The sequence below is a fragment of the Poecilia mexicana genome, unplaced genomic scaffold (assembly GCF_051168715.1).
Source record: "Poecilia mexicana isolate PSO_F unplaced genomic scaffold, ASM5116871v1 scaffold_17, whole genome shotgun sequence".
NCBI lineage: Eukaryota > Metazoa > Chordata > Actinopteri > Cyprinodontiformes > Poeciliidae > Poecilia > Poecilia mexicana.
Window position 1 is genome coordinate 12,555,430 of NW_028263386.1, and position 253,525 is coordinate 12,808,954.

Below are 253,525 nucleotides of genomic sequence, written 5' to 3' on the forward strand. Positions count from 1 at the left end.
CAGCAGCATTTTTAGTTTTACAGAATACAAATTTGATATGGATGGGAGGTATCTCATGAGCTCTTAGCCATCCAAGATGCAAGTATCTTTTTAAAAATCACACAAGCACAGATCTTTTTGAATATAGTGAATAATGTAAATTAAAGAGGCAGGCAGCATTATGGATTTTTTTTCTTGTTTTATATCATGTTATAATATTATTCCCTCATCAAAAAATAGGAATACTATTCGTGTTCCTATGATTCTTTCATACATTCTTTCACTCAGAACATACTGCCACTGCACAGTACATGAGTGAGTCATGTAAATAGCTGGTCTGTAATGTACAAACCAGCATATTTGTTATCCAATCCCTGAGTCAAGTATGTAAGCTGAATGCATAGCAATATAACGCTTCATGTGATACAATAGGCTTATTCTGACTGAAGACCAACCACTATGCAAATGCATCTCCAGTATGTTCAAAGCTTGGGATGTTGTTTATACTGTAATCCTGCTTTATACTTTTTCACAACTGTTTGCTGTTTCAGAACAGCTGTGTTTTAACTGAAATAAAATTACACAAAGGTTTACTTCTAAAGACTTCTTCACTGCCTTTTTTTTGGGACATCAGTGTCTGAATAGAAATGTATGCAACAACCTTTAGATTTTTATATGACTTTAATTAGGGTGTTGATATATCACATATAATTCTAATAAAATACTTAAGAGGCTGTAATGTAAAAATAGTAGTAGGTGTGAATTATTTTGCGAGGAACTATGATTTATTCCCACTTTCCAAAGACGGTCAACTTGTCAGGGGAAAAAGTAATTCATTACATGCTCAGAGTTCACTGTAAGGCATTTATACATCTGTTTTAATTCTGCATTTGACAGATATTAAATTCAGATCACCATACCTTTCAAAATGATTCCAAAACTGCATTTAGGTTTTCGACACAATTTGTAAATGCAGCCCTTGTTTGTACCAACTGTGACCAAGATGCTGAGAATTGTGATTTCTGCGATTCATTCACACCCACCTCCTGTCAGTGTGTGTAAGACAAGCTGCAAAGGCACAAATGAGGGCTATTCAGACTGAAATATCGGTTGTTTCACATTCAGCTGGGACTCATTACTACCACTAACCAAATCAAGTCTTATTGTGTTTTTGGCAGTTGTGAAGCTCAAAAGGGTGCTTGATAGAATTAAACATATTGTAATGCTGTTCAAGAAAACTGGGGTGTGTTGTACCTGAGCATAGAGATCTTATAAAGACAACTAAAAAAAACCTGTCAATACACCAGGTTTCCAATGCAATTCATACTGCTTCCCACACACAAAAAAGGTTCCTGTTAAATTATGCCAATTTCAACAACTTGTAAGTTTTTTTTTTTTTTTTTGGCATGCATCTCCAACCCATTACTGACACAGAGTAATCCTGTCCTTGAACAATCATTGAGCAGAAAGGTCTGAATATGAAATAAGCTTCCTTTTTAATTTGGTATGACCAGTCACAATCTCAGATGCAGACGTAAAAAGACCGGGATAATATGATAAATGCCTGAGACGTGACATGTTTTATGCTGTGTGTGTGTTGTGTGTGTGTGTGATCTGATTTGCAGGCTCTTTGCAAATGTGCGTGGGAGGTGATATTGTGTATTGGTGTGATTCTCAGCGTGCTTAAACGAGTAGGTGGATAAGTGCATGCATGGAAATGTGTTTCAGTGTCTCAGTGTGAGTCTGAGTGTAAACATTTATTTTCTTTCCTAAGTCTTATCTTCAATACAGTGGCTGAGTTTGACCTTTCAACAAAGACCAAAGCAACGAACAGGAACACAATCATGAAAACTGTAACAGAGATCAATTCCCTAGTTTCCCCTTTTTCGTGCTCCACTGGGCTTACTTTGAACCTTTTCTGCTCTAAAATGGAGTTTGTTGACCTTCTGCACTTTGAAACTTATCTGCTTAAACTTCATCAGATGTACAATTGAGTGAGTAATAGTTAATTACCTGGGTCACTTCTGTGCTAATAATAAATGACTCTGTTGAGAAGATAATGCAAATTTTTATTTGTTTAAAAAGGTCATGCTCCACTGCTTGTGATGATGACCAAAGTAAATAGTGGGTGACTAACAACACCACAGCCAAAAAGAGCATAAAATACACAAATTGTTTGATGATCTGCTCTCTTTACAAACAATTTTTAACAGGTCACATGCACTCATTATTTGAAATCTGTTAGATTTGAAAATACATTTTGAGTTCAGTTTAACAGTTCAATGGTAGAAGTTTGCCTTGTTATCACCGGGTTGCTGGTTCAATCCTCTGATCCGTCTGTCTCAGTCATTGTATCCTTGAGCAAGACATTTTACCCGCCTTGCCTGATGGCGGTAGTCAGAACGCCTGGTGGTGCTGATGCATGTCGCTTCTGTCAGCCTGCCCTAGGGCAGCTGTAGTAAACAACACAGCGTACCGACATCGCCATGTGAATGTGTGTGTGAATGGGTGAATGACTGAATATAGCGTAAATCGCTTTGGGGTACCCTGGTCTAGATACAGTGCTATACAAATACAGGCAACTTCTCATTTAAAACCAAACCAACTATAAAAGTGCAAGATCTGAAACTTTGTAAATTTTGCAAAAATTCCCAAGAGAGCTAACCTTGATTTTAATTTAGAAGAAAATTGACTCATGGCTTGACTATGTAATTGTATTTTTTTCTACCCACTCTTTTGTCATCACAAACCTCTCCTATTTCTTACGCAAAAGGAAAACTTTTCCCCTCAAATGTTATTGATAAAATTTGCTGTTCGGTTTCCTGAAGTATTGCACAGAAGTTGAAGAAAAATTGTTCTGCACCACAAGCAACACTGAGGTGAAACATAGATGAAAATTGTTGCTTGCAAAGCCCTTTATCATTTCAAAAGCTGCCAGGAGAATGCCTGAGAGGCAAGGTCTGCAGACACTGCAGAGCTGTGTAAGTTTCAAAAGCTAAATAAGTGAATCACAGTGAAATTAAACATTTACTTAAAATGAATATTTAGGTAAATACTTGACTTAAAAAGTGTTTATAATATGTTGTCTCAAACTATCCTTTTTAGTGTGAATGAGAACAAGAGAGATGAATCCAAATTCAAATAGCTTTCAATATCACTGCTGAAAAGGAGAAAGCATACACATAATATATTTTATAAATAAATGTAACAATGTTGTGGATAAATGGGTTTTATTGCATTTGCAAGTGCAAATGTCGTTTTCTGTTCCTATATATGCAAAGACTGGATCTCTGTATGCACCGGAGCTATATGGTCTCTCTTCCTCTCCCTCAGGAAAACCTTTGTTGAGATGTTTGAGGGACATTAGGGACCTATATTAGGATTTTAGTAAATTAAGGAAAAATACTCTTAGACATTTCTTTTATTTTTTCTTCAAAAAGACAAGGTAGTACTCCAAACATGTATTGCCTCAAAAGCCTTTTCCAAAATGTGGATCCTGGCCTACCTCATCACTGAACTGTATCCATCTAGTAAAAGTAGGTAGTTGGCATTCATGAGGGTAACACTTCAAAAGAGGGCAGCCGTGGTGCCAAATCCTTACACCACATGATGGAACCACTGGATTAGTTCAGTCAAGTCCCAAACTGAGCATTTAATGTACTCCAAGCAGTTCATAGAAATGGAAATACAGGTTAACCGTTTCCACATATGTGTAAAAATACCCTCTCTTCACCTCTGTTTAGTTGTTTGCATTGAAACACTCTCGACAGATGTGTGCTGTTTTTATCTCTGTCTATCAAGGCAATATTGGCTTGTAAATGATTAAATAACAATCTCGTAAATATCTTTGAAGCAGAATCGCACAAGACAGTTTATTTACTGAAAAAGTGTTTAAAGTGCTTCAATGACCTGGAATTAAAACTTATGTTAAGTTTTAATTTAACTCAAATTTAAACTTAATTTCAATAAATTAAGTTTTAACAGAAACTTAAATCATAAGTGCAAATGTTTTAACAATGCTCGAAAGCTCATGAACATCTGAAACTGAACATTTCAATACATAAAAGCTGTTTTTCTGATGAAGAATTTAACACTGGAAATTAGTGATAAGAAGTTAATTTGCAATACTGTAGGTAACTTTAAACACGATGATCATTTTGTCCTTGTTTGATCTGTTTGCTCCTCACATGTGAAAGGCAGCATATTATGGCATATAATCTGTTTTGTAGGTGCATTGTGCTATTTCAGCATTTCAATTCGAAACAGAGGGTGTTTATGAACAATATAAGAAAGACATGTTTAAATTTGGTAGAGAATCAATATCTTTGCCAGCATTTGTTTCAGCCTTGGCACTTTAACCTTTTGCAGCAAGATCACCCTCTCTATCTAACCTTACTTACATTAATTGTAATAGATTTGATACCTCCGAGGAAAAGTCTGACAGACTAGATGAAATGGTTTCACAGTCCTTGTTGGAATCTGCAAAAAGTCACTTGTCATGCATTGTGTTTACAAAAATCAAATCACACAAATTAAACTCTTTATGTCAATCACAGTTGTTTACATTATTCTCGCAAAATAGTGCATTCTCCCCTCAAATCAGATGACCCCGATGTTCACACTGCAGAAATAATAGCTTTGGTTTTTTGTAACCGCATTTAGAATCTTCATCAAGTACTACATTAGAAACTTTTATTTTTATCCAACTGGATTTATTTTTTATTGAATTTATGCAGTCAGTAAAACAGAAATCCTTAAACATAGTATATTTGCAGAGGGAAAGTCAATATTCCACTTAGGTTCATTTATTTCCCCTAGATTTCTAGCCTTACTTGATCCACTGAAATCAATTAAGGTGACCATAGGTTTCAGAAAATGTGGACTCAAGGGTGGTGAGGCAACAAGCCTCTGAAATTAATGTCTGGGAGATTTTCTCTCAATTCTAAACTAACAGCTGTCAGATGGTGAAATTACATATCACACAGCTATCCAAACCAGCCTAATAGATCTTTGCAGAGAAATCTCGCTCAGCTGTCAGTCTGGTGCCATGAGAAGGAAAGTAATAAGAAATGTTATTACTTAGAGCTTTTTAAAATTATTTTCTTGCAACAAGGCAACAAAGTTCCTGTTTACCCAGAGTCTGCTGTCAAAACATTCCAAACCAAAATGTAATGACTTGAAATGTCAGCAGTTTCTTTCTACAAAAGCAAGACACAGTCCTATCCTGAAAACAGAGGCAGTACAAGCCGCAGTAAAATTGGATGCCACAGAAGACACAGACTTCCTGATGTTTTCAAAATCACCAGTGGAGACTAAAGTAATGACACCTTAGAAAATTACTTTAAAAAATTGTAGATCTGTAATGCAGGTAGCATGTTGCATGTGGATGTGGCGTTGTTTACTTAGTATTTAAGATAGTACGAGTCTCGGTCTCCTGTGTTTTGTGTGTACAATTAATTTTGTCTCATTAAACAAATATTTCCAGATGGATAGATTTTTGTTATCAAAGAATAATAACTCGAATAAGAATGCATCTTATTATAGGGAACTTAAAAGTTATCCATTTCATATAAACAGCAGAAATGAATATCATCTGACTTTTTGCAGCTGTACAATTGCTCATACATATGCTGCTCAAAATGATTATGCCTTTTTCATGTTTAATAATTTGTGTACAAATCCACAAGGGATGTTTTGCTGCACCCCATTTAAGTCGATCAGCTGGCGTTGTCTGTGTTTTCCACCTGAACAAATCAACATGATTGTTCATGTGAAATGCATTTTAACTGCTACAGAAAGCTGTAGGGGTTAGGTAAACTGGAGGCAGCACATAGTAATAGATTTTGAGAATTGCAATGTTCTTCCTGAATACAATGGACTACAAGGCTATTCATTTCCTGGACATGTTGTTGGATCACTAGATCTGTTGGAAACTTTACCTAAGCTATGCAAAATCTAAACTTGCTAGTAGCATTGCAGTAGTTGGAAAATCGATGCACCTCTTAAATTATAAATCACTGCTTGCACTTTACTTCTCACTGGTACTTCTATTTTAGACCTATTGTGCAGATATTTGTGGTAACATATATAGCAGTACAGCCTATAGAGCAGTAATTTACAGCCTTTATAACAGTGCAGGATATTTGGATCACTCAAGGCTTTTGTTTTACTCACATGCAATGGAACTTAACAATTTGATTTATTACAAACTGTAACAAGTGTTTATGGCAAGGAATAACATATATTTGGTGATAGCTATTCAGAGATAGAGAAAGTTGTGGTTGTAGTAGGCCCGCTTAACCTTTAAAAATATGTGTATCGCAATCTGTGGAGTGAAACGCTGAAACAAATTAGACAGGTTATATTGGGTTGCATCGTGTTGTATATTAAATATGCTAATCATTAGTAATATGTGTATGAATGTGAGTTTAGGGGTATACATTATTGCAATGTATCTTCAGTAATTATTTGGACCTTGGTAAAATACATTTCTATGACATTCAGTTATTATCCAATGGCATATAATGTTGAAGATTTATAAGGTACAATTATATACCATGCATATCGATCCAGTTTAGTAATTGTATATTGACTATTTTGTGTACACAGAAACAATGTGACAATGAATTACAAGCTAATAAAGGTATGGGAGTTTAGAGTTTTTCCTGATCAATTTTGAACTGTACTTTTGTACATTTAGTTTTTTGTAACCATTATTATTTTCTATTTTAATTGTTTTCATTTATTTTCTTTTTTTGTTACTCAAAATTTTGTTCAAAATAAATAAAAAAGTATACATTTGTTTCCTCATAAATAAGTATGAATTTGTCCTGACAAACTCCACCATCATATTTTTGGGGTCTGCATCATCAACAAAACATATGGAAACACTGAATATGAGTTATGCTATTTCGTTTATCAGTCTAGCTCACCAGATAACTTCACATCAAGGGAAAAAGAGGATTTTCATGTGTTTATCCTTTTGAGTCTCTGTTTACTCTGTTCTCATACTCCATTCATCTACTTTTGACAGCAGCAATAAACTACAGCTAGACGCGTTTATGTGACGCACCGTAATGTTGTAAACTATCAAAAACTTAACACAAGCATTTCTTTATCTATAGAGAGAAAGAAAACTGAATGTGATATAATGTTTTGTTTTAAATGACAGTAATAGTCAACATTTTTCTGCATCAATTAAATATATAAACTGTTTTCATATACATACAGTAAACAGCATTATGCTAATCCGACAAAAAGGTGAAGCTGATCAGTCTAGTATTGTGTCAGACGGCTGACAACAAAATCAGGCCACAACAATGTTGCAGTTTTGCTAAATTACACACCTGAGTGATTTGGTATTCTTCATATCAAGAAGGCATCAGATTTTGGCTGCAACAATCATATAAACCTAGAATAAGAAACACATTTCCCCTGCACAATGCTTCCGCTAGGTTTATGAGTTTGTGTTGTTTGGGAGATGTTTGGGTTTGTGATGAAAACCAGATCTGCTTTCCTCTTACAACTATGTTGTCTACATTAATTACCCAGTTAATTAGTCAGGTTATGGGCTTAGCAATCTAGCCTGCACCTTGCAACTTAACGCACCTGCCGTTCTAATCTACAAGCAAGCCAATTGAGGCTATATTCACAAAAGCATTACCTTAGTAACCCTAATGGGTGGTGTTCATTTAGTTGTCACAGCATAACTTTGCAAACTGCTGAGGTGTGAATGCTGAGCAGGTGCTTCATACAGCTGGAGGAAATGGTATTTATTTCCCTTTTTTTTTTTTCCATGTGTCCTGTCCATCAGGGTGAAAAAAAATGTTGGCTGAGTAATGCCCAACAAACAGACCACATGATACATATATAAAACTCTTAATAAAATTGCTTTGGGTTTATTTCAAATGTAATGGTGTGGACACCCATTTTTCTACCATGCATACTATTTGAGGACCATGATTAACCAAGACGCTCAGGAGGAGTGTGGAAAATGTCACGGTCTGACACAAGGGAAGCGGTGAGGTTGTCCCATCAGATTGTCAATTTCCAAAACCACACAAGAAAAAAAAAAAAAAAGATAAAAGTGCACATGGATTCAGTGCGACCCCACCAGACCTCACACTTAAATGACCCTGTCTCTTTAGATAGTGGGTGGATTAGAAAGCTAAAAAGTTTACTTATATGAGTAAAGTTGTAATGCTAGCACTATTGACATTTTGATGAAGAACTGAACCCATTAAATTACTTAACTACTGGATTCCCTGTTTCTCACAATCTATTTCCGATGGAGGGAAATGCTGTTTGGAGAGTTAACATGGGACACGCTTCACTTCAGTGTGTATGCCTGTGACTGACACTGCGGAAATGGTGGTTATACAGATACGAATTATATCGATAAAAAGGCTTAAGGGAGGCTAAATCCCCTTGCTCATCCATCAACGACTTAGGGACTGCTGCTCTCTGCTTTTTTGAATGCCATGCAGCTCTCACCTTGGGGAACCCACAGCTTGAACTGACAACATTAATAAGATTACTGAATCTGTAGGATTGAGGTAGACAGAAGGTTAAGTATTAAAAGACTTCAGATGTAAACCAGAATCCAGTTTGTACCAAAGAAAAAAAAAAGAATTTTGCACCAGAAGATTCCTTGCACAAACATAACCATTTCAGAATCAAGCGTTCTTCTTACTTATAAAACAGTCAAAGGATTGCATGTCACTACTAAGGTTTTTCGCACACAAGGCAGAGTTTGAAAAGACCAGGAGCAAAGAAACCTCAGTAAAATCAAAACAGAAAGCCTCCTGACACAGTTGGGTCACTGGTTCAATGCATGTCTTTTTGCTGTGTAAACAGAACCGACCCACAGGTCAGGGTGAAAAATGGAAACAACCATTACAGCATCTGGGTGTATCATGACCTCACACAAGTGTTGGATGCAAGAGAAAAAAGAAAAAAATATGTTTGACTGTTTTTGATTGCCATGTTAAATGTCCAAAGACACAAAGATAAGAAAATCATGAAAGCATGGTCTTAACGTCTATTTCCTTTTGCTGTTCACATCACCCATAGAAAGGCACATGTAATTACATATTTTCAGCACCAATTCACACTGCAATATAGCAAAAGACATATAGAAAAAGCATCAGCAGCTCTTTGAACTGTGTCTGTTTGTGATTCTTGAAAAGGGCAAGAGTAGAATGCAGCTTCCTTGTCATTCGCTCGCTCATTTTGCTCTCTGTCAAGCCATGTTCAGGGACACTGGCTGCATGCAGATCCAACGAGGTGTGTTAAAATTCTCACTCATATAAGACAGAGGAACTGATTTCTATGCCAGACATGGACACAGTGGATTTAACTGGATATTGATTTCTGCAACAGTGCAGCTGTGCAAGCGATTTATGCATATATAGTTAACACTGAACATTAAAGAGTGACTGAGGCTTTGTAATGATATTTCAAGATCACTTGCTTGTGTAAAAACTGATCATTCCATTGAACAAACCACATAATTAAAAATCAAAAAGATGTTTCCCCCCCCCTAAAGACTATGTCTTGGTGTGACTAACTTGAAACATAAAATACACAAACACTAGAAATCCACCAACAACATTCATCAAAGGTAGTACGTCTTTGGTGCTCGGACCCACGGGAGGCGAGCTGGAAAGATCATCATGGCGGCTTTATGAAGGATTGTGAATGTGTTGCTCTTCTGAAGACAGACAGAATCAGTGCTGTCCAGATTGTACCAGATTGATGGCATGCAAACCAGAGAAATAGTCTGACATGACCCCACCTTCTTCTGTCCCGACATGAATCTGTAGATTGTCTCAATGTAACACAGTCTGAGCAAAGAGAAGTGTGCAGTGACTCATCACTTCAACTTGTGAAGATATTTAGCTGAGCCAAACAAAGGAGTGGCTTGCATGTCCTTGTTAGGCACATTCCTTAAGCATCATCCTGACCTATGATTGAATGTTTACAGCTAAGTAAAAGCAAATGCCACTCTTTGAAGTGAAACTAACCGAGAAAATCAATTGACATTTGTATCTCCCATGCTTCTAAATAACCTCAGAGAATCAAAACATTGTCATTTGTTAGGGGTGTTTCATTTTAATTTTAATGTTAAAGGTTAATTTGATATATTTATAAATGAGGTTATGTGAACTTGTCATTGGTATTAGTTCCCTTACAATGTTGTTAAAAGATTTCAAATCACCATGAGTTTGTTGGAAAAAGAAATATATCTAACAAGCTAATAAGATAGATGCTGCATCAGTCTGCCTCATCAGCTGATTAGGTGGATCAGCTAATTATTAGTCTGCTGGAATAATAAATGAAGATACTTTACATAACAAACAGTTCCATCCACGTACAGATGAAAGTTCAAGTCCATGCATTCCACGTCATGAATGCATCCTACCTACGTTATAAGCTGAGTTCAAGTGTAATTATACCAAATTGTATAGTTTTGTATTCAATGAAAAACAGCTATTTGAAATTAGTCACTGACTGATATACTCACTTTACATAAATCTTTCACACTCACATGCATGTGGCAACTGTGGAAAGAAAGAACTTTATTTTGACAGGAAGTAAACTGCAGCAGAACCCAGCTCAGTGTGAGAGGGCATCTGCTGCAACCAACTGGGGATTTGGGAAGTAAAGCTGGGTAACATGCTAAAAACAGGAGCCAAATTCCTTAACTGACTCTGATCAAAAAACAGATGTTCAAAGTGGCTATTTTATATTTACTTAAAGTATGAAGGTGAAAATGTAATGATGTCCATGACTGCTTTTTGTTGTTTTGCTAACAGCAAAACAGCTGTTAGCAAAACAGCTGTATCTTGTACAATTCATTTATCTTACAACTCCTATACTGCCATCAAAGCACCAAACACTTTTATCTGATACTACATTTTCTTCTTTGTGGAAAATCTTCAACCAAAAATTTCTAAATAACAGTTTTGTTTCTCTAGCTGAATAATCCTTTTTATATTTAATATTCATCAATAAATATTTTACTCTAGTGGTACATACAGCAGCAGGATATTAGAAAGACCTGCAATAAGTGATATTGTTGGTGAATCTTGCAATAAACGAATAACTAAACAGCAGTATGTCTTTCTTCTTCAAATATATTGGAAACATGGACCTTGTATAATGAGTAGCTTCTGGAAAAAAATTTAATAAGTTATTTCCATCCTGAATAACAAGGATTTTGTAAAAAAGTTGCATCTCACTGTGTTAGCCGTGATGTCAAAGAAACAATTTAGTTGAAGTTTTCCAAGGACATTTTCTGCTGCATTAAGCAACATGCATCACCAAACATTTTCCTGTCTTAGAGACTCTGTGGACATTGTAATTATTTAAATATCTAGTATTTATTGCATTCTAAGTAATTATTTGCAATAATAACATTACAAACAGTGATACTGGAATATTGATAAATATGAAATATATTGTATTGCACAACCACAGCAGTGCGAATACTTCAAGACTAAAACAGTGTGGTTAGGATTCACTGTGTGTGGAGTAGGTAGGGGGCTGATAGGGGTTCTACTAATCTAATTGTCCACTTTTGTGAAACTAGTCAACATTTCACACTCTAAGTCCACATCATTTACACACTGGTGAATGTAGTGGCAAAGCAAACAGTCAGAGTCTGTGCAGTAGCTCAAAAAGTGTATCAATCAATGTCTCTGATCAGATCCAGTGGTGAGAGTAGCTTAGTCCCCTTATTCTATGGCTAATACAGACAAGACAGGTTGTCACAATGCCAAGACTGAAAGGTTGCCTTACATTAAAGAAATGACACCAGCAAATCAGCCAAAAATGAATCACAGAAAACGCATTAATTTGCGGTTAAGTTCAAGTACATTTTATTGCTCTACAGAACATTTTCCCTGACACAAATCACTTTGACACCATCTCCTTGTTTTAAAGTGACAACTAACCTTTTCCTGCTGTCACATTACCCTCTTTTGCAGAGATTAAACTCCTCACTAACTGTTGGTCATCATTTTTAGCCTATAAGCTGTAATATTGTAAATCTGAACATTTTCTTCATAAAGAGATGTTTTCTGTCATGTATTTGTGCTTTTTCTGTTGGAGTGAGAACAACATTAATTAGCCTAGCTGTCAGATAATATATGGTTTTCCCTTATTTAAGTCGTACCTTAAATAAAAGTTTAATAAACTTAAAAACTTACTCAGTTTTCCATGAATAAACTACATTTTAATGCAGCCTGAGACCAGCCTCCTCGCCTCTGAGTATATGGCAAATGTGCTGCATTCCCTTTTAAGATAGAAGGTAAATTAGACACTAATCAACAGCACAGCTTTAACATGCTGCTGATGAAGGCAACATTCTATGGGGAATGACTGTTTAATTTTAGCAAATGCTACAGTTCTTTAAATATCACATACAATTAGTATTCACCATACACAAGTCTTGAAAAAGAAGCAAAAAAAAAATGGCAGGCAGGGGGGAGGGAAAGGGAAAAGAACTCAGAGCTGCGCAGCATCGCTTTGGTGCTTGACGTTTGCTGAATCAATGAGATAAACAGAAGAGCCCTGAATGTCAGAGTTTGCATCTACAAGATTGAAGACTTAAATTTGGTCCCTCGCTACTGCTCCGAGGGAATTTTCTATTGAAAAAGGTCAGACTCAATCTCCCTCATACCAAATAACTAAATGTGTGGGTCCCTCCAAGGCACTAGCTTCTACTGAGAACTGTAGATGGATGATGTGGTAACAGAGCACTTTCCTGTCTAGATTTGACAATTAGACTCTTTAAACTGTTAAATCTAGAATGATACATATCACTTAATTTTCTAAGAGCCCTGTGGCAGTAATATGCCAGGAGAAAAGTCAGTAAAAGTCAACAAGATATTTTTTGCCCAATCAATCCTCTAATTCAATCACACCTAACTACAGAAGATTAGCTAAGGTCTTGGCTTCGATGCCTGTTTATTCATACAGATTAATGCCAAGGTTCTTGTGATGGTCTGACTGTATGACTACAGTACTTCATAAGGAAACCTGGCTGCCTTATGGATGGCTCTCCGTCTTGGATTAGACTTACAACATAGGACCAGGTGGCTATGCAGTGGGGACTCTTGGCAGGAGGAAGTTTGGCGAGACTGAATGGGAGGAGAATGTTATCCTGCTGGCTGAAGGAGCATTTCTCACCCACTGCTACAAGCCAAGCTCATTTGTGCCAGAACAAGCCTGTAGCATGTGGGACTATCACCAAGTGCTGGAGGAAGAAGCTGAACAAAACTTACAGGAGGGAACTTGATGTTTCAATTTGATTTTAAAATTATTTTACTTCAACTTCATTTATAAATAATAGATCAATACAATTAAAATATATAATTAACTAACAGATTAAAAAAAGAATCATCCTTACAAATAACTGTTCAAAACATCAGTAGTGATGCCTTTGCAATACTTTCAAAGTAATGCAATGTTTTAATGAAGATGAAGCTCCTAAGAATGTCTAATGGATTACCACATGACCTTCTGTTTCCCTGGGGTGTATGAAACACTACAGAAACATTTCTTTGAGCCACAAAGCCAGATGAGACTCAATTTATCTTGCTACCAAACAAATTCAGCAAGACAATAAGGGAGATAAAAAATAAATCTCCAAGCATTAAAGAGCTTCAAACAGTGGCAGTTGGGTGTCTCCGAGTCTCCATAACAACCATCACATGCTATAGACATAGTTAATCTCTTCCTTGATAAAAATGTCTTTAAAATCCCCATTTTGAGTCATTACCACAACTTTTGTTTCCAAATTAGACATGAGAAGTTCAATGTATCAGGTAATCTGATCACAATTTATTTTTCCTTGTCGCAATCATCTTATAATTACCATCCTTTTAACAATAAAAATGGAAAAGAGGACAATCAAACAGCTCTAATGAAACTACAATTACAACATCTACGGTCAGATGCTAAAAAGAAAGGTTCACAGATAGCTTGGTGAATGAACAAACACACACACAGAAACTGAAAACAAACTCATGGTGAAATATTGCTTGCCAACAGCTCCCAATCAGTGGTGCCAACTGAGGACAATTATCAGACCCATAATGAGTTCATTAGGATAATGAAACAGCTAAAGCTGATTTTCTGTTCTACATTTTAAACCTCTTGTATTAGCGTCTCCACTAGCAATTTAGATTAGCAAGCCAAGCACAGACATAAGAAAGGGTCTGAATGGATAAAAATGTATTTGTGCGAACCCATTCAGAGTCATAAAACAACTATAAACAGTGCTTCTGCAAAATCAGGAAAGCAAAACACGTGACTGACCTAAGCAAAGACTAAAGAGTTACACATTTGTTGTAATGCAAAATGTTCCAAATCAAGAGAAAGTTGTCTTGTTGAAACACAGTTCAGTATTCTGATATGATTTTATGCATTAGTCAGTTAAGGTATTATGTCATCGCACCTCACAGTCTGAGTAACAAATCACCCCAAAAAACATATTGCACATGCTTGAGTCATGTCCAGGGTGCCTTGGCAGTGATCAGTAAGTCAGTAGAAGATAAATTTGCTTAACTATAGAGGTCTCAGTCAGATCAAGCATGGTCTACAAAATACTCTGTGAGACTTCAGTCTATCAGAACATTTCAAATGGTAAAAATATAATGTTTAAAGTACAGAAATAAATGTAACTCTTTCTCACTTTTGGAATTTAGGTGCAATGGAAGTAACATGATGATTTTGTGATTTTGTAAGAGAAAAAAAATTAAAGTCAAGACTGAAAATATTCAGCTACTGTGTGCAAAATGATGAATCTAGCTCACAAGAAAAAGACTACGCACAAAGCTAGGTTCACAAGAAAAAGAAGAAACAAATTTTAGCAAACAAATTTTAGAAAACTTACAGTACTCTTTTTATATATATATATACACCTCACAATAATAGTGTTATACCAGACAAAGTCACAAATGCAACTCCATAGCTCTTCAGGAGCTGTGACTTGAAATACCAAAGTGCTTTAATTTCATCAGTTAAGGCTCCCACATACTCAGGCATACTTCACTCCCCCAACATCATTATGTCCTTCACCAGCTTATTGTATTCCTCTTCTCCATGTAGGAAATCTGTACTCTCAACTATGAAATCTCAACTGTCAGTGAGATGTGCATGGAGACAGCACGGATAACATGATACGCACAATACACCCGAGTATGTGGGAGCCTTTAGAAATGTTTATATCCTGTTCCTTTAAGTCATGAAGGAATATGTCTGAAATGTGAGCACCACCAAATGTAATTTAAACGTAACTAAATGCTTTTAAAGCATTTGCATCAACCACAGAAAACTCTTTGAAATACAACATTCATTAAGTCAGAAAAACGCTCTGCCTAAGAAACAGCTACTTCAACCTTATCATATAAGTAACACTAATTATCCAATGGATTTCAAATTGACAGCACATTCACGCAAGCTATACAATACCACATGAGGTCAATTACCAAATTACCATCATTACTGCAAATTACTGTTGGTAGTTTTGATAAACATTAGAACTGGTGTGATACTAGCTGACTATACAAATACCCATAAGGCTAGTTTGTCATTTTAACCTGAGTATTACTGAATTACAACTTAATTTGATGCTTTGAATTCAGGTAGGATCAAATTTGACTTAATTTGATAGTGTGTAACATTGACTGAATGTATCAGGAAATTATGGTCTTGCAGGACTAAGGTGGATGCAGTTAAACCAAATTATTTGCATGCTACTTAAACACATTACTTGCTCTGGAATTGTTAAGACTTGATTGACACATATGGCCTGGGGTATCCTTTTGTTCAAGGATTGTAAGAGTGCTATTCCTCATGAACATCTCTCCCCAATAGGTGTAATGTAGTCAATGTCCTTCTGACAGCTAATTTTGTTTAAATATTAGCACAGTACACTATAGTTTTATTTCCATCATGGGAACTGTAAAGAAATTACTTTTCAGAGGTATTGGACTGCCATTAATAAATATGTATTTTGACAGAAGTCACAGGTCAAAGTAATGTTTGTTACTTTTTGTTTCCTTTTAAATGTTGTAACTGTCATGAGAACACCAATGGCTTCATAGACCCATTGCCTGACATACGGTTCTTAATGAAAATGTAAAGAAAATGTTATATCACCGTAAATTATTTTGTGTTTTCTTGCAAGTATTTTCAGACATAATCTGACAAATATGTCAGCCATGATGCTTTTTATGTTTTGCTGGATTACATATATTTTAATAATTTTGTTGACAAGGTTTAGAATAAAAAACAGTCAAAATAACTATCTTTAGATATCGAAACACCTTCAGGCGTGTCTTAAGTTCAGAGACACGCAGGTTACTGGTGTTTACTGTAAATGCTAATTGCAACATGACTAAGCTGTTGATAGTGCCCGGGGTCAAGACAATAATAACAGAAATTCCTAATTGGAAAACAAAGCCAGTGATAAAACCCAATGAATCCGTGAACTCACATTTTCTTTAGTCTTCACAAAGAGGCACACACATGCATTTCCTTGTTAGTTGGATAAACAAAGGTGTTGCACTATAACTGTAATAAAAACTTGTCAAAACACACATACACACACACACACACACAGAAGCATTTGTTTGTTGCACTACCTATAAATTCATGACGGTGGTCATTATTTCTCCTCAGCTTGAGGCAAGCGAATGATGTTGACACTTATGTCATTAGCCTCTGTGAAATCAGTCCGCTTCTCAGTGAGGAATTTGAGACAGCACTCCGGAGCAGGTCAGATAATAAAGCATGGACAAGGCTATCTTCTTTAATTTATATGCAGGCAGAGAGTGATCTGCCCCGGGTGTGTTTGGCCTGACTAAGCAGAGTGAGCGAGACATTGACTTGTCTGAAGAGAGTCTTCCCACGATCCACTGAAGAGAAACACATTTCCTACGGCATTGCTTCCACTGTATCGAGACCCTAATGAGTCTATACAACAAAGGCTCGGTATGAGCCTCACCAGATCTCACCGTTTTCAAATGACATGAGTGTGTAAACAACTAAAAGGGGTTGAAAGAACCTTGACATCTGCAGCAACATCAGAAAAGTACATCTGGGGAACATATAGCCTTAAACCAGTCATCAAGAGAGCTAGTACATCCACCAAAGCAGCCGTTTCTTAATAGCAATTACTGTTTTAAGTGTTCAGAGTAAATTGTCTTCAAAAAGGAATGTTCCCCTGTGGCTATCATACAGAGAATACTGATAGATTTTATGATCAGATATGAGAGTCTGAGAGTAACATGGAGGTGGAAGAAAGAACTAAGAAAGGCAGAAAGAGAGATTTCCTTAGCTTTCCTAGGTTCATAAACCATGAGACTGCTGCTTTCATTAAATGCAAACTAAGTGTTGGAAGTGCAGCGCCACATTATTTTTGCAATTACTGTATTCAGATGCACATAATAATCACTGAAGTAATTGCTCTTTTATGTCAGGATTTTTTTAAACCAAAGCTTTTTAAAGCAGGGGCATGTACAGACAAAAGAGCTGAACAGGGTCAATTGGATCCAACGCCAAAACAAATACCTACAGACATTTAAGACAATAGCAATATGGAAGTTTGTAAAATGCAAGTTTCTACACAAATGTAGAAACTTGCAAATGTAGAAATTTGCCAAAATTATTCAAAGAGAACATTGGCGACTCACCTAGGAGGGTAGAAAAGAACAAAGTACAATATCTAGGCACTTATGCCATACCAGCCTCAACATAGGTCGCCGTTCATGATTCAGCAATAACAAAGGACAAGAATGACATCCATTTAGAAATCTGCATGAAACTCAGGAGTTTACCAAGATTATAAAGTCAGACATATGCTCAAACAAAATGTTAAGTCCTTAATTAACTGCAAGACTAAAGCAAGGATTTTGGGAGATATGCATTTTCTTAAACTTACCAAAGTTTAAGTGGAAAATCTGGGCTCAAAATGAAAACGAGAAGAAATGTGCAAAATACTTTTTTCATAGTGCTATTCATAGATTGAGCAATTTTGCAATCAAAATATTCTCAGTTGTGGGTTGCACTTTCCTGGGCAAAGTTTGAATCAGCTGCAGTGCAACTATGTTAATCCAGAAATGCAGAGGCATAGACGGGGGACAGGTAAGGATGAACTGTTCTCTAGAGCATAGACACTTTGAGATAAGCACAGTTGCAGAAAATGCTAACTAGATGAGTCACCACTCCTCCTCACATGTATCAACAACACATTTCAGGTAAGGTCATTACAATTACAGATAACAATGTATTGTGAGAATTCAGCACTGTGCCAACCATCTGATTTGTCTCACCATCTTTTGAACATCTGCAGCTCTGACGGTGTCTTCCGGTCGAGTTCACTTGTTTGTAGCTTTGCCCCTAATTTAATGCATAAAGCCATTGTTGAAATGTAGCATTGTGTTGGTGCAGACATTGGACATTTCAGGTGGTGCTCACTTAATGGCACAAGTGCAGGCTGAGAAAGCATTCGCAACAATGTTGAAGCTTTTCTGGGTTCCAGCAGTGTACTGGAAGATCGTGATGTCGACTTTTGCCTTCACTCCATTAAAATCTACAGGTGGCATGATGGCTTAAAATTGAACCCACAAGAGCCTTTGTAATTTTGAAAATAAACCATTATTAAGTCACTTCAAGTGACATTTGTATATCTATGATAACAGTCAATTTAGCACACCTGCAGGGTGTGATCCTGAACATACACTTGGCATTTCAGACTCCATGCTGAAAGAGGGGAAAGAGCCCCTTAAAAAAACAAAATGAGCCAAAACACTTGCAGGTTTATTTTTTTCTGATCGTGATTCAATAAAAACATGATTTAATTCCAAAGGTCCACAATTTTGACTATAGCAAAAATGCATAAATATTTCTAAAAATGGAATTTAATGTAACAATAACCAGTATGTGATTACATACATACATCATTTTACTCATCATGTGCATCTGGTATTGATTTTGGGCTTTAAAGATATATTTTACCCAGTATTTACTTAGAGTACAATGAATATACAGTAAATAACTTCAATGGTTTGGTGACAAAGAATCGTTTGCACAAGCTTATATTAACTGTGAATTCAGTTAATTATTAGTTCACTGAGCAGGCTTGGCAGAACTAAGTTCGGAAAACTAAAATGCATAAAGCCAAGTGTTTGTTTACCCCATGTTAGAAAAAAATAGCTGTACAAAGGACGATGTTGCACCTATAAAGCTAATTAAATAACTTTGGCAATTGTTCTAAATATGGAGTAATACAATTTGTGACAAGATGAGCATGCTTCATAGATGAATACCATGGCAACAGACAGGCCCAGGTAGAAAAAGGCTTCTTGCGCATAAACCAATACTTGGAGGAGAATGTCATTTTAAAGCTGATAAAGTCACAGAATGAGCTACACAAGGTTAAAATGCAAAGATAAATAATCTGTGTGCAAAACATTCAGCAAAAATGACAAAACCCAATTCAGAAGGTTCTGTTGGATCTACCAAAGTATTTAAAGTATCAGTAGCTGCATTTCCATTACAAATGTGTGCAAATCTTTTTCTATGTTCTGCTAATGTAAAAAAAAAAAAAAACAAAAAAAAAAAAACACAATTTTGCAATTGTGGTGTTTCCAATAAATAAATAAAACAATAAACAGAAAATACAATCACAAGTAAATAACCCTGTTCATGCAATTAGCCATCAAAAATAACCATGGTAACAATGGATTTGAATAGTTGCATGAGATTACATTCATAATTTGCAAAAATTGTAGCTGGTGATTAAACCAAAGACCTATGGATTCAAGACGTTTGAATGACACGCAATGTTTTATGTCATCATTTAATTCAATCACCATGATATCGTAAGAGTATCATTTTAAAACTATTTTTCAAAGATCTTATTCCACACAACATTTTATTCTGCTTTTATCTGTTCTGTAGCACTTATTTAGTCAGTTGGTCTTTTCTAATAACTAGTTTGTAATCAAATGTGACACTTTTAGCAAAAGTAGTTGTCAAACAGCATTGTCTTCATAACAGTAATTAATTATATTCTGCTAGGAAAAACCTTCTTTCAGCCAGCTGCCTGGCAGCTTATAGCAACAGGTGAGGGATGTTGAGTGCTATGATCTACTATAATCCAGAAAACTCTGGAAAAAAAAACTCTAGCCTCTCCAGCATTTTCTCTGACAAGATACTAAAAAGATGTAAAAATCGTAGCGGTTTCGAAAATTTTGAAAGCCAATATATCTTTCTATATTGGCTTTTTAAGAAGTGCATGTCTAGAAATTAATTTTATATTTTTATATCCACAAAGACTAAAACTATTCTAACCAAACAACTTAGCTGAATTAGTCACACCTTGTTTTACTGTAACTATAGAAACTGAAAGGGCAGCATCACCTGTAGCAACGTCCATTGAGATAGATTACGCAAACCATATTAAAATTAGTCTTTTGTTCTGCAAACATAAAAATGTTATTTATGCACCCTTTTCTTTGTTGTCGTCAAAGTCTTGTATTAAAGCATTAAATGCTATGAAAGAAGATGTAGCATTGCTTAATAAATTAGACTATATCTAAAGTTCTAACATGCGCTTAAAATTAAACCAGTACAAAACCTAAGACTCGCATATCAGCACAGATGGATGGAAAGAAGGCTAAGGCATGATGGAGTAGTTAGTTACTCCCACAGCAGAGGTGAGACCTTCTGTCTGGCTGCTGACAGCAAGCCTTCACATTATCTAACAGCTTTGTATCTGTAAATGCACCATGTTCTCCAAACACTGCCTGCAACCCAATGTATTGAAATAAACTCTCTGCAGAGCCTATTTGTGATGGTGTATCTATTTCTGTCTGTGGCAGTCTATGATTGGATTTCTGCAAACACTGCGGTGTTTAAAGGCTACTGACCCACCAAGTCTTATTCAACATTTCAGCTTAAGGAATGAAAAAATGAATTGTGGTACAACATGTAACACATGCACTGCAGAAATAAGAAGATTTTGCACAGTGGTGCCACCCAGTTAAACCTTTGTAAAATAGGATATATTGGGATTTAGGATTAACCACAAATCAGTGCTTTGAAACATAATAGTGTAGGTCATGGTTGTTACAAATAAAACAATATTATTCCCATATTTAAGAGACAAAGCTTAAAATGTTCCAAAAAAATGGATTTAATGGAAGGAAAGGGGAGCTTCGAGGCACACACCAATCTCTCTCTCTGTGATTAATTTAATTAGGAGCAATAAGGTACTCTAGGCTACTCTATTTCAATGCTGAAGAACAGCAGAAAAAACTTTTCTAAAACAATTTATTTAGAGGAATGCATTTTTAGCACTTAATGTGCTTGTGCTTACTGGATCTGAGAGAGTGGCAACATTTATCTTTGAGAATCTGAGATACTTTCTTAGAGTTCAATACATAGAAACATGTTGACAAGATGGATCTCATACACTATAATCCACTCTAAAAGAAGATAAACTACATCATGAATGTAAATGAGTAACAAACCAAAGCACTATTCATAGTAGTGCATCACAGGTCAAAATCAAGGTAATGACAGATGTAACGATTTCTCCAACAACGTGTCTGTGTGATTAGTGGTCTGATGAACTAAAATGTTAGGAGCTAAAGGTGCAGCCCGGTTTTAACCTCTGGGTAAAATTTGATAAGAATTAATGAACAGTCTGAACATGTAGGAGGCAGAATCAATTTACGCAGAGGCATATTCATTTGTCCTGCCTCATTCTGTTGGTTACACATTAATGGGAAACGCAGTGATGCAAACACAAGGTGCACACTGCTCACTGTGTCCACGCAACAACAAACATAGAAGTTCTTGTTTTGAAGCAAAAACATAATCGCATAATCCCCTATCAACCTTTTGTTAAGACATACAAATGCATTATGGGAAACTATTCTTTGATTTCAGTATGAATGACCTTTACTGAAAAACAACATTATGTTATTTTATTTAGGGATATTGGTTCGTGTTGGTTCCCACAAACCAAGAAATCAAAACATCCATAGGCTCATTCCCACTAAATGAGTCCTGCTCTTTACTACTCTACACATACAGAATAACAATATGTAACTTGAATTGTTCAGTGTCTCATAGTGTGATCATCACTAGTATAGGACTTGGGGAAAAAAATAGTTGTCTCTCCTAAAATCAATAGCAAATTAAATGTTCAGTAAAGTGCCAAGTATCCATATATTTAAACTTTTTGACATGGTGTCACATTAGAGCCTCAAAATATATTTAATTAGGATTGTATGTGGTAGACCAGCACAAAGTAGCACATAATTGTGATTTGCATGAAAAAAATTGATGGTTTAAATATTCTTTCAAATTAAAATTTAAAAAGTCTCATAATTAGTTTATAATTTCATAAGTCAATCATCTTTTGATGCAGACACCTGCATCTTCATGAGTTGTCAACAGCTTTGTTCATCTGGAGAAATTAATTTTTTCACTGATGAACATCAATTCTAAATTCGAACCATTGATTTTTAAATTGACTCAAGTCTTTACTTTGACTGGGATACACATGGTGCGACTTGGATCTACACCATTCCAATGTAAATCTCACTGGATGTTTTGGGTGGTTGTCCTGCTAAATAGTGAACAAATTTTCCACCAGTCTTGTTCTTTATTTAGCTTGTTTTTCCCCCCATCAATTTGGAGCCCTTCCCATTGCATGATGTTACCACAGTGATATTGCACAAAAAGGGTACAGTGTTTTCAGGGTGATTTGTTGTGTTCAGTTTTTTTTTCCTCAAACAAATTTTCATGCAACTGAAAAGGTTTAATTTTGGTCTCATTTAACCAGAGGATTTTCTTCCACATGTTTACTGTCTCTTCTAGATGGTGTTTATAGAACTATAAAATTACATATTGATACCATCGAACAAGGCCAGATTTGAGTGGATAACGCTGACTCTTCCACGACCATAGGTCTCGACTGCTTCTCTGATTAAGACCATCTTTACCAGTCCTATTAATCTAGCTGAATGGCCTTGTCTTTTCAGATTTGTAATCATGACATACTTTTAATTTGTTGGATACTGGTTTGGAAAGTGTTCTGTAAGAGATGCTGTGGATCACAGTGTAGGGAGCCAAATAGCCTACACGAGAATGCAATACTCAGCTATGGCTACAATCCAGTAGCTTGCTATCATCAGTATGTGAATGTGAAAAGAAATGACAGATTTCATGTAAAACATCTTTGAGTGTCCTAATAAAGCACTGAATAAGTCCGATGCCAGTTGATTTTGTTTCATTTTCAGATTTTTATTTATGAAGACATTTAGAATGTTGAAATTGTTCAAAGAATAGAAATATGTGGCACTGTACACTCTTCATTCAACTGATGTAAGCCAGAACTTTTACTAATCTGGGTTTGTTGTTCAATATATTTTTTTTTGTCAAGCAGAAGTAAAAATTAGGCAAAACATACTCAACAATCGCAACATCTGGATTTCAGTTGCACATTGCAACTGAAATCTTCTGATTGCTGTTTCTCCCAAGATGACACAAATACAATTATGAGCAGATAGATAGATAGATAGATAGATAGATAGATAGATAGATAGATAGATAGATAGATAGATAGATAGATAGATAGATAGATAGATAGATAGATAGATAGATAGATAGATGCATTTTCCAATATAAATATTGTAAAAAGTATGTCGATTTACAATATGCTCAATGACAAAACATTTACAAATCAAAACTGTCCACAACATACAGCTACGGAAACTGATACTTAATTGCAGGCAAAGCATTCACGAATATTAGAATAGTGCAAAACCATTTCTAATGACAATGTACAGTTGACTACATCTTCATTTGACCTCTGACTAGCACAGCACCCTCAACAATAGAAAAAGGAGGGAACTTATGTAAAACCGATCAAGTGTTTAGGTTCGTTTATCTCTGCAGTGCTCAAAAAGAGTTACATTAGAAGAAAAAAGTCAACTCTTAAGTTAAAAAAAATGTTTCTTTTATTGCCGTATTCAAACGTTTTTAAGAATTTGATTTATGTAATTTATCAATTATCATTCTTTATATTGGCAAATCATTGGGGAAGAATATTCTAAATTTTTACCAACACTCAATGTATACTATTACACATATTTGTATAATAGTATCATGACTGTCATGTGTCGTCTTCTGCATTAATTTCATGTTTTTATAATTGCTTATAGTATCTCTGCTAAAACCCCAAATATGTTTGACCAACTTTGAAACAAAGTGTTTGTATCTCAACCTAACACACACACACACACACACACAGGTGAAGTCAATAACTGGCAACAGTCGAGAAATCATTATTGATTCGGATAATAACACACATGTTCTGAGACTCCAAGGAGAAACTCATTACATTTACCAGATTTGTTTTAAGAAGGTTTAGTTTTCTTAGCATAGGTACTAAAATATGCCAAATGAATTGGAATTCTTTCGTTTTATTTATTTTTTTACAGGAGATCTAAAGTAGAAGAAACTTTTGTTATTGATCTTGCTCTGCAGGAAGGCAGTCCGCTGGGTATGCTGTTTAACTGTTTGAAAATGTAAGAGGGAAATTAAACTCTTATATTCTCTCCTGCAGCAGCATATAGAAACCCTTTCCTCATGTGCAGAAACCACAGGTGCATTTACCTAAATTGTTCCGATGTGCACATTTGATAACTAAGTGGATATTGTTTTTATACCCTCATGCTGAACAAAGTAAAATGCTCAACATCAAAGCTTATCATCAAAGGTGTTCAACAATTATGGCAAAGCTGATTTTTAAAGAAATCCTTTCTTCTTAACTCAGCTCCTATAGGAGTGATGGAGTACTTTCCCAGCATGGTTCAACCTAGGGTCACAGGCATATATAGATTGCTGTAATTCAGTTCTGCTCAGTGATGTAATGATGTCTTGGTGGGTTGTTACATTGACTGATTCATTTTTGTTGGCATCCATGTGCAAAAAAACAACCAACCATTGGTCCTTTACACCTTTCAGCGAGAGTCTGTGACTTTTAATGGAGAGGACAGAAGCACTCCCCAGGGCAGAATGAAGAATGGGACATGCACTGCCTTGAAGGATAAACACCGGAAATGAAAGCATCTAATTACCAGTCTAGCTCTTATACTAGTAGAAACAAATAAAATGCATATATAATTATTTTTAGCTAAACAGCAGATATTGTGTGCTTCATATGTGCACAATAACATTGCTGTATCTCTACTTTTTTGTACCGAACTTCAAATTTGTGAGCTAAACAATTCTCATAAGATGATCCCTAATGTAGTGATGGGTTTTTTCTGTCATCAGAGATGGTATTTATTCAAAGGTGTTATACATTTATTTTTTAGATCTGTTTTGATGCTAAAATGCAGCCACTAAATGAAAAATACATTTGCTTTTAGTGACAGAGCTTTTCTCGCCTGAACACTGAGATGTTATTCATCTCTATCTCCATTCTTTATGTCACGCTGACATTAAGCAAAAAGCTTAAATGTAAAAATGTCAAAAAAAAAAAAAAAAAGTTTCAAAGGGGGATAATTGATTAATCAACTACATTTATGAAACTGGTTGGACCACAGCTCAATGTGGCTCGTCGTTCTGCTTCAGTTCCAAATAAGCTACCGATGTACACTGTTGCTTGCTAATTCAAGAAACTTAGACATCACTACAGCCAACCTTCTTATAAATTAATGTTGGACAAAATGTACATATTTCCTGCCAACATATTTCTACAGTGACTATATTTTGCAGTCTATGTTTGATCATTGACTTGTGATTGATGTTTGGAGTACTTGCCAATTAAATCAGTACATGCTGACTCAAATAATTCCTTGTTAGTATTTAAAGTAAATTTGTCATGGCAACTTATGAAAATCAATACAACTTATAAATCCAGAATAAACTCTAGACGAAATCATTTATCATCATATTAAACATTTCTTTGGTATACAACTGATCTGTTATTACCAAATCTGTTGATATTTTCTTTTTTCTTTTTTCGCTCTGTCTGTGGCTTTGATTTTAGGGTGATTCGGTTTTTGCTCCATCGGTGTTTCACCAGCTCTTCACAAACACATGAAACATTACTCAGTTGAGTGTGTCATTTCTTTCTTTCCTCTTCTCTGCCTTCACCATGTTCACATACTGCATCCGTCTCTGCTGCTGAGCAGCCAGTGGCACTGTGCATATTTAGGATATTCTTCTGAAATTTGTTGCGCTAATGATGTAGATTTTAAGAATACTTGTTCCAGACAGCTGAACGGCAAAGTTAGATATGTTCCAAGAATCAGCCTTCAAATATGCTTAACACATCAGCAGGATGATGCATCAGTGACTGGAGCTGAAGGTTTTGCATGTGGAACGTCTGCTTCTTGTTGTGGTAACTTCTTTGCTTTGTACATGGATTTATGCAGAACAGATGAATTGTTTGCTTTTGTTTATTGTAAGTCAGTGCCTTTGAACTTTCTAGTCTTTATCCATTTGATCATTTATGGTCATGTTTCCCAAAAAAAAAGTTCCCCATGATTGTCTGTCTGGAAGCTTTACCTCTGCTTATCTTCAAGATTATTCACACACATCTGTCTGTGTTATCTTTTATTTTTAAGACATGTCTCATGGGCTGAATAGACTTAAAATTGGTCTTATGACCATGATGGAGGTAAAAAGTGGAAACCTGAACCTGAGAGCACAACAGTGCAAGAATCATGCAGTGTGGATGTGTTGCTATAGGAGGGATTGGTTGGACTGAACAAAATAGATGGAATCATGAGGAAAAAGCATTATTTGGAAATATTAAAGCAACATTTTAAACATTATTTACATCAATGAACCAAATGAACCAAAAATCTTCAAATTAGTTATTAAGTGGCTTAAGGACAGCAAAGTTAATGTAAATACTTTTCATCACAAAGCTTTAATATGAGTTCCATTGCAAATATTTGGGCAGAAAAGGTGTATGAGAATAAGGCAACCTAAAAACCTGACTCAGTTATTCAAGGTCTGTTAGATTTCAATTTCAGCAGACTATTGTGAAAAGCTTGAGGAAGGACACCCAACATGTTTGATTCAAGTTGATTTACGTCATACAGTAAACAGGAAGTTTCTGGATTTGAACAAATAATAAAAAAAAAAGATTCTGTAAAAATATGATCTTGCTCATTATTGTGAAAATTAACAGACACATTTGGAACATTGAAATGTTTCTCTGCAGTTTCAGCTGTCACAGATTCCCATGAATGAACAACCCGATCTACTAACAAAGAAACTATGAAAGTATTTTAGCTGCTTTAGTTGAGTTATCAATGACCATAGTAAAGCTGTTAAACACCATTCGTGACATCAGTGTCTGACAAATACCCTCTCTGGCTCAGTTATTATACATTTTCAGAATTTGTTTTCTCAAATTTTTAACCCTCTTCCTAAAAAACTTTATTCATCTATCTGTAGATCCATAGGTCAGACAGTCTGAGTCTCAGCTGTAACCATGTTTTATCCTCTTGGCACCCTGCTGTCATCAGGGAATAAAGATGAAAGATGACTCTCATCTTAAAGACAGAGCTTCAGCAAAAATGTGATGATGAATACTGATTTTACAATCTCTGCAAGACTGAGCAGAGATGCATCCAAGAAGAACTTGCCAGGGTATATCAAGACTAAAGAGAAAGAGAGCTACCACACTATCAGATTATGATAATCAACCTCCTGATCATAGGCTGCGGTCTATTATCAATCCAGGTGTCATTTACATAATGTTAAATGTGGGTTTTCAAGAGTCCCTGCAACTCAATATATCCCTCTGGATGAAGGTCATTTCTTACAACCATCCATTTTCACTTCAAATTACAGAAACTTTAAATTAAAGCACAGTTAGCTGTGTTTCAATCTTCTTCACAGCTGAAAAATACTTTCTTCTTTCACAGAAAAGCGGAAAAGGAAGGGCTTTAAAAAGAAAAAGTCTAAATCATATCCCAAATGACAAGATTTCTAATAAATGTTTAAAACAATCCATAATATGAAGTACAAATGTGTCCTGCTCTTTCCTTTCCTTAAAAAACCTCTGGATTGTTAGTGCTCCAAAAAGATCTGTTTCTAAAAATTCTAACAACCACATTTGCTCTGGTTAAGCATGAATTTGGAATTAACCAATTTGTAATACTGCAGCCATGGATTTGCCAAAGTATACAAACAAATCTTGTGCAGATATTCTTTGTTCATTTTAACAAAACTTTAATAAAAAAAATAATAATACCAGGGAAATCTCAGTAATGAAGAATATTATCAAAAAGGAAAAGTATTTTAGTAAATCAATATCAAAATGTGAAACTTATTTTATCACATGAAAAGTATTTGATTATGGCTTACAGCTAAGAAGAGTTCAGATTCAGTTTCTCTGAAAATTGAAATATAACTGTGATTACTCCTCAGTAGAACCACCTCATCAATGCCGCACTGCTTGATGAGGTAATTCAGAAGTCCTGACTGGGTATATAATGCATGGGTATCCTTTTCAGCAGGTTGAAATTTCAATATTAAATTATGTAATATTCACATTTTCTGAGTTTGGGGTTTTATGAGCTATGAGCAATAATCATCAAAAGTAACAGAAATTATTTAAATATTTTAATATATGTGTAATATATTTTTAATTTTACTCTCTTTTATATCTTACTTTGTCTAATTTACACTACTGGTATCATTTCTCAAAACACTGTCTCCCCTGGGCAAAGGCAATTAAAACATTTAAACTGATGCAGAGGGGATGCTGTTTGAAATTCGGAACTGATTTACAGGATTTTACCAGTTGTTAGAATCAAAAGAGTCGGAACATTATGAATTACTAACACAGACAAATATTTTCTGACTGCTTCTCAAAATGACATTGCTAATATTCATAGGCCTGGAAACTGAGAAATATCACTACAAAGTTTAAAAACAAGAATCAAGTGCATAGCAATTGTTTTCTCACAAAGCAACAGGCCCGTCAGCATTAATGCCAGAGATGTCACTCTGGCAACTCAGGATAATTTGTCTTGCATCCTGTGTGGATAAACAATCTTTCTTGTGAACCAACTAGGCAAAATGTAATTCCAGATTCACAAAAAATTAAGTGGGTGATAGAGAAATAAGTTATCTTGATTTGTTTTTAAATTGGGAATAACAAACCCAGCTCATATCCACTAAACTGATATTATTTGCCTGACAAAAACCACAAAAGACCGAAAAGTGGCTAATAGCATTTGAAATGCAGAGTGCCAGTCTCCCCTTGGCCTCCCATCCATTATGATGGAAAACATTTCGAAAGCTTTGTTTCCCAGCTGAATCATAACCAGGACTTAATGGAATTCTTCCACAATTTATTCAAGGTCAAAGCTCATCACTCACACAGTCCTTTGCATTGTAAATCCATCCCTCAACAGGTCTGTGAGAAGAATTTGAATAAAAGAAATTATACGTTTATTAGTATACTTCCAGTGAATATTGAGTCTGCTGTTATATAGGACAACATAGGAGAATATGAAAGGATACAATCCTTGAAAAAGTATTTCTTCCCCTAAAACTTTTCAAAATTTGTTACAATCTCTGAACTGTACGTTATTGAGATTTCATACAACAGATTAACACAAACTAACTCACAACTGTGACAAGGAACAACACTACATTTTCCATGTTTTTACAAATAAAGTCTGCATGTTAGCTGCTTTTGCAGGTAACATGAATATTTTACTCTGAATCTACTCTGAAACCTCTAAAAATAATCAGAAACAGCATGCAATATATATATCGATGGCTAAGTTTATCTTATGTGCAGTGCTGCTCAACTGTATGGATGAAACCCATAACCTCCCCTTCCTCCCTAATTAGCTTTAAAACTTGATTGGTCTTGTACTTACCAGCACGTGTAATAAATTTTGATTGCATATGCATCAGAGGTTTTAAAATGCCCTCCCTCCACATGTGACTTTGGAAATCTTGCTACACACATTTATTTTGATTGTGCTTAACCACAATTCCTTGCCTTTTTTCTATGCACCCTGCACTTGGTTCACATGAAGTGGGACAAGACCTATGATTTTAGGCTCAAGTCTGCATCAAAGTTCAAACACAATGATACCTCCCCAAATGAACCGAACTTTCAGACCTAATGGACTAGACCTCTACAGGACAACACGACTGTGAGAATCCACCCTACATGTGCAAAACTGGTAGGGGTATACTCAAAAACAAACAAAAAAACAATCCTTCAGTTGTAAAAATGAATCTAAATTTTGTTGCGAAGGGGCTGAATAAAAATACACACTACACTTTTCAGATTTGTATTTGTCACACACAACATTCCTGTTCCACTTAGCAATTATGCTCAACTTTATGTTGATTCATTACATTAACTCCTTCAACAGAAATTGAAAACTGAATTTGGGAAAAGCAATGTATGCTAAGACAGTTCAGAATGAAAACTTTTGCAAGGCATCATATAACAAATTAAAAGGGACTTAAAAACACCCCAAATAAAGAAATATATATATATATTTTTTTTTTGGGGGGGTGGGGGGGATAATTCTAATGAACAGAACACAATTTTGGAATCTTGTTAAGAACTCTGTTACTCCTAGTGAGCAAGCAGCAAATGCTTGCAGTTAGTTATTTGAGATTATCATCAGACACAGCATCAGATAGTCTTCTAAATGGGTATATAATCTACCCGATTCCTGACAAACACATCTCTGCCCACTGAGCGCATATAACGTTTATGGTTTAGCAATGCACTCCATCCAAAGAATATGCCACAATGATTAGTGAGTACCAACAAGAATGTTCAAGTTTGATTCCAGGCTGAATTTTGCATTTCTGGACTGAGATATCTACTGAAAAACAACAAGAAAGTTGACACACAGGAAGACTTATTTCACCACCATGTTTTCTTCCACCACCAGCTCAGCTGACACTTTCTGTCAAGCAATTATCCTCCCATGAATAATTCCTGTTTGTCTCGACACTCCTGAGTGCTGCTTGGAAACAAACATGTTAATGAAGGCATTTCCGATTTGCAACATTTGTGACACAAATTAAAAAGACATAAAAACCAAAAAGCAGGATTAAATTAATATCTCAGAAGAGACACGCCTTGATCAACTCAGCAGATTGTAGCCAGTCACTTATAAAATGGCTTTCTCAGAAGACTTCTTTCAAGGTTGATTAAAGATGCAACTGAGAAATGCAGTCATATTTTTAAGTGGAATGAACTCATTTGAGAGATAAATAAAGTTAGATGTTGATTTCTCAAGTTTGGACTTCAAAGATAAGACAGACAACCATGATAAAAACAACACAAAACAAGAAAAAACTGAAGTTGCAGCAGATCTGTCATTTGTACGTCTATTATGCAAGTCTACTACTTCACCACAACCCTAAGGTACAACAGTCAATTGAAATCTAATGACTGAATAATATTAGACTAGATTGTTGTTCTCTAGTCTCATCATCATTTTGACAAAGTAGTTAGAATTATTTGAGCTTTGTAACATGGTGTATTATCCTTATGAAAAAAAATTATGTAACTGTGGTCGCAAAAGAATTGACATGGTGAACAATAGTCATGAAGACTGTGGTATTTAAATCATCATAAGTCACAGCTAAAGTAAAATTCAATGATCTCCTTAGAATGAAATATACTATTGGAAAATTATGAATCGTGTCATTTTTAGTTTCCTTAAGAAGTTACACCCATCTAAAAATGTTGCATATCAAGCAGAAAATCTGTAGGCTGATGACAGTACTTACTAGAAACAGAGTCATGTACCAGGAAAACATGGGCAAAGGTCTGTCTCAAAAAAACAGAAACTATCACTAAAAGTAAAATTTATGAAGGTCTATCCTGATCGTCAGCAAAGCACAGCAGTTCTCACATTAACTCACTAAAAGACCTACTACTACTAGTGCTACTTTGACCATAATATTAGACAGGTAATACAATAGCTGTTACCTCACTCTTACAGACTTGTACCAGAGTAATCTTGTACAGCGAATGAAGAGCTCAGCTGGGCAGACAGTGAGGACTAATGCTTTGTTAACGTTCAGCACTATTGCACCTTTTCTTATCATTACTGTAATAAAATATAACCACAGAAATAAGCTGTTACTCCTACGTAGTTACAACTGAAAACCATTTTAAAGCAGTGATGAGTAATGGCTGGTAGATCAGATAGGATTAGGATGACAAATTCCCAGCTCCACAAGTTTATGAGGAAATTAATCAATTTCACCAATGATGCTCAAATTACCTCTCCAAAATGAGTGGGTGTGAGGGATTTACCCCCTCCCTAACAGGTGCTGTTTTTGTGTACTTTATATATAAAGTATATTAGAATATATTCTAATTTATTTGGGTAAATGTATTGTATTTGGGGAATGTAACTTGATTTATTTACTTGTTTTAATCATCTTCTCTTCTCTTTGAGGTCACCTGGTCATGTGCTGCCATGGAAGCGTGCCCATGAGCAGTGCTGACAAGGACCTGGTGTTTTCAATCAGCCTCATTGGGAAAATTCATTGTCTGAGATGGAGGAGAGATGTATTTTTGATTTTGTTTGGATCCAGATTGTTCTTTTTGTTTCAAGTTTTGTTTGAGTTAAATGTAACTGTGTAGACATTTTTTTAGGAATAGTTTAGTACAAATGTTCTTTCTTTCTAGAAATGTGAATGTCTCCACCCCTCTAATTAGTCCTGGTGGAAGCCAATCCCTTAAAAGCCAGGTGGTTCAGATGAGAGGGAGATTCTCCCTCTTCTTGTTTTGACTGACATGATTATGCTGTAAACTGAACTGAAGTGTGTGAAGCGGAAGATAAAAGAAAAAAATATTGAGAGCTCTAAAACGGCTGGTCCTAGTCTGGTTTCTTTTTGATCGCAAACTAACAGTGGGCAAATAGTTTTCTTGAATTGCAATGACAAGATACAAAACATATCAAAAATGTTTCTGTCATCCAGAGAGCCATCTTCACGGATCACTGAGAAAATAAAGGGAGCATTGCCTTGGACACATCTTTACCTCAAGAGTTTTCAGCAATTGTTCATTGCATGGCTAATGGATGCAAACCAACACTTGCAACAAAGCTTTACAAGTCATTCACAAAACTTAACTACAACGTCCTCCATCTTAAAGCAGAAAATTACTGCAGTCAGGCATCTTTTTAAAACAAACTGCACAGTTGAAACTGGAACCCAATCTAAACATCTCCAAAAATAAAATAAAAAAAGTGACAGACTGCCAACTCTGACAATAAATAAAAAGAGTGCAAATTGCAAGCTGGTGACTTACTGTGGTGAAATTTACAGCGAAGCAATCCTCTCCCCGAAAGGTGCACTGCAGAAGCATGTCACCGATGTCATGCCCTGTTCGGTTATAGAAATCTGTCATATTGAAGAGCTTGGGCTTGAAGTTCTGGAAGTTCGCCTTTTCCTTTAGTACAGCCAGAACCTCAGCTTCAGCCAAGTGTGGGTTGGCGATCTGGTGATTATTGTTAAGGAGGGCCAGGAGCTCTCCAACGTGATAAAGGTCATTTTTAGTGATTTTGGAGAAACGAAATTCATTGAGGTTGCAGAAGGTAACAGCAGGAAAGGTGAGGTTTGTGGCTGCCACTTCGTCCAATTTGGTGACGTGAGGATACTCTAGGTAATACGACACCCGATCCATGCAGACCAGCATCAGTAAGCTTAATGAGCCCAAGAAAGAAATAGTCCAAAGAAATCGACGGAATGTCATGTGTCCGTAGGCAAATATGTGACTCATGCCATGTAGGGTGGATATGTTGGCAAATGCTTGCAGGTTCGAGGGCCTGACACTTTCAATGCTTTCCTCTGAGCTTCCTTTCATGGCTGTAAAGTGATGCTCAGTACTCAACGAACTTCAGGTTAGAGACTTTGCTTAGCAACAGGAAAAGCAAAATGTAACCAGCAGTGATGTTTGGCACACTGTCTCTTTTTTTTCTCCAAGAAGGAGAAATATTTTCAGTAAATAGCTACCTTAAAATGGTTGTCAGACTCTGTAACACTTTTCTTTTCATCGAGTCTCGCATGCCATTGGTTTGTCAGCTGTTCCTGGAGTGCCAGGTCCCCCCTTTTCGTTCAGTTTGCCGTTTTATTATCTCCGAAGCTGTCTCTCACTCTCCACGCTCAGCTGTCCTTTGCAGAGGCACCAATAACAATGACAGAAACACCCACTTCTACTAAAAACGTAATGTCTCCTGATTCCTGAGTCGAGTCAAAAGGAAGGGACAAGGAAAGAGAACAGAAAACAGCAGACAGAAGGATATAGGCAATGAGAGGGGGGAATGAGATGAAAAGGACTAGCGTTTAAAGAGGGGCGCTAAGCCTCAGCAGTCAATGGGACCCTTCCTCCTCCAATCGGAGAGAATGCCTCTACATCGCATTGATAATAGGCGGCAATGGTTTTCTGAATGAGAGTAATAAAGAGAGAAATGGCTCACTGGTCCCTCGCTGTCACCTTCCTTTTTCTCTGGTGTCTCTTAGCGCTTCTCTTTTCTTCCAAGAAATGAAAATGAGGGGGTCAGAGACCTCCGACCAGCCCACCACCGTGCCTGACACACCGGCGTTCACTGATTCCACGGGTTCCACTTCCTTTTTTGCACAGATCCACAGTTAAGAAAGAAGACCACCTCTTGAGGCTTTATAAGCACCCCCCGAGCAGCATTAGCACTAAAGCCACCTCAAGACCCCCGAGCTTTAGTCCTGTTAACATACAGATTTATATTCTGCCGTGTGGAGCCTTTCACTCTGATTCTCGCCTCCTTTCTCTCTCCCACCACTCCCCCATTTCTTGCTCTCTCTCTCTCGCCTTCGCTGTCGGTCTCCCTCTCTCTACCTCTCTCTCCCTCTTCCTCTTTAGTAGTCAGGATCCATCCCACTGCTGAATAGCTGCTTTGCTTGAGTCTGTGTTCAAAGGGGGGGAAGTCTTTCAATCTGGACACCACATTGCGTTCTTTTATTATTCGCTAATCATGTCTGTCAACAAGAACGCTCCTCAACAAAGCCACATGTTGATTATTTAATGGAATTTGATAAATAATAAAGTATTTATGGCATGAAATAAATGGTATCACAGAAATTATGCATATTTCAACATCTTTGAGTAAAACAAGCAATTCATTGTTTTTTTTCTAGAAACATGGATAAACGTGTTTTTCATCAATTGTATTTACCTGATCATATAACAACATATTTTTATATTTGTTTTCTGTGTAATAAACAAAAAGCCTTTATGCTTTGGCTTAATCTCTCTTGAGATGTGGTGTGTGCTTAGAGAGACTTGGTCACTAATGGATTTTATTAGGGTTAAAAGTTCGAAACAGTGTTCTGAGAAAGCATTTAATTTGTCCAAGGGCCAAACAAGATTATCATTCAATGGCTTCCCAGGGGTTACTTTTAAATGTAACAATGGGTGTATGTTCAAAGATGTGACTTCAACTTTTGAAGATCAATTTTATGGCTTTGTAACTACACAAGAAAACCATTGTAACTCCAACCAATAACACTCAATAGCCTGAGAGCCATGAAAGAACTTTAATCTGCAAACCAATGAAGGTAGTGACAGGCATACATGGTCATAAATCAAATGAAATTTAGAAACATAAAGCCTGATTCTCTGGTTTTCAATTCTCCTGCAACACAGTTTACTAACTAAAATAAATGTAATCGGTTTCATTTCTTTTTGCTTAGGTCATGTAGCTTTCATAAAATCATCCTACTCTTTGCTCTTGGATAAGCTCAAGAGGTCAGCCTGCAGGGTGCCTGATTATTACATAAAATGAAGAAACAAAGTTATAATAATAATAAATATATAGTAAAAGATATGGAGTTATCTGAATACCATGCAAAATTATCACAGTGGAAAAAAAGAGAAAAGGAGCTGTGATGCCTAAAATAGGATATTCAGATATGGTTTCTGTAATTTTCACCTCAAATGCTGTCTACCTTTTGATGTCAAGATGAATAGATTCATGGATAAAATGACACTACCTGGATGCATTGGTTCTTAAATATTTCAATAACTATAAAACAATCCAATCAAATACAAGATTAAAGTTAAGTTTGCAAATGAGTGAAACGATTCAATAGAGATTTTTTTAAATAATTAATCGTTCATACCTGTAATACATATAGGAGAAGATTATTCTCCTATATGTAGGATCTTTTAATTTAAAATAATTGGAGTTATGAGCAATAAAATAAGCAAAACACACACACACATAAAATTTTCATTTTGCAGTTAGGTTCATAGAGTCTGTGGCTTGGCTCAGGACTTCAGCATGAGAGCCAAAATGAATGCCCAGTTGTCTTTTATTGAACCAAAGATCATTTTCAACACAGAATTAAATCCAATAGAGATTAAGGATGTTCATTCCTTCTACATTATTTAATTTATAGGGAACAAAACTGGCCACACAAGGGCAAAGACCTCTGACCACAGATGCATTATTGACAGTAGTGAATTATAACCAGTAACTTCAATTCAAACTATACTAAATCACCCTTCAATGAAAAAACACTCATTTTAATTTAGATAGTATAAATTGAGATTTGAGGATTGCCATCAATACTGAGGCACAACCCTGCTTCATATTTCCATGTACTTAAGGGGCAGTGTTATGTAAAATCAACTTATTTGAGCTTTACATCATGTTATAATGTTATTTTTTTCATCAGAGGCATACCAGGAGTTTTGCTTTGATTCTTTCATGCATGTATGAGAAATTCTTTAATCTCCCATCATAACCTAATTCTGCCTTCGAAGCATGGCTCCTCCTCTGAGCTGCAATTTCCAAGCTTCCAAGCTTCTACCTCACAGAGCAGCCCTCCCCTGTGACTGTCCCTCTGAACTCCTTCAAACTAACCAGCAGCAATTAGTAAGCATGTGGTGGAACTGAGCATCAGCTGAGCTTATGAGCATTATACGAGCTACTTCATGGTGAAATGCTGGTGAACATTATTAAAGGGTTAATCTTCCTGAACGCAGAGACTCAGAAAGAGTAAGAGTTTTAAAGAGACAGAGGCCCAATTTCAAGGTGTTAAATTATGAAGTCAAATTTATTATATATATATATATATATATATATATATATATATATATATATATATATATAGGGTTGTGATAGCATTTTTATCACAACCAAAGATAACATAGTTACTTGATCGTGCTGTAAAATGACATTGAAAAAATATATACTACTGCCCCTTTAACGCTTCTATTATTACAGCTTTGCAAGTGTGCTATCTAAATATTAGCATAGTTAAATGTTTAAATCCCTACTAACAGGCACGGCTGTTGTTTCAGATTATAAGCTGAAAGTGGTGGACGTTACAACAGTAATTTGCTTTCAAGTGGTTGATAGAAAGCACAGCATCAAATGAGGAATACTAATGAGGAGTGCTAATATTTGAAACACCGCTAAGCACAGTACATGTTTTTAAGGACACTTTGAAATTTATTTTATGAAGAAATATTCTAAGTGAACTTTTAGACCTTAAAAACATTTCAGCTGTGAACAACTTACATGGAACAACACAATTACGGTCTTACAAACACGTTCGACCCATTCCAGGAAGCATCCAACTTAACATTCACTGAAGTTTTAATCTTTGAAGACTGTAAGATAATTAGAGCAGATGTTACAGTTTACCATAATGTTGAAAAGTTAATATAGCCTTTTTCAATTAAAGGGTTTAATAAAGATTGAATTATCTTTAATTCAAGATACACACTTATAGTGCTAATACAGATATTAATAGGGACTGCTGATCCTTTAGAAAGATTCAGTTTAATTTATTAGATTAAATGTTTCTTTGTCTATTGCAAGTGTTTGATATGTGATCATTGTTTTGCCATAGGCAGCCAGAGTTGAACTTGTTTCTGCCATTTTATTGATCTAACAATGGAGGCATTTAAAATGACAACAGATTGAGATTTTGCTCAGCCTTGTCACAATCAGTGAAGTTGAGCAGGAGAAAAAAATTTGCTGATTTTCAATTAATGTATATTTCCATATAATTTCTACACTTTGTTCTCGGTTTCATATTTTTTTTCATAATAATAAATATTCTTAGAAAGTTTTAGTTCATATGTGCACTACACAAGCCATAAAGAGAAACTTATAGAAACAAAATGTCATTAAGACTCACACAGATCCAACTAAGTAAATTTCAGGGCTATCATAAAAAAATATCAGTATATGAAACACAATTGCCTTCCTCTGATTCAAACTACCAGCTGCAGTAATGATGTCAACTGTCAGCATCAGCTCCAGTCCAGTATCATCATCAGTAACATCAAGTTTCTCCAGCATCATTAATAAACAGAGTGTGTATGATACATAGCTTACAGCAGCTGTGTCACCATACAGGAGAGATGTGTTCTGCTTCGTATAATTTCTCCAGATCCCAGGCCAAGAACGAGCCCTCTGCCCACCAGTGATGCACACAACCAGATAGCTACAGTCATGGAAGGCAATGTAAGGCAAATCTATTTTTATAGGATCATTCATAAACAAGCGCTTTAAAATACATCAAGGAAAAGACAAAAAAACAAAGTATAAGAAAAACACTACATGAAACAAAAAGGTGTTAAAATACAAATATTGAACGGCAAAAAAGATCTCAAACTGATTATTTGATCAAAGTTGCAATAATATAATATAAAAGTAATATTTTTAGCCCTGATTAAAAAAGGAAGCAATAGATTCTATTCATCTCAGGTTTTCAAGGAGTTTGTTTTAGAGCTCAAGATCATGGAAGCTAAATTCTTCTTTATTTTGTTTATTTTGGATCTTGCAAACACCAAGTAATCAAGTATTTAAACAACTGAGGGTTCTACGTGGTTTACAATGCACAAGCAGTGCAGAAATGTATTTTAGCCTATATCATTGCTTCATAGACCAATAACATAATTTTAAAATACATTATTTAATAAACAGGGAGCTAGTGCTCCAATTTAAAAATTGGTGTTATATAACATTTGGACTCTAGCAGCAGCATTTTTGGATAAGCTGCAGTTGCCTGATTGATTTTTACTAAGACCTGTACAGACACTGTAGCAGTAATCGAACCTACTGAAAGTAAATGCACCAGTTTTTCTCTGTCCTGTTTTGAAAGGAAATTCTTTATTCTGGTGTTAAGAAAATAGTAAGCTCATTTAGTAACAAACCTTATGTGACTGTCAAAATTTTGAGCAGTTTAAAACTACACCTGGGTTGCTTGCATTCTTTGTGGACTTAAGTCTCAGTGAGTCTGGTTGAGTGCTGATCTCGTTTCCTCCCACTTAAGAGCTCACATCAGTGTGTCTAAACTCAGAGAATATGCAGCTTCTCTGGCCAGCTCTGTGTGACTGCTGCTGACTTACAGCAGTTATGTTATGTACTCAGCATAACATGATAAAGGAAAGTATAAACACTGATATAAATGGTTGTTTAAGTCAAAATTTGTTAGGATAAAAGTTTTTAATAATTCAGGACTAAAACTCAAAGCTGCCCATTTAAAAATCTGCAAACTATTGGTTGCCAAGCCCCATTGCCAATACTTAAGAAAAAAAAAAGCAAATTTAGGCAAATCTTTTAGCAGGCCAGTAATATCAGCCATTCTCTACTAAAAATCACTGGTACTAATTGGTTTCACAGAAATTTACACAAAGATTTTGACATCTAATGTGCTCAGACAGAATCTGAATTTTATAAGCAAAATATGGTTTTGGTTGAATGACCAAAATTATATTTATAGGCCACCTTATTTATTTTGGTTATACAGCTGTAGAATAATAATAAAGAAAAATGTGCAATGAATAAACGCGGTCCCCCTTTTCTCCAGGGCAGCTTCCAGTATCTAGCAGTTACTTATTATTACCGAGTGGTTTTGACAGCAATAATAGCTTAAATGGCAAAACAAAAAGCAAAATAAAAAAAATAAATAAATGCTAAATCCTGTCTGTGATGACAGGGTAGTAATAAAATGGTTCAAAGTGAAAGCAATTACAAATGCAGCCTAAATGGCTTTTCAGCCAAAATTTCAGACTTGTTTTGTTTTCTGACAATGAAAGCATTGAAATAAGTGAATGAGAGCAGCTGCTTTGGGAATTCAGTTGTCACAAAATACAGCTGTTGTGAGCAAAGAGAAAAAGGAAATAATACAGAGCTAAGCTTGCTGAGAAATGCTAAGTGATGAAATGGATGGATCTGCTAATTCATGAAGAACATTGTGACCTGCATGTAATATTTTTACGTTATTAACGTAATATTTTTACGTTATTTCAGGCAAAATACAATAAATCAACAAGAATTAGTTCGTGTTGGAGCTGAGAAATTAGTTCAGAATGAACTATGAATAAGAATAAATAATGAATGAATTAATTCATTTTAATCTGGCAGGCTGAATTTTTAAGCTTGTTCCTGGTAAGGATGAATGACTTTGGGGTGTTTCCAGTTTGTTTGAGCATTACAATTGCCAGATTGGCATCTGTATCCCCTTTTATTTGCAATTACCTAAAGTAGATGTTTTCTATATGACTTACCAACCTCTTATCCCTCTATTACAATTCTAGTGTAGAATGATAGACTTCAGTTTAATTGGAAGTGGTTACATAACCCTTTACTAGATTGATGGGAGGCAACAAGGCTTTTACTAATGTTTTCTCATTGCCAGTGTTGTAACAAACATCTAAATTCTCTAACAAACAGTCAACATTACTGCTTTCATAGAAGATGTCACACTTCCAAAAATCAATTGAATGCTTTTTCTCGTTCTACGTTTACTGGAATGCTTTCTTTTGTTTTTAGGAAAGAAATTATTTAGAATCTGTTGTGTGTTTCTTTCATAGTTGAGATTACAAATTAGAACCTGACATTAATCAAGACTTGCCTTGACACATAAATTCAAACGCATTTCAAAAATACCTTTTTACCATGACAAATTTTAATGTCTGGATGGAAAACATCTGACAAAACATTGAGCTCTTATGAAACATTTAGCTCAATTTGAAATGTTGACATGAAATTGCTTAGGATTGTAGGCACTGCAATCATCAGGCTGTAAATGGTGTTGGGTATTAAGTAAAGTTGCTGAAGGACAGTCAGAAGACCCAATGACAGGACAACTGTGATGATCCAGATCTAGAAAGAGCAAGTAGTCAATCAATGAAATGGCCAAGTTATGTAGAATTGGCAAGCAAGTCTGGCAATTTTATGATTGCAACATCTTCATACAGCATTAAAGGAGATGACATTTAAGATCTTATAAACCCTAAAGATAAAATGAGTGGCAGAGATGAACCACTGCCATACTTAGTGCAGCACTATAACACAACTTTAAACAGAAAGTACTAATGAAACTGTGATGATTTATCACTTTTACTCTCTTGAATTAATCACTTTATATTGCTTCTGTGCTCAGCACCTTGCATAAACACATCAGTAATATGATCTAATGACTGCAATTCTGAAAATGGGAGTCAAAGACCAAAAAAAAAAAAAATGAAGTTGGTGTTTAGATTTGTCCATCCATTTAAAAGAACCCTAGGATTCAAAAATGGAAAATATTTGACAAAACAGAATTTCAAGGAACCATCAGAAAGAAAAACCTAAAAAAAATAAATATATAATGGTTTTACTTTACTTTACAATCAGGGAGCAGAAGGAGAAGTTCTGAACGATGACATCGATTTTCTGCACTGTTTTAAATTGTAGTTTGTAATTTGGCTGTGGAGGCCGAGAAATGAGCAAAGCCATTCAGTCCGTGTTTGCCATTCTTCCAAATAATTAATTAACATTAACACCCATCTTATTCGGGTTGGTACTTCTCTCTTCGCAGTGGGGGATGGTTGTTTACAGTGCGGGCAATTCCAGTGACCTTTGTAGTGTTGAACTGACATGACATACGTCACGGGCAAATGTTAGTGATTGGGTAAAATGTAAAACTTCCACACTTCCTGAACAGAGCTGTTGACAGAATGTTTCAAACGGGACATAGCATCTTCTATCCTCTGCTTATGAGATGGAGGGGCAGCTTTCTTCCAGGTGAATAATATTAAAAATATTGCAATTAATGTAATGAATACTACTACTTCATTGGCCTGGTGTGTTGATATTGATGTACCTGAAGAGACAACCCCCAATAAAGCAGTTATTGAAATTTGTTTAGTATTTATCTTACATATAAAGGGCTGTCTGAAAAACTGCCTCCCAAAAGGTTTGAAGTCTGAGGCAAAGAAAGACATCTCAGAGTTAAAGTAAAGATCGACATCCTTCAGTAAAAAATGAGAAGACTGCTAGCTATGCTAGCTATTAGTAAAAGATGTTAAAGTCAGTTTAAACTCCATAATCAATATGTCTTTGTTCCTAAATAGTCTTGAGAAGTATAACAGAGACTCTGGAATGAGTTCATATCTGTAGCAGGAGCTTAGGTCAGTTTTTAAAAATCCGAGGTTTACTTTAAACAAGAAAAATATCCAAAAGGTCTTAATTAACATCTTAAAGGTTTTGAGGTTCCTAATGACATAAACCACAGTAATCAAAGTTTTTGATACATAGCACTTACTTAAAGATAGATCATGTAAATACAGAAAATGGTCTTTCAGCTGTTGATGGCTTTGTAGGCCAGGAAAACCCAGAAAATTAACAAAGAGGTTATTCTACTAAAATCAGTCACTGCGGTTACTTATCACAAGTTTATGAAATCTAATTAGCAGAAAATCAGGGTTTCTAAAGCCGACAATACGCATAAAAGCTTTATAACTTGAAATATATCAACAATTTTCCAAACCAACAGTATTATGCAAAACATATTGCATTGTGGTGAACTGGTCAGTGCATGAGTGTTTTATTGCTGTTTGTTTTCTGGTTATTTTCCACTATTGTGCTATGCGTTTCAGGCTAATGTGTGTACAGTAAATCAGTATCAGGCATAGACACGATGGCATAGATGCAATCAACTGGTCACAAAATATTTTTATGAATGCTAAAACGGAGAATAGAAATAAATTAAACACCTTTGACAGATTTAAGTAACACATTGATGTGGCAGCCTCTGATAAGCACGACAGCCAACATTTTTCTGTTTATGTGACAGACAGATGAAGCGAGGTAGCAGATGTGAACACACACTCACCTTTTTATTCCCTTTCTTCCCAGCACAGATAACAACTGCTAAAGACGAATGAATCTGCCTGAAAACAGGAGAAAATAACAGGCTTATTAAATGTGTGCAGACCTCAAACAAATAGCTTCTAACATAAATATTCACAATTTATCTGTTGAGTAGAACATGCTTGTGGATAAAATCTTCACAAAACACACACCACCATTTTTACTTATTTAATTGGTTAGTTAACTTTTGTTAACTAACCAACAAAAATGCTGCATTTCCATATGCTAAACATGACTGTGCAGTGAAGCTATGAGTAAACAGACTTTTATACAGTCGAAAGGTCTGCCAAAAGTGTGTTACCATTATTGTATATCCTGCACAGCTAAATTACCCAACAACAATACACACTGAAATGTACTTTTCCATTGAGCTGTGCATTATGTAATTTGTCATATTTACTAGTCATAAATATTTATTTAAATTCAGCAAGAAATGTGAAAAAAGAAAAGAAATAGAAGCTCAAGTGGATAAATATTACACTCTGAATTCCTGTTTTTTTTATATGAATTCATTTAAAAGACATTAACAATATGTAAAAGCTGAGTATTCAAGTCATTACAACTAGGGCATGCTTTAGTATGACAAAAATGAATGAGTATGAGACAGTGTAATGCTATTTAGAGAGATGTGGGTGCATGATAAAAGGCAGAAATTCAGCTCACTTTGTAACAGCCTCAGATCTCATCAATCAAACAGATTTAAAGCTAGTGATAAAGGAGCTAGGGCTAGCACTACACTAACAAATCAGACAGCATGGATAAATCTCTGCTGTATTAAAATATACCACATTTACTGGTTTGTCTACAATTTATAGCTGTATGTGCAAGATTCCGTGTGATAAAAATCATAAAGCAATAACATTGCATGATTTAGAAAATAAAATCTCAGGTCAAAGTCAGCATATGCTGATATCGTTAAACTGCAACTACTACTGGATCTTTATTGAAAACAAGCCATTATATACACAAATAACATCTAAACGGTTCACTTTATGTTTTAAACTTTCAGAACAAATCAAAGATCAACAATCATTCCCAGCAAAAGCCAAAGGCTAAATGCAATTCAACTCAATAGACAGCATAAGTATCTTTAATGCATCTTATTGCGATAAAGGATTTAGATTACAGCAAGCTTTGAGATGTAAATATGTCACTACGGAAGAAACAGTCCTGTTTCCACAATAAGATATCTGCCTATTGAATGTAGAGATTTGTTCTATATTCATTAGGCAAGAGGCACAGAAACACAAAGGTGAGCTTATCTCCATGACCAGCTGTGCACTTACTATAGTAAAGTTATTTTTACTTAGAAAACTATCTCAAGCATATGTTCAAATTAGCTGGGGAGATCTTAAGAAGTCTTAGAAGTAAAAAAAAAAAAAAAAAAGAGAGAGAGAGAGCAAAAAGTAAAAAAAATAAATAAATCATGTTTGCGGTACCTGATAAATACTTTTCTTTCCCACAACATAAACACAATTATTGAGGTGTCTAAAGGTACAAGTTAAAAGCTTGGCAATATAAATATGAACTATACATCTCTATGACTAATCTGGTGGTGAGTAGGTAACCTTTGAATACATTCATACAGCTTATCTTCAGCTACTGCAGCACCAAGAGAGGCCCACTTTATGTCATTTTGAGCACAGTAATTTTTGAATGCCATGATCTAGAGTAAACAACATCTATCATAAATAATGTCTTTAGTCACTAACAGATTTTAATCTTTCTTGGCTCTTATAATTCAAGCTTCGGCCCATGCCAGCTTCAAATTACATCAAACATTTGGCAACTACACCATTTGCTACATTAAATCTTTTTTCAAAATAAGATCGAGCCTATAGTCTACCTTTGCCACACAAGATATCTGTCAAAAACTAAGCTTGCAATGTAACTTAAATATAGAAGATTTCATGGGCAAATATATATTTTAAAATCAGAAAAACTAGCATAAAACTTTAAAAAATATTAATAAGTCAAAATAAACCTTTTCAAATTTTCTAAAACAGTAACAAGTAAACTTTAAAAGCCACTTTTCAGTAGATTGACTTCTCTTCCACCCACAACATGTGTAGCATTAGTGTGAAGTGACCCAATTGGGCCCAATTAAACATTGTTAGAAAAGCAACTGGATGGGCTTACAAAGTTTCAGTGTCCTCAAAATAATGATGTAATATGCTTTAGTGCTACATCCTCAAAAGTAAAACATGTCCTTTCTGCAGAAACATGAATCTTTAAACTTCATCCATTCACTGTTGCACACTATGGCAAAACCCCTGCATTCCTTAATAATCCACGAGTAAGCCCAACCACAACTGGAAAGAAACAAAGTTGTACAAATAATTGCATTTTGGCCGTTAAGCCACTTCATATAATCCATATTAAAGCCAGTTCATGACATTTTAGCCCACGGTTATGTCGAGTGCACATTTCGACATTTGCAAATTTCTTGGCATACAGTAACTGTAGCAGACAAGGTGTGTCACCTCTAAAGACTGTAGGCTGAATGCTTTGTAAAACATTTTTCCATAACTCAAACTCTTACTGTACATTTTGAACTATTGCATCTTAGCTGAACTAACCCTACAAAAATAGCCTAGAATGCGTAGCACTTCATGAATACGTAAAACTTGCTCATTTAAAGGCACACATGCAAATTCCATTGAATTCTTAGCAAAAAGATTCAAGCTGGATGACATGTTTGAGATTTCCATGGCACAACTATGCCATCAAGAGGACACGTCATGAAAATGCAATTGGACTGAAAAAAGCTAACTATAATAGGAAAAGGAAACTATGATATTTTTTTTGCCCTTTTGAAAGAGGTGTTGCCTGGTGTGATGTGTACACATCAAATGCTTTAGCATCAGTGCTAAATATGGGAAGCAAACAAGGAAAGCATGCCAAAAATGTCTGGTACAGGACCACATCTCAACCACTGTAATTATGCAGCGGTCTATGTAGATTAAATCCATCTAGTGTTCCACATTTATAATGTTTTCTCTTTTTTTCACTTTTCACTTCTTTTAATTACCTGGGTACATCCGATTTTTCATCGGATCAGATGCCAAAATGGATCCGGTGTTTCTTGGACTTTAGGTTACAAACAGCAGCTCTCAAATCAATCATGGCTGCTTACAAGCTGAGATACTCCAACAGTAAAACTGAGCAAGAAGTTCCTGAATGGTTAGATAAACTTAGTGAACACCAGATAATGCTGTTCATTAGTGCAAAGTGACCACGCTGACAGCTGAATAATACAATACTACACAAGGACCAAATATTATGAAAACCAATGGAGTTTTCTTATAGAATGTACTGGATGAAAATAATTATATGTATACTGAATAAAGCCTCAATAGCCAATCTGAGCCGTATTTAATCTAAGTCCGAGCCGAGTCCCAGCTCTGATTTGAAAAGAGATAAAGATTAGGATAAAGTCATTAAATCTGCCAGGGGTATGAATAATTTTGAATCAACTGCATGTGTACATATAATTATTCTATAGGGTGCGTTTCTGTAAAAAAAAAAAAAAAGCACACCCTCTGTGCAAGCTCTCTGTGCAAGCTGATGTTTTCCATTTCAATATCACTTCTTCCACCATTTAATATAATAACAATTACACTTGTTGTCATAGGTTCTAGCTTTTGACTCACATGTGAGTTTCAGTCTTAAACCTCTGATTTTATGTACAGGCCTGACCTTGAATTGTAGAATCCCCATATAATGGATTATTTAGAATGTTTAGAATACATGCATTATTTATTTATTGGATTGTGGCAGTCCAGGCACTCCACAGTAGTCTCCCATTAAATCTAAAAAATAAAGCAAGTCTGCCACCAAGTGGACATCAATAGTGCGTGCAATACCAAACCTTTACACCCTGGAAAGTTGTGCGTGCACAAAATTCCCTGTAGGCTACTATATGTTTTATGTTGGGATTGTTTTGTTCTGTGCAAAGCATTTTATTGCCTAACGTTTTCTTCTATGGTGTGTCACTTGCACCACATGGCACCGCACCTTCGGAAATTGGATTGCAAGTAAATTTTAGATTTAGATTTTTAAAATGGTTAACGGTGCTCACTGTCTACTTTGAGTCAAAAAATAAATGAGCAACGTTTAAAAATGTATATGTTAAAAAGCAAACATTAACTGAGAAATCTTACAAAAAAGCGCCTCCCTCGCTCCAAGGGCTTTGAGAAAACTATTACATTACCGTTTAGTTGGATCTGGTCGGTCGTGAAATGGAGCCAGCTGCACGAAATCAGTCACTAATTAAGACAAGCTATTAAAATGGCTTTTGGTAAAACTCAGCCTAATTGTTTATGTAATATCCAAACGTTCGCTTAAAAAAATGACCAACGATATTTCAAAAAAGAAAGGCAAGAGTTCAAGCGAGAAAAAGGTGAAAAGAAAAACTAAAAGAAGGGAGACCTACGCTATGTACATCTATAAAGTTCTAAAACAGGTGGGCGAGGTAAAAACGATTACAGTTGGTCTTTTCCCCGTTTTAAACTGCTCCAACATGTTTTGTTTTACTCGCCTGTAGGTTCATCCGGATACAGGCATTTCTAGCCGTGCCATGAGTATAATGAACTCCTTCGTGAACGACCTGTTCGAGCGAATCGCCACCGAAGCGTCTCGTCTGGCTCAGTACAACAAGCGCTCCACCATCACCAGCAGGGAGGTGCAGACCGCCGTCAGACTGCTGCTGCCCGGGGAGCTGGCCAAGCACGCCGTGTCCGAGGGCACCAAGGCGGTGACGAAGTACACCAGCTCCAAGTGAACATTTCAGATGAAATCTGCGTTTTCTGCGGGGTTTTTTGTTTGTTTGTTTTTCCCCCACCTAAATAAATGCATATAAAAACGGTCTACATTTTGTTGCATTTGTTCTTTTTTTTCTCATTTTTCATTTCTAAAATGGTGCATTTATAATGTACGCTAGGTGGCAGCATTGTATATATTATAATCTGGCAAAACCGCAGTGGAAGCTCACATCGGCTCTGTACGGGAAAATGGAGGCGCTATGAGGAGTTTTTAAAATGCAAATTGCTTAAAATAAATTAAGGGGTTTTTTTTGGGGGGGGGGGTTTCCCCACTATAATTTTAAATTGGCATCAATGTTGTTTCACATCTTATTAGATGTAAAATCTAGCTAAAGGTTGTACGAGGCCTTTGACAAAGTCTATCATTCACCAACTGCATAACCTTTTTAAATTTTCCCTTTTTGGGATTTTTCTTTTCACGTTTGGGAGCAACTTGTTTTATGCATAACTTGAGCCAACCGTACATATACTTGTACATTTAACTTAACTGCATCCCTTACTGTTTCTGTTAAAATGCAATCTAATTTTTTTTATTTATTTTTGGTTTACTTTGTATGGCACCATTCACAAAAATATCTCAAAATTCTTCTCAATGGATTAAATTTATTTACAGAAATGTGTTTATTCAGTCCAATCATTTTGGCAGATTAAAGTTACTAATTCAGTTCTAGTTAGAATGCAATCAAGTTCCCTTAGAAAATGTAATTGTTTTACTTAAGTGTCACAAAATAAACGAGCTACAAAGTCTCATTGTCTACATCCACTTATCGCAGCGTAAAGATCTTGTCTAATTCTCAAATCTGAACGTCTCAGATGAGCCTCAAAAGTCTTGGTCTCAGTAGGTTGTAATTATTCTACACTTTGACAGTCATATCATAGAGTTTTCCCATGATGGTCATGAATCAGACGTGATTAGCTTTAAATGCCTTCCAAGTGTTTTGTTTGGTGCATGTACAGCTGATAGTGTGTCTTTTGGGATTTGAATTTCTCTTGGAGCCAACAGACCAGCAGGACCTAATATTCATATACTTTGATCCAGCCCTCTAGTTTAGGGCTTTGTCATTTATTTAGTGACAAAACTTTGATTTTTTTTTTTTTCTGGGGTTGGAGGCCTACATGTCCAAAATCAAGGTTTCCCACACTGATTAAGTGGTTGCAGCTGATCATGCTGCCACAGCTTATTTTACAGCCTTTTGATTGCTAACCATACCAAATACAAGCTACATTTTTCTAATTGGCGGGGAACTGTCATCCAGTTAGAAATTTTCAATCCTTCCCCTTGTGTTCCTAATCATCAGCTCTTATGAATCTGAAATCAAAGGCAGCACCTGTTTGAGGATGCTCTGAGAGCGCAGCAGCAGGAACAGGTGAGGAACCAAACAGGTGGCTGAGATATTAAAAGACTTCAACAGACTCACTGACAGGCAGACAAATAAATTCAACAGCCATTGATGCCTCTAGTGTGTTTTACAATATCACACTTATATCTGCAACTATTTGGAAAAAAAACAAAAAAATAACTTAATCGAATCTTTTCTAGGAGCATGTTCCATTTCTGTATTTTACACAAAGATGCTGCTATCGCTATGGTGTTTTATGTAAAATGTTTTTAAAAAAGCATATATATTGGAAAATGCTAATATGTCTGCAGTATTTGTGCACAGAATCTGGAGTTATAACAGACATCTCTCTCAATTGAGAATCACATCCTAGTGATTGTATATTTTTAGGCAAATTTTTGGATTTGTAACAAACTTTACTCTTAGTACTGAATAAAACTGAAGTAAAATCATTTTTTTTCTATTTGAGTACAGCTATAATTGTCTTTATCATAGTGGCTTCCATTTGATATTTTATTGAAATATAAATTTTCTCTAAATTATGTCAGTTTGAGGTGCTGAACAGTGGTGCAATTGGGAGCAACACTGTTCAGCAGTCAAAGACACAGTCTCCCTGTGCCTTTGTAAAAATGGATCCCTTTAGCATCATACTTCTACCACCATGTTTCACCATTAGGTTAGGGTGTGCAGTGTTTATTGTCCACGTGTCTGGTTCATTCAGACACGTGGACAAAGCATAGGTCAAAGCAAACTGCAAACAGTGCTTCTTATTGCTTGCATTTCACAACAACATTGTGATTAACAAAATATGAAAATGCTCAAAGGGCATTAATACTGTTGCAAGACATTTTTCGTGTTTTAAAACAGATCAAGTATTGGGAATTTAGTATTGGTCACAAAATGTATCTTCCCCTAATCTGATGAGAAAACACCCCAGTGATTATATAACTAAGAAATGGGTAAAAACATGCGGGTTTGAAAATCTTTTATTTAAACTAAGAAGCAAAAACATGTGCTTTTCTTTATTGAAGCAGTTTTTATAAACATTTTTCTTGAAATAGTCTGAGAGTATCTTTATGTTCAGTTTTTATAATTGAGAAATTCAATTCAGTTGTATTAAACGGTTTCTGCCTGACAGCATGCAAATGTTTTAAACTGCACACTGTACTGACAAACTAAATGCGGAAATACTGAATTGCTCGACTTTTGAAATCCCTTTTACCTACATAGTTTATATATGTGTATCGCCAAAGACCATTATTCAGTTAATAGGATGGCATGTTTATGAGGTAACAGAGGGAATAAAGCAGCATTGATTCCTTGTTATGCATTTTAATCAGGGTTTTAAAAGATGACAGTGAATAGCTACTTGATTACAAGATAATGACAGCAGCGTTTGCACCGGCTCAATCTGCATAAAATGGAGGAACTGATAAAGGTCTCTCTAATTAGGATGCTGTTTACATCAGACTTTACGTACACCTATTAGACAACACTTATCAGCATCCCACAAAGCCAGGCTCACTGCCATAACGCACTTGGGTGTGACTCCCGCCACTGACTGTTATTGTTGAGATAACCCATTTCAGATGTTTCTCAGTTTTCCACCTAATGACATGAAATCTACTGATGTTATCATGAGGGTGATACAGCCTCTGATGGCAGCGACTTTGCCGATGATTATCTTGGCCATTTAGGTTTTGCATCTTGCACCCCTCTCCTGCCCGGCCTAGTTGGTAGTCATCGTCGTCTGCTTTAGGCAGGCTGCTATGAACACATTATGGATGGGTGCATTAGTGAGTGATGCAGAGCTTGGGATGGCTTGCCTTGTTTTCATGTGAGAGTGCATCATTAGAAAATGTTCCACTTGGCAGGGAAGCGCGTATTAACTGCAGCCACAATGAAATGAGGTTGTGATAGATGGTTAAAGTTATAAAGGACTATTAAGTTGAAATATGAACCTTTCAATTGTCATGATGAAACAGAGGGTTATTTGCGTGGTGATCAGCGCATTGAGAGACAATTGGAATCTGCACAGGCCCGATACGATGCATTATAGGCGGAGCGGTCCGAGCTGAAAGAATACAGAAAAAAGTAATCATGCCTCCATGAGTTTGGCGTTACTGTTCAGTTCAAGCCTCGATAAATTCACGCAACTTTTTCACCAACATTTCCGCCACTGTGATGACAACTGAAGACGATTTACAGATGGCGCTCTCTGTGTAGGTCCTGCGGCGGATGCTTACAATCAAATGAAGTAAACTAGCCTTGATTGTTTATCTGAGAATCTTCTAACAGCAGCAAGTTCCCAAGGCACATGTCAATGTGTCTGTTAAAATAAGAATAATCACAGATGTAAATCAGAAACCAGCTCCTCATATTGCCAGCAGCCAATTAAGGTTGCTCATTATCTATTGTCATGTTTCCAGGGTACCCTACAAGTTGTTGCAACACCAGAATACAAACTTCTAGCGCCCTTTATTTTTCACATACTGAACGTAATCTAATACATGCAAAAAATGCTGAATTATTCATACCTTTTTCTCACACATTTTTACATTAATATCACACATTTATGATTGAATTTGCAGGTGTTTCACATGTGTATCATATTGAAATATGCATGGCTTTCAACATCTTTTATATGTAAAAATCTTAAAAGTTTGATATTAAAATCCATTCAGTTCTCTTTACTTTGATACCCACCAATAAAATCCAGTGTAATTGACTTTGTAAATCCAGTGTAAATGGAGTCCCACTTTGTACAATTCAAACCTGAGTGAAAATACAATTGCTCTGTGACAGGATTAAAAGTTTTCTGGATAACATGATTAAGCAAATAGCATAATGAAGACCAAGAAACCCAGCAGAACATTAGACGATCCACAGCTTAGGTAAGAAAATCTATCAACCATTTAACTATTAATGGTGCATTCTACAAATCTGGACAATATTAAAGAGTGGTAAAAAGAAATCAACAGAAAGTCTTGCTTTAAATTTACCTCAAGCCATACATGTAACACAGCAAACATGAAAGAAAATGATCTCTTATTGCCAGAACCAAATGTCACTTTTGGACCTACATACAAAACACATATGTAAAGGGAAAACTAGCACTACGCACAACTCAGATCACACCATCCCCACCATGGTAAAAGGCGATGGCTGTAAGGATTCTTTTGTTTCTTCAGCATTTGACGCATGAATTGAGGATTACTGTCCAGCAGAGCAGCAACCCTAAACATACAGCCAAAACCACCACTGAGTGGTTTAAATCAAAGCAACTTTATTTGTTCGAATGGGCAAGTCAAAGTCCAGACAAATATTTGACAAGGCTTAAAAATTGCTGAAGATACTATTCATCTAATCTGATGGAGCTTGAACCATTTTGAAAAAAAAAAAACAAACAAAAAAAATCAAATAATAATAATTAACTGGGAAAATAAATTCATCCTCTATATCTGCACGACTTGTTGGAGGCCAAGTTCAAAAATCTTGATGGTGTCGATGTAGTGAAAGGAGATTCTTTTGGGTCTGGACACAACAATTATGCATATTTTGCTATGTTATGTTTAGTTTTCTTTGTAGTTTTGAAAACAAGAAATCATTTCCCTTCCAATTCGCATTAATGCACTTCTTCATTGTGTTTTACACACAAGTCTGATAAAATAGTTTGAGGCAGAAGTGAGACTTTCTGACTGTAATTTGTAATTTTTTTTTTTTCTTGGCAGTTCAAAATGCAAATTAATTGCTCCCTTCAATTCTGAGTTACCCAATAATTCAACACCATCTCAAAGCTACTCACAGAAAAATCACATGTAAATCATAAAACTAAGAGGCACCTGATGGATAAATGAGCACTACTGTGCTATTATGGCGTTCGACTCTCTTTGGTTGCTCCGATTCCATCTTAAACTAAGAGCAGTTCCAATTGCAAGCCCATTAGCATTTAATATTACTGTAATTACTGTGTACATTTCATTATGTTCTCAGTATATTAAATGGCTGCTCCGTGTGGTGGGAGGGTTGTAGTTTAATCTCTTCCTGTATTAATGTGTGGCACAGTACTCAAAATAGCATTAAGGGCCTCATAATCAGAGGGAACTAATTGCCTATGATTGCATAAATGAAGTGGCTGGCTCTCATCAGAGGCTGCTGTTGATGTCCAGCCTCTCACTGCCCAGGGGACAGAAAGGTGGTTGACCACAGAGCAGAAAAACTTGAAAAGGCACCTACTGGTGGGTAATATTAGGAAACCAAAGATCCAATATGTCCACAGGGGGCTATGAGGGCAGGGGGTGCTGCTGCTGTTTTTTTTTTTTTTTTTTTTTTTTCTTGTCATCAGAGTTGCCTTCGCTTCACAGAGGAGGAAAAAAAAAAGAAAAAAAGAAAGATACAAAACACGAATGCCCACCATATGAGAAATGAATTTATCGAAGTGGCTGTCTTTTTCCCCATTAGTAAGTGTTTAGTTCAGCGTTTTAAATAATTGCGTTACCAGGAATGATATTTAAAATACATTTGGGAGTCAATGAGGCAGGAAAGTGCCTACATGTTTTGCTGATGACACCCGGGCCATTTGGAAGACATCAAAGTAGAGAGGAGGTAGCCCAGATGCATATTATAAACTCATTATGTATATCATTTAAAAGGATGTACTCCAGCCGCAAAAACAATATTCCTAGTCTCTCTCTTTGGTAATGTGTGTTTTCAAAGTTGAAACTCTTACTCGTGTTCTGTTTAATGTGGCATCTATTACCAAACTGTAACATGAAATAAATGACCTTGATTTCCATACAGGAACAGTCATTAAGGTACAGAAGACATGCCGCTATGCCTCTGTGTTTTCAGATGCAAAATAAGGTAAAATCCTCTTCAATTCTCATGTTCTCCACCTGTGGCGCGAAACCTTGTTTTCTGCCAGTATCTGCATATATTCCACTCACAGAGGGGGATAAATATGTGTGTATGTTTTAATGCGTTGTGGATCAACTATAACAGAGGACAGAGGGTTGTATATATATATATATATATATATATATATATATATATATATATATATATATATATATATATATATATATAAAATGTTAATCAACCTTTAAATAACTCAAAGGTGATTCTGAGCCACAATTATGACCATCTTACGCAGCTGCTTGGTAGAGTTTCTATCACTAGAAAATGGTCATTCATCAGTCAAAAGCGATGTTTATCAGATGCCTAGTGAGTAGGCTTAAGAAGCTTAATTATGCACCGTCCCTCTGTCATCAGAACACTACACGTGGGGCAGAGTGACACAGCGGTTGCCAGTCATTCAGCCTAATGTTCTAATGCAGGGAGCCATGTGGATACACAAAATCCATTAGAGCTTTCAGGGAAAGAAAAAGAAAAAAAACAACATATTGAGCAGAAAAAGACATTTTTGCAAACTACATGAAGGAGTCTACAAAAGGGCATTCTGATCTAATCTTACACAAACTGTAATGCCAAAAATTATTTCATCATATGTCTGAGTTAGGCATTGCTTTTCCCATTTTTGACCTGAGAGTCTAACATTAAATCGGGATTCATGGATCGTCACTGTGTCACAGCCCTTAATTCTTCCCATATTATGTCACTTTACAACCAAAAATTTGGTAATTTTCTTTTTTTTTTTTTTTTTTTCGACAAAAATATTCTGTACGGTATGAGGTGTATTTTTATTTAGAGTTCATGAATCAATACCTAGTAGATGTATCTTTTATTGCTCTTGCAGCTTCAAGTCTAATCTACTTGACGGACTTACAACTAAAACACTAAAAGATTTGAAGTTGTAAATGCAATAAAAGATGGTATGTCTCTATTTTCTTGCTATATCTACAGAGTTTTGTTTTTTTTTGCAAATTTTTCACTGTAAATTAGTTCAACGTCAGGCATAATGAACAGATGTCATTTGCTTTCATTTAAAATATTCTGTTGTAGCTGTGGGTGTGATCTTACGGTCATTGCCATGCTGATGGTGGAAGGTGAACCTCTACCCCTGTCTCAAGCTGTGCAGGTATCTCAGAGCACCTGCACAGTTTGTGGCAACCACATTGCTGCAGCAATTATTCAAATGGTGAACCCAAAAAAAAAGACTATCTTATTTTCTTGTGAATGTTTTTTCTTGGTTGAGAAAACTTTAACCTATCACTCCATGACCAACTGGAAACAAACAACAGTATGGGTGGTGGCACGTGAAATATAAAAATAGCCCAACTGGCAGGGAGGGTCTCATATCAAAACAACTCTGTGAACCAACCCTGTGGACAGCCTGCTAGGCAGTAGTGGACAGCAGCCAAAGCATTCAAAGACAAAAACAGATGTGAGGCTGGTCTTTTTGGACACCCTCACTCAGTCCTACATATTTAAAAAAAAAGAAACAACAGAACTTTTCCCCACAAACTTAGGATGTCCCAAGGCAGCTTTGTCTTTTCATCCACGGCCTTGCGTTCTCTCGAGCTTGACAAGGACATGCTGGAGAGGCACAAATACAAGACACAGCTTGCTACCCATCACCTCAGCAGCTATATGCTGAAGAAGGAGGCGATGGAAAGAGCACAGAGGAGGTCCACCTTCGCCCGCCGACCAGCCGTCTGCCAAGATGTCGTCATCCACAACGCTTTATATACGGGAGATGTGGAGGCTTTGAAGCGTTTCTTTCCTAGAGGATCCATGGCAAACCTTGTCATAGAGCCACAGGGAGGGGAGATGCGCTGGATGGCCCGGGGAGAAGGTAAGAGACATCAGTCTTCAGTTGGTCTGATGTGGTTTGGCAAAATCATTACAGCTATTCTTTCTACAGATATTAAGTAACACTGCAAAAATTTGGAAAATGTTATTTATTATTTTATTGTTTAAATTAACTTTGGTGTGCAACACGAAGGACGAAGGACGCTGTCCTGATGCTTGTGTTCCAACACACACTCATGCTATATTTATTGAAGCAAGTCACGAGGCATTATTTATAGACACCATAATGTTCAGCCCACAGTCAGGCCAAACGGTTATTTAAAACGTCTCCATGTGACATTCCAGGCAATCCTTTTAATTCTTCTTAAAATAATCTAAAGCATCTTGGTTTTCCTTTTTTTTTTAAAATCCCTCACTGCATGGACTTTAGTGAGTTAATTAAAAATAAAGCTGCTTATATGAAATGCAGTGTCACTGCTTCCCATGCCATTGCATGGCTGAGGTTCACCAGGTCAACCACGGTATCGTGTAACACCTCCCTGAAATAGCTCTCGCTGCACAAACAACCCCCGTTAGTGCCCCATACACTAGAAACTAGGCGACTGGCATATGAATACAATAACACAGTTCGGTTGAATATGGCTTATCTGGCACCTAAAATAAAGTGGAAAAAGCCAAAGAAGTACCGCGAAGATGTTATTGCCACTGCCAAGGCCACGGGTTGCGTTCTCCAGTTCTGGAATTCTCTGCTTGTGGGCGATGCGCTGACCATCCTCAGCATTGTGGACGACGATGAGTACAGCAACCTCATTGATGCCATTTATGACACCAGCAACTTAGAAGAGTGGAAGAACTTCAGATTTAACTACAGAGGCCTCAGTAGGTTTTAAAATAACTTCTTTATTTCAAGTTAAATCGGAGAGACTTTTATTGGCACTGTGACGGGGCACGTCATCGAAAACATTTAAAAAATTTAAACCTGCTGCAACATGTCTGCTGCTTTCTAACAATTCTACTAATTTTAACACTCTATGGCACCCTAACTCCCATTTTTTGCTTCTGCTTATAGGACTGTGGTCTCTGACATATGAGCAGGAGCTGACAACGCCACTTCACATCACAGCAGGTCGAGGATTTGTAGACTGCCTGAGTCTCCTGCTTGAACGTGGGGCAAATGTAGACCTGGCTCCTGGAGGCACCACTGCGCTGCACGAGGCCTGTGAAAGCTGCCAGGCAGAGTGCGCCAAATTGCTGCTGATCTATGGAGCGAACGCAAACGCTGTCTCAGAAGACGGGCTGATGCCTCTGCATGTTTGCACAAGCTCCGAGTCCTTTGAGTAAGTATGAATAATTACTGTAAAGAGGCCAAACAGCATCACTGAAGGATGCTGATGAAAGTTCTCAAAAGTACTGTCTCTGATCCACATGTATATTGTGCATTACCCTTTTGTCTGGAGTAAGGAGCAGGTTTCCTCTTTTGAAAAACTTAAACTGCAAAACTTCAGGGGTGCTCTGTAAAAGGGACAGTAAGTAAATGGAGAAAATAGCATATCCACAGTGAAATACATCATGCTGTGAAAACACTTTTCCTCAGATGCATCCGTTTTGTCAAGGTGACTTAAATATGTTTCACACGCCTATCAGTTTTGACCAAAATATTTGCAGGCCTTTGCTACAGATGACGAGAGGTTGAATCTTTTAACATCAAGGCTAAATCCATAGTAAACAAAGAATTGCTTAGCTAAAATAAAATAAATGTTTTCAAACAGCCAAGGGGAAATCCAGAACTAAATTTCACTTAAAACCTGTGGAATCATAATGAAATGTATGTAAAAATAATAAATTTCCTCAAAATCCGAACGACTTTTGATAAGCAGAGAAGAAACATTATTATCATCTAAGGTGTTAAACACTTATATTGCCCACTAGATTTCACCGAGATACTAGTTTGAGACTGAGCACAGTTCAGCTTATAACAGCTTTTTTATGTTTTATTTTTAATTGTGAAATTCATTTAATTGAGCACATTAGGAACATAATAGATTGTGTTAATGAAGGGCCACTTAAGCTCATCTGCAGTACTGGGGCTGTTAGTGTATTTCAGATAATTTTAAAGAAAGTTTGGAATCCAGTGAGCTAATTTATCTCGCTTTCTGTTATTCTGTCGCCAGATGTGCCAAGTATCTCCTTCATTATGGTGCCACAATTAACGGCTGCACCCTAGATGAAGACGATGCTCCGCTACACATCGCAGCCAGGCACGGCCTCCACGACCACGTTGAGCTCTACCTGCGCCACGGAGCGGCTGTGGACAAACAGAACAATGAGGGTCTCACACCCCTGAATGCAGCCTGTGCACAGCCTCAGGAAATGAAGGACCTCGGACGTCACTTGAAGGTGTGCCAGATGCTGCTGGACGCGGGCGCTGACGTCCTCACTAAGGATCAGGACAAGCGCACTCCTTTGCACATGGCCTGTAAGAATGCCAATCCAGACATAGTGGATCTGTTGCTTGCTAAGGGGAGCTCTGTAAACAATATGGACTATGGTGGAGAAGCTCCCATGCACAACATCCTGAAGGTGGTTTCCTACAAGGTCTCCCATCATCCTGAGAGGATTGTCCGTGCTCTGCTCAACCACGGCTCTATTCGAGTCTGGCCTGGTGCTCTCCCTGTGGTAGGAAACAGCGACAGGCATCTGTGAATTAGAATATGATCAAAAAGTTATATTTTCAGTAGTTATGTTTTAAAAATATTTAATTTATGTTATGTTGATACATGGCATCATCTCTTCAAAGCATTTACTTTTTATGTTTTGACGATAACTGTTTAATACCAATGAAATCCCAGAAATCAGTTTTCAGGACATTTAAATATCATATCAGTGTGAGAATGTGTGAGTTAAAAAAAAAAAAAAAAAAAGCCATTGTAAGAGAAGATAGCTTTTTAGAGAGTGCTGTATCCAATACTGGTGGAAAGTTGTGTCCAAGGTAAAAACAGTGCACATATTCCTGTTAACGCATCCCACTTAAGAATTTCATGGAAATGCACAAGGCATGGACAGCTGGTACAGATGTATCCAAGTTGTTTGAGGTCCAGCATGACCTCAAACAATATGTATGACGTTTTCATAGTCAGTGAAATTTAGCCAGTCATGTCATCTGCTGAATGTTTATCCAAAGTGTTTTATCAAGTCCATGGTCACCACAGCCATCTACCATGTATTTTTAGAACACTCCAAACTTCCTTCTGCTGGCAAGCTTTATGAAGATGTTGATTTTATTTTTCTAGCACAATACAGGCATATGTTTCAGTGGACTAAGCTTTCTATTGGCCTGAACATTTTCTCAGAAACTGAATCCTGGGTTTTCATTGGCCGTGTCTTTGTGTTGAATTTATTGAGACGCATCTTTACAATAACAAAAATATTACTGAACAGTAAAGTCCAGATTCATTCTTATAGAAATGGATAATAATTTAGTAAGCCAGCCAACTGTGCACAAATAATCAATACACATATGTAATACCTAGAGCGTGACTTTTGAAACTCACTGCAGACTATCACAAGATCACATTCAAATCATTACCATTTTATGCCACAACACAAAGTGTGGCTCTCTCTGCGGGAAACAGACTACAACTATCAGTGAACCCACGTGCACTAGACAAAATGCCTGGTTCCTAATTAGGCAAGTGTTAATAGGAGATTAATTAGCACTAATTGCATAATTTCCAGTTAAACCCCTGGAGGGAAGACCAATCTGTTCATTTCACAAGTGTTTAATTACTTTATTTCTTCAGTTCTACAGTCACAGAGCTCGCTCATGAACTTAAATCATTGCACAAATCCTATCGCTTTGCTTTTAAAGCTTTATTTTTTATTTTTTTATTTTATTATTTTTAAGGTTTTGAAGCACTGCTCAGAATCTCCGCACACTATCGAGGTTCTCCTGAATGCCTACAGTCACCTGAAAGTCACAGATACATGGGTTGAGTCTGTGCCTGAAGATGCATTTAAGGCAAGTTGTTTAAATTGTTAACTTAATGGCACAAAACTTTGTGTTTTTACTCTTTAAATAAATGTTTTGCCTCTTAACATTGTTTAATTTAGCTGTTTTAGTACTTGCACACCCAAAGCATCTGATAACGATTCACAGCATGACCAAAGATATTATTTTCAAAGCGCTTCGAGTGTTTGTGAGATTATTTTGCCGTAGAGGCTTTTGATTTAATTTAATTCAGCTTATCCTCATGATGCCAATTCACAACATATGTCTTCTCGAGGCACATTACAGGAAAATAGTTCAAATCCAAACATACACTCAGAGTCAATTTCATGCTTTCCAATTTGTTCCTAGTCATCAAACAGTGCAGTCAAGTTCAGTTTATTATTTGTTATTTTAAATAACTTATTAATGGAAAAATAAATAAATAAATGTTTCCTTTTATCAATGTAGCCATTTTGATTTGTGGTAATTTGTGTTTTCATACATTTAGGAGCACAAAGACTTCTATGAGTCCATCTTCTCCTTAGCAATGACTCCTCGGTCCCTGCAGCACTTGGCACGCTGCAGACTCAGGAGCTTCTTGGAGGGCCGAGTTCACAAAGTGGTCCCAAAGCTTGATCTGCCCACCTTCATTAAGGACTACCTACTTCTAGAGTGCAGAGGATATGTGCACTGAAAAAATGTTGCATTAGTAAGAGTGGTGGGTGCAGCTAGATGGTTTGTCTGTTTAACTTTTAACTTAAGTTTTATTGACTCACAACTAGATAATAATGACAGCTTGTTCTGGAGGAAGCAGCTGCTACTTGTTTTTTTTTTTTGCAATCACTTTTAATCCAGATCAACTGTTTCAGCACAATGACTGGGGTTTTTCTACCACAAGAGGGAGCTATAGACTATAACTGATCAAGCAAGAGATGGATTTCTTATTTTTTGTTTTATATTTTGCAAATTTAAAAAGTATTTATTAATTTGCATATACAGATAAAGAGAAGAACTTGTTTGTGATTTTATACACTGTACCCAGAAATTATGGCTTGTACAGTAAGGATTTCCATAAATATTTGCATTAGTACCGTTTCTGACAGTAATAAAGGATTAGGGGGATTTTAGACAAAATTAGACTTACAATAAAATAAACTAATTCCATAATGACCATTGAATCTGTTTATTTGATTGACAAAAAAATGTATCTTAGTATGATATCAGTTTTTTTAAAGTATTTCTTGTCTTCACATTGTCTTCAAATTAGATGTCTCTTTTCCATGATGCAGAATTATATTTTTTGCAAAAAACACTAAACTAGAACATAAGACATTAACTGTAAAAGAAAAGAAAATAAGCATAATTTCCTACTAAAAACTTATAGATAGACAGACGGACAGACAGACAGACAGACAGACAGGCCATTGAAATTCATATTACCAAATTTTACACAAATGCTGGGGTTTAATATTAACTGAAATATATGTATAAAAAGGTTTCTTGTACCCAAAGTATTGGACTCTGGGTACAAGTATTGGACTCAAAGTACAATACTTTGAGTTCAAAGTATTGGACTCAAATAGCTGGGTACAATAATACCATAGCTGTAGCCAACTGCTTTGGTTACTTTACATTTCTAAATTCCTCAGTTTTCTGAGAAGTTTCTGGTGAGTGTTGTTGGAGCCATGATTTCAGCATAGACTGGGCCAGGTGACCTGTGCAAGGTGTCTGGCAGAGTTGTCAAGGACCCAAATATGGCACTCACAGAGAGCTTCAGAAGGAACTGGTAACCGTTTATACTGTGCAAGACTCCACTGTTGAAGAAAAATGTTCTTGAAGCTTGTTTAAAGTTTGCTACATAGGATTTAGCATTCTCCCAGTATTTGCTACTAAAACATTTGGAGAATGCCATCTGGTCAGATGAGTCTAACCCCAGCTCTTTAGATATCATCGTAAACACCATGCTTAAAGGACGACTGGTTCTGCATATTCTGCGCATCATGTTCTCTAAGAAAACAAAATTACATTTTCAATACTTATTTTACCCATTCTATATGCTGCACAGTGTTTTTCATCACTGTTTGACCTCAAATCAAATTAATCTTTTCTTTTTTCAGTTAGTCAAGACCCAAAATAATGAGAGAAAACTTCAGTGAATACATTTACATTTCCTACTTATTTAATATAACTCTCTAAGCTGTATGACTTGGGGCCAAAATTTGGGGTATCTTCTCACAATAGTCAGGCTCGCACACAACACACCTCTTCAGATCTTCCCACAACTTTTCTGTGAGACCGGGATCAGATTTTGTGATGGGCATTCTAAACATTGACTCTTTTGTCTTAAAGCCAATAGTTTGCTTAGGGTCACTGACCATTTGAAAGACTAACTCCTGACTGATGTTGTGAAATGTTTCCTAATGACACTAGCTACTTTAATGAGGTGCACCAGCACTTCTGACAGCAAAACACAAACACACATGCACACACGCACACACACACGTTCACAATTGCTTTGATTTTGTTCTGGGATTGATTCTCTCATTTCGTACAATTTTTATGCCTGCTATCAAACCTTAAAAATTCCTGTTGCATTTCTATTTCCATATAACTGTTTTATCAAGTGAATTTGACATTTTCAGGAATCTACCAATTGTTCCAGGCATGAACGGGACTAGTGGAGGTCTCCTGCTCTTGTCTGATTTATTTAGATAATTTTTTTTCCTGACGTCCCAAAAGGAAAGCGTGTTTGAGGGGTTGCCTAAAAATACATTCACATTACGAAGCCATGAGATTATGATGTGGGCTTTCACCATATTGATTAAAGGAATCTTAGTGTGTGCATATTCTGATGTTAAAGGAAATAAAATTTGTTTTACCTACAACATAATTTATCAGATTATTCAGGAATTTAGCAAAACTAAATAATTTTGCTATAAACAAACCGACCTAAAAGAAGATCAATTTAAGCTTACTTTTAAAAGTTGTGTTTTTAAACTCTGATGTAGATATCAGAGTGTGTTTAGTGAGATGTTTATCTGAGTCATGTCGTTGCAGCATTTAGACAACATTTTGGTTACAAGGAAGCAGGCAACGCATTAAAAGTAGGTGTTATGAGTACATTAGATGTACTGTATTAAGAACTTTGATTAAAAATATGCAACATTTAGATATTAAATTTGGAGGTGCTTTCCAAATGTTGATGATAATCTGTCACAGAACCAGGTGAAAAATGTTCCTGTCCTGGAAAATGCACAAAGAGACCAGTGACAGGCTACTGCAACCTTAGTGAACAAAGGAGCATTTTAGGAGATTCTTCTTTCCCAGCAGGTGTTAAACTTTATCTAACCCCCATCAGTCCCAACACACTCAAAAAATGTTTACAACCTTACAATTCCCACTGCTCTTTTGTTTTGCATGTTTTTCTCATTTAAAAAAAATCTCCTGGACTTTTTACACATGCACATTTTCTTACATTTTAAAAAATAACCTTGGTTGTACATTCCTTGGATCATAGTTTGACATTTTTGATCAGTGCAGCGTATTTTAAGCTGAACTTATGTCCTTACTGTGCAGCATATTATTCTTTATTTTATTTATTTATTTTACATATTCTTAGATTTTCTTTGTATGAATCTACATGCCTCGATTACGTGTCACTTTGCTGCTGCTCCACCAGAATCTTCCCACTGGAAAATAAAATGCATTTCTATTTAACAACCGATAATTTTCCTTTTAGCTTTGTCAACTAAAATAAAATGTTACTATCAGGTCGTAATTGACCAGAAATAATAATTTAGAAATGTCCTTATTTGATAATAACAACTGAAAGTGGCTATTTAAGTCAAATAAAACACAAACTTGCTCATTTTTGTGTAACAGTAAAAATAACCAGAAGAGGGGAAGAAGAAAACAAAACAAAACAAAAAAAAAAAAAAAACAAAGGTGAGGTTCTTCTCAAATGGTTTCAATAGATCAAAGAGAGGTACTGCTTAAGTCACTTGCAATTATAAGAATTAGCCTGGCCTGGCCCTCAGCAGCTAATCAGAGTCGGTGCTGATATGTTTATGTCCTTATGCAATCAGACGACCAGTTGGAGAGCCCGGGCACCCAGGACTCAATAGGGCTAATCATCATCAGCTTCCATTGCCATTTAAAGCGTGAGATGATCTGCGATTAAACCCGTGCTTAAACCAAAGAGAGGAGGGATTTTATTTCCCCCTTTTTTTGTCACTCCGCCATGTGCATCTCTTTGGAGACAAATTACTCTCACCAGAGGAGCGCAAAGGAAAATGTCTGCATTGTTTAGTCTTTGAAAAGAACATTAAAGTTCTCATCATATTCAGTTCAAATAACCCTGGTTTGACTTTGGCCGGTGTGCCCCCGCGTCCACGCCGTTGTTGACCTCGCATAAGTGTCTTTTACTTGGCTCTAATTTCGCACAGAGCACCTCTCTCCGGGGAACAATTGTTGCAGGGCACTTCTTTTTCTCTTGAAGCCGAGCGCATTGTGTGTTGTTTTTTTTTAAAAAGAGAAACATCTGCCTCTCCTCCCTCCAGTCTCTGTGATGCCACAATCTTCCCAAAAAAAAGAAAAAAAACAAAACGAGAAAAAACCCGCGTTGTTTTTACGCTGTCCCTTGCATCTAGAGTAATTACTTATCATCAATCAAAATTAATAATAGCTGATTGGGTTGGTGTGGTCAACGATTATAGAAGGGGAAGGGCTGGAGCAGTCTCTCACACCGTTTCGCAGTCAATGGTGAACCTGGCAAATAAAGAAGAAAAAAGTGGTGGTGGTGGTCGGGGAGGGGATTTGGGAGGGGTGGGGAGGGGGGGACTGCTGCTCTTCTATTTGGTCTCTACTGGGAAACTACCGCCTCTCAAGACGGCCAAAAAGTCAGAGGCTGAATAAGGAAATGAAGCGTAATTTGAGGAAGATGGATGAGTCCCCAGGGAAACACCCCCCTTTTCACTCCTCTTGTATTGCAGATGATAACCAATGCGCTCTCGTCCTCTCTTTCTGCGCGCACTCACACGGTGCGCGTCGGAGAGGGCTTGGGAAGGAGGAGTCGCAGAAAGGTGGGGGAGAGGGTAGATAGAAAGATAGAAAGAGCGTGTGTTTATGTCTCAGTGTGTAACGAATAAGAGGGGGGGAAAGGTGTCGCCTCGGCCCCGGCTGACAGACGCGTAAAACGAGCGCAGATATCAGGAGAAACAGGGATGACAACACGCCAGCAGAGGATCTACTTTCACTTCACTCTGTGGTTAGACTGAAAGTTTTGTCCGTCGCAGAGGAGAGGACATTTGTTGTGAAGTTTCCCCCCCGACCCCCTAACAAAGAAAAACATGCAGCGACCGGGCGGTCAAGGGACGGCGTTTTCCATCGACTCCTTGATTGGAACCCCTCAACCCAGACCGGGACACCTTCTCTACACCGGCTACCCTATGTTCATGCCCTACAGACCTCTGGTTATCCCGCAAGCTTTATCCCATTCCCCTCTCTCTTCTGGCATACCTCCCCTTGCGCCCTTGGCTTCCTTTGCGGGGCGACTCACCAACACTTTCTGCGCCAGCTTGGGACAGGGGGTTCCGTCAATGGTGGCTCTGACCACGACCATGCCGAGTTTCTCGGACCCTCCGGACAGCTTCTATCCGCCGCAGGAGCTGCCCGGTGCTCGTTTGAGCGCAGCCGACCCCGGATCGAGGAGGCAGGAAAGTCCGCACTCTGACGAGCTGCACAGCCGGGACAAGGGTTCAGAGCTGCTGAACTTTTCTGAAACTTTTCAAACAATATCAGGTTAGCTGGAATCCTCTTCTTTATGGCATAAAATTGTTTTTAAAACCAATCAGATTCAGTCTTTGTAAAAGTTCATAATGCGCTTAAAAGGCGAGGAAGAGGCAATAGATTGGTCATGTAACGTTAATGAGGCAAATTGTGTGAACATATCAAACTTTCATATTTGTTATAAAGAAAAAAATTATAGATATAGGCCTGAGTTAAATACCTTTCCAAGCTGCTCTTTGGAAGAATTCTAGACATTAAATGTACAATAAAAATTGAAATATAAATATAAATAAAACTAATTATACATATAATTCCATATTAATTAAGTACATTATTAAAATATTATCAATAATTTTTGAAGTTGACGAAATGTTACTCATCTGATGAACTTTGCTCAGTGTCTGCACAAAAAACTATTTTCTTATTGCAAATGATCTGAACTAAAATTGCTAAGTAGTGAATCTGATTCTGTCCATATCATCTGAAAGCATGACTTTTTAAAAATTTTGTGTTTAACATAGTTGGATATGAATTAGATCATGGAGCATGATTTGAAATTTAATTTATTGTGATCTGGCTAGACACAATTGAAATAAGCAGTAATACTGATGGAATATTGGTCTAATTCCCGTTTGTTTTACTTTCCAGTTGTATAAAGTGACATTATTTACACTATAGAGAGAAGTAGAAAAAATATTAAACAATAGCAAGTTAAAAAGAAAAGAGAGAGAGAGAGAACATTCACACATGGGAAAGAGAAATAAAGTTTTCTGTTCTGTCAGGGCTCCTCAATAGATGTGCAGATGGTGGCTATACATAAACATAAGGGGCAACTGTAACATATGGTCTGGCCAAAAGGGTTGATATAAAGAACATAACCAGAAATAGTAGAATAACAGATGAACAATAACAGATTTCTTGATAAAACTTTAATTTCGCAATTTTATGGCTTTATAACAGACCACATTAAAAAAAATGAAGAACAAGTGGACTGATTTAACATGTAGCGAAATAACCGTATAGGCTTTATTCATATGTTTTTTTTTTGTTCTTTTTCAGGTGAGACCAAACTGTACAGTTCGGACGAAGAGAAGCTGGACCTAAAATCGGCGGACGCAGTTTGCAGCGACAGAGACGACAGCTCCGCGGACAGCGAGAACGAAAGTTTCTCGGACGGGAACAACTGCGGCGGCCTGTCCCAAAAGGGCAAGCTGAAAGGCGGCTCGCAGGAGGCGTCCCTCCCGAGCGGCGGCTCGGCGGGGAAGAGCCGTAGGAGACGAACAGCTTTTACCAGCGAGCAGCTACTGGAACTGGAAAAGGAATTTCACTGTAAAAAGTACCTGTCTCTGACCGAGCGCTCGCAGATCGCACATGCGCTCAAGCTAAGCGAGGTGCAGGTGAAGATCTGGTTTCAGAACCGCAGGGCCAAGTGGAAACGGATCAAGGCCGGCAACGTCAACAACCGCTCGGGAGAGCCGGTGAGGAACCCCAAAATCGTCGTCCCAATCCCGGTGCACGTCAACAGGTTCGCCGTGAGGAGTCAGCATCAACAGATAGAGCAGGGGACCAGACCGTGAACTTCCATTGCCTCTCAGCATTCACATTTATTTGATCAGAACAGACTCTTCGAGTGACTCTGTGTTTGAACGCATGAAGAACAAATAGGAGGATTCAGTTATTTTGTCTGAGAGGTGAGGCTGGGGAGGATCTGTCCTAAATCAGATAAATTATACCTTTTTATTTATTGTCCTGTGAATATGTAAATATAAAGGGTACGAACTGGCACTAAGAGATGTGACTGTAAATATTTTCTAAGTATTTATATGTAGGGCCCGAAACGTTCTGTTGATTATGTGCATGTCCTCATTTGATGGGAAAAAAAAAGAGAGAAGAAAATCCCGGATTTTTTTTTTGTTTGTTTGTTTGTTTTGTTTTGTTTTGTTTTGTGTTTAGTACAATTTGTTGACCACATTTGCATGTTTAACTGGAGACGTTTTACATCTTTTTGGCAGGTGCAGGAAGCACCATGGAGATTTATTTGTGGGGGCAAAAAGAAAAAAAAGGAACAAAAAAACACTGTAAGGAGGTGATATCGAGCGAAAAAGGGACGACTGTAAAATATAATTGATCTAATAAATTGCTTTATACGAATTACTGGAATCCAGATTGAATCACTTTTTATAAAACATAGATGTGCGATGTAAGCTAGTTACTTTATGATTGTAAAAGAATAACTCAAAAATTTTAAATGGGACATGGAATGTATGGGTGAAAAAAAAAACATCATCAAAGGGTTATTCTTCTTATTTATTATTATTATTATTATTATTATTATTATTATTATTATTATTATTATTATTATTATTATTATTATTATTAACTTATTCAACTGGTCTAAAGGTCTACAATTATTTATACATATACAGACTTTTAAAGCGTGACAGGTTTAAGTGCTGATCATTGATTTCTCAGTGACTGTTTTTATTTGATTAGCAAAATCACGTAGGCAATTTTTAATCTTCTAAAGTTTCAAATGATTTTTTTTTTACAGAGGCATATTTACCTGGAGCATAGATGAGTGTATTTTAAGTAGCTGCAGTGATTGATTTCTTTTTAGGAAGCCATGTTGGTGGACTTATGGATCCTCATTAGGGAAGAGCGCATCCAGCACACTGTGAACTTCTCCATCAGTTACATTTGCACCCACACCTTTTTACAGCAACATTTGTTTTTAGTTGTTTTACATAATATCTCAAAAAGTGTATTTTAGCCACAACAATAGCTTCAAATGGTCGTTAAAATCCCACTGTGAACATGAAACTGTTGTTTTTTTTTTAAAATGAAGATTATGTTTTATTTATAATCCAGCTGTTTTATGAAGATTTGAAATGCACTGAAATGTTCAGAAATGTAGACAATTATTAGAATACATAAGTGTAAAAGAAAAACTGCATGGAGTTTAATTCCACAAAAAATACTGTATTGAATATAAATAAACAAGAAAAAAAAATCACTTTACAAATAAGACCAAAGCCTGTCATTATGGTGAAAAGTTACATTTTACCTCCATGTCTTTCCCCTTTAGAAGCAACAACAAAATATAGATATACATATAGAATATAAATATTCCAGAAAAAAACATGTAGATCAAGAATGTAATTATTCTACAAAATGCAGCCATAGAGTAACAATATCTTGCTAAAATCATATGACCATATATTATTAGATAAAGCAGAAAAACAGCTGTTTACGGAGACTTTTTGCATCAGCCTCCAGTTTACCTGAAATATTTCATTCTAGAAAAGCCGATGCCTTTAATAACATTTCACTGCACCATTTTAAAAGTACAATGATGAGGCAGGTTATATATAAAAAAAAAAAGTTTCATCATAGATATTTTCAGAGTAATTGTCTCTGTTTTAAATGAGTGAGGAAAGTGTGATCTTTTTTTTTCTCCCTCTCTCTTTGAGCCTTATTACGCTAGCCATCTCAAAATATAGTGTGACCTCAGAGCGTAAACAGGCCTTCTTCGTTGACCTGGGTAAAGTTCATTTCACCGTCCACCTCATACATCAAGACTGTGACACTTGGATGGGGATTCAAGGAGTGATGAGCAAGTGGGAAGTTTTATTATGGTACAAGAGCTGACTAATATAGCCGATCAATTCCACGATAGTGTGCCAGAGTGCAGCTGCTATTTCGAGGTGGTGATGAGGAGCAGTGACAAAACTCACCCTTTGACTTCAAGTTGGCAATTTTCAAGGTGCTGTGAAGAAAAGAGGCTGCATTCATATGTTTTTTTTCTTTTTGCTCCTCCCCATCAAATTAACTATGTTGATTCTTTCAGAGTCGTACCAAGCTCTTCTTTTAAAGCTGCAGAAGTGGCTCCCAAATTGAATTATCAGCTCCTTCCACGTGTAACTATTTCCTCATCCCCACCTGCAGCGAGAGGGAAAGGACAGCGAGGGACCTCATTATTGGCCGGTGAAGTTGGCGTTGAGTGCTTGACGCTGACTGGAGGCCTGACTTCTTAGGAGGGTCCGGGCGGTTGTGGATACAGTGATGTATGGGCAGATGCATCAAATCGCACAAGATAAACAAGCGATGAGTTTCATCAGGGCCATCATAGCTTTAATTTGGCTGCCTAATGAGTCAGATCCAGTGGCGGAGATAAGAGTTGTCAGAGGCCTGGCTCTAATGAATTTCTTGCCACTTGTAATCAAGGTTGCCTGTCTGAGGGGGGATGATTAATGGAACCCTGGAGGATTCCCTCGGCCCTCAGCCTTCATTACATCTAATGCATTCTCAGGCAAATTAACAGCAAAATGCAGGCAAAAGCCAACAGGGAAAGAGGGGGAAAGGGAAGAGAAGGAAGGGAGAATGGAAGGAAGTTGGTGAGAACAGTGTTTTTTTTTTTTAGAAGACAAAAGATTTCAATGGGGATGTGATGAGGAAGATATAGAGGTGAAGGAGTTAGGTTGGCAGAGATGAGCTAAAATGTTCACATTAGTGAGATGGTATTCAGATTAGTGTGGAGGTGTGAGTTTAAATGAGTCAGAAAGGGCAGAGTTTAACATAAATTCAAACTTGATAGAGCTGAAATTGATGGTTGCAAAACCAGATGAAGACGTAACAGGATGCAGAGCTGCTTATGAGGCTCTGCTAGCTTAGATGACCAACGACCACTTTAAATATGCCAGGAACGGTTGATAAGTGAAAAAAAGATGCAAACGACACGCTGCAAGAAAGTATTTGACCGCAGTTTGTTTTGTTGTCATGTTCTAGAACAGGATGTTCTAATATCAGCCAAAAATAAGCAGTGTGGCTACTGCCAGACATATAGAATCAAGAAATCACTTAAACAAGACCTCTATGAAAAAAACCCAGGATCACACCCTGATTTAAAGAATAATAGAAGAGAAACTGATTTGATATGTATATTAGTATGAAAAATGTAACAAAGGCATTTCTGAGGCGTTTGAACTCCGGCAAACCGCAACAAGACCCACAAATAGTAAAAAACACAGAACAGTGGTGAACCATCTGAGGGGCCAGTCTGCCAAAATTACTGTAAGAACTCACCTGAGAATTACTCAGGAAGAATGCAAAGCCACAACAATATGTAAAGTACTGCAGGCCTCATCCTGCCTCAGTTAAGGTCAAGATTAAATAATAAGAAAGCAACTGGGATTAATAAAGGCACCATTGGTAGAGTTGAGAACCCCGTAACACTGTATACAACATCTTAATTAGTAGCCATGTGAACAAAAATAACCACATGACTATTTTCTTCTTCCCAATTAACAAATTCATCCAGGGGCTGCATGTCGTTCAGCAATTGTCAGTTTTGTGAAATTAACATTAAATCAAAATCCCAGATTATTCTGAAGTGTGCAGAAGCTGGAGGTTAATGTGGCAAAAAACATCCACAGTAAAACATTTTGGTAAGCAACAAACACCTCTAGTCACACCTTGACGCAACGTGGACTGAGCATGTCATTAACAGGCTGTTAAAGTGGTCTGGTGCAAAGCAGCTTGGAGGTGTTATGGAAATATGGATTTAATGTTTGCAAATATGGTCTCATCAGGTCTTTGTGTACCCATCCATCAGCCTCAGACCCACCTCTGCAATCTCTGAGGCAATTTGTCTGAGAAGAGGTGGGCGGCAGAGAGCCCTCCTCACTGTTTAGCGGGGCCCTGATGAAATATCAAAACACACAGCAGCGCGAGCGAGCGAGCGCTCCAGTCTTGCCACAACAAACAGAAGTGGCCGGGGTCTGTCATGACGGGAAGCGTGGTCATGAATTATATCACAAACTTTTATATCAGGATGTTTGAATCATTCAAGTGGTCAGTGTGAGCAAGACATTTAAATTTGGACCTTGTAGGCCTATTTTTAACTGCTGAATTTGATATCGTTACGAAACACTTGAGTTTGTTTAATTTTGACAAACATACGATGACGCGTTTCTTTTTGTATGAATTAATGCATTTATGCAGCAAGGAATTTAAGTGACTCTTATGAGGTGTTAGGGAAGGTCAGCACCTGTCAGCTTGTCTGTGCTGCGGGATCTGGTGTCTCATTTTTCTGTTGACAATATGAAGATTTTTTTTTTTTTTTTGGAGTTAGGTTGAATGCTGTGATGAACTGGTAATGTCCAGGGTGAATCCTGCCTCACTCCTGGGCCCTGGATGGACAGGTTAGTATTCAGAATGGATAAACGTAAGACTTTAGGTCTGACCAGTTTGATGGTCTGACAAGCATGACACAATGGTCATTAAAGTAGGTGTTTGTACTTTTAGGAATGTGAGAAGGTACCAAGTAAAATGAAACTGACTCCAGCCACAGTCGATTGAAAGCTGCACTTTTCTTTGTTGCATTTGAATTTTTTTTTTACCTAAACTTTTACCTTCCACTGAACTTTCCATTAATATTGGATGGATCCAGGACTCTGTGAATATCAAGCTTCTTTAGCAACAAACTTTTGTAGCTCAACAACTTTGTAGAGGGTGTTAATGACTGTCTGTAGTGAAATATCAAGGCAGCAGTTTTCCCAGTGGTTGTATAGGCCACAACTTTTCCAAATTGAAAATGTTTTTTATACGGGTCCTATGTAATCTTCTAATTATCTGAGACACCACCCTAAACATCTGATGTGCACCAATTATTGTTTTTAATAATAATAATAGTTGTGTTGTATGAACTTCCTTTTTCGAATGAGTTACTGCTATAATTTTCCTTTTCTGAGGCCCTAATTTATTAAGATGAACCTGTACAACTTGATGCGTAATTGAGCCTAATGATGCTGATAGTGAGGAAATTCATTTTCTTGGCCTCAAATCAAGACTCCAAAGTGTTAGGCTAGCACAGAGGCAGGAAGAAGCCAAACTAAGGCGATGAGCAGGTGATAAAGGACAAACAAAGCCGGCCAACAGAGTGGAAGAGGATAAAGATATGCTGAGACAAGATTAGCAGGAAATAAGAACTGGATTAGTGGGAGGTCGACTTCTCTGAACAGTAGGATCTTTGGGTTTTCCCTAAGGTGTTTTGGTGCTTGACACTAAGCTCGGCTCTTTATCTTAATCCTCTTTCAGCGACTCTCGGGGGTCCTGCAGGAAGGAAGTGAGGAGGTTACGTTATGTGACCGAAGACATGGTTGGGCGAGCCGTTTCAGTGTGACGAAACAATATAGAAAGGAGAAAGACATGGAATAGAACATACTAATAGAATAAAAAGTCTCACCTTACGTTTAAGTCATCTGCACGCACAGTTCCATTTATAAGTTTACATACACTCCTCATGGAGCCAAATCTTGTACTAAATTAAAATATTTTATTTTGCCATTTGTTTTTAGTGTTCCAGATCTTCCAACTGTTGGTCCTCGGACCGTTCCTGGACTTAATAAAAAAAAAAAAAAATGTTTTACTTAATTTATAATAAACAGCACTGTTCAGTACTTGAACAGAACTAGAAGTTTTAACAGGACAATGATTTTTAACTAATTCAAGCTCCCTGAACTGATTCTTCAAAGTCCTAAGGTGTATGAAAATTTGTACACACACGTAAGTCTGTTTTGAATACACTTACGAGTGTTCAAAACATTCCAGCCAGAAAAAAAAAAGCATGTAATTGAGGTGGAAACTTAATTCAGGGACATTGCTGCTACTTGTGTATAATTATGAGCACTTTGTATACAGTGAAAAGTAATAAATAAAAATTGTAGACTCGATTCTTAATTTAAAAAATTCACCCAAATTGTTGGTTCTCTGGGAAAAACAAAAAAAAAAATAAAAAATTGAATTTACATTCCTAAAATCTGTAATCAATATAAAGCTTATTTTGATGAATGTGATGATGGCAGGTAAACTGTTGTTTCTTTAAACTTTACAGGATCCAGAAGAGCCCAGCAGAGAATAAACGAACAACGCAAACACTAGAAAAATGTGTCAGTTTCCCCAAATTTTGGGGAAGGCTACAATGTTTTATTTGAGTGTTTATTAATAGGGCAAGAGTCAGCCAAGCATCCAAGCATACAACATGTTACTCTTTAGCTTTTACTTTGTTTCACGTTCTGAACGTAAAAGGAAATACAATAGGTAAAACAAAACAAAAACAAAACACACAAAAAGATATTTACATACTGCATTATAAATATGTCAAATGTACATCATTATACACAAGTACCAAAGATGGTTGGCTAATGTTGAGACCCAAACAGAAGGACCTTAAAAAAATATGTTCAAAGAGAAACAAAAACAACTTATGGATCAAGATGACCAAAATCAGTTTAGTTCGTCTCTCCAGGAGGAGCTTTCCTTTCGATAAAAGCACTAAGCTAATATATACATTTTATATTGTTTGTTTGGGTTCAAACAGGCGGGTAATTCTAGTGTTTTTTTTTTCTTCTTTTCCTTCCTATCGTCTACAGTATGTAAATAGGGTTTCAGGGTAATTGCTGTACATATGGAGCTCTTCTGTCATCCCACTGAGCCATGAAAAAGTCTCAGTGAAATAAGGTGGTCAAGTAATGATCAGAAATAAGGCTTATATCACAGTACAGTACGAGTCGAAAATCCGAGCAAAAATCAGGTGGACATTTGAGGTCTTGAAGGAATTGTTTAACATTTTTGGCAGAAATGTGCTTCTCCACAAGATGTACCCAGTAGTATTAAGACATCTAGTTAGTACCCAAACATCCAACCAAGCCAAATGTATCCACTCAGCCGTTAAACATGCATATAAGAGAACAACCAAAGATAGTGGCACAGATAGACTAACTTAACTGTGGCACTACAAAGTCAAGATTGCACAAGAAGCTCTTGACTTATTGTACTCGAGCCGTCTAAGAGCACAGCGAAAAAAATTACTTTTTGGGTTAATTTTCAAGTTTTAGGAGCATGGCAGGTGACATCAGCAATCCCAGCATTTCTGCCAGGTATGGTAGAAATGGTAGGTTATCAGTGTCATGACAAATTAAGGTGTCAAAAATCATCAAAATATTTGAAGCTATTCTGTTCTTAAGGTTTAAATGGTCTTTGTTGAGATGACAGAGGAAAATGCGTCACTGGCCAGAGTTTTCCTGCTGTAGAAGAAGCTGCTACAGCTTTCCTCGCTTTACAACTATGACACAATTGGCTGTTAAGAAATATTAATTTACTCAAGGTCAAGATAATATGAGGATCTCACACGGACCAGTATCCGAGTTCTAATTCACAAGTTCACATTTCTACTAATTCAAATGCCATTTGTTTTAAAGGAAGAAACTACAAACTATTTCCCATCAGTTCTTTCAAAACATATTGCACTAAAATAGTGCAAGATTCACGTGTCAGGAGGCTTCCTCCAGGGACAACGGTACCAGTTAAGGATTCTTTGCTGCCACCTTCGTATTCATATTAGACATAACACGGTTGTGGTGGTGAATGTGGTGTATTGTTGGATGTGCATGTTTTTGTTGCATCTCAAAATGTAGCTTGATAATTCCTTAATTATTATTTGTTTGTTAGCCTACATCCACTTTGAACAAAAAAATAGCACATTTACAAAAATGTCAAATAATTCCTTCCTCAGTTTTGCAAGTATCCTCTTCTGGCCATATAAAAAAAATGGGAAAAGTTCAAATCCGTAAAGCATCAACATGAGTATTGCAGGTACGGTACCTTGTAGTTATTAGCCCTGTAAACAAATATCTTTGCCTTTGTAAGCCAAAAAAAAAAAATAAAAATAATAATAATAAAAAAAAAACATTTTAAAATACTTACAAACCAGATAAAACAAGGTGAAAAAAAATCTGTAAAATACTGCACAGTTGTATGAAAGAAAACTTCCCTCTATTAGCCTCTTTCTGATTGTAATCCCTTTTACCGCCTTTACTTCAGTCACAAAAATGCATTTTGTTGTCTCCCAGCTTTTACGCTCACATGATGTGAGGACAGGAAATGCTAAAGGAAAAGGACAGGGGTCATTTTTTTTCATTTAGACTAAAAGTCTGAGCTAGGTCAAACGGTTTTCGTAAGGAATAAGGCAAAGGAACATGAACTACTTTTTACAGATATCTGTACAATGAAACCCAGTTATGTTCCCAAATTTTTACTTTATGTTTATGACTTCTCCACAGAAATGCCCCTGAAGCAGATGTTCAGTCACACACACGCACGCACACACGCACGGTACCACATATGTATTTCACAGCAATAATAGCGGATATGATCTCTAGAGTACCAGTTCTACATCTATCAGCCGATCTCCCAGAATCCTGTGCTGTTAAACTGACTGAATCTCTGAAGCAATTACCAACACAATCCACTCAATCTTAAAAGAAATAATAACTCTAACAAAGAGATCGTAATGGTAGAAGTTCACAGTTTCAATCAAACCTTTGAATCTGAATGAATTCTGATTGAAGAGGCACACTCACAAAGCAGTGCGACTTAATAGTCCTAAAACATCATGGCCCTTAATTCCTTTATAGTCACGGACACGTTTACTGAAAGATTGTGCCACAGAAAATGACTCACTCTCACCCAATAGGAATTCTGCAATCAGCTCTTTCTATGATGATCCAAATCCATTTCCCTGTGAATTAAGTGTCGAAATCATTTGGCCTCTTTAACCATAATTGCTTTGCTTTTGTATATGATAGAGTGTTGAAGACATACATCACTGTGAAAGCTGTAACAGTCACTGTTATGAGAGATTAAGTTTCTCCCTGCGTCAGTGTTTTCCTCACTTGTAGAAACTACTTTTTTACTGTTCTGCGGGTTGATGCTTAAGCTTGAAAATTTGAAGCCGTTTTCTGACTCACGCTCATTGTATTTCTCTGTTCCCATTACAAAAGGGAAGAGGACGACATAGTAGGAAATGCTCTGAGTGTTAAGGATATGCTTTATTTTTTCCGATATGGCATAAATGCAGAAGGAAGTAATCTGTTTGGTTGAGGCTTCAAAAACATAAATCTTAAAGCTTATCGCGATCATTTCAGACCAAGACTGAATAAAGTTACGAGGAAAAAAAAAAAGAGAAGAAAAAATAAAATATATTTAAAAATGTACAATGTCCAAGCTTGCAGCGCAGGGGAATATCTCCAGTAACTCGATACCTGATATCTCTCCATTGGTGCTGATTCTGGGTTACACAGTGTGAAACAGAGGAAGTACAACAAGTACACAATGAGCGGGTTTGGGTGTTTCTTTTTTTTTCTTTTTTCTTTTTTGTTGTTGTCTGCAGCTAGCTTCTCTCTGGCTTCTACATGATGCTGATGCTGCGGTTGAGCTCACACTGGGCGTTGTTGTTGTTGATGTTGGGATTGCGGAGGCTCACACTGGACGTGGGGACGGAGCTTAAGCTGCTGGAATCGTTGGGGCAGCCGTGCTGCAGCAGGATGTCGGCGCACTCCTGGCTCCCGGCTCGCCGGGCGTAGGACAGCGGCGTTTGGCTCCGAGCATCTCGGCTTTTCACATCCACACCATACTGCGACAGAAAGTGATAGGAAAGTTGGATTCTGATTGCACATCACCCTTTGATCTAACCTCAATATGTTTTTTTCTAAATTCCCATAAGGATTTTGTCTTTCCCTACCTGGTCAACCTGAGTAAATTATTTTATTTAAACCAGTCCACAAGCATCTCACAGGTCCAAATGGAGCCAGTGGAGTTCGGCTCAAATGCTATGATGCTGCTCTACCATTTTATACCATTATACTATACCCAAATCAAGGTTTGACAGAAAAAAGAACTGCAAGCTGATCATATACTCATGTACACACAGATGATCAAAATGTAGCATCGACACTGGCGAGGAAAATTCCAATTCACTGCACCTGAAATATTGCAGTCTACTAAATACTGCATCCAAGCCGGGCTTGCATTGCAATGTGCATTGGAGACGTAATGACAATTAGGATTTGATTTATTGTGCAACTCTTACCAGAATGGTCAGAAATAAAGTTGTGGAGAAGTTTAATACAAGGCTAGGTTAAGAAATAAATTCTCAAGCTCTAAAAATAAATCCATAGTTAAGAAAACAGAGTACAACACGTTAAAGACGATAGATGTTCATAGTAATACACAACTCAGATTGGAGAATCTGGCAACAGGACAAAAGTTAGTTTCGTATTCCAAAAATCTGTGTCATTGCTGAATGAAAACAATAAGGATTTGGAGTTAGCCAGCAGCTTTTCCTGCAACAAACATGAAAGGTGATCTGGTCAGATGAAAATAAAACCTTTTGGCCTGCATGCAAAATATTGTGTGTGGAGCTAAACAAGGGATAATTCCTGTCAGAGACTGCAAAAAGACCAGACTGGGCTGGATGTTCTTGTTCTGACAAAAACACCAATTACCATTGCTAACCGTAGCCTTATTCTTTCAGTCTGAGCTTGAGATATTTTGCACAGAACAAAAATAGGCAACAATTTCAGCTTCCAGATGTGCAAAGTTGGTATGAAATCCCTCAAAGACATGCAGCTCCAACTGCAATAAAAAGCGCTGTGACAAAGTAAGAATTCAAGGGGGAACAACAGAAACACAAGCCACATCATAACTCATGTCTTTTTTTTGTTTCAATTCACAATTATGCACTGATGCGTGCTTGTCAGTAAAACCCCAATGAAATATATAAAAAAGTCTTAAAGCAAGTCAAAATATTAAAACTTTCAACATTTTTTCAACATTTTTTTAACTAAACCTGAGCATTTATAGAAAAATAATTACGATAAGAGTCAAATACTCTGTTTTTTTAAGCACACCAACTGCTTGAAGGTGAGAAAGGTGTGAAAAAATAAAAAATAAAACTTGTCCTTTGTTTCTTAGTTTTGGCCTGACCTGCTTTTATTCTAATCCAAACTGGTACCTTTAAAAAAAAAAAAAGAAAAAAAAAAAAGAACAATCACATCTTCAGAAGTAAACCAAAAGGTCAACCCAATGCCAACCAATGCTGGACGCCCTTCTACACCCCCCACCCTTGCCGCCTCCCCTCCAAGCTCAGTTGAGCCTATACTCACCCAGATGAGCAGCTGCGTGATGACAACATTGGCCATGGCACACGAGAGGTGCAGCGCAGTGCGTCCATCCCCATCACCGTAAGTCTCATTGACCTCCTCCTTGGTGCCGTGGGCCAGCAGCAGCACCACCAGCCTCAAGTCATCCTCCACCACCGCCCGGAGCAGCTGTTGCCCCAGTGGAACATCCGACTGAGGCAGCCCGACCAGGAACAGCTTCTGCTCGTACTTGGCTCTGATCCAGCGCTCCTTCTCCTCCCTGGAGGGGAAAGACAGCGGGGGTTTCAGGTCAGCCAGGGTGAGACATGCCAGACATGCAATCAGCAATTTCACACCTTGGGTAGAGAACTTTCAAAATAATTTAGAGCCCATGATTTAAAGGCAAAGCCATGTGCAAAACGAAGTGCAGGGACACACAGGGGAAGCATTACAGTAATTGGCCTATGAGAGTCACTGAAGTATTGTGACATTTCTAAATTATTAGGGCACAGGAAAGTGATTTCACTATCACAGCCTACCACACGGGGAAATAATACAGTGAGATCGGATGGAGAGATCGGAGAATGCCAAAGGGTGTGATGCTTTGGGCAGCATTCCAGCCTCCACTGATTACGGCCGTCAGCACGACGGCTCGAGCTCGGCCAGCCTTCTAAAGGTTACACATCTTGAACAGCATGTCTGCTGTAGACAATACAGGAAGGCGGGGGACATATTTTTATCAGCACTGTCGGCTGTCAGTCTGAACCTGTGGATCTCCTCCACAAAAGAGGCAGTGTGTCTCTGGGCCTCAGGCTCCCTTGGGGTAGCTGGGCTCCGAGTCAGATCGATGGGGCTGAATGGCAGCCAGAAAGAGACGGTTGGATGTGGGGCTCCTTCACTCCAGCCTGCAAAGGAGAAAGGCGGTGGAGAGAAGGCTTCGTCCTCTATCAGGAGGCAGAGTTCTATCTTTTGCTTTCCATCTTGACCCCCCAATATCATTCTTCGCCCACATACAAACTGTTCAAATCAGAAGACGACGAAGAAAAAAAAAAATCAATATCAATAAGTGAATGACTGAGCATGCCCAGTGTGGTGCTAACCTGGTGACCCTGTCAGTCGGTCTGATAAGGAGAGCAGAAAGAGGCTGTTGTTTGGATTTGCGGGTGAGTGACAGAAAGGAGAAGGTTTGTGTGAATCAGTTAAAGCCGCGACGCTGGCTGGAGTGACAAGGCTCTCGTGGGACTCTTTATCAACGGGCTAAGGCTTAGCAGCATGTACAACCTGACAGTCTCACTCAATTCAATTGTATTTCATCATAATAAAAGGTGAAAGCGTACCCGGCTTGATGTTGCTAAAACAAAAACATTTGGACCTCCACATTCGACATAATTTATTGTAACTTTATGTGATAAGCCAACACTTTGGATGGGAAAGGAAAATGGTACTTGCTTTTCAATTTTATTTTTAAACTGCGGTGTGCATTTGTGCTCGGCGTACCTGGGCTCCTCTGCTTTGCAGAATCACTTCAGAAACAGTCAAATTGAATCAAAAGGATCTGTTAACATCAAATTTCAAATCTTAGCACAGGTTCTAGGTGTGTGTTTTAACTTGGGGGGATTCTAATACGTGAATATACTTTAATCAAAACCGGGTTGTCTAAAATGCGGCCTCTGGACAGATTATGTGCACCCACAATTAGAAGTCAAGTACAGAATTACAGCTAAGTTTTTTCTGACAACAATGTAAAATATGCACAGCAACATTTTCAGAAACAACAAACCAAAAAAAAATGGAGATTAGTACCCATAAATGTGGGTACTTTAAATTATAAGTAAAGTAATCTTTACTTATAATTTAAGTAAAGGTTATCCTAATTTCTGTTTTTTTGGGGTTGTAAACCTTGTTTGGTCCATTTGACTCCAATGAAATATTATGATCTCTAATAGAAACAGAATACATTTAAATAACCTACTGTTGGTATGTATTTGTTGGATGACAACATTTTTCAACAACTAAATTATTTAAATACTCAAAATCAGCATGGTAAAAGGAAATTAGTTACTGAAACATGCAGCTGGAATTTGGCATTTGTTTTTTTTTGTTTTTTTTCCCCATTTTCATAAATGATTGTTTGTGGTCTCCTAAAACGCCGTGTCTGCTGAAACAACAAATAACCTTTGCAGATGCATCAAATCTCGTCCCCATTTGGCCTAAGATCAATACTAATCAGCACCGATCCCAAATTGAGTAAGTCCAAAAGCTGCAAGGGTGATGAAGCTATTTACACCCACTTCAAAATAGTTTTAAACTTGTGGCACCTTTGAGGATTTTGTTGCATTTTTTGTTTTGGGCATGAAAAGAAAATGTGGAAGAGAAAGTCTTTTCGCCCAGCACACTAAAAGCAAACCTTTTCTTCCAGAAGATAGCATTATTCGGAACTACAATACGTCCCTAATAGCGGGCAATTGCAGTTGCTCAGAGTTTTATGGCGTAAGACCTCCATCAATTCCAACTCAGTCATTATGTGCAGACAAGCCTGTTAGCAAATCAATTGCAGTTAGAGCCAGTGGACGGCTCAGAACAGGAAGGGGCCGTCCTGCCCCTCCACTCTTATTTCTTTGTAAACATGTTTGTTTTACAAATTCAGGACAGTCTGAGAACTGTAGGTAGGTATCAGGACGATATGCACAACTTTAAAAAAAAAAAAAAATCTAAGTATGGTGACAAATAAGTAGGGTTGATGTGTGCAGTTTGTTTCGGAAAAAGTCGACCATGAATAACACGAAGAATCTGTAGAGCCCAGTGAATTGATATGAGCTAAATGAGGCATAACGTTAGCACCAAGACGTGAAACAAAAAGGCAGAGAAAAGCCATTAAGAAGACGTCAACATCTCAGAAAGGAGCCCGGAGGACACTTTGTTAGCCTTCACAACAAAATCAGCCCTAAAGACCTGCAAGAAAGGCCTCATTCACAGCTGATTCTGAGCTTTAAATTCAACAAATTCACAGTCCTTTCTAGAAAGTTAACCCAATAAAGGAGCAGGAGGGACAGAAGCAAAAGTTAAGCAAAAATTCCCTAGCTGCAGCCACTTGAAAGAAAGAACGTGAAAGGAAGTAAAATGGTAAAATGGTAATCCCGCCTCTGTCTTTTGTTTGGAACAGAGCAACAATCCAAACAGAGGTAGGGTTTAGACAGTCAGGGGGTAACCAAGACTCTTGAATAGGACACTTCCTCACTACAGGAGGAAGAAAAATAAAATCAGCAGATTTAGCATGTCAAAGTGCCGGGACAAAGTAGGAGGGGAGGCGGAGAGAGGAAAGGAGAATGAATTTACACAGCATGGGGGAACATTCAGGAAATTGAACTGATGGCTAGTCCTACATATACAACACACACACAGGTTTTTTTTTTTTTTTAAGCTAATAGGCACCAATTTCCCCACCCAGCCCGGAGCACATGCTTGTTCTAAATTTCTCTGCTACTTGGGGGATAAAAAGGTGGTTTCATGTTCCTAGAAAAGACGTGTGTTGACCCTCTCTTTTAACTACGATCACACCACATTCGCCGCAAAGCACCTCCGTCTTTCAGTAATCTTGCATCATAAACATAGATTAACTTTCACTCACTTTGATGTGAATGAAATTCTGGGCCAACATCAAAAACGCTCCCTGAGTTTTAAAGTGGAAATGAGGTTCCTGTCCTGAGCTGGTGTCCCTTTTCATTTGCCTATGCAGAGTCTGGTGAGTTAAAGGCAGCTTTAACAGTAGAGAAAATGTTTCTTTTATAATTCTATTAGAGCTCTGTCCCTCCAACTCTATGCTTGAGCAATGCATTCTGACCCTGACTTAATTAAGTGGCAAATGGCAGAATGATTCTCCTAAGCCCGACCCACGGAGTCAAGAACACATGACTGAATTCAAATAAAGAGGAACAAACAAGGATAATTAGTCAAGCCTGAAAGACAAAGATGAACAGAAATTTATAGGAAGGGAATAGAACGTGAGACGGGGGAGGAGGAGCAAGAGATGCCACAAAATGACCAATCTAAGTGCCTGTAATAAAGGTGCATTGGTCCATATAGGAAGAGGAGGATGTCCGTCTCAGTACTCGCCCATCTTTCAAACTCACACTGAGTGCTTCACAACTATCAAAGCTTCTCTAGCTCCTCCTCCTTCTTCTTCACGAGCCTCCACATTCACTGTGGATACATCAAATAAATGCTTTGAAAGGGAAAGAAATGGCGTTGGTGTGGTGAAAGGGGCGATGGGAGTTGGTCCGGGGGTGGGGAAGACGGCTGTGGTTGGACCAGCTTGAACAGACTTTGCAGTGGGGGTGGAGGACTTCTATAGAACTGGTTCCCATGCAGCCAGGAGCTCCACTTCCACAGACCACGGGGAGGGAAGAGCAGAGAGTGAGGAAGAGCAGTAGAAAGACAAGAAGGGAGGGTGAGAGGGGAATGACAGAGATTGAGAAAAAAACAAAAAAAAACACAGACAACAGAAGGAAAAAGCTGGGGCCCCCAAAGCATCAAAGGTTGCTAAGGGCGAGAAATGAAAGAGCAACACAGTAAACGCTCCACTAAGAGTGCTAAATAAGGCCTCCCATGGTCCAGTGGGTTACAGTGCAGACCAGCTTTGCTCTGCTCTGAGAATACCAGCTCCAAAAAGAATGAAGACAAATATTTTTACAAGTCCAGTCGATGCTTCTTGCCCGTCTCTCTTCCACGGTGCAGCCCGAACAGATGACCAGAACTCAAAAGGTTTGTTGAGCTCTATAGAATTGCCAGTGAGAGAGCATCTGGGTGCCAAAAGGCAGGCAGAGGGATGAGTTGAATATATTGTGACATTAATGAGGTTGTCAGACCCCTCATGATGGAGTGGCTCTGTTTTTGTGCCAGCAAGACTAACACTCTTAAACGCTCATGCTGTTAACCCCTGCTGAACCCTTGCCTCACGTACAAAGCTGAGGGGACGATAACACATGGTCCGCTTAAGTGTGTGGACTGCTTCATGTAGTCCTGCACACATAAAGTGACAGATTTAAATCCTTTGGGTTTTTTTTTTTTGTTGTTTTTTATTGGTATTCTTATTCATTTATTTTAATTTCCAAATACAAATACACCAGCCACCTAATTGGGAACACCTTGCCATCAAGTTGAAACCATTTTCCAAATTCCAGGAGGCATAGGTTCAACAAAGCGTTAGAAATGTTTCTCAGTGGTTTTGGTTCATATTAACTTAGTTGCTGCAGTTTGTTGGCTGCACATCCATGTCCATCTCCTGTTCCAACACATCCGTGGGGTGATCAACTGGATTGAGATCTGGTGAGCGCGGAGGCTATTGGAGCACAGAGAACTCGACGTCATCTTCAGAAAAAGCAGTTTGAGATCGTCTGAGATTGCTTCTGGAAGCATCCACCAGAAGATGGGTGACACTGTAGTGATAAAGGTGTGGATATGTTCAGCAAAATTACTTAGGAATTCAATTGATGATCATCTGGTACTAAGGAGTCCAAGATGTGCCACGAAAACATCCCTAACTGTTTTTCCAGTCAGTTATCTAATTTTATTGAAATTTTATTGAACCAGAGTGAATTGTAGCCTCGGTTTCCTGTTTGTTGCTGAAAAGAGTAGCACCAAGTTCCATCTTCTTCAATTATTCTGTACACACTGGCTGTAATAAGAAATTATCTGAGGTACTGTTATCTTTCCATTTAACCAGTGTGACCATTCTCCTCTGACCTCGAACATAAAAATAAAGGCATTTTTGTCCACTCAGCAACCGCTCTCAAGATGTGCATAGAATGTTCTTTTTTTTTCTTCTGAAAAACAGAACATTCTATGCAAACCCAAGAGTCCTACCATGTAGGACAGTAGAAAGGCAGTTTGTAAAACACTCAGACCAGCCTGTCTGGCACAAACCACCACAAGACATTCACTAAGTCGTTTAACTGATTCACTTTTTTTTTTTTTTTTTTTACCATTCTGATGCTAAGTTTAAATTCAACAACTCATTTAGGAGGACCTAATAAAGTGTTTGGTGAGTATAAATTGCATGGCTCAATATGCCCATGCTATAACAGAGCAATCCCTTCTTTCCGTCCGCCTGGCCCTGAAATCCAGTGGCATATTGGCAATTAGCAACCAAGGTGCTACTTCTCCCACGCAGGGATAATTACTAACCTGTGGCTTTCATTTAGAAAGAGAAAGCAGACAGAGGACATTGGAAGACTCAGCCATTCATTTGTCTTAATTAATTAGTCTCCCTCCACCAGGGCTCCTGGTGAGGCCGACTACTCTAAAAAGTCCTGAGAACCAGCCGCTTCAACGGTTGTAGCCTGTGAACAGCCTGGAAGCTCTGCCCGATGTTCAGGGGCAACCGTGAGCAGCAGAAGCTACTCTTGCAGTCGTGTTTGTGGTGACAGGACCTCCTTTGCAAACAGCACGACTGGACAATGGGAGAGCTGGAGAAGAATGGGTTAAAGTAGACAGAGGGACCAGGTTTGGAGAGGTTAGTGGTGTGATTCATTTTTATTACCACGCAGCCCCTGCAGGCGGCAGGAGTGGCAAATTATTTCTGAAACAAAGTGGAGGGCTCTCATCAGAGCTATTACCCGCCTGTGGCCGAAGGCGGCACAGAGCCCACAGAGGGTGACAGTGAGAGGCCCCCCATCAATGAGGGATAGCCGTCCACATCCGTCCACGCTCCAGGATATCCCCCTCCCCAAATGAGAACTGGTGTCTGTGCTTCTGTGCGTGCGTTTCGTTGTGTGCAGGAGGAAGATAAAGGTAAAGCTAACTGTTGGACCACTCCCATGATATCCATCAAAATAATCCCCAGTATTGTTTTTGTCACAAACCTGCCAAGCAATTAGAGGTGACGTGCAAAACACAATGACTTGTGGGTACTAATTAAAGGAACAGCTCCCATGTAATATGCTGACTGCAGAGATGAGCAATGACAGGAAGTACTAACAAGTTCATCATTCCAGATTCAGCTGAAGCATAGCCAGATGAAACCTTCTGAAATGACCCTACCTTGCATTGCGCTAAAAATAAAACTAATCAGTAAGTAAATGTTCATTTATTAATTAAGGTAACTAAGAGGAACATTCGGATTGTCTGGTTATACAAAACCCACTGTTAGTTTCTGGGGTTGAGTTACAATAATAATAATAATAATAAAGTAAAATAAAAATAAGAAAACAGCAATTTTTCTTACAAGTGAAGTAAGCAGTGTAACTGTTTTAAGAATAATCTAATTGCTTTCAGCATGAGAGTTAATTTGGTGGAGTAAGTGTAAACTATCAGCTCAGAGAAATATGTTGAGCGTTTTAAAAAAAAAAAACCCTGATAACCTGACTCCTATAAAGTTGACTCACTTATTTAACTAACTTCAATATAACAAGAAGCCTCACCCACATTTAAGTACCTTTGGATGGCAGCATTTTTGGTATCCAGCTGAAAAAAAAAAGCTAACAATAGACACTCGTAGAGTTTATTGCTTAATCCAAACCATGTAAATAGAATTTATTAAAACAGGTGGTCAGTTCACACATGCAAATATTTTTCAAACCACTTTCACATCGTGAAGCATGCAGTCACCCTAATGTTCAACTATAATTCAGCAGCTGTGCTGATCTGCGTATAACAAATTTACATACCGAGTTCCTAAGATCTTGAATATCATAAGCCAAACCAATCTTGTGGATGAGCGCCTTTAAGTTAAATCTCAAAAATGCGAGAGGCAAAACTAGTCTTGCAGGAGACATTCAATCAGACACCAAGTTGATATTCAGGTAGTTACTGAATCGTTTAGATTAGGTGTCACTAATGTTTAGTCAGAGTCAGTAGCCATACAAAGCCTGCCTATGTGTCAAGACAAAGCTGCTATGTGTCACCAGTTTGACACAATTAAAATCCTCACTTTTATGGTGAACTGCATTTAAAAGGAAAGAAAAAAAAAAAGCACAAGAAGGGGGAAAAAAAAATCAATCAGCTGGAATTTATTCATCCTACTTGATATATACCTGATTTTATAAAGGAGAGAACCATCAACATCTCACCAACCAGTGGCAATGTAAGATATTTAAAATGATATTCTTGGTCTAAAGATTAGTTATCCAGCAAATGAGATTTATTGTTTGACAGCAAAAGCTAATGGAGATGTTGCTGCGGGACAGGATCGGATTTTTTTTAGACAGTGAAGAACCTTCCTGCCTGCGGTGACGTGGGACTGACAGTGGTAGGGAGAGGAATCAACATCAATAATCTTTCATCAAGTCCACAGTGCAGCACTTCAACACAGAAAGGACTCAATAAACAACTGTAGGCCATCGTTCAGGTCTGAACTGGCCAGAGAGTGGAGGATAAATTCGAGCGGTTTGCAAGCAGCGGATAAATAAAACATCACTTCAAGTGAAGCTACAAATGGCCGAGATGTCACCATAAAAAGTCTCATGATTTAAGATATAACACACTCCTTGATATTTCAGTCATATGTGGAACATTTCTGCAACAACGCATAAGTCTGCAGCTCAAAGAAAGTGCATCAAACTACATGCTCTCAACTTATGTAGATATAGATAGAAATATCTTTGTTTTGATGCATTTAATAAATGCAGAAGAGAAATTAAGGCTGCTATAGAGAAATCATGTGACTTTCTTTTCTTTTCCATTATTAAAATGACCCACCATCTCCCGTAAGTTTTAGCATCATAGTCAGTAAAAATGTACACATGAGATTATTAGAGACCACTCAACAATCCAAATATATTGTTGGCATTAAGACTCTGATTGCATAGAATTTGAAATATCCGATTTGACATTATGAAAAGTGATGTCACCGCATGCTAAGCAGATGATGAAATTACTACTTTCATAAACTTTGGTCCCACATTTATTTTCTCATTTATGTCTCTCCGCCTCTCATTACTTTAGTGCTGCAACATTTTTGAAATCTTGTCAAATTAAAATATTTTCTAAAAATCGTAAATCTGTAAATAAATGATGCTGATTATCTTGTGGTAGATCCTGATTTCTAGTCAACTGATGGGCACATCTCTAGTGTCAGCTAGAAACAAAAAGCAAGAATATAAAAAAGGAAAAAAACAACAACAAAAAAAAAACAGCTTGATGATGCAACGTCAGTTAAATCCAAATACTGATAATCTTGCTCATAGGCAAACCTAACGGTATACAAATTAAATTGTTAAAAAATATATATTACCTCTTCCTGTCTGTACTTGCACAATTGCGAGCATTAGCATAAAACCCCCCCAAAAAACCTTTTTCTGCTTTTCTCTTCTCTTAAAGTTACGAAGCTCAAATGCCATCAGCTAGACCCTGTAGACAATCTTTGTTGCGACAGACAGAGTGATGACCCAGGTCTGTGTGATGGATATGTGACATTGTGGTTTGGGACCTGGGGGCCTGGCTGTTGGGGTGGGGTTTAGCCATCATGGTGTGCTTAATTACCTGCACCGCCACACAACAGACCATTAGTCAGACTGGGACGATGGGTCTCAACAGTCAACAAGAGATAACAATCCTCTTACCAGACTGTTTTCTGGGTACCTTAGAGGAACGGAAACTGTGGGCAGAAATATATTCAGAAGCAGAAAAACCTCTGGTTAAGATGCAAGAATAAAAGGAAATGTCTGCCAATTATGACGAGAAATCTCAATGCTCTTGTAAACAAACGTGTTGTTTGTTCATCGGTACGCATATTTTTGAAATCTTCCCATGATAAGAACTCTTATGTCAAGCCACAACCCTGACTTTCATCAGGCAACTGCAAAACATACCACTGCATTTCATGGAGTTTTATTTTCAAGCTGCAAAAATGAACAGAGAAAGAAGACTGTAGCAGATATATTAGATTTATAAAAAGAAAGCAGTAGGTACGGTGAAGGATAAAATCTCTGACATAACAGACATTGTGATCAGTGTGTATGAAAAGAACTGGAGCTCAAGACATAAAATAATGTGTTTTTGACTCAGTGGGCTGACATTTATGGCCCCCTGGTGATTCTTATGGAGCATTTGGTGGTGTGAACTACCTCCGCTGAAATGTGGGTAGCTAATAAATGGCGGCTAATGGAGAGAAGACTCTCATGCCTTCTCCTCCTCTAATCTCTGCACGCTTCATTAAGCATCACCTTTATTTGCAGAATCGTGCTAACCTGGTGCTGTCGTTCCCTGGCTTTGTGTATCCCTCCAAACAGCCCTCCCATACGCTGTTGGCCATCGCGTTGCCGATTGCTGTCATCACCATGCTCAGCTCCACCGGCCAGTCGTCCAGATCCAGAGAGCGCACGCGGGACAGGTGGGTGCCCAGGTTCCTATGCATGCCCGAGCACTCAATGCACATCAAGGCGCCCAGGTTCAAACTGGCCCAATCCGGGTCTACAGGATAGAAAAATCAGGAATCATTAAGAACAGGTTAGAAAGAGCTAGAATTTTTACTTGAAAGTATCTATAATTTTTTTTTTTTTTTAGATTTGATCAAACATTAGTTCATGAGTTGTGACCCTGTTTCTTAAGAATAAAAGGAAACCCCATCATTCTGCACAGACATCTGCTGTAAAACATTCAACAACAGTCAGATTTCACTCAAGTTCCTCCAGAAGATGAAATAAGAAATGGTACCAATATTAAACTATGCTGCATAATTATCCTAATGTCAGTAGGTTGTGTTAATGACTTTAGTTCATAGTATTAAGCCAAGACTGGATTTGCAAAAGTAACCCAAGTTAGACTGTTTTATATCCAACATTCTTTTTCCCCATTGATCACTGCCTTCTTTCAGTTAAGCTGTGAAATAAATAAATCTTGCAAAATGAAAAGGCACATTTTTTAATATGTAAGATAATGCTATTAATGGTACATTCCCTTTTAGGGGAAACTGTAAAGCATCTTCCTAGCAGCCAGCTTTAAACAGGTAAAGGTCAGAACAGTAAAAATAAAAATATTTTTTTTAAAATGACATGTTTAAGCAAAAACAACAGAAGAGACGCATCCTCTAAGTGAATCTTTAAAAGCTATATTGTTGACCAATATGACTGGAAATTGCTGAATTCGGCTTAAATTTAGCGAAGTGTGTAAATATAAATTCTGATGACGGACTTAGCTTAATGTGTTAGATACCTTCTTTCCTTTTAAAACCTCAGTTACAAGATTTTTTTGTATATTTACTATTTACTTTACAATCAAAAACCTAAACTGAAACAAAAATGTTTTTTTTTAATTTTTTTTTTAGGTTTTTACAGCACAACTTGATACAGATTTGTTATAGCTAAAGCACATATACCTTCTAGGAAAAAGTAAGCAAACTGTTTTTATTCCTTATTTTGAATGTAGTTATATTAATCTAGAATGTTATATAATCTTGAATCTTCTTTGTAATATCCATGTATTGTAGATATGCAGGGATATACTCACTGGGTGCATCACAGTCCACACAGAAGCTGTTCCCCCTCACGTTCCGTATGGACTGAATGGCCATTGCATCACTTTGGCTGCCTAACCGAGACTGTGAGAAATTAAGGAGAAAATAAGTCAACAGGAACTAATTGTTCCAGTGTGGGGGAACAGAAGGCAAACAATTACAGCTGGACTCAGGTTGTGGACAACTGACAAGGAGGTGATAGGAGCTTCAGTGGCTCGGGTGAAAAGTGAAACAGAGAGAATATGAATATGTTAATGAGGCTGTGTTTCCCCATGTAGCCCGACTCTAGCTGTGTTCTCCCTCTGATGTCTGTCAGTTTTAATAAGAGACTCCCCACACTGCGGCACACCTGTCTGACTACCTCCCACGTGCCGTAGCTTCAAGCTGGTGAGGTGGGGAAGGGGCACCGTAAGGTCGGAGGATGAGGAAAAAAGAGGAATGTAAATGAGGCAGAAGAATAGTAGCACGACAGCAGTTGGATCCTATGCGTGTCTTCTTATTGCTCCTTATGTTTCCTGGCCTACTGTACCTTGTTCTTGATGCTCTCACAGGACTGTAGGCTGGCAAAGATCTGGCTCTCTATTGCTTGCACCCACAGCTCCCTCTCCTCATATGTAGATGCTTCGAAGTTCCACGTCTGGCCCGTCAATGACACAATGACGAACTCAAAGGAATCTTCTTGCTCTGAAAATAAAAAGTACAATAGCTTAACATAACAACGTAAAAAACTAAGGTAGTGTTGTTTATGTTTCATCTGGACATATTTCTGAAACGGTATATTTAGGCTCTGAAATAGACAATCACCACCTGGCACCCCATTGATTGTTCACATTGGAAGACGGAAAATATGCATTTCATTCTATTATGAAACTGACGCTCCAAATCATCTCCGAATGTCAAGGGTTTAGAAACTTTAATGAATGTTTAAGGCTAATACAGTTTTCCATTGTCTACACCCGCCTGTCCTTTCAGGGTCACAAGAGGGGAGGGGTAACAGGTGTTGGTGTTTGTCTTCAGCAGTTATTGGATGAGAAGTTGGATACTCCCCGGATGAGTTGTCCGTTCATCACACGGTAACACAGAGAAACAATCATATCCAACGGCAGTTTAGAGTTATCTCTTATCCTAACAGTTATGTTTTTGGACTGTTTAGACTGCGGGATGACGCCAGAGAACCCATGTAGGACCCACACATGTATGGGGAGAACATGCAAATTCCCAGTGCCTTCTTGCTGCCAGGCAACTGTTCTACCAAGAAAATGCCAAAAAAATGCCTTCCAAGCAGGGTTATTTATTGATGAAATGCTCTGAAACATTTTGCTGTTGACTTCTGTAGCTTGGTAACTGAGCACAAGAATTCAAAAATCTCCCAAGTTTTCAGACTTTTTGCTAAAATGCCCTCTAATGGTGACGGAGACAAATTTAAGATCTGAGCTGTGACGTCTAAGACAAATCAGATGCAGCATTGATTCATTACCCAGTTTTCGTTCTTGTAAACACTTCAGTCACTGCATTTAAGGCGCTATTTTATCAGATGCTTTAGTTCTTCCTGTTTTTTATATGTTTTGAATATACATAAAAACACTGGTGCTCAGTTGAACTTTAAACACATGAAAAATATGTGAGATAAAAATGTTCCACTACTAGAGACAAATCATTTGACCACTGTCAAACAGGTTGTGGTTAAGTACCGGGGAGTTTTGGCTTCCAACAACATTAGAAAATGTCCTGGATTATGCTATAGCATGATTTGATGGAATGTGAGAAAGTGTGCATGAATGGGTGAATAGGACAGGTTTGTAGAGCGTGAAAAAACTTGGTCCTCATTTATAAAAAATGCACAAAATGGGACCGTGTTAATTTTCAAACAAATCTGGGGAGTTATATCTCCAAACCCAAAACAGTGTGGAATGGGGATGTGTGGATCTGAACATAAGTAATAACGCCTGAGAAAGTGGGTGAGATTTTTTTTGCACAGTATTGCACTGGACAGTGCAACTAAATTTGGTTCTCTGCTACCAGTTTACTTGCTAGGTGAACCTGATTGCTCACAGGCTCAGTTTGGTTCACTTAAACACAGTTCGCTTTTTCTGCAAAGATTTTTATGTCCAAACTGAGGTTCTAATTAACTATTAACTATAGATGTCCCCAAATCTTTTGGACTTTACTTTTTCTTTCCTCATTGTATTCTTCAATTCATTCTTTTAAATAGACTTCAACCCCTGGTTCCTTTCTGTGTGACTAAAATTTATGAAAATGTCACCTGATGTTTTCTGTGAGGAGTTCTGACACAACATATGTTCCAACACATGCTGTTCAGCAGCAATTCATTAACTCCGTACAGTACAATGTGACTTGTGTAACGTCTCTGGTCTCTGCACATGCTTGAGCTCATTGCCAAATGATTTGTAATTACCTAATTATGTCTATGCAAATAGTATTCTCGTTTGCATAAACCACGTTTGGAGGACTGGAGGCAAACGCACACAAGAGGTACATGTTTTCCACTGCAGCTTTTATCCACTTTGTCAACATCGCGTTTCTGTTGATTTGCTTCCTGAATGCTTCGTTTTTAACGGTCAAACTGTCGATTGAACTAATTATTAAAATTATGTAAAACCTTGCAGTACTGCATATCACTCTAAAATTTCTGACATTAAATTAGCAGTGCATGACTAATAAAACGTCTGCAATAACACGATGTTGTGGTGTTAGACAAATCATCCGACTGAAGATATTATATTTACAATCAATTTACACTCCTTGCTGTGTGACACAGTCCTTTGCTGCTTAATGACAGATGTGCGATGGATGCCACTAATGTTGCAATCTCTGTGCTGCAGCAGAGGGGCCATTTCTTCAGGACTAAAGCAATAATGCAATTAGCTTGACACCGACTTCAATTATCTGATTTAGTTTGTGGTATCGACTCCAGGTCACAGAGAATCAATAAAGACTTGAAGCCTCTTTATTTAGACTTACAGCACAAAAAGTACGTGTGAGCATCTGTTTGTGTGTGTGTGTGTGTGATATTTTGAAATACTGATCATAGCAGAAGGATTCCACAGAAAAAAGGGGTTAACTTTACGCATTTCAAAGGCAGAACAAATAGAGCAGCAGGGAACAACACAATGGCAAAAAAAATAAAAAAATAAAATAAGAAAGATTAATTGTGATACACATAATCGAATTACATTTTTTTCTTCTCTAATATACCTTCAGGTACAATAACTAATGCGTTTGATTAGAATTTGTGATTCCGAATGTTGTACTTGTGCTCTCATTGCTGTGAAAATCTGAACAAAGCTAATTATTCTGTTGGCTGACCAGGCAATAAATTGGAGGCATTAACATACTTTCATTATGGAGATTAAAAAAGCGATGGGTGGCTGGTTTCTTAAACTGATGCGTACACAAAGGATTGCAAATCTAGTGCTCTATGTATAATGATGTACACTAGAAATGTGAAAGATACAGGATCAGATGTGACTAAACATGGGCAGGTGCCTGATGTGAAAGGTACATTTTGGTTTTAAAACCTCAATTTTCATATGGTCTTACTGTGTGAATTATTTTAAATCAAAAGTCAGTGAGAGCTCACCCCAGAGTTATCTACCAGAGCAGAGTAACCCTGTCAAACTGTTGCCGTGTACTGTCCATCAGCTGGCTGAAAGAAAGGAATTGCTCAAAATGTTTCTGCTTGTTAAAAATAAAGACAAATTGTTGGTGAATACTTCCAGTCATGAAGTATTCACCTTTATGACTGTAACTATGTATTTTAACAGATCAAACAGATTTTAAAGATGCAAAAAGGAGCAACCCTCAATACTATTTTTAAGATGTGCAGTTCAAAATCATAATCAGTCATCAAACACAAAGAATTAGCAAGACTGTAAAATTCGCAACCAGGGTCCAGCTAATCAACTAACTAAGCTCTGAAATCTCAAACTGAATGCTCTGGGAAATATGAACGACTAAATTTAACTGGTCAAAATTATGTTTTGATTTTGCACCACTGGGTTTTTAACCATCAATGTAACATCATTTTTCAGCACTGATGATTCACAGGCTGACACTACTTTTTTCAGCTCATAAATGTTTGATCACTTAGGGACATTCACATTACATAGTGCTTTCAACTTTCAGCCCAAGATGGTCAGGAATGTTTATGTCTGAATAATGCACATGTATGTATGTACATAATGCACATACATACATCAGAGGCAACAGGACAGGATCTGAATGTCAAAGCTCTGAATCCTCTCACTCTTCACTTGAGTGTCAGTGTTTCAAAATCAATGTAGTTGTGAATGATGACTATCAGCAGTGCTGATCTTAGTCATTTGTTTTCTTTAAATAAAATCAGTTATATCAAATTATGCATTTCTATACTTGTTATCCACTCCTTTGTGTTTATTTCATTTTCTTAAAGGCACAAAACAGAAAAAAATTGTGGTACGTTTGTTGAAGATAATTAGAATCCCATATGGATCAATGTGGATTGCTTTTATCAGCCTATTTAGCAATACATGTATTAAACACACAAAGAAAACTACAGAATCCTAATCCGCAGTTAACGTAGAATTTTAGCAAACGATCCTCTTCCCAACAAGCAGTCTTAGCATGAATAACCTGTCAAAGTTACTCGCCAGGAAAATTGTCTGATGGTACCTCTGCCATCACTGTTGTTGCAGTTAGCATGAGCATAGCCATTGAACTATCAACTTGTCACATTAACCTGCTGACCACATCTACATCATCCAGTGATCAACAAGTTCTTGCCAATTACCAATAAATTAGCCCTGTCCTGTCAGTGGGAGGATATGTAGGAACATGTTTTAAAGTCAGTAGAAGTTCAGGGTGAAGAATGAAAAAAATATAACATTTTCCTCAATTAACCTGGCATTAAGATTAAAATTACAGGATAATGGCAATGTTGTTCCAAAGGGGAGAGGAGCAGGTTCTGATACATATTTCTGTCCAACCATCACATGGATCATACATTTTTTTCCACCATCTCCTCTAAGTATAATGTTCATCTTCTCCTTTATTGCTTGTTGGCATAAAACAACCGCATTGTAACAGGCAAATTATATTTTAAGACACAGAAGGGCTTTGGCTACCATTATATATTTGTAGTTGGATAAAGCGTGTCGAATTGAGTAGTTAAAAACAAACTTTGTCACACAATATGTATTTCTAGTGTATAATATTTATTTACCATTTTTATCTCTGACAAATTTCAAAGAAATACGGATTTTGCTACCTACTGTATTTATCTTAATTGCTTCTTTGGTATGCTTGTTCAAGAAAATTAGACTCTTAACTAATTAAAACCTCATATATATATATATATATATATATATATATATATATATATATATATATATATATATATATATATATATATATATATATATATATAAATAGAAACTGCTTATGTTACAAAATATTTTACTTCTACTCTTATTGTCAGCAATGTCAAGATCAACCAATGAAATAATATTTAGTGAGCATTGAGGTGACAAGATTTTTACATTTATACTTTAGGCTTTGTCTTACTAGCTATTTATGATGATGTAGATATGACGGCTAACTTCATCAAGTAATGTCAACTTTTTAAAAAACTTATGTAAAATTAATTTAATTTAATTTAACTTAATTTAATTTTAATGAAATGAAAGAAATTTGACAACGACTCTGTTAATCTGCCTCTTGTCGCTTCGCATAGTGGATAAACTGGCTTACAAAGTCTGCTACACATTTTACTTGGTTACAGAAAAGACATTTTCATCTATTTAAAGTTTGCAAAAACATGGACAGTCATTAAGTAAAACAAACAAAAAAAAAAGCACCTACTGCTCTAATTAAGACAGTATTGACTGACGTTTTGGCTATCTGAGCAGATAGGTCAGGAAATCACAAGTTCAAGTATCAAAATCAGATTATCAATAAATAAGTGTAAAATATATCATCAGATATAATGGAAAAAAAGGGGCAATAAAAAGAATCAAATTCTTCTTATTTTTTTTTGTTAAATAAAAGCTGTGTCAAATTTGCGCCTACATACAGGAAACTTGTATCTCTCCAATCACTTAATGGCTGTCGGTAAATGTGATGCGTGTGTTTGACCCACAAAGCTGACCGGAACATGAAAGAGCAGCAGCTGACCTGAGGATGTTGATTCCTCCTTTTTACGTTGCAAGTGCAGCAGATGCACCGCAGAGGGCTTGTGGACCAGATTAGCACCTCAGGGCTGTGGTGCAGAGCCCAGCTGTGTTGTCTATAAGGCAAACTCCATCAGGCATCTACTCAGTCTAAGCCTCTCAAAGCCCTCTGGAGATCGGTGTGACAAACCCTCAGAAAGGACTCGGCTGACAGCTCGTCACCTTGAGGACTCGGTGTTTGATTAATTTGTGCGAATGTTCAGTCGGAAACGGCAACAAGGTGCGGAGAAACACAAGGTGAGTTATAGTTTTTTTTTTTTTGTTGTTGCGGTGCATTGTGTTGCACCGTATGCATGCGTCAGGCAGTCACTTAAAGAAGTGCTCGCCGTTCCCCGTGAATTAACGAGCAGTTGGGAAGAACAGGCCAAGGCGGTGCCATCTGTAAATGTCACAGGCACTGCTTGCTCATTTTACACATCATTAAAGCCAATATTCCTAACCTGTATCAGAGCAATCAGGAGCAGGCCATTACTGCGACAGGGGCCCCGAGGGAACCACGACCAAACTCAGAGAGAAAAGAGCAGCGAAAAAAGAAAGATACTGAGCACACGCTTTCTATCTGTCTGACACACATGTGCACACACCTCTGCACACTTTCACATGCATGCTCAAACAAGCAAAGAACTAACTTCCAACAATGAACAAACACATGAAATCAGCACCAGTATTGCTGCGCTAATAGCTACTGCATTAGCAACTGCGACAAATGAAAACGGGGCCAATTATACAAGTATCTGTGGGCAGTGTGCATAGACCCCAAATGAGAATCTTGTTATTCCTTTCTCTTCATACTGTGGTGCTCAGAAAGCTAAGCCATTACAAGAGTGGAAGCTCCAGGGACAGCTTTGGGAAATGAGAGTGAGTCTGGGAGTGACAAAACAAAGTATTGAGATAAACACCCACCATTAGCACAGGCAGTTAAACCTCCATTTCCTAATCCTCAGCTGGACTCCAGAGGATATTAACCCTCAGTTTACTAAGGTGCAGGACAATAGGATGCTCAATGTAAACTAAACACCTCAACTAATAGCCACGTGTTATTTTTCTACTGACTTAAAACCCACACTACTTATGAAATTCACTTAAAGAAAGTAAAAAAAGTGGTACACATTTTGATCTGTGAACAAACTCTGTCCATTAGGAGTTTCACAAATGAATATTCAATCTCGGTGCAGAACAAACCCAGTGTTTTTCCAATTAGTGATAATACCATATAGTAAGGCCTAACATGCTGGGCTGAGAACAACATGTATTGGCTATCAATGAATGAAGAAAAGTCCAAAACAGCTATACTGCATCAGTAATGGGTTTGAAATCAAGTTACTAAAAGCACAGATGTGACATCTTGAGACATCTCTATGGTTACTTCAGATCACGAGAGAGAAAGACTTTCAGCAGAAAACAGGAAGGCTGAACACAAACCAGGAAAGGATTTTCTCTTTTGTCCATTTGAGATTTCAATCTTTGCTATGGAACATATGAACTGGCAAATGTTGGCAGCCTTTTGGAAATATCAGCGCTCAGGTTAGGATCTGCATTCTCTAGAATGTACAGATAGAGCCAGCTGTGTTTGGAGTAATAGCTACAATAACCATGCTAATTACCAAGATGAGACGCTGAAGAAGAGTTTAGATTTATAGCCCAAGCCCTTATTTGCATGGTGGTCGGGTCGGATCGGGCTCAGGCTTCTGTGGCTCGTTTAATAAGCCCACAACACTTAAAGGACATAAAACACTAAACGGGAATCCACAAAGTGAAGTTGTGTTAATCTACTTGTAATCTAAATAGAAGAAACGACAGATTACCCTGATGAGGAAAGAAATGTCCAGAAGTTAAGTAGACTTAAAAAAACTGCAGCACACTGCACAACTAATGCGTACACGAACCCGCCCCGTTCTGTTCGTTTGTTCCCAGAAGATTTGCACTTGACTCACCCTGTGATTACAAAAAGCAACAAAATGGAGCTGGAAGACCTTAAACAAAATCTTAAAGAAGTTCAGAGTAGTACTTAAATGGTGTTCTAAAACTAAGATCAATCAGTCAGGTTGGTTGGGCTTAGACACAAAGTCTGTGCCAAGTTGGATTTTTTTTGTCTAGTCTAAACCCTATCCTATAGCCAATTTAAAATGTCAATTCCTTTTAGCATTTTTATCTTCTTTTTTTTTTTACGAGTGTTAGTATTAGCCTTGTTTCACAGAGACTCATCGTTCACATAGTTGCATGACATAACATCTATTGATGGCTCCTGGCTGGAAGGGTAGAAAAGAAAAGAAAAACATTGTTGTTCTGATAAAAGCTTTACAAAAACTGATAGTAAATCTGCCAAAGAATTTTTATTGGTACATTGCTACGCTAAATATTACAAAAGGATCAAAAGTGCACTGTGGGCAGGCCAAAAAAATAAAAACAACCATTATGTTCATACCAAAATAGGCCTGTATTTAATAAGAGAGCAGTGCAACTCTAGGGTTAGATTCTGAAAAAACACCTTGGAATGTATAAACATACATTAATAAAGCCTTGGGGGGCACAACCATTCATTCTCTATAATTAGTCACAGGAAACAGCAACAAAGCTCATTATTCTATTGTTCTTTGACTGCAATGCATATAACTTGTCTTGACCTTGATGGATAGCAATGTGCAGAAGGCTTACTCTGAATGTAAGATAAAATTAAGATCAACTGAAAGAGGTCAAAAGATGTTAAAAAATCTGAGCAGCTCAGCCGCAAACAAGATAAGCCTTGTAGGTTGTAATCAAATTTAATAGAAGAAATTTGCTCATCACTACCTGTTGCTGACCTTTGGCTTTATATACAGAACGCATTGAGACTTTTGAACATTAAGTCTAAGAACTTTTTCCACGCAGTAGGTTTTACAGCAAAATTATGTCTGCTTCTATTTACAACCACTTAAAAATCCTCAGCTCAAAGCAATATGTTTAGCAAAATATGTTTTTGATTTGGTTAGGGCAAGCAGATGAAATTGACATCATTTTGGAAATTGCTTAATGTTGTCTCTTATTCCTAAATTCTTCCTCAATTTCTTATAATTTTTGGAAATATGAGTAACATTTGTTCCAGCTAAATTACTTTGACAAAAACAAAAAAAAAAAGTTTCACTACAGTTCAGGCTTGAATATTTTTATTTTTCTGTTATTGTATTACTTAAAGTTATTGTTTATGATTTGTAAGTCACTACACACTGTTTACAGCTAAAAATCTATCATTGTTAAAAACTGGGATTCTTTGTGCATCTTCAAAAAACATGAAACTTCAAAAATACCAAGCAGACCTCAGTCTCAGAGATCCCTATCCACACGTGAGGTAGACTGAAATTCAACAGTAACTGCATGTTCTTCAGTCACATAACAATGAAAGCTTAAAATTCATAATGCCGCCCCCAGCAATATTTTGCAAGCACAATATTTTTTTATAATTGTGACAAAAAGTAAACTGTACTATAGATGCGTTTACATCATTAAAAAAGGCAAAGGTCTTAGCATGGAGTTAATAAGTTGATTGGATTCATCTACCTCCATTGGATAAAAATACCCTTAAGTAGGTTTGTTTATTAAATGATAAACTAATCTCAAAACTGATGTACACACATGCCAATGAGAAAGGGTGAAGATGTTCACCTTACTTTTAAAATATTAAAAAGGTAAATCATTTTCAATATTTCATTTAAGATTTTTTTAATATATTTTAATAGAACTATGATGACTGAACTGAATTGACTATATTTGTGTGCAAAAATTGGATATATTTTAGCAAAGCGACTTGAAACAATGTTGGTGGTGAATCTGCACCTTGTAAATAAACTGAACTTAATGGAACCAATTTGTATTTAAAAAATGGAAATATTTCATAACTATTAAACCTAACTGTCGCCTAAACTAGGCAAGTTTAGGCAACAGTTCAAGGTGTTCAAGATGGTTCAAAATAGGGATCCACCATTATGAGAATTTGGGTTAACATCAATACCTGAAATTAATATAGCTGTTATTGCTGATTACTGATATTTACCAATATTTGTATTTCTCTAGCCTTTCGACACCATGCAAAATGACCACACTGCCTCGATGCTTCAGGTAAACACCCCAAACTCGCCATCACATGACTAAATAAATACCACATGACTAACCTCCTTCCATCCCTCTTCAGAAATGCAAATGGCAACAGGATGGAAATAAATGTCGGTTGTTAATATCGGTCCAGTTATTATATTTATTGGACTGATATCAAACTGTTAAAAAATGACCAACATCCGCTAATATGAGATGAAAATGCCGAGCTCTGATGCAGCTGTTGTCCCCAAATAGTTTTTAGACATAGCGTTAAGATTGTTTATACGCTTTTTACTTTTAAGTACTCATAATACTTTGAGGTATCCCAGCTAAAATGTCAACTTGAATCTGATATGTTAACTGGGGTAAAGATTAAGGTGATGCCAAAGAGACCTTAAAATATCAAAAATGTGCAACTGATCGCAGTGGATGAAAGGTTAAAATTAACAGTCGAAACATAAGAAGGCTTTTTCTATTGTGCCACAGAATAACAGAAATAATTTTATTTTTAAATTATACTCATAGTGCATTGTATTAATGGAGTCTGCGTATTTTTCCAATCACTAATACGTATATGAATGTCACAACAATTCTTTTAGAAATTTCTACTCTAATAGACTTTTAATTTTTAAGGATATGTACAACTTCCTGTTGCTGTAGTTCTACATTTATGCACCTGCGCCTTTTATTTGACATCTCTAGAAATCCCTCTATTCCTTGTAGAAACTGCATTAGGGTTACAAAAAGTACAACTTCAAATAAAAATCAACAAACCTGAAAATAATTTGGAACTCTAATTTATAAATACAAAATTATAATTTGAAAAAATAAATAAATAAATAAATAAATAAATAAATAAAATACATATGCTTAACTGTATTTTTTGCTATAGTAAACTCTGCTCACCCAGAGCCGAGTTGTATTTTTAAGCAATGCCAAAAAAAATCTAATTAACGTGAGTTAAATGTGATCTCTCAGGACCTGAACACCTTTGGACATACAGGCATTCAGGGCCATCATTAGCTCTTGTTGTCTCCTTAATTTCTGTGACCTTAGCAAGAATAAATAACATCCTTCATAAAAACTTGAAACATCAGGAGCCTTTCATCACAATTTGCTTCCATTAATTCAATTCCATATTCGACTCACACTAAACCCAAGAAAACAATGAGCATTTGATGGTTTTTTGGATTCCTTTTTCAAAAAAAAGAGAAATGCATTAATGATGCTCTCTGACAGTCTGCATTAATCAGAAGGGCTCCCCTTGAACACAAGTCTTTATCGGCCATCGATTTTCCAGTGGGTTTATGGCGAGCGACACACGGAGAGAGCTCGTCGCCAGGCGGCTGCTGGGAAACACATTACGGGGCTGTCAGTTGTCTCGCCATGCATCCTGCATCATTCTTTAAGCACATGAGAAGTTCATTACAGCGCACAGCTCTGACAGTGCATAGGATATTAGGGGCTGTGTCCCTTGCACACAATCTTAAAGGAACTTCAGTACTCTGTCCAGAGGAGACTTTATGTTTACATGGCTTGACTTGCATACATCAAATCATGACTATGTGAAGAATTGGTTTTTCATTCTGTAATTGACAAAATAAACAACAGGTTGCAGGGACATAATATGAACAGCATTTTTGTGGTATTAAAGACCTCAATGTCAAGGACAAGTCTATCTCACAAAGCTCTGTGTAGCTGCTGCCAGCAAAGTAACTAAATGTTTCTAGTATAAAGGTGAGGGCTTTAAGCTTGATGCTCTGCACTATTGTTTGAGACTCTTATTTTGAAGTAAGACAGGAAGCAGTCCTGGAATTTCTGCCTTAGTATGTTTTGATTTTGCTGATGTCACTCGATGAGGACTGAAAAAGCCTCCACCATTTGACGGTACCACCAATGGCTAACTGCTTGCAGCTAACATTGCTAAACTACAGGGATCTCGAGTACATCTCATCAGCTCAAGTTCAGAAATGAACTTGAGCTACATATTTTTGCGCTGCATAGAGATTATGCAGTGCAAAGTTGTAGAACTTTTGCAAAACCTGAATCTTATTTGTGAAAGACTGAGAAACACCACTTTATAAAGAAATTTCAAATGTGGATAATAGATGAAAAAAAAAGTCATTTTAATAATACATATAGCAGGTGGTTATTTCATTTTTGATTAAGTATATCAAAACTAAAATAAAATTACAGTTTTAACAATTACATTATTAATTACATTATCAAAACAGTCATAATGATATATTATTTTAGCTTTGCAATTGTTCTTGCTTTGCTATGTTGAATAAAAGCTGTTAAGTAATACATTTTGTTTTAAAACCTGTGCCACTACTGCAATTCTGTTATACTGTGATGTTTTTCTAAAAAAAGAAAAGAAAAAATGAAAAGAAGAAACAAAAACAAAAAACTGTAAGAATCTCAAACCAGACCATTCCTATTTGTGATTATAACTAGATAATAGCCCTTTTGCCATCCTGGTGTAGACTCCTTCTAAGTACCGGCAGTGGTGGTACATTCAAAAATGATGCAGTGACAGTTTCTCCAGGCTCCAAAGAACATCCCACACGTCCCATGCTGACCAAAATGATATCTCACCTTAAAACGCTCGTGCTGTTTTGATTTATGATGCTTCACAACTACTAAAATTCAATTTCAGCCCGCAGTGCATGCCTCTGATTGCCCTGTAAATGAGATAAACTGATAGCAATTTATTCAAGGATCCCACCTCTCCTCTTTTTTTTTTTATTTCTTACCTTCTCTCTCTCTGTCTCTCTCTCTCCTATTCTTCTAACAGGACATGCAGCTCATACCCTTAGAATTGGGTGAATCCAATATTTAAGCGATATGTCTGTATTGTGGAGCATTCAGCTGAACAGACATGCTGATGCTAATAGAAAACCTTGCAGAGAAGAATGAGATAGATAGAAAACAATGTGCATGTTTGATGATGTGAGAAACATTCAGAATCTGCCTCCTCCGGTCTGATTGCTCTTAAACTTCTTCCTCAAGAAGTCCAGGAATAAACAGACAAATGGATGAGGTTTGAAGATGTTTGACAAAGCCAGCTGTCACTCGGCTAAGAACTTCCATGTGCCAGGAGATGCACATTAAGAGCTAAGTAATGTCAAATAAAACTCAAGTACGGATGCTGTGAGATGCAGGCTGATTATGTACATACATAGAGCTGCAGCTCCTGACATACTGTCAAAACATAAATCATGATGCCAGATGCAGAATATTAAAGTATTTGGCCCAGTATGACTACTGAAACAGAGGTTGATATCGCCACATAAGACTCTATAGTACCACTTATGTCACACCACTTATCACTGTGATGCTGATGATGTTCCCTCTGTACAACAATGTGGTCAACAGACCCATTCAGACTTTAAAGAGGAGCTGTCAGAGACTGGGATAAAAAAGTATAATGATTATAAATGCTAAGCCCCATTTAGGAGGCGTCAATGCCATTGTTGTTGTTATCCAGCATATCAATCTTGTTGATTGATCATCCCGTTTGGGTGACATCAGTTTTATGGCCTCTGAAATGCGTCTCAGTGTTTTCACAATGCCATCCAATTAGGGCTCTCCATTCATCATTGGGCTGAGGAATCATTATTAATTGGGTGGAGAGCTGGCTGCCACTCCCCTGCTGAGGACGGCCACATTCACTATTCATGCAACGGTAAAATAAATTGGGGCTGAGCAGGGGGTCGCATAGAGACACAAAACTACACACCTTTATATTCATCATATACACATAAACTCTGAATCAAGATTACTATGTGGTGTTTTTTGTTTTTTTTTCCCCCCATCATGACAGTTTGTGTTCTTGTAATCTAGAAATGCAGTAATGATAACGTCTCTGAAAGGTTCTATCCAGTGGTGTGTTGTTCATCAGTAACAGATATACATGAACGATATCAACACAGCTGGGTAATGAAGTATGCGTTCCTAATGTTTATATTTCAGAAAATACAAAACACACTACCAAAAATCGCCTCAAATTCTGCTTAGCATGTATGCGAGTTCGTGACATCACAATCGGAGCATGAACAAACCAATCAGCTGTTGCTAACACACACAACGTGTTTGATGTATTTCTACAGATTTGTAAGTATTTGTTTCTTGTTCCAGTCTCCCCTCATCCTCTTTCAAAACCGCTACCTCGTGTTTTATTGTCGTCAGATGTTCTGAAAATTCTCACACACCATAAAACATATGGACTGCTGGCAAGATAGAACACAAGTGAACACATTTGAAGGAGGAGGTTGGTTAAAAACACACCAACCTATAAAGAGTAAAAAATAAAATAAAATAAACGCTAATAAATGAAAGTCAAAACAATTTTTAATTTTTAAAATATATCCAATGAAGCAGCTATTTAAATCTATGTTCCTATTTTGTGTTGGTGGATTTGCCAGTTAAAACTGTCTATGTTTTCTGTTGCTCTAAGAAAATGACCCACAGTTCAGAAAAATAGTAAAGTTATGTCCTTTGTCATACCATCATTGCCCGCTGATAGGCCGTCCGGCTTTGTGATGCCTGTGCTCTTTTTCCGCCTGTGTTTCTTGCGGTTGGCGTGCGGCGATGGAGGAGGCTCAAGTTTAGGACTCGTGGCACTGCCCATGCTGGAAGTAGCAGGATCAGTCATCCCATTGGCTGAGTGAACACAAAGCAAAACTTAATAAGAAAAAAAATGAAGCATGCTTTTTTATTTATTGTTCAGAAATACTTGAGGCTTTTTTTTTTTTAAACAAGAAGAACATGAAAGTGTGAAATAATAAGAATATAACGTCAAAAAAGGAAAAACAGGAAAACAAAAAGTTTATAGCCTAAACTTAGACTATGTACACTCCATCATGCTTAACATTAAATACGTTATCTTTCATTAAAATTGTTTTTAGTTAGAATGTTCAGTTTGATTAGTCATGAATTTAAAATAATGACATTTTACTTTTGATTTATTTTGTGTTGAGGGCAATAAACACCCCTGTTGAAAATATGAAGTAAAAATATAAATTCAGGCAAAGTATTAAAGAAATGTAAACTATTTAAGCTTCATTTAATAACAATGTTAATGTTAATAATAAAACGATAAAAATGCATCAGTTCAGCTTTAAAATTAAATAAGAATTCAGTGACTCATTTTATAATTGATTTGTAGCATCATCTCTGCTCTGAGAGGACTGTTTGTTAAGGCATAAATGGACATGAGGGATCTTAAAATGCCACAATGAGTCCCAAATGTACGCAATCATTGTTTTACACGTTAAGCCTTAGAAATATTACACATAATCTGATTTTTCATTTTAAGTTTGCATGCCTTTTGCTTCTTCCACTTACCCTTTTTTTTTAATTACTTTTTTTTTTCATGTTATAATTTTGACAAAGGAATTAGGGTGTGATTGTGTTATGACAAAGCTTTAAAAAGGAAGGTATTTTACACCCAACATTGAAATGTTCCCACAAACCAGTGGGGAGCAAAAAACAAAAAAACAACTTGGGAAATTGGCTTATTAATAGGAATCCAAATGTTCTTGTTACCTTATCCATTACTAGCTTCCTTTAGTACAATGAAGCTCAATGAGGAAAGTAAATACGGCCCTACATTTTTGGCATTTATTGTACCCTAGAAGTCTGCAGAAGGAGAGACCATTGCAGAAATGCACCAATATGAATTTTGAAGCTGAAATTAAATTCCTGACATGTATAAGGCTTTTATGATACTGGTTTTGGACAAATGTGATTTCCCCCAAGAACTATGATATTTAGCCTTAACTATTCAGCCTTTCTATCTCGAATTGTTTAAATGAGGAGCTCATGCCAAGCGTGAGAGAGACTAGTGTCTCTAAATTGGGTGTTACCATCCATCCGCCCGTACATAACAGATCCTGCTGAAAAACCCAAATATTTCTCTCCAAAGTAGGTGTACAGGGCATTCAGATTAGCTCCCAGAGTCATCTAAATTGACTCCTCTTGGTGTGGAAAAGAAGCTGCATCATGTTGAGCTTTCCCTTGGATGACAGAGCTCCCCACCCTCGTTTTAAATACCATCTTACATCTCTGTGCATTCTCTGAAACCTCATTAATATTGGAAACGGCCAACTTTGAGTCTTCTTCAATCAGTAACAGCATTCACACTTAAGAGTGTAGTTGTCAGCAGGACTTATTAGGATTAAATGGTCAGAAAACTGTCAGATTTCTTTCTTCGTGTATGTGGATCCTAGTAACACTGAGGATTACAAAAACGAAAACTTCCTGAACTTTAAATTTAAATGTGTAACATACAAATAATGTCAATACACCGGGAAGCAGCTCAGAAAGAAACTTCAGTTTTAGATGTTCTGAAGGACATGTATGGGTCTGTGAACGAATGGTTACCTGAATTAGCCTTTGGCAAAGCTCACTATATGACTGTCTGAGAGTGACAGGGGGCTAAGAACCAGCTTTGTTTCTTGTAAGTGATTTTATAAATGTGATATTAACCTGTGCTACCATCGGGCAAAGGGACAGGAGGGATGGGGAGATAGCAGGGGTTTGTCAGCTTGCCATCTTTCTGATTTCCTGACATTTGACATCACTTTCCCTTCTTTCCCCCTCCGGATGCCATTAAGAATTTGAGAGAGCGGGGGCCAGAGGCCTGGGGGAAGTGGGATGGGAGGGCCGGTAGATGGGCCCCATATTGCTCTCTTCTTACCACCCTGTGTGGTGCTGGCAGCATCCTCCATTGTCTCCCATCAAAAGCTCATTGTAGTGTAGCAAACTCCATTCATTTCCCTGCGCACCGTCCCAGCCTCCAGGGGTGGAGTGCAGGAGGACAAGGGACTCAGGGATTATTGCTGTTTTTGTTGCCAGTTGCACATGCTGTAATGTGCGCCACTGTGCCATTAGCCAGTGTACAACATTAGGCCTAATTCGGTCATTACCTTTAGGGAGACGGGGCTGTCTTGGAGGAGTAAGTTGAGCACAGCAGGGGGCTGAAGATGCTTACAGGGCGGGGGAGCTCAAGAAGGCTAGGGGTGGGGGGGGGACACTGTTTGAGACTCAAATACAGAGGATAATACCTGAGACACACATCATTATGTTTGTCCTCAACTTAGAAATTAAGCTTGATGAGCTGATAAAAAGAAAAAATATATATAAATTTGAAGTATTTATTTCTACTTTTTTGAAGTCATATTTTACCATAAATAACATTGTTTCTTGGTAAGTAACCACACTGATTATGTGCCATCACACACACGCAAAAAAAAAAAATAAAATAAAAAAATGCTGCTTTCGCTGGAGCACATATATTAAGCTCTCTGGTGCTTTGAATGGCAGCGCGCAGCCACACATGTAGCAGCCCTTCGTCGAGGCGTCTGTTTCAATTTTCCTGCTCCCTTACAACAGCCCCCCTGAGACAAGTCATTAGCTGGCTCAGACAGCTGGGGGCACAGGGGTCCTCCGTGTGCACCCTCCCTCCCTTCCTCGCTCTCTTTCCTCCTCCCTTTCCATACCGACTTTTGTCCCGCCAGCACAGCTCCGTATGGCGGGTGGAAGACATGAGCTCCAACCTGCCTCTGAAGTGACACCCAGCATTTGTTTAATGTCGCTTGAGGTTAAAGGGGAGGGCTGCCCCTCGGGGGGCCCCAACCGTGTCATAAACACCTCTAATTATCAATTTCTGGGCCCTAATGTTGTGGAAAATGACCCGGGTTCTTTTCATTCTGCACCTGAAACACGCTCCAGAATCTGCAACACAAAGGTGGAGCTGCAGAGGAAATGGAGCAGCGATAGGGAAGCATCTGTAACCCAATGGATGCATATGAACAATTTCCTGTAAGTGTAACTACGCCTAGCTGTTAAATAAAATTTGTTAAGATGAGGATTATGAAGTTGAAAGTAATCTGATTGAGAAAGCCCAGAAATCACAGTGGCATTATTAGCCGGCTGTTAGTGTGTATGAGGGCCATCAGGACCAAGCTGGGTAATGAGTTGCACTGGGGATCAGGAGACTCTTTACCACTCAGCCACGATCACCTGGGCAGCAGAATAGGTACGAGGCTAACCTGTGATTACAGTGTATTACACTCCCACCACGTAGATGACAGCTTAAACGTGCTTCAGGATGAAGGCTGAGGGTGAGACAAAGAGAGCGCTGCAAGCAGATTCCTGTCTTTATCAGAGCCACACTGAGAGAGAGATCGAGAGAGCTAGAGAGAGAGAGAGGAAGAGAGAGCAACGGTTGGGGGGAGGAGCTGGGGGGGGGGCGAAGGAAGGAGGGAGTTATTTCATTTTTATTCAAGAGGCTCAAGGTAAGGAGCGCCATGATTCCCCCAGGCCCCTTGACACGGCAGCCCTGCCTGTCCTCAATCAAAGCCAACGGCTGCAATTAATGGCAAAAATTAGAAACAATCACCGCCTCCCCCTTATTATCCTCAATTAGAGCGTACTAATCAAGGCCTGATCGCGCTCTGCTGCTCTCTCCAAACTAAATGTCAAACTTCATTACAACCTGGCTTAGAAATCAAACGCCCCACACGCTATCACCCTCGCATCGGGAGGCCGACGTATAAAATAAAGTGCAGAGGAAAGAGGCGATCCGTGTGATAAGGAGCTGAATTGGAAAGTTGTTACGCTGTTTATCAACTGCGAAGGAAATTCAGAAGAGCAGATGGTTCGGACACTGACCAAGTCCAAGAAAATACATTTCTTGATGACAAGACGGAAATATAATATGAGACCCTGTCTGTAGAAGACAGAAATAATAGAGTATTAGGTAAAGCCAAACATTCTGTAGCACAATTCACTCCACGTTCTTTACTGCTCAGTTGCTTAACCATATGTGCATGATGGCAAATATTTGGGGCAATACTTACAAATACTGATTGTCGTCATTATCTATTCTGCGGAAGAAAGCATCAAGGGTAATCTACTTTATAGAGAGAAAACATACAAGTCTAAAAAAAAGAATTTTAAAATAAAATATTCAACTTCTCTCATACTGCACAGATCACATCAAAGTAATTTCCAGACAACACCCACAACTTAAAAGGTGTGTTTGTGTGCAAATTTAAGGACACCAATAAGGCTACAACATCCTGCAGCCCATGCACCATGAAAGACCACTCAGCCTATGAGACATCAACTTTAAGGCTATTATTTAGGTTTAAAATCAAAAAATCTTGTGCAACCACTCTCTCTAATTTCCACGGTTTTTCAGATTTTGAGATGAACTTAACTTTACTCACTCCTTGACCCTGACTTCAGTAACCGCCATCAGCAATCCTATGACAATGCTTCAGATGACTGAACTGCGAGAGTTTAATCCAGGTTCGAAAGATTGAGGCACACGACGGAGAGCAGCATCTAAACAAGCTCTCAGCACATTAAGAATGAGCATCCTTATGAGTAGAAGCAATAAAAAAAATTGGGCCGGGATTTAATCAAAAAAGCAGTGCTCAATATTCAAGAGATGCTCCTACCCCTGCCTCTGCCTTTGCATCAGTACGTTTACAAATGAGAGCCCTCTTTAAGTAATATGGAAATGGTTACCTGGCTAAAATGCATTCATTCTCCTGTGAATCATCAATCTGCTGTTTTTGCATCACATTTTAGGTTATAACCTGCAACCTTCGCCAAGGATAATGGAGTGATTGGGCTTGGTTCAAGTCAATTCTAATGGCAAAACACGAGTACCCTCTCACAGTGGAACACCCTCTATTGATTATGGAAGACACCTCAGGATGAGAGATAAGCGAGTTGCATTTCAATCAAGTTTATGTTTTCTGATAGGCCAGTCACATTTTACCACCACAGGTGCTGCAAGCTGCCTTAATTCAGACTGTGGAGATGAAAGGAGGGATATAAGTTCTTAAGCCCCAAAGACTTTCCTCTTAGTGTAAAAGTCTTGAACCGTCTGCCCTGACTTTGCACTGATTACAGCAGCACTTTTTCTCCAATGCACCACATTCTGTCATTTGGCACGTTTCTCCTATTGTTTTCAGCTCATTTGCCTCATTCAAGATCATTTATGGTTACCTTAAAAGTAGCATGAAAATAATTGAAGAAAAGTAGAATAACGGAGCAAATTGTGAATCTGATTTAGTTGACGTCTGGCTGCTGGTTAATGAGCTATGTTAATAGTTAGGGGCTTTTCAGTTTAACAAATATGAAAAAGGAAAAATTCCACTCTTCCTAATTTCCACGGCGCAATGTTTAGGAAGTCCTACTTGTACAGTGCAGCTTGGCTTCTTTATTCGCAAACATTAAACTATAAAACTGTTTTTATTTCTGTCACAGACACAAGCACGCTTAGTGGGAAAAAAAAAAAAAAAAAAAAAAAGCGCACGTACAAACAGCCAACACACACTCGTGTTCATTTATTTGAGGACCCCACGAATCTAAGTAATTCTGCTTTGGGCATGGTGCTGATGGGAGACGCGGGGGAGAGGAGGAAGGGAGGATGTGATGGAAGTGCCTGCGTCCAGGCAGAATTGATCGTTCGGCAGCTCCAAATGATAGTCAGGCTTGTCTGCGGAACCACGAGGGCCGTGCAGTTGGACTCCAGCAGCGCTCGTAAAGTGCGCTCTTTAAACTGCCGGGGCCCCTGGGAGCCCATGGGGAGGAGGGGAGCCGCCGCCGCGCTAATGAGAACTACCAGAGTGCAAACATGCATGGAAATGACTGTTATTCTGTTGATGTGCATTTAAGTGCTTTTTTACTGCCAACCACAAAGAGAGGGAAATAACTGGTGATGAATGGTACTCCCGAAAAGCATTCATTTTCCTCTTCGGAAGAAAGGAGACGAAAACAGACGAGGTTGGAGGGGGTGGGGGGAGGAGACAGAGAGTAAGATGGAAGGTAAAGACAGGATGGTTTCGGTTGGTGGGGGCGGGGGGGGGTAGGGGTTGTCAGATTTGGTGAATATATTATTTTACTATACGCAAGTACACTGACAAGGCGGCAGTAAGCGGGTATGCATCGATGGCAGAAAGTTAACCTTCACTGTTCCCCTCCTCCAAACAAGCTGCTTCTGTCAAAGAGCAGCAGCCAAAAAGGTCACAGCGATCACAGCCCTGATCACACAATCATGAAAATTAGGCTTTTTTCATCTACATAAAAAAAAAAAAAAAAAACGGTTGAAAAAAGCTCAATTACACTGCTGCACTCTAGATCCTTCCTGTTTGTTTTCATCCTGCCATGTGTAACAGAGATTCCACGGGACTTGAATCTGCGACTTAAATTCAAGTCGCCCTTAAATTGCAAAAGCAAAGAGTTCAGACTTGAATCAGACCTATGCTCTAAAGACTCAACTCGGGCTCGAGGTCCGACATTCAAGCGTTGTGAAGGAAATCATCAAAATTGTCCCCTCTGATTTACTGCAGTGTACGCAATAAGGTTGTCACAAAACTAAAATTTCAAACTTGATGCCGGTAAAAAGACAAACACTTCCTACTTGATGCTATTGATACTGCGAGAAAGACAACACAGGTTTCGTTTTAATAAAGGTCAAAACATCATAATCACAAACAGTATGACAACATTTGTAAAAGATATCAATAAATAACAAGCAGGTCAGCAGTAATCTAAATATAAAGTAATAATATAACAGTTGAGGATGCATTATGTACCTTGTACTTAATTAGACAAGTTGTCTGAAACCAGGTTCCCCAATGTGGTACACTGGGATGTGGTTCATATAATTGTATAAATCAACTTCCTCCTCCTCTGTCTGTTCTTTGCTCCCGCTCTACATCCATAAAACTTCCATTTCAACTTTTTTTGGGATTTGCTTCCGATAGTGGAAAAAAAAAAAAGGGGGGTGGGGGGGAAACACCTTGTTGCCATGGTTTCACATCATAGCAACCAAAAACTAAAGAGCAAAAATTCCTCTGGCTCCACAGCATCCAAAAATCTGAGGGAATAATTGTCCGAAAAAGTAATGCTTCAACCAAAAAGATGATAAGCAAAAGTCTAGAAAAAGAGCAAATTGGAACTAACCAAGCTGGAATACCGATATTAATTTGATTTTAATTGAGCTACTCCAACATGCCACAAACATTACTGATGCAATTATAGAATCATGCTGCAATGCAAACCCCAGTAAAAAGGTTGGTTTTTTTTATTGATTTTGATGCAAATGTGCATCTGACATAAAGTGTTTGTTTTACTTTAGTTCAACATCAAAATTTAGGTTTTTACAACCCCAAAATACAAAAAACATTGGTTAATGTTTATTAAATGGCAGCTTCCAATATTGTGAGTTTTTATTGAATGCCACCATCGAGAAAGCATTTAGAACAAGGCACCGCAGCTCCGACAGAGAAGAACACATTTTCTTGTTAAAATGTCTGCTTGATTTGTTTGGGATGTTCGTGGACCTCGAAATGTTATCTTTTTAGGACAGCTGTGGAACATAATAAGGACCACACAGATCAGTGTTACATGAATGTGGGTGGTATCAAAACTAGATAAACTGAATTTGTTTTCAAGATCTCAACTTCTGGTTCACTAAAATAAAATATTATTTCTACAACTCTTTTTCTCCTAACATGAATACGCTTCCATTTATAATGTTTAAAAAAGGACATCAAAATTTACATTTTTTTAGAAGTTGAATTAAAAGCTTAAAGATGTGCAGTGTTTATGTTTTAAATAAGGCCTAAGGAAAAAGGTTTTAATCAATATCCTTCAGTCATTTTTAGGTTTAGGCAGACTAGACGTCATGCATCTAATGTGAAAATACTATTCATTAAAGACTTGACCTAAGTCTTAGAATAATTACTAGTGAACATCTATACTTTGCGGTACATTTATCGCATTTTTAAGGTAGTATGGGGTGCTTACGGGCTCCGCTGTTTGTACTGGTGTTGATGGCTTCATTCCATTGGTCAGCACTGGACACGGAGAAGGAGCGTTGATGCATGCCGTCTTTACTGCCGCCAAACGCCGACCCACCCGCTTGTAGAGAAATGCTGCTGTTGGAGTGAGTTGCACCTGTAGAGAAAGTGACAAAGGCACAAAAATGAGTCAGATTTTGTTCATACTGGTCAAACTTTGTTTTGGTAGTACAGCAAAACTTAGCTAAGGACATGTTTCACACCGTCACCTCACATGAACAAAGAATGGAACACATTTTCTTCTGAACACTTTGCCTACTCATAACTAATTTAAATCTGATATGTATTTATTTTCTATGTTCTTTCTAATTTATTTCAGTTTTGTACAGAAAAAATATGTGGGAGAACATCATTGTTGCGGTGCAAAGAAGCAGCAGCATCTATTCTGTGTTTTTCTCAGTAATAGTCTTGTGTCATCAAAAACCAGTCAAAAAATTGGCTGGGTATGTTTCTGATATTCTGATACCCTTGAGATTTTATGGTAGAGATGAGTGTTTAAATGTATGTATATATGTTCTTGGCCACATTTTCTTTACTTTGATTTTGAGGCGAAACAGAACCTTCTACAGTCACGTGGCCTGTGCCTTTTATGAAAATTGGAATATCTCTTAGACAGTGATTTTACTTGCATTTAATTGCTTTTAATAAAAAAAAGAAAACTCAAATTTCTCCTCATTCAATTTATTTCAGTTTTTATTTGTATAGCGCCCGTTCACAACAAATGTCGTCTCCCTGCATTTTACTAAAATCGTCTCTTCTTGACCACTCACAAGGAAAAAAAAAAAAAAAAAAAAACACTAATGTTCCTATGTCATATTTTGCATTTTAACACAAAAATCCAATAACAATGTTTGTTGTTTTTCATTACGGGTTTCTAAGGAGAGCACCCAAATTACCAAAACATACATAGAGAGTGGTCCTGTTGGTTTTGGTTCTAGTCTGAGGAAAACAATCTAGCCAAAGTAATTGAAACATCCAAACAGCTTGTAATGAAGTGATAATATGCAGTTGTTAACTGCCTTTTGTAGTTTAAGCTGCACCTTACCAGCACAGTCACCTTATTTCTACACATATTTCCATCAACCGACCGCCCCCCTCCCCTCGCACCGACACAAACACACGGAACCCTTTTCCCTCCGCCTCTGCCTCTAATTAGCCCTTAATTAACAAGATACACTCTGAACGCTAATTATCTCGCTTCATCCCTCTGACTGCCACATCGATCTCCACTGGCGTCAGCAGGCGTTCTCTCCCTAACTTCCAATCAGGCGAGCCATGGACGCCTGGCTCTCTTTACTAATTCATGGGCAAGGCTGCGCGGTGTGGGGTCCTTTCCCTCTGATGTGAACAGTTGCTGTCGTACATCCCAACTACACTGAGAAATTCATTGACGTGCATCAAAGCAGAGAGTGCATTCAGATCAACGGTGGCATTTTGTAACATTTATTTGTTAACTAAAATAATAGTTCCTTAAATATTTTTCTTTATCCTCAAAAGTCACGACTGTAGTTCATGCATGCTTGCATCAAAGCAGGACTGCAAAAACAGATCAATCTTGTGAAGCTGATCGAAAACAAAAAAAAAGGTTAAAATTTCTGTTGTTTTATTATGGGAAACAACACATTTCCCAAATTTTCTTCACATTGCTTTATCTTACAGGTAACACAAATCAAGCCCCTTTTATCTACTAATTACAAGACAATATCAGTTTTTGATTGAGGTGATAACAGAAAATATACTCTGTGGCTCGTGTGTAAAGTAAACTAAGCGGCACGGGTGCTTGTTAGGGTAATATGTCCTACTCATTATCTAGAGTAATAAGTGTATCAAATTCACATAATCATGTCTAATTAGTATCAGTAATTATCTTGTTGGGCCCAGGAATATTAATCTTCAGGTCCCAGAGGGGAGGGAGCAGAATCGCAGCAAGAACGGGAGACAGAGCGAGGGAATCATGCTGAGGAGCACCGACTAAATTAGCATGCTGAAATCAGAGCAGAGGAAGAGGAAGGGGGGTGAGAGGGGGACTTGGTGAGGAAGAATAAAAAGGAAATCTAAAACTTTGTTTTTAAGAACTATGAATGACTAACAAATAAAACGAGCCTTCCTTCTTTTATCTGCTTGTATCCTTTTTTTTTTTTTGGAGAAAAAAAAAACATAATAGAGATTTTTAAACCTCAGTAACATAATTTTCTTTCCAGATTTGCTAAATAAATATATGATGTTTTGGCTATAAACTAAATATTTTTCCCAATATTAAAATTTGACATGTTTTAATTAAGCAAAAAGAAAGTAAAGTTAGATTCTTTTTTTTTAAAAAACCATTAGATAACTACAGAGCAACTTTGACTGATACTTAAAATTCAACAATCATGTCTAATTGTCAAATTGGATGCTAATGATTAATGAATTATACATGGCTGTATCCATTAGTCCCCAGAGACCACTCCTGCATAAAGGGGAGGATAATGTAATTACAGCACAGAAATAATCAGCTTGGGGCATTAAAGGAGAACTACATGCACACACAGCTCCATCCAGGTCTGAGTGAAGTGCACTTTACACCAACAACAATGACCACGATCAAACTGAAGTCCAAGGGAAATTACTTCATACCAGCGCGATCATGTCAGTGGTTGTAACAGTTATCCCCGTGATAAATGTAAATGTATAACTACATAAAGCTTTTAGTCAGATTAATTTTACAAATGAACTAAGCTAATTGGTAGCTGTGCCTCGTCAAAGATTATGTCATTCCAGTCGATGGTTCAAATTCACAACAGTTTGGTAATGTAACATTTAGTAATAGTAAAAGTAATAATTCTTCATGTGGACTTCATTCTGTGTTTTTTTTTTTTTTTATAAGTACACTGCCATTGATTCTGATTAAAACATAAAGGCAAAATGCAAAAAGTTGTCTGTGTAAAATGAAGAACACATTTGATGCTTTCTGAAATACAGTTTACGCAAATGCACTTTTGGGAAAAAAGATGATTTTGCTGATCTATTAGTTACAGAACCTAAAATGCAAGTTAATGTTCTGCTCAGTTAATATATCTGAATACAAAAAATAAAGAAAGAAATACAAAATTCTGGCAAGATTTTTATTTACTAACCTTATAATTTTAACAACAGAAAATCCAATCATAGCATAAAACTACATGGCAGTTTCTGACCGAAATAATGAGAATAACAACTTTACAGTTTATATAATTTGCTTTTACCATCATTTAGGGTTTCCTGGAAATAAATTGGCATATTACTAATTAATTAATCATAACGATGATTGCATAGAAATAGTTTTACTACAAATCTGATTATTTTGTTCTGAAATTAGTCAACGTTGCTTTTACTTTTTAAAATTTCAAACACTTTTAAGATTTAAGTTGATGATATTGCAACAAACTTCCTTTAGACGAACGATACACACTTTTGAGTCATTTTCTGAAAACACTAATGAACTCTTCAAAGTGCAAAAATCCCACTGTGGACTGTATTGTCATGCATATAAAGAGATAACAAAAGCCATATAATGTCTACTGCAGGCTATCCGGGGCTGGGGTGTTAAGTAGAGGCGATGGATTAGCGGGGAGCAGCTCTGCCTTGCTTCTCATTTCTCTTTAGGCCGGGCCGTCAGTGGGCTGATGAGCCATGACGAGGCCTGACCCCTCCGTGGAGTTGTTGCCATTATGTACAAGAAGTGAGATAATGAAGCATTCATGCTAATGTGGGCCGGGCAACACATCATCTGCAGCGGTGTAATCCACCGCCATCATCACGACCAGTGCCCGCATTCCCGCCCCCCCTCCACTTGCCATTCTGCTGCGGCAGCTAGTCCCACCACAAGCCACTTAAAACATTTGTGTTCACAGTTGTGCATTCAACACTAAAAACAAGGCCCGAAAAACAACTTTAACCCTTCTTTGGGTTGCTAGTGCTTATAGTAAGAAAACATATCTGAATGTTTTCTTAGTACAAGTAAGAACAACTGCTTTGTTCACACCTAGTAGTGCTTCTTACTGGTTTAACAAAATTTCCTTAGCTATTATTACGCGGACAATACATAGCTAGAGACTTTAATTGCTTTGCAGTTACCCCCAAAACAAACTGGTTTTCCAACTTGCAACTCGAAAATGATCAACTTGGGTATGATAGGGATCCCACATAGGAGTTCTGATTATGAACGTAAAACAAAGTAGCTCTTTGGTTAACAGAGCTGGCCAATGAACATTTTTCATTACATCGGGTTGCGTCTTGATTAGATAACGATATTGCTCAAAATTGTTAATGTTCAAAAGCTTATTAATGGGATAATAAGCCTGAAAGGGGGAGTTATTACCCCATTACTTAAAAGCAATGGCTTTTACTTAAAAGCATTGCCGTCAAGTCCTCTGTGTGGCAGTATTTTGATAACTATGTACAAAAAAGAAATTAAAACATCTGGAAAAACTGTGAAATGTTACACATGTTAACCGTTAGCCACTAACAACACAATATTTGGCTTCCGCGTCCCATGAGCATTACTCAATTTACAATAGAACCTTAGAGTTTGCCAACCACATGGACTCATCAAAGCTGCAGGGTAATATTCTACACCGACTTCAGATTCTTTAAAACGCAGTTTGTACTTGTGTAAAAAAAAAATATATATTCTAATTTTTCTTAATTTTGCTAATAAATACTGTTAATAAATGATACCCATTTGCAAATGATCCTTTCCATCATCTAACCTTGCACTAAAGGCACTGAATTGAACTGAATCAAATTTAGATGAATTGAAAATCAAATTGAATTGTAGGGATGTGGGATGAAACAAATTGCATCAAATGCATTTTTGATCATTTTATTGTATCAGTGCCAGATAATTTAATAGGCAGAGGCACCTGAGCCTACTGATTACAGACATGTAACAACACAGATTCCGAAAACAACAAAAAGAAATTCAGTGTTCCTCCCCAGATATTGCTCAAAATTGTTAATGTGAATCTAATATAGCATATCATTCTGTCTTGAGAGCTAGGGGTATCATCGCAATCCTAGCCAAAATTCCTACACTAGAAAAAAAAAGAAGGTTTATTAGAACAATAAGGAAAATTCAACCTAAAACCATAAATTAAACTGATGACAGCACATATTAATAAACTGACACTTCAATTAATTAACAGTAAAATTAAAAAATGTATCTAAAAGTAGCACCACCTCCAAGGGGCCAGATTTTGGCAAAAATATTCAGTTGTAATCTGCTCGGCAGCAGTCTGTGTAAGCACTTTATGAAGTGGATATAGTCTGTGAATCAGAGTCAGGAGACGTTAAAACACAGGAGGTGAGCACCTCTCTTTCTCCCACGGGATTGATTAGAACTGACTGGGCCCATTAATACTTTGATACAGTATATCTGTCGCCGGTGACACGGCAGCACGCGTGTTAACAGCGAGGACCATATTTAAGACGGTTCCGCTCAGCACCCAGCAGAGGAATTAAACCTGGCCGCTCCAGCAAACTTGCGGGCGCATGCGTTCTCACATTTACTCGGTGTCTTCTCAACCTTTCCTCTTCATCTTCCCATCTCCGCCATCCACTCCGCCCCTCCTGCTCTCTGTCGCTATCCCTCTTCTCCCAGTGATTATAAAGGTCTTTAGATCTAAGGAATGAATGAATTACCAAAGGCAAAGACAAGGCTTGTGATTTAGACGCTGTGAATGAAAAATTACCCCTTTGTTCCCTTCATCAATTGCATGTCTAATGAAATCAAAATCCCGATCGCATAATCAGAAGAGGGTCCTCCACCCAGAGACAGACCTGATGTGATTTGTAACCTTTCTTTTCCTAAGTGGAGATTAAGGCAAATCTCCCTCACATTGTTTCCTGCTGCAGAAATGGATAGTCTTTCCAAGGAAATTAACATAGTTGGGTTGAAAAAAAAAAAAAAAAAAAGGAACATAAAAAGTGAGAAGACAAATCCTAGTTGATACTGTTTCTCCTTGCCTGTCCTGTTTTCCATGACTCTCCTCAATCTACAGCTCAAGGTTAGCAGGTTGTGGGATTAAACAACCTTTAGTTAAAGTCCTGAGCTCTGTAAACTCCTAAATCTTCTGTTTTTGATTGATTAACCCAGTTAGGGAAGACAGCATTTGGTCATGTTTAACTGTAACCTGTCTGGTGAGATCTTGCCCAGTGACCTGTCTTTGGCTCTGAATCAAACCTCAGCAGGTTACCTTTAGCCTGACTGATGGAAACACTGCCTGTTTCACAGCTGATGAGGGAGCTCGCCTCCCTCCGCGGCTCCCTTCGCTAATTAGTATTAATTACTCTTAATTCTAGCCCTTCACCCAATCTCTGCTTTCACTTCAATATCCCTGCCAGAATCCTTGGAGACACTGGTGTTTCATCTCAAAGCAAAGCAAAGTCCAGGGTGACATGTAACCAGGTCAGAGTCACATTAACTCATAAAGATGCTTTTTTGTAATTTCGTTCCTTAAATATGAGCATAGCATTTAATATGCTTTAATTCCCTTCTCAGTAATCAAGAGAATTAATAGATATGTCATATGTGGTCATTAAGTTATCACTGAGAATAGTAGTATTATAACTAATTTGCATCAATGTAACCTACACAATACAGATAATTAACCTGTTGGGAGCAATTTCTATGATTTATCACAGAATAAAGTAAGTTCAGTAATAAAATACTAATTGGATTACCATTAGTGATTGAACATGTGATTTCTTTGAGGCAGTGACTGAAAGAGATCATAGGTCCACCATAATATGCCATGCTGTTTCAATTTTATAAGAACAACTGAACACTACTGTCACATGTAATTTAAAGTTGAAGTGTGTTGTAATGGAGACATCTATCAGCAGAAGGACTGTGCTTATTTAGTGCAAGTTTCTAAGTAAAAAGGTTGGTCCTTTATCAATTTCATATCAATTAGAAAGCACAGGACAGGCCCTTTCACATGTATCCAACATGTTAAATGGCTACATACGTACAGACCACAGAAACGCTTACCAAGAACAGTAGTGAACAGTACTAAACAGATTAATAATGGTAATCATATAACATCCAGCAGTCAGTTTTTAAATAGGGCATAAAGATAAGAAAAATTACCAGTCAAATAACCACTCATACTCACTGACATCTGGAAACAGATTCAGTATAGTCACCAATAGCCACTTAATGTGAGAGGGTACTGGGACAGCTTCAATATTTCTCACAATGAAAAATGGTAAATGGGCTGTACTCTGCAGCACACATTCACTCATCCACCCTCCTAAATGTGGATAAATTCATACACCAATGAATAGGGTCGGTAGGAAACTTAAGGTTTAGTGTGGCAAGGAGCTGGATTCAAACTTACAACCTCCTGACTGCAAGACAGCTACTCCTCCAATTTAGCATCCACCTTCCCAGCATTTCTAATCTATCTTAGTCCTAGCCCCCATGAGGCTTTGCGTGATTTATGGGCGCGACTTCCGCCGCAAACCGGAACCGCTATTTGTTTACATGTTAGCAACTCGCTAACTGGCTTTCGTCAGAGGTTTTAGGCTATAAAATACGCAGTGGTATTGTTTTTCCGCAACCTGCAGCTAATGCGGGGAGGGATGGCGACTTGAAGAAATGACCACAAATAACCCGCACTAGCATGTAGCTACTTCACTGACTTCAGTTGCTTAGGATGCAGATGCGGGTTTTCTTCCATTGGCTTTTTGTCCACATAATGAAACGAGCACACATAAAGCATTTTGAGTTCTCTCTTCAAGTTTAGAATTTTTAGCCAAATTCTTTTTGCTTCTTTATCTGTCGGTAGGAGATGAAAACTACCGCTTATTACATAAAGTCTGCCTTTTTGTTCCGGAAGCGCGTTCAAAACACACTTGTTGCCACAAATTAAACTTGGTCTGATTATTAGAGTACAGCTACGAACAGAACAACAGTTATCCGAGCTCCACAAGGGTATCTTGCGACACTTTCCAGTGGCACGGTGCCCTCTATAACGGGTTAATGTGTGATTCGGTTCGGTTCTAGTCCAGTGGGAGGAGATTATCCGTATTACGGCCTGAAGCGCCGCAGCTGCGGTCATTTCTCCGCTGATTTGTATCGAAACTCAGCAACGGAGAACCTCGAGGATCTGGTTCTGATGGACTAAATAAACCCAGATATTTTATTATGTCTTATAACACTGTATTGTTGGTCCAAACATAATGATAAAGACTCAGGTCATAAACTTTACTATTTTTTTAAATTCAAACGAAAAATAAAATTCACATCACACCAAGCCAATATGTAGTTCTGCTGTTACACCGTTGGCGCAAAACGGCAGCTCAAAACTGACCAGTTTCACTCTTATTACTGTTAGATCTTCAGAGAAACGAGCTGCTAGCAACGCTGCTAATTCACGGTCATTCTGTCACAAAACTTAACGTGATTAAACTCATAATTACCATCCTCTGTACTGAACAACTCTCTGATAGAAGGCGGCGTGTCCGCAAACAAGTTTGACTAAATACGAAAAGAGAAACATAACTTATATCATGAATATAGATGAGCAAAAAACAGTACAAATTACAGTGAAATACCACTACTTCCGGTGGGCGCCGGAAGTACGACCCATTATCGTTTCCACAGTAAGACTCCCAAGAATAAGGTGGATAGGGATAGGGACTGATTTAAAATAAATAAATAAAAAAAAAGAAAAACTAATTAAAAAACACAAGTTTGAATAGCTTTGTGCAATTATCATTTACATAAGCAATGCAGTTTTCCCCACAAATTGTAACTTGCTTCCAGCACTAAGGTAAGGAGACAGAATACAAAAAGAAGAAATCAAATCACTGAAAGCAAATTTCAACAGTGTTTTAGGGCGTTTAAAGACTGATCCATATTTTTTAAGGATAAAAAGTGTAAATGATGGCGTATGAAAGGTTTGTATGTTTGGACTTTCAGGAAACATTTTCGTCTTGTTCCCAAATTCTGGAAGGTCTGAGATTAGATTTGCCATGTCACACTTTTTGTGAGACCTTAAATTCTGTTGTCAAAACATTGGTTTTTAACATGCTGATAACATTGCAGCCACATATACTTTAAAACAGAGTAATATACCAAACCATAATTTTGAGAGACTGTTAAGCCCTGCTTTTTTTTTTTTTTTATCACTGACTTGCACCTAAAGTTAATGATGACCTTTTTAAGATGCGAGTTGGAGAAAGACACCTGTTTTGTGTTTCAATACTGCAGATAAGGAGAAGACCATTAATAAGGCCTCCCATATTATTACACCTAACTCTGGTGTTAGAATTTGAAAAGGTCTATAAAAACCTTACCACAGTAACACCAAGTCAAGTGCTGAGAGCCAACACAGGTGTGTGCTGCCATATTTTTCCACAAAGAATCAGACGTTTCTTTCTTCCTATTTTAATGGGCTCAGAATGTGTCTTGAATGTATTATCTATGAAACGTGTAGAAACCATTATCTATTTTATTTAATTATCAACAGAAAATATTTCTCCTGAGGTCACAGAAATAATTTTGTTAAAATTTGAATTTCCCTGTTTAAATTATAATTTGTTATAGGCAGTTTTATAATTAAATAATTCCAGTTGGCAGATATCCTAGATATAGTGCCTCTGATATCAACTGCTAAATAAACAAAGTTGTATAAAATAGTCTATCATTTAGATTTTCTAATTCAGCAGGGACTCTGACCTGTGTTTCCAATACCAAGTTGCAGGGCGCTGCGATCCTTCGTTAGTCCGTTGGTTTTGGGACTCGCGCTTGGCGCCACAGTGGCCACTGCTCTGGGCGGTCGCTTCCCTGGTACCTTCACTGTTGTCCTCAGCAAATCAATCTCCTTTCCATGCACATTCTGCATGTAGTCCTACGGACATAAAAAGAAAAAAAAAAAAAACACAAAGCCCAATAGGAATAAGATGACATTCTTTGATGCGATACCTGACTAACTACACACAGTGGGCCACTGAGAAGAATCCAAGAATTACGGAAGAAAAACAACTTAAAAGACTATTCACTTTCCATCTCCATTATTCACAACCCACCTTAGACCCTCTACTAAGGTTGTGTGATGGTGGAAAAATGATTGTAAAGTCATTATACATCACCTGTGCCCACGCTGTTCCTCTAAATAGCAAGATGTTGGGCTTAATGAATGCAGACTGTCTCGGTCTTTTTTTTTTTTTTTTTCAATTTGCCCATTTGATTTGTTTTAAAGTGACTACTTCCCAAATGTGGGAAGCCAAGGTGAAAATCATCAGGCTCAGCAGAAAAAAAAACCCAGATAGAGGCGAGCTCGGCCTTTGCCGTCCCCCCAACGGCTCCTCTGCTTTATTACCGTGTCATAAAGCACTCATTTCTTTCCCAAGCCTCCTCGCTAATTACCCAGTGAGCGCTCTCATTTCATTTTATTGCTGGAATTAACAGCCAGATCGAAGCGTGCAAAGCTATTAAGATGTGTGATTAAGCCACATTCAATTAGTTTCTACAAACAATTTAATTGATGTAGCAGATAGAATTAACAGAAGGTGATTGTGTAGATGGCTTGGCTGACTGCGAAATTAAAGGTTCCCCTCTTCCACTCTCTGGCTGCCTCCCTCCTTTTTTTTTCCCTTTTCCCACTCCTTCTCTGCTCCACTGCTCAGAATGAGTTGGAGCCGTTACCCTGTTAATGTAACTGTCTGCCTTATTTCACCTTCTCCTGTAAGTCAACAGATTCATAGATTCATAGATTGCCCCGGTGACCTGTAATAGCTGTAATGATCAAGAGATAGCCTGTTTAGTCAATTACATACATCAGCGTAGCCCGGCACTGCTCCGCTTTAACTGCCTGTAAATTAAACCACTAACATACTGTCAGAGGAACAAGGCCACACACACGGTTCACGTCTCACTGCTGGACTGGTTTTGGAAGTTTGGGCTGTCTCATTAGACACAAAATGCTGCCTGTATCTTTCATTTGATGGGGCCAAATGATCTAAACACTTCAATCGCGGGACTGGAGGAATCACAGGTTGATGGGAGGGGAATTTGGAGGGGGGCATCTCTAAACGCAGCACAGGGCTCCTAAGCTGTCTGCTGCCAGCCAGCCAAGTGTTTAAGAGGTATTAGCGGCCCAGCGGGATTCTGACAAAGATGGATGTAGGAGGCTGGTCAGGCTCCGCTGCCATGCAGTGAGAACCATTATAAATAAAAGCCAGCGTGGAGTCCGGGCGAGGCATGTCTCCATTAGCCAGCAACATGGATGGGCAGCGCAGGAAAAGCTAAGATGACTGTAAAACACACTCTGTTTTTTATGCTAACTTTAGAGTCAAAAGGTTATCAAACATGCCTACTTTATACAGTGTCTTGCCTAACGTGTTCAAGCCCTTTGAACGTCTCCACATATTGTCCCATTACAACACACGCATCTATGTCTTGTACTGGTATTTTTGTGATCAACAAAAAGTCATGCAAAGTTGTAAAACTGAGGAAAACGTGATTGTTTTATAAACATCATGACAGAAAATCTGAAAACTGTAGCATGCATCTGTATTCCCTCTGAACCAATATTCAACAGAACCATTTTTTGCTGCAATGACTGCTGGAAGTCTTGGAATGTAACTCTAGCAACTTTATGCAAAGGTATCTGCAGGCAGTTTTCTTTTTTTTCATTTGATTTTATTTTGGGAGTATTGTAGGAAAGAGTTGAAAACACTGACAAGTCATACTTGTAGAAAATATCAAAAATAAAGGGTCATTTTCAGGCCTCTTCACAACTATGCATCTATCTAAGTTATGTTACTCTGTCACATGAAATTCCAATGAAATACATTGATGTTTGCAGATGCATGACAAAATGTGAAAAGTTTTAAGGGAGCTGAATACTATTGTAAGCCACTCTAAATTTTGCATATGGCTGCAATCCATATACTATGGTAGTATAGTAAATTATACTAAAGTTGATAACTTTAAGAGGATAACACAGAGCAGAGTAACACAACCATAATATACAAAGGAAACAGAAATGCAGAAGGGAAGGAGGGGAGGAGTTTGTAACTCACATGTAAACTGGGGTGGTAAGTGAGGACGCCATTATCGCACAGTGTGACATATTTCTTTTTCCACTCCTTGTTGAGGGATTTGCCACTTCGCTTCAGAAGGATTCCCTGTAAGAGAGAGCGCACCACGGTGAGCATATGCTCTTCCAAAAGCAGCATGGTTGATGATATCAGCCATTATGGATGTTAAATACCATAAAGCTGTTTTATTATTGTGGTTACAGACTTGCTATGGTGCTTATGTGAAGAATTATCTTTGTTGGCAAAGGGAAAAAAGTGAAGTGGCAACTTAATAAGCTAATTGGAAGCAATTGTACATCAAAACATACAAAATTATAGAAAATAATCACCTGTTTGTTCCTGTTCTGATACAGTCTGACTGGTGATAGGTACGAATATACTTTTGCTTAGATATAATATTTTGACCTTGCAAAGTTTCATTGGCTCAACCATTAGATCAAAACGAGAACAATCCAATTTGCCAAGCCTCCTCCTCTCATACATACACATAATAAGTTGAACTCTTGAAGACCCCAAAATCCTGGGATTAAGGAGTGTGATCTTTCCTCTTCAAAGGCCACTCACCCCTTATTCTTTTCTACTTTATCTTTCGGGGGCATTTTAGGGCCTTGGATGGTTTCCTTATCTGCAGAGTAAATCCACCGGTAAACAATGCAGTTCCTCTGCAGGAGGTGACCAAACGCTGCTGAGTGCAAGGGCCGGGAGGCTCTCCGGGGTTAAATAGTGAGGAGGGGCCCGCTTAATTAGAGGATTAAGCGGGGCAGTGTTTGTGCTTTTACAGCCCTCACCCATGTGAGTGTGTGTGTGAGAGGTAAAGAGGGGGAGGAAGGATGTAGTGTTTTTGCAAGTCAGTTCCATTCTGTGGCCTTTAATCCTGATTAACACATCAGGAAGAGGTGACCCTCGATGACCTGGGCACCAGGCTGTTTGCCGACAATCATCCTAATCCGAACCCTGACTCATCTGAGAGGGGGAGTTCTGATGACTGTCATGTGTGCTGGGACCAAAGTGTGAAAACTTTGGGTCCAATCAGTGTTTCTGTTAACCAGAATGCTGCTGAAAAGCTACAAAGCAGACACATTTGTGAACACTGTTCTGGAGCGAATAGACTTTGAAGCCTTCGTAAAATAATAATATTTTAATGGAGAAAAAGAAAAGTAAACATCCTGTCACCAAAAGCTTTGTGGATGGGGTCAGGAGGGTTGTTGCTTCTTTCAGAATGAAAAAAAATGAAAATAAATATTATAAAAACACTATTTTACGTATATAGGCCATGTCACTAATGTGGAAGCAGAAACAGCTGGATACATATTTCTTATTTTTATTTTTCAAAAAAAACTTCTCGCAAAGCCTAACCCCTTCGGATGAACTAAAAAAAAAAAAAAAAAAAAAACACAATTGCAAAATTCTCCTTGTGTAATTAAAAGTGATGATTTTATGCTTAAAAATTATATATATTTTTTATGTTAAAAAAAAAAAATCAGATATTACTTGCAAAGATATGCTAAGCAAACCTTGATGGAAACATGAGCAATAAAGCAGTACTTCAAATCCAAATGTAAAATATTCAAATAAAACAATACAGAAACATTTCTATCAGTTATCAGTTAAAACATTGGCAGCAATAGTATTATATTGTGGCATATTAATGTGGGTACTTAGTGAACGTACGAGCACAGTTAAAGTCATACAAATGTATTGTCCTTGTTAAGAAAAATTGATCCATTTACAATTCAAGAAGCTCCAAATGAAGAAAAAAAAAACACTATTGCAATTATGTCAAATATAATGCATAATTCTTCAGTGTCTGTGGTTATCTGTTTCATAAGAACTGATACTTTAGGGATTTCTTTTTAGGAAGAAATATTGTGTCCTTTGATCAATAAGTTGCTGACTGCTGAAGCTCTTCTCCATTCAATCAATAAAAGAACAGTAAACACTTTTTAAATGGCTCTCTAATCATACAGGGTAAATGATCCAGTCAAATGGCCTCTAGCAACTTCATAATGCATGTTTTACAAGCAAATATGTTGCTCATCTTGTGGCCTTACTGAGGCATACACAAATCTATACATCCAATCAGACCAAAGCTTGATATTATTTGTCAAAGCTGCGATGTGGATCGATAGAGGTGAGAGAATTGTGTGGATATCAGCTTTTTCTGTTTTTCTATAAGAAATACAGGTGCAGTTAAACAAATGAAGCCATCATTCAAAAGTATTTCAGAAGCACTTTGAATTGCCTTGTTGCTGAAAATGTGCTATATAAATAAAATTACCTTACCTTATTCAGTTCAACGACTGAAAATTGCATAGATTAACGTTACAGTGAAATGTTTCAAGTGTAACAATTGCTTACTTGAAAAATCTACATTTCGAAGCTCAGAAAATTGGATTACATAAGAATACAGAAACGCTATACTATCACCATTTTATAAATTAGAAAATTATTGGGAATATGTCTGACTAAACTGCTGACCTGTCCAAATTAATTGAAAATTGAGTGGAAGGAAAAATGCAAAAGCAACTGAAGTAACAGCAGCTTTGACGGGCTTAAAATCAAAGCCCTTTGAGGAGTTTCTGCTGGACTAGAGAAAATGTCAGCATCTTAAATGACCCGGACCAGACAACGCAGATGAGATGAGGGCTGCAGTTATAGCATCCAGGGCTTTCATTACACCGCAGCCAAGTCGCGGGCTGATTGCCAAATTAGACTGATTTGAGCACCGGCCCAACATTTCTTTCTTACATATGTTGTTCTTTATTGGTCTTATGCAATATTCTAATTGTATTTTCTAAATAACTGCTTCAAGTATATCACTTTGTGTGATAATCTGTTCTGGGTTGCACATTTTAATTGAATAACTGAAATAAATTCTTAATTACTGAGATGCACTTAAGATAAAATTAATCTATGACTTGGTGGTTAGTGGCAATAGATAAAACTAATGTCCAGAGGCCATTTTGGGGGGAAAAAAACCAAAAAAAAAAACCGCATTAGTTCAATTTTAAAAAGCTTCATGTGCGTCTACAGTATTTCTCCTTCAAATTTATACAAACGCAAAACACGAGTGTGTTCACAAGTGTGTAGGACATTTGAAAAACAGCATCAGATGTGCTGCTTGTGTCCACACAGTTGTCAGCTCAAACCCAGAAGAGACAGCCTGATTTCTCTCCTTTAGTTGGACGAGCAGGAGAAAAGCTGCATCCTGCCAACGTGGCTAACTGATACGTTGGCTCTTTGTGACACGCCAGGAGAGAAGGGGGTGAAATAAGTGTGTGTTGGGCTGGGGAGGTGGGGTACAGAGGGGGTTCTGTGAGCAGGAATGCCACTGATAGAGGCTCCTCAGCAGTGACTACATTGTTATCTATGCTCACTTTTTATACACTGGGAGGAGGAGCAGAGGGGTGTGCTGTAATTTGGTCTGATGGGGTGAGGGGGCACTGGCAATTAAGCTCACATTGATGCTTTGATCTTCCTGATTGTGCATTCGACCGGTCTGGTGATCAGAATGGAGCCAAACTGTTCCCATCACCAAAAAGCAAAAACAGAAAAAGAAACACTTCCTAGATAAAGAAGTTTAGTGTGTGGCTGTCATGCCAAAACTTGCCATATAAAGGAAACTAGTTGTGGAATATGTGCTAAATATAATTGACAAGATTTATAGTCGATTATACAAAGAAGAGTAATCAATTCAACTTGAAAACTAAATTCAAATGTAAATTCAACTGATCTATCAAAAGGTGAGTTTTACCAATACCAGATGGGAATGTGATGCTTCAAAGGTGTTCAACCAGTAAAAGATTCCATCTTTTCCTCCGTTGTGATATAATTTTCTCATTTTTAAACCCGAACAAGTGTAAAAAATGATTCAAATCACCACTTTAATATAAAAAGAAGTATAACACATTCTCTGTATTTTTAAGATGTTTAATCCATGATGAGAAAAATTTAGCATCACCACCACAGATTTGCCGTCGAAGAGATTTGGTATCTGTAATAAATACAAAAAAGGATGTTTCTGATTGAGTGCGGCGGCTTTCAAAGCCTCAACCTGCTATTATTTCTCCTGGAAAGAAGCCTTGGCAATTTTCTTCCAAAGGGAATGAGGAGGTCTGGCTCAAAAGGAGAAGGACATTATCCTCTATCATCTGCAGGTAAAGAGGATAATACAGGGCTACTGACCCGCTTTGAAAGGCCCTCATATAATCACGAGTGATTACTAATCAAAGTGTCCTTTACTTCTGCTCAGGTTACCGTTGTATACCTCCACAAATGATTTGGACCCTGTTCACTACTTCAAAATTGCAACATGTATGCCCATTAAAAAATATATAATAAGGGAATTAATAAGACAAACAAACTAATCAAATGAAATTATTAAAATTGAAGAAAACAAAAAATTCAGTTTTGTTAAAGTTTCTTGATTGAAAATAAAAAAAAGTGACGCTATTGCAGAAAATATTTTTATTTGCCACTTTGCTTCATTTCCATGTTACGTTGCATGGCTTAACTGGCAAAGTTTTAGAGCAAGTATAGAAATAACACAAATATTGTGTTTGTGTACTCTTTATTATTTAAAAATTCATATCCAATAACAAATGTCCAGCATGACTATATGTCAATTTTGATTTATATTGTAATATTAAATTAGAAATGACCAAAACAATGATATTCATTTGAGTTATCTTTTTATTATTGCAATTTGTTAAATTGAAGTTGTAATAACTGAAATCAAAGTTTATTCACAAGATTTAGAGAATTAAAAATGTAGTTAATGCAACTTCCAAAAATTAATAGAATTTATGCCACATTTATTGCTTTCATGATAATTTCGTGACAGTGGTTCTGAACGCAAATAAAATTGCTTACAGCTGTTAAATATAAACAAGTCTCAACCTGAAGTTGCATGTTTATGGAAGTCACAACAGTGCAACAAGATATAAATATAAATAAGCTAAGGCTGGTTTTTCAGCTAATGAATACGATAAGCATCTCTTTACGCTAAACTGCATAATTTATACAAATAGAAGATCCTGTCTCACTTTTTGTTATTCTGTGTCGCCATCTAGTGGCTTAATAAACACTTCAGAATCATTACAAAGCCTTCCCACTGTATAATAGACATAAATATATATACGATAACAGAAACATAGACAAAAAAAGTTTTTAGACTATAAAGAAGGCAAAATTATTACAATTAAATTAAGAAACCCGAATTTAGCCAAATGCATACATTTCTGTTGGATTTCTAGATAATAGATGAATATATATTTATTTAATCTATTTTTAAGTATTTTGATTATTTTTAGTGTTTTTTAATGTTAGCTTGTTTTAACCTGAAATGTGCTCAACAATCAAAGGCTGATTTATAGGTTGACTGAGTGTTTGACACAGAGAAAAAAAAAAAAAAACATATATATATATATATATATATATATATATATATATATTGCTATTTATCAATTTAACTTGCGGTTTTAAACACAAAGCAAAATTTTGTCATTAACTATGGCTAGAAACAAGTTTTGTAATTTGCTCTAAAATTCTGTAAATTCTTAAGTCTTAAATATTTATAATAAATGATGTCACTGTGGTTTCAGAAAAGTAATTTTGCAACATGTCAAACAAACAAACAAAAAAAACCTTAAACTAATGGGACTAATCTAGCAGCTTGTGCTATAAACAGAAAGTATGTCATAATATTTTTTGTTCTGTGTGGCCATCTAGTGGTGACAGCCTGACGTCATGTCTGGCTGTTATAATACAATCATCACATCACTTAAAATAAACAGCTTCTGTTGAGACGTTCAAGGATTCATACTTACCTAGGGAATTATGGGAAATGAAGTCAAAAACCAGTAAAACTGCTCACCTGTTTGATAGGTATGGCCCTTCCACTGCCTATGCTGTCTGTTTTACTGTCAACGCTCTTTCCTTGCTCACTGCCTTTCCGTGACTGCAAGAGAACAAGAGAGTCAGTCAGTAAGTGAAGCGACACACTGAATAAAAGGCAGACTGGGAGCCGTGGGGAAGTGGATGAAGTGTTTCTTGTATGTTGGGAGTGCGTGTGGGTGACACAGATAGGCTGTGGGTCAGAGGGCGGGAAGGGTGAGGTGAGGGAGCATGTTTCTTTTGTTTGTATGTTTTTTTTTTTTTTTGCATTTCTGCAGTTTTTGTGGGGAAACTCAGCGTTGCAAAAATAAAAGGTCTCAAAAAGAAGCTCCAAAAGAACACACAAGCAGACCAGCAGAACATACAGCAGGAACATCAACGTGCAAGATAAAAAAAAAAAAAAGAAGAAAAATATATAATAATAAGAGACCAAAACAAGACCACACTTGACACATCTCAACACAGAGGAGACAACCAAACATTGAGTCATGACTCAGCCCTGAAACCCTTCGCGGATCCTTTCCTTTGACTCACACCATGAGTGGGTCCTTAGTGAACCTGCCGACCCACTGCCGTGCTACCCAGAGAAGATTCATTCATAAGGGCTTTCACAATGAGTATGTTTTTATATACCAAGGAGAGAAGGGGGAAAAAATGTTATTATAAAAGTAAGGCTTTGGTGCAAAAGGTTCCTCCAACCTGTAAAATCTATTAGGACAGAAGTAAGTTTGCATATTCAAACAATTGATTTCAGAGTTCATCAGTATAAAAAGAGTATGGCAGATCCTGTTGAAGGGAAAAAGGGGTGGTTATAAAGAGGTTATCACATGAGAAAATCAACAACCTCATAATTCCCCTCCCACCCCAACACAAATAAAGAGATGAGGTACACATAAGGACAAACAGAATGAGTGTGGTATGGTCTCACTCAAAACATGAGAGATGTCCAGTCACCAATGGAGAAGAGGTACAATCTGAGTTCAAGTAAACCAACTCTGAGGTTCAGATTTTTTTTCCAACATTTTATTTTTTTTTTGTTCATGATGACTTGTTTTTTTTTTAGCTTCTATACAGACACCATACAAAGCAAGTCACAAATTCACTTCAAAATATTCAACAGATTGAGCCAAACATTGCAGTTCCCACAAAATATAGGATGGACAATAAAAGGCATTGTTTCATATATTCCTTATACGTATGTACCTTTTTATAGAGTAGCATTGTAAATAAAATACAATACAAGATATACAGCAGTCTATATTTTCGTCAAATCCCTTCTTTATGGTAGAAAAGTGATTATGCGAGAGTTCATAATCTCTGTACCAAACCAAAACCGAGATAATGAAAAGAAAAAAGGAACTTAAAGATGAAAAAGAAAAATAGATCTTCGAATAAATAAAGGGAAAAACAACACGATGTTTAACTACATTCATACAAGTCGGTGCAACCCAGTTTCATTTGTTAGCGACTCTCAGTATAATTTCTCTGTAATATACCTCCCAACCCTGACAGACTGTGCTAACCTTTATGAAGGCCTTCATAAAATGTTCACCCAAGCTTCTCTAATCTAAAAAAAAAAAAAAAAAAACACCTCTGCATGATACATTTACACCACATTTTTCCATTGATTTCGATACTTGAATATGCCCTGGAAAAAACGTGAACAAATGAAAGAGAAACAGAACAAACAAAAGAAGAACAAAAGAGAAAGAAAAAAATAATTAAAAAAAAAAAAAACAACTTGGCACCTCTAGTTCTTGAGTCCGCATTTCTGGAAAAAAGGCCGTGTGATGTCATGTAAGGAAAAGCTCGTGTCCTTTTGGTGGCTGGATAACAGTTCCAAGAGTGACTTGACTGTACAGTGTGTTTATTGTATGGCATATGTCTGAATGAGAGCAAAAAGGCAGAGCGGAGCAAAAAAGTTGGACGGGGCATTTCCAGAAGAGTCCCTACAGTCTGTCTCACTCGGTGATATTTGAGAGTCTACTTTTAAAGCGCACTCAGAAACTCCACTGGACTCGATTTTTAGCCGGCTTTTGGACGCAAAGTCCTATGGGTTTCCATGTGCATTACCCTAAATGTGTTAAAGCACTTAGGGTAAAGCAGCAACAAGCTGTAAGTCCTCACCCAATAATCTCCTCTCTATCAGGTTTGGCAAAGCAGGGGGACTCTTTATTTTTACCCATCATGCTCTTCTAATTCGGAAGGAGTTGGAAAGCCCTTTTTGTTGAAGAAAGGTTGGAAACAGAAGCACAAATCTGCAAATATTAAAAAACAGTGTCAAATGGTTATTTGTTCTTTTTTTGTTGTTGTTATTTTTGTTTATGTTTGGTCTCATACGTGAAGATCCAGCAAGAAATTAAAGAACAAAAATATGAAATGGAGCAACACCGAGGGGCAAACGTTAATAGATTAATGCAAATGAATGGTGCAGCAATGATGTTAAGTATAAAAAATGGCATCATATTTGTTTAAGTTTCTAACAGTGTGCTTTTCAACACAAATAGGGACGGACAATCTGAAGACCACAGCAGAACCACAGACAAGTTGACAGAAAACAGAGAGTTTGGAGTTTTTGACCATGGAAGCACTAGGAAAGAATAATGTGTGTTGCACTGACACCTAGTGGCAGAAGGTGGTTATGGTCAAAAGATTGGCTTGAAATGGTTTATGGCTTGTGAAACTGATTTGTGAGGGCGGTGGTGAGAAGACAAAGTGAAAAGATCTTCTGATGGAATGGTTTGAGTCTTAATTGCCTACTTTTAACACTCAAACAGTTAAAGAATTGAGAAGGAGGGCCTTTTTTATGAATGGGAGCCAAATTCAGGTGCATGTATTGTTCTCTCACATATAATTAAGTTTAGAAAAATGCACACCATCATATTTGGGTTTTTACATTTCAAGAGTCCCAATGCCAGTGCCATGAAAGTGTCATTCTTCATGTCTGGGTAATAAAAGTACTGGACTTTCCATTTAATGGCTGTATGAGTTTATCTACCAATGACATTAAGGCATACTTTGTATCTTAAATTGCTTATACATGAAACCTCTAAAATCACCATAAATTAAAGCATGATTGTTATTCTTCAGTCTCTCTGTGACTTGGAGAACTGGTGTAGTAGTACTTGTAGCTTATGGAGATCTTTTTTTTATGTTTTTGATAGGGCAAAGCTAAGAAAGTAAGATCCTTAACACTTGTGTTGAAACATTTTCTCTTTGTGTTATTTTGCAAAATGCCAGAATGTTTTCACACTTCAAGTCTTCCGTCTAATGAGCCCATCTCAATCTTCCAGTTTCAATGAAGAAATGTCGACAATGCCCTCGTAACGTTCCGTCCTCCTCCTCCTCCTCCTCCTCCTCCTCCTCCTCCTTTCCCTCACCCTCCCTCCTCCCACCCTTGGCTCGCAGCTCCTCAGAAGGTCATGAGCTGAAACTCCCGCTCGGCCTGCCACTCGGGCACCCACACTGGGTAGGTGGCGTGCTTCGGCATCTCCATGACGCGGACGGGGAGAGGCTCATTTCTCTGGTGGACATGGTTAGTCACTACCTAGCAGGGGGGGAAGGGAGACAACAAGGGGAGCTAGCACCAGCCTGTACTGCTCGGGGGCCGCATAAACCTGCGGCTCCCAAAGCAGCTGGGGTGAGAGGAACAAGATAGAAGGAAAGATACAGATGGAAGGGGTGGGGATAGATAGGGAGGTTAGAGGAGGAGTTAGCTACAAAGAGAAAAGAGAGAGCGTGAGAGCCAGAAGGCAGAGGTGAAGGAAAAGTGTTGATATGCAAGAAGAAGTTGCAGAAGGTAAATCTCGCTTAGCCTGATCTTTTTCTCATAATGCTGGCAAAGTTCGGCAGAAGAAAACAAATGAACATCATAAAACCTAAGGTAAATGTTAGATGGTACTATAGGCACTAAGAAATTCTCTGCAGTTGTTTTGGATTGATTGAAGGATTTCTGTCTTCTGCAGACCTTCTTGAGCCACCAGAAACAAAGATCCGACTATGCAAGATTGGAAAAGTTAGCAGCAAAAAGGAGGGAGGGCAACAGGAAACAGGACGAAAGACAGAAAGTAAGGAAGATAGAGAAAGAAAGAGAGAGAAGAGAGAAAGAATAAAAGATAGAAGCACAGAGTGGAAGGAAGAAAGAACGAATGAAAAGTTGTAAGAAGGAAAAGCAGGATGAAGGAAAGGAAGAAAGAATGAAAAAAGGAAAGAGGCTAAAGCCAAGGAAACAGTAGTGGTTAGTGCACACAAATGCTACAGGTTAGAGCAAAGGGCAAATATGACAGGACACGGGATAAATAGCAAGCAGACAGGGATCGGGAGACTGGTGTCGTATTTCTTGGCGATCAGAATCAATTGGGGTCAGTATTCACGAGCTGTCCAAATTGTGCAAGAGCTTTTCTGTCTGAAGGTGGGCAGTTGGAGGTTGTAGATTTGCCTCATTAGCAATGTGTAAAATAGGCTGACATGAATTTTTTCATTTTGCTTCGTGCAATAGGACAGGTGCTGAAGAAAATAGTAAAGCAAAAATTAACAGGGCCATTTCAAAGATTTTGACGATGTAAAGAGCCCAGTTTCCTATTGGTGACATGAGAAACTTAATCCACTCACTACATCCAATTAGAAAAGAAAAAAAAAAAGAAAGGTACATGAATTGATGTTTATTTCCACAGTGCTTATCTTTGATATTTGCTTCAAGGCTGAGTGTTTTTATTTTTTTTGGCCCATTTTGGGGGTTTAATATGAAATCTTCAAAGTCTTTTACTCCTTAGCCCATTGTGCAGTTTGAACAAGATGCTGTCTTTGCCTGACTCGTAGGCAGCAGCGCTGGCTTTGAATGCATTTTGAGCAACCTGTCTCCCTCTGGTGGAATAAAAGAAAAAAATGTGTGCTTGGCGCCGTGCCCTCTAGTAGTGTGAGTGGGTGTTGCTTTGCATCAGCTGTCGCATACTTACTGTGAAAATATTGGAGCGCCGCTTCGACTGCTTGCGGATGGGCGTGGGCGTGTTGGAGGCAGCGATGGTCTCAATGCGCATCTCCCGCTGACTTATGCTGGGGGTGGAGGGAACAGAGGAGGAGTAGTCGCTGAACGCACCCCCACCATTGGCTGCCTATTGGGAGTGAGAGAGATTAAGAGGAACCAGCAGCATCAGAGAAGATCAGGGTGGAAAAGAGAGAGGGATCGCAAAGAAAAAGGAATAGAGGGTCAGTTTGGGACGATGTGATAAGAACATCAGTTCAGACACCTAAAAACAAGCAGTCATGAGTAGCAGGATAATTGGTCTTAATGTTGTCACATATTGAACATCAGATGTACGTCGGGCTGCTGTGGGCTTACCTGGTTAAGGTGGACAGAGGGGATGGATGCGGCTGGCACTGAAGAGTGACTCGGAGAGTTAGGGAGAGATTTGCATGGACCAATAGACAGCTGCTGCTTTTTCCTCATGGCCACAACCTTCTGGGCAACTAGTGGGGGAAAGAACAGCTCTGTTGACTGGCGACACAGTGTAAGCATGAAAATGTGTGTTCTGGTATATTGTTACAACTTCATTGAAAATACACAGATGAGATTCATCATATATTGCTTAGAGATACAACTTATATATATATATATATATATATATATATATATATATATATATATATATATATATATATATATATATATATATATATATATATATATATATGTTGCCTATGAATAATTCCATAAAACAATTTTAATTAATTTCTCTATAAAGGTAAAGGGGAAGTTAAAGCAATACTGAAATACACAGAAAATATTAAAAATAAAAACATAGATTTTAAAACACAAAATGCTAAAGGGATGCGTCACAATGTGATAACTATAAACCTGTTCATCCATTCTCTTTGACCCAAATGTCTAGTTATCCAAATTTTCTTGTAAGTTTCAGAAATATTAGGATATATTGTAGATATATTAGGAAATATTGTAGAAACTCTCTCAGGTAAGGACTTAAGGCTTGTGAATGCATAAATTAAAAAAAAATACTACAATCACTTTTATTTTTCTGTAACAGACGATAATTCCAATAACCCACATTCCATATCCCTCTTGTACAATTTTTGGTCAGGCACGTCTGTAAACAAAAGGAACTATTTCCAAGGAAAGTAACCTAATGTTGGCCAAATGAGACAATGGTAACCATGTGAACAACTCAACTTGCTCTGTAGCATGTGAAAGCCATTATTTGATTCACAGCACACGTGACCGGGTGGGCTGGGGAGAAGGAGGAGGAGGAGGAGGAAAGGCAATGCTCACGGCTGCGTGACATGAATTAGCATTGAGGGAAGGAAAGAGATGATCTGAAGCTGCATCGACAGCTGGGACCACAACGCCTGACTGCCTGCTGTAGCTTCGCAAATGCGCAGAGAAGGCAACAGTTATTCGGAGTGACTTTTCCAGTCACCAGGCACTTGTTTAATTACTTCATATCGGACTTCAGGAGGCAATTAAGGCAGAGGGAGAAGACAGCATGACTATGCAATGCAAAAATGCATCAACTGACACTGAAATGTGCAGTGAAAGACAAGCTACCCTCTCAGATGTTTCCTGAGAGGATGGCAAACCTTCAAACAGGCTCTAGGTTTAGAACGGAAAAAAAAAAAAAGTTCCACAGTCAAGGCAGCCGGATTTCCAAATGGAAGTCTTATTACTTTGAAGATTAATTTTGGAAGAAATCAGAGTTTCAAGGTTCTTCATGAGACACTTCTAAATAATTCATAATTACCTGATCTTAAGGTTACAGTCCCACATTTGCTTTGAGTATTTTGATTCCATAATTAATAATCACAGTCCTGGCAATAGTTTTTAACTAACCAGCATGTGATTCTTACCAAAATATTTATTAACCCGTCTGCAACCCAATCTTGAATAAAATATAATACTGTGATGTGTTGCTGCTTATATTAAGTAAACATAAAAGATTAAGATCAAAATCATTGAATTTTTTAAATCTATTTTAGGAGCTAGGGTTGCTCAATAGAGCTAATGCAGTAAAAGTGAAAAATACCCCAACATTTCTATTACACTTTTATAAAAGAGACTATTTTGGAAACTAAAGGCAAAAAAGTTGAAAATAAAACAACTCCCATTACATAAAATATACACAAAAATCTTTAGTGCAAAAACCTCAATACAAATCTTTAAACATAAATAAAACATAAAAAAATAAAAAAATTTAAAAAAAAGCACAAGGTCTTTAAATATTCCCTCTTACCATCCTGGAAGACTCTCTCCACATTCAGGCCATAGGTGGAGCAAGTCTCGTAGTATGTGCAGCGTTTCAGATCGTTAGACAGCTTTCTGGCCCGAGAGTCATCAATCACTCTGGGATTGGCTGCACTGATTGCATCTACCAAAAGAAAAAAAAAAAAAAAGATCCAAAGAAAGACATCAAGGTAAGTGTTTATTACTAGACTAGAAACATACAGTATTTTATGGAAAGTAATTTATTTAAATTCCAATGTTATGTGAAATGTGTGTGTATTCACGATAGATATACGACAAACACCTTGTGTTCCAACGAGGACCATTGGCACCTCCGCTGTGTTTCTGTAGCTGGATAGGCGCAAGAAGTAATTGTAGACTGTCTGGAAGCTGATCTCATCCTCCAGGCTAAAGACAAAAACCACTGCATCCACCCAGGCAGCAAACTGAGGACAAGGCAGAGACCAAGCACTGTATGTGTTATGAGCCACCTATCAAAGGTTTTAACATTATCAGCAGAAAATTTACTTATGGAAACAAGTGTGTTTTAATGCAACTGTGGTTTCTTGTAGTTGCGACACGATCAAAATCTTACATTTCTGGTGTGGTAAAAAGACTGAGAACTGACTTATTCAAAGATTAAAAACATGATGCAAGTTTCTAAAAAAATTGATTTTTTAGACGATTTTTCTGTGTTTGCTTTTTACTCTGTGAGATTATCAAATCATTAAAAGGCAACCATAAACATAACCTTTGTGACAACACAAGGTAGGCAAAAAGATCTCACAAACCAACGCGTCGTGTGTTGATCTAAAGAAACTCAAAAACAGTCGAGAAACTAAGTCACTGATGCATATCAATCTGGAAATAGTTACAAAGCCATTTCTCCCGCTTTTCGAGTCTAGTTAACCACAGAGCGAGCATCCACAAAAGGAGACAACATGAAACAGTGGAAAATATTTCCAGGACTAGCCGGCCTACCAAAATTACTCTAACAGTGTAATAACCATCTGACCATAAAAACCAGAAAAAACATCTAAAGCACTGAGGGCCTCACTTGTCGCAATTAGCTAGTTTTTGTCATTCAACATTAAGAAAGGAACTGGGGGAAAATAGTCATCAATAAGAGAGTTCCACACAAAAAAATAAACCCTACAAAGAACATACTAATTCAGTTTTGTAATGGTCTACTCAAGGTTCACACCTAAATCCTTGAAAACCCTCCAAAGAGCCCAAATTAAAAACAAAGAGTGAGCCTCCATAGCACTGTAAAAAAAAATAAAATAAATAAAAAACCTGTACGGCAAACGGTTGATGGCAGCTGTCGTCACCAAGGAGCGGTACGCCCACGTATTAGATTTAAGAGACAGATGCTTTTTTTCACATAGGGTTAGGTTGATTTGGACAGTTTCCCTTAATAAGTGAACTCATGAACTGTATTTTGTACTTATGTACTTATTCATGTTATCTTTAAAACGTGTTAAATGATCCAAAACACAAAGGTGTGCCAGTAAGCCGACACAAAGAAAACTGGCATGAGCCAATTGCCTGTTCCCAACACTGGCAGTTTGAATGCTACATTTTATCTTGCTAGTGCAGTTCATAAACTCCAACAGAAGGGGGTAGTATTGTAACAGACTTTAATAAATTCAATGGCACAGTGATTATAAGCCACTACAAAAGCTGCATGGTTTTTATATCCCCACTGTACATAATGTAACAAAATGTTATATTTATTCATATTGTCTGCATAGTTTATGACTGCATAGTAAAGAAATCCTCCTGTAAAGATAAGAATAAACTACTCATCTACAAACATCATTACTGTTTCCAATATTATTAAGCAGAGCATGAGAAACAGTAACAATCCAATAACACACCCTCTCCCTGAATGTACTTCATTTAGCCTTCACATTTGCAAGGATTTCTCCAGTGGCACATCAAGCCTTTGAGTCACAACTCAGAGTGGGAACATGACGGAGGCCTTTTATTATACCACTAATTACACAGGCAGCTAAAAACTGAGCCAAACTCATATCTATCCCTTTATCTTACGATGCAGTGCACAGGAAGAAATCGGAGCGATTTTCTGATTAGGTGTCAACTGCTCCTTAAAAACAGAAATAAAACATAGTTTATGGTGTTTTCCAGATTGGAAGATTGACACAGTGGGTATGTATGACTCAACTAAGTTTGATGTTGATATGTGAATTTTTTTTTGTGATTTCATAGCAAATCATTTGAAAATTCTTGTTCACTGCAGCCTCAGAAAATCTAAAGAAACCATTTGTAAAGGCACATGTGACATATTTCCAACATAGCGGTTTATTACATAGCACAAAGGGAAAATACTATGTAAAAAAAAAGAAGAAAAACACAACTCACCTTAAAACATCAACTATTAAATTTATATGATGACATGATTTCAATACTTCACAAGCGGATGACAAGAACAAATGCTGTTTTTTATTTGCTCCTGTAATGCTTGTCACTACCAACGTAAATCTTAGCTCGTTCAGCCACCTTAAACCCAGCATCTGGTCTGTTAATCCACCTTCTACCTGTCACTACTCTTCCCCCTGCCTTGTAAACTCTTTCTGCTGCCGCTCTGTCACAAATCACTCCAACCTGCGTGCGCTCTCTTTCTTGCTTCACCTTCAGAGACGCCTCATCTTTCCATCTCAAGTACCAAAAACTCATCCCACATCTCCATCTCTTTTTTGAGTATTCCTGTCTTTCTTGTAACTACATTCATTGAAGAACTTGTACTGTGTACTCTCTCCTACTAAGGTCCATTCCTCTATTCAGATGTCATTTGTTTCCTTTTTGCTTTAGTACGACTCTTCCACCATCATCTTGCATCATGTCGCAACAATTCAGTTTAGGTTTTCCTCAATAATACAGTTTGGGGAGAAAGAAATATTCAAGATAGACGTCTTTTCTGCAATTGTGGTTCAGTCATTCAAATGAAAATAAGACTGATCTCTCCCCAACTGTAAAACATCGTCAGGGTTCCTAATGTCTGGTGGGATAATATTAATACAGATAATGGACCATTGTTATGAACACAGGACTTCTAGTCATGACATTATCCTAATAAGGTTTTCTAAAAAGAATTGATATTTCCCCCCACTAGTTTTATAGTCATTCCACTTACATTCAAATTCAATTCAAATTCAAAAAAAGTACCTCATTGATTCCAAACGGAAGTTAATGAAATTAGTGTCCGCAGTTTCATAAATAAGATTAAAATCTTTTCTGATGGAACTTTGAAACAACATGATAGAAATGGCTAAAAACACCACTGTGGATCATTAAAATCGTAAATAACAGTTCGATTTCGAAGTAGGTGCCATCACAATGGATACGCAATGTGAAGTCAAACATTATTACATTAATTTGAAACAGTTGAGCTATATCACTACCTTTTTTTTTCAATGACGTGAATAACTTTTTGATATGCATACATCTAGGAAGGCTGAAGCTGTTCCTTGGAACAAAAATGATTTGCATGTGGCTGCTTGGTGTATTTTATCTTTCTCTACAGCAACCTCAGGGTGTTGCCGCTTGCTCCAAAATATCCTTTAGAGGATATATCATGGACTGTCTCAAACAGTTTGTGTCTGCATGACAGCTTCTCAGACTGCCTCTGTTCAGAAAGCGTTGCAGCTTTAGAGCAATGCGATATTTTCAAGGATCAGCTCCTCTACCTGCAGCTCTGGAGGCCCTCCTTCATCTCTGATGAGAAGCAGGTAGCTCTGTCCGTCCACCACAATTTCTTTCTTGAAGCGTCCACCTGGAGGAAGACGTATTACTGAGATTATGTTTGAAATGAATAATAACCAGGCACTTACAAAAAGAAAACCGTGGAGCTGATGTCTTGCACACGATAACTACAGACGTATTATAAAACAGCCTTTTTTATAGTGCTTTTAGAAATGAACATGTATTGACAAACCTAAAGGAAACATAGAGAGAAAGACAAACAATCACAAATTCGATATTAAAACACAGTTTGATGTGATTCATGAAGGTGTGCTGCCCTTTCCTGCTTTAAACCCTCAGCATACTGTGTTGTCTGGATCATATGCCGACAGGAAACCGGGTCCCTCTGGAGCCAATTATGTGGGGGAGAAATTGCCATTAAGCATGTCTAATGCATAGCTGCTGCAGAAGCCGGCTCTTTGCCACTATTACTGCACCGCTACAAGTCAGAGAAAGGCCAAACTTTCACTTCAAAAGCCTCATCAGACTGCTTATTCTGTCTGCACAGCTTCACTGGATGAGCCAGAATTTAATCAAGAAACTTTCTGCTCTGCAATGAAACCTCAGAAATGAAATATTTTGAGATAAAAGCCATACTGAAACATGCATTACACTGAACTGGTGCTCATGTCAGACAATGTCCAGTATTGCAGAGTAGATACAACATTTGAGTAGGTCTCCTCCTTCTTCCCCTCACCCCCAATTCTTTTTCTGATATGAATATGTTTTTCCTTGCCACTAGCAAACCCAGTTGAAGATAAAGAAGAGACCAATGGGAGATGCATGAAGAAAATTAGATTTTGCACATCATTTGACTGGTTCAAGATCCTGCGGAGATTAAAAACATTCAAATGAGAAAGTTGGCCGACTAGAGATGTCCCAAGGTGTGAAAACGGTGCCTTATGAATACCAAAAACACACAGAAAAAAGAAAAAAAAAAGCGCTGAGAGCAATTTGACAGGATTGAATAATGCAAAGCTCTTATAATAGTCATGACAAAACTCCATAAAAACATGATGCAGAAGACAGCAGAAACACACACATTTTATCTTTAAAACAATCTGCGGACAGTGTTGGGGGGTGGGTGAGGGATCGTTCCATTCAACCAACTTATTAAGAACTGAAAGGTCACAGTGGGAAAGGGCCATAAAATAGCCAGGGGCTATAATTTTACAAAAGGTGGACAGTATTTCCTGTTTGAGCAAGCAATAGATATCCACTTGAGTCTCACTTCCATCCTGTTAAGTCCACTTTAGCCTGCCGGGCAAACAGAGGATTCTCCCAGCCACTTGCAACGACTCTCAAGACGTGCCTGGATGCTGGTTGTGTAATAAAGGGAGAGAGATTGATGGCATCGCAGCAAGCTTTTCCCCCCTTCTTGTTCTTTATTTATTTTCCTGAAGTCGCACAGCTTCGAAGCTGTTCTCACAAAGGAACTCACAGACGATTGATATGCATGTTTGAGTCCTGTTTGAAGAGAAGAGGCGGATCTCATTACAAAGTGGGATGCGGAGAGGCGAAGACTTGGTGCAGCGCAGAGTTTTTATGGACTTTGGCAGCATTTATCTGCATACGCCAGATAAGATTATGGGAATCTCGGAAACGAGTTATGTGATGAAAACATACGGCTCCAGTGAAAAGAGGGAGGCAATTTGGATGTGAACCGTCTCGTTGCATAATCATCCGGAATTATTCCCTATTTAGAGACGAACGAATAAATGGCATCCAAGGGGGAAAAAAAAAGCCTTAGTACCCCTTAATTCTTTCCATGGTCACGAAAAGTAAATCCGAGTGCACGAATTTGCATTTGACTACGGCAATCGTATTGAAACAGGTAACTACTGAGAGAAAGAGCCCTGTTAGTGAGCGTGGTTAACACGCAGCAAGCATACTCTGCTTTACACAGAGGCTCAGACCTTGACACTCAGCCACAATCCGACGGAGTGCCATCCGGTGTTGCCATGGCAACACACCCCGGTACCTTTTTTCAGATATCATAGCAAAAGCCCTGGAACAAAACAGCGAAGAAACGGCTACAGCGAAGCCTCTTCCTCTTCGTCTGTGATGCTTTTTCAACGTGAATACTATGAACTGGAGAAAAGCCAGCACAAAGAGCACATGTGAGGCTGATATGTTGTATCAGTAAGATTTTAAAAATAAATAAATAAAAAATAAGAAGAAGGACACCAAGACAGGAACTGACATTTTTCCCTGATTACAGCAACAACCCCTCGCCCTGTTTTTTGCAGCATTTCCACCATTGATTTCTCAAGGACTAATTAAGTTATGCATTTTTCCCCCTTTTCTTTTCTCCCTTGGTGCAGAGAAATGCCAGAAACTAATTATGTGCTTCAAGTTTCATCCACACTATAATTACACTAAGATAAAACACTGCAAAAAAAAAAAAAAACCCTCTTAAAGATCATAAGTTAACTCTGGGTGCGCCAGCATCTTCGTGGATTTTTGAAGGATGGACCTTGCAGGGCAGCAAGAGGGTATTCTGATCATTATTTGTCCTTGTAGAGAGACTTTAGCTAATCTGGTTTACAGTTTATTATCACAATGAAAATGATCATTAACAGGCTAAATAAGACAATAAAAAATTCATTTGACCTTCCCTATTTTAACAAGAAATGGAAATGAGCTTTGCCTTTATCTCTCCAGTTGGAAAAATAATAATAAAAAAAACCCCACTACATTTTCTAACTTAATCTCAACAACACCCAAACATTCTTGTAGAAAGTAAACAGCAAACAGAAGAACCCAACTCGATGTAAATTACATAATTTACTCCGAGTATCAGTATTGTTTGTTTTATTCCTCTGGGGGGGGGGGGGGGGGGGGAGGACACACACAAAATGTTCCTGCGAACACCCATTTCAGTAGAGTTTAATCTCAGAATGCTATGGGATTAATAACAAGGGGTCTGTGTACTAATAAAGTGCCAAGTATATCACATTACAGCTATAAAAGAACACACAAAGCTGAAAAAGTTGTACATTTTATTATATTTTCTGCAAAATATAAACCACATGTGAGATGAGCTTGAGAGAGAGAGCTAATATAACATAAAGGCTTGCCAAAGCACAGCAAAGTGGTCAGTTATTTTTCTGAATTTGATATTTTGTAAATATCAATGATTAGAATCTATTCTACTATAGGAAATAAAAACGGGGAGTGCTTTTTTATTATTGCTAAATGCTCTAACCATGCTCATTAATAATGTATGGCACAGAAAAACTCTGACCAGTGCATCCATAGTGGTGCTTTTAAGTTTATAACTGCCTTAATGTTTAATAAATATAATCCAAAGCGCGACAGTATTTTGCTAGCCATCTCCAGAAGACTCTTACCTTCAGGAGACTCCTCCTGCACATATGTGCCTGTCAAGTATCGGTGCACCAGGGCAGACTTCCCACTGGACAGATTCCCAACAATGCCCTGAAAGGACAAAAGCAAAAACACCATGATCATTATCAACGTGGCACATTGCAAGAAGAGAAAATAACACTAGCCAATAGAAAATAAATTCAGCAAATCTTAATTTGACTACTAAAGCTGTTAACATTTCTCTAAAATGCATAGGTTTCAGCTGAACTGACGGGCAAAAGATTCTTTTTTTTTTTTTTAGATTTTCACTAAAAGCTGTGACATTCAAAAACCTCTAACATGATTTTTGTTGACAGCGGCTTCACCACGACGTTGCATCTGATGAATAAACATTGTGACATTCTGGATTTAATAAATACAATTATAGGGTGGCGCATGTTGGAGAGGCACATTTTCTCTTTACACTCAGTGTAAAGACAAATAGTATTAAAAAGGAAAAAAAAGCTGAAAAAGTTGTACATTTTATTTGATATTTTTTTTACAATAAAATAAATGTTAGTGGAAAAAAAAGAACTAATACAAAATATCTTAGCTGTGTACTGTGAGAAAAAATCCTTTGTATAAAATGTGTTGCAGTTCTTATGCCATTGTAACAATGAAACATATTGCAGCAACTAATTTGTATGCAATATAAGCCGAGTGTTTAATCTTCTCCCTAATGGCGAAATACCAACATGATTTGTCACCTCTAGCTGCACAATATATTGAATCACATCACCTCATTTCCACTGCAATATCAAAGTACATAATTCTGCAATCACAGAACAGCTGGAATTAAATATTCAGCAGTCTCTAGTATGTCAGGTCCTATGCATTAAATGTGTTGCTTGCAAATTATTTATTTGGTCACTTTGATACATTTTCACACATGTTCATATGTTGTAGAACTTGGTCAATCAAGATCATGACATTCAGGGTATTTGTTGGAGACAATACAGTTATAGGGAAAAAACAAAACAAAAAAGAAAACATATAAATCAAAATTTCTGCAAAATTTAACAATCACATCTGTGCAATTTTAAGTTTGGTTGGCACTGACCAATGATCTTTTAGTAGGAAACTCAAGACATCTGATATTCAGTTCGCATCATAGTAAGCGCCATCACGTCCAACTGACAAGACTTTTTGGGGTAGACAGTAAGACTGAGAAGAAGTCTCAGAGTTAGCCGTTTTCTCTCAATGAGATGTTTAAATGCACCTAAGGATATGCAGAGAGATTTCTCAAGATATTCAAATAGGCAGAAAATAAAGTGCAAATTTTCTGCAAAATATAAACCACATGTGAGATGAGCTTGAGAGAGAGCTAAACTTACAGCAGATAACATAAAGGCTTGCCAAAGCACAGCAAAGTGGTCAGTTATTTTTCTGAATTTGATATTTTGTAAATATCAATGATTAGAATCTATTCTACTATAGGAAATAAACACGGGGAGTGCTTTTTTATTATTGCTAAATACTCTAACCATGCTCATTAATAATGTATGGCACAGAAAAACTCTGACCAGTGCATCCATAAGCAACTAAATTCTAACCTCATTTGATTTTCATCCCATTATTGTTCCAACGTCAACATCTGCATGAAGCCGAATAAACCCACAAAAGCAGGTTAGAAAACCCACTTAAAAGTTTCATTTTGTTTGAAGAACGGCAGCGGAGGCAAAATACATCAACAGAAACAAAAGTAAAAGTAACACAGTTTGGTTCTTTATTAAGGCCAGGAGAGGTCCTGTAATATCCAGCAGCTCAGCTGCAATCACTCCTCTGCTTTCTCGTGCTGGTTTCTACACCAGACTTCAATGTAATGCCTCCAGGGTGAAACGTTGTGCATGGTGGGCTGATGATGCCAGCATGTCTGGGAAGAACAAAGGATGTATCACACCTCGTCTCCTCTGCTCGCCATCTCCTTCTTCTTCATCAGATCATTAGTGGGAGTTAAAGTCAGGTATGGCTCTAATTATAAGCAAGTTTGATGAAAAAAAGAAAAAAAATCTGCATTCAATTCAAGATGTGGATCAGTTACTCTAAGTAGAATAAACAATAAATAAGCAATTGGTTTGAGGCTATGTACACTAAAAACCATGAGTCAACAATAACCAAAAGATAAAAAAAAAAAAAAAAAAAAAAAAAGACTGAATGTGCCAGAGACCCAACGATCCTGCTGTTTTAACTGCTCAGCTTTGTGACCTGCTGGTATATGGGCTTTTATTAAAACAAAACGTCACATCAGCGGTACTCCACAACCAGCTTTTACTCTTTAGAAGTGTTTCGTACCTATCTGGGAACAATTTCAAGTGCAGAGTGGATCAAAAGCTGGAAAGTTGGGATTTACTACAGCAGCAGATGTATCAGATTTTTTTTCCTACTTAGTAATGGTCTGTTCAGTTATTTCTCCAGGAAATGTTTTTTTTTTTGTTTTTTTTTGGTGTAATTAGAAATGTCCTGAAAATTGGCTGGTGACTAAAATCTGTTTGACCTTGACTTAACTTAAAACACTACGTTTTTACCAATCAGTGAACGAAACATAATTCAACACTACTGTGTTGTAGTAATAAATACACTGTTGTTGACACCTATTACTGACAGAAGAAACTGATTGATATCAGTATCTGAGTTTATGAAAGGCATCAGTGAAAGAACAAAGACGTAAGCCATTTAAAAGGAAGTTTTATTGTGACATGTTGAGACATGTCTGTGGCAATTTAGGCAGTCAGAAAATGAGCAGATTACAGGAAGGCAGAACATGCTATAACAAAGTTGCAGTTTTATCCTTTTGAGCTTTTATCTTCTGTCTCTCATAGAACATGTGAAATCCAGAGATGTAGACAACTTTTTGAAAATCTCTGGGAGATTTTCCAGAAAATTTGTTTCCACAATAAGCTAGTGCTGGTGTACCACATCTTTGTGTTTCTACTGGTGAAAACTGAGTTTGATTAACTGGATCCTTCTTAGAGCCATTTAAGTGTTGGGCCATTGGAAAGAACTAACTTCATCTGAAGCTATTGAGGGACAAGATGACCAACCACCACTCTAGGTGTTGCAAGTGCCATGTTTTATATTGTGGTGTTAGCTTTGTTTTTGATTAGCTTAATTACAGACCAAAAAAAATAAAAAATAAAAAATCTGAACTTTATCACCAACATGTGGAATAAGCTCAATGCTCCTGATTTATTTTCGCCACTTGTTAGCAGTACATTTTTGTCTAAATGTTGTATTTTTATACAGTTTTCCAGCACTGAGGATTGATAAGTCGATTAGGACTGTGATGCATTTAAAAAATGATTGTTGTTTCAGCACAAATAATCTGAAGGAATACAATAAAAGCTCCCAATATTAGGACATACATTTGCAAAAATAGTGAAAACCAATGTGGTTTACGTAATGAACTATCTTGCTGGAATTTGATCCTCAACAAAATCACTGAAAACAAAGCGAAAATCAAACATTTAGTTCATAAGATGAGATAGGGATGTAATGACATAGCTTAGCTCCCACGTTATGGAAAATAAAACAGTTTTTACTGATGTCTTTACCGTTTTAGCAGTTTCCTGACATCTATGTAAGGAAACCTACATAGAACTTTTTGAAAATCTCTGGGAGATTTTCAAAAACTCTCCCAGTGGATCAGTTCCACTTTCAGCTCTGGAACTGATCGACTCAATGTCCATTCCTGACTGTTGACATATCGACCCTGTACAGATAAAATTCCCGCCTCCTTTGTTTGTCTAATGCAATCCTGATTTTTGAAAGCTTAACTACATGTCAGGAGGACTCGATAAAGCTTCCTGAATGCTGTTCCTATTTTTGCTTATATTACAGCTCTCAAAGAAAAACTGGAATTGGCTAAATTGTATATGTGCAGGTCAAAGCTTGATCAACACTGTTGTTTGGAGATCAGGGAATTCCGTTTACTGCAACTGTGGGATCTGATCATAAATGTTTTCTTTTACTGTTCAGAAATGATTGGCAAACCTCTTTCCAACAGCATGACCTTGTTGCTGACCACTGCTTTTTTGGAACACTTCATTTTAGCTTTCACAAGCAGTTTAACAAAGTTCCAATTAACACATCAGATTCATCGAGAGAAGCAGTTACATTCGAAGCATCTGAGGTCACCGCAGCAAGTTTGCCTTTCAAGTCACTGCTGTGAATTGGTATTCAGTTGGAAGTTTTTGTTGTTTTCAAAGAGACACAGCAGCAATTTAACCACAAAGAGATCTACTGGTACAATACAGGAGTGGAGCTTTGGAGGGCATTAGACCATAAGAGGATGTTAGCTGTGCATTTGGCAGTTGCTGTGCCTGTGTGCTCCACTGGCGGGTGGGATCAGACCCAGGATGTGTCACCAGTCTAGCCCAAAACTGTCACTCATCTCACTTCCTGCAGCAAGCCACCTTACATCTCCATGCCAACACATCTCATTAAAAGAAAAAAGAAAAAAGTCGCCAACTATGTGCCAGCAGAAAAGTCCGGCCAATTTTCTCACATGTGCCTTCTCGTGTGAATTGCAAAACCTGTGCTACATGGACATGGCATGCTTTTGCGATGACATTTTCAATCTGTCAGTATGACGAAACCACTGAAGACGAATCAACAGCTGGACTGCAAGAAGCAAAAAGAAAATGTTACTCACCACTTTCAGCTCTGGAACTGATCGACTCAATGTCCATTCCTGACTGTTGACGAATGAGTCTGCAAACAACACAACAAATGAATTATTAACGCACAATAACTGTAGTTTACACCCAAATGGTTGAGTATGTTTTATGATTGACACGTCAGCCGCCATACCCTGTTGATAAAACAAAGCTTATCAGCTCAGGACAATTATTTCAATTCTTTTTGACAAAATCTGTGGTAAACTACAGAAGCATGTACTAACTGATGAAAATGGGCCTCCCATTAGGTGCCTATCACTGCAGCGCCACAATAATGATTTTTGTAGCTGGATCCAAAGGCTTTATTTTTGGAAAAACCAACACAATCCCTTTTCATGTCTTTTATATTGCAACATTAGTATTGTGAAATCAATTTTTAAAATCATCTCCTCCATTTAAAAATCAGAGTGTTAAAGGTCCGTTTTTTTTTTTACACTGGTTTGAGATTTGTAATAATCTATAGCAATTAAATACAGTCTGTAGTGTTGAAGTGTGTCTATAAGCTCAGGCCTTTCGAATGCCAATTTTCAGTGACCGAGTTCCTGGTCATTAATGGCATCTTTAGCATACAGTGCTGCTCTAACCATTTGAGTCAGTTATGTGGAAGAAGGACCCTGGTCCTCGAGAACTTGAGTTTGAGACCCCTGTGTTTGCTTTATTATGAAATTCCAATCTACCACTTGTTGATCACAGTTAGAGGCCCAGCTGACTGGGATTTTTACCAATTGCATGGAATGTAAATAATGAATTGACATGCTGATATATCTCTTGCTTCATTATATATTTTCAATTTTTTTCTTGTTAGAAATAACTTTGCCCTGATCTGAGATTCTTTTGCTGTTGAAATGAAAAAAAAAATGTCTAAGATTGATTATCAATGTTTTCTCTTCATTGGGTTATTATAAAAGCCTCCAAAACATACAGAGCATCAATAGGAATTCAAGATACCGAGACACTAATATAGTTATCATTGTTTTTGACAGAGTACAAAGGAGCCAACCATGTTTTAAAGCCACAACTTAGAAATTTAAGGTACTTTCTGACAAAATCTTTAGGTCTTAATCTTAGATCAAAAAGTCATTGCAATTGAGACAAAGTAAAACTAAATAGTTTCAGAGTGATGAGGCTTCATGATAAGAAGAACAGCAACTCGTGGCATTCTCATACCACACTGCATATTCAGGAAGATTCATTTATTCAAACAAAAAAGTAACCTGACAACAGACAACATGGTTTGCGCAATACACAAACTACGGCTAAATACCCTTTTTTGATAAGGATTAAATGTGCCAATTATCAGGCTTGACCAAACCTGTTCGGTTTAACAGTGACATTTGGAAACTAGATGATAGATTTTTGAAAACGTACAGACGGGAGGATTACCATAAAGAACAATGGAAACTAACAGCACTAAAAACACAAACGACAACGCCACAAGCTGAGCCTGTTTCCCACAGAGAGGAACTATGTGTCATAATAACAGATAGAACAAAGGCCCTCCTAGTTTGGATCATGGTGTTCTCACAATCTGGACCAACCCAGGGAAGCTGCAGTCTCCAATGCAGGAACCCAGACACTACGTCTCCAAGGCAACAGAATTTGACCACCTCCTGTCTTTTACACATGTCTCAACCATAACAATTAAAGTACTCATCCACCATCATTACTGTAATACTTTGTTGCAGCAACAGTGATTTCCTTTTGTGCCTCAGGTGAGAAGGACTTTTAGACTGAGGACTGATGAAATAAACTATGTGCTAGGTCCTGCTGTTACAAGGAACCTCTTAATTTTCTTTGCACAATGCATGACATATGTGTGAATGATTCATAAGCCAAACAGACCGGAGCCAACAATTGTTTTACCTACTACAATTACCCCCTGCTAAAATGTTTACTGATTCCTGACCTCCGTTTAGCCTCACACTGCTTTTAGATGTCTCACTTGTTATGGGAGAGAGCTTTTCACTAACCATTGTGTAAGGCAGGCTAGTCTTTAAACAGCACACCTCCCGCTAAGCCCTCACAGTGTGGGTTTGACATGTTGTAACATGAACGAAGTCTGCTGAGGAGCAGGTAGCTCAAAGTATGTTACAGCAGACTGATCAGATAAAGCTGTCCCCTTGTTTTCTTACATTTCCTGTTGTTTCCTATTTCCTTTGAGTTAATCAAGCAGCGGCTGGACACACTGTAGTGTGCTCATTTTTTGTTTTTTTGAGACAGCATTTGAACATTTTCCCATTTTGTCAACCAACAACTACAATGTGTTTTTACTGACCAATACAAGAGTTTGTAAAATTGTGAAGTGGTTTTCAAAACATTTTCCCAAATAGAACTATGAAAAGAGTGACATGCATATCTATTCAGTTCCATTTATCATAATAACTGAAGAAAGACCACTGCAAGCAATTGCTTTTAGAGGTCACTTAATTAATTAAATATAATTAATATTTTTCTATACATGTGTACAATGTCACGATACTTTGAGCTGAATGCTCATTTATGTGTGTTTGCTAGAGAATATTAGTAAACAAGCAGTGTGAAGACCAAGAAACAAACCACAGAGGTCATGGAGAAAGTTGTGTGTAAAGCAAAGTTATGTTTTAAAATGTTCCACGGAGCACTGTTCGATCCATAATCCAGGCTGGGCAAGAACTGAATTAAAAATATGTTGACAGGAGTATTAGTAATGACTCCACAAATCATCCATTTACAGAGAAGTTTCAAAACGAAAGCCATTGTTGGAAAAAAAAATACATTGCAAGTCATGTTTGCAGTTGATCACAAGCCAGTTTGAGGACACAGTAAACTTGTAGAAGATGAGACAAAAAAAAAAACGTTTTGGATTACATGCAAAATGCTTAGTGGCAGAAAAAAAAACTATCACTATCTCTGTTATATGTATATAGGTATCATGAAAGAGGATAATTTTTTTCAGCAGGGAAAGGGAAAATGTGCAAAGCTAATTGATGGATATAATAACAGAATAATAACTAAATATATAGTTGGGTTTTCATGTAATGTGATCAACATGGAAAGTGAAAATTGACGTTTACACATGTTCTCCAATTATTTTATTGTGTTTGAACTCTAAAAATAGTTTAAACACTATTTTGAACTAAAGTTCACTATTTTGAACTATTGTGTTCAAAATATAGTTCTATCTGCCTTTATAAAGCAGATAGAGATGTACCTAAAATCTCCTGCAGCTATATTTGGAGTTAATGTCCATCACATATATATCTGTTTAAACAACACATTTTGCCCTGGTCCACATAGAAACCCAATGAAAACACTGAAAAACAACGTACCTTTACCAAGTGAAAAACGCTAGATTGGATGACCAAGTATTTTTTCCTCTACCTTAGAAATCTCTCAAGAATTCACAAGATACTCTTCCTCAGCAGACAGCTCTATCATTGAGGAGAGATACAGTACAATTACTACTAAAATAAAGAGCTCTAATTGAATCCTTGTGCTCTTTGTTACATCATCCTTTAAATATGATCATCCCCACATTGCTGTGTCCAGAATGCCAAGGGAAACAGAGAGCCCCATAATTTCTGATGCCAACAGAGGACACACGGTTTCTTTGTCTCTCTCTCAGGAAAACTATGTTGCCGACTAACATGAGATGTCCTCCGAGTCTTAGGACTCTGAACTACAGCTGCCCTAATTTTTTTTTTTTTCACTTTCACAAGGGTACATAATTTAGCAGCAAATTTGTGCAAATGCTTGTTATGAGTGTGCATGTGCACATTTGTGTGTGTGTGTGTGTGTGTGTGTGGGTGTGTGTGTGTGTGTGTGTGCGTGTGTGGGGTTGTGTGTGCACGTGTATATTTATACTGTGGAACATAAGTGGGTTTCGGAATGAGAGAGAACAGCTCTGAGGTCTACACTTACACACTGACTTTCCAACCAGGCCATTCCGCCATCAGAAATTACAGGCTGAGAATTCATCATGCAAACTACTTCAATCGCTTGCCAACCTCACGACCAAGTTTCTCCGTCTGGCTTCTTTTATCACGGTGTCCTCTCCAAAATTGGCCTGTAGCATCTTTCTTCTCCGTGCTGTTTTTCAAAAATACACATCCACTGACAAAATAACCAAGGAATGCTCTCGTCTACTGGGATGTATTCCCAAAACTCAACCTGTAATTTCTCTCAAAGGGGACAGATAAGTAGCAAACACAATTATGCATGGCCAGTCTTGAGGAGTCTGGAGAACCAACTTTACTTAAAGCTCATCAAGCACTTTCCAGACACAGATCAGTCAGTTCTCTGGAAATACACAGACTATTCCATTTCAGATAACATTAACATAACATTAGCAAAAGTTGCTTTTTTAGACATGATTTTTCAACAGCTGTCTCAGGTTTTATTGTTAAAAAGAAAATCCATCAGATGCTACAAGCAGCAATCAGTGCAAGAAAGCCAACTACTATTAATCAAAAATGAATATGAAATTATTCAAAACCTTACACATGTACAATGCCTCACAAAAGTTTTCATACTCAGATTTTTTTTTCCATCGTGTAACCACCAAACTGCAATGTATTTCATTTTGATTTTATTTGGCTGGAAAGAGTAGTCAACAACAGCAGACAAAAGAGTGTGTTATGTATATTTTAAATGCAGCACAAGTGAGTCAGTGGCTGAATTTCCTCCCCAACTTGCCAAACAAATCAAGAAGAAAGATTTTAAGAACCAGTGATGCGTTTTAAAAACAATATCCTCAGCTTGCAAGATCTTACACAACTCTGTTCAATCCAACATCGATTCAGTTGAGTTCAGTTTATTTATATTACACCAATACACAATAAAGGAATCACAACATAACAGCAAACCATCCAAAACATGGACAGGCTGGAGTGAGAACCACGCAGCATGCCTCACAGCAAACACATAGAAGAATGTTGTTTGGGTCAGACATTTTAGCTTCCATGCAAAACAATATCTGTTTCCTACTGAAAATGCCATCCTCAGGGTAAGATATGGTGATGTATTAAGCTGTGGGGATGTTTTTGTTCAGCAGGTGAGGAAGATTTACGGAGAGAAAATATTGCAAGAAACCCTGTTGAAGGTTGTAAAATACCTGAATTGAGGTACTGGCTTGACTCTGCAGCCAAATCAACAATAGAATGGTTTAGATAAACATATTAGTCAGCCTATGTCCATACCCAAATTTTACTTTATATACGTATGACTACTTGAGATGGTGTTCATCAAAGGTCTGTACTCTGAGTGAGTTTGAGCTGTAGTTTGAAAAAAAGAAAAAAAAGAAAAGGAAAACAAAAACCATATTGCTCTAAAGCAAAACTGGTAGAGACATACCCCAGAAACATTGTAGCCCTAAATGCAGTAAAAGATGGTTCTACAGAGTACTGAGTCAGGCTGGCAGAATACCTTTTTTTCCAAGGAATTTTGAATTATTTGTTTAAAATATCAAAACTGCATTCTTTTGCTCCCACTTTACAATGATCCACTACTATGTTAGTTTATAAAAGCACAAAACAATAGATTGAGGTTTATGTTTAAAACATAACAAAATGTGAAAACAATGAAGAAGACCTTTGAATGAAAACGGAAGCCTAAGTGTTAAATAGAGCTCAAACTTTTTTCCTGAAACTGTTTCAGAACAGAAGGATCCAGGTATCCTAGCAAACAAAAGTTACAAAGAACAAAATGTACTCTAGCTGAGATTTGCAGGGACAGACGCTGAAAGACGAGTTGCAGCCACTTGGCAGATTTCTTCGCTTTGCATATTTTACATGTGATATTTCAACATTTCACTTACTCCATAGCCCCTGCAGCAGTGCAGCATTGTCACCGTGTTAAGAGTTTATGTTCAGAACATAACTACCCACTGTGGAATTATTTCTTCCTTTTTAATTTGCAGACTTGGAAGCAGGGAGACAGAATCAAAAGGCAAGATGAAGTTAAAACAGGAATCACTGTTGGCAGAAATTTACAGGGAGTGATATCAAATGAGACAGCAGAGGGAATTCCATCCTCATGAAGAGCTTTTATGTCAGATTCAGGAAAAGCATACATGGATCTACACAAAGTCAAAGGGAATTTTCTTCAAAGTGTTCAAAAGTCAGCATGCGTTTGAACAAATCCCTATCACAACTCCTGGTAGGGTGTTGCTTTATATATTCCAATCTTAAATAGATATGTGCACTGCAGACTGTGTCAGCCACTCGAAGACCCCTGTGGAGCCTCTTGTCTCAATGCATGGCCCACTGATCACTGCTCGGTACGCAGGTACGACAGAGTTGCTTTGTTCATCCACAAATAGGGATGGGGCTTGGGGGGTTCGGAGACAGCACCACACTCACCTAAAGTCCCTTCCCCCTAAAACTCACTGTGTGTATGTGTTCGGTTTTAGTCGAACTGGGCTTCAGCTTTCTGGATTTAATTTAAGAACAAGCACTTAGGCAGGTAGCGACAGGCGCCGAGTCCCGCCCAGGGCATTGAACACTCATCTTTGCTCAGGTTGATCGGCGCACCTACATTCCTGATGCCTGACTGAGGCTGTGCTGGAATAAATGGTCAAACACTGACTGTCAACCCACCACAAATGTGTAAGTATCCGTGGTAACATTTCATGGGAGAAAACAAACAAAGGAGTTCAACAGGGCACTTTAAGTACTTTGCATAACCTAAATATATTGCTTCAGTTTTTGACATAATGAGTGGGTTAACATTGGATATATGATACCTCACGTCAAGGAAGTTCATTAGTCATCACGGTCTAATTTTGTCTTCAGAGAAAAGTTGGAAGTACAAGTTCATGTACAGGAAGCAACAAATCTTAAACTGGAGCCATTAATACAGAAAGTTACAAACATTTCCCTCTTTTCTGGCTGCTCTTTCAGACCACTGGACAAACACACTCCACTGTCAGAGTTAACCTTTAAACACTGTGCTTAAGTCGTTTTCTCCACTCCCCATCATTATTGCATGTAAGCCCTCCTAATATAGCTCTGCAAGACTGCCAAATGCATCCTCATTACTGCTACTGACTGTTTTAATGCGACTGCTTTAAGCTGCATTTCCGACAGAGTGTTATCAAGAGATAGTGCGGTACACCGCCCAGCTGCCTCACTCTTAAACAAGCTAGGTTGTATTCTGGTTTCATTTTATTTTACTTTCCTACCCATTTACTCAAGATTAAAAAAAATCTTCTATACGCAATATGTAAAAGCTATGAAACAGTGTACAAAGAGGAGGGCTACCCATGAAAAACAATGGAAAGATGAAGCACCCAAAATAGAATTTTAAGAGGACTCTCTGGCAGACATTTTTGAACCCCATCCAAACTTACAATTCCCCACATGTTTCTCATTTGCTTGTCCACATTGGGGGAAAATGGAGAGGGGAAGTACCCTTCTGCAATTCTGAAAGCTGTAACTTTCTTTGGAGTGAATGATCGTCTATGAATGGAGAGTGGAACAATAAAAGAATATCCACACTCTTGCAGGACTTACCTTGACCTTTGTGGTAGTCTGTGCCTGCCAGAGTCTCTATGGTGATTGGCTGTGCCTTAGTATTCCCAGGTTGGGGATGCTGGCCATTGTCTTTGTTATGGGGCTGCTGGGATTCACATTTTGGCTGCTCTTTCCTCCTGAAATGTCTGGCTATGAGCTGCCACAAGCTTCGTTCTTCCTGCACTGGTTTGGAAGATAATTTTGTAGGACACAGGGGTACCTCCATTACCTTGGTTTTCCCCCTGCTGTGGTACTGAATGTACTGCATGCCCCCATCGTCTGTGGGTTCACATGAAGCTGGGAGCGTTTTTCCTGTGAGATACGAGAATGGCCGTGGAGGCATTGTTGTCTCCTCTCCAGAACTATTAATTTGAGAGTACTCCCTTGACTCCCCCTCAAGCCCCAGATTGACTTTCTCACGTGGTCGAGTCCTCCTGATTCGCAAACTGAAGCTCCGTTTTAGAGAGGTCAGTGTAGTTTTGGAAGCATCAGATTTGTTGGATTTTATGAAAGATGCCGTATCCTTGTCCGTGTCTTTATTCCTATCTTGAGATGTTTTCCCAAACAGTTTCCAACGAAAGCCACCTTTAAAAAATCCTCCTCCATCATTGTCTGTGCGGTTACAGTTTGTTTGGCTGTCAATATAATCATCAGAGCCTTTCTTTCGTAGTTCCAATACCGTCATGCTAACAGGCCTGGGTTTCCCTGTCCTTTGTCGGGACCGGAGAGGCACATCTGCAGATCCTGATGACCTTTGAGCCAACACAGAGTTGAGGCCATCTACTACCCACAGTTCAGACTTCCTGCTCCTCTGCTGCTCGTTATTTTGCAAAACTCCTTCCCCTTTGCAGAGGTCATGGGGCTGCTGTTCTGACAGAACCGGGCCCTGGCCTGGCAAAATGCAAAAACTCCTTGGCCTCCCAAGCAGCCTTTCTTGATCCAGGTGAGAATCTATTTGCTGCTCAACTGGGTTGCCATACATACTCATCGTTCTCCTGCTGAGCAAGGCTTCATTCTGTTTCGGCCTCCGTAACACGGCCCGCGGTAAAGATCTGTCCTCTTCAATGGTGGCATGACCCCCGTGGACCAGCCTTTCAACACGTACGGTGACGGAGCATGGCGGTGAACTCTGAATATGTTGCTTCTGGGTATCCGCCTGAGCTGTTAACTCTACCATATCTCTATTGCATTTTGAGTTGTTAGAGGGTTGTTTCAAAAACCTGTCTGTCTTCATTTTTCTCTCCACCTCCTCCTCCTCCAGAATTACCTCCTCTTTGGAACTTCCATGTCTGCTCGTGCCACTCAGGGAGGGCCAGGTGCCGAGTTTCTGTCGTGCTCTGCCCGGCCTCGGGCTATTCTCCATTGGCACAAGATTCATTAGCTCTCCCTTTAGGTGGGTATCCTCCACCATGTTGTTAGTGACCCACCCCATGTTGGGCTCAGACGATGCTGCATCTCTCTGTGTTTTCTTCAGGGTAATTGAAAGATGGTAAAAAGTTATCCCCTCCTGCTGTTGACGTTCAGTGGCACTCCTCGGGGTCACATCCACGGTTCCACTGCTAAGGAATAGCATCACCCTTGAATCAAACAGATCCACGCATATTTTTTCATTCACACACTAAAATAGGCATGAAAGACTGGCCACTCTGCCTGGGAGCTGAAAGTCGCTTCATAAAGTCCTTCATTGAAGCCTAAATTCCTATGCCAGGCATAATCCTTCACCTTTGACATGGAAAAAAAAAAAAAAAAAAAACTTCAAACAAGTTAGTGCAATGCCTCACTGCCACCTGCATCTTCTGGCTCCTTTACTAAGCAGACTCCCAAAGGATTTTTCACTCTCCAGCGCCGGTACCTGTCCAGCGTAAAGGATTGCCCAAAAGAAAAACAAGTTCTTTAAGCAAGACATATTTGGAGCAGATAAAAAAGAAACTTGAATCATCCCCCTGTGTTCTTCATCCGTCTTTGTTTGGCAAGTTTACGAACCGCGAGCACTGCTTGCAGTTGGTGCAGACAAACCCCTTAATCTCTGAGTTCTTGCCATGTAGAGCATGAGGGAGTGTGTCTGTGTTTGAACTTTCAGCTGCCTTCCAACCCCTGGGACACACGGAAAACAAGGAGTGGATCCCAGGAGCATTGAACACACCCTCTTTCTTTCTCCAAAGCAGGCAGAAACCCTGGAGATAAAACTAAGCATGAGAGCAAGCGACGCATGAGCTGGTGTAATCAGACAACACTCCACAACAAACATACATGGATAGACGCTTTGTGTTCTTCTGGTCGCTGGCAAAGCACAACAAAGACGGATTCATGTCCATGTTTAGTGGAAAGATGGAGAATAAAGTATAACAAACGGTGATATACTTTGCACATTTCTGCGTGTGTGTTTTACCAACTGTACATGATCTGTATAAATAAATACTAATACACACGTACTGCTTAGGGTTTGCACACCAAATTGTGATAATTTTAACAAGATTTACTTCTGCATCTTTGGAAACCTGTGTCGGTAACATGGACCAACCATAAACCACAGAGCAGGCTTCAGGTGTCTCTGACTGCAGCCTACACTCAGTGGGAGAGGCTTAAGCTTAATTCCAAGATTGGATGACAGCTATTTATGGTGAGGAAATTATTCTTTTTAAAGCACTGACAGTAACTGTGCAGGAAATGCTGCTGTGGGCATCATATAAATTATGCTCTGTGCATTGCAACATGACAACATGATTTTAATTCACCATATATTTAATTAAGTTTGAAGACAGAGCTACCTAAATAGAGGGGCAATGAAATTATCCAACATTTTAATTTCTTACCTTAATTTCATAATAGTGCATTGCTTCATTTAGTATGCACAAAGCTGTGCGTTACAAAGATAATTGCAGGATGATAAAGCCAGGTAACTGCTGTAATTACTGCATGGACAGAGCTGGAATGCTGCCCCTCTGTGGTCAATTACAGAACGGATTTAATAATACAAGGGGATGAGAAATCTATTTACATAAGAGTTCTCAATTAGGTACACGTTTACTAGGAAAACCCTACAATTCCACCAAAATACCCACACAATCCTGCATAATATAAAAAAATGTATATATCTAATTTAAAATAACTATTTATCTGGTTCATTATTGTTGTACTGCCTTAGTCTTTAAAGAGCAGTAGTACAATATATGGACTTTGCAGTCTATGTGTTATGTATATAGCTCTACCCTGGCAATTGACTGGAATATAGGTGTTATGATAAAGGTAGTTTCATATTTATTGATACTGCACACATTATTGAAAAACTGTGTTCATGTATTCCATTTTTACTTAGATAAAATTAGCAAATTTGAAGTAAAAAAAAAACACCTTCCTTCAGAAATCTGAGCTGAAAAGTGGGGAGGTTTCTACTATTTTGTCTTTTTTATTAACTTAGACAATTGTTGCCTTGTGGTTTAAAGTCCAAAAATGATTTTGTCCTCAGATGTCTGAGAAAACTTTAACTTGATGCATTTTTAAAAGGTTTTACATTTCTTGGGAGAAACACAAGACAGCGAAAGAATAAAAGTCAAACAAAAGGTAAAACATTATAAAATAATAATAAAAATAGACAGCACATAATCTGATAGAAATAAGAGGCTTTATTCTCCCACATTTGGCAGACCAAAACCAACGAGTTTACCCAGAGAAATAGTTTCTGTCTAAAACAAAGGATCTTTTATCTACTGAAGTTCTCCAGCCAGCAATTTGTTGAACTCCCTTTTGCTACAGTAAGGCAATAATGATACATTTTTGGTCTTGTGCTACAAGGTTTTTAACACCTGCAAATCAAATGTTAACCATCTTGTTTTATGTATTGCTACTTTACAAATCAGACTGCTTTTTATTAATATTGTCAACAATTGCAAACGGAAGTTATCAAGTCACTGTACATAAGAATTAGCAAATCCTACAGGTTCAGTTTGATTTCACTGGAAAATCAAAATTGTAATTTCACCATTAATGGAGGCCATTAGAAACCACCAGCATTTGTACTCGTTCAGTGTTCCTTACTATAGCATAGTGAGCATGTTTGTATTTACCTTAAAACTTATATATCACAATTGTTGTATTACTACAGGTAGCCCAAAGAAGCAGTGGTACTTTTAAGATAGTAGGAAAACCGTGGCTTTAATTAAAAGTATGTTTTTAAGCATATTTAAAATTTTAAAAAAAATCTTCAACACTGCTTCATAAAGCTACCTGAAAGATCCTTTTAGGCAGCTACACCAGGTTCTCTTCAGTAAAGTGAGAATGAAAACAAAACCATTCCAGCAATTGTTTACAAACAGGCCAAACCACAGAACATTCTTCTTGAGCAGGATATTTTCAGCATTAAGTTAGCTCCCGTTCTCGTCTGACAGCTCGCTTGTGCAGATTTTACCTGAGACTAGAAAGCAGAGGCAGTGACTAAATTGGGTGTCATCATGGAGCAAAATGTCCTTTCCACTCCACTAGACTGAGAGGTGTCAAGTTCGCCTCTGACTCCTAGTGCAGAGCAGCATAGTCAATTTGACCTTCAAAAGCTAATCATAATTTAGCCATTCTACTGATTCTTTCCAACTGGGATTTGACATGTTTGCCACTGACTGTTACTTTAGATATGCTTTCCTGCAAATTAGTTATCTCCAGCATGTTTGTCCTTTGTTGGTTTTGTCCAGTTTGCTAGACAAAAAAGCACCCAAAACCTTTTATACTGTGGTAGCAGTTTCCAGCAGAAGCTAGAGCAGTTACTGGAGCGTCTAACGAAGTGAGCCAAAGAGGTCATGTGCCGTGGCTCACTCTAAGTCGCTTCGCTCTCGTAATTCGTAATACAGGTGTTGGCTAGCAGCAAGAATCACAGAAAGGATTACAGTTAATTCACAATTATGGAGTTTTTGTTGCTGTGGTCCTTTTGTGTCCAGAGATAGTCTGGATTGAGTATGTCCAGGATTTTCTAACACAGCTTCTCCTGTGCATTCTGCACTCTGTTTTCCTTTGTTCAGCAGCCTATAGCATCTTCTTTGTAAGCAAATCCTGAAGACTGCCAGGGAAAATTTTTTAGGAAAAACTGGTTTGTCACTTTTCTGATTTTCTACAAATCTCTGTCAACGTGTCGGCCTCGATTATTGCTCATATGCTCTTTATCTCAGATATCTGTGTCAATGCAAAAAACAACAACAAAAAAAAAAAAAAAAAACATGATTTGAATTTTTTAGCAGCACATATTTTTTATGACCTTTCCCCATTCTTTCCAACAAAACAGTCAAAAAAAGCTGCATTACTTTGTCTTCTTTGTGATATTGCAAACAAACAAAACAATCAATTTCCGTTACTAAAACACCACCATGTTTTCCGCATAGATATAAAGCCAAATTCACAAATGAAAGGTTAAATTGGTAAAGAGTACTGGGAAATACAATTCATGTATATGTAGGCTGTCAATAAGGTGGTTGATTTACCTTTTAACTGAATTACTCTATTTTTCATCCATTTCTAGTTTTTAGCCTTTTAAATGATATTATTGTCAGCTATATGAAGCTCCTGAAACATTTACTAGCATCCCTTATTACTCTGACTAGATTACATTAAAGGTTTGACTGAAATCTTCTTAAATCTTCAAATCTTTCTATTATTATGATAATCTTTAAAATACCATTAATATAATTTAATATATAACATATATAACATGATATTCAAAGTACTTTTTTTTCAGAATTCCAGAAGAAACATAGGCCCAAACAATGACATTATAATCATATCATTGTTTCGGCCTCTTTTTCCCACTTTTAGGTAGTTTGTCTTGTGCAGACTTTTTTTAAAGTGTCTTACTTAGAGCAAGTAAAGCAATGCAATCTATTCAGAAAATCCATTTGTCTTATTCCAAACTGAAATTGCTCATTGGAATAGACCTGGGGTTACTCAGAAGCTGAAAGGGAAAAGTTTCACCACTACGTCGATTACCTTCAGAGCTTAGGAAATTTCTAGCAGTGTGATATTTCCAGGATAATTATTTGGACGAAGCAGGGAACAGATATGTCTGAACAGCAGACGTAACAGAATGACAGCCGGGCTGCACTACAGTGTTTATATGGGGACACAGACACTATGAGCGACAAACGATGCTGCTGTCTGGCAGATTGCATGATGGGTCCAAGCCACATGAGTAAAGCCTGCTAACCCCCCGCCAGAATCAGAACATGAGTCAGTCTGAGGAAGACAGTCATGCACATATGCGCTCGTTCACAAAAATGGTCACGTCAGAAGCTGACACGAGAATCAAGGTGGCCCAGTGTGTTGCACAGTGCTGCTAAAATAATGTTGTAAAACTTGCTTTGTTTTGTTTCGAAGGGGATGGTGACTTCCTTCCCGCATAAGCAACTGCACTGTAATGTGTAAATTTGTTATCTGCATGCCTTCCACATTATTCAGTCTTCAGTGATGGATATGCAAGACAAATTAGTGCCAAGGCTTGTGACAGTGACTCACTTGGTTTAATGAGAACAAAGCTGTTCATGGCTTTTCAGAGGTACTGGTGTCAGGTTTTAAAAACAGCGCTGCATGAACATGTGAATGTGAAAAATTCAAAACAGAAGCCGAAATGGAGAGACAAGAGGACCTCATTCACAGAAATAAACCTTTGGTGACGAGGTGACTCTGGTTTCGCTGAACAGATTCATAAACTGTGATTAGCGTCATTTGTCACCAGATTCATTAGCTTATATGCTAATCAGCTATTTTGTTTGTGAGTCTTTAATTTTTTTGTTTTTATTTAATTTGCCAATATGAAAGTTTTGCTGTAGTCAGAGACAGTTACATACTCGGGTAAACAAAATCTGAGGAGATCAATTTGTCAAAAATGTCCGAACTTTGATCCAGAAATAAAGCCACAGCCAGGATAAATTAATTCCGGTAAAAACCCTAAAGCGATCCAAGCGGTTAGTGAGCAAGCTAAGCTAAAGGTAGGGTAGTTCATTTAACATCTTGGCCAAAATAAATCCCACTTAGTGGATTGAAGGATCAGCAGAGTATTTTATAAATAGTTTTTTATTAAGTAAAATAAAATAAAATAAAATAAAAAGTCATCGCAATGATAGTTTAAATGTTTTGCCAATATCTAATCTCTAGTACCATCAACATTTAACCAATTCCTCTGTAGTATGAAACATCCAAAAGCATTGTAAAGGAAGACACTAAAATGTATTCATAGTAAAAAATATTTCATAAAATGTGCCTTCATTTACTCTTAAAGGTACAATAAATATTAGCTGATGCCATCTAGTGTTAAGGATTGAATAATGCAGCAAACAAAAAATAGTCAGCTCCACATATTTTGGTTGTTTCATATCTTTGTACTGTAACAAAAAAAGAAAAGCAAATAAATAAATACATCTATCTACTCATATATATGTAATAACCTTAGGAGACCAATTAAAAAAGGGGGCTAGGGGATCTGAAGAGTGTAGGCGGTGTGGGTTATGAGGTTTTGTATAAGCAAACAATTAGGATGCACTAAAAAGTCTGTCATTTTTCATGTTCACTCCCCCTGTGGATGACTTGGAAAGCCACAAAAGCAAAACACCTTGAATCGTGTTTCAGTTGTAAAATGTGTGTGGAGGAGAAAGTGTGACCTTTCTGCATCTGTGAGAATGACGTGTAAAGCAATAACAACAATGTAGCACAGTGCAAAACAAATACTTGAGCCGTTTCAAGAATTGTAATACAAATCTGACAAGGAGACGAGGTTTGCGAAATGTAGCGATATTCTGCAGCCACACCACTGCACTGGCACATGATGCAGCTGCTCCCCAACGACAAGTAAACAGACGGGTGTTTAACACGATGCCTGTCAAGAAACATTGTCTCATACCTCATAACTCGACCACCACCGTAATGTCTCTCCCTCAATTCATTCATTCACTTCAGATCTAGGAAAAACTAAGTAAAATGGAAAAAAAAAAAAAACATGGATGTAAACACGGAGGAATGTGAGGTAGAGTAGGACACCTTCCACCCACATAAGTGGGAAACAGCTAGCGATAGCATCTATTTCAGGGGTGGAAAGCCTGCAAATCACGTAAAGCCAATGAAACTACCTAATTTTCTGAAAATACATAAAGCAGATAAACTGATAATAGAAACATTTATTGGGAAAACATTTAAATAAGATGAAAGTATCTCATTAAATCCACAATTTGCAGCTGTTGTACACTCAGCAACCACTACAGCGCTTGTTGAGTATTTCAGAAATGTCTCATCTACATGGATTTTTCTGCACAACCATCTCTTAGGTTTACATAAAATAGTTAAAAACATAGAAACCATCCAGTGAGAGGCAACTGGGTGAAAAAAAAAAGCCTGGTTGACCCAGGAGGTCAGAGATGAATGACCAGACTGGTTTGAGATGATAGAAAGACAATAGTAGCTCTCATAACGTCTTGTTCTAGTAAAGTTAGTTAAAATATCATCTCAGAATTTGGCATAAAAACCATAAAAAATATGGATTCATCCTGCTACAGTGCATAGGGAAAATAATCTTAATCATAAGGCAGCCAAAAATCCGTATCAGCCCCGTAAAGCCGGATTGATGTATCTCTAGTTTATATGATGGTAAACCATAATGAGTGCATCTGCGATGAAGTAACCTATGGACGGGAACACACAAAATCACACAGTGAAGATTTACCCCCTTCATACAACTGATTATACGAAATTACCAATCCTACTTACACCCTTCCCCTTTGTTCATTGATGCTGAATTAATATCGGCAAATGAATAAGCCAGAAGCCTCACACGCAGACGCCGAGTGGCTACAGACTGCAAGGAAAGTTTATGATAATTATGCTTGCAGTAGTGGTACCGAGCGTGGGCGTAGAGCTTTTTAAAATTCAGCTGCACCAGCGATGAGCATACGTCACCATTGCTCCACTGCAGAGAAAATGATAGGTTCCAGGACGTCTGTGGGAGGCTGTGAAAAAATTTCCAGACACTTCTGTCTCTGAAATTCAAGTTTTCAGGGGGAGAGCTTGCGCATTTGTACAGCGTGTGTAAAAGAAATATAGAGATGGAGAACGGAGGCTGCTGAATGAGACAAGGGGTGTGTACAGAAACGGTGGAACCTCCGCTACTATCAACATGAAGAAATCTGAAGAAGAATGTTTGGCATTCAGGAATCCACATGAAAACATAGCACTGCAGGATTCTCTGTTACGTATGTTCAACAAATGCATTTTACACTTGTTTATATTATAGTGACCCTGTTAGCCGATGTATTAGAATCCCCTAATGCATCATCCAAAAATATTCAAGGTGTGGAAAGCTTGGGCAGGTTGGGTTTCATACTTGGCTTAAGTGAATGGAACAAACTGGGACAGAGAATGGAAAGATGAAGGCAACCAAATGGTTGGTAAAAAACAAAAATGACAAAATGACCACAAAGAGAATGTAGGAGGAAGCTGAAGAGAGGCACAGAATTTGCAGGCAGGTTTGTGTGGGCTGGTGGCTCCCAGTCCTCCTCCTCCTCCTCTCCATATTAGCTTGCAAACCCCCGCTCGCTTCTGTTGTCATCTGTGAAAGCTCGCCTTTCCTTTCATGCACATTTTGTAACTAAATCAAACAGATTAGTAGTAGTAGAAATGTTAAAATGGAGTTAGATACAGTGCCTTGCAAAACTATTCATCCCCTTTTAACGTATTTACATTTTATCACATCACAAACACAAACCTCAGTATATAATAATTTCTTTCAATAAAAAAAAAAATAAAAAAAATTCTCAAAAGCTTGCCGTGAATTTGCATTAAGCACCTCTGAGTCTGTGCTTTGTAGAATATTATTATGCTAGCCTTGGGTGTTTGTCTTTACCACTTTGAACACAGAGAAACTGAAACTTTTACCAACTCTTCTTCACAAAGCACCTCAAGCTCAGTAACAAGTGTGAACATAAAACTTTAATCCTCGCCACAGACTGAAAAAGGGTGTTCAAGTCTGGACTTTGACTGGGTCATTCTAACCGTTGCTTTGATCTAAACCAGCAGTGTTCAAAATCAGTCCTGAAGAACTGTGACCCGTTTTAGATGTTTTCCTATTTCAGCGAACCAGATTGAAAAGAATGGATAGAGAGCGTGTCCCTGAAGAACTTCCTAGCATGTTGTAGTAGACATGTTGGAGCAGGGACACATCTAAGACATGATGGACACCACCCTTAAGGAATGACTTTAGACATCGCTGATCCAAACCATTCCATTGCCGTTTATATGTCTACATTTCATAGCAACAACTGGAGAGCATTGCAGGCACCTGCGGTTTGTAAAGAGACAAAATGTGGAAAAAGTTGAGGAAGTAGAAATACATTTCAAGGCATTGTACAACATCTCATCTGTCATCCGCTACTTGACTTTCAGCTGCCTTATTGTTTTCCTCTGCAGTTGTTAAAATAAATAGAAGTGCCAATCACAACATCAACAGACCCCAAAATGAAGAAATGTTCTTGTGTCACAGCAGAGAAGGTCAACCTGAGTTCTGAGTTTTCTGCTATCCATCTTTCCTTCCCTCCGATGCCTTTGAGAGGTTATTTACAAACACAAGCCATTTAGGATTTAATTCTCGTGTTTGTTGCTCAAAACCACAAGTGTGCCATAATTCTTTTCCACGTCTACAGATAAATTGACTGTTTATCGTCCAATTCTGTTCTGTGTTGTGCTCATTTTCTTTCCACTGAACAGGAAAAGAGGGCCATAAATAGCAATTATCCAAGCACGGACTTTTCTATAATTTTCTACACCTTTTATTTTCATTCCTGCAATGCTGAACATACATTTGAGGCGAGGATCTCTGAGCTTATGACAACTGTTTTAGAAAAAAGAAAAAAAAAAAAAGTCAGACAAAACACCATTCTTCCCATGACTGCGCTCCAATCGTTGCTATGAGCATACAAATTTGGGACAGCTGTTGCCTGCACAAGCACCAATATTTGCTTCTATTAGGCAGATGCAGTTCGTGAACCTCAGGTTTACAAAATAAAAACTCTAAGCGGCCCCTTCATTTCGCAGCGCTCGCTCGCATCCTGAAAGTAATTATGCAATCAGTTTTCAGCAGATAATAGCTCCCGGGCAGTGATGCTCTATTGTTTCAGTGTTCAGCGTGGGATTAATTGTTGTAACATTATTAAACTAACATATCTGTGACTGATGATTATCTAAAAAAAAAAAAAATAAATAAAAAAAATCTTTGAGATTTAAAAATGGACTGTTAGTCCACATGTCCAGAAGCTGAAGTTAAAGGGTCCTTAGCAGAACCATGGTAACAAACTTGCAGCTGAGATGAGAGTGAGGAATAAATAAGAAGATGAAAAATCAAAACCATTAAAGTGCAACGCAGGCAAGCAACATCTCTTTTATCTTGCTTATACTGTGGGTTTTGAGAGTTAAAGTGAATAATCTGAAAGTCATTGAAGGTAAACCCACAAGAAATGGCAGACCATCAATATTCTGCGAGAGTACGTCAATTCAGTCAGACAGCCAGACACAAAGCATTAGATTCAGCACCGTCTCAATATCCAGCAGCAAAGTGATGCAGACACCGAGGCTGGAGAGGTCAAATCAAACATTTGTGCCCTAATTGCTTCTTGACAGATTTATCTGTCAGAGTCAATAAAATGCTGCCACATTACACGCTCCCCGTGACATTTTTAGGTCACCTCATCACATCATTTGTCCCCGCCAGGTACATCGGAGGAGGAGAACGAGATATTCCATCTTACCATTTGCTTCCCTCAGAGCAATGTAAGCACAACTGGCAGGTCAGCACGAACCTGAACCAGATGTAAAAACGCTGAGTGATGGCGTCTGTCATGAATTTCCTGCAATTTACCTTTTATTTTGTATCAAATAAGTCAGTGTTTGGTAAGCCGAATAATGGATGAGATGAAGCTTCAACAAATGAGACGTAAACCATTTCCAGATGGTCATCAATGTCTTTTTTTTTTTCTTTCCTTTGTCAGATTTTATATAAAAAAATAAATAAATAAATAAAAAAATACGAGAAGATCAAAACTGCTGATCAATGCTGCTTCAAATCTCTGCAGGGAACCAGAGCATGCTGAATACGCAGTTTGTGCAAAGTTGTGTGTTGTTTGATTGCAGAGGCGTTGTCAGGTTTTGACACCTCCTTCAGGGAGCAGAAATTTTTAAAACATTTCCAGAAGACTAAAAGCTACCAAACTCACTCTTAAGAAAAGAGACAAAGTTAATAACATAAAAAAAAATGTTTCGCTGAATTGATTAAACACTAATTAATATTTTATACATCGGGTGTTTGTGAAGAAACTGTTGTATATTCAACCCAAGGGGAAGAACGGATCAATGCACCTGCATGTTATATTCTCTGACACCCATCAATTCATATCACTATCTCTACAGAATCACCACAAAACTAAACATCCTCAGCCTTGCATCCAAACCAGAGGCCGCAGGTCTTTCAGACGCTGACAAGACATCTTTATAAGACAAGTGAGAGCTCTCTCCTCTGAAAGTGCTGGAACCCAGTCAATCTGCTATAACTAGAAGCTTAATTTAATCACTTCTGCAGCTCTGCAGGGAGGGTCCATGTTGGCAGCTTCTGTGCAAGTAATGTTAAAGGGATAGTTCAGGTATGAACGCAGTGTAAGACTTCATTTATGCGCCACTGTCTTATGGAACAGAATAGAGCAGAAATATCCTTTATTATCCCACAGTGGGGAAATTTTAGTGCAATGGCAGCAAAGTGACATGCATTTGAAGCACGTAGATTCACACACAGATAAACATATATAAAATGTATTCAAAGATGTATAAGAACATAATTAAGAAATAGCTGGAACCTTGTAGCAAATACACAACGATGCTATGAAAAAACAATGAAAAAGTAAAATATCTACAACAGTGTTTTGTGTAAGCCATGTCAAAATATTTAGGAATGCAATTCTGCTCTATGGACTCCATTTCTAATATGAAAATATGTAATGGTAAATATATAAAATGGTAAATATTTCCAGCAAAAATATTTACTATTTGCAATTATTCCACACAACTCCACCTAAAATAACCCTTTAATATATTTCAAGTAAAATCATGAAAGAAGCTGTTGGGGGGGCAGGCAGGAGTGCATTTCGCATGACATGCCAAGATGTGTCTATGGTTTGATAAGCGTGCAAGTGAGTGAAAGAGAACAATATTTTCTGCAGATAACAGAAAGGCTGAACAAAATACATTACATGCTGGAGTTGGAAATATTGGCAGCCTTTTGGAAATTTGGCTTGTGAATAGATTCTGCATTCCTTAAAGGGAGTCATGATTAGTTGAACATGTTGGCCTAAATATCTTCTAATTTTCCCTAAAGAAATGTCTGGTACTGATATGTCACAAAACTCAATTACTTCAAGAAATGTATGTCTTTTGTTATACTTTTCACCCAAGGAGGTCGCCATTTTTTCACCTACACAATGCATGCTGGGTTGGGTCTGTTCTGTACTTGCAGATTAAACACAGGATGGTCAACTTCACCCCGAGTTGTTTTGTGTTTGGCGTAAAAAATATGTTCAGTCCATCTTGAGTCTAAGCTTTATGAGAATGGTACATCATAAATCTAGAAAATTTTTGATACCACATTTTCACTCATTTCCGCAACTGAGATATTTTCAGCAATTCATAAAAAAAAAGGCTGCCACAAACAGGCATTCAGTGGGTAAAGTGAAAAATGCTGCACTTTAAATGCTAACTCATTGTATGTGGATGCCACATTATTAGAAATGTCAGTAGATTACATTTATTCTCTGCCTCTAAATTGCAGTTAATGGAATCATTTTGTATGCAGAGCATGTCAAAGTACACACTATTATTAAATATTAAAGCCCCATTGATATTTGAAATGTTTGAATCTGCTGCAATCCCAGGCTCTGCTTTTGTTCCAGACCACTAAGGTTGTTCATCCACTTTCCTTTTGTGTTTCCCAAAAAGACAGAAGCAGCCTAATGAGCTAAGAATTTCGTTTTGGGCGAGTGGAATCTAACCTGTAGCCACAGAAACCACATAATAATGTGATCCTCCCTCTGGTTCTTCCTCTTCCTCCTCCTCCTACTCCTCTGTCCTTCTGCATCTCCTCTCCCTATCTCAGTTCTACCCACCCACACGGTCCTCTGCCCCCCCATACTGCTAGCTGAACACTGCATCAGCAGCCTCCCGAGAAGAAGGGAGACCTGTTCTTTAACTAGACTAAAACAAACAGCGGCCCCCTTCAAAGCTGCCGCCTCATCTGCACCCACACCTATTCTTCAAATATAGCCCCTTAATGTGATTCTCGGTTATGCAATCCTGCATGATAAATAACTGCAGACACACAGAGATTAATGAAATTCAGGGAAAGCCCCCCCCCCCACCCCCACCCGACACATCCTGGTCTGCGGGGTGAAGATGACGGCAATACTATTTTTTCTCAGGCATCTCCACAGGTACTATTGTTTCTGAGGTCACATGGCTGTGCACCCCAATTAGAAGCACGCTGCTGCAGTGCACTATTTCTGGGTCCCTGGTAGGAGGAGACAGGTGTGTGTATCGTGTGGAGGTAGAAACCTGCTGAAAGGTGTTTCAGCATTTCACTGTTCTGTGTGGAAAGATACCATATGGCATAAAAAAAGAAAAAAAAAACTAACCTGGATTCCATGGCTCCCACAGTTAGCAAAACTCTAAATTTTAAACAGTCAAGGTCAATGTTTGAGATCAAAGGTAAAGGCATATCTGCTCTGCTGCTTGTTTCTAAAAGATGCACCATTTGTCTGGATAAAGTCTGGACGCATGGCCGTCTGGTCAACAGGGTCACGGTCAACCACAGGATTCAGGTTTGTCTGAAAATCAAACAGCACAACCCACAGTCTACTCTTTTATATTCCCTATTTTCCTCATTAAAATCATCAGCTCTTCTAGTTATGCACAGTTGTTTTCCTGTAGTTGCGACCCATTTCTTAAGCATTTTACGCATCTTGTTTATGACCTTTCAACCCTTCACATTAGGCATGCAACCGCTCACAGTGATCTCTGACCATGAAGGGGGAAAAATAAACGTCAGTCTGCAATATCCTACAAAACCTTGTGTGACTAAGTGATAAAAAAAAATGAAAGCATGTGGTTTTCAAAATTTGCAACAGAAAAATTGTATAGTACTGTTCAGTCTATCAACTAGAATTGGAATAAGGATATTCAATGTTGTTGCACAAATGAAAGCAGCACAAGATCTAAAAATGTACTTCCATTTTGGTGGAGCCTGAGTCACAGTAGATGTGAGCACTTTTAGCTTGAGTTGTTGTGAATGGCAAAGTTCCGCTAAAACCTGCCAGTGTACATCTGACCAGCCACAGCTCTCAGGCACAAATAATTCCTTTATAGAAAAGTGACAAGAAGAAGGCCATTGTTGAAAGAACTGCTGATCATGCACACAACAAATCTGGCCATTATGGAAGAGTTTCCAGATTGTTGGGAAAAAGTCCACAGAAGTTCTGCTTACAATTCGCTGCAAGCCATTTAGCAGACGCAGACGACATGTGGAAGAAAGCCCAGCGGTCAGACGAGATAGAAATTAAACCTTTGGCCAACTTTCCACATGTGTCGGAAAACTAACATAGCACACCACTCTCAATACACCATCTTGTGGTGAAACACTGCACACGCTGCCTAACATGAGGATAGCAGCACTATGATGACTTTCTTCAGTAGGAACAGAGAAGTTGGTAAGTTAAAGTTGATGGTGGAAATGAACAAAGTGTAAGTAAATTTGTGTGGGGAAGCAAATGACTTCAAGGCTGTGGTGGGTGCACAGCCAGAGAGGAATGGCTAACATTAAACCATATTTAGGTTGTTGAGGTGGCCCAGTCAAACTTCAGACCTAAATCCAGGTGAAAATCACATGCCAAGACCAGAAAATTAATGTTCTCAGATCATTGAAATAACTGGTAAAACCGCTAGACTCGAGATGTTCAAATACTCCAAAAGAATTGAAGCAGTAATTATAGTTTCTACAAAGTACTGACTCAGGGGTTCTGAGTACAATTGCCCACCATACTTTTCAGATCTTTATTCTAAGTAACCGATGGCAGATTACTGCTAAAACCGCACATTACACCAGAAACTACAAAGAACGCAGTCATGGAATTTGGGACAGTTGAGGAAATGATGTAACCGGAGAGAAAACACGATCAAAATTGAATGAGCTCTAATGAAATTATTATAAGCAGCAGCCGAGTGAAAGGGGCTTTCAAAAGGTTACATAACTAACAAATACTGTCCTCCTATGCAGTTAGAAGAATAGCAGACCTAACCAAACCAAGTTTCACCACAAGTTGTTTATTTAATTCCAAATAATAGGAGAAAACGTAAGAGCTGTCGAGCTCACAAACTTCATCTTTAATCAGGAGTAAAATTGTCATTTAAGACAAATTATGCTGAAATTAAATCCCAAATCATTGGAGAGGTGATTTGGGATTTAATCACCTCTCCATTTTAATGTGGTAAAAGGGACATGTGAAATATTAATATTGAAGAAATGCAGCCTTCGCTGGATTGAGTCATCAAGTCATCGTTGGACGGAGTCTCACTGTAGTATATTGTCCCATCTGTGCATATTATGGCGATAAATTGAGTGCATCAAAGAGAGAAGGAAACTATTGTGGAAACGGCATCCATCTAAACCGTTATTATTTACCAATAAAATCACTTTTCATGCAGCTCTAATGCACAGAGTGCCTTTCAATAGAAAACCACATGATTTTCTATAGGCTTCACAGATATGCACTACTTTGCGTTCATCACATAAAATTTGTATTTGTGCCTAAAAAAAAGTGCGCATACCTTTCTGAGGCACTGAAAAAGTAACAGTGGCAGAGTTTAATTGGAAATTGTTCAAATAAAGGCATTGTTCCAATATAGAAATTTAAAGGAATTAGAAGAAAATGCATTCTATTTACCTGAATGAAAATTTTTAAGAATCCACCAAATAGAGATTTTGTGGCAAGCAGCAGCATATGCTAATTTCCCAACAGGAAGAGGATCATCCTGCAACATCCTGATGGAGTAAATACACGACAACCGGTGAAACACTCGACAGATAAGAAGCTCTCCTTAGGAATCTGCCATCTTTTAGCTGTTAAGTAGACTTTGCTTTGAAAAAATAAATAAATAAATAAATAAATAAATAAATAAATAAGCCATGACACATGCACATTTGGTATGAAACAAACACCGCCCAGGATGCATAATTTACACTTGCTATAGAATCCTGCAGGGCGCTGACCTTGAATTAACTATTCCGATGAGTTCCACGGCCTGCAAAATAAAAGATATGTGGGAGAAAGAGCTGCTAATTTTCCTCTTCACATGTAAATAGCTGCTCGGTCTGCTGTAATCTAGTTGGGGTCTCCATTTCTCCTGATAGTCCAGCAGTGACTCATGCTGCAACGGATCCATCTATAACTGTTTTCACAAGGCGAAGGCGTACTCGCGCTCAGGCAATGTGACTGAGCATCTTAATGCTGATTTATCCCTTACCAACACATCAAACAGCCATATCATTGCTGGTTGTAAACAATTGGATTTATTTACATTTGCCTTAGTGATTTGTGCACCCAATCCTTTCTGAGACACACAAGAGTCACTGAAAGCAAAGACTTCTGACTGATTGCCAAGGAACGTGACTGAAATAAAACAACCGCAGAGAGAATATCCAGGGCTATGGTGTAGGGAATGATCGATGTCATTGTGACTACTCACTCAAGGGGGTGGGGGGAGTGGAGATAAAGAATGGCAAAACTTCAATTCTCAGGTAAGAAGCACAAAAAATATACGCAAAGGTGACAACAGAACAGAACGTACACCTTCTGTTCCGGCACGCATCGGTGCTCCTTCAGTTTCATGGGGTACATCTGCTTTGTTTCAATTAGTTGAAATGCATAAACCAAGCCTCCGGGAAAGTAGAGCAGATACACTATGTTGGCGTATATATGTGGTGGCCAAGGACAGCCACAGGGGGTCGCTGTTGCTGCATAAAATTATAAAGCATGTGTACAACTGTAGCTACTAAAAACATGCAGGAATGGACTTCCTGTACAGCCAGGACATATAAAGAAATTTTTTTTTAAAGAATATCGATAACATGTATCTATGTGTTTTCAGTGCAAGGTTTTCAATCACCAGCAGCACACTGAGATCCAGTGTGTCCACACATAAGGACAGCTTGCCAGGTCGAGCTCGGTGTGGACAATCATCTTTGCACGCCGAGAGGCTGAAAGACAGATATTACATAAGGAGCTCATCAGTGGGGTAGTGGCCCACGCACACAGGCATCCTCAGAGGAATCTCATACTGTTGATCGGCCTCTCACTCAAAGTAGGAACAAAATGGCTGAGGTGACTGCCTGAGGAAGGAAACTGCAGCAGAGAAGCTGGAAATTTATGGGAATAATTAGCTGCTCCTTGCAAATGTGAACTGGGCAGCAAAATGATTGAGGTGAGATGGCAGCAGACATCCTTGCTTGCTCAGTACATTAACGGAAGATAAAGCTCAGCAAATCCTTATTAGGGGTTTTATCTATATATTAAAATGTTATATGTGAAGGAATATAAAAAAAAATGAATATCATATTTTCACATATTTTCATAAAATAAAAATGATACAGGTTCATTACACATAGTGAAAAACTCCAAATCCTTATTTCTTGTCATTTTCATTATCATGGAGTAATGTAAGCATAGATTGCTATGATAGCAGAAGTTAGGTCATCTGCTTTGTTGGGTCTGCCATCTTTTATCTTCATTTTGAAAATGCCGCATAGATTCTCTTTGGGGTTCAGGTCAGGTGAGATGGCAGGCAAATCGAGCACAGTAACGCAACTGTCCGTGAACAAGCTTTCGGTACCGTTGGCGGTGTGGGCAGGTGCCAAGTTCTGCTAGAAAATTAAATCAGCATCTCCAGAAAGCTTGTCAGCAGGATGTGCTCACAAATTTCCTGGTAGCTGGCAGCACTGACTGTGGACTTCAGATAACCCGATGGACCAACACCAGAAGATGACTTCAAATAAAATCCAAACTTTATTTTAATCTGAGTATCTGAGTGGTTTGACATGAGGAATGTTACATGTGTAACCCTTGTGTAGGATTTGCCAGTGCATCGTGAATCTTAATATGCTGACTCCAGCCTCAGTCTTTGTAAAACTCTCCCAAATTCTTCAATGAATTTGGGTGGACAATCCTCCCAAGAATGCCATTATAACTGCCACTGATGCATACTTTCCCACCACACTTTTTCCTTCCTCTCAACTTTCTATAAATATGCTTGGTTGTGAATAACCAGCTTCTTTAGCAATAACTTTCCGTATTTTACCATTTTGTGGAGGTAATTAAGGTGGTGTTTTTAGGACGTCTGTCAGGTCACCACTATTCCCCATGATTGTGTAGGCCATAATATGACACGTATACAAGGATTTTTTTAATTGGTGTAATTATCTGAGTCATTATCTGTCAGCCATATCCATCAAAACTACAAGAAATTAAGGCTTGAAACATGTCACTGTGTACATAATGATTCAATGTAAATGTTCCACTTACAAAATTACTTAAAATGACAATATTCTTATTTTTTGAGCTGTGTCTATATGCAAATTATTACCATTTTCCTTTCTTGTTTAGTCCCTCAGGTGTTATTTTGCAGTACAACCTGCAAACAAATAGTGAAATTACTGGGACAGTGCTTCATCGCACTTACAGTCCATATTAATGTGAAAACCACAAGATCCTTGACCTTTAATTGGAGGTCGCCTTTTTTACAAGTCAGCATGATTCCTTCCTCTTAGCACTTCTCACCGTGTGACAGAGAACGTGTGAACAGAAGAAATGTATTGACAACTGTGTTTGCAAGCTTATATGAGCACACACTCAGCTAATGTTAAAGCATTTCGAGCTTTAGCACAAAACATTTCACAACTAAATGATTCACTCCTACAGTGAAGTCAGTTTTTACATAATAAATAAAATACCACTGATTTATTTGGTGTAATTTCTCCCATAGTGACCGTTTCCGTTCTTCTTGAGCTTACATAACAGGAAACCACAAACATAAACTGATAAAACATGACATAAATTATTTCTGTTCATAGTGTCATTATGCTTCAGGATATTGCAAATTTCTGAACCCAAATATGCTGTCATATCTGAAACAACTGCACACATGCATCAAAAATATATTAAACCATAAACACAGAGACAGTATGTTTTCTTCGCTTCCAGTTGGATTAGTGAACAAAACGCAATAAAAGTGTGCTTCCTATTTATGGTGAATGTAAGTTCTAAGTAACAAATATGGTTCAGTGACATATATGGTTGCTGCACAAATAAAACAGATTAGATGTTACAAATTATTGATTAGCACTTCTGACTTAAAAAAAAAAAGTATTAAACCAGTGGCGCATAAATAAGCTAAAATTAACTTAACTTAGATGTGATGTTATTCTCATATTCAAATATTGACTTCCAAGACAAACCTGAAGAGTGTGACCTGATAAACGCTATCAGGTCACACTCTTCGGTGAGGAAGTTTCTTCTGAATAACAAAGATTCTGTTCACTATGTTTAGAAATTGAGTTAGAGAAACAACCAGATGCTTCTAAAAAGGAGGTCACTAAGACAGAAATTAAATCCTTTCCTTCCCGAATTACACACTTTATGTATTATTAGTTTTAAAATGATCTTTTAACATGTGATTAGAAAGTGGCAACATCATCTTTGATCAGAAAATCTCTATTGAAATATTCAACAAGGCCTTTACAGTTTGGTACTTTTTGTTTTCGAAATTTGTCACTACTCCTTTTCACCAGGACTGGCACATGCAACAATGATCTAAAAATACACAGCAGCTGAGGAGGATGTTCTCCGAGTGGGATGTTTTCACACTCCCTTGTCACTTCCAGCTGAGGGATACAACATAAACAAAGGCTGAACGGACTTCCAACGTGAAGCACTGTCATGACCCCCCCTCCTCCCTCTCCAGCAGGGTCAGTGCCGCTGTCAGATCGTCAGCATCAAGCCCCCGTGCAGTAGGCGCTGTGTACCAATCGCCAGCCTCCGCTCTCACCGGCCCACAAACCCCTGTTGACTCCACGCCCACTTGCCCATCCACTGCAAAGGCAACCAGTTTCCTAGGCAACCTCCAGGCCCTCACTGTTTAAGTGTCAAGACAAATTCTGTTTTGCATTTTTCTTCCTCCTATCAAAAGTCGAACCCTCATTCATGCATTCATTCATGATTTTATTTCCACACCTGTCCAGGCCTTTCAATGATCAAAGCTGGAGCTAAAGTCATTTTAACCTCACAGAGCCGACATTTAATATTAGCTTTGTAGCAGTCTCAGCATGACAGAAAACAAAGAGAAAAAAAAACATAACACTGCAAGTAGTCTTTGCAAAGTAGGCCATGATGAGAAATGAAAAAAACAAAAAAAAAAAAAATAGCTGAGATACATGAGCATAATTTGTACTCCAATTGCTTTGTCCTATTTCCATCAAAGTGATAAAATGGAAGCTGAAGTCTTGATGGAAATCAGTTATAAGAAAGGAATACAAAAATCAGCTAAATTTCTCATGCCATTAAGAGGGAATGCAACAGTAAATGTCATATTGTAGCGGAGGAAGCAGAGGACGGGACATAAAGGGAAGATTTGTAGCTGGTTTGTAAATCTCCTTGTCAAAAAAAGACCAAACTAATCCACAGCTAAGGTATTATGCTAATATGTTACATGATCTCATCTTGGACCCAGGACTGCAAACGAGTCACCTGAAGCAGTTCAGGAAACGTCTCTTCAATGTGAGTTAAAGCAGGGGATGATGGCCGATATGAAAACCACTGAAATGTTCTGCCAAGCAATTCCTACAGCTTAAAGTTGTGTAAATAAGTTGCAAACATATTTTTACTCAAGATGATAGCTTAGAAATCTCATAATGCATATGGGAGTGGATGTAGAAATAAACAAATATATTCTGCAAAAGATTCTATAATGCTTGATTCCAGACAGTTTACATCATTAAAACTATTAGTTTGCCTCATGTCTGATTACATTTACATCACTATTACAGTCATTAGCAGATCCACACATCTTTTACATTTGGGCCGGACAGACGATATCACAGGTTGATGAAATCTAGCAAATTAAAATTCTCTTTAAAACATGCAAGTCTCCTTGCTGACCTTACAAATGTATGAGTCAATTTTGCTTTTCGACTGTTGACAGAAAGACCATAAACTGCAGGATTCCACCCCAGAGAATAAACTGCTTAAAGAAATCAGAGTTTTGCTAACTCCACTCATGATAGTTTTCCTGGTAGAAACGCTCTCCAACTGTCGGAGTTTGGCTGAAGTGGCTCACATAAGTCTCGACTGTAGCAGTAGAGCTGGAGCTCAGCCTCCTTTAGGATGAAATTAATGCCATCAGGATAATTTTCTCTTCAGAGTCGAAACACAAATCCTAATAAAAATCCGTTATGATACAGACTTCTCTGATGTGCTTGATAAAGCAAAATTCAGCAGTAACATTAAATCAGATCAGGAAATTAGTACAAGTAGAGAACTTCCTACATCAGAACTGATGTGTTATTTTCAGATATTTCCTTAAAGAGATTGTTTCTGTTGTAATTGGACGATTTGAGAAATGTCACCATTTTATATGCAGACTGCCATCTCAAATTTGAAATGTAAAAGTATGACAAGGTGACAGAACTCAAAGTCATTTGACAAAGACTTAGAACACAAGGTAATATAAGCAAAAGGTCCTGTTTAGCTTCATGGAAAGCAAGCTGATGGTTATAGTTCAGTTCAAAGAAAGACGTCAGAAAAGCTCCAATGAGAGGCAAACTGTGGAGCAGGCACAACTAAAGTCAGCCTAAGAATCCTGAAAAGGGCATTTTTTTGCTCTCTGACATAAAATTCCGGTCACAAAAACAGAATGGTTATGTGTAGAGATGAAAGACATTTATTAAGATAATGCTGTTGTGAAGTTATAGTTGTTAGTTAAACAACAGACTCCATGTCAGCTAGCTGAGCTGTTAGCCTGGTGAATTAACCAGTTAATAGCTTATTAGGTTGGCGTTACTATACAAATCTGCAGCGCAGTAGCCTGTCAAATGCTTTTTGTGCAATTCCGCTCAGAAAAATCTTGCTCACAGCACATCTGGGCTTTCTCTCCTTCACTTGGATTCCCTCCGGTAGATTTTCTACCAGGCCCATCAGCGAGCAGAAGGAGAAGTTGTGAAAGATGACATTGATTTTCCGCGCTGTTTTAGAATAGTAGTCTGCCTGTAGTAACAGACGCCTCATTTTGGATCGGCACTTCTCTCTTTACAGCGCAGGCAACTTCTGGTAAGCTTCATATTGTGTAACTGGCGCGTTGCATACGTCACAGGGAGATGTTATTGATTGGGTTAAATTTAAAACCACAACACGGTCCACGTCTCCACGACGCAACTGTTTCTCAATAGCCAAGAGCCCAGACCTTGTGTACGAAGCAAATAGCATAGCACCAGGGGCTGGCAAAGAGATGTGATATTCTAATTCAGAAATCTTGCTTTGATTCACCATTGCAGGATAGAAGTCATTTTAGAAAAGTATTTGTTGAATTAAAAACAGGTGTGAGCTTTTGTATGTTTTTCACCTCTTCAACTGTTTTTAGCTATATTTTTGATGCTCCAACCGTCTCTGTGAAAATATTGTTTGGCTCCATTCCCCCTCGCAATCCTTCAATCAATCACCAGTCAACATACCATGATCTCTGAATGCCCTGCGTTAACAGGCTCCGTGGAGTATCAAATCTCGCTCCTCTGTATCGGTAGATTAAGAACCATTTGCTATGCAGAAGCTAAGGAAGTAAACGCAGACTGACAACTCGGAGCTAGCATGTCCCCAGAACTTAAACACCGGGCTGATATCTGGCTGCCAGGAGCATCTGGAGCACTGGTTTGTTTTGCTTGTCATTTTGATTTGTAACACTGTATCAGCTCTGTTGGAACCCGTCAAGCAGGCTGGTCGTAATGGCAGTTCAGGACAGTTAATGAGCTCTGTGCATTAATGTGACATTAATTGTGTTGTTTTTTTTTATTCATTAAATGGTAGTTGGACAGAATTGATGTAGGACTTTTCTTGTCTAAGTGTTTTACACCAGAGTCATATACAGCCAATCACACTCACAAATTAGTAGGCAACTTGGGGTAAAGTGTCTTGCCATTGTGCCCCTTTGGGTGAAGGAGCATAATTGCATGGTCCAAGAGGAAACTGGAATCTAACTCACAAATGTTCAATTGCAAATAAACTACTCTACCCACGGAACTACAGTCCCCCCATTAGGTCTTGATTGCCTTCACAATTACCTCAGGTGAAAAATGATTTCTACAACAGATCAAAACCACTTAAGTTGCTTGAATTTATAACAGAGGTCACAACAACAACAGAAACATGAAAATACACCAGCTTATTCATAGAAGCTATTTGATGTCATAGAGCATAATTAGTCACCTTTAACATTACAGGCTTATGGTATACCATTATTTAATAAACAGAAAATATTTTGTAGTGCTTCATGCAAAATTTGAGCTCAAAGAGATTAGATCTCTTAAGATCTTTAAATGACCTTAAAATGTTGGAGTGAATATTTGATTACTCATTAGAATAATTGTTTTGAAAAAAAACAACATAAAATATAATAAAATAAATGCTAATTAAATTGAATTTATTTTTGTTCAACTTTGTCAGTTTGAAGCAATAAATTATACCCAAATGTCAGACAAAGAAAAAAAAAATCATGACCTTATCTTATATATACATTTCGTTACCTTTTGAAATAACTTCTAAACTACTACTAAAGTTTAGTAGCTTACACATTGTAGACTATTTTTGTCGTGCATTGTGGCACAACCTCAGAAGATTGCATAGTGAGGAAACACTGCAGGGGGGGATTTTACTTGGTTCTGACTCTTCATGTCAGCTTTGTGTATAGGAGCTCAAAAATAAGCGAGGAAAGAAAAGGACAGACTCCGAACTACATTGCAGAGACTTTCAGAAATATGAGCTCCATCTCTACATTGAGCTGCGTCTCAACTTCAATGCATTTTATGCAAATCCATTCATTACATTTGAGTAATCCTGCTAATAAGCAGACAAATAACACAGGGTGCCAGGTATAATCTCCTTGGCAAAGGTAATTATCCACTGTGCACAGATTTTTGTTGGCGTCCACCTCTCAGCCGGTAATCAACTCTGACTCCAAACCTAGACTGATTGCTGTGCAGCCGTTCAAAGAAATCAGCCCCATTTCCTCCCACCATCAAAAAACAACACAGTTTAAGAAATTGGGGAAAAAAAATATATATATATCTTTTGTTTTGGTTTTTCTGTTAGATAGAATAACAAGCTGCATTCAGCTCAGTTTGTCTGCAGATGCATTCATCAGCGCCACTACACTGTCAAGCGGGGGGCGTGACATACACGAGCAAACTCACTGCGAAGCACATGCACAAGCAGCCACAATATGCGACCACAACCACATGCACAGAGGCACAGCTGGAGACTGATGCTGTGCTCATCAGTGTCACTGCTGCAGAGCGTTTCGCAGCACATATCGCAGCAGGAGGGAAGACAATGGGAGAAGAAGAAAGATGCTTACGTAAAGACGAAGATAGAAACAAAGGCATTATGGGATGCAAACACCCCCCAGCAGGAGCACAGACAAAACATACATTTTGACAGAGTGACTCATTAATGGTGTCAAACTGGAGATTAATGCACCAAAAAAAAAAAAAAAAAAAAAAACTGAATCGGTGAATAATTTCAGCTTCCAATTAAAAACTCAGAGACATCACAAAATGGTGGTGCAGTGATAAGCTCAACACCAAATCCACATCCCCCAAAGACAAACTTGGGCCATTATCAAGACTGTAAGTGTTTCCATGGGTGTTGCATTTCTTTATCCCTCGTTTTCTAGTCTGCATTCAACAGAGCTCTGCTGTCATGCTCTGTACAGCCGCCCACGTTCACCCTTGCGGAGTGCAAGAGAAAGGAAGGAGAGAGGGCAAGTGGGAGGGAGGTGGAGGAGAAAACCTTGCTTTCACAGTGAGGGACCAATGATACATTATGGGAGGACAAACCATATTGCTCCATGCTGCTTCTCTTACAAATGACTACAAAACCAAACAATAAGTGAACATATTGCAAAAATCGAAGGAGGAATGCCAGGCCAGTAATCCTACACTTTGGGGAAAACCGCTGAACCTGTATGTGAGGGTTATGCTCTTTATGTAAAGACACCCATATTTACCCATCCAAGGCTTCAGTAATATTCTGGTTAATTAATTCAAATACAAAACAGCTTCTTTTGATGGACTAGTTCTACTGGATTCAGGTCCTGTTTACCCCTCAGGTTAGAAAAACATTTAGTTTTTAATAACGGCTCCAATTTCTGTGGTTCTGCAACACACCAATCCATAAAAAATGACGACTGGCCCTCTGATGTATAGACTAAATTGAAATTCAGTCACGAATATGAAAACTGCATTCATTTTATAATCAGAAAACAACAATAAGAAAACACAAAGTTAGGACAATAAATTTACAAAATAGCCTCATAAAGAAAAGTAAGTAAGGTACCAGATACTTCCTCAGTTATAAACAGGTATAAAAGGGCCATGAGCAGCCACACTGCACAGGAAAATCTGGTTTTCTGAACTCTGTTAACAGAGTTTAATTCCCAGATAATTGCCCATCTTGGCTACTTTTATTAATAGATTTTTTTTTCACACAACATTCATGAATACTGTTATAGTTTTCATAAAATATAAAACAGTTTTGCTGTGAGTCAAAGTAACTAATACTTTGACTCACAGAAAAGTATAAATTAAGACTTCCTCATCATTTGATTGAAAGAGCATGATAACAAAAAAAGCAGAAATAAATAAACAGATAAGCTATAGTTACCATGGCTAAGAAGAAGCTGTCTGTCTGCTGGAACAAATTTATTTTGAGTTGATTTTGTTGATGAAGTCTACTGCCTAGGCAACATGCAACAATTTTATATCAGCCCGCTAAAAGTTAACCTCACTGGGCTTGATTTGTCTGTATTAAAGTTCCCTTATGACTATCTGAGCACTTGATTTCTTCTGTTTGAATGGTAGTTCCCAGAAATGCACCAAAAAAGATTATCCTGGCCAACACCTATGCATGCTTTATTTAAGGTCTGACCAGTTGATTGCAACTTTGATTCTGCTTTTTATGCTTTTTATGCGAAGGGCTGTAACATCTAATAATTACATATGCTATCACTTTTACAAAAACGGTAGTGCTAAATGAAATAGAAAATGAAAGAATAAAAAAAATGTATAGTATATCAAATAGGTATATGCCCCAAACCTTTATCTGCCTACTAATAAATACCAGACAGAGCATCAAAGTACATGTTGGTCGATTATTTATAGACATACAATGGTTTGGAGTTTGCAGGTTTTATGAACAGCACTCAGCAACAGAGCAGGAATCGAACTGCGAACCACCGATTAAGGGACGAACTATCACCACCACTGTTCCACCAAAAAGGAAAACTGGTCAATTCCAATATCTATGAATGCATCTATAGTCAAAAGATTTGAACTGTAAACATGACGTTAATCTATATCGTTTTAGTTCGATCAGAACCTTGCTGCCATAGGGTGGCTGTAATGCACCAAGGCAGGCTTTCAAAACTGTCAGACATAAGAAAACCAGGCTCCAATAAATCCTCTAGTAAAACCTGCTTGCTTTTCAACTCAGAAACCAACGTTTAGTCAAAGCAAGAAGTAAGAAGCAAGCAAAGCCAAAGTCGACAAATGTCAAAAAGAAGAAGCAACTTTTCTTGAATTTCAGCACTGAAAGTCGCCCACAGCGTGGAAGAGAAGAGGAGGCGGCTCATCTTCAGATAGTCAGGGTTCCAGCTTTGTTCTAGTCATTGATTACTCTTTGTGTTTCCTTTTATTGAAATATATTATATCAATCCATCCTGATCATGACCCATTTAATTTCAGGGGGACTGATTTTGATCAGACACTGTTCAGGAGAATGTGCTATTTATATTCATAATAACTCGTATTCAAGACCAGTTTTTCTTTTTTTTTTTTTCTGGATGCACTCAAATTCTCACAAGCTGCTTATTATAACTTACCGTCTTTATCTCCTCACAGACCACTGAGCTAAAGAGATAAGGGAGGTGAAAGCAAAATAACTAAAGCTGATTAAAGCCAACTCAACTGGTAGTTACGAAGTAGAGGAGACGTATGAATAAAAAAAACGAAAAAAAAAAAAACACCAAGAGCGCCGACAAACGTTGGTCTGTGGAGCCTGGACTGGTTAACTACAGAGAGACAGACAAAATGTCCCTTACTATAGCTGTGCTAAGCATAAAACCTGAGTAACCATGGAGTGGGAATTACTTCTCTCGCTCCCTCTCTGTTCTCATAACCAATTAGCCAACCCACATTACTGAATCAAATGACTAGAGGGTTAACGTTGACAGCATCTGATGCATACTCCATTATGCACAGCAAGAACAGCACTATTTTCACAACCTACAACATGCACATGTGCTCCGTGAATCTCTGAAGTCATTATTTTTGCAGCAAAACATTATGCAGCCAACAGTCTCATTACGTGGAGAATGACAGCTCTCTGCATTTCGGTGCTCTCCAGTGGATAGAGCTTAAAAAAAAAAAGATACTTTTTACCTTCATTTATAATCTGAACTCCACTGAATTTAAATGGTGGGTTAAAAAAAAAGGGAACATTTTAACAGCTTGCCACAGAAATTTGAGTTGGATGGTTGCAATACACATTAAACCAATGCCTCTGTGAGTCAATAGACTGCTTTACACTCAGGGGTTTTGCTCTTACGAGCATTGTTTGGATGCCAGATGAGCTTGATGTTGTCTTGTTGAGAGGCAGGCCAGCTTACGTCAGCACTGCTGGCTGCCAGCCAGCACCACAGAGCAAGGACGCAGGACAGACAGGCGTGAACTGCAAAAAGGCCATTTTCCTCTAGGCTTTTCTTGGCTTTCCGAGCCCGTGAGCCTAATTCTGCTACAAGGCCAGTCCCTGGCATCCTCTCCAGATGGCAGTGAACAGGGGGGGTGACCAGGCAGATTAGGAAGAGAATGATGACTGGTTCCTGACTACGCATCCGGTGGCTCAGACTCATTCTCTCTTTCTTCCAGTCACATGCCAGCCATGGCCCTGAAGACCGGAAGATGCCGTCTGTGCGCTTCAGAAAGGTGCTAAGCTCGTTTATGACTGACTACGATGCTGAATGGCTGACAAAAAACAGCGCAATGTGACGACTCACAGAGGCAATGACAACACCGCTGTGTCGGTAACCGTAACAAGCCTTTTCTAAAGCAGCAGAGGAACGGCTCTAGCCAAAACCAGACACAGTGCTCCTTCAAAATTACCATTTACCATAAAGGCTAAAAACAGATTTTCTTTAAGCTTAATTTTAGATAATTGCTGTGAAAACAGGAGTGGAAACTGAACCTTTAAACTTTACTCTCAGCAGCAGTAAATCTGTGTCTTTGTGTGAGAAAGAACATGAAAACGACAGAGCGATGTAAATTATGCTCATAAATGAAGGCACAGTCAGTGAATCAGAGCAGATTTCATGTTCAAAACAGGCATTTACACTATTGTGGAAAAAAAGTTGAGACAGGTTCTACTTTCCTCAAAATTTTGGAAGACTTCACTAGAACGCGATGCCAAAATATGTGATATGATGCAGACAAATGGCGTGAAAACAGCGAGAGGAAGACGAAAATTCCTGTGTTTAGGAAAAATGTTGTATATATATATATATATATATATATATATATATATATATATATATATATATATATATATATATATATATATATGTGTGTGTGTGTGTATGCTTCCTTAAGTATTTATTTGTATGTTTTATTTGTATGTTATGTACCAAGTGTGAAACTAGGTATCATTTGCATATTCAAATTAAATCAACTCAACTCCTGCATAGAAAAAAAAGTGGCTGTATGTGATCTATATACTATACTGCAGGGAAGAAATGTGAAGAGAATTGATGACTTGACAAAGTTGAAGAACGTTTTCACCCAATTGCAGTCATTAAGGGTTTGCATGCTCAGAGTGCCTTTGGAACAGACACGCAATGATTTATCAAAATGAACAGTCTTATAAAACCTCCCTCATAGCCATTTCTCATCCTTTCCGCACTGCATAATGGAAAGAGTAAAACAGAGGGAGAAGTCGGGAGCAAACCTTTAGAAGAGCTGAAGAGCCCTCTGAACAACTCAGACAAAAGTTGCTGCGTTGTTGTGAGCGTGTCGGCTGATTTATGACTGTCCTGTTTAAGTGAGGCTGCATATCTTACATAAGCCCTTTCAACTAGAGACGATACACACCACACCACGGGGTAGCAATGAATGATTTCTGCGCCGCCTGAGCCCATGCTCCTTTGTCACATGCCTTGGTTTTCTAGTTGTTGGAGAAACCCGACTGAAAAAGGAAAGAAGCTAAAACCGCCTGGAGTCGTGGGGATTACAAAGGCCTCCCATCCAAAAAAAAAAAAAAAACGGTGTTGCTGAGGCGCAGCTCCTTAGACCTGGTAACAAAAGAAAGAAGCTGAAGCTGCAAAAGCTTAAAAATGACCTAAAATCACGGTCTCCTTTGATCTATTACAGTAGCAGTTTGATGTGCAATTAAGAAATTGAGGTAATTTTCAGAGATGTGATGGAAGAGCTGAAACAGAATTGCAAACAAGACGATTATCCTGGGGAAGACTTGTGAATATTGCAAAATTTCTTCCAAGGCTGACATTAAAAATCTTTTTGGTCAAAGTTAAAAGATGGGAATGAAAGTTTAAATGAAGTTTATATATGCAACTTTTCCAACATTTAATAGACAGGGCCACCACATTGGCTTTGAACTCAGAGCTGCACAATGTAACAAATTGCAAAAATCTTCTCCATATCAATGTGTGCAATACTGCAACCGCACACCTCTCACTGGAGGCGATTTTTGATTTCAGGTGCTGCACATTCAAATGTAATTAGTCAAGTGGAACAGACTTTCTCTGTCCTTTACCACCATCTCTGCTTTGTAGTTTAGTGACCACAAATTTAAAGGTAGGATGTGGACTCTAATGATCTAAAAAAAAAAAAAAAAGACATTAGTAATGAAACTATTGGTCAATAATAATAGACAAATATCACAATATTATGCAATGATGATGTCAAGTAATATTTCCCAAAACTGGTTTCGCCCTAGCACAAAGATCTGGCTTTGGTATGGATTCTGGATTTTTCTGAGTTAACAGAGGGACAAACTGTAAGCAAGTACCGGTTGACTCCAAACTCAACGTGGAGACTAAATGCCCAGGAGAGTCACAAGAAATGGCTTCCCTATTCAATTTTAAATTTGGCACAAAAGTGGTGTCACAAACACAGTTAAAATCTATACATTACTGCACCCAAAGTCTGTGATTTAGTGAACATTTTTGTTCCGACTTGTTCTCGCCCAAACCAGTATGACTACATAACATGTTGGAATGTTTATTCACGGCAGAAAAACATCGAAGCCTAAAAAATGAGGAGTTTCTCATGGCTGTTAAAAAAAAAAAAAAAAAAAAAAAGGAAGCACTAGAGTGACATGTTGGCAATCTCACAATTTCGGGATTAGCACAGCAAGAGCTATGCGATTTGGAAAATAAGAAGAAGATGGAATTATAACACACTCCAAGATGAATGCTGGTGACTTACTTGCATTAACGCCCACGTGCAGCAAGACCAGCTGCCACAACAGAGAGCAGAGCAGCTTAAATTACAGAATTCACACTGAGCGAGCTACTTCTTTCTTATGTAAAAACACAGCCACACTGCTGTATATTCACAGGGGAAATACATACTGCTGTATCGAGATGGAAAAAGCAGCATTGACCACACTGAGTTTTCTTTTAAATTGTAATGACTACTGCTATGAAGTGGGCCCACAGGACTCTGTCTGTGATCACATGCTTTTAAAACCCAGTGGGTGCCCTGTTCCCATCACACCCTGAATTATAGTTTTAATCATCTCTTCCTGTTTTCCAGAGTGAAGTAGTATTGCTGTGAGCCACTTTTTATTTTTTTTAGTACATCATGTCATCCTGCCTCTTCTGCTTGGCAGCACCTACCCGTAACTGTTTGCATGCAACTTACATACATGCATGTCCACCACAAGAGTGTCCACAACATGGTTTCCAAATCGTATGAAAACTCTGTCTACAGTGGGGTGAGAGTCCTTTGCTGCAGCAAAGCCACAATGTACACAATAATTACACGGACGACTTAGCAAGAGAAGTGGCACAGAAACATTGTACAAATTGCTATGTGTGATGAGTGGCAGGGAAGTAGGCCAGCTGAAAGGATGGCATCCCCATCTGGGATTCTCTCTAGAGGTTACCTCTATGAGCAATCCCCGAGCCCAGAAGAAATCTGCAAGACCCAGACACTATTCTGCCTCAGACTTCTAAATATATTATCAGTACAAACCAGCTTGTAAACTACACCAGGTTTTATGCTTGTTTTGTCCTACAAAGGGATATTTTAGGACGCCAGATGAGCCAACCCAACATATTACGTTGGATTATGGATGGATGAATTAGCTGGGCACATTTGAGCACATAAAATGGCAACATTTCAGTAATACATGCCGAGTCCTTCCTTCGACTTATCGATTGACTGGATGCACATCTGGTTTAATCCTCAATGCTCTGGTAAACAAAGACCAGAGCCTTAATGTTACAATTAACATTAAGCTATTATATATATACATATATATAATAAAAAATAATCAACAGATGGTGAATCTACTGAGAAAGCCCAATATGTGAAGACTTTAGTCTCCAGTTGTCCATTATTGGATTCACTTTCCATCAATAAAAGTTTTGTTGAGTGTATTTTACAATATCCATCTTTAATATGGTCAGTGCTCTCAAGAATTTCTTCATCGAAGGGAGTGTCTGAGAGGCTTACCTTGAATAGGATGTTGTAGGTGCATCACAGCAAGCCCAAGACGGGGAGACCAAGGAGGAAGGGAGAAAGGAAATCAATGAGCTCAATGCATGGCAATTTGAAAGTAATCAATTTCAAAAGTCAATAAGTTACATTCCTGCTGTTATTTGCACAAATTTTTTACTTCTTGTGAAGAGTTTGCCGTTTGTTTTATGCTTAAAGATACATGAACGTCTTTATTTTTTTTGAAGCTATCCAACTACGTTCCAAATTTCTTTGAGTCTTTGTACACTATGTTTAATTGTTTAGCAAATGTTTTGCTTTTTGTCATAGCGTATGTCTAAAATAGGAAGAAAACGCAGCTTTGGAAGCTGAAACACATAGCCCCACTGCTAGTTGATACACGCCATTTATTTATCATGCCACTGATTGGCTGTACCCCCAAGAGCAGAGATAGGGGAGACAGTGGATGTTATGCCCCACACTGGTGCTAAGATGCTTTTCACTGTGCACGTTAATGCATAATAAGGTATATTTGAACTGTAAAAAAATAGGCAATTAAAAGCATTTGTGCAGGTGTCTCAAGTATTTGGGGATTTTGGTTATTGGCAGGCAGCTAAGCCCTTCAAATACTGGGGAGTCAACAGCATTACAAGTTTAACAACAGGTCTTAGGAAGCAGCCATGTTGTCATTTCAACTTCGAGTTTTTCAGTCTGACGATGCAAAAAGATGATGACTCATGTTTTGTAATTATTGACCCATCTCAGAACCTCATTCATCAAATACTTTATAGTATTTTATGGAAATTTTATTATTTTTAGGTTTCATGAATGAAAAGAGTGAGACCATGATAGAAACCTAGCCTTTAAAGGATCAAAAAGAGAAAATAACTAACCTTACATAAGTGATTATTTCAGGAATAAGTCATTTTAAATAGGCCAACATGTTTGAAGTGGAAAACTTTCTGTAATAGCCTTTCAGCTTTTTTTAAGAAAATGTAATACAAATGCTTTAAATATCACCTAGAAGGGAGACAAAAAAGAAGTCTCAAAGATGCTCATTATTCTGGCATTTGTAAAAAATGAACAAATTTTGCTAATCCAAAATGACTTAAAACAGAAGTTTTAGTCTGACATAATGTCAGTTAGTGAGTGGAAAATAGGGCTATACGTCTTTGCGTGCAGGAAAATATCTTGTTTCAACTGTATTTGCATGCCGTGGGCACCATTCAAGTAACATCTGACACGCTCCCATCATGTTTCATCATACAGCTTGATGGTATTTGTGATGTCAACTTGTCTCCATCTCCCACACTCTACAGTCCTACTTCACTATTTGCCTTGGTAAGGTAATATTTTTGTTTTCAATCACAACACTGACAGTGTGCACTTGCAAACTCAGGCAGTTTCAACAACGGAGGCTGTAAACCGAATACCAAAATACGGAAACGGATTATTCAATTCGTACAACTTTCAAAATGCCAAAGCAAGCAAAAACCACCACAAGAAAGCTTAAAGTTTGAACAGTTTCTGTGAGGGCTATGAACTCATGCTCAAACACCTCTATTAAGAAATAAAACCACTAATGATGTGCAAGCGTAATCTTTTACAGAAACTTCTTTCCGGCCAATGTTCCCGTTCACTGCCTTCACGTCGAAGCAATCACATTAGAGATGTTTTTTTATGCTGAGCTCAGACAATCTTTGCTCATTCAATCTCTTGCGTTTGATTGGGGTAGTCGATTCTCCATCTGAGCCATTTATCTCTGTCCTCTTCTCTCCCTGGGCTTCTCTTGCCCTGACCGAAGCTGAGTGGCCTCTGAATGCCCCCATTTACTCTCACTTTTAGTCCATTCACTGACACACAGTTATGGAAGACTAAATAATAAAAGCAGCAAAACGTTAAAGGCAAGCTTCATGTAAGCTGTTTTACCATGAACTTTATTGCATACTCAGACAGAAACTGTGCCTCCAAGCATGGATATGCAGAGAAATAATTGATTAGGAAGTGCAGGGCCTTTTCATTTTTCAGATTAAAATTCACAAGGACTTTCAAGTACAAGGACAACCAACAGCTTCTTCCTGAAAAAAATTAATAATAATATTATAGTAAGTGTGTCTAGCTGGTTATACAGTGTGTCCTAAAACGTGTGATCTGCAACCAGTCCATGTTTGGTTTTGCAGCAGCTATCTCTGTCCTTGAGTCACTGCAGACTGAGGTGTTTTATTGCTCAGCATGGGTCATATGCAGCAAAAAGAATTTGCAGTGACTCATCACCATGTCACTGGATTCACACAGTGCATCATTTTGTAGCTCTCTCGGCTCTTTTCCTGAAGTCACGCCTATGTGTTAACGAACACAGTGACCAAGAACAGAAATGGGCCTGGAAAAATTTAAATAGAGTCATAATGAGAGGTTAGATAAGCAAGAATGGAGTGGCAACTCTTTTGTTTTGTTTTTTTGTTTTGTTTTTTTTTTCCCCAAACTCTAAAGCGCTGTGCTGAAATGACTGGCTATAGACCTTTATTTGAACTTTTAGCATGCAGGACAGGGTGATGGAAGATACCAAAAGGTTATTTCAAGTGTTTATTGGGATTATATTCTTGATCAATCAGAGGCTGCATTTTGGAGCATTTCAATGATTTTCACACAATGCATGATGGGATACAATATAACCCTCCTCTATCACTTACATGCACACACATTGCTGTGCAAAAGTATCAATGTCTATTGAACATTTCCACAAACTTCAATGCCTTTAAAAGTGTCTTATAAACAGGATTTGCCCGTTTTAGCTTCATCCCACCTCCAATCATTTGACTTGCATTCTGATTTCCAAATAAACCAAATCATGACCACTTGGTTAGACAACTGCTCTGCCTTCTTTGTCAGAGGCAAGGTTGAGAGCATGCTGGACCAGCTGCTAACAAAGAAAATTGATGCAGTAGACCCTGAGCTGTAAAGGTAATCATCGACACCGATTTGAACGAGAACTTTCAGACATGAGTGGGAAAAAAAATGGGAGAAAGAGAATAGATTGTTCCAGACAGATGATTTTGAGATGACACTTAAAAGGTCGGAAGAGCAGGGCTTTTAAATGCGTGGAGCGTGCTCTGCTGGGTAATTGGATGGGGAGCCGAGTTCTTCGGGGGAAACGAAGGCGAGACACAAGGAAAAAAATAAAATAAAACCAGAAACCAGAAAAAGTAGTCAACATTTAGTCAACGTCAACAAGCATATGCATAACCCATTCATTCATATGTGTAACCTGTTATAAACGGGAGTTGCTCTCAAAGCCAATGTCTGCTCTGGTTTTGCACCCTTGCTACTGGCTGTGCATGGGTGGAGTGGAGCGGTCTGCCTTTTACATCCCAAAATTTTATGATAGCTTGATGTGGAGTTACCAAATTCAGCAGCCAGTTGTTTGAGATTCAGGTTGTTTGGATTATTTTGTCAAAGGTTGCTTATTTTCAGTTTATGATATTAAAGCATTGAATGCATTAAATGAATTATGTTTGTTGTTTGTATGTTTGTATCTCTGGACCTTGGATGTATTGAGTTCCCATATTGGATAAAAATGTGTGCTGTTTGTTTGTGCTGAAGACTTCACTAAAGGGAAAAAGCCCTGAACTTTTGAATTACTCACACAGTCAGCGGGGGAATGACTGAGCCTTTTGAAGGACTCGGGGAGGAAGGTTAAAACTGCAGTTGTTCATTGTTTGTGTTATTGGTACAATTTTGTCTGGTGATGTCCATTTTTTTAGTTTATTTCTTAAGTACATTTTTGCAACTTAAATCAAGTTTATTGTTTTGCCTTGCTCATTCACCACAAGCTCACACAACAAATGTAGTTTTCTGTCCTCCATCATATTACATCCCGTTGCAATAATTAATGTAATTATATGTTAGCGTTACACATACAGAGACAACATTGAAAGCTTTACCTGATGCTACAGTGAGTAAGAAGACAGGATCTTATCCAAGAAAAAAATGATAGGAAAATAGGAACTTTTTTTAAAGATGTAATTGTCACAGTAGAAAGTAGTTTATACTGTTAGAACTGTAAATGACAAGGGAACTGAAGCATCATGCCCTGTTAGCGCTACACATAGCTAAAGCAGGTAAACCCAACAACATGACTGAAACATGTTTGAATGGATCATCAAGTAACAACAGCAGACAGTTTACAGAAACAATAGCAATCATGTATGGAGCAAAGGGGATTTGTCTATTTGCTCCCTGAGGGGGGTTGGGTGGGAGGTGAGTAGAAGAAGGAGGGGGCTCTAGCCCCAGCACACTTTGAATAAAGCATTTCACTGACTTCCAGTCACAATATACGACACCTCTCCAAAATGTCCCGTTGCTTCCGTCTCCCCAGGCAACCGTTTCAGTCAACAGACGCCCATTCTGATCAAGGGGGAAGGCAACTGTGTGTGGGGAGATTCACACATCCAGAAAACACGCGCTCTCACACAGAGCTACTCCAGCCACCTACTTGAGTTATATAACACATGTCGCTGCCTACCCGTCCACCAGCAGATCTGCACTGCACCCAGCCAAGAGCAGAGCTTCATTACCAAAGCTTGTACACAGCAGAGGAATTACAGCTAACTTCCTAATCTCACCCAGCCTGGAAGATTCATTTCAAACATGAGGGCAGGTCCTCTGGGCTGTTGATGCTAAGTGACCTATATAATATCCTGACAGTGAAAACTGAGATTTCAGTGAGATGGATTGTTCCCAAAGCCACACCTGACTATCCACCAGGGTGGGTTTTGGCTAAAGATCAGTTTTCAATGTGGGCCGGTTAGCGTATCCCTCCCCAGTACATTTAAACATAGTCTCTCTTTTTTTTCTTTTTTTTTTTGCTGAAAGCCCCACTGGCATGAAGAGACCACAGGAATATTTGTTTTATTGTGTAAACAGACAAAATGGGTCTTTGAATTAGTCCAGGCTGCGATGAGCTGCCAGCTCTTTTTTAGGCCAAATCTAGATTTTATGCCTGCTTCAGGCACAACAAAGGATACTGTTTTGTTGCTGGTGGAGCTCTCTTGAAGCCAAATAGGTGAAAAGCCACCATTTAGTAGTTTTCATTTTCAAAGAAGCCCTGCAAAAACACTAGAATAGTAAAAAAATAAAATAAAATTCAATGGTTTACCAATCTATTTTATGAAACTGCAATGCTGATAGGTGTTTAGTTGGATTGTTCAGTGTTCCTGCTGCAACTGCAGCATGAAGGCCAATATAACACTGTGCTACTTGGAGGTAATTATTGCAAAACTATAAGTCAAGGATGGCTGTCAGAAGACTTCAAAGAAGCATAATTCAGTTAAATCCATCATTAAGACATAGAAGGAGCAGACCACTTATCTAAATCTGCCTGGTTTTCATCTGCTTAACAAACTGAGTGACCTGGTAAGAAGACGACTGGTGAGGAAAGTCACCAAGAAAGTATGCACAATAACTTAAAACCTTCATATAAAAGCAACCGTTCCCTGGGTTCTTCAGTAGATGGACATGTATATAGTGGCAAAGAGAAAGTCACTTTTGAGAGAAAAAAAAAAAAAAAAAGACATTTAATAAAACTGTAACGGTCCAAATATGTGCAACTCAAATAGAAGAATCTTCTTTTGTCTCGTGAGCTTTTTTTTGGACTACATCCCATGTTTGGTGAACATCACATTCCACAGCTTATCACAAGCACACCATTTCCAATGTAATGCATAGTGGTGACAAGTATTATGGGATTCTCTTTCAGCAGCAAACCCTGGAAGATGATTAATGAAACCCATTGGCAAATCCTGGAGGAGAATCCGATTCGGTCTGCACAAGAACCAAGAGTCAACATAAGATTTTGTTTTACAGAAAGACAGCCAATCCAATTGTGAAGCAAATGCTACACAGAAATGCTTTATATAACTAAAACATCATACAGTCACCAATTGTGAAACCTTGGTCAATGCTCCAGCTTAAAAAACAACAAGCTGAGTCTTCTGGAGTGGTCTAAGCAAAGCCCAGTTCTTAATCCAGGTAAGAAACTTTGTTAAAAAGAAGCCAGCTTTTCCTTTGAGTTTAATATGATTTCAATTATAAAAGATTGAAATATCCATGAGAAGCAAATACATAAACATTGCACTTGCCAGACAGAGAAACCAGTGCAAATAGATGTTATTGGTTATAAAATAAATGTCTTGAATAGAAAAAATTACTATGCTTAAAATCAGCTGCAATATGAATCTCTGAACACCACGATGGTCCAGTTTCACCATGGAATGGACTTCGGGAGCACAAAGTGGGATGTGAGATATATCCTGCGGCAACGCAAGTGCAATAATACGTTCCTTTTAACGTTCCAGTATTTTATTTAAGGCCTGCAGTTCGTTCCAGTACGCAAACACAGAATTGAGGGAAAGCTCATCTACTGAAAAACAGTGTCAGGCTGCTGAACAGTGCACTTTTCATGCCAGACTCCTTAAGAAGGAAAATCTCATCATCCAAAGCGAAGCTGCACTGACACAGCCCAAAGCAAGACTGTGAAAGGATTATTATAAATGGGCACCACTGAGCGCGTCTCTCTTCCCAGAGGACGATACAGTTGTGTCTCGGATCAGAAACACTACATTTCTTTTTTTTTTTTTTTTTTTTTAAATGGGACTAACTCACACTCAGCAAATGCTATTGTATTGCAGTAACCTTCTTCCAAATTTTCCACAGTAACATTGCTGCTGACTGGCAGAGTATGAAAAATGTGACTCGTATGACTGACTTGTTTGATTTTACATACTTTTTGCTAATCTGATAATTGACCTTTCCATCAACATATTTTAGGACTTACATTGACATTTGCATTTCCTAGAGCCATCATCCTTGCATACTTAAAAACAATAGTGCAAAAAGATAATGTTTTGTGCATTTGTTGTGTAATATTCACTTCACACTGATACAACATATTTGGTTGAAGGATCAATTTTGTTATGTGTTCTATCTTTACATGTTAGAAAATTAACAGACTGATTCCCAGGGGTCAGAATTTTGAGTGGCAAAATCAACTGGTTTATTAATCACAAGCTCAAAATATAACATGGTTAGCTGGTATAAAAGTTAGAGTTAGCTCAAGTTACAAAAAAACAATTTCTGTATTTTTGAGTATTTGTATCTCACTAAATAACTCAACACTATAAAACGTTTTATGAATATTTTTGCTACTGTGTGTAAAATACAGGATGCAGAAAAAAAGCCTTTATTTGCTCCTCATTAACTAGTTTTCAACCTTGGAAATGAAACATAGTTAGGTTTCATAAAGATAACTAAATGCTATTAAAGACAGTTAAAGTATCACCAATACTATTTGTTATGTTATCTTGTCATTGACCCCACTTCAATGTATTTTAATGACGTATAAAATAAAGGAACAACCAGTTTTGACATGAACTATATGTTTCACACTTACATTAAGCAAGGATATATTTTTAAATATCATTCATTGTGGGATTTTAAAATTAGAAATTGTTCACCAACCTTGAGAACGATGGGAAGAAGCTCACAAACATGGCTCGAAAGGTTGCAAACCCTTAAGCCCAGGAGTCGCACAAAACTTGGATATTACATATTAATAAAAGAAAATTGCATAATGCACCAGATGACCCATTACTGTTTAGTGACAATAAAGAAATGTTTGCAAATGAAATAAACCAGGACCATCTAGACTACTTTGAAGGAATGTTATGGAATTGTGTTATAAATCTGGTTAAAACAGGCAAAGATTCTTTTTTCTAAAAAAATTGATTTACAGGCAGCGTCTGTTATTACTAAACCTCTATAGATCAGCGACAGTTTCACAGATGTGCCAATTACCCATGCCATGTGAACTAAGTAAGCCCCCAAACCATCACAGATGGTGACTATTGAACTGTGTGATTACAAGTAGAAACAAGATCCCTTTTCTCTCAGGATTTGCATCACCTTGGCTTAAAAATGAATTATCAAAACACTTCACCCCATTCAATCTTAAACAAATCAGGCCCTGAAAATGTGCTTGCTTTATTTATTTATTTATTTATTTTGTAGATTTGATCATAAATGTGTGTTTTTTTTCCCCCTTTTCCCATGGTTGAATTTGGAGCGGATTTATGACCTGAGAGAAGGTTTGCAGAATATATTGTACTATGAAAAAATAAGAAAAATGGAGCACAATAAAGCAGTCACCCACACTAATACTCAGCTATGGCATTTTACACTTTATCAGTTGCCATCCCCATATTTGAGAGTTTATAGGCCTAAAATTCTAAATCTGAAAATGTCAGAAATAAGATAAGAGAGTAAATTTTTATTTTTGGTTTGAACTTTTTTATTCTGATTTTAACATTCCGCACATCTAACTTTTTATAAACAGCATAGTTGTAAAACTCTGCAGCTTTGAGTTGTCTTCTCTCAAACAGAAGCCTCTCTGAAAAGCCCCTCTAAGTTTTTTTGGGTCCAGAACGGGAACTCTGTAATTGCGTTCCAAGAGGGGTTTGTAGTACATGCAGTTCGCATACTGCACCACATAGCATCAGTCCTGGGTCATGGCCAGAGGGAGTCAGCAGTGGAATGACTTTAGCCTATTCCAGTTGAGGGGAAAACAGGAAATGGGAGCATAAATAGCAAATGTGGGGGTCATATTACACTTCCTCTCCACATATTCCCACAGAATCAAAACCATGTCCTCAAAACAAATCCCTCCTCAAAACTATATGACAAATAATAAATATGGAAAAATACCTCAAAGTCAACTACTACTGCTACTACTACTACTACAAAAAAAATCAGATTAAAGCAGTATGTGGTTATCACAGTCTAGCCCGAACAATAAGCAGCAACATAAACTGTGAAAACACACTTGGCATATTGCCTGACTTAGTTGTTTGAAGGCTGGGAACATGCGGCCAGTGGACATGTCGAAACACCATCAAAACAATGACATCTCCAAAAGGAATGTAGGACCTGGGTGATAACGCTCAGCTGGCACATGTTAAACAAGCTGCACTGACAAGAGGTCTAACCACACAACTGTTCTCAGTTCACTGAAAATAAACAGAGAGCAGGTGATATATATATGGTTGGGATATTCTATTTGCAGCCAAGTGTGAGCATTTAAGTCACACTGCTGCATTCACATCCAGCCTTTACTACCACACACACAACATGTGACTCTCCTATTACATATGCTATACAATAAGAATAGTAAAACAAGTTTGAACTACTGCAATGAGGATGTTCGCTCTCCATAGAGGCATTTGCGACGGCGCGTAGCCCAGCAAATTTTTCCATTCGAAGCCTTTTCCAAACTCGGGTTTTAAAACATTTTCTGCAAAACATATAACATTACGGAGATTTGAGGACAGACCAGCAGCTACAGCCACCATCTTCACAAGGTATTTTGCTTTTATTCAGGGCTTGATAAACTTTTTGCACCAAAACGCATCCCTCTCTGAGACTTGCCTTAAAATGCGTCCCAGAGTGATTCCGTTTACGTCAAACAATATGACTTATCAGAGGCTTACAAAGTCACGACACCCTCTGGGCTTCTGAAATTGTAAAAACGTTTACCTTTGAAAATGGAAATCTCTGGTTTTCAGAAAATCCAAATAATTTTGGTAATTTTACTGAGATAAAACAGAAAAAGATCTGTCTGATTTAATGTTATATCTTTTAAACATAGAATGGGAAAAGAAAACCTGCGGTAAGTCGACCAAAACACACTGTTCTTGGAGAGTGACAGATTAAAAAAAAAAAGTGGCATATCCTTTAGGGATTTACACTGAATTTCCACAGCACTGCAGTCTTTAAATAGTCTCTGCGTGTTCTCAATTACATGGCTAACTTTTTACACTCGCGCTGTCTGCTGTCAAACACTGCGGCATCATGGGCTCACAAACTATGTATGTCACATTTTCTTCATCGAGAATATTCTTACAAGAAAGAAAAGAGGGCTCCCTGAGGGCTGCAAAAGTTTCTTTAAGAAGTTTGTGCTTTAAGAGAAAAGGCTACTGAGCCTTGTTATTCTGGAAAAGTACAAGACGGCTCTCAGCGGAAAAAAAAAAAAAATTTCTTTTGCTGATATTGTGGAATTATTTTTTTTTTTTTCATTTTCTCAGACAACTTTTGTGAATTACTAAATCAAATTCTTTGAAGCTATGCCTTAATTGCATCAATGAGACCATTTTGTTAGACTGAAAGTGAATATGAGTTTGTGACTTAAATAAGATTTAATCTAATTGGTTTCGAGCTGGGCCCGTTTGTTTTTATCTAAAATGCTCTGAGGTTACTTTCAGTGACTTGATGCTATATAAATAACTGAAGTAAAATTGATCTTGGCTCAGTGATGATGTGGCAACCTGCCCAGGGTGTACCCCACCTCTACTGGAAATAGGCACCGGTCCCCCCACTACTCCAAACCGGCTAAAGATAGAAAATGGATAGATGGATGGATAAAATGGAATCCTCAACTGAATGGGATCTGAATCCTTCCGCGGAGGAAGTTTCCAGATACAAAGTAGACGTCTTTTCTATTCTGGGCACACTTCATTCTTCCCCAAGATCCTCTATCCATCCCCAACCTGGACCAGGCCAGTATCTTCCCACAGTTAGTCACGGGACTGCTGGCAAGCTGAGGGGACTTGGAGGCATATGCGCCTTTCCATCTGTTGCTCACTCTCTGCTTCCCAAAACCCTTCCTCTGTCAGTGGCCATCTGCTTTTAGCCCTTCCCCACTGGCAGGAAACATGAGCACTTCCAACATAGGACATGGCTCATGCACAAACTGAAAAAAAAGGGAGAGTAGCCTATAGCAATTTAATCTGACACCAACGTAATCCCCCCCAAACTAAATGTTGCATAGAAATAGAAGATGTAGAACGACCTTCTACATCTACAGCATGAAAATGTAGTTGAAAAGTGAAAAGACCTTTACATAAAATTGCTGATGTGTAAATGTGGTTTGAAGGTTATTAGGGTTTACTTAATTGGTAATCTTTCTTTAGGCTAAATTTTAATGGTAGCTGTGGGCTAAATAGGTCCAGTTTTCAACAATCTTGGTGGCTAATAAAGTCGTCACCAGCCAAAGAGTTGTCCAAGGATATCCCATGTTTAGTGTGCCAACCGCACAAATATACAGAAAAAAATAATAATTTGACTTTAGCTGAATGGTCCAGGAAATATTTAACTGCATTATTACAAATATATTTAAATGTTAGCAGTCGTGAAATACTGTTTGTTCTCTCCTTTTGTCAGAATACACTGGTTTTAAACAGTAAATAAATACTGTATACAGATTTTTGAGAAAAAAAATTAAAAATTGGCATCAGTATTCATATTAGTAAGCATTAATCATTTGAATCAGACAAGATTCAGCTTGCTGTTTGCCATACAAAAAGCAGCAACATAATCCCAGTTCAGAACATTTGAAATCAATATTGCTCGATATTTTTATTAAAATATTTGTAATTATTTTCTTATATTTTCTAATGTAGTTAAAGAGAAATCACAATCCCCTTACATTTGTGCTGACAGGTCAAAACTTAAAAACGGGAAATCAGCCACAAGATTCTGATTGGTGTATCTCTAAAAAGTACATTTATCTCCAACAACCAGACAACTAATCAATCCTAGTTACGATCTATGTCCTTCTCATGGCTTCACTGTTTGGTAAAGATAACGTGATGTCTTCTTTTGCAGATCTGGTCAACTAACCAACCAAATTACTCTCAACTATTTGATCAAATGGCCAGAGATGACCTCTAATTTTTCATCACCCAGGAGAAAATTGTCATCTTAAGCCCAAAAAGGAATACTATTGGTGTCAATTTTCTTCTTTCCTGTAAACTGGATTAACTGTTTACATTTTTTTAAGAAAAGGACATTAAAAAAAAAAAGCCCAAAGACAATTCCCTTCAACCGAAGTTTAGATCAGGACTTACAAACCCTAAACCCAAATATGACAAAAGAGTGTGAGAGAGAAAGTCCTCTACTTTATTCATATGAGAGATAAGAATGAGTATGCTCTAAATTTTCCCCGACCGCCTTTTCCCTGCTCTTCTGCATTTAGAACATTAGAAAAAAAATTAGACACCCATCAACAGGAGAGAGGGGGCCTTTGTTAGCGGCACAATGGAGGACATTCTGCAGTGGAGGACAGCGTCACATTCAATGAGCCAATGTTGTGTTGTCGGAGCCGAGCGAGGACAGCGGGGCCGATGCAGAGACTGCGCTCTGACCCCGAAAGACCTGCCCGGGCCCTCAGATGGTGTCTCTGTTTACAGCTCACCCGTTCAGCTCATCTCTGCTGACCTGTGGTCAGGAGTCAACATGCACTGGTAAAATGAATTTCAATAGAGCTGCAATGAGCAGTCTGAAGATCTCTGGAAGAAAGGGTAAAAACAGAGGGAGGCATGCGTGAACAGTCGTGTGTTATCTGATGAGGATCTGTCAGGGCAGACAGGCTGTTGCTACTAGATTATGACAAAGGGCATACAGTATGTGACGTAAACTTGACGTGCAGCAAGATGAAATTAATGCTTCTGAGGATTTTAAATGAAACTTAGGCTGAAAAAAAAAATGTTTGTCGTGTACAATATCGAGGTGTTTCCTTATGTCAGCTGGAAGTCAGGTGAGTTTAATAATCTTGTGAATGTCTTCTGGGACTGAAAATAAAGCAAAATAAATCTTTCAAACTACATATGCTGGGCCAAGTCAAATGGTTTAAGACACAAGATATCTATAGTAGGATAATTTACCCATTTAATTTAAATGCCGAATTTGTCAAACCATGTCTGCATTTCATTCAGGCTGTGAGAGAGCAACAGGAAGTAACTTTCTGTAAGCAACGGGAAGGCTAAATGGGGTACAGCAAGGTTGCTCATTTTATTTGATTTATTTTCTTTCATACCCTCTCTGCCATAAAACAATGTTTGCGGTGTTTTAGAAATATGAGTTAAGAATTTATATTCTCTGAGAATATAAGTCAAGACTGCTGTCTAACACCAACTACATTTACCATGCAAAACTCTAGTGTAAGATGTTAACCCCAGTTTATCAGATCTATTATCACTTGGTAGAAAAAGAGTAAACCACTGTTTTACACTGACTGCCCTTTCACAATGTGACTTGACGTCACCTCTCTGCTTATATATATAAGGAAAAGACTTCACACAGCAGGAAAAAAATATTTCCTTTGCTGTTTTTACATTTTCTGATTGGCTTTAAAGAGAAATCGAAATGGTTTAAATTATCAATTGCAAGTCAAAGCGTTGCATTTAACTTTGCAAAACTGAGAGAAACTTCTTGCTCTCAGTTTTACTACTTTATAGATTACAGTAAATACTTTGAACAAATATTCAGTCCCAAAGAGGTGGACATCGTGAAATATCAGCAACATCTGGAGCTGACCAAGTGCATCTGACTTTGTGGTGGTGTTGTTCTCAGAGCATATTAAGATATCATGAGGTGACATCAGTGAGACATGCAAAAGTAAAAATTAAAAGATACATATCTGTGTTAAAGTTAATCTAAAATCATTTGCCATCTTTTACAAATTAACACACTCCAATATGCATCACCTCAGCTCTATGGGGGCCCTAAGTAATTGTGAACTAGTTAGTACATTTTATAATATAGCGAGATTGCAAATTTAACAAACCACGTATCAGAAGTTCACACAAGTGCCCCCTCTCTAACTTTACAAAAATAATTACTTTCCCTTGCTGTTGAACCTTATGATGTAACCTTATAAGCAAATCCTAGCCTCTCACAGTGCCCAGTTATTTTTCAGAGCACCATTCAGAGACAAACAGTGAAAGCAATATAAGAATGTCCAGACGTGTGCCCACATCTCTTTGATTTTGTAAACCCCTACATCTGCCAACATCTGTGCAAGACCTCATCACACCAAAAATCTATTTCTCAAAGTCTTTCAGAGGTTAAATCATCTTATCTATGGATCTGTTTAATTTACGCAGCCAAGTTACATACAGTGTCTGAACACACGAGCAAAAACCTACATTGAAGTGCTGCGAAAACTACAATTAAATATAAGAAAAGAAATGGCAAGACGTTCAAAGACTTTCAACATAACCCTTTAAAGTGTCCGTCATATGCCTAAGTATACTACGTTTTGGCTCTCAAAACATTTTGTAGAAGGTTTTCATATAAATCATTGCACAAAATAACTGTTCAAATAAGCCTGGGCATTCGTAAGTGAAAGATCACTCATGTTGCAACTGATCTCACTAATCCTTAAGGACCTAAAATGTGAAATGTAGTGGAAGAACAAGAGAATATTTTGTGCTGTTTATATGCAGTCTCTGTGTCAATTGAGAGTTCATGTTAAAATATTTACTCCCAGTGAACTAAAACCCTCTCAGCTGAGGAGTTCTCATTTGAAACAGATGTTTGAAAATAAAAACACCTTGTTAACTGCAAATCCTCAAAGCGACCATCATTAACTCAGAATATGACTTATGCAAACTGTGTCATGTTAGACTCATGTTTCAGTTGCTGTCACCTGCATTTTGTCCCCATCAAGTTAGAGCTGAAAACATGTATTTAATGAAAGTCTTGGACAAATATTCACATCACTTGCTCTGATGCATTGAAATGGAGTTACTACGCGTTGTTCACCTGTTGCCATGGTGAATCATGTTATCAGAGCTCAATTGATGGTAGTTTTTTTCCCCAATTACTCACGCATGCACAGATAGTGAGGGTTGATTGAACATGTGTAATCTTAGCCAAATTGGAGGCTTCTCATTTTAGGCCCAACAAATAACACTCATTAAATGGTTTATAAAAATGAATTAAAATTACATCGTTTGTGTTTTTTTATTTTTTTAGAATATGCTCTGTAGGCGCCTTGAGTCATCAATAATTTATTTATGCCTTTCTTTTAAAGCCAAAGAAGTTTGTTGTAATTTAAGATGTTTGTTAAACAAGAGTCCTACAAACTATATAATTCATTGTAGAATATTTGAAAACTGGTTATTTTTGTAAACCCAAATGATTCTATGCACTTATTTTTAGAGGTATGGGTTTTTCTTGTTTTTTTTAGAACAATTGCATTTCTGTACATTTAAAGCACATAAAAGGTCTCTTAACCTAAAGGAATGAACCAGCATATTGTGTTTATACATGAACAACTTAGCAGATTAACATATTTTAAAAATGAGATTTGGGTATTTAGTTCTTCCCAACCTTGGTGTTGAAAAAAAATAATATTTTACAGTTGATGCACAATCCCAAAGGATCATTCATCTCAGATTTTATATTGGCTCTGTTCTTTCTCCCTCCATTTTTGGTTTATAAACAAATAACTGAGGCAAATAGTTGTAGAGGGATATACTTACAAGTCCGGGAGGACGCATGCAGTTAAAACAAGACAGGACTAGAAAACAATAAGACACCAAACGCTAAAGACTGTGTATGACAAGAAAAGATGGATTGTGCAGTGTTGTATGCAATACGATAATTGCATGGGACTTATTGGACTGCAAAGGTTTGCAAATCATTTAAGTACCATGAATTCAAGGTTCCCGTGCCTGTAAAATACTTGGCGACATATGTTTTAAAAGACAAAGAGATGGTAAGGTGCTAAAGTAAGAAACTACAAATCCAAAACTGTAAATGCCTCCCAGAGGAATTTTTTTTTTCAATACCACCACATTGTTGCACTGCTTTACCTATGCTCAGAATCTTCTTTTGAAAATATATGTAATTGATGTTGACGTTATGATAACCTACTGGGGGCAGCATAAGTACTACAATGTGTTTGAAATTAATCCAATGAAAACATACAGATTTTTTTTTAAGCTGGGGACCAGAAAAATAAAATGTAACTAGTTTGCATGTAACCGTCTTTAAATCTACACTACATCTACAATGGAACAGCACTGAAATGACCAAAACAGGAGCTTGACACAAAACAATTATAATAATCTGAGGAAAGTTAGAATAGAATAGAATAGAATAGGAAATTCAGTTTGCATCCCTGGAAACAAAATGTATTGAAATTATTGATGAATTGACACTGTTCCACTAACTGTACCCTGGTAATTGACTGGAATATATGCCTAATTGGAACCCACCATTTATACTTATTCTGTTATTAAAACTGAGAATGCAAAACAAAAGCTTTGCAACAGCAGGCAGGATATCAGCAGATTTGCAAGGACTAAAGCTGATCTATGCATCACCGAGATTTATGCTTTCCGTGCAGACAAAAGATGATCAACATCTAATTAAGAAGAAAAATATATTTCCATTTAAGATAAAACGTCTGAATTAGCAAAATGAGGCCCAAAGCTGTATTGTGGCGACAATGACGGGCAATAATGAAAACTATGCTAATTGCTATTTGGAATAACCATTTGACTGGATTGATTAACCAACATTACAAGAGGAATCAAAGTCCATGTTTGTGAGCACACACATGCACATGGCTCTTGTGGTTTGGACATAAAAGATTTTTCATTTAAATGTCAATTAATTAAATCCCAAAGACAAATATTTATCTTTATGTACCATTTGATTTGTGCTGTTTATGTGACTCAAGGGAGGGGGGGGGGAGAGAGGAAAGATTATGCCTAGTTTGAGTCGTTTCCATACTTCACAGATGTATTTACATAAGGCTTTTTTTAGGCACAAGAGCTACAACAAGTAAATACTTACAGAGCTCCTCTATAAACACCAACATTCCACATTAACAGCAATTTACACCGACATGACTTGTAAAAGACACAGCTGGTGGTGTTGACTGACATTTCTAAATCTAGAAATGCTCCACAAACTCACAAATATAATTTTAAAATATACTGAGCTCATTATAGCCACTACTCTTTGGACAGAGAAGTGGCCTTTCTCCTGACGTAGCCTGCAGCTTGTTCGTGAGCTGAAATTCAAACCACACAAACACAGACAAGACAAAAATTTTACAACTAACCGCAAAATCTGACTCGCCTCAGTTTACGCAGTTAATTAATGTTTGTGCCCCTGAGAAAATGAATATTTTACCAATAATTGTTATCGTTTCATTCTTTCTTTGTTATTAGCAAAAGAGTACAGATGGTCCTGCACTCAAACAAGATGCAGTTTGTACCAGGGAGCTGCCTAGGTGCCACACAATACAACAGAGAGCTCAGAAGCTTCAGTCTTTAAGCTTCTTGTATCTCTCCGTGTCATCCATTTTGCCAGTCATACGCACAATGTCCTATTGTGGAAGCCTATTGGTCCTTTCTTGAAATCCTAAGCACTCCTCTTGAGTAGCTGTGGATTTGGGTGACTGCCTTTGCTCTAACATTGGTCCTGCCGTCATGAAATGTGACTGGGAGTTTTAGCTTCAGCAGTTTTATAAAATGTAGTTACAAGATGCAGAATAATATCACCACAATGAAACACTAAATCCCAAGAAATACCCACATGTCTGTGTCTTTAGATCACAACATGCAGCTAAGAATGCACAATATTACCTTTAGGCTAAAAAAGCGGGGAGGAATCAAAGCTTTAGTCATCCAAGTCTTATCTGAACAACACCTGCCCTTCAACACACGCTGTGCAGACAGCAACTACATTAAATACTTTCACAGATAAACACATCAGTCGATATCCAGAAGCTACAGTGCCTTGGGAAGGGGAAGAGAAATGACATGGTTTTGAATATTTTTCATAAATATCTGAAAAATGTTTATTTTTCAGATTTGTGTTCAGTCCACACTTTCTCTAATATCCTTAAAGCTGCAGCAGGCAACTTTTATAACAAAGTTGTTGTTGTTTTTAGATACAATGAATAGATACATAGTGACAGTTAAAACTGTCACTATGTCCTACAGTATGAGACAGGTAATCTGTGAAAATAAATTTGCTTCGCTGCCTCCTCCTTGTGGACCTACTGCCATATCCAGACAAAACACTGTGGCCAGTCAGAAATAACAATCACAGCCTCACAAAGAGCAACACGCACATGAGACAGGTCAGGCATAAAGCTGTGTAGAAGTTCAAAACAAGGTTAGGTTTGTGTTTTGACCATCTCACAGAGCTCTGAAAATAAAATAAAAAAATAAGGCACAGTGCTCCATGTAAACTGATAGGCCAGGCAAGGGGAAGCAGCTAAGTGGCACTTGGTAACTCTTTGGAAGCTGCAGAAATTCACGGCACAGTTGGGAGAATCTGTTGGCAAGACAACGATTAGTCCTGCACTCCACAAATCTGACCTTTATGGAAGAGTGGCAGGAAGAAGGGTTTTGTTAAAAGAAAGACAAAATTCTCATTTGTAGTTGGTTACAAGCCATGTAGGTGACACAGACAGGGGGAAAGTGGTCTAGTCAGAAGAAATAAAGGCTGGACCTTTCGGTCTACAAACAAAACACAGTGTGACAGAAACTGGATCATATGCATTACCCTCACTGTGAAACATGTTGATGACAGAACCATCAACATGTGGGGGAGTTTTTCTTCAGCAGACACAGGAAAAGTGGTCAGAGTCAAAGTGGAGAAAGATGGGGCTCAATATACGGCAGGAAGGATGGATATACGTTTAATGTCCTTGTCCTCTTCCACAACTAGAAAGTCACTAAACATACATCCAGAGCTCCAACATTATGGTTTAGATTAACTCATATTCAAGTGGTAGAATGTCACTGGATCCAGATCTAAAACTAAGTGAAAACTTGTGGCCAGAATGTGTTTGCATATTCTCTCTCTACATCCAGCCTGACCAAAGTTGAGCTATTTTGTAAAAAGAGTGGGCAAAACAAATTACCAACCAAAACAGGTTGATATTCTCCTAAAGGCCTGCAGTTGGAATTTCAGCAAAATGTCTGGCTGAATGCGACTGCAAACTATATTTTAAGATTTGTTTTTTGGTCCATCATCCATATGGTCCATCATATAAAGTAGAAATAGAACACAATGAAATTTGCAGTTGTAACATGGTTATAATTCCTTGAGAACAGCACAAAGCACAATACTCCCAGGGTGCTGTCTTTTTTAATAGCACTGACTTCTATATCAACTTCAATATCTTTTATATATTCAAAATTATATTACCGATAACATCTGTGCAGCTGTCTCCATGCCTCAGTGATTTTATGCCCGACACATTCATCCAATTTTATTCTCGGCTCAAGGTAGAACAAAATTACAGGCTGATAAGTTTAGAGTCAGTTTAGCTGGAGCTCTAAATAAACAGATTGAGATCGAATCCTGGGACCTTTCCAAGTCATGAATTAATTAATGTTTGCAATTCTTCTGAAATGACTTTTGGTAATACTGTTAAAAGAAAAAAAAGGATACCTAATTTCAACAAATTTGCTAATTGAGGACAAACTGATTTCTATATTAGCATATTTCGTAGCATTGTTAGAGTGATCCTTTCTAAATATGTAGGTCACAGACCTTAATCTGCAAAAAAAAAAATCATATAAACACCTTTTAAAGTGTGTTGTGGAGAAATTTTTGATCTATGACCTAAAGATTTCAGCCATGTTTAATCAAAGTCTACTGGAATAGATTTGTAACTTATTTTTTTACCAATTCACTCCGACATTTTGACCAGGTGATTCTTACAGCTCAAAAGGAATGTAATGCTTCTCCAGTCTCTCAGATTTAATCACCCTCATCTAAAAGAACACCATTTTTAATAAAAGCAGTGGAGCACTAAAAAGAGGGGAAAAAAACGTCACTTGTTCTTGCATATCATTTGCCAATTGCGTATTGAAAAGGGTTCACAGAAACAAACAGCACCCCAAATGTCAGTCACTGCAGAAAAATGAACATCACGTAGCAAAAAAAAGAACAGGGCCGTTGTGTCACCACCATATAAAAGCAAGGTTTTATTAATCAACAAAACAAGAGGGAGACCTTCGTGGCGATGGGAATTCATTTTGTAGGGAGCTGTAATTTCTATTCACTCTTTCTCCAGCTAAATGCATGAGCCACTGGTTTCTTAGCAACAGACTCTGCAATGATGCAAGATTGAGAAGCATAGATCTGCGGCTCTATACAGCGCAGGTGAAGACAAGTCAGTCAAAGTCGGTTCTTGCTGCTCTTCAAAGGATCTCAAAGTTCGAATCAATAGGAGAACCTCATCTTGTTTCAAGTGATGAAAAAGCGCAGACTTTTTACCTCCAGCTACAGGCATGTTTTATCAAAGGGATATAAAAATCCTGAATGTCTTACCATGCCTCATAAAAGCCTGTATATTTTTCTAGTACATTTGGACCCGTGGACTGTTAAAATCGTGTTGAGCAACGCTGAGAAGTTCAGGTAGTATAAGTAAACAAATAAAACTAAAGAAAATATGTAAAATGTCTGTTAAATTTTATTTTTTAAAAATACAATTTGGGAAGAGAAAAAAAATGAGGACACTCCCACATTTACTTCCACAAGAAATTGCAGAAATTTCACGTCAGGTGCACATGATGAGAAAAGTATTACACAGCATTTTGAAGACAGTTTTCCCTGTTTGATCAAAAATGCTCTCTGAGGCTTTCAGAAAGATGACTGTACCAGCTTATAAATCTGGTAGGTTTAAAGATGTCTCATAAGAATTTCAAATCAGCCATAATACGATGCAGAAGAAAAGTCTAAACATTTTAAATAACCTAGAACATGATTAGGTTTGGCTGTCCAAGAATGTTCATCATAAGAGCAGACAATATGCGACAGAAGTCTCCAAAAACTGTAAAATGTCAAAATAGAACCGACAGTTTCTGCTACTTTTTTACCTGAAACTCCATGCCTGTACAATCAGACTGAGACTCCACAAGCTTCACTTTTTTTAAGAGATGTGCAAGAAGGAAGCCTTTGCTCTCTAAGAAAAACAAAGGTCAGACTGAAGTTTGTCAGAGAGAAAACAGATCAAGTCCAGGACTTGGAGGAGAAGCAGAGCTTCTGGAATGATGTTCTTTGGACAGATACACAGCAGCAAACACGTGCAGTGTTTTCTATGAGAATGCGCAAATTCTCAACTGAAGAAAACACTCAAGCCTGAAGGAAAACAAATCAACAAGAAAAGTTAAGTTCAACCACCCAAACTTATCCTGTGAAGGCATTCTAAGCACTTGCAGAGAATCAATTTTGTTGTTTGTTATCAGGTCAGGATTGTGCTCCTTTTCAAGGCAGTAAAGACAGGATAAAGAGAGGGAGAATAACATGACCTTTATGTTTAAAGCACACCAGGGAGATAAAAGGTTCCAGCGCTGTCCCATCACGACACAGAATATTGTAAAGAAAATAAATGCAACCATTCAAAAAAGCGCCTGAAAAAACAAAAGAAAATCCTCCATTTCTTCAAATTTTAACAAAATTCACATCTCTTAATATAGATTTCCTTCCATTACAGAAAATATCCAGCTTTTTGTATGGCTGTGGTGACTAATATGTGGTCTATATAAGCTATCATGTTCAGACAAGTCACTTTATCATAAATGCACTCATTATGATGCATCATTTTTCCACATAAGACTACAATTTTTTTGCCTCAGTTGTTATAACGTCTGCAGTGCATTCACTTTGTCATACTGTCAAAATCTAATTGGATCATTGTGTAAATGTTAAATCTGTCAAACTGTGAGAGCCAGAGCATTTAAATACTAATCAATAAAGCCCCAAGGGTGGTGGTGAAGGGTGAATCCCATTTTCTATGGTTTACATCACAGAAACCACTGCTGACGAATTCAGCCAGGCTCTCTCTTCATCCATTACAAGCCCCTAGCCTTCTCTCAGCAATTTAATGGATAATTTTGTTTTAAAATTAGATGTTGATACCAATGCTCCCATCGCAACAAAAGTATCTCTGGAAAATGTAAAAACCTCCTTAAAGAAACATCGATCGATTATAAAAGGGAACAAACAACAACAGAATGCCAAAAAGTTCAAAGGTATAAATGTAACAAGGGGACAAGCTTTCCCACACTTTGAAAACCTCCGACACAGAAAATACGTCAGATTGCCAACTCTTAAGTCTCAGGTACCTGAAATTAATAGCTCCTGTTTCCATCATGTCTATAAACTGCTGGTATTTTCAGACGTTGATTTGGGGAAAACTTTCTATGTTTAAATGAAACTGTCAAGAGACCTTAAATCTGCTGTAGTTGTCATGCCAGGGCGTTATACGGCGCTGTGATTTTAGCATCTCGTCGAAACGTGCATCCACCTCGTATAGAAAACAGCCACACATCTCTGATGAAGTACTCTTTCAACAAATATATTCTATATTGGAAGTTCCATTAACCCTCTGATGCGTAAGTGGGTCCTTTTTGACCCGGGGAGGTCATCTTTTTGCAATATCTTTGTAATGAAAAGTTTTCATCACTTCATATTCCAGGTATTCCTCAAGAAACATGTTACTGATATCATGCAGTTCAAATTTTTAATTTACCTTTTATGCATTTTAAGAAATAGCATGTTTTATGTCACTACCCCATTCTTCCGTGAGTGGGTCCAAAATGACCCGCATTCATTTCCTATAGAATTTAATGGGAATCTTTGTTTCTTACCAATTGTTACTGTCGGGAAAACATTTTTTTGTGAACCAAACACACTGAGACCTAAGTGTCACCCCTGAATAATATTTTACACAGCAAGAACTCTTACATATAAGTATTATCTTTATTTTTTATCTCACAAATGTGTTTGTGTGTGTCAATCATGAGTACTGTGACAGCGTTATTGTCATAAATCAACATATTAGCCTTCTTCAAAGTTAGCCAACATTAGTTATCTAACCAACTAGCTAACATTACCACCTATACTTTATTGTTCATGTGTATTATTTGTGTGTGTGTGTGTGTGTGTGTCTCTGTGTGTGTCTGACAAGAGAGAGAATGTGTTGAATGACATGCAAAACCTGTTGATCAGTGTTCTTTCTTTTATCATCTCAATAAATAAAATAAAAATTCATAGCTATAGAAATAAATCCATAAATAAATGAGCCAGAAAAGTATAGAGTGTCATCCTTGGGTCGGGGAGGATGTAGTGCCCCAAGTGGAGGAGTTCAAGTATCTCAGGATCTTGTGAGATCCTGAGAGGATGAGGGAAAAATGGAGCAGGAGATCGACAGGCGGATTGGTGCAGCGTCTGCAGTGAAGCAGGCGCTGTACCGATTTGTCATGGTGAAGAGAGAGCTGAGCCAAAAAGTGAAGCTCTTGATTTACTGGTTGATCTAAGTTCCTATCCTCATTTATGGTCACGAGCTTTGGCTCATGTCCGAAAGAACGAGGTCACGGATACAAGCGGCCAAAATTAGTTTTCCCTGTAGGGCATCTGGGCTCTCCCTTAGAGATAGGGTGAGAAGGTCAGATATCCTGGAGAGACTCAGAGTAGAGCTGCTGCTCCTTCATGTCGAGAGGAGCCAGTTGAGGTGACTCGGCATCTGGTCAGGATGCCTCCTGGACGCCTCTCTGGTGAGGTGTTCCGGGCATGTCCCGCCAGGAGGAGGCCTGGGGAAGACCCAGGACACGCTGACGATGTTTCTCAGCTGTTCTGGGAACGCCATGGGTTCCCCCAGAGGAACCGGAACAAGTGGCTGGGGAGAGCGAACTCTGAGCCTCCTTACTTAGGCTGCTGACCCCGCGACCCGACCCCGGATAAAAGGAAGATGGATGGATGGATGGATGGATGGATGGATGGATGGATGGATGGATGGATGGATGGATGGATGGATGGATGGATGGATGGATGGATGGATGGATGGATGGATGGATGGATGGATGGATGGATGGATGGATCACACACATACACACACTCACATATGTGATACACATAGCATAATAGAATAGAGACAACAATGTTAGCTAGCCTGGTTAGCTGGCTAGTTCAGGAAACGTGCTCTTTTGCACCCCCCCACACACCCACACACACATAATGGATGTTAACATTGTCCATTATTGAGATTTCATCATTGTTGTTGTAAAATTGCTGCTGTTGTCATTTTGTTTTAAAAATGTTCTATAAATTGTCAGAAATGTTCTACAAATTGTTCTGAAAACGTTTAAAAAAGTGAAAAATGAAAATATTTCAAACGTGAAATAACTCTTGTGTGAAATAAAACACAGTAGAAAGTATTATACAAAACATTATTTTGAATCAAAATGACAAAAGTAGCATAAAAACACAATGATTTGAACCCGGGTCAAAAAGGACCCACTCAAGGAAGACTGTATAGTGAGTCACTCACGCATCAGAGGGTTAAATTAAAGACTGGTAGCACAACAACACAATGCAATCCGCTGTCATTTTTGTTGTCATCTGCCTGTGCATGTGTGGAACAAACCCTAGCAGCCATGTGTTCTGTGGATGTGCACTTTTACACCTGCACAGTACTTCACACCTCCTCGGGGGATGTTCCTGAAAAGTTCCACTCTGAGACCTGGTTTCAATAAGTGCAGTTTGAGTGACTGGATCACAACAAAAAGTAAAAACACAACATGGTGAAGCAGCCTTCTGTTTTTATGCACCACAAATTTGGAATGAGCTGCTGGTTCCTAAATGTCAGCATAATGAGAGAAAAAAATTATTTTTTTTTTTTTTTTTATGTTCCTCAAAGTCATGAGTTTACATGCAATTAGATTACAATGCAATGCAAAAGAATTTTGGAAAACTCATATTGATCCCTTAGCTTTGTATGCTTTGGACAGGATAATTTACAAAATTTAAGTTAATTGGAAGCACACCTCCCCGTTCATTTGAAGGCAACACCTTCAACACACAGATTCCTTCAGAATCATTACAGAAAAAAAAAATTAGACAAAGCATCAAGAAAAAAAACTGTGGGTCTGTTGATGCAATGTCCAGATGCCGGAAAGAGTGATGTTCATCTGTTCAAACATTTGTATGAAAGCATAAAGAGGATGGGAATATCCAGCCATATTCCCAAATGCACTCAGAGAAAAAATACTTTCATTTTTGGAGACGTTTCCAATGGTCTGATGAAACTAAAATAAAAGTGTTTGGCCAAGACGAGCTTCATTATATTTGGAGGAAAATAGAGGAAGCTCACAAGCCTAAGAATATCATTCCAACTGTGAAATATGAGGGTGGCACCATTATGGGACATTTTCTCCTCTGTTAGGAGAAAAGGTCCAAGATTCCAACAAACTATGATGAGAAGCTCATGGGGGGATGCCCAAAACACTTGATCCGGATAATACAGCTAAAAAAAAGAAGTCATCTGAACTTCAAAGTTTGAAGAAGGTTAAAAATTAAATATCTAATAATTCTCAAACTCATTGCTTTGGTAATGAGTTTGAGTGTAACTTTGGTAACGGTCATCTTTTCATGCATACAGTATATATAAAATATATGGTTTCAACATTTATTTCAGGTAGTGTTGAAATAGCACACTGAGAAATGGGGAACTTCTTCTAGAAGCTGACACACCATCATCAGCTTACTCACTGACCTTACGTAGATATGGAGGTGTATGTGTATTCATTATTCTTATGTATGGCTGTTGGAAGAACAAAAACTAAATGCCAAATGTACCTGCTGAAAAATACATAGATTGTATTGTGCTTAAGTTAAAATGTATTCCAATGCCAATGAACTGCAGATACTTTGGTGTATTTTTGCTCACTTTTGATTTTAATTTAATATTTTGAGTGGCAGCACTCTTTAAAACCTATAGTTGCCCAGTTCCGACTAACAACATGCTCACAGGAAATTATTGGATAAAGAGCGGGATGACAGGCAGGGTGACAAAAAAAGGACAACTGCTACTATAATTTAAGAAGCTTACAAGTGGCAGTGCATCAACTGCAGCTGACATATTGCTGTCACTCTCCAAAGTTGGATGGCCGTCTTCTAAAAGTTATGCTTGCCAAGCAAAATTAGAGACTCTCCGAAAGTAGCACCAAATGGTGGAGGCAGCATCATGATATGAGGTTACTTTTCTTAAGGTGTCGATGCAGGTGGAGCTATAAGTGTTGACAAATACCAAGCAAATGTGAGTCAAAACTAGTGCTGCACGGGAAATCAAATCGCATTTGTCATCACACTATTACAGCTGCAAAAATTTGTGAGGGTGCAATTTTTGGTGGAACTCAAGTGCCATGCATTCATATTCTTCGTATCTATGACACCTTTGGTGATGAAGAGGCTCCAACTTCCCTACATATTCACACCAAGTGTTTTTCTTCAGTGGCTGAGATGCAAAAAGTGAAGGAGGATGTAAAGGCGATGTGTAGTGGTAAAGGAAGAAAAATGTCAGTGAAATGAGGTTTGATTGTAATCGATACCAGTACTGCAATTTATTGCCTTTAAGAAGTTCCAGAAATCATGCAGCCCCAGTCAAATCCTTCAATTGTCCACTAGACAGATAAAGACGATGTGGAGTTTCATTTTCAGCATTACAGTGACAGAGGCATACTCCTCAATTAATAGAAAGGCGATTCAAATTAAAGTTTAGAAATTGTCAAGCGAGAGTTTAGACACAAACATGGCAAGGAAGGAAGGAAGGAAGAATGGATGGATGGGTGGATGGATAGATAGAATCCCTACTGTCAATCAATCTTTCTTTACCCTTCTACTACTGTTTTGAAAGGGTTTTTCCTGTGTGTCACTTTCAGGAAACACATGCTGCTTTTATATTTGGCAGCATCTGCCTCTATTAGCCAAACTAGATCTCCCTCTCATTACAGGTCAGTGTCAGAACAAAAGCAAATCCCATTAGGCAGCAGAGCTCATTTTCAGAGGACTGATTGCACAGTGCCTCCTGTGAGGCAGCTGAGCTCTGTTATTGTTCACACTGCAGTGCATGGGTGCAGTTCGATCCGTGAACAAGGAGCATGAGATTGGCTACGCCCCCATCCTCCAAGTGCGATTGTTGACATTAGGGCTGTGCCTATGACATTGTTACCAAGTGGGAATAAAAGGCAGGAAATGCCCCCCATAAGCCCCATCCCTGAATTAAATAACATCCCCTCCGTTTAATGAATGAAACCACTAAATGGTTATGAAATTACTCACCTTCAATAGAGATGACATGCTCCCTGATTTGGTTCTGCAGAGCCAGGTCGTCGATGCGCTCGATCAGGTCGTAGATGGCGTAGATGTTCGGGTGGACGGACTCGAACCGGTGGATCTCCGCTCTGATGGCTGCTGAGTTGGACAAAACAAACTGCGAGCCGGCCGGGCCGGACTGTGCAGCCTGACCCGAAACAGTCCCCGAACCGAACTGACCGGCCCCTGAGCTCGCAGACGATCCGGATCCGAACTGGGACGGGATGGACTGGGGTACCGGGACGGGAACGGGCGCCGGGACCGTCCCTGGAGTGGGCATGGCTGGCTGAGATTGCTGCGAGATACCGGACACTGGGACGCTCGACTGGAAATTCATTATTGGTTGTTTTCTCTCTCTCTGTCTCTCTCTCTCTTTTTTTTTTTTTTTTTTTTTTTTTTAAATGGAGCGGCTAAGTCTTCTTCAGCGACAACACAAATGTGGAGGCTAGAAATTAGGACTCAGGCGATGCGAACAAAAGAAGTTCGCGCGATGCGGTGGTCTGGAAAGCGATCAACACAGAAGCATCAATAGTTGGTCGCTAACTGCAACAAAACGCGGTTCATATTATCACAACTTGACTGAGGTTCATTTTCCGTTATTGGCCAGATCTTGTCCAGGGCCCCCCCCCTCCCCTCTTTTTTTTCCTGTGTCTTTACAAACCCGCAGTGCCTACCACTCGGACACTCCTCCCACACCGCTGTTTTGGTCAAAGCCGTTTCCCGTAGTTGCCCTGTTTGAAGCAGACAATGGGCTTCTGCGCGGCGCCCTGGTCCACTCGCGTTGAACGCCGTTGTTTCTGCACTGAAATGAAACAGTGTTCAGTTCTCGTTGGTCCAAGTGGTCCCTGCCCAGAGCCCTCCTCCGCATGGTGAAACGTCACCCATCACGTAATTGTGCATGAGATGGGGGGAGGGTGTGGAAGCGCAAAATCACAACGTGCAAATCATCACAATAACCTACCTGGCAATTATGCAACAGAGAAAGTGAACAAGAAGAAGATACACACGGAAAGGATGATGATATATATATATATATATATATATATATATATATATATATATATATATATATATATATATATATATATATATATATATATATATATATATGTCTCATTTCTAAGTATGTGCGAGTGCATTCGTTCAGAATATGGGGTTTTATGGGGCTTCCCTTGCTATGATTGACGGATACATTCAGTTTTTATTTTTATTTATTTATTTATTTATTTATTTTTTTTTTTTTTTTTTTTTTTTTTTTTTTACATTTTCTAATTACGAAGTCATAATTTCCAATTTATCTTACTTGGATTTCATGTGACAGACCAATTAAAATGATTGTGGACTGTATGTATAAGCCATATGTAAAGCATATGGCTTATACATATTTTTTCCACAAATAAAAATCTGACAAGGGCACCATGCATTTTTATTCAGCCCCCCAAGTCCAGCCGCCTTTCACTGTGTTTAGAGTGGCAGGTATTCTCATGTGTTTAAACGATGGGTGAATACAAATGAATGCCACACCTACTTTAGAGGATTAACAAAATACAATAAGTTATCATTTTTCCCCCTCTACTTAATTACACTCTAATTTATGTTTGGTCTATCATACACATTCAAAATCAAATCTTTTGAAGTTTGTAGTTGTACAGTGGCCAAATGTGGAAAAAGTTTTAGACCTTTGAATACTTTCTCAAGGAACTGAAGCTGCTCTGACAACGCCAGCATTCAAAATGTTCTCACTTTTAAGAGATTACTGTGACGGCAGATTTCAAGCTCTCATTTCACAGCAGCAGCCTTGAATAAAAGCCAGTTTAATTTTATGGAAGTTGGCACCGGGGTCGCATATTCAGCAAACAAGCATGCTCCCAGCTGCATTGGGGAGCAAGAAAGAACATGACAGCTGAAGACTCAAAACCATGGCACATATGATGTCAATGCATACTCCATCAAGTGTTCCTGTATGTTAGCTGCCAGTAAGGAGTTTGATTAGAATTTTTTTTTGTTTTTGTTTTTTTTGTTTTCCAAGGAAGAACCAGACTGCCCTCATGGCTTGAATGCAGCGGCTGTTAAAGGCCAGATGACTGTGACTGTCAGTCATAATCTGTTCCTGTTGCAGCAGTGTGGTCACACTAATACAGTAAGCTCTAGATGGAAAAAGTAAAAGCAACTCTGAAAGCAAAACAGAAACCATTACATCAATGATAATTTCACTGCACTGTCTTTTTTTTTTTTTTTTTAAAGAAGTCTACAAAACTCAAAATTAAGACAGCTTTAAAGAATTACAGTAATCTAAAGACACTGTAATGAAAGACATCTTTATGGCTCTCTCAGCTCTCAGACCACCTGCTGCGTTGAAACTCTATTCACACATTATTAACAGGGTACTGCAAAAAAAAAAAAAAAAAAAAAAAAATTCAATGTTCTCAAAGGCCATACAGATCGAGCTTCCATTGAGATTATTCACTTTTGCTTTGAGCACTCATGAACTTTCATGAAATGCATGAGATTAGAAAATGTCAAACGTGGCACTTTTTACAGCTTCAAAAACTTAGTCGTTGATAATTCCGCATACAAAGCTAAATTAGTGCCTTTGAGATGCTGGAAGCTAAATGCTAATGCTCCTGTTTATGTAATTAAATCAATCTAATTTGTTATGTAACAAAACCTGTTGAGTGTGACTGCAGAGATGATAATGCACTTTACAGAGCAACTTTTCTTTCTTTCTTTGGTGCTGCAGCATCATCATCCTGTCTGAGCAATTATATATTCAGTCACAAGACGAATCCATTGCTTTGAAGATTAAAATCATTATTTATGATTTCCAAAATAAACAATGCAGCTTTCTTGCCGTTTCAAGTAAGAAAGCTGATTCACAAACATTCTCAGGACATAATAAGTGCTTTAAAGAAACATACTAAAACTAACATTAATAGTAATTTCCGGAAACTATGAACAGTATTGACGACACAAATGTGAAATCCACACTCCTGTCATTGCAAAGTGCTTCCTGTGTTTTCTTTATTTTCAGCCTTCTGCTACCATCTGTTGGCCAAACATGAAACTTCTTCATTCATCTCACCCTTTTGGTTAAATCAATATTTGCAGCAAAAATCATTAATATCCCTTCAGTATATTTGCTATGTTCCTGAGAATTTTGTTTACACTGTTCCACTTGTGCTTAAGCTACACTATGAAGTCATGTTTTCTGCCAACAAATATACATATTTGTAGAAAAAAAAATCTCAGAGCTTTAAGTGACATCTGGTGGCTACCAAATGCAGAAATATTTTAATATAGGTTTAGATTTAAGTTGTTTAAAATGTGCATTTTTCTCCCCATTCAGGTCAAGTGCTACTTGTTTAACGTGAAGAAGACTGAAGTGGAATCCTACCTCAATCTTCTTCATTCCCATCTGTCACTCATTACTCCACATACTCATCCCAATCCATTTCAACGTACCTCCATTGTCTTCTTTAATGATTTAACTGTAAGTAATTCTTGGAAAAATTTTTTTAATAAAAAACATGTCTTCAAGTACCTGTGCTCAACCATCAAAAACAGTAAAAAAATAGAAACTTCCTTCTTCTTTTTTTCCCTCAAAACGGCACAGGTTGAAGCAATGAGCACATTTTTAAAATTCAATTTCTTCCTTTAATTGAACTCAGGGCCTGTGAGATCTGCCCTAGTGTAAAAACGAGCTGCCATGAATACCAGAATAATTAAGCTGCATGAAACCTCCTAAATTATGGATTTTCATTTTGACTTTTGAAGATATGAATTAAATGCAAATCTTCCAGCCAAATTTGTTCACGTTAATAAGCCCTCGCATCGAAAGCCTTCCAGTATGAGACCTGCCTGAAAGCATTTCAATAGGAATGAACCAATATCCTATTCTTTACAAAGAGAAATAATGAAGTTACTTTGCCATAGATAAGCCACATAAATGTCGTAAAGTAACTAATGCATATGGAAATTTATATGCAAGGTATAAATGTCTTCCTTTTATATACTTGAGCACTGAACTTTGTTCAAACATTAGAGCTATTATTATGCCTTATTAAGCCAAGATCAAGGGTAACTAGAGAATAATGTGAAACAATTTAAAGAATATTTTGTTACCTTTGACTAATTCACAAGTTGACGTACTAAAATTACTTTTCCTTTCATCAGTTTGGGAAAGCCTAGATGCTGATGTACTGGCTTTGAAAAGTAGGTTAATTTATATTTGAGCTAATGGAAGCACAAGACAAGTGTTACTGCATTTCAAGACAGTTGCTCAAACATGCTGCTCTCTTATGTGACATGATGGAATTATCAAATTAAAACTGTCACCATGAAGGGGATTATGGAGTTACAAGTTTGCTTCATTTTTGGGATACAATTTCTATATAGCTATCCTAAAGTTACATGCTCAACAGTTCAATTAGTCAGCACACCAATAGCACAAGAAGTTCTAACTATTTATTTAATATTTGAGTATTTTAATAATTAGCATGTATCCTTTTGTTCTGCTCCTCAGTGGAGTGAGGTGGCTGCCTCTGAGGGGAGGATCATTGTTACTCAGAGCAAAGAAGGGCTAATGGTTAGTAAAACTTAAGCAAATGTGTGTGTAGAATCTGTTAAACAAACATTAGAGCTGTTTGGATGGAAAAGTGATGTGGAGGTGCTAAGGTAGAATGACTCACCTGTCTGTTCTGTGTCATCTCCAGGGTGTTTGGACAAATAGTTTTCCATGGGTCCAGACATCTTTTATAGGTTCTTGGAAAGGCCCTGGAAAAGTGGGGGGAAATGTTTGTGGTGATCTTTTTGTGGTGTGTCATAATGCTGTTTATAGTGTAAGGATAAAACATAAAATATTCATAAAAAGTATATAGAAATGTGTGTTATTTGGTAAAATGCATTTGTATTTATTCTAAGAATAAATTCCAAACAAGTAATTAAATGTGTGGAGTTCTGATGATAGATGAATGCATTGGGTATTATGTAGGGCTATTAGATTAGATTTTTTTTTAATTTGAATAAAAATATTGAAAAGACTTCACAATCATGCAGAACTTTGAGTGTGTTGCAATGCACAGTACCTTCTTCTAGGTACAAAAATGTTTTTTGCTTAAAATATCAGGTCCTGAATAGTTATCTTTACTGGACAGATGAATATAAGTGTAATTTTGTCTCCTCTTATCTCAGTATTTGGCATTTATTTCATGGTCATGCTTATCCTAGAAATTTTGCAAGTGCTGACGTGACTGTGAAGTAAATACCAGCACACTGTAGAATCAAACAATCTTAGCCACATGTATAACAGTGGAGATGCTCAAGATGTCTGCAGCAATTTGATTTGATGTCCAGACTTCATGCTGTGATAGAACCTTAAAAGAGCTATAAGCATGTGCAAACCATAATACACCTGACATAACATTTCCAAAAGTAGATGGAAGTACTTCACAGCATTACGAGAAACTGATAAGGTCATACAGAAAAAATGTTTCATTGGCTATTTGCTGTAAACTGATAAGGTCATACAGAAAAAATGTTTCATTGGCTATTTGCTGTTAAAAGTTGATTTAGGTCACCTAAAGACAGGGCATGCGTTATTGAAACACACTGCTACTTTGGCTTAGTTCTTTTCTACATGGATAATTAAACTGTGCAATATGTCATATGTTGTTGTCTACCTGAAGACATTATTTTAAAACATAGTAAGGAACAAGTTATTTTTATTATGCTGCGATATGAAAAACCAAATGAATATCATAGTTCTTGCCATATCTTATTTTTTACCTTGGGTACAGAGTGACTTCAGCAGACCTTATTGTTTCCTTTTTCCCTGTGGTACTCCAAGTGGTGTCAAGCATTCCTACTAACGGCTGAGGCGAGAAATAGAGAGACAAGAATAGAAGTGTTAATCCACTGAAACAGAGCCCTTGCTTCTGGAACCCTCTGGTTGACAAATTAAGTACCAGGTTTTCCTCTTCTGATGGAAAAAAATATCTATCTATCTATCTATCTATCTATCTATCTATCTATCTATATAGATATATATATCTATATAGATATATATATCTATATAGATATATCTATATCTATATAGATATATATCTATATAGATATATATATCTATATAGATAGATATATATATCTATATAGATATATATATCTATATAGATATATATCTATATAGATATATATATCTATATAGATATATAGATATATATATCTATATAGATAGATATATCTATATAGATATATATATCTATATAGATATATCTATATCTATATAGATATATATCTATATAGATATATATATCTATATAGATAGATAGATAGATAGATAGATAGATAGATAGATAGATAGATAGATAGATAGATAGATAGATAGATAGATAGATAGATAGATATCTCTCTCTCTCTATATATATATATATATATATATATATATATATAGCACGTAATCACGATGTAACATAAGCATACCACATCCCTGTCTTTATGGATGTACCTTAGGTGACAGTGAAGTAGTCTGGGTTTGGGAAAGATGGGTACAGAAAAATATGGAGAAGTTCATTAACAATATAATGAAGCCCTCCACTTGCACACTTGTCATTCTATAGATGAAGAAAGAGAGAGACAGCGATGGAGAGGGAGAGAAATAAATGGTGTTAAGTCTGAATCTTTTGGTTCAAAAAGGTCCTTATGAAACAGTGCCCTCTAGCGGATATTAGATTGTAAAACATTCTGCATACTGGAGGATATGTTCAGATGGTTGTTAAACAGCTAAAAAAGTAACAGAAATAATTTAATCAGACATATTCTGCGAGGTACAAAATTTTTTATTGTTCATAGTAAGAAAACTGTAAACATTTCTTAATAAATATCCAGTTGTATTTTTTCCAGTCTAAATAATGTGGTTCACTGACAGGGCAGGCCTAACTGACAGTCAGTTGTAGAACAGACTTCCTATGTTTTATTAGCATAGTTGGCACACTCACGTATTGTGTACAGTGTTAGTGCTGTAAAATATAATTGTATACAACTGGCTCATCAAGTTGAACATGGAATTTGATTCATAGTTAAAGGTAAAGCTCTACATTAAAATTATTGTCAGATAACATTTTCATTTGATCATCATCATGCACTGAAAAAAGATTTCTAAAAAAAAACTGAATATGATTTGAATTAATGTTATTTTTATAGAAACATTTATTAACAGATATGGACATTTTAATTTACAATCTTACTGCTTAACTGAGTTAAGCACCCAGGTAGAAATTCTGCATAGGGATTGCTAACAGCACCATTAATTAATTAACTGCAGTAATTAAAATACTCAGCGATGAAGAAGTGATTTAAAAAAAAAATTGTAATTGGATGTTACAGTCTGTAGTTGCACGGTTATCTCTTTGCCTGCCTTCCATTAGAATGATCCACTTTGATAAAGTAAATTAGGATTAATAGATGTACATTTGAAAATATTGAGTTAGCTTTTTGACATTATGATTTCTTATCCCCAAAAATATTGAATGAAGGACATGTTATTATTGCCTATTGTAACAAATGGCCAACATAGATACCATCAGAAAGTTCCCAAAATTCTTTGCTGCAAAACAGAGTAATCCACACCCTGCAGTTTACTTTTACTTCCCTTTCCCGTCCGTGATTTCCGTGTTGCAGTACGAAAATTACGGAAATAATTGTATAATTGTTTTCCAGAATATGCCTGGAAAACAACTTAAACAAACATGATTGTATCTTAAAAACTGAAGCATATAAAAATCAAAAAGACGAAAAACTGAATTAGGGGAAAATGACATCAGATACAACTATAATAATAATAATAATAATAATAATAATAATAATAATAATAATAATAATAATAATAATAATAATAATAATAAACATATAATGTATATTGTTTTTCAACCGGAATAAACCTAGCTTTGTTAGAAATCGCAAATCATTTGGATGGTAAGGTTTAAAATAATCAGGTTCAACAAAATGCAAATAACACTGATTAACAGTGCTAATATTTAATTATGAAATTTAACTAACTAATGTATTTATTTTTTAAGTATACAAAATCTAAAAACAAACAAAAAAAATCTGTCTTTACTGTGTAAAACTATCGAACTAATTGTCATAAAGTACATTTGGAGGGCTTCTTTAACAGTTTGGTGCCCAGTCAGTGCGTCTTTCCTAAGCGAATCGTTCACGGACCGCACATCACCAGATGACAACAACAAAACAAGCCTACTGAGAAAGGGTGTTAGCGTAGTTAGCTAATTCAGATAAACAGCGACCGGTGGAGTTTAATCCATTAGAAATCTACAAGAATATGCGTAATCTGTATAACTAACTATGTTTGTCAGTCGGTGTCTTGGTTAGTCAAGCTGACATTACCTAAGTGGCTCACCAAGCTACCTCTAAGTATGCTCAGTTTATACGCGTTAGCCAGCTAGCTCTGGTGCTAGCTATTTAGCTAGCCACCTCGCCTTGGCGAAGACCAACAGAGAGGGAGAGATGCGAGCAAAGTGAGGTAAGAAGCAATTAATCGTTTTTCAAGTTGCTTTTGTGCTTAGCCTGACTTGTAAACATTAAAGTGACGTTAGTTGTTTATGAGATATGTTTGTTAGATTCGTCGGTATTAAGGCATTGCTGCCACACAGTCCTGTTAGCTATTAGCTAGTTAGCATAGACAGTAGGTTATTATTGACCGTCTAGCTGCTAACAACAGCTGTTGGTGGCTACTTCTCCGGCACCATCTTCATGAGAAACCAGAGGCCGTGAGGTTGATAAGACCAGCTGAATTGAATATTCATAAACATCTACTCAAGTATAAGTTTAAACTGAAAGCGGCCCACAGAAACACAAAGCGTGAACGGAATCACCGAGTGAGGAGAAACTATCAAACCATCGTTTATAAACCGAAACCGTTTAAACCAGTTAACAACATCGTTATAACAGCATGTTTAGATTTATGTTATTACCAACACACTCTTTGCCGTTGCTGTCTAAATGTCAGTCAAAACTTTGTTTTTGGTTTAGTCTTTTTTTGAGAGATTGTCAGCTTGTCTCTAAGGAGATCAACATTTTGTAACCACCGGGGCTTGAGGCTCGACAGCAAACAGTAGTTTAACCGTGACTCAGCTGAGACTATTTTAAGGAAACCAACAATTACAAAAATTTTGAAAGTCAAAATATGAATTTTACATTAAGGGAGGCTTAAAAATAACTCTTCCCTTTATTTTCAGGCATAGGCACTGAATAAAGCACAGTAGACTATGTACTTTATTACACAACACAAAGGGTACTGTGCTGTCTTGTTTAGGACGGAATTATTGGCGAGTTGTTGCATATTTTTTACGTGAAGGTTCTTTGAACTTAAAGTAAATTGAAAAATACCTCACCTGTGTTTATAGTCTTAAACTTATAAACACAAGCCTGGCTTGAATTACATGAAAGTTGTGCAGAAACTAAGTGTAAGAGAAATTACCACCTTCTACATATCACAGATGAATACTGATCAAGAATCATTATTGACAATTAAAAAAAAAAATTACAGGTACTTTGCTTCTTTGCTACATACCACTTGCTTCCATTCTGTACTTGGGAAAATATTTTTTGTGAGAGTGCCCTTAACCTGTGTATCAGATTTTTTTTTTTTTTGTCGTTACTTACTTTGATAAATTGTGAAGACAAATGGTCTTAAGATGCTCAAATGTCACATCTACTGCCATTTTGTGACTTATTATTTTCTAATGTTTTATTTAAGCCCCTGTCTTTTGTTCTGATGCCTTTTGGGGTCTGTTGATTTACTCTTACAACATAACAAAATAGTTGCTTTATTTTGTTGTTGTTGTTTTTGCTTTCTCTTGCTTGTAGTTTAATTTATTTCAAATATCTGCTCATATTTAGATGTATCATAAAATACAAGTGGAATATTTAAAAAGAATAGTTACAAATTTATCACTTATATCAGGTCTTAGATCTTAACTGTTTGTCGCGAGAGGACCCAAATTTGGGTCCTCTGCGCTTGCCGCAACAAGATCGATTGAAAAAACATGCTATACATTTATCAATATAGGCATATTGCATATCCACAGATCGGGAAAAAGCTCTTCTAAATGATACAAACAATATTTTCTACATCAACAACACCCAGCCTGAACACGAAGTAGCTTGATAAAACGAAACGTAATTAGATGCTAACGAGGCTAACGAGGCATACACGGTAAAAAATGCAACAGTGAAAGAGCGACTATTCCCAAAGCCCACAAACTATCAACCAGAGTAAAGCCGAAGCTCTGCCGTTTCCAACAATACCAGAATCACCACGCTACGTGCAAAACTCACTGAACCAGCAGCTGAAGAAGAAAAAAAGAAATCGCTAATTTCACGAAGCGAAAAACATAAATTCAGTCCTACCTTTGCTGTTTCGTGGTCATAATCCTTATTAGACTAAATATTTCCACTTGGTTCGATAATCCATTTTCCCTAAGTCCATCTCATACTGTTTTCGGCTCTGCCCAGAGCCTCTTCCGCCTCCTGGGCTTCCATATAAAAATGTAGAGGCGAACTCCGTCAATGCACGTCACATGCGTTTCCCGTCCTCTAATTGGTGAATGGCTTTAGCTTCCGTATTAATGTCAACGCCCTCGGATTCTATTGGCTCTGACGGTTCGAAAGACGTGTCAATCATCAAAATTGGCCAATGGGATCCCGAGAAACCGCCCCGCGTAAGTTTGAATATCTGTATTGAGAACTGCATGGTTTTACGCGCAGAGCGCAGAGCGCAGACTAGAGACTCCAGGAGGAAATTTTTTTTTCAAAGGAATCCCCAAAAACAATTGTTATTAGATGTAATTACTTATCTATGACAAGTAATCATTTATTCTATAAGAATAAATAATTGAAACAGAACCTACAGAAAAAAAACTGAGAAAGTTCAAATTGTGCCAAAATGGCTAATTTGGAAGGTCCGCCTAGATTTTTATCAAGTAGTACCTCTCTAAAACTCATGTGATTCACTTTCTTTCCATGAAACTTGGCACAGTAAAAGGTCAGATTGTGTACTGTTGTTTACTACATCCAAAACATGTAGTAAACATGCTTTGAAAGGAATCTTCATATATTGAACTGGTTTTTTTTAGGCGGAAATAGATATTTTGCTTAATTTCTGCTGTGTATCATATTAATTCACTTTCCTCAGTAACAGGCAGGGTGGGTTTTAGAGCTGTAACATATTCTCTAGAGTCTTGCCTTTATTTTGATACCAAAACAATTAAAATAAACTCTGTAGTTCTTGAGATACATTCAATTCATTTTGGGCATGTATTTTCAACCATATTTCTCAAAAAGAGGCCTAGAGATGAAGAGGTTAAGTATTTTGTTTTACATGGGTTGAAGACAATGATTGATCAAGTTCAGAAAACATTTTTTTTGTATACATCTTCTGGTTTTTTTAAAGGGAATCTGGGGGAAATGTGCCATTCTCTGTATATTAAATATCAGCCTCCACCTGCATTCTGTTTGTTGTAAATACTGCCAATCTGGTGGTGTGACCTTTCCTCTTTTATCCACAGTTTTCACTCCCGCCATTGCATATTTTTAAGCAGTTATGTACTCACGTTTTTGTATACTTCTTTAAAAATATCTAATCTTTAGCCAGTTTGCTAAAATGTTGGAATTGATGCAAATTATTATGTAATTGCTGGTGTAAGTAAAATCTTGGTTTAGAGTTGTTAACTCTGTAGTCTGCAGAATCATCTAGTTCATAGCTCTGCACACGCCTGTAAATGTTTTGGATTGATCATAGAGAAATTATTAATGGCTGAATGCTGTTCTTGCAAAATCGGTAGATATTTTAACCTAATTGATGAGGCAACTTCTGCTTTTTGCACAGAGCCTGTCCTGTGCCTCTTCACACCCAGATGTTCCTTTCTCTCAACCATTGGTAGATGGATGCAAATTATGGGATGCAAAAAGATATTGGCAACTGAAAAAAAAAAAAAGAAGTTTAATAGTTATTGTTTTCACATTTGTTTTTATTCTGCAGGGTAGTGGTGCATGACTAATGAACGAGAAAGGCGAGGTTGAAGAACCCTGGGAGATTCACCATGAAGCTGTATGTGTTCCAGGTCAACAATGGAAGCACATTGACTTTTGACACCGACCTTGCTGTCCAAACGTAAGAAGCTGGGATTTTACAGACGACGTTCAGAAACCGTGGCCGGTGCTCCCTGCTTCTTTTGACCCAAACGACTCCTTTCTCTGTTTCAGTGTACTAGAGCTTAAACATGCCATCCAAGCCAAATACAAAATCGCAGTTCAGCATCAGGTCCTCGTTGTCAATGGAGGGGAATGTATGGCTGCAGACAGACGGGTCTGCAGTTACAGTGCTGGCACTGTAAGTTTATGGCAGCTGCAGTTCACTTACTTCCTTCAAGCGTTTGAAGACTTCATGGCTGACATTTGATATCACCTGTTTTTATTATGCTTTTCTAGGAAACCAACCCCATATTCCTGTTCAACAAAGAGATGATCTTGTCCGACCGGGATCCAACCATCCCAAAAACCACCTTCTCCATTGAGAGTGAGATTCAGGTTAAGGTGGAAGAGTCGCTACTGATGCCAGCTGTCTTTCACACCGTTGCCTCACGAACACAACTTGCTCTGGTACTTTTTAAATTTATTTACACCTTTCCCTGTTTTTGTTTGTGAATTTTTTTGGAAAATATCTATTGATTTTGAAACAATACGCCAAGTTCTTCCAATTTCATAAAAATAAAATAAATAAATAAAAAATCCTTCCAGGAAAAACAACTGTGGGACTTCTCATAAGTGCTACTGGTACAAAATTTTCATGACTGCTATCTATCGGTTCACCTCAATAAATTAGGGTATTCTTGAAAAGTTTACTCATTTCAGCAACTCAGTTCACTAAGTGGAAGACATTTTATAGAGTAATTACCCACAGACTGATGTTTTCAAGCCTTTACTTTTGTTCATTCTGATAATTTTTGATTTACAGCTGATAAAAACAAAGTATTTAATTTCTTATTAGAATACCACTTGACAAAAGTATCTGTAATACCTGCTTAAAAGTTATTTTCAAAATGTATTTAATTTAATACCACACCTTTTTGGAAAGCATATTATAATTTAGAATCAGTAAATGTTGCAAAACATGCCCAGTAACAACGTTACTTAATTACTTAATACACAGATGGTTTTTCTGCACTTATAAAAGATTCATTAATGTTGACAAGCCAAGGGCTTGGACTTGCTCCAGCTGACGGCAACCTGACCTACTTAGACTGACTTGTGTCAATTAATGTTCATATAGTCCCTTTTCCAACAAACTAAATTAAATTACTTGATTAATAAAACAAATAATTACTTGGCTCTTTGAGGGCAGCTGTAAAGCCTTGGCTCTCCTTTTACAAGATGGTCAGTAAAGCTGTAAATATTCCAAAAAATACAAATGTCTAAACCCCTTATTTCAGCACATATGTACCACAAAGATACTACATGGCAGTTTTTTTTTTCATACACCAGCAATATTACATTTATTTTACCAGTATATTTTGTGTACTTGAGCCTCTGGACTGTTTGACTTCAACCACAGAGTGACAAGCAAGTCGAAGGACAGTGAGTCCATACAAAAATGTGTGATGTAATCGGCGTCTGCTACAAGATATTAGTATTCAGGCTCACTATTCGGACAACATCGTATGTTTATGGAAAATGTTTAAACACTGTCTATTTTGATCCTCAGCAGGGTTTACACGAAGCTCAGCGAGTAATTGTTATCAGCCGAAGCTATCATTTGAGCCAGACAGATAACGGTGGTCTCGGTGACCCAGCAGTGACAGACGGGTGTTCAGCAGCAGCAGTCTGCACTGTGTAACACAAAACAGACCTGTACTGGTCCGATAAATAAAAAGGGACACGCTGCTTCTACTTCATTTTCAGCTCAACCTATTGATGTAAAATAATCTCATAACATTATGAGAATCTGTTTAAATTAAGAATGATTAAAAATGATGTGTCCTTAAGTTTAGTATAACATTATTTATATATTATATACTTTCTTACCCTGATGTTGCCTAATTTATTTTTATTTTTTTAATCTCTCTAGGAAATGTTCGAAGTTGCCAAAAAACTTTGCTCGTTCTGTGAACGTTTGGTTCACGATGAGCATCTCCAACATCAAGGCTGGGCAGCTATCATGGCTAATCTGGAGGACTGCACTTTGTCTTATCAGAAGTTACTCATAAAGTTCAACACCGCATACACAAATTATCAACAGGACTTGGAAGAAATTAAAATCAAACTTTCAAAGTAAGTATAAAAATTAGACATTCTCCACTGTTAAAAAAAGAAAATTGACCTAAAACTAAAATGTGTTTTAAACCTGTGAATAGATCACCTGCCAGGTTAACTAACATTTTTTTTTTTAAATTACGTTCAACAGACATGAGTGCTTGATTGAAAACAAAGTTTCAGTTGACATTTGTTGTAATGCCTGCAGGTTAGGGACTTCGGTTTCTGTGATGGCCAGGATTCCTCTGCTCGAATGTTTGACAAGACACAGTTACAGAGAGAGCATCGAGAAGTCCAGTTCGACCCCGGAGAAGGACTCGGATGAGACGGAAGAAGAAAAATCCACCGACTCTGTGCTCTGCGCTACTCAAACCCAGGTGGCCTCCAAATCGTCAGCGTCCTTATCTGCTTCAGGGGGAGGCACGTGCGAGCCAGCAGGCGACCAGGAGACAAGCGAAATGACTGAGAGTGGTGGTTTGAGAGCTGCACTTTTAGACGATGACACTCCAGAACTCGCCTGCCAGTCTTCTTTCAACGTAACACTATTGGACTGGATCAACGTGCAAGACAGACCTAACGATGTGGAATCGGTTGTCAGGAAATGCTTTGACTCCATCAACAGGGTGAGCTAAACGCTAACTTGTAAGCTCAGTGGGGAAGACCGGGATTTATGGGTGTGTCGTTTGTTTCAGCTCGACCCTCGGATCATCCAGCCCTTCCTGGCAGATTGTCGTGACACAATTGCAAAGCTCGATAATCAGAACATGAAATCCATCAAAGGGCTTGAAGACAGGCTGTACGCTCTAGACCAAATGATTGCAAGCTGTAAGAAGCTGGTGAATGAGCAGAAAGAACTTGCTCAGGTATTAACAAAAAAATAAATAAATTCCTGTTAAGGATTTTCTTTTTATTCGTTAAGTCTGTTTTATTAATTGTGCTTTACACTTTTTTTGCTTTCAGGGGTTTTTGGCCAATCAGAAGCGAGCTGAAAACCTGAAGGATACGTCCGTCCTGCCTGACCTGTGTCTGAGTCACACCAACCAGCTGATGATCATGCTGAACAACCACAGGAAGCTGCTAGACATCAAGAAGAAGTGCACCACTGCCAAACAAGAGCTAGCAAACAACCTTCAAGTCAGACTCAAGTAAAGACTGAAATTGATTTTTTTTTCTCTCAATTATGTTTGTGATACAGTTTTGGTTGAAAAGTTGGATGGTGACTCACTGTCACCATCCATTTGCAAATGTTGAGTTTGAAAGTGTCTGTTTTGGAGTGGAGGGCCTTCTCTTGGTCTGTACTTCCCCAGACTATGAGGATGTAGAATGTGGTTCAGTAGAGACAGAGAGGCACATTGGTCCTCATGCAGTTTCAAGTTCATGGCAAGCTTGACTTTTTTGAGATTTTTCCAAAACATCACAACCATTTTCCTTTCATTTTTTGTGTGACAATTTAGGTAAAGCAGGTTGTTATAATAAGGCCTCCAAACACGTCAAAAGTAATTTTGTAATGGCAAATTAGGGTTCTGGATAGGTTTTCAAAGATACCATAGTAAGATCTGTGGATTTAAATGAAATCTATCCCAGAGAATTAACAGATTAAATTACAAGTTTGACCAAAAATAAGGTCCAGTTGCCAAACATAAACGTATCTGATGCTTACTGATGGCTACAAAAAAAACAGCGAACGCTAAACTCTTGAAGTGGAATTTTACAAAATTTACATGGGTTAATATGCATATTTGAGGCTTTACCATTACCATTTCAGCCTTTTCTTTATTTGAGAAAATACACAATAAATACAAGAGATTGTTTTTAAAATTCATTGAAATAATTAGTTGTATAATCTTGAAATGATGGTTCAAATGCATCCTCAAAGGATTGATATGAAGAAACTGTGTCCTTTTCCATGTCTTTAACTGTGATGCTTTTTGTTGAATGTGAAGTTAGTGGTTAAAAAAAAAATGCTTAAGAGAGTCATTTTTGTAACTTGAGTTTTGGTTGTGATTGTAGATGGTGCTGCTACGTGATGCTTCACGCAGATCAGGACGGGGAGAAGCTTCAGGCTCTTCTTCGGCTCCTGACAGAGCTAATAGAGAGAGTGAGGGTGGTGGACGCCCTCAGTACGGTGCCCCAGATGTACTGCTTGGCAGTGGTGGAAGTTGTCAGGAGGAAAATGTTTATGCGACACTACAGAGAGGTCGGTGCCTATGATTGCTATGGTAATATCAGCCACCGCTTGTTGACACAGTCTTGTTTTTATATTCCCGTATTTTAATGCGTTACGTTTTTGACATTTGTTGCATGAATATGAATTAACCCTGTTTTGAAGATGCAAAAATGTGCTATTGTTTATGTTTTATTTGCATTTCATTCATTTTATGTGAGACTTTTAGCTCTAGCGAGTTTTATAGAATTAAGAGTGTTTTTATTGCAACCTGGTATTCTATGGTTTTCTTAACAACAACAAAAAAAAGGTCAAAAATCAATTTATGTTTAAAAAAAAAAGGGGTTTCTTTAACATGTCTATACAACTATGTAGACCAGGCTGTGTGACTCATAAAAAGTCTTTAATATTTCTTGATTTTGTCAGTGGGCCAATGCACTTGTTAAGGACGGGAAGCGACTGTATGAGGTGGAAAAGTTCAAAAGGGAATCCTTTGGAAAACTTTTCAGTAAGTGCTTTTAAAGTCCTCCAACGATGAATACGTTGTACCTTTGAAGTTGTTTTAACATGGTGATGTTCTTTTTGACTTTAAGGGAAGTCTTTTCTCCGAAATCGATTGTTTAGAGGACTTGAGTCTTGGCCTCCAACTTCATTTTGTGTAGGTTTCTAGTGCAGTTTTTTTTCTCCAATAGTATTCACTGCATTTTCAGGGTGAGGTTTTTGGTTACCATAACTACCGCTTCATTGTTACAGACACGGAAACCCAGAAGGTTTGATGATGAACTTCCAGACATCTCGCTTGATGACCTGCAGTACTTGAAATCGTGTTGTCCTGTTGAGGTGCAGCCTTTCCTAATGTAAGTCACCGTCAGCAGACACTCAACCGTTACTGCTAGAAACTAACCTGTCTCAGAAATTATTATGTTTTTTCTTTTTTTGTTTGTTTTTCTCTGCAGGATTCCCGCCATGTGTGACTTTGAGCCCCTAAATCGCCACGTAGAGACACTTCATAAGCTGGTCCAAGCCGCACAGAGCGTGGACGAAATGTCTCAAACTATCACAGACCTGCTGAGTGAACAAAGAGTAATGTCTTTTTTTTTTTTTTTTTATCAGTTTTAGCCTTGAAACTAGAAATACATCTTTCAGAAATGAAAGCTGATTTCCTAATTTATTTTATTTTATTTTATTTTTTGCTATACTTTAAGAACAACAGCCATATTTTTCCCTTTCCTTCCTGCTTTGAGAACTCACTAATCACTTAAATGACCAGAAGCCACGTTGCACTATAATTTTGAGAGATTGGTCAGTAAAACAACATTTTGCTTATTTAAAACAAAGACAGAATTTACACCTTCAGATTTTAAATTTCTTTAGCATCCAGAGTTAGTGATTAGCTGTTAGCATTACTGTCGTTAGCATAACAGAAACCAGAGTCATTGTGGGTATTTCTGGGTGAATGTAGATTCCTACCTTCACTCTAGAGGATGCAAGCATTTGTAAAGCCATGATGCCTAAGCTATCGTCTCTGCTATAGTAGATTTGGCCTTCCTCTTATCTCTTGAAAGTATTTGTCTCACTTTCTCACTACCTGAGGAAACTGCAGACATGTCTCAACACGTCATTGTTCCTCTTACTTTTTTTAAAATCCTCACTGATAGTGGAAACAGCTGAAACCGCTACGCTACAACCTTTCAGCTGTAAAGTATGACGCCTTCACGCCATGTCGAAATTTCCAACCTACCCATCTAGAAATTGTCCGGTTTCAATCAACAGTAATTTATTTCCGCATTTCTTTTCTTAATTGCTTTAAAATCAAAGCTTGTTCGTCCTTTTCTATTTGTTTCATGTAAAGTGAACGCTTGCTCCACTCAGACTTCATCGTCTCCCTCTGTTCTGTCCTTCCAGGCATCCTGTAGTCAGAGCGCCCAAAGATCAACGGCGCAAACTCCGCAGTCTGAGGGCAAGCCCGGGACCACCACGCCGGTGCCCTCCAAAACGCCTCTCTGTCTTAGCCTTCAGGGATCCAGCTGTCAGCCCCTGCTTGTACCCGTCCCGGCTCCTTTAGAGGATCTGTCCCCAGACAGCATCGATGCACAAACATTTGACTTCGAAACCATCGGCCACCCGAACATGGACCCCGTCCTGCAGCAGGGATCCCTGGACTTGGATTCTCTCGCCGAGAGCCCCGAATCCGACTTCATGTCTGCTGTCAACGAGTTTGTGATCGAGGAGAACCTGACCTCCCCCAACCCCATCAGCGACCCCACTAGCCCCGAAATGATGGTGGAGTCGCTGTACTCCTCAGTCATTAACGCCATCGACAGCAAGCGGATGCAGGACACCACAACGCTGGAGAAGGAAAACTCAAGGATCGCCGACCTCAAGGAAGTTCTGGAGAAATACAGATGTGCCGCAGAAGAGTCCCACTCCAACCTCAGGAGTGTGAAGGCTGACCTCTATTACTTAAGAGGTTTCGTCTTGAAGGAACAGCAGGACTTTGGGTTAGCTCTGCGCAGCATGACCATGGAAGTGCGCAGTACCGTGAACGAAATCTACCAGTGTCAGAAGACGGAGTTGAACGAGCAGCATGAAGGGGAGCTTCTCACCGCTCGGCAGGAGCTGGAGAACCAGGTTCAGGCGTTGACGGAAGAAAACAAAGTAAACCAGAATATTGTCAGAGACGTCCAGAGAGCCATGCTGGAGCTGGAGGGGCTCATGGAGCGCAAAGAGAAAGAACTTACCCAGCTGGAGAACGAGAGAGAGCGATGGGTGGAAAAAGAGAGAAACTTTGCTGAAAAGATAAAACATCTTGAGCAGATCAACTGTGATCAAACAGAAGAAATCAAGATGCTCCTTACTTCTAAAGACTCTTTGAGCAGTCAGCTTGAAAACCTGCATTTTGAGATCGAACGCAGTCAGCAGAAGATCCGACAGGAGCTGGAGGAGGTTTCTCAGTGCCATTTAAAGGAGTTGGAGGAAAAACTGATGCAGGAACACCAAAAGGCTCTGGACAGTCTGAATAAGAACAACAAGGAGGCCCTGGAACATCTTGCTGTTGAAAATAGTACAAAGCTGACCAAGGCAGCCGATCACCACGACACCGCTATTAAAGAGAAGGATGTTCAGATTAAAGAAATGGAAGATCGGCTTACGGAGCTCACAGAACTCCGCTGTAGACTGGAGGTAGATCTGGCCCTCAAAGAGTCCGAGACGGAGGAGGTGAGGATCTTATTTGAAGAAGCCAAGATGCAGCAGGCGGAAGCTGTAAAGACCCAAGTGGAGGCAGACACCAAAGTCCTTAAAGATGAGCTGATGGATCTCAAGAGGCAGCTTCAAGCTAAGAACGAGGAGTACGAAGTGGATCTGGCAGAGCTGAGGACTCTCATGAGGATCGAAAAGGACCACTGCATCTCGGAGCTGGTGGACCGGCACGAGGAGCAGACGATCCTGTTGCACGGCAAAATCTCCGCCCTGCAGCAGCACTCCCAGGATGCGGAGAGAAACCACGCGGAGCAGCAGCAGAGGCTTAGACAGGAGTTGGATCAGCAGCGGGCGGCTCTGGCTGAAGACAAGGAGAAGCAGTTCAGGAGTTTCCAGGAGCGGGAGCAGCAGTTGAGGACAGTTGTCAACAGTTTGCAGGCAGAAAATGATCTGCTCTCTAAAAACCTAGAGCAGGAAAGACGTGCAGCTCAGGAGGAGGAGGCGTCGAGCGTCGTAGCAGCAAATGCTTTCAAGGAGTTAGAGCAGCAGAAGGAGGAGACGGAGAGGAGACTTTTAGAAAAGATTAGGCAACTTGAGAATGAGCTTCATGAGAAACAGTCGTCTAAAAGGTAAAAGCTGGATCTTAATGATCGAACACAATCGAACTTGTATAACAGACATGGGCCAACGTGAGTATAATCCTGAGTAAAAATACCACAGTGTGGCTGCACATAGAACATACCAGATTGCTAGCCAATTGTCGGATTACTTGAAAACCTGCTGAGGTTCCCCTTTCTTACATGCCGTTCACGATTTGTGTATTTTTTAGAATGTTTGGAGGGATGGCTGGCATCTCCTTTAGTTTTTGAAGACCAGAAAGCTGAATTCACATCTTTTTTTTTTTTTTTGTCGGAAAGTGAAAGGTGTAGTCAGCTGATGGGCAGTGCCTAGTAATATGTGGAAAAACTGTCACAATGACGCCCTGAAAGCTCACTAAAACAATTGTTTTCTTTTTTTTTGCTGAAAAAGAACTTGTTTTACTGCTATACCAGTGACTGACCTGACCCATGCCTATTATATAATAAAACTGCAGCTATTTACTTAAATGTAAAACTTGAGCATTTAAAGTAAATTAACTTTGCTGCAATTCTGGGGGAAAACAAAAGTATTTTATCCATTTACCATTATAGAAATGCAGTTTTTTTTTTCAACAAGGAATGAATGTGCCTGTCTTTCAGTGATGAAGGCTTGTCGCTGCACGCTGAGGGCCGTGCAGATGCTGGAGCACCTCTGTCCCTAGACTCAGCCTTACAGGAGCGCCTGCAGCAGGAGACGGCCTCTCTGCAGGCCCAGATTGAGCTCTTGGAGAAGAAGAAGAATGAAGAGATACAGAACCTCAAAACATCACTGATTGCAGAGCAGCAGGTCTGTAATGTAAACTGGAAGCGGGCATTAAAAGCCTTGTGGTTGACATATTTTTTGGGCAGTTGTTAGAAACAGACCAGTTTGTGGTTGTCTTTCAATTTTCTGTGTTTATTTTTTTAAAGCTTTAACTTCATTTACTTGATGTAAAATGATTGGATTCTAGATTACTGTCTGACTAAGTGAAATGGTTGAACCTTATCACTAGACATTTTCTTGGTGCACCTCTCTTAGTCTGGTTTTTGAACGAGTTTCTAATCATTTCTGGTGACTAATTTGCTAAACAATAACCAGAATTATTTACTAAAATGTTGTTTTAGAAGCTTATAAGATTCCTCCCTGTGCTGCAGGAGCGAGATGGTACATGGCCTTAAACTCAGCAGCTGAATGTCATGATGCAAGCTCAAATATATCCTATTTTTTAAATATTGTTTGAAAATTAAAAATGTCTGTTTCTTCTACATTCAAGACGAACTTCAACACCGTTCTAACAAGAGAGAAGTTGAAGAAAGAGCAGATTATCAACGACCTTTCGGAGAAGTTACAAAAAGTTACCCAGCAGCAGGAAAAAGACAAAGGTGAGTACTACGCTTTACATGTGGTTGGAGTTGGGAAGTGTGTTATTTGTGTACTTTAGTAATTTAGTCTCAATAGCAGAAATAGTATTGAAACATTTAAGATTTTTCTGCTACTCTACTTTAGCCAAGCCAGCGTTATTTATGAGCACCTTTAAAACAGCAAAACTGAACAAACTGCTGAAAAAATATCATATAAAGACAGCAAAATAAGTAAAAGTTCTTGACAAATAAAGTTTACATTTATGTTGTGCTTTTTTTGTTTTTTTGTTTTGTTTTTGTTTCCGTAATGCAGCTCTGATAGAGACGCTGTCTGAGGACCGAGCGAGTGTGATGCAGGAGAAAAAGCAATTGGAGGAAGAGCTGAACCGTCTGCGCAGCTCTGCTCTGGTCTCCTCTGCCTTCTTCCCCTCGAACTCGGCTCAAGAGCTCTCAGAAGCTGGAGCAGCGGCGAGGGCTCTGCCTGTTGCGGGGGCTTGCTCTCCTGAGACCTCGGCCGAAACGGACCGACTGGCCTCCGTAACGGCCTTCAGAGATGACGAGCACGTCGATTCAGCCGTGGAAGCCAGCATGGTGGCTTCTGAGTAAGCAGTTATTCTTTAATAAAACTATTGTTTAAAATATAAGACTGAAATCTGGCATTGCTAAAAGAAGAAGAGTTTCATGTTTACTGCCTTGTTTCAGCATGTTGGCTGCTGGAAATCAAATTAAGCGTACACGTTGAAATGCTTTGTCTCTAACAGGCAAAGCTCATGTGTTTTTGATCATGTTATGATGCAAATCCCTTTAAACACATTGAATTATTTCTCAAGATATATGGGAAAGGTGTGGTGTATATCTAAAACCATGGTTTAAATAAAATTATCAGAGAAAACATTTGCATAAAAGTCAAAGTTATTGTTCACGTTGGTATTTACAGAGGCATGAATGTTTCGATGTAGAATCAAGTTTGTTTAAGTTGTAGTTTCAGCTGAATTTGGCCTTTGGATGTGAAACATTTTCTTGTTGACATGCAGTCATAAGAAGTGGAAGATTTTGATTTCACCAGCTTAGTGGTTTTGTATTTCCTTCACAGTCCTAAGCTTGGAAGAAAAAAAAAAAAAACAGGTCCGACAAAATCTTTGTTCACATCAAGCTTAAGTTTGGTTGGAATTTCAGAAAAATTAGTCACATCCTTAGAAAGCATTGCATTGCTGAAGGATTCCAAGTGTAAATGAGCCAGATATGGATGGACAGAGAGACACATTTGAAAGCAGACAGAAGGTAGGGTAGGATGTGACAACACAAGTTTTTTTTGTTTTGTTTTGTTTTGTTTTTATTAGCACTAACTAGGCACAAGATTAAAAAAACATGATGCCAAATATCAGTTTTTCCTCCAATGTTATTCGCACAGTTACCATCTTAAATTTTTTCCCATAGTGACACTGTGATGTCAGAAGAGAAACAGCGGATAATGTTACTTGAGAGGGTAAATATGCATGTTGTTTCCTTATCTTAAACATGTTGAAATCTGTTTTTTTTTTTTATTTGTTTCAGTGTGTTTAATTCACTTCTTAAATGTTGCAGACTTTGCACATGAAGGAAGAAGAAAACAAGCGCCTCAGCCAGCGACTGGTTAGTTGAGGGTCTTGTAACATAATTATTTATTTTACACGACTCGCGCAGATCTGGTGAAGTGAGTCAAATGAAAATAGAAAAATAGGAAAAACATGAATATGCTTTTTTTCTGATAAATATTTGAAAGTAAAAATAAACTGCTTCCACTGGTGCATCTATGTTAGATTTGAAATAACATTTGTTTAGAATTATTGCATGTACCCAGGAAAGACCCTTGCTATAAGAAAAGGAATCTCCTTTCCACTAGGTGGCAGTAGCATCAAAGAATAAATCCATGCAAAGACTCAAAAGACATTTAGAAAAGTGTCACACAGTATAGTGCAAACTGACTTTATATGATTTTTGAGAAATAAATAGCATGAAGATTAAATATATATTTTGCTGATCTTAGATTTTATGTTAAAATACTTACTGCATTTTCAAAATTCATGAACAGAAAATCAGATTTTAGTGAGCGGCCGAAAAGTAATGATGCTAATGATCAAGCTAATTTAATGCATTTTGTTTGAATAAGGGCTATCTCTTTTTCTGACACGTCCAGTCCAAGTTGTCGCTGTCATTAAATTAATGCAATACGATAATTGTTGGTCTCATCCGTTTCTTTGCAGATGTCTCAAAGCATGTCCTCCGTGTCATCACGGCATTCAGACAAAATTGCCATCAGAGAGTAAGTGAACGCTAATAAAATACCACATGGCATTAGCATGTCCTTACCACTGTGACTTTTAGCAGTTTTAATATTAGCTAAAACCGACCCTGATTACATTCAGGATAATTACACACATTATTGTATAATTACCATAACAGTGTTGTTTGCACTTTGCTGAAGTCCTGGGAGATCATCTCTTTGTCTCATGGTCCATCTTTTTGTGTTTCAGTTTCCAGGTCGGCGATTTGGTTCTAATCATCCTGGATGAAAGGCACGACAACTACGTGCTGTTCACAGTTGGTCCCACCCTCTACTTCCTGCACTCAGAGTCTCTCACTGCACTGGACCTTAAACCAGGTCAGCTCCTGTTACAGCCTATTGAAATCACTGGCAAGCCTGTAACTTTAGTGTTGTGTTTTTAAATATAATTTACCATTATAGTAAGCCAAACATCCAGATAAACAGTAATTTCTGTTTTAGAATTCATATGCCATCATTAGCGTCACTGACCACAAATCATAATGTATTCTTACTGCTTAGCCATGTGTAGCCAGTTTCCTACGTGTTAATTGTTTAACATTATTTGTTTCTGTGTAAAGCATCAGGGACCTCAAGACGGCCATGGGTGCTTGGAAAAGTGATGGAGAAGGAATATTGTCAGGCAAAGAAGGTGATTTGAACTTTTGACATCTGTCTTGTTCTTATATCAAGTGTACGATATTCCTTAATAGCTGCTATTTTTGTAAAGACAATAAACAAGATTGAAATGCTTTTACTTTCTAACTAAATTAAAAGATAGTTGTCAAAAAATGTTTTGGGAAAAGAAAACACTTGTTTTTCAGACAGGGGTTAAAAAGCCTTTGTGCATAATAATAATAATAAAAAAGACAAAATAGAGAAAATTCACCAGGTTATTGGGACATATACTTTTTAAATAAACCTTCACTCGAAATCTAGTTTGTAGATCTTTTGTCACACTATAAGGAATTTTTCAAAACAAATAACAGCTGTGTCCAACTTAATATTTAATTAGAAGAAAATCTGCAATTTACTGATTTGTGTTAGAATGTTAAAATGATTCATTAACTTGTTTCTTAAGATCAGTCATTGATTATTTATCTCTGGAGTAGAGGCAACATCACATGGTGTGTGAGAGAGAGCATCTTTTTCAGCATGTTTTTGTTTTTAGCAACTAGGAACATTATTGTAGTTAGCATAACAAACATTGTTCAGTTTTTCTGAGATTTTTTTCTGACTGATTTTCCATCAGCAGGGATCAAGGGTTTCTAGCACAAAAATAAGAATTTTGTCACCAAGTAAATCCTCCCTGATCTCTAATTTGAATAATATTTCTTTTAAATCTTGAGACATGATTGTTATGCTGTTAAGGCATATAAAGAACTTTCTTTGTTTCCTCACAAAACTGTGTGTTTTTCCCCTGCAGGCCCAGAACAGATTCAAAGTTCCTTTAGGAACCAAGTTCTACAGAGTGAAAGCTGTTCCATGGAATAGAAAAGTCTAATAGCCAAGTAACGAGCTAAAATGTATATTTATTTTATTCTTTTTGAACGGAAACATCATAATTGATAACATTAACAGCAGAAGACAAATTGAAGATCGTCTTGCAACATCATTTTTTGTGTTTCGGTTTAAAATCTCATATGCTATCATGTTTTTTTGTTTGTTTTTTTTTTTCCTTTTTTTTTTTCTTTTCTTTAAAATCCAGATTTTATTTTATCGTGGACCAAATGCTATTAACCTAATTAGGGCGTCGCCCTGTACACTGGCATTATGCCCTCTGACTTGTGTGTGGAATTGAACAAAATTTGGATGTTAAATATTAGTTCTCATTCTCAGCATTTGTCCGCTTGTGGAAAATACTGTCTTTATCAACATAATTAAATAAAAAAATAAATGAATATACATTTATAATTAATGTTAATGGAGGAATGTTCATAGCATGCATATTGAAATATTTTTCTTTGATTTTACCTAACAGATAAATGTCGTAGTCGGAAATGTAGTTAATGCTGTATGTTACTCACAATCAGTATGGCGCTCTGTCATTACTGACATGTACATTATGACTGCGTGACTGACTGAAGGAAGCAGTCATCTTTGCAATCCTTGAAATGCACTTTGAAAAACAATGCTTTTGTTAATTTGAAAAGGGAAGTTAATTGAGCTGTCAGAACTAAGTAAATATATCAGCACAAACTTCTCATTATCATAGAATATGGATATGTAGAGAGGAAAACATTGTGACCGTGTTTCATTATCGGGAGACATTGTATATTACCCATAAAATCACATGTAATAATAACTGACTGTATTGTAAAGGATAGAGTTTTGGAACAATAAAGGATTGATCCCCAAGATATTAAATTGTTTCCTCCTTTTATTATTTCTTTATATTTTAAAAGCGTTTTCCTTGTTATAACAAAGGAGAAGGGGGGAAAAAATAGAAGAAAAAAAAAAACGTTTGGTAGGCAGACTGTTAGGTTTTTTTTTTTTACTTGGCTGTAATCAAAATTGCTTTTATGTCTGGAAAATTGACGTCTTATTTGACATGTGACATTTGAAACGAAAAAAAGAGCCTCTTTTTGTGTAATTAGTGCATAGCCTGTATAATAATGCCATTAGAATTTTCTGGGCATTCAGGAAATTGATGTAAAAAAAAAAAAAAAAAAAAAGCACAATGTAGTGCGCTCATTTGATTTAGCATTTTTTGATTTTGTGGAAACATAAATGTTGGCACGCTGCTGCAGGAAACAGACTTCAAAAAGGCTTCATATCGTGGCCCAAGAACGATGCGGCCCTCATGGAGAAGGAAGCCCACCAACATCACTTTCCCAGTTCACAGCGGGGAGCATAGCAGCTCGCCGTCGAGCGCTCTCTACCATGTGGGTCTAGGGGTGTTTTAACAATGTTTAGCTCTATTTTCTCCATTTAGCATAAGCCTGTTGTCACATTTGGATGGCTCCTTCATAAATTGATGGTGTGATTCCTACAATTTCGGGACAGGCCTGAACGACAAAATATGCAACACAACATTCGATACCGAGGTGGCTGGCAAGCAGCAACCATGTGCACTGGACAGGCTCTTAGTGTAAATGTTTACAACCCCCCACTGAGCTCAGTGCTGCTGGGAGTCAGACTCCTCAGGCTGAATGAGATTTAACGTTGCCATGTGTAGTCTGGAGCTACTTCTATTAAAACTGCCTGTGTGACTTCCTTTTTCTAACAGCTGACCACTTATTTACATTACTGAAACATTTAGTTTTAAACGTGCACACGGAAAATGTGTAATGTTTTTGTTTTTGCTTTTCAACTGGCGGCACTGGTGTCAACACCTTATTCTTGGGGATGTTTTATTCAACTTTTTATATAAATAAAATTAGTCATGTTTTCAGAGTTTTCTGAAAGGAGGCAAAATATAAAATAAATATACAGTAGTAAGTAAGTAAGAATAAAATTTTTTGTTGATGTTTCACCCATAAACGTTCACTCATCTCTTGCACAGGCACATACGGTAAATTAAAATATTTTCCTATGAGGCACGTTCGTCCGATTGAAAGTACCGTTTGAAAATAACCTTTTATCAGGTTCTTTTCATCAAGGCCAGATGTCCGGATTAAAAATGTTGTTTTGTTTACTGCTCAGATGTTATATTGCAATATTAAATGATTGTGTTTCATTTATACAGTAAGAGAAGAATAATAAAAGTTTGAAAAGTCTTTGCGTAAGTAATCTGTATGTTTTAATTAGTGAAACAAATGAACTTTTCAAGAATATTGTAAATTATTGAATATGACTGTATGTTATGCATGTGTGTCCACCAGCAGACAAGTTACAGAAAAAGGTAACTGAAGACATTTTTTTTTACCTACTTATGAAGACTACTAATAAAAATTCATGTATTTTTATTGTTTAGGTATCTTGTTTTAGGATCTAATATATTTGATGAATAATTAGATATTGTCCATAATTATTATTATTATTATTATTATTATTATTATTATATTTTTATTTTCCATGATTAACTTGAACAGTGTGTCACAATATTACTTTAGCATATAAGTAAGTGTACAGAATGAAATTATGGACATATAATGTAATTAAAAAAAAAGATTGAAAATTTAAATTCATTTAATTATCATTTTCTAGTGTATTTACTTAGATATTATTTATATCTGTATCATGAAAATTTATATATTGAAAAATCTTTTAATTGGACAGTTGAATGAATTAAATAATCAATAAAAATTATTAAATAAACTTAAATATGATCTCAAAACTGATTGTATCACCCTCTTATGAATATAATTCTATACAAAAGCTGAATATTTTGTCAGCATTAAAAATTAAGATGCATGAACTATATTTTAAGCAAAAGCAGATCTATCACAAATTTATGTGCAGTTCTTAACTAGATTTTATAACTAAAATTGAGTTATAATGCAATCTAAACATTAAAAAAACAGAATGTTGTCTGTAAATGCATTTTCAAATAAAATGTAAAATAAAATCAATTTTGCTATGTTATCAAAAGGGAGATGGTCCAAATGTCCATGTACTTTTTCAGGATTCTTTAAGTCACAGTTGCAGCAGAAAAGTATTTTATTGTGTAACTCCTTTGGCTAAAAATGTTTTAACTTTAATCATCCAGAAGAACTACAAAAGAAGCGTATTGCCTTTCTAAAACTCAGTTCTTAAAATATACTTTCCAAACCACTTGTCAGTAACATTAAAACTGACTTCAAAGAGGAAGTAACATTAAACATACCTGAATATGTATTTAAAAGTGACCAAATGCTGACAAATGCATGAAAATACAGTTTTTGAAGAAGTTTTGAGAATTAAAAAAATGTTCTCAAAAACACTTTTAAAAGAAACCCTAACAGTCTTGGCAATTTATAATGAAGGAAATCTTTTTGTCTCTGAAAGTGGTTTATAGTCTAATAGCTCTATTGCGGTTTACTGTTTTTTAACTTACCACCCATGACACATACACACTCAGACACACGCGCATAGAAATATATATGTACTGTACAGTATTTAAATAATGAACTTTAAATATTGATCAGATTTTGTGCTATATTTGGGGAAAAAGGTTCACCAGGTATTGTCATTGGTTACATAAATAAATACTAGACTTCAATGCGTGTTCAATAAAATGAAACAATTCTGCTATTTCAAAGTGAAGAACATTTTCTGCTACCCATGTATTTCTATATTCTTATCACAGTTGCAGCAGCCAGGTCTTTTCCACACACTTATGAAAAACTACTAAATAACACAACACTGACTTCTTATCAACACGGTTTAATGTGAAATCCGAACACTGATTCCAAGAAGGAAGTCACCTGAAGTTTTCTCCTTTTTTATTTTCATTTATTTATTCATTTATTGTCTGGAGATGAGCAGATTTATCACAAACATACTTTACAGTATTATGACAGGTATTCTCAGGCAGCTTTCAGACACCTCCAGATGAAACACAAAGACACAATGAAAAGCCTTCTCTTTGCTTGTCAACGCCTCCTGAAGGCACTAAATTAAGATTTAGATGAGTAAATGCGAAATTCAAAAACGATGTCAGACTATTTGCAGAGATTCTCTTCCAGTCTGAGATGGTGGCCTTTGTCGCTGATAAATTCTCCGTTTGAAGATAATGCACAAGTTGCATTCGATATTCCAGTATCAGCGGCCGTATTTGCAGATAGATGGCACCGCAAATAAACAAGCATTATTCGCGGTGTAAATATATGCATGAACTTCAAATGATGGATAAATGAAAAAATAAATAGGAAAGCCTTAACATAACAGTTATATTTTTGAAATCTAAATGGAGCGAGTGTGTTGAAGAAGAGCCAGGAGGCATTAAGGCTGAAACTGCAAACCAAGGAGTAAATCGACTTAATGCCATCACATTTCCACCCCATTCATGCCTAAGAAAAGGGTTCGGGAAAGAGATTAGGTTATATATCTGCTGTCAGGGACTGAAGAGACCAAGTGGAGAACTTCACCTAAACAGAGCGATGATCAAACAGACATGCTTTAACAGACATGCTTCATAATCTCATCCGTTATTGTCCCCCCCCCCCCCCTCGCTACCTCGACTACAGGTTCAGTGGCAAATCTGAGACAGGGGCAGATTAAATGTGTGATGAAATGTCTGAGAAATATGTGAGAATGTGCAATGTAAGAACGGTTGATTTTCTACCCACATGACGAACATAATCGCTATTAGTAACACATATCTACATAAATATGATAATTCAAAATTTAGACACATTCATTGGGTTCAGATTGGAAATCGGAACCATCTGATGGCATAGTTTTATGGATAATTACTGCCACAGAGATAATGCAGCATGTGAAAGGAAAGCTTTGAGGTATCTCCACTCGCTGGGGAAGAGAGAGTGCGTAGGTTTCAGTTGTGCATCTGAGCTGTACCCAAAAGGCAAATGTGTGGAAAGTTTGGTGACAAGCATCCAGGCGTGCGGTTAACAAGATTGCATCTGGTGAGTAGAAAGTGGAGGATATAGTCTCTACTGTGCGCTTAAAGAGCAAATTATTTTCACATTAAGTTCAATGGCGTCAGTAATCCGCCCAAATATAGACAGAACTATTTCATTTCCAGTGGAAAAATAATTATTCAAATACCCTGTAGTGCAAATCCCCTTAATTTAGTGCATGACACAGTTTTGGATTCCCCACCACAGAACAAAACGGAGAAGAATCCCAGCAAACATTAAAATCTGTTGTTTTATTTGGTAATCTGGCTGCTTACTGACAAGAAAATAATCAATACAAATAGTTCTGAAGTGTCTGAAAATAGACAGGCGATTTAAACTGTAACTAACAGCCATGCATTTTCCAGCTGCATTGCAGTGTTGAGGAAATGACACCAGCTTTGATGGGCTGTATAGCTTTTGAGATGAGCCTCTTTATGCCGCTTGCAGTTCCATTATGGCTTTGTTCGAAAGCTTGTTTACCTGCTGATAACATACACTGGTGGATTCAGGAGCACCGATCCAAAATCTGCTGCCAAAGTCACTCAAGTCTCATTGTACTGCAGGAGGGGAAGAATGAAATGTTTATGCGGAGGGGAATGCAAATGCTAAATGTGAAATCAAACTATGGGACCAATAAGGGATCAGAACAACTTTGCCAGGTTTTATTTTTAGCCCGGTTGCAAGGCTCGCTTTGTGGAACACTCTTCACTTTAGCCTCTGTGCATCCACGGCGCTTTGGTTCTTCCCTCAGACGTGGAAACGCTATTCGAGCAAACGCTAAAACTGTGCGATTATTTCTAAAAACGGGTTCAGCACAACAATCTTCCATCGAGCTTTTGGATTAGACAAAAAAGATCCAAAGTGACTGAAGGCAGCCTGAAAACGTACCTGTTTTTCTGTGATAACGCTTGATATCAAATCACCAGCAGATCAAAAACTGGTCATCCAGTCTCATTATTATACATCACTGAAATATTTTTGGATTTCGCTGTTAGGGATAAAAAAAAAAAGAAAAAAGGAAAAAAAAAAAAATCTATGGTCTCAGGTCAGAGGAATCTCCCTTTAGTTTGCATATTAAAGGGGATTCGATAGACCCCTGTTAGCCACGCATCCCCGTGCAGGCAGGTCTCCAGGGGGCCAGCACGGCCCCACAGACGGGAAACTAGGGGGCCAGGTGACCCTGTCTCTGAGGTTAGCAGGAAACACTAAAGAGGGATGGGCAGGGAGCTGAGGAGCCACTGAGTGCGACTGTGCAAGGCTGGTGATGGCAGCTGTCAATGGTTTGGAAGGAGAAGCAGACAGATTGTGCGTTCTGTTGGTGCAGCCAGTTCGCCACCTGGCAGGCTTTTCCTTGTTAGAACTTCTTGCTGTTTCTGTTCTCATCAGAGGAATGATTTTCCTCTTATCCTCTGTGTTCAGGGGAAGTTAAATTTGTTAAAATGTTTAATAATCTTTAGTTAAATTGTACATACAAAGAGCGTTCTGTGCGATGCATCGAACTGCTGCTACTTTTGCAATGCCTCCCGAAAGCTATAAGCAAGGTATGTAGGCATACATTTTTCTTTTTGCCTAATTAACTACAGTGAATAATCAAATTAATTTAGACATGTGAATCCCTTTGTAATCTGGAGCCCTGCATTACATTAGCTATGAGTTCTATAAGAATAATAGTGTTTTTGAAGGGGTAGGATTTGCTTAAAAAAATAAAAAAAAATCTGTAACTTTCCAATCCCATCATAGCCATAAATACTGCTCTATGTTGTTCAGTTGTTATGAAAAAACGCAAGCAGAAAGCATGAACAGCTTAAAAGTACATTTCAAAAATCACATTTGGCAGTCAGTCCTTGTTCCAACAGGATTAAAAAAAAAAGTCTTTCATTTGATATAAATATATGCAAAGAGAGTGGTGTGGTGATCTGGGTGCCAGAGGTGGCGCTTTACTCTGGATATTCTGGCTTGGGCCTGTAAGGGACATAAATTAACATGAATTAACACATGCATGCAATAAGAAAATAATTAATTCAAGTTATCAGTCACCTTTTCCATTCCAGGAATCTGATTGACAAGATAAAGTAATGTGCAAACTGCTTTTCAAAGCTAACAGCCTGGAGCACCCCTCCTATTAGTTAGTCATTCCCTCAGTATCACACCCGGAATCTGTCATTTCACAATTTTCTCCTATAATGCATATGTGCTGCTCTCACCACTCCACTACAGCAACTGCCATCTAACAAGTTGACACAGAGAATGATACAATTCACGTCCAGTATTCAGTTCCATATACAGCAAGCATCTGAGGCAGACGGGTCAAGAATATGGTACATTCTGTTCCCTCTCAAAATTGCTTTTTAGGACTCTCAGGGAGATGGTTAAACATCCCATTTTATCCTCTGAATACAACAGGAGAGTCTAAAAGATATGAAACTCTTGATTTTAGCTGGTTGTCCTGAAATTGTGCAATGCTATCCTTAATAAGATTTAACTCGGTCTAGTTATTTGAGATATTTGTGCTATTTCTAAAAGTCACCACCGGCACCTTCTGCACCCCCCACTGAAGACGTATAAACAGTCTTACAATACATTCATTTTTTTTATGTCAGTGGCACTTAAATATATAGAAGAATCCAACCTTAACTAGAACTGAACTGCATTTATTCTTTAGGGAAAATATTCACAGTTGCTACAAATATTAGCACCCCTTAAAAATTTGGTTAAAATAATTAAAAAAAACTAAGTAATTTTAATAATTTAGGTACTTTAAATACATATTCCACAACCTTCTGTTTCTTTGGGGAACAAACATATAAAACCTTTCAAAATAGGAAACACTAAAGAACATCAACTGAGGCAGATGAGTGCTGATAATAATAAGGTATAAAATGTTTACAAAAAAATAGCTAAATATAAATATACTTGTCCATATTTACAGACTAAGCATTTAACAAGCACATTAAAACAAGTGGAAGTGTGACAAACATCCTTTATAAGGACCTCAAGTTAATCTGACCATCCGTATCAAAAAAGACAGAAAAAAAAAAAAAAATCTCCAAACCTGCAGGAAAGAGTGACATCTTCAGGTCAGTTACTCAAAAGAGTTTCCCCCTTAGAATATTTTACACATCTTTGCAAGTGGTACCAATAATTTTGAAGCATGCTAATAATGAGACCGCCTTAATTTAGCTACAAAGGTCCATTAAGACACAACATCTCTCCCCCGAATAACTCGTCGTCAAATGGCAGCACAGCTAGAGAACTCAAAACATGTTTTTGTTTTCGAAGCTTAAAAATATGAAATACAAATCCTTCACCTACTTGAATCAATCCCTGTAAGAGACTAAATAAAACAATTGTTTCTTTAAGAAGACCATTTGGAAATGTGAACAGAGTGTTTAAGGCTTAATCATTTCAAAATATGGGGCAACAAAAGAGAGAGTTTTACCAAAACTCAGCTAACATTATTAGTGCATTTGAATTGGCTCTGGTATCATAAGTACCAGTCTGGTATGTGAAAAGATCTGAAATATAAGTAGGTGAATTACCTAACAAGTGAAAAATACCCTATGTGTCCTGCATCAAAGTAGTTATTCATTTACTCAAAAAAAATAATGTGCACATATACCTGAAAATTTATTTATTTATTTATTTATTTATTTATTTATTTATTTATTTATTTATTTATTTATTTATTTATTTATTTATTTATTTATTTATTTATTCTATGTCTATTATTATTCCTTGACACTGGTTCTAAATGTTGGGTTTAAACATCTCACGGGGAGGGAGTGTCTATTCTGAGTTTGGACACAAACCTTTTGTGCAAGCACTTGTTTTGCCAAGTTTCAGTGCTTCACAGAGATGCAGCAGGTAGAAACAGAGGTGTGAGTATAGCAATCTTTTGGTTTATTTTCATGGATTGGCATGATTTCATGTAAACCCGATGCTTCTTTCTTAGATATACCAAGCTGTTCGGTGTGTGCAGATAATTTGTTGTTAAATGTTTTCATGTTCTAGCGGTGTTACCTGCATTGGATGGAAAGTTGGATGCTATCAACAGTGTTGGAGTAACTAAAAACCGAAACATACATGTATTAATTACTGGTACGCCTATATATGAAGAGCAAATAAACTGAGCTTTCAGACTATGTGTGAGGTTGTGGATGGAGAGTCTGTAACAACAGTCATGCAACAGCAAACAAAAGACTAATTACATTTAATGGACAGTGTAGGGGCAACCAGATAAACACAAATAAAATTCACATGGCACAATATGTCATCGGCAAAACATTAGCTGAATCAACTTATTTACTAAATGATCATCAGTGTATGGTGCACAGCATGTTTTGTATCCCAGTTATTATTTTTCACCAATTTATGATAACAGTCCTCCTATAGCTAATATTCAATAACAGATGATAAAAAAAAATGTAGTCGTCAGCTCAAAACTAACATTGAAGTCAGTTTTTAAGTTGGTGCACAATTCACCTTGATGCAATTTGTCGGACTAGCTGGTTTGGCTTCTTCATGTGAACCAGTTAGCTTAGATAGTGGAAAGTGAGCTATTTTCTATTCAGCTGGAACAATAAAAAAATAGGTTTCAGTTATTGTAAAGTACCTATGTGTGTTTTTATGGTTCAACATTAAACCGACTAAGACGACTGAGGCAGGAAAGGCTTTAATTCAAAGCAGCAGACATGTCTGATGTTGTGCATAAATGGGATAAAAATGCTCTAGAAGAGGACAGAGTGCACAAAAGTTGTTCTGTTGCCTGAATGTGGTGTCAGCCGGTCCCAGTCCCTGCGGCTCTCACCGCGTTACTGTTCAGGCCTGACGGGAAGCTGACTGCAGCTCAGGACATGGCCTCGTTTGTTCACGGCTCCCCCACCACCCCCCTTCACTCTCCAGCCCTACCCCTGTGAAAAGAGTTATGCTGTCTGTTTTGAATGGAC

General features: G+C 37.8%; 6 protein-coding genes and 1 long non-coding RNA gene across 9 annotated transcripts; 4 read left to right on the plus strand and 3 right to left on the minus strand.

Annotated features, from left to right (window-relative positions):
* Nucleotides 1-9,595: 9,595 nt before the first annotated feature.
* LOC106930524 (acid-sensing ion channel 1C-like) lies at nt 9,596-33,907 on the minus strand. Its single transcript, XM_015008132.2, has 2 exons — nt 33,353-33,907; nt 9,596-9,691 (listed from the first exon to the last, which is right to left on the minus strand). Exons 1-2 carry the CDS (start codon nt 33,905-33,907, stop codon nt 9,596-9,598), a joined length of 651 nt encoding a protein of 216 aa, XP_014863618.2.
* Nucleotides 33,908-40,985: 7,078 nt separating this feature from the next.
* Nucleotides 40,986-43,612, minus strand: LOC106930527 (uncharacterized). Its single transcript, XR_001420869.2, has 2 exons — nt 43,198-43,612; nt 40,986-41,204 (listed from the first exon to the last, which is right to left on the minus strand). It is a non-coding gene; the product is annotated as an uncharacterized LOC106930527 (long non-coding RNA).
* Nucleotides 43,613-47,499: 3,887 nt separating this feature from the next.
* Nucleotides 47,500-48,104, plus strand: h2bk1 (H2B.K variant histone 1). Of its 2 annotated transcripts, none has more exons than XM_015008150.2 (2): nt 47,500-47,709; nt 47,782-48,104. In XM_015008150.2, exons 1-2 carry the CDS (start codon nt 47,587-47,589, stop codon nt 48,016-48,018), a joined length of 360 nt encoding a protein of 119 aa, XP_014863636.1. In that variant the 5' UTR covers nt 47,500-47,586; the 3' UTR covers nt 48,019-48,104. The 2 variants fall into 2 exon arrangements, with proteins under 2 accessions (XP_014863636.1, XP_014863644.1); XM_015008158.2 differs by having other exon boundaries at nt 47,508-47,700.
* Nucleotides 48,105-54,488: 6,384 nt separating this feature from the next.
* Nucleotides 54,489-61,268, plus strand: asb10 (ankyrin repeat and SOCS box containing 10). The gene is made up of 5 exons (XM_015008171.2): nt 54,489-56,152; nt 57,179-57,446; nt 58,281-58,785; nt 60,014-60,127; nt 60,606-61,268. The coding sequence occupies exons 1-5, from the start codon at nt 55,828-55,830 to the stop codon at nt 60,789-60,791; spliced, it is 1,398 nt and encodes a 465-aa protein (XP_014863657.2). The 5' UTR covers nt 54,489-55,827; the 3' UTR covers nt 60,792-61,268.
* Nucleotides 61,269-64,969: 3,701 nt separating this feature from the next.
* On the plus strand, nt 64,970-68,035 carry gbx1 (gastrulation brain homeobox 1). Its single transcript, XM_015008246.2, has 2 exons — nt 64,970-65,896; nt 66,944-68,035. The coding sequence occupies exons 1-2, from the start codon at nt 65,446-65,448 to the stop codon at nt 67,459-67,461; spliced, it is 969 nt and encodes a 322-aa protein (XP_014863732.1). The 5' UTR covers nt 64,970-65,445; the 3' UTR covers nt 67,462-68,035.
* A 5,792-nt stretch (nt 68,036-73,827) lies between these two features.
* agap3 (ArfGAP with GTPase domain, ankyrin repeat and PH domain 3) lies at nt 73,828-160,285 on the minus strand. Its single transcript, XM_015008192.2, has 18 exons — nt 157,994-160,285; nt 150,479-150,537; nt 145,812-145,899; nt 142,404-142,489; nt 138,998-139,139; nt 138,704-138,838; nt 136,801-136,928; nt 136,418-136,573; nt 131,443-131,526; nt 125,550-125,654; nt 123,202-123,373; nt 113,443-113,592; nt 105,115-105,270; nt 90,840-90,994; nt 90,304-90,394; nt 89,046-89,268; nt 78,886-79,141; nt 73,828-77,354 (listed from the first exon to the last, which is right to left on the minus strand). Exons 1-18 carry the CDS (start codon nt 159,564-159,566, stop codon nt 77,130-77,132), a joined length of 3,984 nt encoding a protein of 1,327 aa, XP_014863678.1. The 5' UTR covers nt 159,567-160,285; the 3' UTR covers nt 73,828-77,129.
* Nucleotides 160,286-226,096: 65,811 nt separating this feature from the next.
* rb1cc1 (RB1-inducible coiled-coil 1) lies at nt 226,097-244,443 on the plus strand. Of its 2 annotated transcripts, XM_015008269.2 has the most exons (24): nt 226,097-226,641; nt 230,008-230,058; nt 230,161-230,292; nt 230,385-230,511; nt 230,610-230,780; nt 232,246-232,448; nt 232,639-233,053; nt 233,123-233,293; nt 233,391-233,575; nt 234,441-234,627; nt 235,021-235,102; nt 235,188-235,252; nt 235,348-235,451; nt 235,551-235,677; nt 236,500-238,424; nt 239,034-239,220; nt 239,687-239,795; nt 240,088-240,376; nt 241,212-241,260; nt 241,359-241,406; nt 242,018-242,076; nt 242,288-242,415; nt 242,658-242,728; nt 243,503-244,443. In XM_015008269.2, exons 3-24 carry the CDS (start codon nt 230,222-230,224, stop codon nt 243,578-243,580), a joined length of 4,851 nt encoding a protein of 1,616 aa, XP_014863755.2. In that variant the 5' UTR covers nt 226,097-226,641; nt 230,008-230,058; nt 230,161-230,221; the 3' UTR covers nt 243,581-244,443. The 2 variants fall into 2 exon arrangements, with proteins under 2 accessions (XP_014863755.2, XP_014863747.2); XM_015008261.2 differs by lacking the exon at nt 230,008-230,058 and having other exon boundaries at nt 226,098-226,641.
* The last annotated feature ends 9,082 nt before the right edge of the window (nt 244,444-253,525 follow it).

What these genes read in the sequence shown, in the direction of transcription:
- agap3 (XM_015008192.2), bottom strand. Translation starts at nt 159,566, where the DNA reads ATGCTATTCCTTAGCAGTGGAACCGTGGATGTGACCCCGAGGAGTGCC. An exon ending in GAGGGCCTCCAGAGCTGCAG is followed by an intron (nt 139,140 to 142,403) that starts GTAGAGGAGCTG and finishes CCTTGTCCTCAG; the next exon opens with TTTGCTGCCTGGGTGGATGC. An exon ending in CCAGGGAACGACAGCACCAG is followed by an intron (nt 79,142 to 89,045) that starts GTTAGCACGATT and finishes TTTCCCCTCCAG; the next exon opens with GGAGGAGAAGGAGCGCTGGA.
- rb1cc1 (XM_015008269.2), top strand. Translation starts at nt 230,222, where the DNA reads ATGAAGCTGTATGTGTTCCAGGTCAACAATGGAAGCACATTGACTTTT. An exon ending in ATCCTTTGGAAAACTTTTCA is followed by an intron (nt 235,103 to 235,187) that starts GTAAGTGCTTTT and finishes TTTGACTTTAAG; the next exon opens with GGAAGTCTTTTCTCCGAAAT. An exon ending in CACTGATTGCAGAGCAGCAG is followed by an intron (nt 239,221 to 239,686) that starts GTCTGTAATGTA and finishes TCTACATTCAAG; the next exon opens with ACGAACTTCAACACCGTTCT.
- LOC106930524 (XM_015008132.2), bottom strand. Translation starts at nt 33,907, where the DNA reads ATGAAAGGAAGCTCAGAGGAAAGCATTGAAAGTGTCAGGCCCTCGAAC. An exon ending in TCGCTGTAAATTTCACCACA is followed by an intron (nt 9,692 to 33,352) that starts GTAAGTCACCAG and finishes GTCTGTCTTCAG; the next exon opens with AAGAGCAACACATTCACAAT.
- asb10 (XM_015008171.2), top strand. Translation starts at nt 55,828, where the DNA reads ATGTCCCAAGGCAGCTTTGTCTTTTCATCCACGGCCTTGCGTTCTCTC. An exon ending in ACAAGCTCCGAGTCCTTTGA is followed by an intron (nt 57,447 to 58,280) that starts GTAAGTATGAAT and finishes TTCTGTCGCCAG; the next exon opens with ATGTGCCAAGTATCTCCTTC. An exon ending in GGCCTGGTGCTCTCCCTGTG is followed by an intron (nt 58,786 to 60,013) that starts GTAGGAAACAGC and finishes ATTATTTTTAAG; the next exon opens with GTTTTGAAGCACTGCTCAGA.
- gbx1 (XM_015008246.2), top strand. Translation starts at nt 65,446, where the DNA reads ATGCAGCGACCGGGCGGTCAAGGGACGGCGTTTTCCATCGACTCCTTG. An exon ending in AACTTTTCAAACAATATCAG is followed by an intron (nt 65,897 to 66,943) that starts GTTAGCTGGAAT and finishes GTTCTTTTTCAG; the next exon opens with GTGAGACCAAACTGTACAGT.
- h2bk1 (XM_015008150.2), top strand. Translation starts at nt 47,587, where the DNA reads ATGACCAACGATATTTCAAAAAAGAAAGGCAAGAGTTCAAGCGAGAAA. An exon ending in TTCTAAAACAGGTGGGCGAG is followed by an intron (nt 47,710 to 47,781) that starts GTAAAAACGATT and finishes ACTCGCCTGTAG; the next exon opens with GTTCATCCGGATACAGGCAT.